At 37.2% G+C, this 274,879-nt stretch overlaps 2 protein-coding genes and 1 long non-coding RNA gene across 20 annotated transcripts; 2 read left to right on the forward strand and 1 right to left on the reverse strand.

The window, feature by feature from the left end:
• Nucleotides 1-4,322: 4,322 nt before the first annotated feature.
• Nucleotides 4,323-23,686, forward strand: LOC107310071 (uncharacterized). The gene is made up of 5 exons (XM_015855389.3): nucleotides 4,323-5,421; nucleotides 10,256-10,392; nucleotides 13,130-13,287; nucleotides 17,591-17,703; nucleotides 22,075-23,686. The coding sequence occupies exons 1-5, from the start codon at nucleotides 4,411-4,413 to the stop codon at nucleotides 22,621-22,623; spliced, it is 1,968 nt and encodes a 655-aa protein (XP_015710875.2). The 5' UTR covers nucleotides 4,323-4,410; the 3' UTR covers nucleotides 22,624-23,686.
• Nucleotides 23,687-34,299: 10,613 nt separating this feature from the next.
• TMEM200C (transmembrane protein 200C) lies at nucleotides 34,300-38,757 on the reverse strand. Of its 6 annotated transcripts, none has more exons than XM_015855382.3 (3): nucleotides 38,619-38,757; nucleotides 37,896-38,010; nucleotides 34,300-36,647 (listed from the first exon to the last, which is right to left on the reverse strand). In XM_015855382.3, exon 3 carries the CDS (start codon nucleotides 36,602-36,604, stop codon nucleotides 34,979-34,981), a length of 1,626 nt encoding a protein of 541 aa, XP_015710868.2. In that variant the 5' UTR covers nucleotides 36,605-36,647; nucleotides 37,896-38,010; nucleotides 38,619-38,757; the 3' UTR covers nucleotides 34,300-34,978. The 6 variants fall into 6 exon arrangements, with proteins under 6 accessions (XP_015710868.2, XP_085393627.1, XP_085393626.1 ...); XM_085537501.1 differs by lacking the exon at nucleotides 38,619-38,757 and adding an exon at nucleotides 38,179-38,313; XM_085537500.1 differs by lacking the exon at nucleotides 38,619-38,757 and adding an exon at nucleotides 38,105-38,122.
• A 24,107-nt stretch (nucleotides 38,758-62,864) lies between these two features.
• LOC107309997 (uncharacterized) lies at nucleotides 62,865-223,943 on the forward strand. 13 transcript variants are annotated; one of them, XR_014942618.1, is made up of 7 exons: nucleotides 62,865-63,301; nucleotides 126,399-126,487; nucleotides 152,055-152,256; nucleotides 152,513-153,904; nucleotides 155,014-155,100; nucleotides 222,728-222,786; nucleotides 223,761-223,943. It is a non-coding gene; the product is annotated as an uncharacterized LOC107309997 (long non-coding RNA). The 13 variants fall into 13 exon arrangements; XR_014942614.1 differs by lacking the exons at nucleotides 222,728-222,786; nucleotides 223,761-223,943 and adding exons at nucleotides 75,262-75,335; nucleotides 168,223-171,913 and having other exon boundaries at nucleotides 152,513-155,100; XR_014942613.1 differs by lacking the exons at nucleotides 222,728-222,786; nucleotides 223,761-223,943 and adding an exon at nucleotides 168,223-171,913.
• Nucleotides 223,944-274,879: the final 50,936 nt, after the last annotated feature.

Raw genomic sequence — 274,879 nt, forward strand, 5'->3', positions numbered from 1 at the left:
CTGATTATCTTATGCAAATAACATTAAATTGATCTTGGGTAACAACCTAGTTTCATTCTAGGGAGTACAGAGATGCAGTTTGAAATGCAGACTAAATGAATTACACCTTAATAAAGTTTTACTTCACATAGGGCATGGGGAATTACAGTTTAAAACAGATAAGAGAGTACTGAATTTCACCTTCTGTTGTACGTTAAAGATCAGTACAGTATCAAAGATAATTGTTTTTTAATGGCTGCTCAGATCTTAATAGAAGGAATAATGATTAGGAGACTTTTCATAGGTGTACCAGTTTTGCTGAAATAGGATAGTGGTGCAATTGTGTGATTTCAGTCATATAAAGACATTTCTACAAGCTTTTTAATACAGTATGTGTAATCACTACAACTCACAAGGAAATGTGTATATTGGAGGGAAGATAGTTTATCTTGCATATTTAACATCTTTTCTAATTATAGTGTTTAAATGGTAGATAATAAAGCAAGCTACACACAATTGCTTAAAAGGTAATAATCTCAGCTTCTGGGAAAAAACATTTTTTCCATTTCAGTTAGGGAGTGGTGATCACCATGGTGAGACACCATGATCACTAGTATATGTGTACTGCAAACTAAAAGTTGAAACTCTACCCACATACAGATATGTTAATGGTGGATCATTAAATAAGAATCAAGTCTTCCTTATCTTTCATCTGTTCTCTGGGAACAATTCATTCAGTGTGGTCTGACAATGTGTTGAATTGTAATGAGTCACTAAGGGAAAAAATGTCTCTGTAAGATGTGTTGCCTTTATGAACAGTGGGTGTATCTCTCGAATGTATTTCTATTAACCATATGTATTATTCGGTTTGTAGCTTCTGTCATATTTTCATTCTCTACCCCTGTTTTTGTGTTCAACCTTTGGAAGTCTATGAACTCTGAATTTATGTCTTGGTAAGGAGTTGGTAGTCTTCTGTTAAATAAGCTTGGAATGACCTACTTCTTTACTTGGACTACTAGAGAAATGAAGATAGATATCATCAAATATGCATCAGTTTTGACAGAGAGGTGTGAGTTGCCTATTTTTTCTGCTTTTGTACTGGGGAGATGGAGCTAGAATTAATGTCAAGAACCTCTTGAAACTCAGTGCTTCTTGATTAACAGATAACAAGAAGGCAGCAGATGATTTTTCTTTAGACTAAATGAATTGGGTTTAGAGCATGAAGAAACTACATGCAGGGCTGGGATTGTGGAATTCTTTGCTCACATAGTCCTGTTATTTAACAGGAGCTCTCTATTCCCCCTTGTTTTCCACCCTTCCTCTTCCCATTATGTTAGACCTCTACTAAAAGATAAGATAAAACATGATAAAAATGCGTTAGAGAAAACAAGTTCTGTGCAATTTGATTTTAGCTAGAGATGGCTTATTGTATTTAAACTTAGTTCCTTGCTTCTTGTATTATTTCTTGTCAACTGTGACAAAGTTTCACACTTAGTAATGTGCAGTAAACTAGTAAGAATGAGAAACTTGGCTGCAATAAACTCTGTACTTCTCCTGATCTAGATTTATTTAGATTTAATAGATATAAAATGAACAGATTTGGGGGAATGTCACTTCTATAACTGCAGTCTTTTTATGGTTGGGTGGTTAAATGTTCTAGGTGAATGTTGCTAGCAAGTGAGATAGCAAAAATTTTCCTGCTGCACTCGGGTCTTCTTGTTTCAAGCTCCTGCTACCTCATGCACATCAGAATATTTCAATAAACTGACAGCTTTATTGGGAAGAACAACATAGGGAGATTGCTAAGGCAGTGGATCCACATCTCTAGTTTCCAGTGGTAAATCCCTGGAGTGCAGTAACTGGTGTATGGAAATTTTAGGGCATGATTATAATACATGTTTGCCACTGTTTCTTATCACGAGTCTCCTATGTATCCTGCATAATATGGAATGGTATAGTATGCTGGCTGATGCTAATATGAGGGCTTAACTTTTGTGACAACTTCCCTCCTCTTGAGCCCTTAATTCTAGGCTTGATGACAGCATGGAGTGTCTGTAAGGTCTCTGAACTTGTGAATAATATAGGGTTGGCTGGGTAACAGTTGTTGCTCTTCTTTTTAGGTGGTGTAGAGGTCACCAAAAATATTTTGTAGGTGTGTGTATGAAGGAATAAAGTTTTAAGAGAACAAAATTTTTCAGGACAAGTACTGTAATGAGAGACTTGATGGATGCTGCTACTGATAAAGGCAAGTTTTCATTGTGCTGTGAAGTTTCTGCCTACGTTCTCCTTTCATCCTCAGTCTGAGTAATTCTTCATCACAAATCTAACAACCTGAGGAATCACTGCTGTGGGCACAGACGCAAAACTGAAATGGTTGTTCTGTGTTTAAGAGGAGTAGGGAAATAGTGATGAAAAGAACAACAGAAATTCACAGCTATAGCAGCTTGTTACCTGTTTAAAGAAGTTATCTTAGCAAATTTCCATATAGCAACTTAGACTGAGTGCAAGTAAGGGCTGGTCTTAACTGCTCTATCCTGTCTCAGCTGCATGGAGCTAATAAGGGAAGGAGGGACTCCTGCAGGACCTAAAAAGTCCTAGGGCTGTGAATTCAGCTGTCAGTTTCTCAAGTGTTAAACAGTTTTTCTGATTGTTTTACGTGTATCTAAGTGTTTGATCACAAAAGAAGCTAGATGATATTCTATGAATCTGACCAAACTATTGCAGTGTGTTTATACTGAGACATTATATAGCTTTGAGGCTTAACTTATGTAATGACTTCTGAAAGGAAAAAAGTGGTTTGTTTTATCAAGTAGCTTGATTGTGATGAAGACAGAAGAGTATAACAGTGTCTCAGTTGCTGCTATCCTATTCCAAGTACTCTAAGTATACACATACACATTTTTCAGCAGTCCAGTTATTGACAGGGACTGTCTGTGAAAGTCTTCAATATCATTCTTCCAATTCCTCATTTGGACAGTGAAGACATGAGATGAATAGGAGATCTTCCCTTTATCAAAGATGATGTCATGGAGATATCTGATTAGTGAACTCACATATCAAATACATGCAAGCGTTCAAATCTCCTTTCTAAACCAGCCCTTTATGTGGAACTATTCTTCCACATCTGGATTTTTGAAAGTAGTATAATGTTCACAGGAATTTGTGGTGAGCTTGTGAAGCTTCTCACTTTCAGCCCACTGCAGAATACTTTTTTTCAAATAGTGGGAGAGCCATATTACCTGTGGCTTGAGTTGCTTAGTACCAAAATATTTAGCAACTGTATGGATTTTCCAGGATTTACATACTTAATTTTCTTTTCCTTTTTTGGTGGAAGTGAGTTTTGTGGGGTTGGAGTTTCTAGTCTTCCTGCAAACTTTAAACAAATGCTTTGGGTGGGCTGGAGAGCAGGTTTGTGGAAAAATATTTGCCCATGTTTTTATAGGTTCGGGGGAGAAATGGATGTTGCCATGACTTGAAAGGATTCTGAAGTTTAGGAAGGTTATAATTTACTTGCTTAGATGTCTTACTTTGTGGTACTGCTGTTCATTGGGGCTACCATCCAAGGACCTGTTATATTCTAACTGTTAAACTGACTGAGAAAATATTCTTGGCTTTTTGCATTTCTATGGGAATGCAACCAAAATAAGTAACAAAAGTCTTTGGGCTTTCACTGCCTTTACTGCTTGTGTTTGAATACTGTGGACGAGGGAAGTCATGCAATTTTATTGTAGTGAAGAAGGAAATGTGATAGCATGACTGGGGGATATAAAGATAAAGGAGGGAATGGTAGAAGTTTGATCATAAATACATGAACATATACTTAAGAGTGCAAGGGGAAGTGGGAAAGGAGAAAAACAGTGTGTATTATTCTGATCAGATCAGACTACATTGCACTTGAAAACTATGAGAGCTTCATGGGTAAAGTTGATTCAGGATATAGTCAGTTTCTGAGTACCTGGCTCATGTTATCTTAATCTGGATCTCTGTAGGTAACTTTGTTCAGGTAATGTTCTTGTAGTGTCTTGAGGTCTTTGTTTATATACCACCACGTGCACCTTATATACCACCACTCCTACCTTAAAGTATGTGAAACAAAAATTGGGCAGAAGCGGAGAGAATACTGTATTCTAGAGGTAGTAGTCTAATCTAGAAGTAGGCTTTTCATGGTTGAGTGGTTTGTTCTTGTTGATTTTTGTTTTAATTGAACTATTTGGAATAATTGGAGCTTCTTGTAGTGAGTTTTGAGTTCAGCAAACCCAAATCCAGGCTGAACTAATCTAAGCCATCTTTTCTCATTGGCTGATGGACTGTTTTCTTTATTTTTCCAGTTCCTTAAAAAAAAAAAACCAAAACTTTGAGTCCTGAGGAAAGAACAAGATCTCAGTGAAGCTCCAGCGTGGGAGGAGAAAGCTTTGGCATTGTAGGATCAATATGATAAAAAGGGAGTTAGTCCAGGAGCAGGCTCAAGTGGATGGCAGTCCAGAGGGATCTCAGCAAGTGTGCTCTCCAGGACAGCAGGGCCAAGGAGAAGACTATCTCCCAGCAGCACAGCCGCAGACATTGGCCCATGGTCAGCAGCATCATGGGACAGGCACAGAGCATATCCAACAGAAGAATCAGACAGTCCAAGGAGGCATGGCCCTAAATGTGGAACCACGGCAAGTGAATAAGGGGTGGGATGCCCTGGAAGTGACAGTGCAGGTGAGGCCTCAGATCTTGAGCAAGGGATGGGAAGCCCCAGAGATGACAGTACAGGTACGGCCTCAGAAGGCAAGCCCAGAGTGGGAGGTGCCAGATGTGACTGTGCAGTTGCAGTTAGAGCAGCAGGGCAGAGGAACAGCCCTCCCACAAGTAACTGTACAGGTACAGCCAAAGGTGCAGGGACGAGCAATGACTGATCTCAAGGTCACTGTGCAGATGCACTTTAGCTGTGAGCTGAAAGACGTGAGCTGTATGCAGGACCAAGGTGAGGAAACATTAGAGAACAGAGAGCAGCAGACACTGAATCAAAATCAAGGAGGGTCAATAGCAAGATCTGAGGGTAAGAGAGAACTGGCTGTGATGGATCTGGTTCCACAGGGAACTAATAACCGAAAGCAGGATCAAGAAGGAGCAGCATTAAAATTCCAGCATGGACAGAGCCAAGAAGATGGGAGGGCAGAAGTAATAGAGATGCAGGCTGAAAACCAAGCAGGCCTGCATGGTGAGGTGACAGATCAGCTATATGATCAAAACCAAAAGAAGGAAGAGCTGAAGGCAGACCTATCACTGCAGCAGGAAAGTCAAAGAGATACGAAGATGAAACAGGGCCAAGGTGATGGCCAAGAAGTGCCCAAAGAGGTGACTGAAGATCAGCAAGAAGGCCGGGAGCAAGAAGTGCTTAAGAAGCGCCCACGAGAGACTCCAAATTACTTTGTCTCTATACCAATAACAAATGACCAGGTATTTTTAATTAGTTGTTCTAACAAGCTGTAAAAGCCTTAAATAAGAAACGTTTTCTTGCTTCGAAGCTTGTTAAGAAGCAGAGAATAGTAAGACTCTGCTACACTACCTGAAAAGGATTGTTATTTTATTCTCAGAAGGTCTGACTGGTAAGTCTCTGCAATAGTATCACCTATTCAGTAATGTTTTTTCTAGAAGAAAGCAGTGGCTTTTACTGTCTAGAGTTGTCCCTTCTTTTGTTGTTTTAAAGCTGTATTTAGTACAGTGAAGGCTGGAATTAATTTCTTTACCTCCTTCCCCACTGAATTTGAGAGTCATCGTAATGTCATAGAAAGTTTTGGACTGGAAGGGATCTCAACGCCACCCCCCTGCTGTGGGCAGGGCTGCCACAGCTCAGCTGTCTGGGGCCCCCAGTCTCACCTTGAGCCTCTCCACGGATGGGGCTTCTCTGGGCAGCTGTGTTTGGGCCCCACTGCCATCTGAATAGAAACTTTCTTAGTAACATCCAACTTAAATCTCCCTCCTTTGAGTTTAAAAACATTCCTCTTCATCCTGTAACTGTCTACCCATATAAGAAGCTGGTCCCTTTTCTGTTTAGAAGCTCCCCTCCAGTACTGGAAGGCCACAGTGAGGTGTCCCTGGAGTCTTTTCCAAGCTAAACAAGCCTGATGTCCTCAGCCTCTTGTCGCAGAAAGGGAGATCCAGCCTTCTGAGCATCTTCATGGCTGTCCCCTGGACCTGCTTCAACAACTGTCTTTCTTGTGCTGGGGACCCCAGACTTAGATGCAGTACTCCAGATGGGGTTCCATGAAAGCAGAGTAGAGGGGAAGAATCCCTTCCCTTTCACTGCTAGCCATCCTTCTTTTTATGCAGCTCAGGATACAGGTGGCCTTCTGGTCTGCAAGAGTACACTGCTGGCTCATGTCCAGTTTTTTGTCCATCAAGGCCCGCAAGTCCTTCTCTGCAGGGCTGCTCTCAGCCAGTTCTTCCAGTCTGTACTTATATTTGGGATTGCCTTAACCCAAGTACAACACCTTGCACTTGGCCTTGTTGAACCTCATTAGATAAGTGGAGGGTGAGAATTTTCTTCTATTACAGAAAGGGAGATGTTGATCTCTTATTTTACCCTCATACCTATCCTGAAACCTTAGGTAGGCAGTTAATTCCAGGAAGCCACGAGTACAGTGTGCATGCTTGTATTTCATCCATGTTATTTCAATGTTTCTGAAGTGTTGAGAAAGCAACAGATTTTTTTTTCATCTTCACATTGTTAAACATCTACAAACAGTAGAAACAAGCATAAGTGATTTTTTTCCCTAGAGATTTTGTGAGGGTTCTGAAACATTTCAGTTAACACAGATGGTATTTCTGAAATTTGTCAAGCTAGCCTTGCAGTACTTGGATATGTCAAGAAATGTCTTATGATACAAAGATACTGTGAGAGCTGGAGACAAGCTTCACACTTTGCTCTGTAACTACTTATATAGTACTGATCTGAAGCCTCTAACTTTAGATATTGAACTAGATGATCTTCAGAGGTGCCTTTCTACCCCTACTATTCTGTGAACTTATGCATATTACCATGCGTTTTTTCCCTTTTTAATGTAAGAGAGTAGACTTGGCTTCCTTTGAGTTCCTCATCCCTTTTCAGCTGATGTGAGTTTCTGAAGCTCATGTAATCTTCTGAAAGACAGATACAGAATACATAAATCAGAAAGTTGGTACCTTTACTGGGAAGTCTTATTCCATTTAGCCTTCCATAGACAACTGACTTGCTTACAGCATTGTCATGGTTTTTATCTTAGTTTCTCAGTGTGCAGAAGCAGACAGGGCCCTCTGCTCTGTACTAGCATTCACCGCACTCCCTTCAACCTTTTCGTGACCCTGCCCTGTGCACACAAATGTAGTATGAAGAGAAAATAAAGACAGGCTTTGAGTTGGAAATATTTAAAGAAAAATGAGGCTATTACAATTCTGAAATGCAGCAATTAAATAGGATGACTGTTTCTATTGTATGCCATTCTTATTTATTTTTTTTTTTCCCAGTGTGAGAAGTTGCAGTGCATTGGTTTGCTTCGTAAGGCTTTTGAGTTTGTTTTCTATCATAGTTAAGTAACTCTCATGTATGTGTTAGGGGAGATGTCAAAGGTGCCTTCCTCTTCATAGGCAATTATTTTCTTTGGCTTGAGTGAAATAATTGCTGAAAGTTATCTGGGGGATGGCCCCATGTAACTTCCAGTTATTCCTACATATCTCTTTTTTGAGAAGTGAACAAAAGTGTAGAGCATATCAGAAAGATAAATTCCAGGAAGGAAAAAATAACTGTGTAAGCTGGAAGACAGTGCTGGCAGAGGAACAGATAGGTATGCAGTGGGCAAATAAAAAACTGAATCTGGAAACTAGGAATGAATCTGCATGGAATCTGAGGAGTGAGATAATGAAACAGCTAGGAAAAAAAAAAAAAAAAAAAACAAGAAAAAAAAAAACAAAAAACCATGAATGCTTAACTTATTCTGCTATTTTAATGAGTGTCCTAATGCATGGCCTGTGACCATATTCCGTATAGTTCTGAGTGTCACTTCTTCCTTTCTCTTTTTCTGTCAATCCTGCTCTTCCAGAATTCCTTGGTTTTACAGCAGCTCTGGTAATCTGGTAGCTCTGATGACTCTGGCTATTTACTGTGCCTAAGATAGTACAAGTTTATGCTCCTTTAAGGGCCACCATCAGCAGTAGCAGTGACTGACAGCCCTTGGTAAGATTCTGCATTAGGGAACATTGAATGGTAAGCACACTGTTGCCAGTGCTGCCTGTAATGTGCATATGAGGAGTGTGTGAATGTATATGTATGTAGACCTAATATTTATCAACAGTTCTAATTGCTTTTGCCTCTAAAGTAGAGATTTCTAGCCTGAGTGGAAAGGAACATAAGGAATGCTTTTCTAATATACTGTAGTCCTTGCAGTTGCCTACAGAAGAGATTTAAAGATGCTCTTAGTTAATTCTACCCAAAATACTTCTAATGATTTTGAGAGCTCCCCAGATGACAGGGCTGAGGTTTTGTCTGTGCTTTCTCCCTTTTCAACAGGACAAAGGAAAAAGAAAACCTGTTGCAGTCCTGGTGGATGCATCAGCCCTTTACTTTTGTGTGTTTCAGGAGGCAGGATGCCAGCTTCTAGTGATAGGTTGGGGTGGATCTTACTTTGTAGTCTGAAACTTTCAATATTCTTACCAGTGTTTCCTTCCTGTTTCCCACTCCAAATATTTAAAATAATCCTATTAAAAGAATAGTGTTATAGGAAAACTTTACAAGCTGATTCACCAAACCCCATCAAAGCACAGAGGTATTAGGATACTTGACAGTTCCTAATAGAGAAGAGGCAAAAAGTTCTGAACATGCTTTTGTGAAGCTTGCCCACTGACAAAAAGTGTTAAGAAAATAATGAAAGCTGCTTTGCCACCATCAGGTATCTCTGTGAAGGAGTTTCACTCGAGTTTGACTTCTCAATTGTCTGAGCCTCAAACTGAGAAGGCAGAAAGGTCATCTTTCAAGAGTATTCTTGGAAAGATTGTAGAAGGGAGGAGTGTGAGACTGCCTTGTGAAATTGCTGACAGTGCTCAACCTATTCTGTAGAAGTAAAGGCTTCTAGCTTGTGTGGTCAGATATCTTGATTCCTGCTGTTTGTATGCTGCAAGTAGCAGGCAATAATAAATTGTTCCTCAGTCACAGTAGGAAGTGTCTTAAGAGTCATTTAATTTGTATTTTTATCATAGAAATAAATGCACTGTCAGTCTGGACTGAAAGAGCTCGCTGTTCATATCTTCAGATGAGTTGTCTTAATTGTATCTGGCTTTATCCTGATATTTATCATGCAATTCACTAATTTATTTATCTGTCCAGGTTGTGTTGTTGCTCACTGGTTTGCACAACAACCGCCAAAGCTTTATGTAAAAAGGCTGGGAAACAAAAACATTTACCCAGCTGTTTCAACCTATGCAAGAATGAAGAGCTCTAACATATGTGAGCACCTAGGCATGTAAGCCAGCATGTGCTCAATGGAATCATCTGAAAATCCACAAATAGCTGTAATAATAGTTTCTACCAGGTGCTTAGTCCTTGAGTGACTGAATTCTTTTCCCACCTGTCTTTTCTGTGATTTGATTCTAAAACTTAACAGGCTATTACAAAAAACCCTTTCTTTGTGTCCTCTGGTTGGACCCACTTGGGGAAAAGGCATGGATAGACTTGTAAAAGCCACGCAGTTCTGGAAAGCATCAACTTGGACAGCAGTGTGTTTACCAAACTGATCTGCCTTGCTTGATGGTAGCTTCTTTTTGAGAAGAGACATCAGTTTAATCTGTGATCAAACTTGTAATCAGAAAATGGCATAAGATTAATTATGGGAATGTTATTCAATTTCCACAGTCTATTAAGAACTGACTATTGCATGATGATAGCATTAATATTTACACACTGCTGTGAGTTTTATTCAAACATGCTTAGGGTCAGATCCAGACCTAGTTTAAGATCTAGGGTGCTGGCTCACATGAGCGCTATGAATTTAGCCTGCAGGTTTAAAAAGGGAAAACAGATCAATCCATTGTTGGAAAAACTAACTTAGGAGCTGAATCTGAATGTTATGCAGTAGATCTTGGGGAGTGTGGGGCTGGATTTTGGTTTTTGCAGTCATACTCAAACTGGATCTGCATTTTGTATGATTGTTCACTGATTGAGAGGCTTCAGTTTTCTGTATTATGTTTGGATTTTTTTTTCCCCTGCAATTCCTGGGCACTCCAGAATGACATTTAACTTTGCCTCCTGTTTACTGCATTGCAGATTTTGGATAGAATTGAAGATGTACAAGAGCTCATATTCACAAAGGAGCCTGACTTGTTGAGGGCTTTTCTTCCTGTTCAGACTATGCACCTAACTATACTAGTTGCTCACCTGGGAACAGAAGAAGAAGTAAAAAAGTAAGAGTTCTGTCAAATTCAAGTGCAGTTAACTAATCTGTAAATGTAATAACCTTTTTTTCTTTAATGAATAATAATTTTAATAGGCCATTCCTGTTTTCTTTCTTTGGATTATCTGATCAATTTCTGTTTTTGTGTTGGTTTTTTGACACACTGTGAGGAAAGATCTTTGCAAAAGCTAGATGGGATGCTTCAGGGTTTGAAATTTTGTGCATCTGTTGTGGGGTGGGGGAGAGAAGGCAGCATGGCTGTGAATGGTATTACTGCTTTGTTATTTTTACCATAAATTAACTCAACAAATGTGAATTTTCCCAAGCTGCTGCCTATTAAGAAGCCACAATGTTTCAGATCAGCCATGCTTGTATCAGCTGGAAAACATTAACTGATAGGTCATGTTGCAGTAAGGAAAACAAAAGTCTGTGTAGTTCCTTTTCAAGATGTACTCGTTTAATTTGAGCTGGGGGCTGTCTGTGGGGTCCTCTGAGTTATGATGGGCATAGGGGAAGAGGACTTAAGAAAACAACCCCATGGTCAGAAAGTTGTTAGTGTGGATGACAGAGTAGGCTGAGTGTGCTGGAGCTTCTTCTCTAAGCCTTTTTTACTGGGCCAAAAGGGAAAGTGAAGGGAGGTCCTTTGGCACTGGGGAAGGTATTGTTTGGTAGATACGCAGAGAGCATCTTTCTCCAGGGGCCTTTGCCCATGTTGTGGATGACAACCCTGCCCATGGCAAGAGGAGTGGAACTAGATGATCTTTAAGGTTCCTTCCAACTTAAGCCATTCTGTGATAAGCAAGGAAATAGCAAAAGAAAAGATTAAGGCCTTAGTATCATGTTTATGTAATGTAGGACAGAAAGCAGGATGCCTGGACATAAAGCAAAATGCCTTGCTGCACAAAGAACTACCAACAGAGAGATTAAACAGGAAATAATAAGCCCAAAAAGGTAGAGGTGGCTAAACAGGACTAAGATGGAAATGCAAGTGACAGATTTGAATGTTCCTTATTTTAAACTGACCTGGTTTACTGTTCATTCAAGAAGCTTTTGGGAGGACCTGAGGGAAAGTAGAGGAGAACCTTTATATAGGTTGAGGTGCCTATGTGTGAAAGTCACTATGTACAGTAGTTTGGTAATAAAAATCCCTGCCAGTGCAGGCTGTCGTCCAAGAGGATAGGAAACTAGAGGAGAACAGTGATCAAAATGGGAATCAATCAGTTGGAGGGGTGAATGAAGCAAGTAGTGTTCATGAACTTAAGAGTGAATGTGTGCCTGTAATACAAAAATAATAGGCATATGTAATGAAAATCAGATCTTAATTACCAAATGTTTTTCATCCTTTATCTTCTACCTACCTGCAGTCCTATTAAAGGTGTAGTTCAGTGGTTATGGCTCTACATTGTCATGTGAAAGTAAAGACTGCCTTAGTTAAGACAACTATTTATCTACTCATGCTAATAGCATTGCTGAAACTTACAGCAGGAGGAAGGCATCTTCAGATCTAATGACACAAGCTCTTCCAGCAGAGTTTAATGGTAGTTTGTCTTAAGTGAGGGGCCAGGTTATCCCTGCTTTTTAAGCTGGAGGAAGCAAAATTGTCTGCAGAGAATGTAATCCTTTTCTACCTTAAGTGCTGTTCTCAGCAAATTTTCATTTGCACAATTTCCAAGAGTCTCAAGAAGCAGCAGCTCTGATGTAATCATTAATAATATCAATATAGTATTCAGAACTGGTCATAATGCTGACTGTTGTAGGTTAAAATGACTTTCATATGCATGCAATGCTTTCTGAAGAGGATCAGGGCACAGAACTCGTGCTATCTGGATTGCAGTGATGTTTTCCTGTTTGGATAATGTAATACAATAGTAGAATTTTTATTTTATTTTTTTAATAAAGCAATGTAGTCCAAATATCTAGGTGTAATGATAAAGTAAACTTGGGAAGCAAGATCCCACAGACTGGTTTCCTGTGATCCTCAGTTGCAAAGTATTTTGTTATATGCGTAAAGCATTACTGAAAGGCCTCTGCTCAGATCATGGGCCTGAAGTTTGACAGAATTCTTTCTCCAGAGGCACCTGAAGCACTTCAGTGGCTATTATATTACTGAAAGACAAGAAATTCACTTTTCAGGAGCTAGTTAGTAATGTTTGAATGTTTAAGTAAAACAGTTGAAGTACTGTCTTTTGGTAATCTACTTCTTCAAAGATTTATGTGCACAGAGAGGTGTATGTCAAAACTTTGTTGAAATGGGACCTAGAACTCCCACCATAACCATTAGTTTATTTGAAGAACAGTCCTTGATTTCTGAAATATAATGGAGATGAATGTTAAGTGTGCTGCAGCTGGAAACATGGGCTTATTTAAGTTCTGGAATAAAACTAGTGGACTGGCTGAAAATGATGGCAATGACAGAGGTTTAAATTTCATGACAAATGTAAGTTCAATTTTATCCTTTTGACTGCTTAGCAGTAACATATTTGCACAGACATTTTTGGCATGTTAATGACTTGAGTGTTTCTTTTTCCAGCAAAACCCACTTACAGTATAAACTGAAATGGAAGGACTTAATTTACTCAATACCTGTGCAAGGGTATTCGCACTGGAATATAGCTTACCTGTTACATCTTGTATAGTGCTACAGAGTGGCCACAACCAGGTGTATTATCTGATATTGATAAAGTATTTCCACATGTAAGTCGGACTTCTTTCAAAATACAGTGAGTTTTTCTCAATATTTTTTTAAGGGCTGTTCTGGCACTGAAGCAAAGCAAGACCAAAGTGGAAGCCATTTTGCAGGGTAAAGACCTTATTATGACATTTCATGGGATTGGACAGTTTAACAATCAAGTGATATTTGTGAAAATGTCAGAAGAAAACCAGAAAATGCTTTGCAGAATTGCAGGTAAGTGCTTAATCTGGCTCTTTACTGATTGTGGTAAACCAATTTGCAGAGATAGCTTTTCTAAGCGTTGGCCTGAGCTGTTGTGCTTGCCTATGATATGTTGTCTTTCCTTTGCCTCCTTCTTAAGTATTTAGTATGAAGTTGACAGCTGCAGAAGAGGATAAGAACTATGTTGTACTCATTCAGGAGTGGTGAGAAACACAGGTGTTTTACTTGTCAAGACCCAACAGCAAGGCTACTCCAGCAGGCCCTGTAGCCTGGATCTTGCAGCCTGGTGATGTACATAGATTTTTAAAGTGAAACCTCAGTGTTGGAGCCCTACCCATTTTAATAAACTGGAAGCCTTGAGAGTGTTGACTTAACTTGAATGGTCATTACTGTTAGGACAGGGTGTGACAAACAGCAGTGTTTTCATGTACATGTGTACTATCAGCAGATCAATCTTTGCTTCCATTGTAGAAGGTGGAACCAAAGTACAGGAGTGGCTTCTGTCCCCTAATCTAAAATCCCAAAGCAGCAATGGGTTCATGGATGTTCCAGTTCTTAACTGTTTATCTGAACACATCATGTGAAGGCATTGATGCTCCCCAATTTCTTCTACCCTTTTCTGGTTTTAGGAGCTGGTATAGCCTGCAATGCAGAACCTACCGTGTGTCCTGGTCTTCAACTTCCAGCAGAGGAAAAATAATCAATATATGCTGTTTGTTTGTGGAAGGAGGCATAGTTCAACTAATCCTTCTCAAAAAGGCATGCAGCACAAAGTCACTGTGATCTTCAAAGGACATGCTGCTTCTGTTTTGTGTGTTGTTTTTCTTTTTGCAGAATAGTCTGTTTTCTCTTTAAGGCAGCTTTCTCCCTTTTCCAGTTCCTAGCTTTGACAATTAGTCTTGTTCCTTTCTCCATTTTTCTCATAGTAACCAGTGTCGCAGCTAGACAGAAATGCCTCTCAACATCACCAGGTTCTTTGCATCAGCTAAATGAGCCACTTCACTGCCCATTACCTTTTGTTCTGCTTCAGCTTTATTTTCCCTTAGTGGTAGGTGTAATGTGAACTCAACACAGCTGTGTTTTTGTTGAAAGTAGTCTGGTGTTATCCATACTTGTTATGTTAGGTCCTCAATAAACTTCTCCATGACCAGACTTCTTCAAAAGTCCATTTGACACAGTATTATCTTTACTGAAAGACGACTAACTGGAAAGTGGATGTGGCTTCCTCTGAGATCAGTTTTTGTCCTTCCTAGGCTGTGAGATATGTGCTTCAATGCTGCTGAAGAAAGGGACTGTTTAACTGTTTTGATGGAGTCCCATCATAGTGCTCTCCTCATTTTCTTCTGAAAGATGAAGTGAATGCCTCCTCCTTTCTCTTGACTATTGCTGTTTTTTTCCCCTGCTCCATTTTGTTATACCGAGAATTTTATTCCTAATGAATCATAGCACACACGATTGATCTTTATCGTGCTATTTTAGCAACAGCAAAAATGTTTAAATTTACTTCTGCAGAATGTGTGCTATGATGATCCTCTTACTATTTTTTAAAGGATATTGGAGCTGCTTTAACGCTGAAAATCATTACAATAGTGAGTGTCTTGGTTACTTCCTTATTCCTTTCTGTTCCCTGCCTGGTTCATCTCCACCTCTATGATTTTGTAAACCCAGGGTCTTCTCTCTGATCTGAACCCCTTTCCAAATAAACTGCAGAAGAATAATTTTGATTGCAAACCACAGGAATACTTCTTCAGAACTTGCATCTGTTTAGTGTAGTATGATTGTTCACTGATTGCCTGAAATACTTCTTTGGCTGAGACAAGGTGCCAGCTTTCAAGCTGTTAACTCTGTTACCAGTGTTATTGCTATTCAGAGAGGTGTAACTTCCAGTGTTTTTCTCTCTGCGTAGTTACTGTCCGTTTCTACAACTTAATGAGTCTAGGGATTATGCAAATACATAGCAAATTGCATCATTTTAAATACACCTGCAAATACTTGTCCAGTTTTTCTTCTCTCTTCCTCCCTCAGCATTGAGTTAATAGTTATATAATGAGTAGGGATTTTTTTTTTTTTCCCTAACTTTCAATCAGTATTTTTAGTTGCTTCTGGAGTAGGCATGGATTTTCAAATGTTGCCTTGTATTGCAGCTTAATGGCAAATTATTTGACTGGCAAAGGTCAAGCCATTACCACCAGCTGCCTCTGCCTCATTGTGCCCTTATCAAATTGTTGAAATTATCAATAACTTGTCAACAGTTTAGCCTGTTTCAATGGAGTTTTCAACCTCTGAAGTGTTTCTATGTTTTGGAAAAAATAATGTTTAGCTGTTTGTTAGTTCTCATATCACAGACACAGAAGCATTAAAGTTGGAGACTACCTCTGAGATCATCTGGTTGAACCATCCATGTAACACCCATATTGCACTCGAAACCATGACCCTTAGTACCACTTGCATCATAGACTTCAGTTTTAAAATGGAAGTTAATTTTGCCTCTTGATTAATTCACTGCAGTTAATTGGTGGATACTGGATAATATTGACTTTTTCTTGTTTTAGTGACATTGTCTACTGTGAAGGAGGTAATGTTTAATCTATCTTAGGTTTTTCTTATGGTGTTAATAAAATGAGCTAGAGAAGATGGTGCCTGGAAAACTGAGTGGTAAGCTCTGTTCTTAAAGTGACTTCTTGAAGATGCTTCCCAGCATTGACTTTGCTTTCATCATTGGCCATCACTGTAAAACTGACAGAAAGACCTTCACCCTGAAGGAGTAACTTCTTACTGTTGCTTGGTGGGACTGGTTTTGAGTTGAGTGAATGTAAGAAGACACTGCTGTGGTTGGTTAAGCTATGGTTTACTAACTTTTGTGCATCCCAAGGATGATGTTTCTCCAGATGTGTGGAGAAAAGCAGCTCTTCTCTAGAAAAAGCTCATATCAGGCTTGTTGAACTTTGGCCTAAAGGTATAGGTGCCAGAGTTATTAACATGTTTCTTTGTGATAATATTTTTTTATTAAGTACCAGAGATGCTTTGGAGGTAGTTTGGTATGTCACCATAATTGCCTAGTACAATTTTCAGGTGACCTAACACATCTATGTTCACACTGGACCTACAGCAAGACTGTACCCTTTTGCAGTGGCAGTTGAGGGGGGCAGGTGGGCATCCTGTAGTGGTATGAAGTGGCATGAAGTGCTTGTTCAGGTAATTGGAGACTATTTATATATTTTCCACATGGAAGACATAAAGCAATTGCCTTGGCAAAGTGACCAGACAGCCCCAGCTGCTGTTTCAGTGCAAATACTGAAAAAAAACATTTTAATGTATTAATTAGCTAAGCTACAGGCTTGCTTTGGTACGAGTGCTTATTATAAACTAGTAAATAAACATGCAGTTAAACTTCCTGATAGACAGAAACATAAAATGAAAATAGGGTCATTTCGAGCAATGTATCAAAGTGTGATATGGTATTTGTAACACATGCTTCTATGCCAAACCTACTTCTTCCAGTGCTTAAGTGATTTAGGACTAACAGGTTGGTGTAATGTTGTAGGCTCTGGCAAGAAGAACCATATAAATGTTGCAAGTCTCCAGAGCAGCTGCTGATCTTCATATTTTTGTCTCATTTATGGATTCAAGCTATGAAGATTCCTGTCAATAAGAAAAATTGCAGCATACTCCAGCTTCATCCAAAGCTTTCAGTGTTATTGGAGTTATTCTTCACTGTTGAGGTGTCGCTTGTTCTGCAACAGCTGTGTTTAATTTTCTATGTTTGTAAGATTTGCAGAGGTCTGCCTGCTGGCTTCACCTTGCTGTCCTTGTGAGGCTGCATCCCACCCTTTGACGTTGATGAAAACCAAGGCATAGATCAACTTGATTTAATTTGGCTGGTCATTACAGTCCTTGGCTGAAAGACCTTGAATATAAATTTTTTGGAGTAGCTCACAGTCACTTTTTTCAATGGAAGATAAGGTCTCACTGCTTTAAGCTGTGGCCAAAGTTTTTAAACTGACATGTCTGTAAATGGTTCCTATCTTGAAAGGAATTCTATGTTCGTGTGACTTTTCCTTCTCCGTTTCTGTCTTAGTTGTGGATCTGTACTTGCTCTGTGGATCTTGCCATTTATTTTTGGTAGTATTTTGTCTACTGTGTTGCTTATTTTGTTTGTTGTCCATGATGATATGACAACCATTTCTCTCTCATGCAGTGTTTAACTGTACGTCTTGCTCAAGGAAGCAATAGTGAAGAGTTGTGTCTAACCCTTAATCTTCTAAATATTTTTCTTCATCTCCTGATTATTAGTCTATTTCTTTTTCTTTTCCAGAAGCTGTGGAAAAATCTTTTAATGAAATGAATCTCAACATCTCAGGGAGCAAGGATTTCAAACCACATCTTACTTTTTTAAAGCTCTCCAAGGCACCAAGACTGAAAAGAAAGGTAACTTCAACAATCCCTAGTAAGAAGCATTTTAAATGTAAAGATTTTCTTTCTAATGACTTTTTTGGGGAGGGGGGAAAGGGGTTATATAGTTATGTAACTTATATTTTAATTAGAAGGGGAGGAAAAAAGATATCCTTTTGCTTAGCAAAGCTTGTAGATAGACTGGACAAAACAATTAAATTTCTCCATATCCAATAGGAAGAGATAGTGCCTCTTCCTCATGTTATGTTAAGGCTATAATGGTAGAGTACAAACCTTCTATGGCCTGTAGAATCTGCATGAAAATACCATGTCAAGCTGATTCTGTAGGATGGGATGGCTTCTAAGCAATATTTATGAGAACAAGATTAATGTCACTTTGGAAGCCAGGCTGGTGCTTTGATTTATGCTAGAGATGTGTGATGTGCTTTTCTAACCTTTACTGCAGCATTGTATGTTTTATCACATACAATTAAAATAAAAAACAACTTTGATTAGATTGTTCATTTCCCAGTGGAATATGGTCCTGCTTGTTTCCAGGAATAGTTCTTGTATTTATGAGGTCAATATATTGCAAACCTGAAACAGTAAAGGAGTATGCACAAAGAAAACAGAAAATGTTGTAATAGCTGGAGAAAATGACCTTGTATTTGTGCACTTCAAGTACTTCATATTGACTTGATAGCTGCCTTCTGTATACATGGTACAATCAAAGTTGGTTAGCACTGATAGTTCTGTGCTGGAGGCTTTTCTTTTATACTGCCTATGGGGAATTTCATGAGCTCAAGCATCAGCAATATCTAATGCCAAAAAAAAGTACAATAGGAAAGTAAGAATTACTGACTTTTTTCTCAAGCATAATCACATTTCCTTTTATTATTCAACTTAAAGTTTTGGGCACCATTGAAAAGCACTTGATTGCATTCTATTTGCACTCTTCCTTCAGGTATTTCTATACTTTGAGATCCCCCTGAATGTTCTGCAGACTCAACAGCCCCAGCTCTCTTAGCCTTTCCTCACAAAGGAGAGCCTCCAGTCCCTTCACTGTCATGGTCCTTCACTGGAGTTTCTCCAGTAGTTCCATGTCTTTTATATGGTAGAATCCAGAAACGGGCATAGCGTACCAGGTGTGGCCTTGCCAGTGCTGAATAATGGGAGAGATTACCTCTTTTCACTGGCTGGCAATACTTTTGTCAATAGAGCTAGTCGTCTTTGTGACAGGCACACTGACTCATGTTCAACATGTCTACTACTGTGTTCCTTCTTAGGTGCAGGAATGCACTTCCCCTCATTGAGCTTCATGAGGTTCCTGTCAGCCCATCTCTCAGCCTTTCCAGGTCCTCCTGGATGATAACAACCCCTGGGTGCATCAGTGACCCCTCCCTGTTTTGTGTTACCTGTAAACTTACTGAGGGTGCGCTCTCACCCATTGTCCAGATCATTAACAAAGGTGCTAAACAGGACTGGACCCAGTACTGACTTCTGCAATGCTCTCTGTTAGTTATTGGCCTTGTACTAGACTTCACCAATGACCACCTCTCTATACCTTTCCACTCAGTGAGTTCTCAGTCCAGCCCATGTATCAGCAGATACTCTGAAGTTCTTAGAGGGATCAGTGTCAAGAGCATTACTAAAGCCTACATAAATATCTCCTTTCCTCCCCTCGCCTTCCAGTTATGTTGCTCATTTCTGTCCTCATATTCATATGCATCTTAATGCTCTTGCTCCTAAAATACTACTCATCAGGGCCATGATGTATAAGCAGAGTGAGGTTATGTATTAAGTTAGTTATTAGGGCACATATGGATGCTGTATGCCCACATAGAGTCTCTTTAGGGTTTAACCTTAGATAAAGGTTTTAACCTCAAAGAAAAAAACTGGAATATTAATGCATGGGTTTTGAGATCTGACATACCAAACTGAAAATACCAATAACTTGATTTGTCTCAAGTCAAAATGTAAGGGGTAGGGAAGGAAAGCTGTGTGTTTCTATAATAGCCCCTTCCTGAAGACTGTTGGAAAGAAACAACCCTTCACCTTCCTAAGCACTACAAGATGCCAAGGTATAAATAAGACAATATTTTGTTTTATGCTAGTATGGCATCACAGTTATTATGATGCCATCTACTGGCTGTAATTACTTTATAACATAAATAACTGTGTCCCTGTAATAGGGATGCAATTTACATATTTCATGAAACTTCAGTGTCTTTTATATGAAGAGAAATGATCAACTTTTTTTCTTTTAACATCTCAAGAATGCTTTTTCACAATAAGGTGTGTAATACAGATACCGTTCTTGCAGCCTTGGATCCCCTTTATAGGAAAAGAGGATTCAGTCCCCTTTAAAGCTTCTACAAGTTCAAACTTTGATCTCAGGAAACTGTGCATCTTTGACTTTGTGTCTGAAGGTCCCAAGAGGTCTGGGAGGGCTTTGTTTGTGTGCCATTTAGCTTTAATTGCTACCAAAGGAGCAGTGTATGCTGCTTGTTGATGACATTTAAAATGTGTACCACATCTCTAGCATAAATATAAAGTATGGGCCCTGCAGATTTTTCTGACCTTAGTTTTCAATGAGTCAAAAGGGATTAGCTCACATCTTCAGAGAATCCACTTCAGTGTCTGTTGCTGAAGAGCCTTTTCCAGTGCATGAAGTCAGTCTCCAGTGCTGGGTACTGTCCTGCTCATCTGTGCCAGACCAAAGCCAAGTGCCACCACTTAAAAGCAGGGGGAATGTTTGCTCCTGCTAACATGCTGTGTTATGATGCTTGATATAGCTTCAGTTGGTGCAAGTCTGCAAACAGATGCTACACAGTCTGGATGATAGCAAGCTTGTGGAATACTTTATATAAAAATATTTTGTTTGTGATGAAAAAGGCAGCCCTAATTCTGTCCATTGGTGGCTACTTAAACTGTCTTTCATGTGACCTTGTAAGAGTTTCCATCATCATCCTAAATGCATGGTGTTCTGTTATAGCTAGTAGTGTTAAGGTGAGGTACCTGGCTGTCTGGCTCTGATACGAGGGTGCACAACTTGTTCAGTTACACTCTGAAGTGCTTTTGCCATCTGGGTTGCACTGAGGGGCAGCAGTGCCTGAATAGTTTGTAGTGTTTGTTGTTGGAGCGTTTGCATCTGGGTGCCACTGCCTGTCTCTTGCCATTCCCACTTGGTGCATGCCTGCTCATGTTAAGACCTGCCAAAAGGGCTGTTACAAGGAGGCTTGTAAGATTTATTGCTCTTTATGGATGTACACTCTGAGCATTTAAGAACTGAACAAAATGACTGAAACTTCTTCAAAGGGATGTGTTGCAAAGAGCTCCTCAGAGTCTTACTAGTGTGCTTTCAGTTAGGTTTGTACTCCCCCTTCACTCCCTTATTTATTGGCAGCCTGTTGCTGGCAGAGATTGCCAGCCCTGATGATCTCTGCACAGGGAAGCCAGTGCTGCTGTGCTTGAGTTTGTTGGGAGGGAAGACTGCAAGGAAATGGGCTGTTCATCAGGGTATGGGGGACCACTGACTTAGGAACTATTTCCATCTTGGCAGTCCGAAGTTTTGATGCTTTGATAGGCCTTGATTATGGCAGTGGAAGCTGCTGCTTCTTAGTCTGTGAAACAAATGTATCAGCATTTTGAAACACATTTGTAAGAGTGAGTCCTTCCATTCACACACTGTGTCTGCTGTACCATTTGATTGTTGAGATACTAGCAGTGTTTGGCAGCAACATCAGAGTGGCAGGGATTTTACCCTGTCCAACGTTTTTTTTTTCTTCACTGGCTTGCTTAAATGATCTTGTTTTCACAGTCATAGAATTGTTAAGGTTGGAAAAAACCTCTATGATCATAAGTCACAGAGTTAAATTTCTTTTGAATACTTCTCTGCTAACAGAAGTAGCTGCACCAGCTGTATTTTGAACTCGTGACTTAACTACTACTGTGAAATGTGCACATCAAGAAGGATAAATCTTTCAGTCTGTGAAGGTATCAGTGGGTTGAGAAACTAAACAGATTCAGCCTTAAGTGGAGTAAAGAAATCCTCCCGAAGGCAATTCAGGACTCTAGGGAATAGTTTGCCTGTGTTGTTTTGACTGTTAACTTGCTTGCAATATCTGAAATTCCATAGATGTGTTTGAGTAATAGTAAGGGAATTAAATTGATCTGCTTCTGCATCTCTGCCTCTGTTGGTATGTTCTGGCTTTTGGGGGATTCAGCAGAAGATAAACATCTTAAAAATAAGCTATTAGAGTACTGTTATATCACCATCTGCTTCAGCACTACAGATGAAGTAGATATTGTAATGCTAATGGTGGTGGGTGGGTATTTAAGATATACTTGATATGTGTAACATATTTCTGTGTGTGTAAATGTCACAATGCTCTCTCAACATTTTAGGGCTTCAGAAAAATTTGTTTGGATCTGTACAAAGAGTATGAAAACAGTTATTTTGGCATGGAGGTCTTCAATCGGATTGATCTCTGTGCCATGCGTAAGAAGAAACAAGAATCTGGTTACTATTACTGCGAGTGTTCAATTCATGTGGGCTCCAAAGGTGCAGGAGAGAGCACTGAACAAGGAATGCAAACAGGAGGTGTGAAAGCAACAACCAGTGAAGTCCCTTCAAGTGCCGCAGGGGCTGAAACAGAAATGACTACTGAGAGCTGTAACCTTGCTTTGTGTTCAGTAGTACCTGACCATAAACCATCTGAAAACATTGCTGAGGTTTTAAATGTGAGTGAAGAGAAGGAAATCAATGAGGTGAATGGACAGCCTGAAGCCACAGATGAGACTTCCCTTGCAGCTGATGAGGTCGGCTCGAAGTTGGTATGTGGCCTGTTGCTGAGTGTGGAAGAAGGACAAGAAAAAGCCTACATTACAGATGGTAGTGCGCAGGAAACCAAAGCAATGGAATCTGCATCTGATGCTCCAACGAGTTCAGGATGAAGTTATCATAGCCCTTTGTGATCTGGACCCACCTTTGGTGATGGTGAAGAGCAAGTGGTGTGTGGCACTGGGCTGGGGAGGGAGGGTAGAGATAGTGAATTTTCAACAGGAAACAGACTTTCTTGGAGACTGACAGAACTTTCTTGGAGACTGACAGAACCAGAAGCAGATAAAAAATCAAAAAACATTGTGGAATACTGTGTCCAAATGGTAAAATGTCTGGGTATAGAGAAAAACAAACTGCAGGTGTCTGTGTTTGTACCAGAAAGATAAATTTGTCTGGGGCATACAGGATAAAACAGAAACTATGCACTGAAGCCAAAGCAAATGTCAGAAGCGTGTGTTTCAGAAGTAGAGGTTTCCTACCTTGGTCACATCTCATCCCCTGCCCTCTCCACCTTTACCTGCCCTGTGCTGACAGCCCCTGGCTCTGCCCTCTCCCAGTGAGTGCACACAGCTGCTCTGGGTTAGGGTTCTGTGCTGCTCCTGTGACACAATCGTTTATGCTGCAAGTTATTAACGTGTTTGTGTGAAATATGTGCTTTGGTTCCAATAGTAGCTACTTAATGTGAAAATTTTGTCCAATTTATGGAAATGGTTTGTTTTATTCCACCACAAAACACTGTAATACCAAATATTTTTCTTTTCAAATGAGCTGTTAAGGAAGGACAGGAAGGATGATCCGTAATGGACTAATTTTGTAAAATGCTTTGGAGTGGATGAGGCGGCGCAGCTTTTCTCTGACCCTGTGTAATGTCATAGTCCCAGGACAGGACAAAACAGAACTGCGTCTGCTTCTGGCAGGACGAGGTTAAGGGCCTAAACCTCCTTGCTTTATATGTTGCCTGGTATATGGTATGGCAGGATGGGGCCGGCAGGTGGCACTGCGGGAGAGCGGCGGCGCCGGGAGCGGAGGGATGTGCTGCCCTGATGCCTACATGGGGCTGGGGCAGCTCCGGAGGGGTGATGGAGATGGGAAAGGTGGCCAAGAGCCTGGAAAATGCTGTGCGTCCCTATTCTGCTCTACCTGATTAATTAAAAGAATTATATGTGATCTAGAAAAGCTCTTTTTCTTCAGAAAAATGTGTGCATTGCGGGGTGAGAAGTGTAATAGTGCTTAAGAAGAGAAGTATCAAGCATATGGTGTTTGGCTTCTGTACATGGTGCACAGCAATATGGCTCTGGGCAGAGTATCCAGTGTACACTCTGTTAAACTAACATTGTGAAATTAAGCTGTCCAACTGGTTACCAGCCGTGTGAGCCTGGATGTGTGCCTCAGTTATGGGGAGCCAGGTTTGGGGGCTGGTGTTGAGTGGGAGGACAGGGCTGTCTCTGCATGCAAGGAACAGTTTTGTGCTCTGCACTGAGGTTCGGAGCAGCACTTGGCGCAGTATTTATTTGTCACTCTGCTGAAGGTTGTGCACTTCTGAAAGCCTGTCCCCCAGTGGTCTTCTAAATGCAAATCCGAGAGTGGCTATTCACTGCTGCTCTGAGGTCTTCAAAATGCAGCTCAAGTGCACAATGCTAGAGGAAAGGCTTTGAGTTTAATTTCAGAGAGTAGTTACCAGCAAGGCTTGGAACTATCTGCATCAGCACACTGGGGACAAAACTGTTTTCCAGAGAACTTTGCCATAAACACTGTTTCCTCAGTGTATTTAATGATTCCCTAATTGGGCAGAGGATCAGTAGAGTCATTCATCTTATAAACCTAAGTGGATTCAATGGCCTAGGACCGAGCACACTTCACAGTGAGCTGCATTTGTTCTTGTTGAAAATGTTAATTATCTTTTTATAGACAGATGGCACTGGAGTGTAGCAAATGTGTGGTGAACCTGTGCTCAGAAACGTCTGGGTGTTAAATGTCTACAGATTCCAATTTAAGTTTAATTCTGTTTTAGGAATATTGTGATCCTTGTAGAGTAATTAATTTCACTTATCTTAAGAGTATAGTAGCCTTGTTTTGGTACATTAAGCTAAAGTAAACACTTAAGTTATATCGCTACAATTAATCTTCATAATTTAAAATAGTGCTTAGAACAAAATGTCTACTGTGTTCTAATAGTATTCTAAAATACTGTGTTCAGCTCTTCATTCTTTAATGACAACTAATTCAAAACAAGTTTCTGTAATGCTATTCAAGCTATTAACAGCCTATAAAAATATACTTTCAGCTTCATGGTGGAGAGGGTAAGTTGGGGAATCTGTTGCGCTGCTTTAGGCATAGGAATTCATGTTTTGGTCCCCTGGTGTAATTTAGTCAAAATTAATTGAAATATGTTTGTTTATTAGTGGGTGAGAGGTAGCTTATACAGTAATTGCGTTGAATAAGCAGATTAATTCCCCGTTGTGATTTCAGTGGGTAAATAATACCTAAAATCTAGGTCCAGCTTCAAGTTTGCTTTATTTTTATATACTTCTGCACTTTGTTATTTTCATGATAGTGTTTTCCCCTTTGTGGTCTCTAACTTGCCTATTTTTTAAGTAATTTGCTGTGTAAGCACCAATGATTTCTATTGAAGATGAATGTAATCTCTGACTTCTTTTTTCAAATTGGATTTAGTTTAATGTAACTTGAGTTACTGAAACAGTGGTTCAACTTCAGAGTGAGAGAGAACTTGCATTAAAAATTACCCACTGGCTGTGTTTAAGATCTATATGTGGAAATGAATTGCCATGATAATTGTTTTTGAAGCTAGTTAAGGAAACTTTGAGACCAGCATTTCTCTCATTCTTGGCTGATCTGTTTTATTTGGGTATGTGTAAACTGTTCTAAGAAACAAGATGCAAAGCTGAAATGTTCTGTAAATACCTTACTTTGGGTGCTGCTAGACAAACACCAGCAGGCCGTTTGCTATCTGATCAGCAGGGGTAGTTTGTGGTTATGGATATTACACTTTTTTTTTTTTTTTTGGGGGGGGGGGGGGGTTAAAAAACAACTGAGCAAGAGCCCAGTATGTTATCCTGCTATAAATAAAGGTCTTGCCTAGTCCAGTTGGATTTCCCTTCTGTAGCCCTGTATTGTCTGCATGTGCAAATCTTTCACATCAGGAAGATGTCATGTTCTGCTGTTGCTGGTGTAGCAGAGCCATCAGAAAAGCAGTAGCTCTGGCTTGGTGCCTTGTGGTCTTCTAGCTGTGGGGGTGTTAGATACCTGATCCTGTTTTAGAGTGAATGAGTAGTGACTGGACCTCCTTTCTTGCTGGGTCTCTGCTTCTTGCTGGGTTCATCTTGACATGTCTATTCTGCTGTCATTAGCCAAGGCTTCTGTCTTTGTGGTATGCTATATAATAACAGCCCTAATTTTCCTCTTCTTGTGCAGTTAGATTAGAATAACCTGTTTAATGGATGGGTTCAACCACATTTCTCAAAACTTTCCCACTCCTGGCATTTCTCCTAGTTGTTGCCCTCATGAGACTAATCTTGGCCTTGAAGCAGTTTCTTGTACAATCCTACTCTTGCATGGTTACCCTGAATCCCAGCTGAAGGGCTATGATCACACAGCTTGAAGTGTGGCCTGCTTGTAGTACTCAAGAACCTGGATGAGATGAATGCAAACCAGACTTGCAGGTTTTCCTGTACAAATAAATGGAAGATATCCTCTCATTACACTGCAGTGAAACTACATACATAAGACTGGAAGACACTGCTTGACAAGTACCTTCAGTTAAGAGTTGTTATTATCCATCAGTTTGTAGATTCACAGGTACAAACACAAAATAGATGTAATATAGAATGGTATAACTGTACAAACATGTCAACATAAATAAGAAAGAAGCAGATAAGCTTAAATGATTTCACTTTGAATTTATTAGTCACTAATGGAAGGAAGGTACTCAAAAATGTCATTTCCTAGATTTAAGAGAGAGATTGAAGTGCCTTCTAAGAAACAAGGTACTACAGGCACTCCACACACAGCTTATCTCCTGTTGGCTGTAGGACTTGCAGTGATTCCATGCTGGCTTTTAAGAAGTGCATGTGAGAACCATTGCTTAGGTGACCACTGCTTTTCTACATATAAAGCAGTTACCACTCTAAAGGTACTTCTTAAAATCAGCTCAGCTCCTTTATACCCAGGAGATGCACAGACCCCAGTTGGCAGTCTAGAACAATGAAAGCACATCTCCTTTCCCCACTGCTGAGAGCAGGTCTTTGTAGAGACTGTGAAGCTATTGCTTTCATGGCCTGTGGATGGGATCCTTGGCTATGCCTTCAGTTGCTACATTTATTGGAAACTTCTGGCAAGTTGAATCTACCCTTCTGTTTCAAACAGTTCTAATTAGCCTACTTATGGCTTTAAATCATTGCTGTGATGAGATCAGCCATTTCCTAGTTACCTTCTCTACCTGGGACACCTGCTTCACCCTGAATGCTTATGTTACTCCATGTGTTGCTCCAGAACTTCAGCTTTTCATTATTTGGCTCACTTCTCAAGTCTCTGTAGAAGTGATGTGTTTTAGTTGTGCATAAACATGATGACTTATATACTCTCTGCTGATGCAGTATGCAGATCTGAGGCCTTGTAACATAATTGCTTACACTCTGTGCTGTAAGAGAATTATTCATTTAAGCAAAAACTGATGAGGTTGTAGCCCTTGACAGAGGAGAAGCAGAACCAGGCAAGTCTAAGGGCTCTCCTTGACAGGACCTGTTAACGCTTCTGTATTTTAATATGGTAAGTGTATGTCATCTCCTGTCTTGGGGTTGTGAAGATGAAGTACTATCATTGTTCATCAGCCGCAGAATTTGCAAGAGGAGGCCAAGTATTTGATATTGTGCCCACTTACTGTGTGTAATAAATTGTTATTACCTCGTGTGGTAGGAAAGAGTGAAAAAGATTAAGCAGTCCCATGGTATCAAACATCTGTCGGCATGTATTCAACAAAAACAAAATGAACGAAACATTTGGCTGAGTTTGATGATGGAAGTTCTATTCCCACCCCCCTACCCACTTTTTTATGGTGGTAGCATTATCTAGATTGTTTTATCCATAACTGTAAAACAAAAGGAGATGCTGTACTGTATGTTTTGGATACCTACTGCAGATTATTGGAAAACATTGCTGTTGAAATTTCTGCCCACTTGAGAATTAGTTCCACTTGAGGGTGAAATATTAGGCAGCACATTGTTTGTTTAAGCAGAGGACTGGGTAAATTTGCTGGTGAAATTTAAGGTGCAGTAAACGCTACTGTAATAGCATAATTAGTTTGAATGCATTAGTTTCCTTTGCCTCATCCCTTCAGCACAGCACTGTGCTCACAGATACCAGAACTGGGCTGTGCCTTTCATTTGGGCTCTCTGTAGCAGAAGCAAGGCAGAAGGTCCTTGCAAAGAGCATTGCTAGGAAGGTGGCCTCATCATTCTTGCATGTTAGTTCCTAACAGTTCTTTAAAAAGCTCTGTTGATTTGTTATGGGGGTGGTGGACCAAAGCTCTACTTTAAGGGTCTAAGAGAGTGAACATCTCCACATTCCACATCTTTTTTTTTTTTTGTCTTGGTCTCTGATGGTGAGAGATGTAGCCTTAGCACATGCTCCTGTATCAGTGCTGTTGGCCCAGATGCTGCACAAGTTACAAAGACAAGCAAAAGGCAGCACCAGCAGATGGATTTAAGTCTCCAAACCTGAAAGAGCTGCTATCATCACCTTCTGCGCTATCATACTGGTGCCAGGCTTCACCAGTTCCTATTTAATTTGCCACCTGAAACAAAATGGCACCAGCTGTCTAGTATTTACTCTGTCCTTAACCATTCTGTAGAGATGTTTTAGGGCAGTCTTTAGCTAAGGTATTTCCTGTAATTTGTGCACAACAAATCTGGAAGATGAAGTGTTTCAGTGTCTTGCCTGCAGGAAGAGGATGCCTCAAAGATGAGGGATGACTGTCTTAGTTGAAGAAAGGCACTCAAAGGTTCTGCTTCACAGCAGACTAGTTGAGTGATTCAGATAAGTAGTTGCATGCCATCGTCATTGTGTATAGGTGCCTTCTTTTTTCTCTATTCAAATAATGTAGATCTGGTCTTTCTGTGGCTGTATCTCTACAGGCCGAGTGTTACAGATGAAGGTAACTGCTCTCTGTTCCCAAGGCATGATAGACAGAAATATGTTGAGAACAGCGAGTTGAGCTGATACTACTTTTGTAGGTTCTCTCTTAGAATTTTAAATAGGTTCAATTAGACCCAGAGGGCACACTGCAGGTCCTTAAAGTGTGTTTTCATTGTACAGTGAAGTAAGATAAAAACAACACCCAAAAAACCAACAAAAAACTAACATGCTACAGACCTCAGGGAGAGACCTGAAGATAACTTTAGGAATGAAGGAAGAAGGTACTATGAAGTACTACATTAGCTCATGGGGAGTTTATCCTGGAGCTGCCTCTGGTGACTTCTTGCACATGGCAACAACACCAGTTTGCCAGGTGCATGTGCTGGTGCTGTGCAGTTCTGCTCCTTTAAAATTACTAGTTTGACTTGTGGCAGCTTGGAAGCTCTGCATACGTGTAAGGAAAAGCTGTGTGGCTTGGCCTTCTTTTACTCTCAGACAGGTCAGGGAAGTTGTGTCAGCACCATGCCAAATGTTACACACAGAGATGAGCAAACAGCACTCCCAGGTTGTGTGGTGGCTCTCACTTCAGGGACTTATAAACTGGAGGCTTCTCAGGGTGAGGAAGGATGCTCTGCTGTGTGCACAGTGAGAGTCTCAGCTACAGAATCAGGATTATATATTTCACGGTTGGGCAGAAAATACAGCAATGTGCTACAGTCACTTATATACTTCAGTATTTACCTATGTTCTGAGTTCTTTTTCATGTAGGTTGTTTTCTTCGAAACTAGAGTTCACTTATACCATTGTAAATAGGATATGCTGGAAAAAAATGCTAAGCGTTATTCGTTTGCAATCAGCTGTTTCTCTGAATCCAGATCATCTCTTCTAGCTTCTAATGGCTTCTAAGTTCCAGTCTGAGAGCATCTCAGGGGAGAAAGTAGAAAGGAAAGAAGAAAAAGCAGCTTGCAAAATCTTAGCCCAAATCTCCTTTGTGCAGATGAGGGCAAAGAGGAACAAAGAAAATCTCATAGACTAAGATCTTAAAAATGAGCAGCGGTCTTTCTTTTGATCTTTGCTATGAGGTGAATTCAAGTGTTCTATCCTCTGTTCCTTGCTGCTCTCTAAAGCTCAAGTTACTTTTCCAAACTTCGTCCTTCAATATAGAAGAAAACATGAGGAATTGTGGGCAGATGTTGGTGGGTGCAGTAGCGTGTGGACTGCACTAACTTATGGCAACCCAGGAATCAGAATAATTCAAGTACTCTGGAAAGAGGTGGCCCCTCCCTCCAGGAGGGCTTGTTTGATCACTCCTCTGCTAGAAGGAATCACAGAAAGACCTGGATTGGAAGGCACCTTAAAGCCCACCTAGTCCCACCCTCTGCCATGGGCAAGGTTGCCACCCCCCAGCTCAGCTGCCCAGGGCCCCATCCAACCTGGCCTTGAGCACCTCCAGGGATGGGGTGAAATTTGGTTTCACACCTGTGACTCCCATGTGTCACTGTCTCTAAGTAACTTGTAAATAACTTACTTGTGAATAAACACATGCTTCTCCAGTGCCTGAATTGTACTGTCATCCACTGCTCTTACAGGGGATGCTAAACAGACAAAGGTGTTTTTCTTATAGTGTTTGCTTAGATGTTTCTGCTTTAGAGACCAGTAAATAGGAAGGCTAGCTTTGAAAAGAATGACATAATAGCATACTCTTCTGCAGCAGTTTTCCTGTGGCTGTGAGGCCCTATTTATTCTCTCTGTTCATGCCTGCACATACTGTGCATCTTCTTTGCTTTTGCAGGCCCAAACTGGATCTTTGACTCATCCTTGGTAGAGAAAAATAATAATTAAGCAGACTAGATAAAGTATTCCATTATTGCTTACGACACTTGGAAAAGAGTTGCTTTTTCTGAGGGAATTTTGGTGTACTACGCACTACAAGAAGAAGAGTTACTACCTAACTACTTCAAGACTGTAATTGCAGCTTCCACTGAGAGCTTCTGTGCTTTTTTTGTGTGCAGAGTGATTTCTGGCTTGTTTATGGCCAGGGCTTAGGTGTTGTTTCATTGTTTCTTTCTCTCATCCCTTCCTTCCTCATGAAGAGAGAACTGAGAGACTGAAATATTAATGGTGCAAGGCATCATATAGTGATCTACTGGAATTAGTAACAAGTTACATTTTCCACTATAAATACAGTGCTGATGTGTTGCTCTCATGTGAATACATTCTTGCTTAGACCAACAACAAAATGTGCTACGTTTGATCAGAATATCCTCACACTGAATGCAATCGCCTTTATCAGCATGCCATTGCCATTATGTTTACTTTAATAAAAAGATATTTTTTATCTGAAGTAGTGTTGCTTCTTCTGTGTAACTCCTGAAACAGTTTCGGAAGTAAATACGCTACTGCAGACTGACAACCAGGTTAACAGCTACCTAATTAGATGTTTGTACAGGCATCATTACTCACTGTTGTACAGAGTGAGTTCTTGAAAAGGCTGTTAAAAATGTACCTAAATAATATAGTGTGATAAATCTGGGCTATTGCATTTTGTAGTAGTACAGCCAATATGCCAGCAGTTGGATATGAAGGTTAGAGATCATAGAATCACCAAGGTTGGAAAAGACCTAAAAGATCATCCAGTCCAACTGCCATTCACCTATTACTAATAGCTCCTACTAAGCGATGTCCCTCAATACAACATTCAGTCACTCCTTGAACACCCCCAGGGTCGGTGACTCCACCACCTCCCTGGGGCAGTCCATTCCAGTGCCTCACCACCCTTTCTGAGAAGTAATATTTCCTAATGTCCAGCCTGAATTTTCCCTGCTGCAGCTTGAAACCCTTTCCTCTAGTAGATTATACACACATCTCCTAATACACTTCAGTGTATAAACACTTGCAATGAACATGTGCTATGGAGGATGCCTTCCTAGTTACCTATGTGTCTCCTGAACATATTTACACCATGACCCACTTTTCCTTTTAAATGCAGATTGGCAATATACAGTAGAACAACTGAAGCACAATTAGGGCACTTGCCTATATCCTCAGACTTGTCCAAGAAGCAGCCATATGTGTAATGAAGAGATGCTGCCTTATACTCAGTGATGGGAGTAGTCTGAGAGCTCAGGCAGAAATTAGCTTTACCTTGAGAAATTCTGTATAACCATCATAGCATTTCTTCTATGCTAAAAGAAACGCCTCTGGAAAAGCAAACAGATTTTGGAGCATAATAAGTTTTTATGCAGGAGTATTGCAGCTTAATCATTCCAGCTTCAAAAGTATTTTGTGTGCAAGCAAGCCCATCTCTCTCTGCAACATGTAGGCAGGCAGATAGAATAGAAGCAACGTCAGCTCTTGCCAAGGACTGCAGAGGAAGTACTTGTGGCAAGATAACGGGGAAGAAGTTTAACAAGGGAAGATTAGATGGGAGGAAAACACATAAACAAGAGACAAAAAAAGCAAACAATAGCCAAGAGGCAGTCTGGTAGTTTAAAAAAGCAGTCAGAGTCATCTGGGAGAAAAATCAAGAGGTCAATGCACAAAACTGAGCATTCGTGTCAGCTGCTGGTGTAATCAGGAAATGTTCTGCTCTGGACTAGTCACTGTTTCTCCCTGTACTGCTAATGGTCGCATCTGATGCACAAAGGTTGAATTTCTCATCCATTTTCAAATGTCAATCAATTAAACTAATTTGCTCATCTTGAATTTTGAACAAAACTTTCTGATGTCAAAACCACTCCTGTGTCCGTTGTTCAACAAATAATTTGATGAATTTAAATACTTCAAGGCTTTACCTGCTTATTAATGCATGTGTTACGAGTCACTTCTAGCTGCTGTTCTAAAGCTCCAGCCTGACTGATGAAACTTCACATTTCAAACCCTTTTTTGGCACACAGAAAAAGGCTATAAATTTACTTATTGAAAACCAACTTCACTGTAATTTTGTTATTAAGAAAGCTTTGCAAAAAAACTAATCAGCAGAATTACTGGAATGCTTATTTTAATTGATCCGAGGAACATCCAGAGGCTTTTTAAGGGCTTTTTTTTTCCCCTTTCTCTTTTTTTTCCAGAGCATGCTGCAAATTCATCTGACTAAAGTATTTACTAAGAATACATATAGAAAGACACATTTTTCTCTGTCTCAGAATGAATAAAAACCTGTCATGCTTTCACAAGGACCTCATCCTCCAGGAAGCAGCACCCACAACCCACCTCTTTCCCTTTGCCCCTATGAAGTTTTCACGTAGATCATAACAAATGAGGTATCTTCATCAGAGCAAACAACCAGCATCTCTGTCAGCACCAGGTAACGCTGCTCAGATACAGCTCATAAATCCTACTGGAAGTCACAAGAGAAGGAGAAGCGCTGGTTCACTAATGACTTGGAACTGGGAGAACTGCATGAAAATCATTTCCAGCTGAGCTGCCTTCTCCTGGGGAAGGCCAGCCACTTCTTGCAGGGCCTCATCAATCCCCTTCCAGCTCAGGCAGTTCTGCAACATATTTTTTGCCAGCTGTGTGCTAGCAGTTTGATAGCAAAAAAATGTCGTGCTGATGTTCATGTTGTTTTTTCTGCTTGCCACTGACAAGAGAAGAGAGATTGCCATCTGGATACTCTCCGTTGCTCAACAGAACTGCTTCCACAATTTCAGAATCCTGACGTGGTAAATTCTTTGGTAATTTTTTTCTTTAAATTAGCCTTATTTAATATAGGACTTAGCCAGATTACTCTTTGCAATTGCATTCTGTGACTGTTATATTCAATGTTGCAATGCACTGCAGCTTAACTAGATACTTTTAAGCATGAAACCATAACAAAAATCTTAATTGCAACAAATAAATCCCCCCAACAATTTTCCCCCCTCCACCATGTATTTGTTTGATGCCAGTTTCCCTTTGTGTAGGACGAAATGGCACATCCGTGTTCATAACCTGAAATATTGATGAAATTCCTGAGCATCCAAAGCTACAGAGCTGCTTTAACAAAAGAACACCTGGAATGTCGCAGCAATGAAAATAAAACAACTCATCAATTTACTAGAACTCTGCCTGCAGATTAGAACACAAAATCAATCCAGACATAAGGCAACTTAATGCTTTTCTCACTCAAGAAGAAACTCTCACTGCACCGAAGTCACTGAGAAACTTCACTGATTTCAACAGGGTGAGAAGCTCAGAGATATTCAGGATTATAATTATGCTTTTAAATTATGCACATGCTTTTATGAATACGAAAACCTGAACGGGGGAAAGGCTCAAAGCAACAACTGCAAAAGAAGACTCTAGAAAGAAGATGCTACAGTCTGAGATGGATGCGTTACTCAGGTGAAATCTAATTTTAACTAATAATTAGTTAACAAAATACTTTCTTTTTCCTTCGCATGTCAAGATCTCACATTTCTGCAGATGTCACAAAGCACTGTTAGAAACGGAGACAGATTTTGCTGACTGAACTAAAGCAGAGTTTCTCTGAGTCAGAACCACTGTTTATTTTGAAATCACTCCTACATGATCATTATCCACTTAAAAACATAAGCAAACCTTTGGCCTTGCAGCATCTCTCTAATCATTCACAGCACAAAAACAGGTTTATAGCATCCATAAGTACTTACCAAAATAAAGGGCATTTTATCTCTCAGTTTTGTTTGTAAATGTTTTATTAAAAAAAAAAAAAATCTTTTAATGCTATTACTCAATACATGTGTAATAATACTTGATAAAGTATCACATCGCAGTAGGTATTTTGGATTCAGGAACATCATGGTTTTAACTAAATTATCAACACTCCGTTCTGCTCTATTCTGTTCTAAACAGTCGTTTTCCCAAAATTGAAGCAAACTCCTTCTTTGTCAAGGTATGTCATCCTTAAGGCCTTGCATACTTTTTAGTGGTTGAACCAAAACAAAGAGAGAGCTCGGCTTTCTTAATCTAAAGACCATGGTGCTGTTGAGCTTAAAAAAAGTGCCTGTGGTTTTCAAGCAGTTAGTGGCAAATCAGCAAGAAAGAAATCAGAGGAGAAGGAGCACTTGGAAATCAAGACAATTAAAGTGCACGGTTATACTGTCCGAAATTGTATTAAGCTGATCCCGAGAACTTGCTGGACTGTGGATATTTAATACAATTTGGCTTGCATGGAACATACAATCGGACAGAAAGATTTGTTTCCTGAAGTAATCTACAGGACTTACTGAATTTAGATTTTCAAGGGTGGCATACTGCAGCTCTTTGGATATAGACTGGTTTCCTAAGTCCACAAAAAGATGGAGAAGGGGGAAAGGTGTGGAGGGTTGCAAAGTGTCCTTGCACCTTCTTGGTTGTTTAGATGCCAGTACTTTCCAGCTCCCCATCCTCCAGCCCTAATGCAGCGTGCGACCTAGAAATCATAAAGAGTTTCTCTTTATTTGTGTACCGTCTTTGAGTTTGCTGAGATTGCTCCCCTGTTTGTTCTGTGCTGGTAGCCTTGAGGGGATCCATCTTCTCAGCTGGTGGTTCCTCCTCACAGTCCTGGATTTTACTGGCTGGGGTGTTGGCAACTGACTCCAGGGAGGTGCCAGCCTCCTCCAGGTGACTGTAGCCCTTATTGCTGCTGGAAGGCTCAGACTGGGAGCTCTGAGAGTCCGTCCTGGTGATGGCAGGGGGAGTTGAGGGAGGTGATTCCCCCAGGTCCAGAGATCTGGAGTGGCTAGAAGATGCCAAGAGGTTGGAGTCCAGGCCTCCCCTGACAGCTGGAGACCGAGGTGGCTCAGGGGAAAGGGGACGCCTAGTATCAGGCAAGCAGCTGGTGCTCTGCCGTCTGAGAACCAGCTTGTGCCTCCTTGTCCTGTAGCCTCCCTCGACGTGGCTGAGGTCAGTCAGGCTCAGTTCATACTCCCCCCGTGGGATTTCCTGGGCTCCCCGCTCACCAGGAGGCTTCCGCCAGCCTCCCCCTCTGCCACTCTGTGCCAAGGGCAGAAGAGTGAAAGCACTCAATGAAGATCCAACAATGGAGCTAGCTGTGCTGCGCTGGCCCCAGCTCTCTGGTGGACTGCAGGGTGGGCTGGTGAATGTGCGGCCAGTATGGGCAGCATGTTCCCGGTAGATGCTGTACACAGCCTCGGCCAGGCTGGGAGGCTGTGGCAAGGTGCAGAAGGAGGAACGCCGAGGTGAAGATGACAGGTCAGGTGGGGAAAAGGAGGCAGCCAGCCCTGGCGGCCAAGAGCTCTTGGCCAGCATAGCTGCAGCACCCAGACCTTCACCACCAGGCTTTAGCTCCAGGCCCCGTGACTGCACATAATTGACAAAGCCGTTAAGAGGGGCTGAGGCACCTCCATCCTTTGCTCGCAGGCTGTGGGCATCAATAACAGTAGAATAGAGGTCCCGCAGGTTGATGATCTTGGTCTTCTTGTCACGGTTCTCATGCAATACTGCATTGGCACAAATGAAAAGGAAGATGCCAATACCCATGATGAGGGGGCCCAACACCTTCAGTTTGTCTGAATGCAAGTAGCTTGAGAAAAGACGGAAAAGGAAACCAACCGAAGCCTGGGGTGATGACGAAGTGGGATGAGAATGCGGGAACTCCTGGCTGGTAGCAGCAGTGGAGTTGGCTCTGGGAGGTGACACCAGGTAGATCTCTGCTTGTGCCCCTTCCTGATTCTGGGAGCGGTTCTTGGGGGTGCCACCATGAGGGGCCACGTGCCTGCTCCCACCAACTTCTCTGTATACCTGGCTGGGCTTGGGCCAGTAGCCCACAACAGCCAAAGCGATGCCCACTAGCAGTACCAGGATGCCACAGAGGGCGATGAGCCCTGAGATGGAGCACAGCTTGAGCTTGCCTTTCACAACCACAACATCATTTTTGCGTTTCTTCTTGGCCTTACGTTTGCGTTTGGGGATTTGGCTTTGTGGTCGCAAGGGATCCTGTTTCCTAGCTGAGATCCTCAGGAGGCCTCCAGTGGCAATCATGGCTGACTACCCAGGGCACTTCTCCCTATAGCCACTCCAGCTCCTGCAGGGAAAAAGAGAAGAGGGTGAGGATCAACCACAGACCTATAGCACAATAGGCGTCTCTGTTTCTTGTTTGTTCTTCATTAATTAAACCTCTCAACAAGTGGGACAGGGGTTAACACCAACAGGCCGATCTCTCTTGTCCATACAGCTTCTGTACATGAGAAAGACAGGCAGACTGATGAGACAGATGATTAGGCAATTCTGAAATGGGGAAGCAGCCATGTACCCCACTAGACCCTTGGCACACGGCTAATTAATTTCTTTATACTCCAGATAAATGATAGATGGGGTGGTACGTGTTATAGAGTAAACAAAACGATCACAGACAGTGCTTGCAAAACACCAGGGTACAGAGGAGGCTGACAGCTTCCCTGCCCTGGAGCCTCATTCCCACAGGGTTATGCTACACAGCAACTTAACCACACTGTGGTTAATGATGTAATGCAGGAACTAGATGTGAGGGCAAGAAGAAAATAAAAGCAGGAAGGACTACATTTGATCTATAGATACCATTCATTTTACTACACTATTTGCACATTAGTGGGGGAGAGTTAAGAGCATTACCTTTCCTAAATGAGCGGAAAAGAAATTACCGTGAAACATGCAAGGGAAACCAGAATAATAGAAAGCAGTACCCCGTGAAAGTTTCTTCCAAGCCACTTCCTTAGAATTCTGTATCTGCAATACTTCAAAACATTCATCGCTTGCCTGTGGTCAGGGAGTGTCAGCTGGACAACCCGCTTTGGGAACACTGTGATGTTCAGGGCAACTGTTATGCAACCACGGCCACATCCCCCCCTCCCCTCGCCTCCGGAGAGGGGAGATGGTGGCTTGTAGGTAGCATGTCACATCTTATTAAAGGAGAAGCAAACCCCTGCAAATCACCTGGGGAAAAGGCAAGGATTGCTTGTAGAGAAACTGGCAAGTGACTGAACAGCTATCATCTGTGGCTTTTATTTCACCGACCAGCAGGACTTGTCTGTGTTTTCCAGTGACTGGAGCCACAAAATGCACCATGTAGGAACAATTCCTGTGCCTTTGCAATTTTTTTCCTGGACCTTCTGAGAAGGTTCCCCTCCCCCTCTTTTTAACTGTCCAATTTGGGTGTTTTTTTTCAAGGGAGCAAAAAGATGACGGCATCGAACATAATCTGGTTAATAAAGTTCAATTCATTGCACTGAAAAACAGTAAAGCAAACACCTACAAATAAAGAAAGAAAATAAAGAAAGAAACAAACAAACCAAACCTCTCCTCCTTTCCCTGTTTAGCTTTTAAATCTCATCTCTCCGCTCTTCTATTCCCAGATTTTACATGTAGGTGAGGATTCTGTGCCCCATTTACTCCGTTTGAATTTTCTTTTGCTGCGAGAGAGGACGTTGTTAAATTACTCTCCGAGGTACGGCGTACTCAAAACAAAGGGCAGGAACGAGAAGACTCTATCAGCGAACTACTTACTTTAAAAACAATACAAAAAGGCAAAAGAAAACCAACAAGACAAACATTCTTCGTCGGTGTAAAAGTCTAATTACCGGGGCAGGATTTGCTCTTAATCGCCGAGCGCTGATCTCATTCCTTCTCCTGCCCCCCCTGACAAGACCCGGTCTCCTTCACGACGACGAAAACAGATGGCAATCATTTCGGAGCTGCCTTAGCAAGACAGTATCACAGTACCGCCCGGCACCGAGTTTTTCCCCGTTTAGAAAGGAGCGCAGAACACGTGAAGGATGGGACCTCCACAAAAGCACCAGCGACGGGAACGCTGACGGACGGACGGGGAACCGAGGAGAAAAGTCGAGCTGCTTGCCCGCCCCTCGGGTACCGCTCGCCGGACGGCACGGCAAGGGAATAAGCGGCTTTCGGGAGCCGGGCAGCCAGGCTGCGGGGCGCTGCTCCCGGCGGCAGTGGCCGGGGTCTCCCGAGCACAGCGCAAAATGGCAGCGGAGCAGCCGAGGGCTCCGCGCCCACTTACCGAGGAAGACTGGCGAGAGGTCCGCGGCCGAGCCACCGCGGGGAAGAAACTTTCTGGCCCGAGCGGGCATCCCCGCGCGGCGCCCGCCCCTCACGGCCCCGGGCGGGCGGGCGGCGGGGCTGGGCCGAGCGCCGGGCTCCCCCTCGGCCCCACCGCCACCGTCCGCCTCAGGTTGCTCGGCGGGAGCGCTGCTCCCTCGCCATGCCGCATCCTTCCTGCCGCGGGGCCACCCCTCGGCAGCACCCGGCGGAGCCGCTGTCTCTGCCGCTTAGGGCGGTGCGCGGCTGCCGCTGCTGGCGGCCGGACTCGGAGCCGTTGCTAGGAAACGGAGCCGTGACACAGGGAAATGGCTGCAGGACGGCCGCAGCCAACCCCCCGCAACCGGCGCACCTGCGCCCGTTCGCCGCGGCCCTGCCCTCACACGGCCCGCCCCCGGTACAGGCTCCGCCCCAGCCACCACGCCCTGCCCCGCATCGGTTCGCCATGTCCTGCGTGTTGGGGCTGTGGGGCTGGGGACTGTCCGGCAGTCATTGCCCCTTTGCTCTGGAGAGTTGGAGGTGGCTGACCGTGCTCCCTATCTTCTTGTCCTTTAGTGAGCAAATTGAAGTACTTCACCAGACCACCAAGGCAAATGAGTTATGTCCTATCCATAGATGGGCTTTGGTCTTGGAATTTGCCTTGTGTTTAATATGATCTCTGGATATTTAGACCTAAACTGCCAGGCAGGGGGGTTGGAACTTCATGATCCTTGAGGTCCCTTCCAACCCAGGTCATTCTGTGATTCTGTGGGGGATGCTGGAGATGCGCGGCTCCTTCTCATGCCTGCTCCATAGCCACCCCTCACTCCTTGTGAGAGGAATAGGGCGCTCCCAAGCACAGGTGTAGCTGTTGGGCTTGGAGTGAGTGTCCTGTCATACGTTCAGCTATGGTTGTTTTCCTGGTCCAACAAGGCCATGGGAGAGGTGTAGTGGTTCTTTCTCTCCCTTCCTCTTGGCCTATCATTTAGCATCGTGGACCTCTCCTAGGCTGCCCAAGGGCTTGCCTCACCAGGTGGCCCTCATCTTCTGCTAGCTCACCAATTTAAGAGCTCACCAGCAGTATGAAATCATAGAATCGTCGTATCACCAAGGCTGGGAAAGACCTGCAAGAACAGTCCACCTGGCCATCTATCACCAGTATTTCCCCACTAAACTATGTTTCTTACTACAACAGCTGCATGTTTCTTGAACACCACCAGGGAATCCTCCATCGGTGATGTCCCAGTGCCCTCACAGACAGTTGTCTCTGCATCTAGTTAAAAAATGCTCATCCTGAAAGCACATCTCAAATGACAGTACAAAGAATTTAAAAGGGAGAATGGCATATACAGCAAGATCAAGACATTTGCCCTCTTGAGTTTGCAGGGATGATGAGGAAGACAGCCAAGAAGCAGATGAGAAGATGAAGAAAGCAATAAAGGAAGAAAGATGAAAGTCATAGCTGAGATATGTCAACATGGTCATGCTGAATTTCACATTTTCTGCAGAGACCAGGAAACTGTATTCTCATGTGAGCTTCTTTGTGGAAATTTTGATTAAATTGAAGCCACATTAAGCTGTCGCACAAGTGAGATATAATCTAACACGTCCCATCATACTGCTTGTCTTATTTATTACAAGAGACTGCAGTTTGCTTTAGTAGAGCCTTCTTAGAGGTTCACTATGAGCTGGGAAGGGAAATCTTAGGCAGGTATTTCAAAATGTACCGAAAACTCGACCTGTGAAACCTGGGTTTCCTATAAGCATGTATTGTGTGGTTTGATGGGGTATATGAATGGAACCCACCTTTTTTAAGTGGTCTAGAATAAATACTGGAGCTAGAGTGTGACTCAGCCCAGGCTAAAACAGCCCTCTTCTACCTCTGCTTGACCTCCTTTTGCCTGGGAGAACTCTGCTTTGCGTAACAACCTGCCAGGAACCAAAAAGCAATATATAGAATTGTTGTGGTTCCAAATGGTGTTGTTTTGTTTTGTTGTTTTTTTTTGTGTTTTTTTTTAATGTTCCAACACAGGGTGACAAAATTGTAGGAGAGATTATGAATATTCATTTAAGTTTTACATATTCCAGCCTCAGTGATTCTGTGGTTCTATGAATTTTCATCCAGACTGCTAGTGCACGCTGTTTACCCCCAGCTACCAATGCTTGATTTGAGAACAAACAAATCCTAAATCTGCACATATGCCTTTTGATCTTAGTAGCAGTCTGTCTACAAAATCACTTGGGGCACATTTCTTTTAGTATATATATAACTTTTGGTTATGCAACAGGCTTGAAATTTAAGATTTATTATTTAAGAACTTCCTATAAAAGTCTGCTTTGAACACTCTCATTGAACCTGAGTCTTCCTACATTTGATAATTTGCTTTGTGTTCAGCCCAGACTATCACAGAAATCCAAACATATCACATCTGTTTCCACTAGAGACCTGTATCACATCAATAATGCAGCATCATCAGACTATCCCTGAAAAGCTCCTGTGTTAGAGGGAGAACGAGTGAGTTTTTAAAGGGCAAAGAGCTCTTTTCCCTATCTGAGTCACATTTTCTATTTCTGTCAAACTAAACCATTCTCTTTAGCTATCTTTTTTATACAACAGCCTTTCCATATTTTCATTGCTAAAGTTTTGAGTGATTAGGCTATCATCACATTCACAGTTTTCAAATTACTCCTACCAAAATCTGATGTAGGTGAGTCCAAATCCTGGAAAAATAGAAATATGTTCCTGGATGAAAAGCTGCTGAAGATGTTATGCAGTAGCAAGCAATGCAGTCATAAATGACTCTGCATTGTAAGGACTAGTTCTACAAAGGCAGGCTGAATCCCTTAGAGAAAGTTACCATGCTGAGTTACATATCCTTATGCATCCTACAGATTCTTCTTGTTCTTTAACAAATACATTGGGAGCTTTAATAAAACATTTATTTTGTTTTTAATTGACATAGATTGTGTGCTCCCAGAAGTGGAATGGTTGCAAAAGACAGCTTTTTTATCAGTCTGATTTACTAGTTGTCTGAATTAATCTGTTATTCTGTAGTGTTTGAGCACTACTGAACCCTGCTGGCAGTCTCTCCTCTCCTCTCCTCTCCTCTCCTCTCCTCTCCTCTCCTCTCCTCTCCTCTCCTCTCCTCTCCTCTCCTCTCCTCTCCTCTCCTCTCCTCTCCTCTCCTCTCCTCTCCTCTCCTCTCCTCTCCTCTCCTCTCCTCTCCTCTCCTCTCCTCTCCTCTCCTCTCCTCTCCTCTCCTCTCCTCTCCTCTCCTCTCCTCTCCTCTCCTCTCCTCTCCTCTCCTCTCCTCTCCTCTCCTCTCCTCTCCTCTCCTCTCCTCTCCTCTCCTCTCCTCTCCTCTCCTCTCCTCTCCTCTCCTCTCCTCTCCTCTCCTCTCCTCTCTACTAGTTTTTAAGCATATACTTGTTTTCTTTATATTGTTTGTGCACAAGATGGTGACCTTCACATGGTCCTTCTTGGAAAATGCTTCAATACAACCACACCATCAATTTTAGTATATCCACTTGAATAAGTTCCACTCCAGGCTGGCTGAATATGTCAGCTCTAATCCAGGAGATGTGTAGCCAAGTTAATATATCTCAGCTCTCAGCAGGCCCAAGGTCCAAAATGATTCAAAGGACAACCTGAAGTACTTGGTGTACTTACAGAAAATACTGCAGGGTCTATGGACTCCAGCCATGGACCAGGAGTAGTTCCCAGTGTAGGGAGAGACCTCACAAAACAAAACAGAGAGCTGGCCCTTACTAGATATACTTGCAGACTGGGCACAAGATGAAAAAAGATTCTTAGACAAGTGCTATTAAAAGCATAAGGGAGAGACATATTACACAGACGTTAGGTTTTCCTTTGTGATTTATCTTCACAATTTCTCAGACACAGAGTAACAGAAGTCTTGAAGGGTCATTTCCATCTCAACCTACATCCTGCTACCAAGCAGAATGGCTTCCAGTCAGAACAGTAGCTCTAGACTGAAAGCATGTTTTAATTTTAACTTTAGCCCTGGCTAATTTATTACAATTATAAAAATAAGAGCTGATGTACATTTTGTTCGTGTGCTTCCAAGTATATTGTGCTGCATGCCAAGATTTCTGAAGTCTTTCTTGCCAGAGTTCATAGCCTCATCTTATTCAATAGCTTAGGAAGTTGTAAGAGCATCACTCTCAGCCTGAGCACTGGTCTCATAGTGTGTGCTCTGCCCCATGTGAGCCCCATGTACATTTTTTTGTTAGTATTTTTCTCGTATCAGTGGAGATTCAGATTTGATTAATGACAGAGATTCTGTATGATTAACAATGATTTGACAACCAGTGCAAAGCAGCACTCTGAAAGAGTTACAAGAAATCATTCTCACTGAGAAAATTTATGTTTGAAATCCTTACAGGCCTACAAGAAACAGTGCACCCTTATTGTTTATTAGATTCATCTGGCTTATTTGATACATGGTAGAGTCTGAGGCAGTCTTTCATTGCACAGCAAACCTGAGTCTAGAAAATCCACCGAGAGAAAGGCAATTTGCATGTCTGCTCTTCTTTCAAAATTAATTACAGCAGAGATAGACATTGCTGGGAACATTTGTCAAGGTGAAGGATCTCACAGCTATGAGATCTGGTGACTGAAAGGTAAAGTGAATTAATGTTTTAAGATGAACAATTTTTAGAGGGAAAAAAAAAAATGAAGGAACTGCTTGTTAATCTCACTTCTTGTTGTCAGTCAGTTCTTCCTGACAATCTCTGTGAATAAATTTTTGTTTTTATTCTGGAGTCATTAATGAGACTTGCCAATTAAAAATGTACATATTTATAGAGCCGCATCTTGCAAAAAGTCTGAAACTAGAGGAGACAGTGTTAAATGCTCCTGAGTCAGTCGTGATATGTTGCAGGAAGTCAGTGATGGTTGGACCCTCTGGTTATGAGCCATGCTCAGGGCGTATGTCACTCAATTGCTTTTAAATGTTCCGTGCATGACTTCTCAGCTGGTTTATAAAGAAGTAGGAACCATTCAGCCATGTTATTTGCTTTCACTTTTGCTTTGTTGCTACTAGACAGCTGCAAACATGTACTTTTGTGCTATTATTTGTGGACATAAAAAACACATGAGAGCTAGTCATGAATACTTCCCAAACTATTGGCTAGGAATGAAAAAAATCAGTGCAGTACTTTCCCTTGTCACTGAAATAAATACATATTTCCCAGCGCTGTTCCCCTTTTACCTAGTCCCTTGCTCTACCATGTAAGCTCTTTGAGCTGGGTTCCATCCTCAAACAACTTGATCTTAATTGCCACGACATTTCTGTGCACAGCCATTTCATGATTAGTATCTCCTTATTGTTTGAACATTCTTGCTGACAATGTGAATGTCTACAACAAATGCACTGGCAGAAATGAATATGTATTTTACAAGATGAGTTTGTAAAAAATAATAATTTTGTCTTCAGCCCTTAGAAATAGTATTTTGAGTCGGCAGGAGCACATTTGTCTATGAGATAATGACAACGTATTTGGGAGGGAAGGTTGGAAAATGTTTCTATTGTGATATTAAAAATAAGTTACTTACATGCCAAAGCACTTGTTGTAGGAGGTGAACATTAGAATATACCAGTAACATATGGCTCCTGCTGTCTTTTTTTAATTCCCAGGGCAGCAAGTGCTAAAGAAATTTTTACCCTTGGTAATTTAAAATTGTAGATGTTCAAAAATAGACTTGATACCAGCATTTTTGCAGCTCTGTGCAGGGATTTTTCAACGAGGAGAGAGATGCTTGTGCTTTTTGTCTGCATTGCTCATTGCAAGTTCTGACATCAGAGAGTTCTGGTGATATGAAGATTGCTGAGAGGGAGGAATTGTGGACATTTTGCCTCCTCCACACAGGGCCAGAACATGCATGAAGTGATGAAAGAGCTGAACTGCTCAGCCACGATGAGCTACAGTCACAGCAAGCAGGACTAGTTAGCAGATATTCTACAAATGTAATCATTTCACCATTTCCCCATCTGTTTCTTGTATGCACCTGCTGCTTCCCAGCATATCCTCAGGCTTCTGGGAAGCAGGGCTGTCTTTTCATTACATAAAATGCACAATGACTGTGTCAGTTGGGGGAATTCCTCACCAGTCTGGTGAGACACTAGAACAAAGCAATCAACCATAATCACGCTTATAATTAATAATAAGATGATTTGCGGCAATCTTCATGAAAGCACAGTCTGTCATTCAGGAGAATAAGGCAATGATTGTATCTTCTTTTTAAGAGAAGGGTTGTCTCAGACCAGTACTCACTACATACTTACATACTTGTGCAGCTTGATAGGTGTCTTTGCCCTACATTATTAAGGGATTAACTTAGCATTTAATAAATGGAAACTATTACAGTATAATTTTTATATGCTGTCAAAAGAGATTAACCTAAATTTTTGACCTGTTTTTCTTCTTCTTGCTTTTTTTTTTTTTTTTTTTTTTTTTTTTTTTTTTTTCCCCATGACATTTCCCTTCCTCCATGGCCTGCAATTAGGTTTTACTCTATTATGGACATCTCATTGTCACAGAGAGAAGACCACAAAGTAATATGGAGTACTTATCCATTGCCAATAGTTTTTACATACTGTTAACACAGATTGCCACAACTCTGATGAACTGTGAAGGCCCCTAAGGCTCCATGCTTCAGGGCTACTACTTTTAGAGTGATACAAGATCTACTCAGATTTGAGCGTCAGATTTGCCCAAGACTTAATGGCACATTTTGGCAACAAACAAGAAGTCAGAAAACACATCAAGACTTTGATGGAGGAAGCCTTGGGTTGCCAGAAGACAACAATCATCTTGTTTCTGACAGTTCTTCACAGTTTGTCTCTGGAGAAAGGAAGTCAGGGTAAAGTCAAGAGCATTTCTTAAATACTCTAGATACTGTTGCTAAGCAGCATAGGTGTGAACAGCCAGTGGATTTCATGTGATAGGAACTAAACCCTTCACAAGCTGAGAGTAGCACAAATGTGAAACGTAGAGTTATTTGAGATCTGCTATACTCTGGACTCAAGTGCCAGGATCAATATGCTCATATATTTTCTCATCAGTCACATTTGTCATTTGTCATTTTTCTTTTCTTTTCTTTTCTTTTCTTTTCTTTTCTTTTCTTTTCTTTTCTTTTCTTTTCTTTTCTTTTCTTTTCTTTTCTTTTCTTTTCTTTTCTTTTCTTTTCTTTTCTTTTCTTTTCATCTTTTTGTTATTCTGTATGACAAACATAACAAAGAATATTTTTATAGCACTTTTAAAACTCTGAAAGTGACTTAACAGTGAACAGTAGGTATTAAATCCTGAAAAGATACAGAAAAAAGTCATATTTAGAATTAGAATGTGATCACTGTAATTAATGACACTTTAGCACTCAGACCACAGAGCATTGCTAACTGAATGTTATTAATAACTATTTAGAAGTATGTGGCCACTATTAATTTGTAATTGATTATACATTATGCCTCTACTTTGATTTTGAATGGCAGTGTTGCAGTGTTGAAGTATATCAACCAAATGCCTGATATTCCACTAGTCATTTGCAATCCATTTTGTAACTTTAAAGGCATCAAGTTATGTAATAAAAAAAACCCCACAACTTGCTAAGTTTCTTTTCTACAATGACAGAAGTGAGCTGAATTTTCAGAATGACTTAGATCCACAGGAAACATCCAGCTTTTTTGCCCAAATTGGAAGATATTCTCAGCAGAGACCTGGGCAGACTGGATAGTTGGGTGGAGAGGAATTTCATGAGGTTCAGCAAAGGCAAGTGTAGAATCCTAAACCTAGAGTGGAGTAACAGGTTAGTGGTTGACCTGCTGGAAAGGGGCTCTGTGGAGAAGAACTTGAGTGTGCTGATGGACAACAGATTGGCCATGAACCAGCAGTGTAATCTTGTGGCCAAGAAGGCCAATGGGATCTTGTGGGGCATTATAACGAGTGTGACTAGCAGGTTGAGGGAGGCGATCATCTCCCTCTGCTCTGCCCTCTAGTGAGGCCTCATCTGGAGGGCTGTGCCCAGTTCTAGGATCCTCTGTTCAAGAATGGAATTTCTAGAGAGAGTCTAACAGAAGGCTACAAAGATGACTAGGTGCATGGAACATCTCCCTTATGAGGAAAGGCTGTGAGACTTGGGACTGTTTAGCCTGGAGAAGACTGAGGAGGTATCTTATCAATTCTTCTAAATCCCTAATGGCTGGGAGTCAAGTGTATGGGACCAGGCTTTTTTCAGCAGTGTCCAGAGACAGGACAAGGGGCACAAACTGAAACACAGGAAGTTCCATCTGAGCATGAGAAAGAGCTTCACAATGAAGATGGCAGAGCACTGAAACTGGTTGCTGAGAATATTCAAAACAGCTTGTTGTAGAAATTTAAAACCCATGGAGATGCTTTCCTTTGCAACCTGCTGTAGGGAACCTGCTTTAGCAGGGGGCTGGACTGGGTGATCTCCAGAGGTCTCTTCCAGGCTCTGAAATTGTGAGTCTGTGATTCTGTAGAAGCCAACAGGTAGATTCTTTTCTTTACTATAGCAAACATTTCCTTGAAAGAGTGAAACAGAAAAAAATTAAAAGGGATTAGCAATATCTCATAGATTGGTGCTTCTTTGCCTTCATTACCAAATAACTTATCTTCTTTAATTTTAGAAGAAAATACTAATGGAAACATGTTTGTATTACAAAAATGTTGCTTGCTCTAATCTTTTCAGCTCTCCCACTGGGAGAGCTATGACCTGGTGTCACGGTTACTGGTACTCTACATCATAACATCATGTAGTGAAGTGGGGGTTAAGGCGTAAATGCTCCAGTTCCAGGTACCTGTCCAGAAAAGAAGAAGAACTACATTCTCCAGACAGCTTTGTAGTCGGAGAAGAGATATAACTCCTGGCAAGGCCACCTGATTGCTCTTCTTCTCTCTCTTCTCCTTCACCTCTCCTTGCTGCTGCCCGTCCTGACTGCGCACATCACTTCAGTATTACTGTAAGGCCTACAGCTCTCAGATACTCTCTCATTATTGATTTATTTGCTTCAATTCTAATTATACTGTATTATAGCATGTTGTCTTGCATTCTGATCCCTTCTCCAGAGGCGTGGATTTTGCAAAATCCCTCCGCCCCACTAATCACAGATCTGGGCCAAACCAGCCTGTAAACCATTGATACCTGGTTAATTTGTACATCTGAACCAAAATTAATTAACTTGCTATGGGTGGGATTAGAGATGTGAATAAAGCAACTAGGTTCCAGACCCAAATCTTGAGCACTAACTCTACTGTTTTTGAAGTCAAGTCAGAACTTTGGGAATCTACAGTTTTGGGCACTCCTGAAAAAAACAGGGATATCTTAGATAGGAGGAAAGTGCATACCTCATTCTGTGATGCAGAGCATAAATGATTTATTGCCTATGTTTATCTCTTTAAGTTTTGTGGGGTTTTTTTATTTGTTTTTTTTTTTTATTTAATAAATTTGCTGAATTTTATTCGTAGATATTAATGGTGCAGAGAACGTAATTATGTACTATAGCACTCAAAAAACAGAATCTGAAATAATTTTTGTTTTTAGTTAAATTTGTTTGTGAGCAGATTGGCCTATATTCCACAGAAGGATGGAAATGACCTTTCATGCTCTTTTTTCTTTTTGCTTGAGTATTTTGGCAGTGAAATTATGCTTTTTATGTACATTGGTTAGAAAGCCTTAACTCCTTCATTTATTACACATACTTTTTTTTGTGCATGCTTATTATTCATGCATTACAGGGATATGAGGTCACAGTTGCAATAAGAGTCATTTATTTCAATTTAAATATTACTGATCAGAGTTTATGAAAATATTAAACAGACATTCCCAATAGAAAACTGAAGATTGACTATCTTTTCCTGTATCTGTATTAAGAATTCATTTCTTTTTGAGAGAGAAATGAATGAATAGGACAAACACTTCAGAATAATTATATTTCAGAACTTGTTGTATTTTACTGAGCAGCATTTCTGAGAATAACAAACTCCCGAGTGGCAGGATCACATTGTAGTGGTTACTTAAATAACCAGAAGCAGTCTCAGAACTTTTGGTGTGAAAAGACGCTATTGAAGTTGTATAGCATTTTCTCCAGCCTCTCACAAAAGACAAGAGAAAGAGAGATGCTTTGGTAATAAGTGAAAATGCATTGCCTGCATTCTGAAAGCTTGCCAACCTAATCTACTTTTGATCAGTAGGTACTAAGCCTCCTGATAGGCACAGTGGAAAAGCCATGAAGGAGATCATAGATAACCATGTATTTAAGACCATTAAGCTTATAATTGTTCACAAAATTGTGATCTTGGAAAGTGCGTCTGCAATAATGGAGAGTTTGGGAGCTGTGGTAGAAGTGTGGCCTACAAACACTCCAGTTCCAACGTTTCTCATCTTATCTCATTTATTCATTTACTGACAGTGCTCATTCAATTATTAGCATATGCTACTGAATCGCTTGAGATACTTCTCTGACTAGAATACTGCATAAAAAAGGATCATAAAGTTCATTTTAGCTATAAAGATGCAGGCAGTGTTATTCTTTCCTGATTATCATAATCAACATGCTGGGGACTCAAATACCTGTGGAGATTCTAACAATAAAAGAAAAAAAAGAGATATATTGTTATATCTTCTAAAAAGTGTATTTGTAGGATTTATTAAAGCAGGAGGTAAGTCACACTCACCTTACATGAAGGACATCATCTTGATTATGAACTCTGGATGACTAAACTTTAGATAATCAATCAATGGTATCTGAAACCAAAAGACTGTTGAATGTAGGTTTCAGTATTTTAACTTCGGCTTTTTTTGCTCTTTTCCATGACTCTGTGTATACCCTTTCTCAGCATGAAGTTAGATAACATCAACTTTAGTTAAGTGCATCTTGAGAGATAAAGGATCTGTTGCTTTGGTTAAAGGAGTACTTGTCACTTGGGACCTTATGGGGGACAGGATCTTTGCCTCAGCACTAGTCTTCCACAGTCATGCTGGTTCCTGAGGCTTCCACAACCTCTTCTTCACAGGAGGTACCCCATTAGTAAGGTTACAGCAAGTATCAACTTCCGTAGACCAAGGAAAGTTATTTCACATGCGGAGATAAAAACCTGGCTCCCTTCTGTCGTCCTTTTCAGTTTTTTTCTCAAATATAGTGCAGCTGTGTTTCTTCCATTTTCAATGGTGTGTTTTTGTTGTTGTTGTTTTTCTTTAAGGGTTTCTCAGCTCCATTGGTAGGGAAAAGACTAAGAATCACGGGGGATCAGATAGAATACTGATTCATCAAGGTCAGTGTTTTTTCTCTCATAATAGCTTGAAGAAAATGGAGGAAAAAATAAAAACAAACCTCACTGTGGAACAGTGCTGTCTTGTTTTCTTTTCCTTCCAACTATTAAAAAAGGTTTAAAACAAAACAAAACAAAACAAAAACCAGTGAGCTAATAAATGTCTGAAACAAGACGAAAAACTTTGTTGTTGTTAGGGCATTAATAAATGTTTTGTTTGCAAAGGAAGATCAGTTTGCTTTTTTTTCCTGAGACAGTAAAAAGAACTTTCTTGCCTAAAACAGTGATTTTTTATTTATTTTTTTTTAACTAATTTGATTCTGGAGAATGTACTGCTTTTACTGAGTAACCAACTGTCCTAAAAATGCTCATGCAGCTGATCAGGAGCAAAACTTACCCCATCCCTCATATATGAGTGAAGGAAAAGATGCAGAAGAGTTCTCTCTGAAGGAAGAAGGGTCATAGAAGGGACAGACATTCTAATTTGAAGTCTAGGTAGAATTCTCATTTAATTGAAATAGAGAATAATGAAGGAAGGCTGATATGGATAGACCTCACTCATGGCTTATAGAATTGTAGAATCGCCAAGGTCGGAAAAAACCTCCAAGATCATCCAGTCCAACTGTCCACCTATCACCAATATCTCTTATTATACCATGTCCCTCAGTACTACATCTACACGTTTCTTGAATGCCTCCAGGGTCAGTGACTCTGCTACCACTCTGGGAAGCCTTTTCCAGCACCTCTCACTGATCTCTCTTGGAGAAAAGTATTTCCTAACATCCAGCCAGGATTCTGAAAATGGGATTACACTACTTCATCAAATCTAGATATGCGACAAGCAAATCAGTGGGACTAAAGACAAATGTTTTTCCTGTTTGTTCTCTGAAACAAAAAGAATGCAAAAATATTATCTGAGCATGTAAAGCACATCACAGAATGCTAAATTTTGTGGCAGCAAGATACGGTGATGGATTTTACCCTCCAGAGCTTTGTGCAGATATTTTACAGTTGGTGCTAAACTAAATTGGATGCTTGGCATTTACGTAAATGTGATCTGGAAACTAGTGGAATAGATAAGAAATTTCTTCTACTGACTTTTCACTAATTGATGTGAAAAACCAGGAGACAGATTTTGTTCCTAGTCATACCTATATAAATATTCAGTAATGCTGATCTCAGTAAATGATAAAATTGATGTAACAGAGGTTGGCCTTTGCATTTCAGATAAGTGAATCTTCAAATCTGTGCACTATTAGTTTTACTCTTCACAACACCTGCTTTTGCAATTTATTGTACCTAAAGAATAGCTTAAGATGCTGCGTGTCAATTAACACATCACTGTAAACTCCAGCTTAGGGTGAACAAAGTTTAAATCTGGTATAAAATGAACAGAGGTTACTTTTAGTGCACTATTTTATCATTGAATATAAATGAAATGAACTCCACCCCAGACAACAGTCACCCAACAGACTAGAAACTTTAAGATCCAACTCCCAGGAGACCCAGATAAAATGGTTTTCTTGTAACCAACTTGGGGGATGTCAGAAAGCCTTGTATGCCTTAACATTGGCAGACTTTGGCAGGCTACGTGCATCTGCAGAAAGGCCATGGTGTTATGAGACACACAGTATTCCGTGATCCTGGGATGCCACAATCTCCCAAAACGTTCCACCACTGCAATGTGAGATAAAGTTAGCGTTAATGTAAGCAGTGCTGCTCTGTTGAAATGTTGTTAGTGAAATCATCCACAATTTATGAAACAGGAAGTGACCAACTTCTGGCTTCCTTTTCCACAGCCAATCCATTTATTTCAGAGCATCACCCTTGAAGAATGTCATAGATAGATATGAGGATATCCTAGAGCTGAATTTCTAATTCCGTTCTCTCACTTGTCTAGAACTGTTGTTGTTAGTTCTCACTCACAGACAAATGTCCAACACTTCATTTGTATCCAACATCACGAAAACTGCAAACATAGAGCTGAAACTTGTCTGTGCTTGCAACTTGATTTGAAGCAATTTCTCAGATGCACAGTGTACAGAAAAAAAAAAACAAAAACAAAAACAAACAGTAAGCAGGGATTGAAAGCCAGCAGAAATTAGCAGCAGTGTTCTGCAACACTGGGTAAGACACCGCTGCTATTTATTTTTTACAAAACAACATTTTGTTTAATCCTTCATAAGATGTATAAAATGCATTCTTAAATCATTGTCTTGAAAAACAGACTTCTTACATTTTCCATAACTTTCCAGAGCTTTTCCTTAAGTCTTTAATGAAAATATAATACAACTGTATATTTTGTCATTATATATTTTGCCTTCCTTAAAGCACGAGTTTACTAAATATTGGGATGGCTAGTTGTCTACCATTAGACAAAGAGTTTAAAGACTGGACTAAAGTCACCAGTTTCTAAAGCACCCAGACCAACCACTGGGCAAATAGGTTTATTTTTATAAAATGTTTTGTGTATGAATATCAATTAGCAGTTTAGTTAGCTTTCATTGAAGTAAACATAACGCTGCTGATAGGCATAAGAAACAGTCAGGCTTCTTTTGAATCTATTAACCCAAACTGTTTGTAGCCTCCAACTTCAACATAAGCATCCATAACCACTTAAGTAAATGGGATATTTCTGACTATTGTTCAGTGTTTTTAGGAGAATTTATTTGTGTGGGGAAAGAGAAGAAACAGAATATGCTACAGAGAATAAAAAAGTGAACAACCAGAGCCAAGGGACATGGTCTGAATAAACATTGAGAATGTGACTCTGAGATGAATGCAAAGCCTTACAATTTGTGTCTGCTGGAAAACAGTCTGGAAATAAGGCCAAAGAGCTACCCTTCTTCTTTCAAGTATATTTCATGCTTTCCAGTGTAATGGCTTGGTGTCAGGGAAGGTAATGTTTGCTTATTAAAACAGAGGACTTTTTATTATGAAGAAAGGAAAACTTAAGAATTGCTAGAAATGACAGAAAAAAATTACCTTTAAGCAAATGTTGCACCCTCCTGAAAATGGTGTAATAATATGAGATTTTGTTATTTAATTTGGTCCATCCACAATTATGAGCTTGATTCACCTCACACATTTTCTGAATTATGCAAAAGTCATTTGTCTTCAGAGGCTATCTGAAAAGTAATTATTGCCCCAGCTCTGAAATTACCCTTCCAGATTTTGCCTTGCTATGACTATGCGCATGAACAGACACACTCAGAGAAATGTATACAAAATATTATTACCAACATTGTTTGCACCCACTTCTTAAAGCATGGGTGAGTCAAAATTAGATAGCTCACAGCAGAGCTAAATATAATTCAGTTTTTTGAAATGGAATGCTTGGTATCAATATTCAAGGTCAGAGCTTGAATAAAAGTTCAACTGTCAGGGCATGACTTTCAAAAACCCATCTTGTAATGGCACTGGTATACTAATAAGATAGAAACTAAAAAACAAGTGGGTAATAATGACCATGCTATCAGTATATCAGGTATGACATCAATTCATACATGTGGGTAATACTGGTGAAAAGACAATAAGCCAGTCTGAAAATCTATTTGCCTTTCAGTCTCTATATTACTTTGTTTGGCTGATGCCTTGAGGGATGATGAATGTATTCGTTTCCTTTAGCAGTTATTCAAACTATTCTATAGGGCTGTTCCTTTATAACAAATTATGACTCCAATTTTGTGCTTGGCTGAAAATGAGCAATTAATCATGGTAGTCATTAGTCACAGACTCTAACTGGAGAAACAAACCTCCATATTCACAAATGCATGGGGTCTATTCATACATGCTAGCAGTTTTTGCTTATTTACTGCTTATATTTTTTGAAAATATTATACCCTTTTTTTTTTTTTTTTTCTTTTTTCTTTCATGACTTGAAGAGCACTGGGAATCAAACAGCCACAGATTGAGGTAAGTTCTGTACTATGTGCTTTCAATAATTGCTGTAGTAATGAAAAGGAACCCTATTCTTCCTCTCCATGTTACAAAGTACTTTAAAAAATGGTGAAAAAGGGTCATGGATGCAGGAACTTGCAGTTAAAAGAACAACTCTTTAAATATGCTAAATTTGATTTACTATAAATAATTGTTCCATTGTAAATCTCTCTTTGAAGATCTGAATCAAATGCTATTCCCTATTTGGTATATATTTTCATGAGCTTGTTACTTTCAGCCAGCAAGGAATTGAAAACAAGAAGGAAAAAGAGCTGGGAATCTTATAAGAAACCTTCACAATAACTTTCTTTTGTTATCCTGAGCAAGAGCTTTTCAAAAGCACATAGGGGAGTGCTGGAGTTTAGTGAAGAGGGACTTAACTGGGACTGAGCTGAAAGGAAAGGGAAACAACTGCATTTGATTCTGCTCTCACATGCTTTTGTTGCAATCATAACTGCACAGTGTCAAATATAAATTTATCTTGATGTAAATGAGAGAAGGCGTAGGTGCGAGGCTTGGATGTTTTGGAAACCAACAGCAGACTGAAGCTGCTATAAAATACAGGCTCTGAAGCACTGGAAGTTCAGAACCTATTTTATTGGAGTAGACCTCTTAACTGACAAAATTAAGTCTGCTCAAAGGCTGGTCTTGAGTTATTCTCTTTCTTCAGGCTTGGTTTTGTTAAATAATACATCTGTTTCTAAGCACTGCACTCCCTGGAGGAGAGCTCCTTCTCTGAATGTGAGGTTGCCCTGTGCTGAGTGGGACCTGGACCCAAGAGGTCTCATGCAGCTCCATTTATTCCATGATCCTATGGGCTCAAGGAACTGCTTTACATGAAGAAAATGGTGCAGTTTGATGCCAGTTTTGATGTAAGCTGTAGAATTGTTTTTACTGCATGGGGAAAGAAAAAAATGGTTTTGTTTCCCTTTATTTTGATTAGTTTACATTGTGATGAAGAAGGTTAGTGCATCTCCTGCCCTTTTTGGCTTTCAAAATTTGAACCTTCAAAACTTTGGTTAGCAGTGGTATTGCTATTGTCAGTCCATATATAACCATACCTAAATTATTATTTTTACTGTTTCAGTACTAAATTTGGCCTGACCCATTTAAGTCATTTTTAGAGACAGATTTGCATTTGAGCTGGCTATGTGAATGCCAAGTTTCAGCCTACAATGGCTGAAAACAGCTCAATAGTGAAATAGCGAGTGACACTGTTTATAAAGGAAACAGCTCCTCAGCCTTGATGACAGCTCCGTGAATGTGATGATACAAGGGGATGTTCAATCTTGCTCGTTGTTATTACTATGTAGATTCCTAACTTGTTAACTTCCTTCATCCTCAGAACATATCCTGCACCTCACATTTTTACATTACTGACTTTTTCTTGTGTCAGTTTCCCTTGAGTGATATCTTGTGAAGGACCACAATATTTACAATATCATCTATATTTATTTCTGTAGCTCTGCATTCTGCCTTCAGGCATGGCCTTCAGACAGAGATACTGCAATGTTATGCAATAGCATATTTTTCCTTGGCCTTGCCTTCATCCAGATGGTAGGTTGTTATTAGTCTATGTAGCAGGTCCTTAAACTAGCCCAGTAGTGCTGATTGATGCATATGCATGTATATATACGTGTGTGTGTAAGTATGTGGGATATACAAAAGTGCTTCACTGGGAGTGCAAAATTATATTTCCCACCTTTTAAAATACATATATATTTTCACTCTCTCCAGCTCTATACATTTTAATTCACTCCTCTGGAAGTGAATCTGAAGTTCTGGAGAAAGCAAGTTCAAGATCAGGTTCACAGTCCCCATACTGCTGCCTAAGTGTCCATCTCACTCTGCAACTCAAATTCACAGGGAAAAATGCAATCAAACACAAGAATTCTGATGAAAAGCTGCAGTGGTAAAGTACGAATGTCACCTACGTATTGAACAAAAGAAATGGTCTATCACTTTTCATGAAACATAAGTTTTTGTGTTTGGAGCATACCCATTCACTATTTCAAAAGCAAAGAAAGACATAGTGGTATTTTGGTGCATAACTGTATTTTTTCTTTAAACTGAGACTCTAAATGCTCAACTACCCATTTGTGTATGCATGGGTGAAGGGACTTAAAGCACAAAATTTTGAAAGGCTTCACATAAAATGTACATCCACTCGTTCATGACTCTGAATGTGCAGCAGTATGCAATATTCATGTTTGTCAGTGGAAGTGAGTACAGAGCTAAAGAGAAGAAAGGGCTTCTGTTCTCTATACAGCATTTAGTAAATGTCTATTATTCAATATAGTAAAATTATGTGAGGAAGATGTTTTGGAGAAAATAATTATATTTATTCTATGTCAATGTCTATTTATGAAATTTGATTCATTTTTCTAAGTCATGCTTTTTCCCTTTATGCTTCATATTGAGAGAGGCTACTTCTTCTGTAACAACTCTGTGTGACTCTTCCATTCAAAGACCAAGCTGAGCAATGCAATAAAGAATGGTGCTGGAAATTCAGCATTTATTTCAGTTAGGGGAAAAAAAGGGAGTGAAAGTAAACAAGGTGCAGAAGGGACCATAGAAATTTACATAAAGTCAGGCTTTCTACATTACTGGACTTGTACCTACCAATACATGTTTCCTTATTATTGAGACTATAAACTCCCAACACAACAGATTGATGTTTGAGAATATCTTTGAATGTATTAATTAAGAAATTTTTTGTTGGTCTAAATTCACAGTCTTTAATATTATCTTCTGATTTATTGGGGTAATATGACATTTTAGCTAAGGAATCTTGTCTTGTTTGTTGTCGAATAAGATAGGATGGCACTCAACCAATTGGTTCTTCTGTAGCTTTTACAAAGCTTTTGGTTTAGTCTTGTTAGACATTTTGTGACTCAGAATTTATACACTGTTTGAAGTGTCTCTTTATACATTATTCATATTCCCAACAGCACAATATTGAATTTTGATTTCCTTCCAAGGATTGGAAAGGAAATGAGGGAGAAAAAGATGTTGTATCTTTATTTATTTTTATTTTTCTTCCCCTCAGACTTAGCTGACCATTGACCTACTTTATTTACTTAAATAGCATGAGTGATACAAGTGGACTGATGACATTATTTCTACAGATATCTGCATAGAAGCAAAATTAAAAAGGAGGGAATACAGTCTGAAAGAGACAGACAAATACAGTCTGAAAGAGACAGACAATTTCACCTTTGGAATTATGCCAAAAGAATAGAGTGTATTGCATTTTTTTTTTTTAATGGAAGAAAATGAATGAGTAAATTTGTGTTAGTAAAAAAGTGCTATGGTCTCTTAAGAACTAAGGCTCGGGCAGTGCTGCAAAAAGCTAAGGAAATTTGAAGTTTTTTTGCGATGCCATAGACTTTCTAAGTACACTTCAGTATCTTCCTTCAGGAACTTTTGCATTAAGCCATGAATGCAGTAAATTCTGATGTTAACAGAAAGCTAATCCCTCTCTCCAAGAAGAAACTGAGAAGGAATATAAATACCAGTGTCTTCTTTCCATGAGGATAGCATATCCATGGCTTTGACATTTCCTCTTTTGTCTCCTTCTGTTATCTTTTTAGATAGGATGCCTCAGAGCATTGTTTCTTCTATCTTGTAACTTTAAAATGAGTTCCTCTCCACTGATTTGACAGTATTTATTGATGTAATCCCTTTGATTCAAGCTTCTTATATGTAAATATATCTATTTATTTATTAGAAAATCCTAGAAAAGTAATAGGTCATATTAAAGAAGATAGAAAGTACTGTCATGTCATTGTTGTACTGTTCGATTAATTTTCTGTGGAGAAGATTCCTGCACCTTTTTGTGATGTTTAGCAAAATAGAAACATGAAATATTTGCTTGGACTTTGATGCAGTGAGAAGCCACTAGTAGATAGGCGGGAAGGTGGATAAAAATTGACTATTTACCCGAAGCAAGAACTGTATGCATACAGATGCAAATTATCAGACAAGCTGACAAATACCATGCTTAGTCTCTAAGTTTTCCTTTTGTCTGGTGGAACAACCACATCACAAGTGCTCCTAGCAATGAAAAGGAAGCATGACCTGTGCTCACCTCCACCTGAAGGTTCAAGGTTCAAGCTGTGCCTTAGTATTTCTGCTACAAAACAAAATTATTCGACCTTGGATTCCAAGCCAAACTGGGTAAAATATTGTAGAATTATATTTTCTATACATTTCACATTATTATAGTTCTTCCTCCAAAGTTTACAAGGTCTTGGACTGCTTAATAAGGTGTCCAACTGATTTGGTGCTGCTTTCTACTGCATTTTTCTTCTGTTTGTCCACTAGCAGGTGAGAATTTGTTGAGAAAAAGCATCATCAGTTATTATCAGAAAAGATGACACACAATTTGGTTACTCAGAATTACCACTGAAATGAATTGCAGGAAGAATCAACAAGACCATAAATTTTCTCTTCTCAGTACTGATGACTTGAGATCAGAAGGAATCAGAAGGTTCTTTCTTGCTTCTAAGGTAGGAAATTCTTGGCATTTAAATTTCTAATCACCTTCCATGTGTAAGAGACTGCCTAAAACATGGAGGATAAAAATTTATCTGGCTGATCCCCACTAAGGATCACTATTATAATCTTGCACAAAGAATATAGCTTAAATTTAAGGCATACCTTAAATTCAGGTTCCTTTCTGTGGATATGCACACATTCAGGAGCATCATGTTGCCCATTTAGATGAATGACTCAGTTTTCTTTGTGATCATCCTCTCATTTACCACAGAATATGTACATACATATAATGCTGAAAAGACCTTTTGAATGCTTCTCTCTCTGTCATATCCTTGACTTTCATACTCCTGAAGATGTTTTGGTGCATTTTCTAGAGATTTTTTTTAGTCTGTCTTTTTAACTTTCAAAACTTCTCTTTTCTCAGGGCTCACTGGGAAGACTGGGTTGAGATGAACATCTTTCAGCTTCTTTTTCCTCATGATAAATATTCCTGCTGAATATTTATGGGCTGAATTGTGATGAGCTGTCCTTCCTATATTGCATATTACTGGCTATTTTAATTCATGAGATGGGATTCAAAGCAGAGATGTGCTCCTGGAAATTCTTATAGCTCTAAGTAAATCAATGAAAGTTATTGTCCCTTTGACAAGTTGCTGGAGTTGTTCTTTTTTTTTTTTTTTTTTTTTTTTTTTTTCATCTGCTTCTTAGGAAGTGAGTTTCATCATCTACTCCTTCTTTTATTCTTCCATGAAGTCTAGCTACCTTAGTGTGAAGTACCATGTGAACTGAAACAGGGAATCACAGTTTTGATATTCCCTCTTCTGAGTTAAGAATAAAACAGAATTAAAGAACTATTCTCCTTTTTCATTTATTTTCCATGTGAGTCTGGAAAGCAAATAGTTTTACTAAGATTATTTGGACAATCTTTCTCAGCTGTCCTCAGAATACCTGCTAAGAATTTCTCCCTCCTTGGATTCTGTATGTCCTGATTTCTTTCCATAATGTGAACATGAGACAGACTCTTAAAAATGTAACAGTAACAATTTTTTTGCCTTTTGATTTGTATCTCCTCCCATTCCTAGTCTCTTATGATTTTCTCTGACTTCAAATATTTGATTTTTGTGAAAACAAGGAAATTCATAAATGTTCGGAAATTATGGTTGGTTTAAGTTTTCCATTATTAATGCACTGTGCAATAAAGGCTGTAATATCAGTTCAGTAATCATGGAACTTTCAGCTTTGTTTCTTGTCTAAGGGTTTTCTTCAAAAATATGACAACCTGACACAGGATTAGAAGCACATTCCATTGGTAATGCCTGTGACTTCAATCAGTAGTCTAGGACTAGCAAGTGAGTTGGTTAAATGTTAGCAAAAACCTTGTTAAGTAACTGAAGAAATCAGTCTAACATTCACTGCATACTTTAAAAGTGTGGTGAAAAATATGTTACTTTTTAACTTATTTACCTTTTCTAGTGATTGTTGTAGTTTCTATTTTTCTCTTCCTTCTCTCTTTTTTTTATTTTTTTAATGTTGCTTATGAGAAGAGTAGGGGGAGGACATGGAAATTATTTAATTTCAAATTCCTCAATAAGGGATACTTTTTTCTTTATTAAATAATTCTTTTAATAAAAGCATATTGTTGGAACCATTACTGTTCCTGAGACTTGTCAGGATTGATCTTTAAAATACTTGAGAACAGAGAAAAAATTACCTTGTAACCAAGGCATGCATCTGTCTTAGCTTACTGTGTAGTCTTGAGAAAGTCATACTGTTTGCCTGATGGCCTGCCTGATAAGGGATACCAGCACTTCTCAGAACCACAGGGGCCGTGTGATTCGCAGCGCATTCATGATTGAAAAGCTCTTCTGTACTCCTTAGATGGAAAGATCTATAGCAGTGGGAAGCATGACTCATTTCTTAAGGTTATGTGTGAACAAGCTCAAGGGACAAATCTTAGGGTAGATTAGAAAACAACTAAAAATTAAGGTCAGTTCCCTGAGTTATTTAACCACAAATTTGCTTCTCTATTATTTCAACGATTAAAAATGATATAAACTTAATTCTACCACAGGGAACTTCATGCTTTCATACCAAGAAAATCTTTATTCATGTCTTTTTGAAAGTAGGCAGTCAGGGAATATAATATGTTATGAGCACAAAATCACTGTGTGTAGTACTAGCAAAAGATCTGCTGCTGTAGTTACATCCTTTTCTGTCATGGATATGTTGAAATTACTAGGGCACTGAGTGGAGGATAACAAACCCTGGGTATTGCCATACACTAATTTTTCTTTAGAAATTCTGATTCTACTGTAATCACTAAAATTTTCTGATAGTTGTGTTTTTGGTAGACTCTGGTTATCTATCTTAGTCCCACTTCAAGGAAGTAAGATGTTTTGAAATTTTTTCTACATTTATGTTATCTACAGGAAGAAGAGTACCCTCCTTTTTAAACAGACAAGTCTTAAAAATTGTCTACCAGTGAATTGGTAAAACTCAGAATTTCTTGCTTTATTTTCTTGACTCAGCAAAAGGAATGAGATCCAGTATGGTCTTAAGTAGAAGTAAATACCCAGCTAGAGTTGATACAGTTGAGAGTTTACTGGGCAAGGCACTGTTCCATCAAGAGTAGTATCAGGAAAAGTTATCTGATGTGAACATTTTAGGAATTTAGAGGTAGGGCTTAGAGTCATTTGCTATGGGCAGTAAAAAAAAAACCCTACTGTTTTTAGTTATTTTATTTAAAACATTTTTAAAAAGTTATTTTACTTAAAAACATATACAATAGTATCAAAGAAGCAAGTCAGTTTGGAAGCCTTAGGGAAGTGAATGAGTGAGTGTGGCTGGAATGACAGAGTAAGGTGACGTCTCCAGATATGAATGCTTCTTTCTCTGACAGTCCTTAGTTCAGTCTGAGAAGAATATGTTTAATAAACTCCTGTGTGTACAGTGAAACATTAAGGCATCTATTTCTTCAACAAAGGTTTCTTGTATTTAGGATTAACTCATCCCAGTTTTATACAGCCTGTAGTTTTGTTGAGGGCAAAGCATTTAAATTAGAAATATCAACATGGCTTCATTGTCATAAGGCTAGTAAAGGGAAAGATTTTTAATGAGTTAAACGTTGCTTGGAGCTGAAGCACTGCAGACTTAGATTTTCATATGGCTATGCCACCAGACGAAAATACTGCACCAAATGAAAAGAAACAGAAAGATCATTTTCTCTACCTTATATCCCCTGGGAACAGTGAGAGGCTATATGGCTTTTACTTTCTGTTTCTCTCCCTTATCAGCATGCATTTTTGGGGAGAATGTTCTGTGTTTTCTCCTTCAAACATTTGATAGGCAGTCTAAATAAAATAAAAAAGCAATGAATTTTGTAATAGCATCATTTAGTGGAAGCTGGAAGCAAAACAAAACTGTTTTGCTTCTTCAAGACCAAACTATATGAGGTAAGTCTGGTGATTAGCATTCAAAGTGTCTGAGCAGGGGAGAAAGGGATATTTCTGGTTTGCAGATCAATTCTGAAATACGTGGCCACCCTGAAGATGTGGGATTGCAAGAAACTTTAGAGATAGAGGTTCAGTGAGTATATATACCAAGTTTATGCTTCTGCTAAGGACTGACTGAAGTGCTGGGGAATATACTAGTTTTAGGTACAGAAAGAAAGGTTACAAAAGGGCTACATCTGTCTACTGGTTTCCCAACACTGTGTGGGGCAATTTGGAGCTCTGAAATATAAGAATTTTATTTTTCTATTCAAATGCTGTAAACAAATGTAACATATTTGGTTTTTCCTTTGGTTGTGGTGAATGGTTTCTTTTTGCATCAGCTCTTCATAAATCTTAGACAGTTTAGTACTTATCCTCAGTGAAAAATGACAGGGCTCTGACTGACTAGTGACAACTACCTGATAAAAAAATCCTTACTGTGCTTCTGGATTAAGACAGAGTGTACCACGGTTCCTATTTTTAAGTACCTGCTGTTTGCATCATAAACATGACAAGTCTAGTCAGAGCAGAAAAAATACAAAGCCATGATTTGAAACTGCAAAGTTTGAAGCAGCGTGTCTGGCTTTGACCCATGAAGTTTGCATTGTGCACATCAGGTGTGTGCACGAGGGTTTGTCACACTTAGGAGTCCCTCAGGCCCTGAACCATCTGCACTTATTCATAGGCTGCTTCATCTTTCGTGGTGGACACAGCTCCAAGAAGGCCCAAAGGCTGATTGTTTATGTACTGTTTGGGCTCTCTGTGTTGAAACAAATGTGGTAGGGAATGGTGGCAGTGGCATACCAAGGGAAATGCCAGCTGTGAGCCCACTTGTGCTGCAGGCCATCCTGGGTGTTGCTGTAGGAGGCCTGGGATCCTGCTGCAGGTGTTTTCCTGGACCGAGCTCTCTAAAGAGCAAGGAGGGAGGCAGGGCTATGGAGTGAATCAGATGCTTGAAATTAGTTGCTGCAAAACCCCTTCTTGCTTAATCCCTGCCTCAAAGGATATCTCAAAGGTCAGGCTACAGTCACAAGAAAGGGAGTAACAGTCAGTGTTATATCCCCATATATGCTTTCTGGGCTTTACATCTGCAAGAAAATTCTCCATACTGCTCTCGTCCTGCCTCCTATCTCCCTAGAGCAGCTGACACCAAGTGTTTGCAGCACTGGATCCTTAGTCATCAAGGGGAACAAGGCTGACAGCAGAGGTTGATGCCTGCAGAGAGAAAACAGTAACCAGCTGATGCTTCAAACAGCAGCTGCAGCATCCACAGATTCACCGACTCCCACTCAGAGACCTTGCCTGGATCCATCAACATGCAGCAGATAGGGCATATGCATCCATGGAGAAGCCTCCTCTAGGCAGAGAGAGCACTGACCGTGGGTATGAGGAGGTCTTTGTCCCACTGAGACCAACAAGGACGGAGGTGAGAAAGCTCTGTGGGGGTGGAGAGGGTACAGAGTCTTTGCAGTGTGGATAATGTCCATAACACTTTGCTGGGGAAGGGCAGAGAAGTGAGAAATGTTGTTCCTGGGAGCGGGGGAGTCTGAAGTACAGTGCTAATGAAGGAGAAAATCAGGGGTTGTACCCCAAAACCTGCAGCCTGATTAGTCAGGAGTTGAAGATGTCAGATTCACATCAGGGGTCACAAATTGAGCTAGAATCCCTTCATTAGGCCTGCTGCATCTTTGGCTTTACCATTTATATATAGTAGGAAACTACTGGCATTGATCTGCCTATCTATAGAATTTCAAAACATCTACAAAACTTGATATAACAAAATACAGTGTGTGCTCTACAATTCCCGTGCCTGTTTCTCTGTATTTATGTTATACCTATACATAAATTAAGATAGAAAAAAAGAGGGAATATATGACACATAGATAAAATATGGGGTTAAGGTCAGATGGCTGTAATGAATAGCAGGGAGATCTGGAATAGATAAGGGTAATATTTTCTGTGACTGAGATGCACCATTATAATTTTAAAAGGCTTTTTAATATTGTGTTGTTTGGCCATTACTTTCCAGAAGAGTATACATGATATATGTCTGAATGCCACAGGCATCTCCTAGGAAGTATATTCTAGATGTCAGCAAGCAGGCAATGTAGCAGAGAGGAGAATTTCATCCTGCTTCCTCCAGATTGCCTGGCTTGAAGCCTCGGCTCACCTCCCGATGGCCCTCTGCTCTGCTGCTCTGGCTGTGTTTAATGTTCAGCCTGAGAGACAAGGGAGGATTGTCCTTACAAAATGTACCTACATCAGCATTGCCTAAAAGAGAAATACAGCAGGAAACACTGGTTCCAAATTGTGTTTAGAGTACTGGGTTTCTTCTGAAAGGCAGATGAAACAGAAAGGAAAAAGAAAACCAAAGAGGTTATTTTTGTTCAAGTAGAGAAAGGAGTTCCTTTTGGCACCTTTTCTAAGGCATGAACTATACCCAAAGAGCAGCTGAAATGGGGTGGGAATGGCACTCCTGGTGTAAACAGTGAGACTTTTCTAAGGCAACAGCTACTCCTTTAGATACAAGTTTGTGCTGAACTGGAAATTTGGGAGGTAGAAACTGATTATCATTCCTGCTGGTAAATCTGCCAGGCTAAATCTGAAAATAAAAGGCCCAAATTTTCCAGGCAAAGCTTGCCAATTCTAAATAATCCTGCTAAACATGTCAGCTGGAGACTGATGCAAGGGCTGCTGCTCATACATTATGTAGAATTCAGGGCCACAGCACAGAACTCTGAGGTTTTGGGGCTGAGAAATGTGTCTGGATCTGCTCCACTGGTAAGTTTGGGGAGAATGATAATCACAGAAAAGGTGCATAATATGAGGCTGCTGTGTATAATGTGAACAACTTGTTCAATAGTTGATAGGTTCACAGTTCGGAAAGGAGACTAGAATCTGCATGGGAGACTTGCTAGACTAAAATCACTTGATGTATGAGACAGATCTAAACTTTCACATTTAAGCCAACCAAGTTGTGCTGGTTGAGAATGCAGTCCAGTTTTAAGTTTGTGGTGAGATACAGGAAATCTTTGGGGTATCTGAATTCAATGAGGTAAAGTGAAGTAACCCCTATATTTTTCTGGTTCTTTTAAAAAGAAATCTTTTAATAAAACTCATACTCTGAGTACATTTTATGATCCTCTTGATCCAGAATTGCTGTTCATCCTAAATGTTTAGATAGGAAGAAATATTGTTTGGCATAAAAGAATGTAGTGAATCAACGTTATCCTTAGAAGATTCTTAACCAAGTTTTTCCATATATGTTCATACTGCTTGTTGTAGCATGGAAAGGTGTTGGCTCATTACTCTTGATGTTAAAAATGAATCAGCCCCCTGCTGTGCTCCTCCACATTGGTTCTTTTATTTCACTCCTGAAGTGATAATAGATATGGATTATACTCTAAAGTCCCAAATTTTTGTGGGGCTTAGTGCCAAAATTTAATGTGTTATAAAATATGAATAGAGGTATCCTATTTATACTAAGAGAAGCTTTGGTGGGGTTACAAGACAGCATCCAATTCTACCAGGGATGTACCCAGGACTGCCATCTGCTATGCTGAGACTCACTGTTTCTGACTCTAGTCCAATGCCAATTAAGTCTAGCATACTGAAAGCTGAGGTGAAGTGTCCAGAACAATCAAGAGAATAAGAAGATCACAGAAGGAGGTTGATGCTCATTCATATGTCAGTAGGGATCTATGCACTAGCAATGGACTTAAAAGATAGAGCAGAACAAGCAGTATAGCAAAATGGTAGTGACTACATGAAAAGTGTCACTGCAGTGACATTCCTGAAGAACTTCAAACTTCTCATTTTCCTGGAATAAGCAATAACTGTGCTATTGCACAGCACTGGCATGAGCAAGGGTTGTTTTTAAATGATGCTATCTATCTTTTGTGCATACTGAAAAGATAAGCTTGAAAGTAGAAATGTTCTTCAGAAAGGACCTGATAATTCCTACCATTTGTTTTTGCTCTTTTAACTGCTACAAAGCTCTGAGCTGATGTTTTTCATAGACCTAAATATCATAACAAGGAGGTCTTGCTCCCAGGTGGTAATTGTCAGCTCAGAGCTCTTTTAGTGTGAAGCTAAAATTGCTTTCCCCATGTGTACCACTTTTTGCATTCGTCTGCACTGTACACTGATTTGTTGGCCAGTCACTTGGGCTGTTAAGGAAAAAAAAAATCATAGTTAATTCTTGCCCCTAGTACTTTAGATAGCTATGTATCAGCTGCAAGTTTTTTCACGTCTCATTCTTTTCTTTAAGTGTTATTTTAGCATGTTAAAAAAGAAAAAACAAAAAACAAACAAACAAACATTTGTTTCCAGTTTTGTCTCCAGTTTAATATTCTATACACATTTTATTTCTTTATATCTTTGATAAAGTGTTGGAAACTTCTTGGAATTTCGTGTGTATCAACCAGTCACATTTATCTACACATTTATTGACCCTTTCTTAAACTGCAAAGAAGCTATGATGACTGCTCTCAAATCAGGTACTCCCTAGGGATAGTAGGGCCCTAATAATGAATCCTGTTCCCTCCTAACATGTGGCTGATGCTGCATTTCTGTAAGTGACTCATTTTGACAGGCAATTATTTTTGCTAGGCTCCTATTTCCAGTCCTCTACAATAGTTCAAGAATGAGCATTCATTGTTTCCTGGAAGCTGGCCATGGCAATCTCATGTGGACAGATGTCAAGTCAAATTCACCTATAAATACACTTGCTGTGAATGTCTGTGAGACACAGTCCAGCTGATTTACCCTCATGAACATCCACAATGTCTAAAGCATTCTGTGGGTGTTCAGAAGGCGTCAGTAGTACTAAAGACAGGGTGTTCATTCCCAGTGATAAATAGGATACACACTAATATACATCAAAAGACCCAGAATTGTTGCAACTGTAAGAGTCCTCAGCAGTGACTTCACAAGTCTTCAGGTCAGCTATTTCCCAACACTGTCAGTAACACTAGAAGAGTATGACTTGTTTGAAGCTTTGCCATATGCCTTCTAAAGCCATCAGCATTCTGTTTGCTCCAGAAAATATCGACTTTCATAATATGAAGGCACATGCTTGCATGCATCTTTGCATAACAAATAGCCAGCTATTGGCATGATGCCCTAGCATCTGAACTCTGATTCTTATGGTGAACTCTGTGTGCGCATTAGCACTCAAGTAATTGCTTCTATCAAGTAACCACTGGGTGTATTTTCAGGGCAACATAAAGGTCATTAGGACAGTCAGTAAGATTGTCTGCATGTTAGTACAGAAAACACGGTGACATTTAATACATCTCAGGTTCTATGGGAAACTGCTCCAGCTCCTCTGAAGAGTAAACATTCTGGACATTCAGCCCCTGAGGCTCCTGGGTTTGGTTTCTCTCAACCAGGAGAGACTAGGAATTGCCCTAGTTGAAGATGCGCTGATAGAGTTTGTAGAGCCATGAGGCTTAAATTTTCTGTTCTCTGGTCTATGTCATTGGGTAAACTCTCACCTTTTAAGCACTTACTTCAATATATTTAATCTTGGAGGGTTTGTTTTGTGTTTGTTTGTTTGTGTTGTTTTTTTTCCCCACTGTTAGAAGACTGGAAAGCAATAGTAATTATTGACATACAAAGTAAGCATCTTATTGTGGCTTGTATGCATTAAACAAACTCCATATATTTTTATATATTTGTAAAAGAGAGCACAGAACCAGGTTGACCACGGAGAAATGACACACAGGTTGTTTCTGATTCATTGGGACCATCTGGCATCCCTTCAAATCCCCACTGAGATTTCTCTCTATACATCACTCTGGGCATGTTCATTAGGGAAAGACAGCACGTAGGTCAAATTCAAGTGTCTATAAACACATTCAGCGCTAGCAGGTGCCTGTAGAAGCATGTATGAAAAATAAGCTATAGACTTGTTTTAGAAGGAGGAGAAAGCCTGCTGTTTGAAGATGGTGCCTTAAAACCATGCACAGAAAACTCAGGCCAGCTGCTGGATGGTACCTTCTGGCCAACCTCACTCCATAGCCTTCTTTGAAATGCTGGTGAAATACTTACAAATGACAGCTTGTGTCTTAGTTTCTGCTATGACTGCAGATCACAGCAGACATTGATAACTATGTGGCTTATCTAAAGTGAAAGGGAATCAAAGCTGGATTATTAAGATAAGTATTTGCTTGTTCTTTGCAGCAGAGAATTCTAGTAGTGCGGGTTGGCACCTCCTGAAAAGTAACAGAAATTCTTCTGTGTGATAAAAACAAAAGGACCTTTCCAAAAGTTCAAGAGTGAAGCAGGATAAACAAACAAACAAACAAACAAACAAAAATAAATAAACAAAACACCACAAAGGTGCTGGTATTCCAACATCTTTGCTAGACTTAAAGGAGGTCTACTATGTGGGTGTGAAGAAGCTTCTTTTGGGGATGGAAATGTTTGTTATGAAGAAGGATGAAGGGAATGAATGAGCTGCTGAGATCTGTAAGAGAGAATGTGTTGCTGGAAGAGGATTGTTGATGAGATATAATATGAACATACTTCAGAAGAATCTCTTCTAGGTAAGAGATTAGGTAAGAGACTAGGCCCGAAGGTATGGAGTGATCTGCTTTGTGTTGTTCCACTTACACCTATCACCTATCGTTAGGGACTGTACTGTTTGAGTTACTCTCAAGATTCTTCAAAGGTAGCTTGAATGTGCAAGCTGTAAGAAGGGACAAAGAGGCAATGTGGGAGAAATTTAACAGTCTAAGGTAGCTGTAGCCTGGATACCCACTATTCAACCTTTGCTTCTGTTTTGTACCAGATGCACTGGGATAAGGTGGTTATGAGGATGTAAGAGAAGTCAGTAGCTTAAAATGGTAGTTTTGTCTATAGTCTATGAAAAAAACAAGCCTATGATATCTTCAGGTAACTATCTCCATATTTTTCCATTAAAATAATGGAAAATTTAAAAGAAAACATGCCTCTCTCTGTATATCATTTTGTTCTGCCTAGTTTGAATATGCCTATTGTGTCAAAGTACTCTGAGTCATGATCTTCAGTGAAAAATATCCACATAGATTCACATTTGGAAGTGTCAAACTTTCCATCCAATTTCCAGGCTGGACAGTTCTTGTGTGTGACAGAAATGATAACTGGAACAAAGAAGAGGAGTTAAAATGAGAACATATGATTTATTTATGAGATATGAAATAAATGCTTTCTCACTGTTCTAAGCACACACATAATTCACTTCAATAATTTCTAAAGCATTGAGCTCTCCTACCTTTTACAGTGTGTAAGTGAAAATTCCTTCCAGACCAGATGGAAAAACATCTGAGAATCACTCTGCTTTGCTGATTAGAAAAAATTAAAATTAGAAAATATCTATGAAAACTGCTTTTACTACTCATCCAGCTTAGGATTTTCTCATAGAAACTATGATTTGCTCATAGAAACTACTAAAATCTAGTAGATTTTATTCTGCTATGACTTTTCACAATGACGTATCAAAGATAAAAAATGTTTGTCAAAGTATTTACATGTATGGGCCCACATTGTTTTTGGCCCAGTCATTAGACTCTTTTAAAAGAATAGAAAATCTGTCTAGTCACTATAGAATAGTCAAATAAAATCTGGGAAATTCCTGAGTTTCAGATGATAGCCAAAATGTGTGTGTATAAACATGTGCATGTACATGAAATGAACTTAGTATTTTTTAGCGTTGGATCAGTTGTAATGCTTTCTCTCACTATCCCATTGGACCCATGTTCTGGGACATAGCTATTCCCAACTCATATAACAAAGCTCCAAAAAATTTTTTTTTCCAAAAAAAATTCCCAAGGAAGTAACTTAGTGTAGAGTAGTAAGTGCTCCCATATGTCTATTCTCCTAATACAAATCTGGTAAAATAAGCAACCTAACTTCACAGTTACTCCAATTAATTATTTAATTGTCCACTGATCCCCTCTTTACTTCCTTTTCTTCCCCTGAATTTTCACATTTGATGAGAAATCTTCCTTAGGATTGTTTTCATTGTTGTTTTATTGTTGGGTTTTTGTTTTTATTTTTGTTCCTAAACACAATACAGGGTGATCTCAGACATCTTTCCTGTAGTCGTCCAGGCATCAGACCTACTTTCTAATAGTTGTTCTTGCTCTTTTGACTTCTTTCTGTTTTGTTATGGTCTTTTAAAAGCACTGCAAATAAATACTTCTGTGTCAATATAGTTTCTTCTTGTGTGTGTGTTGAGTTTCTTTATTCTACAGTACGATTTTGAATACTGCTTTTTTTTCTAGTTTACTCTTTTTTTTTTTTTTTTTTTTTTTTTTTTCCAAGCAAACTGTGAAGATGCTTAAATCCACTATTTTTTTTTTTAATCCACTATTTTTTGTGTCCAGCCCATGACCATTCAAACTCTGCATGGAGTAAGAGTTGGTTTTTTTTCCTTTCACCTGCTGTGATCCTGAATTAGCCTGAAGATTTGTTCTCACAACATTTTTAATTTGTATTAGCAAGTGTATTTATCTACCTTTTTTCCTGGTGTGTGGGGAATTAACACCCTTTATAAACATTAATACTACCTTTTCTATGAAACTAAGTCAACAAGAATATTTCTCCATGAACCAGACATGACGTTACATTAAAATAGTTAAATCATGACCATTTACAGTAAAGGACAACTATCCATAAATTTCTGTCTTCATTCATACATCCAGCAATATACTTGACAGAAAAAAATAGCAAAGTGCATTCTAGTAGACATACCATCTTACAAAAACTAAACCAGACATTCATCAATTACTTTTTGGAAACCAGTCAGTAATTCAAATCAGTGTGCATGAACTAACTGTTGTGGTTAAAAAGGCTTCAAATTACAACATAAATTTAGTGTAAGCTTGCAGTTACTCCTACTGAATTATTGCGATGGAGTAGATAATAAATAGAAACAGGCTATAGCTTGGGTTTGTTGAGTATTATATATAGTAAATTATATTTTAGCTTAACTTATTTTTGTAAGTTTTGTTGCAGAAGATTGTGGATAATAAATACATTTCCAATTCTGTTTTGGATAGCTCCCATCCATGCCTCTGTCTACACATAAAATTACTGGCAGCTTTATGTATCTAAGCATTTTAAGGTTATCTGTTTTATTCAAAGTGAAATATAAGTAAGATGCAGTCAAAAAGAGATATCAGCAGGCATTTTCCCAGACAACACTGCAGTGTGTGATGCTGAAAGACAATTAATGTACTGTGCTGCACACCAGATTCATGTTTTGTGTCTTCTTCCTCCTTTTCTAGTTGCTTCTCTACACTAAAAATTCTTGCTTCAGTCTGTCACTGAGTTAAACAAAGCTTCTCCAAGTATGTTTAGGAGATAATTTACCTATTTTTTCTTCAGTTCTTGCAGTGACTTTTATGAAAGTGGTTGTGGTTTTTTAACATGGAGTTTTCCTTACTTTGTCCAAAGTCTGTTGTTCTGTATTATTCCATTATGTACTTTCTCCTTGCTATCTGCCATTTGGCATGACAGTGTATAATGGCACATGGCACCCAAGTCTGAACAGGTTAGGCACCACAGTGTTTCCCATGAGAAGATGCCATTCCCAAGAATAACATGGATTTATAATGATGCCTGGACTAAACTATGTAATAGGACCTTCCTTCCACAAAATCACAAAAGTGGTATAAAACTGACTTGCTTTTATATAAATTTCTAAGTCTCTTGAGCCTCTCTGCATGTCATTTGGCATATATATGCTCACAGACAGGTATTCTTTGAGTACACTTATTTTTATATGCCTGTTGGTTTGCTAATTCTGTTAGCAATGCTAAACTCATTGCTAATTCTTCAAACACATGGGTTTTACTTGGTTAATTTAGTGGCATGGATGTCGATGTGTGGCTGAGATGCTTAAATTCCTTACCTAATTGCTCTATGTTCTCAAGAACCCATAATGAAAACTGAATGTCATTGATCCCTAGTAAACAACGAATGGGGAACTGTAGCTACAAATTCCTTTAACTGACATGTCGAATTTTATTAGGAGTTGCAAACACTATCTGAAATAAAAGAATGGATTTCCAAGCAAAAGATCGATATGCTACAGCTACCTTTCAGCTGTACCATGAAACTCCCTTGGAGTTTCTTGGAAAACTTTAGATTTGGTGAATTCTTTCACACAGATGGGGGCAGACTTCTGAGTCCGAGAAGTCCAGTATAGTAACAGAAGCAGGTAAAACTGTGGGAAACAAAAGCTGTTTATCTGATTGTAGTATAAAAATTAATGAAGAAATCTGTCAGATAATGGAGAAATCCACCATCCATGAGGGACTCTGCTCTAAGTGCTCCTAAGTCAGAATTTTTTTCTATCCTGTGGACAGTTTTATATGATATAAGCAAAATTCAAGCACTGACCTAGCCTCACTTGTTTAACAACTACATATCTAAGTATTTATTCAGAGGACTAACAATCTAAAATACAGTCTGAGTCAGTATTTGTAGAAGATAAAGCAAAGCTAATCCTTGGGAAGCAATAGAGCAAGGTTGTTCTGACCTCCACGCTTTCCAAAGCAGGAAGTTGTGGAGATTCATTTAGATGCAGGAAGGAAAAATGTCCAGGATTTAATCTCTTAAAATAAAAGTGCATTGCATGCAGTAATGTATTTATCATTCACTTTGAAGAATTTTAAGTATTGGTACAGAAATACCATGTTTCACATAGACAAAGAGGATTTGCTACCTATGAAAAACAGCAGATATTTAGACTATATTTGGACAGCTAAAACTTACTTGTGGAAACTTGGGTTTCCTTGGAAATACTGCAAATATTTCTCTAAGTACAGAATTCAGTTCCATTGGAAAATAACAATGTGAAATAATGACTAATGCAGCTGGACAGTGTGGGGTGAAAAAGAAATACCCTGCCTTAGATTATGTGTCTGTTAATTTTTATATCCAGGTTGCATCATATTAAAACTTTTTGCTTGGATAAATTAGTCTATGTTCCAGCCAGCTGTAATATGTACAAATAATGTAACAGAAGGAGTCAGGGCACATACATAGAATATTGTAATATTGAATTATTATGTCACATACATTTCCAGCTATAGAGAAAAATAGAGGTTTTGCTTTCTTTTTTTTTTTTTTTTTTTTCCACTTCTACCTGCCAAGGTCACATGGTGCAATTCAATCCACTCCAGTAAACGGAAAACCTTTTTTTTTTTTGTATTTTCCTTTTGATAGATTTTATTTTGCTGAATTCATGCCAGATTTATCTTTGCAGATAAAACAGAGATGAAAATACTATGAATTGAAGAGTTGCATTTCTAAGAAAGAGAACATTAATTGCTGTTACTTAATGAAAATGCTGAATTATAAACACTCTCAATCATGGTAGATGTAAGCACACCAACAGACCTGATGTTTCATGTGTCTTTTTCCTTGTGTGAAGCTGCTTTAATCACTACTAAAATTACATCAATTACAATGTACTTTTAATAAGTTCAGTAAACTTGCGAGTATGACAAAGATGGCAATCAAGCTTCTTAGCTTTGAGTATTAATATCTAGAGTGACACAAAGACTTTAAGAGTGTAATCACGTAAGTGTCACTTTTAGGGTAATTAATTGACTGATCATTACACTGAAAAGTTGATTTATTTTGGTAAACTAAAGTCAAAAACAGTTTGAATTTCTGAAGCAAATGAATCTTCCCAACAGGGATTACATCCTAAATATTTCAGTTTATCTGGTAAAGAAAAGAGCCATCTGGGAAGGCAAAAGGATTCTGGATAGGAGGATATCATATTCTACAGTGGTAAACCGATAAACTTGAAAAAAATGGAAGAAATGGAAGCTGAAAGACGACATATAATGTAATACATCCCCTGACATTATAAGACCAAATACCCTAAATGTAGTACTAAAAGATAGCTGTTCTCAATGAGCTAGCTTCTAATAATTTCATGACATAAAGCTTTTGCTGCTCTTAAAATGATGAGAGGAGAATAAGAATACCAAGAATTCTGTTCTTTAATGGTTTTGTATGGATAGGCTAATGTAATAATGCTGCATCCTGGTTGATTACAGATGTAATGCTACTTCTTTAGGGTATACGGACATAGCTCTTTCTTTATATGCATCTCCATGAAACCACAAAACTCTTGTTAAGAATATACTCTAGGCATGAACACATTTTTCTATAAAGCCTTCAGAGCTCAAGTTTATGGTACTACAACCTTTCTAATGCTGGAATGACACTTCTTAGAAATACTGACATGAGGGTATAGGCCATTATATAACAAATGATATTCACTGAATGAAGACAAAACAAATTTCAACTTTCCTACTTGATATTCAGCCTAAGAATTAAGCTCTGTAAATATACATTTTATTCTGTATATTTACTAGGGCACAACCTTCTCTAATTTCATCAGAGAATCACAGTGCAGTACAAATAATCTTGTTCAAGACTAAAAGCTTATGTAATAAAAATTGCTAGTGGATATTTGCAGCTGAAGCACATTGGCATCTGACTATGCTGTGTGCTCCCTCCTGCTAGCAATTACAAGATGCTTCACATAGGATGCCAGGTTTTATTCAGTGTTCTTTATTTGTGGCAAATTAGGGAGATGTTCTGAAGCACTGAGACTGCTGAATGTATTTACCAAATGCCAGGTGACTGCAGTTATCATTTTATAGGTGAACAAAACAAGAACTATCCAATTGTGCTTTGAATGTACACAGCAACAGCAGTTCAAATTACACGAGCAATAGTGTTACTATTTATACAGGTGGTAATGGCACTCTAGAAAATACCACCCACATGGGAATAAGAGACTGTAGTAAAAATCTTTTATTTATCTGCCTATCAAAATCCTCTAAGGCTGAATATAAAGGGTAGTGTTTACAGGTAATATCAGTGGAAGAAAACTGTACCTGTCCTCTTACGTGTTGAAAATGTTTTACAGGCTTTTCTTCAGCACTGAAAAGGAAATTCACTGACAAAATATTCTGAACTTGGTAGGGAGCAGGTAGAGGCTTGAATGTGTTTCTTGTGAGGAACAGGTTTTAGCCAAATAAAGATAAAATGTGCCTACAAAAATGCATTTGTATTTTTACTCTTTCATAAATACATTCTCTGGCTTACAATTGTATAGAGATAGCATCTTTTAACACACGGATTGCTGTCCAATCCTTGGACATACTTAAGAGCTGTATAAGACAATACATGCTGTGAGAGCAGTGGTATTTATCCTCCTCAGAGGAATGCTGCTGAGACCCCAAGGCATTTAGTGCATACCACCAAGCAACTCTACACACAGTGTTTCCCATGAGATGAAGAGGATGGACATGCTGTGTTTGTGCAGTGTGTAGTTTGTAGCTGAAGTGTTCTACTGTATATTTCCAGCTCTATGTTGATGAGACCCAGGGGAAGCAGAGCAATTCATTCTGCAGAGGTTTCTGGGAGCTCCCAGATGCAGGGTGAGTGAATGCAGAAGCCCTCAAGGGCCTTGCCACTTTCTTCATTGTTAACACAGAACATTTCTGTTTTATGAGAATACTTCACTGCTATTTAGCTGGATGAAGATGAGAAATGCTGTAGCCATAATAACTGTATGATACCACTGCCCATAAAACTTCTGAGAGAGAGACGAGATCAACTGTTGGAGATGGGAAAAGCAGTCAAGCTTATAGACAAGTAAATCACATGCATTCAGGCATATAGTTTTGTTTTGGTGAACTCTGATCTTTAAGAAGCCTTTCCAGCTTTGGCTAGCAATGGCAGTCTTTTAAGGAATTCTTCAGTTCCATAAACAATATTTTATTAGCTACCGTTAACATACCTGTATGATTTAATACTGTTTTCCAGACAGTCCACCTCTGCTCAGCTTGGGTCACCACCGAGTGAGCAGCACTATACTAATATCTGCAGTAAGTTAGTATTGCCTATATGATTTCAGCTCACATAACTCTCCAGTGTAGGTCCCCAAGAGTCTTCAAGAGTGAATTTAATGTTAATATCTTGATAATTCCAAAAGCTAAGTAGGACCAAGGGGGCTAATCCATCAAAGTATATACTGAACATTTTTTTCTAATAACTATTATATTTTCTGAGTGGGCTATTATGGATTTTATATCTTCACTGATGAAATGTACTTCCTTGTAAACGGTTTTGGATTAAGATGGGGACAGGACTTTAAGTGGTATATGTAGTACGTTCACACTAAATGCATGTGATTACTTTGGCCTCGTGCCCAAGATAAGAATTCTTTTTTGCCACTGGCTTTAGCATTAGTACTTCTTGAACTCTAAAAATTTGCCAGAAATCTACATGCCTGTTTTCTCTCTTTCTATGTATTTTGGGTTCTATAAGTTTGGGGTGCATTCTACTGTTTGTTTTGGTAATTCTAAATATTTTAATGCTAGAAATGGGATTAATTTAATTAAGCATAGATGGCTAAAGAATAATCTAGTTCAGGCTATTCACCTTTAAAAAACAACTAGTTTTTATTTTGGCCATTGTAAGCACTGAATCAAAATCTTGTCCAGGGTACTAACAGTTCTCCCTGACCAGATTTCACACATATAAATTGAACTGATTCACAAATATGTATTAAAATTTGGACACCTGAATTTCTTTCCAATTGTTGTCAGCTTTCCCCACGGAGCTTTCCCCACCTTCAGTCCTGCCACCTTCCTCAAAAGACCATCACTTATTTCTTACCTAGGTGACCTGCAACGATGCCTAAAGGAACCTTGCATGGGAAGATGTGATTGAAATAATGGGTATTCTTAATGGTGTTAGGGGCAGAAGTTAGAGAGATAGTCAGTTGTTGTCACTTTAAATTGGATTAAATTTGACATTTTAAAGTTAATTAGCTTAAAGACAAGTTTAACATCTAGGATTTAGAAATAGCTAGCCCATGGCAGGCTTTTATCAGAGATGGGATGAGCCAGTGACACTTGGGAAAGAACTAAGCCAAAAGGCATGTGTGTGGAAGGGCACTGGGGAGAGACTAGGAGCATCTGTTCCAGGTGCCTCTGTGAGCCCTGGAGGAGAAAATGATATTAAGAAACAGTTTGCATGCCAGCCCTGTACCTTCCGAATGCATGTAGTGTCCCTTGGTATCTGTTCACCTCTGTATTAACAGAAGACCCGACTTGCTATGACAGACATAGCCAATCCAGATATGTCAGTGAAAGCATGCTGAAGGCTCCTTGCAAAACAAACAAGTTGCTATCAGCTCACTTGGTGAATGTAGTAGTAACATTTGTAATGCCATACTTTGGCCTAGGCCTTGACAACCCACAGTTTTCAGGGTTTATTTGAAATAATTCAAATACTTGGCAATGTAAAGACATACTGCTCAAGGAGAAACCCTGCTGTACTTCAGCCATCACAGAGCCAATGTTGTGAACATAGCAGTGATTTGCAGTGGTTTTATTGGAGTCACCATAAATTATACTAAATACTCTGGTTTCTGTGACAATGTGAATCTCCCAGCTGTGCCTGATTGCACTCACAGACCTGGACTGTCAGCACTGAGTTTCTTGATGTGTCTCTTGGAAAAGGACTGTGCTAATGCCTTTTCTTCATACTTACCTAAGTTCTGATTAGACTGCACACTCGTGCCAAAAGCCCTCTCTGACATGGTTTTATGTATTTTGTATTTCTCCTCCCCAGGTCCCTTTTCAGATAACAGCACATACTTCAGTGTGATTTATTTGGAATGCTTAGGCCCAATGTACAACAGAAGGACATAATCACAAGGCGTACAAGAGCACATGAGTTGCATTAGGAACAGGGGGAATTTTTGCTCACTTCAAGTGTACCATCTATACACCGAGTTACAGAAAGTGAGTTTTGTGCACCAATGTATCTTTGTAGAGGAGATTAATATCCTGGCTGGAGACCTCACTGATCCTCCACAGGCTAGACTTGAACAATTCACGAACAACTTGTGATGGTTGGATTTATGCTTATGTTGCTTGATCCACATGGAGAAAGTAGGGCTATAATGGAAGCTTCAATAGGGAACAATTCAGGAGAAAGCAGGGAAGGAGTTCAAGTTTCTTTTCCCTGGTTCTCTGGGTGTGATGATTTTTCCCACCTATAGGCCTATGCCATGTTTTTATGCACTAAGGGTTCATGCAAGTGCAGGCTTTTCAATGAGCTGATAAAATAGGAACAGATGGCACAGGCCTAACAACTTTCTGGAACCAAGCCATTTCAGAACAGCAAGGGTGAGTCATTTGAAGCCACCATGATTCATGGTAAAACTAATGGTGGGAGTGTCTGCTGGATCAGCCAGTCCTGACTGTGCTCCAATTAGCTGTGCTTGTAATTGATGTTACAAGTTTGAAGTCTGTTGCGACACATGGTGATTAAAGTTCTCAGCATTGGTGGCTTTTGCGTTTTAAGCGATCGACCAAAGATTGCCTTAAAATAGTTATGACTATGATTAACAGAATGAGAAGGTGTCTGAGAACCTAATGTTTAAGCAGTCTGGCAGAGGCAGGGAATTAAAGTGTCAAGGGCCATTGCATGCCAAACTTCCAGTTACTCAGTATGCTTAGACACCGTATACTGACTATAACAGGGGCACTGTACTGAGTGCTCCACTGGATATTTCCTGCCAGCTGCTAGGCAGATTCTTGTCTGGGTGAGTGTTTTGTTTTGGCCTCTAAGAATATCCCTCACATTTTTGACCAAGTTGCATAGAATCCTGTGAATTTTTTTAAATTTTTTTAAATTTCCAAAAATTTATTTATTTATTTATTTGTTTGTTTGTTTGTTTTTTCTACAGAGAGATAGATATACACATAGATGCAGACACTTTTGTACATAGCTAGATATATGGTATCTCTTTTGATAGCGACTAGCACACCAATATTTTATTTTAGCTACTGGTATACATAGGGCATATCTCTTGGGCTCTTGGGCTTTTATCTCCCCTGAATGCATCTGGTGCTTTCTAAGGTCTACATGTACTGGCACAGTCATTACAGAGCTCAACTGTGAAAGTATGAGCAGTGCTTTCTGTGAGAGGCACCTACAGCACTGAAGCACAGCCAGCATGAGTAAGAGGGACATGGACCTTTCACTGTCTTAGCAATCCGAGCAAGCATTCTGAAGAAGCAGGCATTCAACTTCTTCCAGCTGCTGAGAGGAGAAAAAAGACACTTAGGGTGATGGCTGTTACTCAGGGTTGTGTGATGATCCCAGAAACATGAGCTTTTGTTTCCAACTTGTCCCCTTTTTGACAGTAGCAAGAGAGGCAATCTTATGTCTGAGCACCACACAGTTCCTTTCCATGCTGTCCTTACTATGTCTGAAGAGCCCTGGACACAAGGCCCTCCATACGCTGGCAAAATCAATACTGCAAATGTTGATGAGAAAATGCAAGGTGAAACAGCCACTCAAGAGAGCTAGCTTAAGGGCAGCTTGGTTATGTCTGCAAAATTTCTGGTAACAGCAGTGTTGTAGACAGTTTTTCAGATACTTCCATTTTCCTCAACTGAAACGCATTTGAATGTATTGCTTGTTTTGTTATAATCCAGTTAGTGTGTGTGGACCTATTCTGGCACTAAAACGCTATAAAATAAGGTTATAATAGTTTTAGCTGTATGTCTGAGTAACAGCATCAGCTTGGGATCTTGCTGTGGAGTTTACATCAGGGATAAATGTACATAGGCATCTGTGAATATTCTTCTACATTATGCTCCATAACTCCCCTCCTTCTGGCACATCTCACTGAATGGCTCTTAAACGGTGTGGTTAAATCTTACCTTTTTGAAAGTAAGAGCATTCTGTTCAATAATTTTCTGGAGAAAGCAGAAAACAAAAGCCTAATCTCTCTCTATTTTGTTCACTTTGCTTCTTTACATGAAGTTTTTTTCCCATCTCAGAAAACTGGCTGGAAAGGGATTCTTATGTTTCTTTCTAATGATTACTGACTTTGCAGTTAAAAACTATTGACCTCATGCAATGCCCAAAGGATCCCAATGTAAAGAAGTATGGTAGTTCAAATAGCTTAAGTGTGATCAGATCCATTTCCCCCATTTGGTATTGCCTCCTACTCATTCAATTTTGTTTTTTATTGAAAGAAAAAGACAGAAGAAAGTAGAACACTCTGGACTTCTGAAATATCCCTTACCAAAATCGCCATGCAGTAAGAAAGAGATCAAAACTAGCTTTGGTACTGAGGTACTGAGGTGTACATTGGGGGGAAGCCTAAAGAAAGCCTCAAGAAAGGTGCCCAGGTCCAGGAAAGGAGTTCTCAGCCTGGTCCCTTCCTATATCAAGAGACAGAATACTCAGCAGGCACCAAAATGAGCTGAGATTCTCCATGATGTGGCGAATCTCACCCTTATGAGACTGGATGCCTTTGAGAAACCATTACACCCAGAGGGCTCACATTTTACCTCTCCCATATTACTGGAGAGCACCCATTTGTTTAACATTTCTACCCTTTTCATCCTCTGTGGATGTAATCAGCTCCTCACATTTGCTGCAGAGTGAACTACCATATCCGTGTCACGCTTATGAACCCCACCACAATGTCAGGTCTGGAAGAACACTGGTCAGTATGAGCTTTAAGAATTTACCTATTATCATTTCAGCACCAGTTATTGTAAATGCATGCATTTATCAATGTTGTTTTGTGTAGAAGGTGAAAGTAATAATGTTATACTTCATTAATTTAGAATGTTATGTTTGAAAACTTACATTTTATTGAACTTTTGTTTTCATCTTGTTAAATGTCTGCTTTAATGTAGATAAGGGTATATTAAAGCCACAGATGGCATTGAAATCTGGTATAATAAAGGAAGAATACGTGGAGAGCTTTTTTAAAGTCATTGTTCAAAATTTCCTAATAGAGAAATATATGAACCAGTAATAACATAAAAAAGACCACTGCTTGCTAGTTTGGAGGGAACTGTGAAGAAAATGCAGGTTAATTACTTCAATAAGTTTTGGAACAGTCTTAGCACTGAAAAGAATAGCTCTTAAGCCACTGAAACTTTTAAAAATAGGTCTACTCTAAATGTTCATTCTGAATTTAAAAATAAAAACAAAGGAATAATTCACATGGCAGAACACAGACTTCATTTACTTCATTTACTTTTAAACACTTTAACTGCATGTGAAATTGAGAAATGCATGTTTTATAAGTAATATGTATATGCATCTATACATATACTTGTCTTAATTGATTTGTAATCTTTTTAGAAGTGCACAGTGAAAGGACAAGGAGCAAAGAACACAGTTCAGAATGGGTAAATTTCTGTTTAGTTACCAGAACATTTTTTTCTCTATGATATTGTCCAAACACTACCAGAGTATCCAGAGACTTGCAATGTCTCCATCTTTGGAGATATTCACAGCTCTAATGAGCACTTCCATGAGTCTTCTAAATGGGCTCTAATGTTCACAGTGCTTGAACCAGCTGATACACAAAGGTCCATTTGAATCTGTATCTTTTTATGATTGTGTAAAATTCAAAGGATTTCAGGTGCATAAAATGCAGAAGAATGAAAACCAAGGTTAGTGGAAAATTGTCTCTAACAAACCTTGAACCTTGGCCTTTCACTGCAAGGCATACATTACTTGAATGAAAAATGAAGCAAAACTATGATGTAGCTACAGTTCTAATTCAAGCAGCAGTTGGTGGATTGCTATCAAAATGCATACTTTGGGTGCAAGAAATATTAATTTTTTCAAGGCAGTGTAGTAATAGAAAACTGAAAAACTAGTTATTCTGCATAAAAAGAAAATCCAACATGAGTATTTCTGTCTGAACTGTTCCATACTGTTGAAATTGCTGGGAAACAGAAGTAAGTGATTTATTGGAACTTATTAAAAGAATCAACAATAACATTAAAACTATTTATTACAGTGTCAGACTTTACTCCTCACATTTTAGGTGCTGAGTGAATGAGAACCCAGTCAAAATTAGTGCAACAGGAGGAGGTACTGAACAGGCTCACACCTTTGGTGGTAACGGGCTTCATAATTATACAAAGAATCAGACAAGTATTATGCACCTTTAGTAGGGAGTACTGTTTGATGGAACAATGTGGTGTGGTCATTATCCTGTCCTTGATTTTTCCTGATTCTTTAAAAAGGTCTGACCTGGATGTCATTAAAAAATGACTGGAACCTGGAAGCAATATGTCTAAGTTATTAAATGGCACTCTTTCTTGACTTATTTAAAATGCTGCTGCCTTTTTTCCTTCAGATTGAGTCTTAAAGATATTGACATTACCTAATGGATAGAAAAACCATTGCCTTTGTTAATATTATTAACTGATTTGAAAAGCATCCCACAGAGAATGGGCACAGAATGATGTTTTTGACAGCAAAACTGAAGTCTATCAGGTAAAGCAAAATTTAATTAAAAATTAATTATAACACAGACTTCTGTGTTACATTTTGTATAGCCTCAGGCAATTCTGATTTGCCTAACATCATTTTGTTGTTGTTATTACTTTTTTGTGTTTTTGCATGTTGCTGTTTGCCTTTTTTTCCCCCACTCCATACACATAAGCAACAAGCACATTTCAGGTACCGATTCTTTCCTTTTCTAAGGAAGTGCCTAGTTCATATGAGATACTACTGAAGATAAATAATAGTATATCTACCTCCCTAGGGTGAGTTCTAAGCAAACACAGGAGTGGATTATTGTTCTGTTTGATGAGGAATGAAAGGTTTGAGGAAGAACAAGGCTCTATCTGAACAGGCAGGGAGGCAAATGGATGAGATGATTGCTGCGTTCCCTAAAGAAAGAAACACTGAAGATAGGACTGGAGAGGTAATTCACCTCTGCAGACATCTGTTCTTCCTGGAACTGTTCTGCATTTTCCAAGCCCTATTATGTGGTCTCTGTCAGTAAAGGAAAGATAGCTGTTTCTCAAGAACTATGGAAGATGTTCATTTTCTTTAATATCAGTACTAATTTGTTACACAGGACTCTGTCTGAAATTATCCGGCCATTATTGTCATCTGTGCAAAAACAGAGTTCAGAAAGAAATTATAAATAAAACAAAACAAAACACTTGATGGAATAAGAAGTAATTAAATTCAGGATTTATGGAAGTACAAATAAATAAATAAATACTGAGAGAATGAGACAGTGAGAGAATCGGAGGATGAAAATAGAAAGTACATAGAAAAAATGAAAATCAACAATTGTCTTCTTAATAAATTTATGTCAAATCCATAAGTTTCTTAAAGCATGCGTAGAAGACATGGGATAGAGTTTATGAAAAAGGCTGAATATTTTCCATGAAAGTAGTAGTAATCGGATCTTTATTTGGATCACAACCTTTGTATCTTTTGCCACAGCTGACCAAGCAGTACATGATATAACAGAAAAAATATGCTGGAGGCACATCATCCTTGCAGAGTTTGTAACTTCAGATGAGGGATACAGCATGGGCTGCATTTATACTTTAATCAGTATGGGCTTGATGATAATTTAGACCAACAGAAAGGCTACTTTAAGGTCTCATCTAACACATAGTAAAACACTGCATAACGTCTTTACATAGATGTTTCCTATGTATGTACATGAATTGAAAAGGCAACAGAACTCTGGGTTCTTGCAACTGCATGTACAGTTTATACTGCATGTAGAAACAATGCAGCTCTAATACTGACTTGCCAGATATCGATTTTTTTTATTATGTGAATAGATTATCTCTCTGTAAAAGCGTTTGATAACAAGATACAGGATGATTGAATCAGAAGAGGAAATCGCTGTGAAAACTTCAAGTAAATGCTTTTATAAATAAGTTGGCAGAATGAAGAAGAATGAAATATGATGTGTTCATGAAGCATGCAGACTCGTAACTGTAGTCTGTTGCTACAGAGAATAACTATAGTGGAATGGAAATTCAGTTTCTATGATTGTTCAAAGTGCTTTTTTTTATTTAAAGTAAAGCAGTAAAGGCAGATGGTAAACAATACAAACCAGATGATAAATAAATGTCTCTGTATTTTATAGATAAGTTTACTGTGTCAGACTGGTGAGGTACTATTCTTTCAGAAACAAAAAGTTTCCATGTTGAAAGGCAGAAATAACACAAACATAGGAATTTATAATTTACTGTAAAAAAATGCATCCTGGTCTTGTAATATGCAGATCCTTGGATTCATGCAGTCACTAAGCCTTTTTTATCCTTGTCAAGGCAGTCAGAACCCTTTTAAATTGGGTCTGCACATAAAGGAGTCAGGTTCAACTTCTCAAGCATTGTTGCTGTAGTATAGGAAGGAAAAAAAATGTCACTGAAATTTTGGTAGGGTGCAAGATATCTTGTTCCTAATGAGTTCCTGCCATTTGGAGTGCTTTGACAGCAGCTGGTGTTAGAGAGGTGAAATGCTGGAGAAACACACCTCTGATACTTATGATCTTATGAGTGTTTACATACTGGGGGAATAAGGAGAAACACAAACCTACAAATTGCTAGTATTCACTGATTACAAGTATCACTCCTGGAAAAAAAACAAAACAGAACAGAACACAAACCTTGAATAGCTGGAGCTCCAAGCCCTGGATGTAGATGCCAGGTAGTCACAATGCTGGTGTCCCCTGTGGGGGCCCTTGTTTCAGACAGAAACATCACCAGGAACTACCATAAGAAGCAGTACTCTGCTTGGGCAAATTGGAGCAATTTGCTAGACAAGTCAGATAAAAAATATATTCATTCCTAATGGTAAGTCAATACATTCCTAATGTACATTTCCTGCTGGAAATTTAAGAAGTTCCCTGTCTGCTGAGACACATCTCTGACCTTGCATGTAAAGGACCTGAATGTCTGGCAGCCAAGATATGTTGGAGGCAATATACTTAACATCTTTTGCTGCTGACACCTTATGTCACCATTGCATAACTTTATGCTTTTTGTCCATTTTGTTAAGAATGAAAATAAGAAGGCTGAATTTCATCAAGCAGTACTAAAGAAAATGAAGACTATTCATAAAAGTGCAGCCACAAATGGATTTGACTGCAGTAGCTTTTAAAATACTTCATTTTCATTTGTTAATAATAGTATGGTGAGCACTTCTCCAAAATTAGAAATAAGATATATAATATGCCACCTTGTATTTAATTAGAACATTTTTAATACCTCTGGTACAAATAGCTTTGGACAAAATGCAGTAGAGTTGTTCTTAATTTGGTCACTGGAGAAATGCCATTTTGTATTTTTTTTTTTAGTTACAACAATAGAAAGAGTAAAGAAAAGGATTACAAAAGCTGCTGGTCTAGAATCTCAGTGATTGCTAAACAGCATAGAGAACAGCTTGAGAATGACAGTGTGTAGGCATATAAATATAGACTTTTCTCTCCTGTGGATGTGTATGCCAGGATGGTATCTATATTTTGCAACCTGTATCTTTCTTGTAGTGGTTAATGGATGTTTAAATTTACCAAAATATGGGGAAAAAATGTGGAAAATGAAAGAAAACTGTGTTAAACAAAAAACAAAAGACAATCACGTTCTTTATTCAAGCACTGGCAAATAGGACATGAGATTTGTGTTCCTCTCTAGGAGGCCAGTGGGGTACCTGTAATGAGCTTGGCTGCATATTTTGTGTAATTTACAATGGAGCATGACAGTAGGCTGGAAGCAGCAAAAAATTCAGATGCACAGCACTGTATGATATATGAGACAAATCCTTTAGTATAACAAGATGCATTGTGAAGGCAGAAAGAAACTAACCCACATGTATTATGATCTTAAAAGGGATAGTACAACAATAAAACACAAGTTTCTAAACTATAATTCTCTAAATTAGCTGTGTTGAAATGCCTTATGTACTTCTCACAAAGGTTTCATCTATCTCCTCCAGCAGAATGCTTCCATGGAGAATGAACAAGCTTTCCCCAGAGCTACCAGGGCTGGTTTTGAGTATCAAAAGATACCACACACATCTAAGGACAGACCCAGATAATTTCTATAGTCACAAAGGACTGCACAGCTTTGGGTGGTAGTATGTTACAGTGCTGATCTTGGCAGCCAATAAAGTGTTTGCTTTCAGCATTTTCTAGCATTATTGTGCTTTGTGAGAGTCGCAGATGTGTTCCTCTCATTTTTATTTATTTTTTTTTTCAGGAATTCTGTTAATCCTGCATCTAATCTCACATACACAGAAGTAGCAAAGTGGCTGAAAAAGAAACTGCATAATGCTGCAGTCTTTGTGAGAGACAAGAACCCAAATTCTCCTCTCCGTTACACTGGCTTGCTGCTAGTGTTACTTCACTGACTTCAACACAATTCCCTCTCCCCCCTGCAAAACTGATTTGGCAGAGTGAAGAAGCCATTCCACAGGGTGTTGTTTGCAGGAGCTCTGTGCATGTACTCTTACACAGTATGTGTGAGATCCACTTTGAATACGTTACCCACGAGAGCTATTTATAAACTCAGAATGCCTCAGTTGAGTAGCAAAGAACATGTCTACCACTGTACACAGGTAACGCTATCACCTCAAGTAACTGCAGAATGGTGTAACTCTTTCTAAAACATTGTTTCTTCTGCTGGGAATTCTATTCACAGGCTTTACTTGTCAGAAAGCTTCTCTTAATGAACAAAACTGACATTACTCTGAGATGATAGAACCTGGAAGCTTTGTTGAGTTTTTGTGTGAGTGACTTGAGTGTGATTATAATCCCAGGACAGCAAGTGAGAGCGTTTTATGTTCTGGTTAGCAGTCCTCTGCCCAGTATCACTTGGACACTGACTTTTCTCAATGCTAGAGCTCTGCAGTGGAAACCAAAACCAGACTCTAGCTCTTTTTCCTCTTTTTCAAAAATACTTGATGAATCTTTGGGCAAAATGTTTAATACCTTTCTCTTTGAGAAGCAGGCTATATTAAAAAAGCCAAGGCTGGGATATATTGATCCTGGATATCTAAAAATCTTTATGCTACCCTGACATTTTTACAGGTGTTAGTGTACTACCAAAATTGCCCCAAAGGAAACCAGCTTGAAGGGTGGTCTTTTCAAAAATGAAAGGAGGAAAAGAAGGAAAGTAAAAACAGATGGATTCCAAAGACATGCATTACAATGTTCAGGAGCTGTCCATACTCATTGAGAGAAAAATTTTTATTGGAGCAAGTCACAATAAGTTCTGCCCTTAATTAACCTTCCTCTGGAACTCTGCTATGCTGCCAGTGGTGTGATCTACATCCTTTGTGTTACACTCACTGGTAACATTTATTTTATCTTACTAAGCTGCCACGAATGCAAGGTGCTCACCAGGATATCCTGCACTGTTGTTCACCACAATCAACACTTAAATGACATTCAGTTTTTTGGAGTCTGAAGGACAACGAGTAACAGATAATGTTAGTGAAATATTATCTTTTAAAATTACTGCAAACCAGAAAATTACAGAATCATTTCCCGTATTTTCCAGACAAGGAACAAAAATGGAATGTCACCTACCTATGCACAGGTGCCTTAATATAAATAACATACAGCATGAAAAACATTGCAAGCTTTATTTATGTGGTTTCTAGACAATGAATAAATAAAATGTTGTCCACGGGAAGAGAAGTCAATTCAAGTGTGAATATTCCAAATTTAAATAGAACAGAGATGTAAAATTCTACTAATGGCTTTTGAGAAAATGTGTGAGCAGACAATGTTTGAAGTTAAAGGAAGAAGAGTCCCAGGTCATGGAAGAATAACAGCCCATTAATCAGTGACAGTAAATGGTAGATTTAAATGAAGTAATGTTTGGCAGACTCAGATGCTAATACGTGCAGAATCCACAATGCACCCTGTCAAATAGACCAGCACAAATAAAAAGGTATTAAAATTGCTGTATTCAGGCATGTCTGTCAGTACAGCAATATCATTTTAACTGATGACCATGTGAATTGCCATACTGGATCACAACAAATGTTCATCAAATTCAGTGCTTGGCTTCTGGAGGCGACTAGTCACTGTATGTCTGGCCAAGTCTTACCTCCTGCTCCTTCTGTCTTTGTTCTAAAAAATAGGTTGATAATTGTCTTATAAAAGATCTCAGAGTAAGAAAGGAAAAAAAAAAAAGTAAAACAAAATATTTGTTTTGGTGGAAGCAGAAGTTTCTTGAGGTTGAGCAGTACTGAGAAAATAGGCAGAGCAGATGTGTGCATACAACAGAAAAAAAAAAAGAAAGAAAGAAAGAAAAGAAAAAAAGGAATCCCATTGAGGTGCAAATTGGAGGTAGTTAGTCATCTTGAAATTACTGAAAATATGATAAACACACAGTCTTAGGTCAATTCATTTGGTAACGTACAGCAATTATATAACATCTGTAGATGAATCATAAGTGTTTTGCACCAAATTTTGTAATGCATAAGCTATTTTACATAATTTATTTTTATTTTTATTTATTTATTTATTTATTTTGTATGATTCATAAACTTCCCAAGCAGGACTCTTGTTTAAGCCATGCTGTCTCTTGATCCTCTTTGTTTTCTGCTTTGGACTTGTGTATACTTCATCCACATCTTCACCTCACCCTGAGCCTAGTAATGCATTGCTTTCTTTATATGCCATAGCACAGTGTTCTATGTTACTGATGTCAGTCAACACAGCTTTTGTAAACTTCCTTTTTGGTGTAATAGGATCATGAGTCTTTGTTTCCAAAGCATTTTTTTATTTTATTTATTTATATATTTTTTTTCTCAGCTGTGTGAGCAGGGAACTTAATAGAAGCCTATATATCATTTTGGACTCTGCTACAGCTGCTGATATATGTACTGAGCTGTTGTACTGCTGCACAGGCCAAGAAAAAATAAATGGTTATTTTTATGTCAGCAGGAAGAAGTAACTACTGATTTGAATTTTTTACCACTCAGGTAGCTAGCAAAAGTAACAGTAATACAGTATCTCAAAGCCTCAAAGCATTAAACAAGAATAGCTGTATTTGTGTTAATCTACATCATGGAGTGCATAAAACCTTGTTATTATGCTGAGTTTTGCAGTCAGGCCTAATGAATAATTGCCTGGACTGGAAATCAAGAGCTCTGGATTGTTTCCTATCCGGCACATTTAGGAGGCTCTTGGGGAAAAGCCACTCTTTCTTTATGTGCTTTAGCCTCCCATTCCTAAAATGACCTTTGTGAAATGCTGTGAAACCAGTGGTTTCCCAGTCAATGCAGTGCTATATGTCATTACTACAGCCAGTATGCTTTTGAACATCAGTTGCTGCATAAGAACATCAACAGCTGCTGAATACATACAATTTTCATCATGCAGCTGTGACAGTCTATTGACTTTAAAGTCTATACCAACACTTTACGTCTCTCATTTTTATTTTTTTTTATCCCATTGACTCCTAAAACATAATGATTTGCAGCCCTAATAGTTTCGCATGAATAAAGGAAGTATTTGCTCATAGTAAATGTCAGACAAGTCAACATATCAGACATGTCTCTGAGGTATTCTCAATTGCACTGGGGCAGAAAAGCTCATTTAACTCTAAGAACTGAAAATTGGACAGTGGAGGAACTTTTAATATTTGCAGTAGCTGGTGGTCAACAGGGAACGATGGGGCTTGTATTGAAATAATCCTTATTGTGTTAGCATGTTTTAAACCACTATATTTATGCCAGGTACTTTTAGCAGAGAGCATACTCAGAGGTATGGCATCAAGTTAGGATGGTGCAGATTGGGATGCAGTTTTGTTTTTATTCCTCCTTTGTCTGTAATTTTGGTTACAAAATCAGTTTGTTAAATGGGAATTATGATCCAAATCTGCTTAAGATCTAGGGGATAAAAATTAAAGGATATGTTATTATTGTTGTTTTGTAAACACTGAAATAGTAGCACTATTGAAAGAAATTTCAAGTACATTCTTTCTCCTGCACTACCTGAAGGTAAGTCTTGGCTTGGAAATCAGAAAAACAAGCAAGCAAACAAACAAATAAAAAACTTGCTTATTTGGAATACAGAGAGAGATTTTCATTGATTTGTTCAGGTTAAAGCCTATACTACCTCCTGAGGCTGCACTTGCATCTCTTAACACAAGTTTGTCCCATGGTTAAAAATTAAAAGCTTGTAAGAATTTGAAGTAAATTGGTAGAATAAACTGGTAAATATTTCCCAGGTAAAAGTCAAGATTTTTTTTCCTTTTGCAACAGCAGATGGATGTGCCTCCAAGTACAGGCTAAGGGGTAAATTACTGACTTGATTCCACCAAGGTTTATGTTTATTTGCACACTGGGTCAAGAAGAATTTTTGGTTTCCTTGAGTAATGAACTCCAAAGGGATTACACTGATGGCAAGGCAGTATGTAGTCCGGACTGAGAGATCTTTTCCCAGGTGAGGTAACACTGAAGAAACACGGGTCATGTTTAAAGGATATAGTGAGGATATATTGTAGAGTCATTTGATATATAACTTTCAAATCATTAGCCATGCTCCCTATGGAATCAATTCTTCCCAGTCTTACCGCAGAGTTTCTTGCATACTTAGATCTGATGGCTTAGTCTTTTTACTTAGAACTTCATATTCTAGAAACTAACGCTGTGACTATGAACAAAATTTGCATTCATTCTGACAGTAAGTAAAGGCATCTGCAGTCTATAAAGGTGGCAGTGCCAATATTGGCATCTGTCTTGTTTCTGGTCTCACAGCTCTACTGCTGAGAGCTGCCCACATTATAACTCTGATCTCTGGCACAAAAATCTCTTATTTCCTGGAACAAAGTCCTCTACTGTTGTGGTGCCAATTTTTATACTGTTTCAGTCTACTGGTGTAAGAAGGGACAAAAAATGGACAACCAGCATGAGTTCCTCAGGAAACTCATAGGAAATGTGTGTGTCTTGTGAGCCTTGATAACTTTGCAGTGGCAGAGGTGCCATTTGTTACATTTTCAGCTCACCTGTGCGCATCTGTTCTCTTCTTACAGTCTATGGCTATTAGGTTGCAACAAGGTGAAATATGTCAGTTTTTCTAATTCTTTAGATTTTTATTTTTAATTTAAATTCAGATCTTTTAGAGAAACATTCCCCTGAGTCCAGTAAAATGTGTTGTAGTCAAAATTTTGAATGGCATCATTTATCTCCTCGATCCTTTCAATCATCCTTTTTCAGTACATAATTATCTTGCATTGGAAACTGGGCAGCATACCCAAGGCCGGCATGCTTTAAAAAGCTTTGGATTGCATAGATACATTTAAAATATATGTTTATGAGCCACCTGATATCACCAGCACATTGCTTAGAATGATGGTTTGAATAAAGTCTATTATTTCTTTCTAAAAGGAACCTCATGTGTTTAGTGCAGCTGGAAGGCCAGCCATTAGTGTGGCTTATCTACATCACACATCTGAATCAGAAGCTACTGCACAAGGAATTGTCTGCTAATAGGAAATATTTCAAATAAAATCAATGGTTGAATAGCCTCTTCTGGGACTTGCAGTCTTAGGCTATCAAAGCACATACTCCCCTGCTATATGTTCTAATCTTTGAGCAGCTGTATCCTTTACAAGAGTTGTCTCTGATGCTCATATTTCTTCTAAAGAGCCTGAAGCAGCAGTGACCAAGTGGCTGAATGCTACCCATTTTACTTGCATTTCCTGGCTTGTCAGCTGTCTTCATTATTTCTTTTTACAACAGTTATTGTCTCTTCCATGACAGCTTGCCCTTGTACTGGCTTTCATCTTTCATGAAAAATTTCTCTGCTTTTTTCCTCATTATTTTTAATGCCTTTTACTACTAAAATTTCAATCAAATTTAAGTATTAGTGCTAACATGAAAGCATCAGCTTTCTGAAGAATCTGAATAGAAACAGCAGGAAGAAACAAAGTAGTCTTATATTCCTAAGAACACTTGTAAGATGTATTTTGGCAGCTCTTTCTCTCCTGTGTGCAAAGTTTTTGGTGTCAGTGGCTGCATGCATGCTTCAGAGAGGTAAGCCTTGGAAATGAACAAGAAGTCTCCAGTGAATGAGTACTGTACATCATCTATATGGCACTTTGTATTGCTTCACAGAGCTGGCTATGAAATATCATCTGCCCTTGCAGGAAAAATTTGAGTCTCTAGGAAGAACCGTTTGTGTCTGCCGAGGAAGAGTCAGACCACATCACCATGAGAACAGCAATAAAATGTGGAGGTGGCTGCAGGAGGTGGCCACAGGGCAAATGCACCATGAGCACAATGAAATGCTCAGAATCCTCTCATGGTTGCTCTTCTGTGCTTTCTCTCTAATCAATACTGTAGCAGGACGCACTGCATCAGGTTAGAAATGCAAGTGTTCAGGGAATCCAGCATCTGCCCAGCTTTGCATCTTTGCTTAAAGTGCAAGCACAGTACTGCTACCTTGCAGTGGGGATACAAGCATGTGGGAATACAAAGATTGCTAGTAGAGCAATGAGATTAAAGCAAACAGTAAGAGCAAATTTTGGAGAACGGTAATATTCTTATGTTAGATTTGACTTCAAGTGAAGTTACTTGAAGAAATATATTGATATTTTCAATGATTTCTGTTTGAATAATCTAAATATTAAAACAATAACATTTCTTTATGATTCAATTACTATAGGTAACTTTATGTTATGCTGTATAAAAACTACTGCATTCAGTAATCTTTCCTTAGCTAAAATAAGTATATTTTTTCAATTTATTTGGAGAAAAACAGTCATTGCTCTGTAATTTACATTTGCTTTAGAAATCAAACCATTGTTGATTTTTTTATGATTCAATAATAATACAGTGTACTATTGTACATTGTCCTTTTGCTGTGCAAATAGGTGTTTTTCTTGAAGAATCTGTAATAGTAGCTACAGATATTGGATATCTAAGGTAAAAGGTTGCCCTGGGAAATAAGGAAAGCTAATACTGCAAATTTAGTTCCATCATTTTTGAAGAACTTTTAGTACTGTAAATATTTGCAATAGGTCTTGAGGTATCTCAGCAAGGAAAAAAGCAGATACTGCCTCTTTTAAATTCCAGTGACAAGCCTTTTGTATATTCTCTACAAAATGAGACAACTTGTCTATTTAGTGTTCGCCTGAAAGCTCCCCGCTGCCAGTGCTTGAGCTACACAACCTCCTTGCAAAGCCTTTGCTGTTATATTTTTACAATGCAAGGCTGATTTGTTAAAAAAATATTTCTAGATAAACCTTTGCACTGTTCCTGAGGGTAAAAGCAGTCTAAAACACAGGAGCATATAGGGTTTACAGATTTCATCATCATTCAGTTTTTGTTAGCAGTAGCGTTGCAGGCGCTATACTTGAATATGTGACTTCTCAGAAAGCTGGTACTAAAACAGATATAAATATAGTAAAATATTGATCAGAATTATTTGTTTTATATGGGAAATCATACTGTCTTCTGACAGGTTACTGAATGTTCCTTCCAAATGTTCTATTTGTATTTTTCTGTTCTCTCTTTTCTTGATTACAAGCCCTCTGAACGCCATCTCTGCACTGTAACATGTACAATAACAGTCAGGTTCAAATGCTGCCATAGAAATACTGAGGGAGACTGAAAACACATCAAAGACCAACATAAAATAGTTCATGAAGTCTGAAAAGAGCAAAAAAATCAAAAGATAATGGGTATTGGATATATGGTAGTTAGATGAAGGGAATAAACATGCAAACTGTGTAGTGGTTCAGAATCTTAGCTTCAGAGCAGTTCACTCTCATGATGGTCCAACTCAGATGCAGCTTAATCTTGCCTGAGTTCTTTTATTTTCTGAAATTGTTATTGTAATCTACAATAAGCTACTAATAAATGCTTCGTGTCACAGAAGAGATGACAGTTGTTGACTGTATCAGTAGAGGACCTAATGACAAAAAATAGTACATTGCCAAGTTCTGCTGGCTGACTTGAGTATGACTGTTGGGGTCACCACACTTTATAGACCACACTGCATAAAGATGAACTCATTCAGCAGTACGTGTGAGCTAAAATAAATGCCAACTCTGACTTGGAATGCATTTCTCATTGAGGTAGGCCATACACTGGTGAAGCAGTGCAAAATGTCTTCAGTACAGCGAGATGTGTTGCAGATGTTCTGTTCAGGATTAGGAGGATACTGCAGACAAAAGCTGATGGTAATAAAACACTCAGGACTAATAAACATATCAAACAATTTTAGAGTGCTTTTAGAGATAAGTGTCCAGCAACTGTAAAAAGAGCTAAAAAGGATCCACTTAGAGAGCTCTCTTCACCTTTGAATGTACTTTTCTCTAAAGAGAGAGTGATGACATTATCTTAGAACCAAAGTATCATGAAATGAATTGAGTTGGAAGGACCTTAAAGATCATCCAGTTCCAAGCCTTCCGCTGTGTGCAGGGTGTCTTGCTTATGTTTTAAATCTGTTTTAAATAACTCTGAAGCCCTTTCTTTATCCACTTTCTTTAGGTGTTTGTTGTTTGTTTGTTTTTTCCTATGAAATAGAAATCCTGAAACAATCATGATGAAGAAATATTACAGTAATTTGCTTTTTTCAAAAAGCAATAAAATTCTTCTTGTTTCTGGAAAGTGAGGCAGAGAGAGAGAGAAAAGGAGGGAGAAGAAGCTTCAGATCTACATTCTCAATAATTTACAGTTTTATTAAATATATTTTTGCTCTGTTAGATACCAATATTTCAATTAACAAAATAAATTATTGGAAAAGCACTGTGAAATTTTAGAACATAGTTGCATTTAATGTGAGATAATTATTGATAATGATTTTTATAAAATCCCAATACACTTTTACTTATGAGTTTTTGTAAGACCAAATACTATTACAATTTTAATAATGAGTGTTTCTTTCAAATTCAGTTTTCTTCAAGTGCTATTTATATTTGCAAAAGAGCTATACAGATGTCTAATCAGAGCCAGCATATTTCCATAGTCTGTTGTGTGTTCCCTGAGCTGAGATGTTCCACATATCTTAAGTACTACATCCTCACGGTTCTTGAACACCTCAAGGAAGGAACTCCACCACCTCCTTGGGCAGCCTGTGCCACTGCCTCACCTCTGTTTCTCAGAAGAAGTTTTTCCTAACATCCAACCTCCCCTGGCACAAGTTAAGGCCATTGCCTCTCATTACCTCATGTTACCTGGGAGAAGAGGCCCAGCCCTACATCTATTTTCTGATAATTGTAGACATCCTGCGTCCAACCTGTGTACACGTCTTGACTCTGGCATTGGCCAGTAATAATATTGTACTCTCCTATGTCTGTTCTGCATCCAAACAGCAAGCTCCTTGTCTTTCACTTTGCTGTTGCATCTCATCATAACAGTGAATGAAAATGTATACTTGTGTTTCAGCTTCATCTTTGATCCTCTTGGGTCTTTACATTGCTCAGCCCCTTAACAGGACAAAAGGAAATGTGCTGTTCTGTGTCTGTTGATGCTCATGGTGCTACAAAGCACTAAAGTTATGTCTGTTTTCTTTTGCTTCTACAGCAGAAGTATCACTTTGCATGGAAAACCATAGTGAGTGGAAGGAAAAAAATTTTTAAATATTCCACAGAATTTTTATGATGCTGGTGTGAATTTTTTCCTCAAATATGTCAGACACATATACAACTGAAAGCAAAGCAAAGCAAAGACTAGCGATTAATGCAAATTCCAGGAGGGCTCTTAAAGAATGACTTGGAACACTGCATATCAGCACATCGTGCTGTGCTCTTCCCTCTTTACAGCTATTTTGGGAATAAAAACTTTTTACTTGTTTCAGCTAAAAGTGCATTTTCTATGTTTCCCTTTCAGTGGGACAGCTGGCAGGGTAAGGTACTAAGCTTCCTTTTATATCTCAAAACTTTATCTGCATTTCTTTACTAAGTGGAGTGCTTCAGGACCATTTGTACTCAAGGTGAACTTTGCAATATCTGCCTTTTTCCAAACAGCAAGCATTCTTGCAGTTTTTGACCATTTTGATTTAGAGTTATTTTATTTTTTTCTGGAGAGAAGTTTGAAGCTATAAAACCCAGAGTACAGATTGAAATGTCTTAGTAAGAAGATATGCAAAACACTCTGATGAGTTTCATTCTAGGTGTCTAAACACAGACATGCCTTATATAACTTGGAAGAAAAAAAAAAAAGTTAATGAAACACCACTACACTTTCTTTGCAAAGATTCAGGATAAAGGTCTGACAAAAACTAAGCTTCTTCCCAGCATATCTCCAGCAGACTGAACCAAAACTCATCTTTGTAACTCTGAGTTGCCATTGCACATAAGCCTACAAGATTTTTAACACATAGCAGGATCTGAGAAGAGAATGCATGCAGAAGTAATACAGCTCGGTTACCAGGTGACCAGTCTGTGTACTTGGCTATCAGTATTTCAGACAGTCCTGTCACTGGAAATACAAGCCAAGCTGCAATTCTTTAAGAATGGCCAAGCAAGAATATAAAAATATTCCTTGGTTTCTCAAGCTATGTATTACAATCAGAGTTTCTGGCAGTGTATCTTCTTCTTTTAGGGATGAGAGACACAGTCTCCTTTTCTCCTTTCCATCTCCTTCAGACAGCCCTCAGCATGCAGCACTGCCTCCCATATAGTTCTTCCTGCTGCCTTTAATCTCACAGTCTCCTGACACCACGATGGGAATGGAAGAGAGTCCTTCCCTTACTCTTCTTCTACCTTCCTGCTCTTCATACTACCTGCTCTGCTCATTTCACTCTCACAACACTTCTGTGTGGCATCACTGAGCACCACATCTGTGTTTTCCAGCCTGTGTCCACATGCCCTCTTAACAGCTCTTAAGCATAGCAGGTAAACTAAGGAACCAGCCCAGCACATGGCTGTACTGCATCTGCTCTTCTATGTATGATGAGCCCAGGCCGCAGAAGGGGAAAACACACAGCTCAACTTTGAAAATATAACATATGAGGCAGGATGTGATCCACAACAAGTCTGGCTCCCGTGTAAAAGAGGCCAGATGTGGAGAAGAAAGAGAGTGGTCCAGGGTAATGCTTCTCCAAGAAGTCCTCACCTCTACAATTGTCACATGAAATGGTGGGGTCATGGCAAAGACTACTGGCTGTCCATTGCAAGGTGACACAATGGCTTTTAGTGTGAAAAATACTGCCTACCCAGATAGAGCAGAACTGCGTCAGGGACCTTTCCTGCCTGCAGCTGCCCTGGCACCTCTATAGCTACATGGTCTCCAAATGGGATCTGGTTCATGTCCAGCAAGCTCAGGGCACGTGCAGAGAACACAAGATGGGCTGTAACCTCAGTGTGCCAAAGTGTCTACAGTCACACCTCCTGTGGTTATTTTCTTGTAGCACCAGGGCTGTCTGGGAAATCCGCTGTTACAGAACTATTTAAATAATGATTGTTTCTATTTCATATTTAAAATGGGACAATAGAGATGGCTTTGGGGTCCTAAAGTTTGTTATTGTGAGCAGCCCTGCTGGTGTTTTTTAATGTAATTAGAATAATGCAAAGTTTTACATATTTAAGGAAGCTTTTTGCAATAAATTTTAATGGATTGTAGCAAGTCTTCTGAGAATTTGTTCAATCTACAAAGGAAGAGAGTGAAGGACATACAGCAGGCAGCTGCACAAAGGAAATAAGAGCATTAAATTCATAGTAATTTAAAGTATTTGGGTTCAGCTTTTCAGATGATTGATTTACAGCACTAAACAGAACATTTTTTATTCCTTTTTATTTATTTATTTATTTATTTCCCCCAAGGACAATAAATGTCCTAAAGCAGAGATTTACAATAAACCAGTAAACCATTTAGAGGAAAACTTGCCCATGTACAAGATTGCTAGGCTTCTCCTTTAGATAAATTAACCTGTTGAACAATAGCCTGCCAAGAAATAACTTTCTTCTTTTTTTTTTTCTCCTACTAAGATCAGAATATCATCTAGGAAAATAAATTATTCCAGAAAAACAAATAAATAGAAAAGAAGAAGCACATTTAAAGATTTAAAGGAGATTTTTTTTTTTTTTTCAGAAGTTGATTAGAAAAAATATAAGAGAGTGATTGAAAATAAATCATTATTTCTATAATTATAGCTAAAGGTTAATACTGCATTATATCAGTAAGTCATGGTCATTAAAACAACATTCCAAGTCTTTCTCTGGCTCATATCTCAGCAATTACAGTGATGCTGGAATGCAGTAGAAAGACATTCTGCCAAAATCATTATGAATTTTAGAGAGGAATTATATCTTTTCATAAATGTCAGCAATTTTAATCTCGTGAAGGGACAAAATTCAGTCATCCCTGTGATGTATGTGTGATCATGGGAACACTGAGAAAATATCTAAAGGGCTACATCAGGATCATCTGAGCTAAGCAAGATGCTGTTCACCTGGCTGTTGGGAAAGAAGGAAAGCTTTCTAACACTGCTAAGTATGCAGTTTTGTATGAAAAAGAAGATTTGAGTCAAATTCCACATACTTGTAGATTCATCTTGAATACTCTGGCCACTCTAAGAAAGAGTGTGATCATTTTAAACAAAAACATAGTAACATTTTTCCCATACCTATGTAGAATGCAAAATAATATTTGATTGCGACAGTAGGCAACAGTATAGCTGGTGTCAAAAACAATCTGTAGCAAAAGACTTAATTATATAAAATGCCACAAAACACTCTAAAACTAGGCATTTCTGCAAGTTTAACAAATCCATTTTGCAGAAGTCACTCTGTGACTCTAGGAGATAACCTAAACCTAGCCAGAATGTGGCAGATGTGTCCATTTGCTGATTTAGGTGGGTCAGCCCAGGGCACCAAGAAAGAAAAATTGAGCAGTTGTTCTCATTACATTGTATTTTTTTTCTCAAGAGAGGGTAGCTTCTGAGATAAGTACCTGACAGGTAAAATTACTTAGTATATCATCATAAATCTTTCCTGTTTTGTTTCAGCTGTAACCATCAATTATGAAGTAATGAATACTTGCATAAAATAGAGTACAGTCACTTTATTTTCCAGGACTAAATATAAGTCTCTTGGCTTGTAACATTTCACAGAGAAGTCTGACACTTTCTTAAGTTTGTGCTAGCTTACTTTGCAATGATCAAGTTAACAATCATGCAATAAATTGATTTTTTATTATACAGAGATGATAATATATTACTTTTCCATGGAAATTAGAAGTGGCTGTAGCATCATTTTATTGACAGACATAAAACGAGACTGTGCAAATGCTTACTGATTCATTTCTGATTAAATCATATTAACCTCATTTAGGTCTGACATAAAGGGGAGAGGTACAGGTTCAGTTCATTACAGAAGATGCACTTCTTAACATATAAAATATGTACCCACTTTAAATGATGTTTTTTATTGTTATTTGTAGAGAGATATAATATCACAGTGACTAAATTAATGGTTTCAAGGCAATGATGAGCAAATTGCTGGTTTCTTTGTACTGCTTAAGTATTATTTTTTTTTTAGTCTATCAGTTCTTCTCTAAAATTTTGTCCAACTGCATGAAATGTTAATGTCCCACAAATAAGAAGTTTTTTACTGGAGAAATCATTGATAAACCAAAGATCCACACCAAGGACATTCTGACCCACTGAAGAGACCAGAAATTCCTCAGGGAATCATTGCTCAGTTTAAAATAAATAAATAAATAAATAGATAAAAATCATCTTAGGAAGTTCATGCTATGGGAGTCTTGGCTATTAAAAAATAATTCTGATCTTTTGTTTGAAATTACATGCTGCTTCCTTCACCCAAAGCAGGGCTACCAGTAAAACATACATCCTCTTCCCAACCGTGGTTTCCTATGTACAATGAGCTAAAGATACTGTTGTCTTTACTTCAGCCGCACCATCCAAAAATGATATATTTTTTTTCAAATAAATTATCTTCCACACAGGAGATATTACCCTGCCAAACTCTAAAACAAAACAGCTCAGTGTGTGGTGAGGTGCTGGCACGACTCCCCACAGAAGCTGTGGTGCCCCATCCCTGGAGGTGCTCAAGGCCTGGTTAGATGGGGCTCTGGGCAGCTGAACTGCTGGGGGCCAGCTCTGCCCATGGCACAGGGTGGGACTGGGTGGGCTTTGAGTTCCCTTCCAACCCAAATCATTTTGTGATTCTATGAAGACAAAGACACATTTTATGACCATGAAAATTACTTATGGGATTATCATGGTTTTACCTTTTTCCACTGCATGGGAGTATTTTATGCTTCTAGAGATACATTGGCTGTATGTATGTATATCTGTATAGACCTCTTTTGTTTAATTGTCACTCGCACTGTCCTTAGATTGTTCCCATTGTAATGTGCTTTTTGTGGCTCATTGGATGCACCAGTATAGCAAGTATATATAGCTATCTCACTTAGAGTAGACTGAGAATTGTAATTTATATGTGACTCTAAAAATGATAGGATGTAGAATTGTTTATATTTCAGTCTTATTTTACCTGTGTAAAATAATAGCTGTGTCATATTACATTTATAGGCATAGGCACTGTCCTCATACAAGTAAGTGAGAAGATCTTGGGTGTTCCAAATGTGAGACATTATCTAAATAGCTAAAGAAGATTTCACTCTGTCAGTTACTCAGCCAAAACCAGTTACAGAAATTTCACAGCAGATATATCACCTGAATGAGCCCTACTCTGAGATCAATTTGTCTGCTCCTACTGAGAGAAAAGACTTGGACAGCCATGTCTTGTGATGGAATCTCACCCAGGGAACAGTGGTATGTGATTTTGAAGTAGTTTTTTGCTTGGCATTAAGTATCTTAAAGCATAGAACCTTGAAATCTGTGGGAAAGGAAAATATCTGGATATACTACAGTGTTTCTGGGCAGAACTGAGTAGCAATGAAAGCAACGAACTCTGCTAATCTGCCATGTAGACATTATTTGATTAGAAGGCATGTAGAAAGTATACACAAACCTGCCTAAAGTACCAAAATGCTCATTCAAAACTTCCAAAGACATTCCAAATAGAGAAAGAAACAAAGGTTCATTCCATTTTAAACCTAGAGCTGATTTATTGATAGCTTAGAAGTTCTATATTCAAAATAAATGTTTGAGAAATGTCTCCCACATTCTTTTTCTTAAGTACAGACATTGGCTTGTCTGTACTTGTCTGTATTTAAGTGTGTAGCTATTACAGTTATTTAATCCACTGTGCCAATTGAAAATAGACAAAAGTTGAAAATCATTTATAGAGACTCTTAATCCCGGGCCCAAGTAGATTTATATATGCATTTAGTTTTGTGTCTAGAAAGTAAGCCAGTGTTACTAAACAATATTAATAGCCCCTGTACTTTTAATAATTTATCTGATTGTTTTACTTTTGCTAAATATTTCTTTTACATGCTTTTTTGAATTTGTAATTGAGTCAGAATTAGAAGAGGAAATGCTGGTAAGATCCTTAGCTGATATGAATCACCATAACTACTCCAATTTCTTGCGTATGCATGTTGTCATAAGCTGAAGTATAAGACATTTTTTTTCTCTTGCTTCTTCTGTGCAGAGCTGTAGAGACATGCTGTTGTCTTTGTCTGAGTTGTCTTTGCTGAAGTTTATCTTAAGGTAAATCAAGTATCTTCTAGTAGCAAAGCACCAACCTACTCTCTTATTTCCATAGGCACTGAAGCCACCAGGTTTTAACTCAGCCTGAGTAATTCACTGAACCAAGAAAATGAAAAGAAAAACCTGTACAAAGCAGCACACTTAATTTACATTTCAGTAGGAATGTAGTGTTACTTTGGATACTGTGATCATCTAAGCATGTGCTTAACTTACAAGTTAATCATCACTGAGAATGTGGCAGTTTATACACAAATTTAAGTGCTTTACTAAATGCGACTGCATTCTCGCATCACTATTTTTCAAGTTATATATCTAGTCCTCTTTTGTTCACAAATCATGTGAAAACGGGACCAGATTTATGTACTATTTATTTTTCTTAAGTAATTATTGAACAGTTTATATAACAGTATTCCATCTAGGTCTGAACTGTCTGCCTTGGAAATATGTTTGTCACAACAGTTGTGACAGCTATTTTGATTACTGGTAAAAAAATTCAATGGAAAAATGAATAGCTGAAGACAAACCATTTTACTTGTGAATGATATGGATTTGATATCCACATACCTCTACCTTTCTAAATCTCCTTTGCTGTTGTGGTGCTCACGCTTATCGTTTACACACCAAGGAAGGATTCAAGTTAACGGTAAGCAAGTTGGTGCAGACTCGTTTGTGATCAAATGCATATGTGCTACCCAATGCTGTTTAATTCTTAAGTGTTATCTCAAGCTTCATTTCATTAGTAATGCAGAAAGAAGGCCAAAATGTTTTATTTACTTTAATACAGAATGAGAATTCAGTAAAAGTTTAATATTCTCTGTACAAAAGTGTTCTTGGAACTACTGAACTTCAACAGAAATTGAGGGACTTTATAAGCTTTCAGCAGATAAATACTACATTCATTTCGGTGGAAATACTGAAGCATGAAAGTAACAGGATTGGCTTAGCTATGCTAGCGAGTCTGCATCTTCCTAAGTAGGGAATAGTTCTGCCATCCTTCTCACACTTATGAATAATTTTCCCCAAGACTGAGTTGACAACCCAGGTCTTGTGAGATTAAAAGGTTAATATATCTTGATAGCAGTCCTAGGCCCCTTCAGACTTGGATACTTCTGTAAGTGTTTTAAAACATAAAAGCTGAATTGATAGAAAACACTAAGGAAGAAACGAACTAATATACTCTAGGCTATTCCTAAACATTTCTAGCCATGATGATGGAAGATGCCTAAAACCAGAATGAATTTCATTCATGTGAGAATTTTGTTTTCTCATTTATTCTGTCACAGGCTTTGATCAATGATTCAAGCACTTGAATGCAGGTATCTATTGCCATTTTGAATGCCCACATCTCCAGATGTTGATGCAGAACTGCAAAAGTCTCTAGTATTCTCTGTGTTGTCGCTGCCTTCCAGTAGACTTGTTTTGGACATAGCTTATAGCACCAGTACATACCTCTATGAGAGAGCTTGTACCTTCTGCAGTTTGACTCGGGCAAGTTACTTAGGCTTCAGTTCTTCAAATTCTAACAGGCAGAGCATTATTTAATGAGATTTGCAACATCTTGGGCTCTTAAATATCTATCTCTTTAAAAACCCGTTATACTTTGCTTGAGGTTATTTACAAGACGAAGGGAGGCAGGGCCAAGCTAGTATCTCTGCAAGCTGAGAAGTGGCGCTGCACACCAGCATAGATTGGTGGACACTGATGTGTCCCCAGAGTGTGTTACAATGCACTGGGAATGTGTTTCTGTCACAGACTACTAGTTCTTATAAGTTAAAAAAATAAAAATAAAAATAGCCTTATAAAATACCTAATTTCCAATAAATATCAGTAATTTTTGACATGTTCATTGTAAAGATTATTTCATCCTCAGTGTGCATTGGAGAGAGCAGTTCCCAGTCCACGATCGCTAATCATCTCTGTCTTTGAAAGAAGCGTGTGAGGGATTATTTTTAAATGTTTGTAACATTCAAAGTAATTTATACATTAAAAAAATGTAGCGTTCTTCTTATTTCATAAATAGAACAGTGCGCTTTGCATTAATTTCAGACTTTTATCATGGCTGCCCTAGATTCCTAAGGCAGTAGAGGTAGGAATGATTCATGTTCTCTCCCTTTAATTGAAGTAGTATGATATTTGGTCTTAATTATTCTTTTAAATATGTGAAAAAATACAAAATGATGATTGAAGTTCAATAAAATTTCATATCACGATAAGCTGAGGAAGTAGAGCAAAGCCAGAACTGCATAGAACATGGTCTTTCCCTTCATGATACCTTCTTGTATAAAAATAAGTCTCATCAGGCTGTGATTTATATGCTAGTCCAAAGCCAAACTGTAATTAGAGGCTTAAAACGGCAAGATGAGATACCCTTACATTAAGCTCAAATTGAAACATTAAAAAAAATGGGCAAATTTTTGATATTTTTTCCATCCTATTTATACAGTACCCAGCTAAATTTATTTCTTCCTTGTCAGTTCTGCAGCATCTTATGTTATGGAAACATCTTCATTGTTAATACTCTCAATAGAATAGTTGGGGCAATTTTTTACTACTTCCTCAACACCCCGGCAAATGGCTCCTTTGTATTTCTTGTATTATTTTCACATGAATTAGGAAAATACACAAAAGTACTATAATAATTCTTATTTATATGATGGGTTTGAAAATATGCAGGGAACATAATTTTATTTACTCCAAGAGGAATGTAGAGAATAGTGTAAAATATCACTAATTTTATGTTTTTTGCATATATTTAAATTTCATACAATCTTTATGTCATTGTAAATGTTGTAATATGGTGTCATGGTGATGGGTTTTCTTTGTCTTTGTGCTGTTGGTTTTTGTTTTTTGTTTTTTGGTTTTTTTTTGTGTATGTTTTGTTTTTCTGGTTTGTACTGGAAATGATGATACACTTTTAACAGCTCAAGTTCAATTCAAATGCTTCAACAGCATTAATCTAACAGTATGGATAGTCATTTCAGGAATAAGTTTAGGTGTTCATCTTGGAGCAAGCATAAGGAATACTCATAAGCTGGTGGTAGGAACAAAGCACAATGGCAAAAATCTGTTTGGCCATGGTTGGAGAAAGCAAAAATCCTGTGTACTCAGTAACAGCCTTTGGAAGGGCACTGCAAACATATTTTAAGAGATTAAATATTCTGAAGCAAGTACTTTATTTGGGGGATAAATTGAGAACTACAGAGCAGAAAGAGAAAAGTCTCTTAAAGAATTTAAAAAAAGGTTTTCAAAGAAAGGTGAGAAAAACTGTAGTCTTCAACTTCCCCATAATCATGTGAATACATTTTGAAAGCAATGCACCAAGACTCAACCAAGCAGTTTTTACTGACTCTGAAGAAAGGTCAGTAAGTGTAATTTCTTAGCACAAGCTTGAAAATCTGCCCCCTAATGTGCTGCAGTAATTACCTGAAAATGTGCAGCACGGAGTCTGAATTTTCTGTTTTCTCTTCACGTGCATCAGTGAGAGACCTTAGATTGCTAATCAATGTACATTTTTTTCCATGAAAGTTTTTTAAGTGATTACAATCTGTAACTAGGACTACTCAGAAAATCATATGTGTGACTTGCAGAGTTCTCCTCCAGTTTCTTCCAGTCAGCCTGGAGTTTGTCCTTCCTCCATTTCAACTACTACCTACTAAAAATGCAGCACTTTCACAGGGAAGGTTTCTCATAAAAATCATTCCTCCTAGTGTATAGATCCAGCATCTAACTTCTCTACTTGCATCCTGCTTAATCTTATAATTGACATATAAAAATAAGTGCTAAATGTTACAGATCCATTTAATCCTTCCTAACTTCTCACCTTCTTTCCCATCCATTCTGTCTTCCAGCATAGTTTTAAAATAGCATGTTTTCCCCTGTGCTTTTTGGAGTTGGGATCAGGAAAGTCAAATGGAATTTTATGCTTAAAATCACCTATGCACCACCTGTCCCTGAAAGAGAAATTGCCGACAGAGAGCTGAGACCAAAAGGGACTTCACTAACACATCTGTTTCCTTGTGCTGAAAACACAGTACATTCAGTAGCAATCATATAACGCCCAAGGAAGACCTATTATTTTCTGTCACCTGCTGGAAAATAGTTTTCTTATGCAAAATTATTCTGCTTCTTTTCTTTCAAGATCATCATTCTCATGATTATAATTCACCAAGTCAGTGTCTGTTATTTATATCCACACTTTACTCCTGTTGAAAAGGCTGAAGCTTAGACATCTATTCAGTGTTTTCTGGAGACAGACTGGACTGAAAGAACAAAGTTAGGGTTTTTAATGGTTGTTTATTTTAATTTAAAATGACTTTCCATAGACACTGCATATCTATTTCCAGGTAAGTAAGTAGGGTTTTCTGATCAGTAAAAGAAAATTATTTTTTATAAGATTCATTTTTATTTCAGTTTTAACGAGACTACCTGAATAAATCTTATTTTTGAGGATATTTTTCAAAGGAATTTATTAGGCTAGACTATTCGTTTCACTGCTAGAGGGCAAGGGTAGTTCAAGGGCAAGTGGGTTCAAGTCCCACATGTTTGTATAGTCATAACTGTTCTCCTTATTCTTGCATGTTCCTTCTTACTTTTTTTCTATCTCTGGCACCAGAGGTAGACTGACAAATAATTACAGGGAAAGACTGCACACATACATATACATAAAACTTTCCATCTTGGCCAGATGTATCCAGAATCTGTTCTTGCTCCAATATCTGAGAAGCACCACACTAAGTTATCTGGTGAGTACAGATACAGCTTTGTTCAGTAACTGATACTGTGTTCTGCCTCCTGCTAGCAGTTACAGATTCAATTCATCAGATTTATAGAAAGAGAAAAGAAAACAAACAAGAAGAAAAATAGAAGAAAAAAACAAACAAACACAGAAGTAACAGAAGATTAAGGATAAAGGACAAAGCTAAGTCAGCCATTAAAGGCTTGTTTTCCTAGGGAGGATATCTCTCTTAAATTTTTATCTAACTTCAATAACACAGAGCTGAAGATTGATTTCAGGCAAGCATTACAGTAATTGAAAATAATTTTTAATCTTATGAAAGATTAAAAACAATGGTCTGCAGTCTGATGACTGAATTAGATAGATACAACTGTAACACTCAGATTTAACTCACCTTTAACTCACAGTTGGCACAGTGCAGACTTCAGAACTAATGCAGAGTGGCCAACAACTTTTCTTTTTTACGCTGTGCTCCAGCCATTTCTTGTTATACTAGAAATTGTATGTTATCAGTGGGAAAAAGCCCTCTTATTGTTTTTGTCTTTCTTATTTCTTATGAAACCAGCTATGTCTCATTTCTGCCAAGAGAGCGTAAGCAAAGGAGCCAATCCTAATCACTGAGTACAGTAACTAATGATGCACACTCTGCGCTTATAGACTTTACATAAAATTATAAAATAAGGCAAAATGGAAGGGCTCTAACAGTAAGCTGTTAGAGTTGACTGACAGCCTCTAATGTCATTCTCAGTTTCTTAATATTTCATCTTCTTGCTGTTAACATTCTGTGTCAGTGTTCTCTGTTCCTGTTCAAGGACAATTTAAAAAGTTAGAACTGAAATAATCTTTTTTCTTTTAAAAGAGAGAGAGATAAACCTAAACTTTTCCTACCAGAGGAAGACCAAAAAAAAAAAGAAAAGAAAAAAAGCTTCCCAGTCTTACAAAGCAGCCATGTCTTGTAATATTCAATACAGCACATTCAATACAACACCGAAAGAAACCTTCCTATTGTTCTGAATTAATTTTAATCTGACCCAGTCCTTATCCTACTTCTACCTGTGTCTCTACAACAGATTGAACAAATCTAGCAGAAGCTCATATATGCCTTTTCCTGAACTGAAGCTATTCTAGATTTAAATCACAATCCTCATACATGAGTGCCCTTGTCCACAAAAGTAATTTTTAAACTAATAGGCCTAGTATATCTAACTAAGGCTCATCAACACAAATGAGAGCAGAATAAATTCTAATTGCTCTCAAGGCTTTAATTCTTTTTTAGTTAATACTCATGTAACTCTTTCAGAGATTCTTCCATTTCTGTGGAGTATTCAGATTTAAACTTCTGCGAGAGAGCACAGGATATTCAGAAGAAATTCTGGTTTTGCTGCAGTAAGTAGAATATCAGTGGTTAGCTTTTAGGAAACTGGAACTGCCAATCTTTGTCAGCACAGAAACATATTTTATCTAATAGGCCACATAGCCTCCCTGAAAAACTCTTTAAATCTGTACACTTGGTTTAATCCTTCATGAAAAATGAAGATATCCTTCTGTCAAGTGCATTGATTGTCAGAAATCAGCATTACACAACTTCAGAGCTCTGGCATTAAGTTCATTTCACAGACTATAAAACTGAAACATGCTGTGCTACTCTTAATTTACATCCTTGATGTGAATTTCAGATTCTCCACTTAAAAATATTTCTTCTCAATGGGAAGAATTGAATTGATTTGCATGTGTGTGCTTGATTTCTTTTCACTAGGTATCTATCTTCAAGACCACATTCTTCTATTTTCTCATCAAAACTGCTCTATGGAATCTCATTAAATGTCTTTCCAATACCAAGTACACTTCAGTCCACTTGTATTTTAACCACAAATCTTGATTTTGAATCACTGAAAAGGGTTAATTTGACTTGATCAGCTTTGGTTTTGACTAGCACACGTAGTTCTACCCAGCGTAGGTACTTTCACTATCTTTTTTACTAATTAACTCCTCCTGTTATTTAAATTAAATTCATCAGTTTCAATTTTTCCTCACCAGAAAAAGTAAACTGAAAATATTCACATGAAACCTGAAACGCTGACTGTGTTGTTATTTAAATTCGTCAACTAACTCTGTTTCTTCCGCACATCAGGTTAGCCTACATGAAACTGTGCTTTGTTCAGTGTGTTTGTGTCTAAAGGGCATCACCGTTATCAGTGGCTTATTTTTTAATAATCACATCCCAATTTACTTCACAAATCATAAAGCTGCTTCCCATTCTCTTGATACTGCTACTGATTATTCACAGAGAGAAAAAATGCAGAGCACTATCCAGCTTTGCTTAGGACAAAGTGCTCTCCTCTTTCTCTTAGACGCAGTGCAAATTTCTGAGTTCACCTACGTTACCTCAGACCTAATTCAGTCCATTTTATGCAAACAAAGGAAAAAAACGTCAGGCAGACTGTGTATGGTTCTAGCTATACAGAAGGCAAATCAGCTGGAGACTTAACATGGTAACAGTACAACAGCTTCTGAGCCCTACTTGCTCTGACAACACATCCCAGTGGGACTGAAGTAGTCTGTCCCTACTAATGCCGTGCAGCTATTGGCAGCAGAAGTGGCTTTCAGGAGCTTCCTGTCTTCATGCAAACAGCACTCTCACTGCTGGGAGTGCTGGGGATTTTATACATCGGCTGTTACACTAAATTCAGACAGCAAGTTAAAAAATTAGCAGTCACATTCATTTAGATCGCACTTCTGAGATTCTGCACTCTTCCTCATACACAAATGTGACAAAAATGATAAATTTTGTAGGGGAATATATTGTTGAGACTGATTAAAGTTTTGGTTTCTGATTTTGATTGTGATGTGTCATAGCAATTAAATGCAAAATAAGGGTACATAAATCATATGCTACAATGATCACATCTCTAAGATAGACATCACATGTCAGTACAAAGACTTGGAGACAGACAAATCAGTTGTCAACCATGCTAATTGCAGTGTGCTCTGAAAAATGGCTGCCTCCACCACAGAAAATAGAACAACATAACCTGTAGCTAAATAAATAGCATAATTATGAGTTTACAAGCAAGCCACTGTAATTCATTTTGCACTCTTCCCAGAAAAAAAATCAAGCTCTATCCTACTTCATATCTTCATATGCTGAGAAGATCAAAAAGACTGGAAGATTTTTTTGTTCTTTCCTAAATCCGTAGGTGCTTCTTCCTTAAACAATATTGAGCATGGCTCATGTAGTTTTTAAAAAGAAGTATGTTAAACACTACTGGTTTTCTATTATGCGCTGAAAAAAAACAAAAGGGAGTGGCACAACCCTGCCTAATAAAATGAGACCTCCTTCTTATCCATCCTCATCCAAAATTTCTGTTTAATAAATATCCTCCTTGTGCTGCATCAAATAACAGTCATTAGAGAAATAGGCTTTCATGCAAAGAAATAGTAAAAGGCACTGCTCTGCATACAAAAATGGCTCTTACAATTCTGTTCCAGTGATCTTGGGAGTACTGGAGCAAGCTGCTTATGTGATTCTACTCCCACTAAGTTAACAATGAATACTCAAGGTCTAACATCAAGTCTTGCTCTTTGGTACCAAGTGCATACTACTTGATCACAAAGACAAGTTGTGAGAACCAGAATTATTTTAAGAATTGTCATGAATGTCCACTTGTCAAGAAAAGAGTTTATGAAAAATTCTTTGTTGTCTGGGAAGAAAAACAAGCAAACAAATGAGCGAACAAACAATTACACAAACCAACCAACTAACCAAGCTAGAAAAAAATAACACAAAGATTGAGTTTTTATGATGTGAAGATGACAAAGTAGAAAAAGTAAGCACAGCAATAGTGAGGGAGGATAACGATCAGAGTGAGTAATATCCAGAGTAAAAAGAAAAGAGGTTGGATGCTTTCAAATACTTAAATTCATTTATCTCCTGCCTCTGCCTAAAAGAGGAAATATTTGCCACATCTCATCTGATCTCAGAAAAAGTGAGGGACGCGAAAAAATGGAACCCAAAATATCAGAGAGAATATGAATTATCAGAGAAGAAAAAGTAATAGAAAAAGGGAAATGAATACCATCACTGCCTACTGCAAATATACAAGTTCATGTTAGCCCACTCCTATTCACAGATAGCTAATTTTATAGAAAAATATAATTTAATCAATACAAATAAAATAAAATATAAACTATAAACTGAGAAACATCCAAAATACTAGTAGTTGTGTGATTTTGTTAGAAGAATTAAATGGCTTTTGCCTGCCTGATCTGCCTGTGCTCTACTCACCAGTCTTCCTTCTTCAACCAACAGGTTAAATCCTGCAAGTTTCTCCTGCTCCTAATCCTCCTTTTCCATAGTCTGTGCCAGAGGAGTCACCTTCACTTGATTAGGGCTTTTTTTATTTGCTTTCTTAGCAGAACTGTCAGCTGCTGTAATAGGGTATGGCAGATTACCTATTAACTGAGTCAGTTCCTACTAAATCATGACACAAATGCTAAAGAAGTTTTCATGTAATGTAGTTATGGGATAGAATGTACCTCTGTCTGACAGAGGAGGGGACACCACTATATCACCATCCTGGGGACACTCAAGGTCAGGCTGAACGGGGCTCTGAGCAGCTTGATTTCCTCTAAGTGGTCCTGTTCATTGCAGGGGAGTTGCACTAGATGGCCTTTAAGATTCCCTTCTAGCTCAAACATTTCTATGATCCTATCACTAATATAATTTCCTTGAGGTCCATTCCCCCATCATTCCTCTGCAGAATACATCCAAACAGGAAATAGATAAATAATTTTTGTAGTTGCACACTTTAAAAATCTTTCTGAGATACAGAATCACAGAATCACCAAAGTTGGAAAAGACCTGCAAGATCATCCAGTCCAACCATCCACCTATCACCAATAGTTCTCACTAAATCGTGTCCCTCTACACAACATCCAAATGTTTCTTGAACACCTCCAGGGTTGGTGACTCCACTGCCTCCTCTCTTCTCCAGTCTGAACAATCTCAGCTCCTTCAGCTGCTCCTCATAAGGCCTGTGCTCCAGACTCATCACCAGCTTTGTTACCCTTCTTTGAACACATTCCAGGGCTTCAATGTCTTTCTTGCAGCAAGAGGACCAAAACTGGACACAGCGCTTGAGGTGTGGCCTCACCAGAGCTGAGTACAGGGGAACAATCACTTCCCCTTTCCTGCTGGCAACAGTTTCTGATACAAGCCAGGATGCCATTGTCTTTCTTGGCTACCTGGGCACACCACTGGCTCATGTTCAGCCCAGCATCAATCAGTACCCCCAAATCCATTTCCTCTACACAGTCTTCCAGCCACTCTGCCCCAAGCCTATAGCGCTGCCTGGGGTTGTTGTGGCCGAAGTGCAGGACCCAGCATTTGTTCTTGTTGAAATTCATCCCATTGGCTTCAGCTCAGCTATCCAGCCTCTGTAGGGCCTCACTAAACCCAGTAAGATTGACACTTCCAGTCAACTTGGTGTCATCTGCAGACTTACTGAAGGTGCACTCAATGCCATCATCAATAAAGATACTGAAGAGGACAGGCCCCAGCACCGACCCCTGGAGAACACAATTCCTGACTGGCTGCCACTTGGATTTAGCTCCATTCACCACCACTTTCTGGGCCCAGCCCTCCAGCCAGTTCCTTACCCAGACATGGTTGTACCTGTCCAAGCCACGGGCTGCCAGCTTCTGCAGTAGAATAATTTGGGAGACAGTGTCAAAGGCTTTGCTGAAGTCTAGGTAGACTATGTCAACAGCCTTTCCCTCATCCACCAGATAGGTCACTAGATCATAGAAGGAGATCAGGTTGGTCAAGCAGGACCTGCCCTTCGTGAACCCATGCTGGCTAGGCCTGATCCCCCAGTTGTCCCTTACATGCTGCAAGGTCTCCCTCAAGACAATCTGCTCCATGACCTTCCCTCCAACCAAGGTCTGACTAACAGGCCTGTGGTTTCCCGGGTCCTCCTTACAACCCTTCTTGTAGATGGGAGTCACACTGGCAAGCCTCCAGTCTTCTGGGACCTCACCAGTCACCAAGAAGCTCTGATAGATGATGGAAAGCAGCTCGGTTATCACCTCTGCCAGTTCCCACAGAACTCCCTTTAGCACAAGATGAAGACAATAATACTGTTTGGAGAGGATGGATGATTCAGCTTTCCAGTGCAAACATTTGTCATGCAATGGAAGCTTACACATCCCTAGGCATGTTTGGCTCCAGGAATGAACCCAGTGATGAAGCAGGCTTTCCATGTAATTACTACTATGCAGCATGATACATCTCACCTTCTGTTTCCTGTCTAACTCAGACTATTCTTTCTACAAAATATAATGCCAACTGGTGTTATGAATTTTTGGCACATTCACAGGACTTTTTGTGAATGATATGGCATCAGCAATGTTATTTACGCAAGCTGCCCATCTAAACTCAAAATACCTTGGCACCCATTCCTATACCAAAGCTCCCAACCAATCTGTGAACAGGCTGAGTGCCATCTGAAAACATAGACATGAATGTAGGCAGCCAACACATTCATTTTTATGATCATATGTGTGTTCAGGGAAGGAGTGCCAGCAGACTGTCTAGCAACTTGCTGCTTAGACTCAAAGAGACACCCCTTTTATTTTTAATTTCAACTTGGTGTTGTTTAGTACTTTTAATTTATTTTGAACAATATTTAACTGTTCTTAAATTTTATTTAGACTACTGATGTATTGAAAACAAATTTGTATTGGTTGTTGCTTGTTGTAATGCTTAAATCTTATGTATTTCCCAGAGGAAATTTTTTTCTGATACAGAAACATCTACCGATATATGGTTGAGTGATTTTGGTGTGTTGTTTTGTTTTTGTTTGTTGTTTTGTGCTGTTTAGTTATTTCCTCTTGGCCAACTTTTTCAAATGTAGAAAGCTTAAATCAGCTTTCAGAAAGTTCTGAAAAAAATGTGGGTAGGTCCTATTACATGTGATATGACAGAAAATAAAGTATTTCTTCTGACTTTGGGCCATATTAGATTAGGGAGATATGCAAGCCCTCTTGCAAATAGATGTGGAAGTGTATACCTCACAAAGGTTCAACCTAGTTCTGGCCTTGTCTGAGCTGGAGATGATTAGAAAGGATTAGATCCTGATGCAATGGTTTGACCTCCTTCTTGCAGCATATTATAGTAACTCTTTGTACACACGTAAAACCTTAATTGCTTTTTGAATCCTTGTTACTTCTAGTAAAAATGACTTTGTATGCAATGAGTTCCTCAGTTTGGCTGCGCCCATGCTGAGTGATAAAATATTTTCTCTTTCTCTCTCTCTCTCTCTCTCTCTCTCATGTTCTGTAACTCTTGCATTAGGAAAATTTGCTTTTAAAATACTCTGGAAACCTTCTTAGTCTTTTCAAACTCTGCAAGAGCTTTTCCTTATCCAGTTACTCTTATCACTCTTCTCTGAACCCTATGTGCTTTTTTATTATGCATGCTTTACATGTTGTTCCAGGCAAGAATAATAGAAAGACTGCATCTTTTTTACATATAAAATCACTATTACATTCCTCATACTGATGATTGTTCAGATTTGTGTGCATACTTAGCATAGTATTTCCTTTGCATTTGGAATTACACTGTGAACAGAGGACTTCATTTAATTGGCTGCACTGACATCTGGTCACTGGAGTTATTACAAATTCCTACAAAGTGTTTATGCATTTAATTACTCTCCTCCTCATCCCTCACACACCTTACTTTTTCTGACTGGTACGGCACCTCATTTTCATGCTGATATAACATCTTTAAATCTTTCTCTGATTATATGTTGCCCCATGACTACTTCCCCTGGAAGTACCTTGGAGATCAAAAGAAACTGGCAATTGAATCTCTCTTATATATATGGACATGCTTTATCTGTAGGTAGATGTTCAAAGCATCAGAGAATATAGCAGTTATAGCTCATTTTCTCACACAGGCATTCTACTATATTGGTAATAATGACTGTTTCATCCAGGTACAGGCATTAACATCCATCTCTTTGGAATGAGCAACAGAAATTTTAAACATGTATATAAAAGAAATATTGCTACCTATCTGTACTTTGGTGCAGCAATAGTCTTTGATTAGACACTTCAAATTTTGGTTAAGATAAGTCATTTAAGTTTGGCTGTTTCAGAACTCTGAATATCTTGACTCAAACCTGACAGCTCCTTTCTGCTGCTGGAGGTATCTGTAAAAAAATATTCCTTTGAAAGTTATTCTTGCCCTTAAATGATCTTTGGAAAAATAATTACAAAAAAAGATTGACAAAGAAACCATCATTTATCAGTAAAACTCTCCTTATGTTTGATTGCTGCTTGATTAAATATTTAGTGGGCCATACTCTCTTTTCATATGCTTCCTGCTTCTGTTATACCACAAAAATATGAAACAGTTCATGGAAAGCTATTTAAAGGTTTTGGAATCAGAGTCTAAAATACATAAATTTGGAATAAGATTTTACATCTAAAGAATTCCTGTCTATCAATATACTGAGAACTGGAAGCAAAGCCTCTATTTAAAAATCAGTATTAGAATATGCAAATGCCATATACATGTTCCTGTGTGCGTGTGAATTCGGGGGTCTAATTTTGCAATTTGGCTTTGACAGTGTTAATGGTAACAGTGTATGGCAGATGATAGCTGACAACATCATGAATCCAAGCTGTTGCCATCTGTGACATTTATTAAAAAAAAAAAAAATTCTACTCTGTTTTAGATGAGATTAGGTCTCTTTTTTTGCTCCTAGAGCACTGTCACATGACAAAGACACATGATATTATAGCATTAACACTTGACACTTGAATGACCAGAACTTTTAACCATTCGCAGCTAGCTGGAGGGAGAGATGAGCATGTGGGTGTGCCAAAATACTTCTGTGGTGTTTGCCTTTTCTGAGTTGCCATGCAGGACGTGGCACCTCCAAAACCTCAAGTTCACTGAGCAAGCTTGTGTGCTTGAGAAAAAACAGTCTGCATGTAACAGCAGTCCCACTTTCACAAGTAGTCCTCCCTGCTTTTTCATAATGCATCTTCATTATCAACATTGAACATATACAGATATGTTCCCTGCTCTCTGCAGCTCTCTCCTGGTTCCAAGAACTGGGTGGCAAAAGGAAACAAATGCCTTCCCTCATTTCAGTGTATACCATCCTGCTCCTCCACCATTTATCCGCCATTAAACCAAGCCACAACCAGGCTGTGGTAAATATCCTTGATCTAACACTGTCATTGCTTATGTAACATTCAGAACTGATAGCTCCAGGAATGTTTTTTTACAGTGGGAATAGATTGCATCTTGATCCTCAGCTGGTGAAGCTAAATGCTTCATTGTTGTGAAGGGTGACTTATCCCCATTCAGCCTGTCAGCTGGTTTCTCCAAGGTCTCTGAAAGATTAGCATGTCTTGTTGCAGTAGTTTAAGACATTCTCACACTCATTCCCAGCTCTCAGACTAGCTATTCTACTGGAGGTTACCACCTCTGCAATAGCATCTGCCATTTGTAGAGAATCAGTTCTTCTAATTTATAGCCTGGCATTTTATTCAAACTCAGTTTTAGAGGAAAATTAGGGTAGAGCACTGGACTCCTTTCCAAGGGGTCAGAAGTGCAAGTTGGTACAGCCTTCACAGCAAGAACTTTTATGATACAACCATGCCAACTTCAGAGTAAAGGTGTCTCAAAATCTGTGACTTATGAGAATTTTAAAATATTATTTCCAGCAGAATCAGAATTAAACCACTTTTATTATCAAAGAAGCATCTCACATATCTTTGTCCTAGTCTGAAATGTAAGTACTAATGAGTTGTCAAATTGCCTGTTACACCCTGTTTTTAAAATGTATTTCACTGTGCTATGGCTTTGCCACACTTAGAAATGCTTACTCTGAAATTCAGAGTATTTTTCTTGGAATGATTTTTAATCTATGAATTTTCTTAGAAAAAATTTTAATAAAAGTAGTCCTAGTTTTCTGAAAGATGAGACAGGAGAAATATAAAACTTGTTTGAAAGTGTTCCTGAAATTTTTAATTCAATCTGCATTGTTGTCCTTTAACTGCACCCTTTACTGCACAACACAAAGTAGCTGTATGAATCAGCAAACCGACTTACAGGTCTGTGTGAATTTGCTGGAGTCAATCAGACAAATTTCCTGCAATTATCTTTTCCTGGATCACACTAGATTCACATCTCCTGGCACTGATAGCTGACACAAGCTGCCTCATCCCCTCATAACCCTTATCTTGGGCTCTACTGTGCAGGTATCTTCAGACAGTGATACCTTTAGGCTATGGGGATAAAGTTGTTTACCAAAACATCTGAAACACCTCATTCAATGCACATAGGTGTTTCGTCCTGAGAGAATAATGCGTATGGCCACAGTGGGTTATTACAGAGGTCCATCTGTTTCCTCAAAGAGTGATCTACCAAGATCTGGAAACTGTAAGACCTGGATCCAAAGGCACTAAAAATAGGATGCTTTCCTAGCAGTCTGTGGCTTCAAATTTCCACAATCCAGAGCATACCCAGTGATGGATTTACTCAACTGCTTTTTGGGACCTTCTGAACTTTTGGTGTTTCCTATTTGACAATATATTCTGTACTTGAACCACATGCTTTTTGGAAAATCGATCTTTCTTTACTTTGACCCCTTTTCCTGATAATTTTGTGTGATAACTTTATATCACAAGAAGTAATGCCATTCTCTGTTTGTGTCTCCAACCTACTGGTGATATTCTGTGCATTTGTCATAGAATTCACAGTTACATACTTCAAAGCTGAAGAATCCCACTTGGTTTAATCTCTCTCCATTTAGTTGTCATGCCTTGTAACTCTCCTCTCAACTATTCAAGTTGCACAATATCCTTTCCTGAAATGAGACATTTCCTTTCTTGGAAAGGGTGGTCAGACATTGGAATGCACTGCCCAGGGAGGTGGTGGAGTCACCAACCATGGGAGTGTTCAAGAAACATCTGGATGTTGTGTTGATGAATATGATTTAGCCGAGAAGTATTGGTAATTGTTGGACTAGATGATCTTCTAGGTCTTTTCCAAACTTGATAATTCTGCTATTCTGTGATTCTGAGACTGGGAGAGGCAATGACATAAAGCATTCAGAATGGTATATTACAAGTTCACAGTGTCACAGTCATGTTTTCTGTCATTCACTCTTCTCTGCTTGTTTCCAGTTTGATTGTTTTTTTCCATTATTACGTTATTATCTAACCCTTTCAACTGCTATAGTTAATATAATATTTCTTTTCCTCGAGGGCCAGCAGCTAATACAGAAGCTATTAATTATGTATGGTTACATTATTTTCTTTATGTTCAGTGCTTGATATTTATCCTAAATGAATAGTATCTTCATTACATTGCTCGGCTACACCAAAAACCTAACAATTCTTGTCTTTCTTCTTGGATTGATTTCATTTTTACTGTGTTGAATTATTTATTATCAACAGAAAACCTTTCCTCTTTGCTATGGATTCCCTCTTACAGAATACTTTTAGTCACTGGTTGTACAGGAGAGGCAGTTTTCTGAGTGACTATTTTCAAAACTAAGAAGCAAGATAGTGAATGAAGGAGGTGTTTGTCAAGAAGAAATTTAATGTGTCATGTTACATATACATTCAGAGGAAAATATTTGCTTAACACAGTGTTTTCTTGAAAGCTAGTAACTGTGCAATAAAGTAGTCTGATATTATACAGCATTAGATTGATTTGTGTGCAGCAAAAACATGCATTCATATAGCTTTACTTAGCAACAGAGCCACTATGTGTTTTATAATTTGCTGGCTAAAACTTCCTTGAAAATTAATGATGACACAAATTGTCTGTTTCTCACTGTTAGCCTTCTTGCTCAATGGTTCTTGAGGCACTGAAAATGCGTTAATATTTGCAGGAAAACTGTACGTGCTTGGAGGCTTAAACTGTATTTTCCCTGCTCCCACATGTAAAGAAAACAGTCTGATGACAAAAACAAGGCTGATTGTTACTCTGTTCCATGCTGGAAAGGTGAAGGGAGTGTTTCTGAATTATTGTGCTATCTATTTAAAATAAAGACTGGTTTATGAAGTTACTTTCAAAGTCATTTCCAGAATCCATTTAAAGATTTCTGTCTCATCTTCTGTATTGTATTTATTCATAGAGATAAACAGCATTTAGATCCTAGGGAGCTTTTCAGCCTGTGTTTCAATTTCACTTGGGGCTCAGTGTGGGGTTTTTTCAGCACTTCAAATTATTTGATATTGAATCTAAACTTAAAATCAGAATTCCAGGACTGTATATTTTTTACCCTTTCAGTTATTTAAAGATAAAGGTTTTTATAAGATTGCTAGAGAAAATCAAAGGCAGCATAATTTGTCACTTACTTTTCTCTTGTCTAACATTGCATGCCACTGACAAAGCTCAAATACTGCATGCACTATTTGATGATGGAGTTAATTCCAAAAGCTGTCATTAGTTAAGACTACAATTTTCTCTGAGCACTACATTAATATGTTAATTCAGACAGAGTCACGCACAGCAATACTGGTTTGTATGTGGTTGTATGTGTGGTAGGGTTTGCTAGCATGCTCATTGGAATGGTCATGGATGGGGTCTGCTACCACATTCCAGGCTAAGTCTGGGTATGTCTGGGCTGTAACAGAATATTCTCCACATCTCAGCCAATGTCTGAGCACATGTTGCACAGTATCAACTGTGAGTCAGCAGTATAGCGCTTCATTCTTCAGGACACCAAAAATCTTCAAAAATCACTTATTGTTTCAGATACAGATTGAGTTATTGATGTAATATTGGCAAGAAGTTGCTTGATTTTTTTCTTTTTACTCACTTCACTGAGAGGTCAACATCTTATAGAATGTTAATCTTGAAACTTTTGTCTTTCATAAATTTCACTGAAAGATGTCCTGCATTAGTAGACTGGATTTGCATTTTATGTATGTGCATGCTAATGCAAAGATCATTTTCTTTTATGCAGTGAGAATACTGTTGTCATATAATATATATAGAAATAGTAGGACAGTATGATCTATGATGCGGCGAATCTGAATTTATACTGTTTATTCACCTATGAAGAATTTATTTTGCAAATTCAAGATCAGAATTGCTTTAGAATAAACTACTAAAAAAGCATTTAATTCTGCCAGATTTTGGTTGGATATATGATTCTTTCACTTTCCCATTTTACTCTTTCCTAAGAGCTGAAAGGCAGCTGAGATAATTTCTTTTCTAAAAATTTTTCTGAGCTGTTAATTTCTGGAGTCGAGCAATACCAACCATTTTTCTTTGGTATTCCTCTTCTATGCACTGGGTCACCTGTGCTTTGGCAAAGGAATTGTGGTGGTATACTATAGTATAAGTATTTTTATTTAATTAATTAATTATTTATTTTTCCCAGTGTAGCTTATCTTTGAGCTCCATACGTATCAGAGGAAAGAGAAATTTCTCTTTTTTCTCTTTTTTCTCTCTATATAAAATTACAATAATATGACTCAAGAGTGTAAGTAGTTTTTATAAACAAATTTTGTGCTTGATTTCGTTTCCGAATAAATTGAATTCCACTGTAACACTGTCTTGCTCTTTCCATCTTAGAAAGTGTGAGATTATGCTAATATGAATTTCTGTTAATGTATAATTCTCAAGAACAGTTGCTTCATAAGCAATTTCTCACAACACCCTCATCTTTCCATAGTTTCAGTACTAATTTCCAGTAGTTATGTCTGCTCTGTAAGCAAAGTACTGTAGTGCATATGACTTTTAGCTATTCATATTTTAACTGTCTGTTCCAGGAAGTGTCACCCTTGCTTCCAATTGTTAATTAATTTTATGTTTTTTTTTCCATCTTCAGTTCTTTTGGAAATGGCATACTCTCACAATTTCTAGTTTACTTCTTTCCATATATGTTATATAAATGCTGAGAAATATGCTGCAGGAGCATTTAAAAAAACAAGTAAAGAAAATAAATCAGCCAAAGTAAAAAACAGTTTAAAATTGGGAATTACAGCGGAGGACAAATGCAAGATCTTATGTATTCAAGATGCGAATATTCTTCAGATGTCTTGCATCAGATTATTTTAGCTCTGTGGGTTTCTTGTTTTTACTTCATCTGCGTGGTTTTTTTACCCTACAAAAGGTTCACAAATGCTACAACTTCTGTTTTTTCTATTCATAGAAGTGAAATGATAATATCATTTTTATGACTCATTGCCTTCTATTTGTATGCAAGCCTATGAATTTAACTTTCGTGTGTTGAAGGGGCTTGGGGTATTGCACTTCCCTTTGTCAAGAATGAGAGAAATTAATAGTTAATATGTACTTTAATTTATCCCCCAGTGGGTTTTTATAGTGGGTGCTATGACAATTGTTTTGTGGAATACATTTAGTATTTTTTCCTATCACTTTATTAATTTATTTTGTACCTGAATACAAAGCAAATAAAAAATATATATTGCTTGCTTTGTGTCAGACTTTCTAAAGTTACAGTTTGCCACCAGATTTTTCTTCTACCAGGTATCTAAATCTAAGAACATAATTCCTAAAGCTTATTTGTGGAAAAAGAAGGACAGAGCTTCTATTGTTTGCCAGATGGCTAAATGAACTTAGGTTATGAAAACAACAGGAATATGTACCTTCTGATATACCTTCTCCTCAGGGTGAAAAAAGCACCCACTTAGAGTTGTGATTTTGTGTACCAAAGCACAGTACTTATTCATGACCTATGGCAAAACTTTAACTAGCCACAGCTGGGTAGAAAGCTTGATCTGAAGTGAGATAAACAAACTGAAAAGAATAATGATATACCTGTAATTCAGACCAGGAAAATTAAGTAGGTTTGTCAGTTCTTTATGTACAAAAAGTATCCATAAAACAACAGCATGGAATTTCTGGATGTAGAAATGCAAGATGACGCTGTTTTAATGGCTGATCATTTGATCACAGACGAGAAGTCTCATATAAGATCCATTCCTTGTAGATTTTATTGCAAAAGTCAAGAGAATCACTACCAAACATTCTAAATAGAGAACCTATCATCCAGAAATCATACATTTCATCTGATTTCAATTTTAGAACAGTGATCTTTGTGTAGCAAAATCTATAATCCAAACTTCTATAAATCTACAGATGAGATAGGTTATTCTTTGAAGAAACACCAGTAAAATTGATTCTGTGTGTATATTTAATATATATGCTCCCTTTTCTGCGTAGTAAGTATGTTGCTAGAATGATGGGGACAAACAGTCTCAGTTAAAGAATGTATTTAATCTTGGAGACAAACTCAAACTTCATGTAGTATAACAGCAAACAAGTATATATATATGTATATATATATATTTTTTTCTTACAATGAAAGATAAGAACTAACATGGACATCTCAACAAATCATCCAAACTGCCTTCTTTCCTTAGAACTGCGAAATTTCTTTTTAGGCAGCCTTAGATAATGTCAAGTGGACAAAATAATATGAGGCATGAAAGAGCAAAGATCAACACAAATAATGCAGGAACTGGTCCATTTAATCAATTTTAACTTTTAAAATAAGAATTATAGGACGACTAATCCTCTGTCTTGTAACAGCTGGGTCATACAGAGGGCAACATCAGTAATTGTCAAAACATATCCTTAAACTCACTTAAACTGGTGTACATTTTAGTTTCCATGGTAGAATTCAGCTCAGAAAATAGGAGACCATTGTATAGTACAACAGAGAAATAAGATAATGAAGATGCTTAAGGATGATGCTCTGCTAGAAAAGAACATTATTTTGTCATGCTGTTTTAGCTTAATTTAGTGCTCCAAGGGACAAAGAAATCGTCCTGTTTATGTTGCATTCCATAGAGAATCTGAACAAATGCTGAACAAATGCTGAATAAAAATCACTTTGGTATCCACAGAGCAACATGTGGAGAAAATATAGATATCTAAATTAATATGATACAATGAGAAGACTTCTGTCTAACCCAATTAGCTCCTTGAGAAGCTAAGCTTTATTTTTTTTTCACAAAGCTCCTCCTGTGCCTGAGGTTTACCTGTCTTGCAGCTGAAGTCATGGTCCGAGGCCTGTTCTGTCATTTAAATTAATCATTCTTATCAACACAGATTGACAAGCATTTCAGAAAAATAGGTTATTCCATCTTTAAAACTAAAACACACAATAGCAGTATCTCAGCTTCACCAAAGCTGTTGAATATTGACAAGGAGGAGGGAAACTTAGATGTGCCCCTGAGCCTGGAAGTCCTTCACATAACTAGATCCAGCAGCTGGAGTGCTGGCCATGATCTGTAGGTTCTTATTTCAGTTGGCAATTAACCACGGGAAGCATTTTTCAAAACACTGCAGTTAAATCTTTACTTTTCCTCCATGCTGATATTTTTCCCCCTTAAAGGGAGGCTTTAGGTGAAACAAGAATGGATCTAAGAAGTTGTCTGACATCAGCTACATGACACAAACTGATATTTTTCAGTCTGGAGTCTGGAAACAACTTAGAGGATAGGAATGGGTGATTCTCTGTCAAACACGTGGAAACAGAATGGGAAGTGAATGGAGAAGGAGATGTCTGAATCTGTTAAGAGACCACTGATGGAAGTACCAGGAAGGTTTAGATTGTTAGACTGCAAAGAGTGCCAGACATGGTGATCTTGTCTGTGTTTTCTGGCTGAATAACTTACCTATTGCTCTCTTCACATGGGCTCATATAATTTATATTTACTTGTTACTGACTTTACTGATTAAAATTACAACACTCAAGAGAAAGAAATATTAAAGATATCTGAGGGTTATATGTTATAACAGTCTAGCCTTTGCCTCTGAGTTACACATTTAATGATCAAATTGATTTCTGATTGCAGTGTTGAAACTAATAACTCACTTTCCCCAAAAAGTTGATTTCTCTTCAAGTTATACTGCAACAATGAACAGTTTCTCACCTGCCCCCTGCAAGATCTCACATATCATATGAGAACTGTTCACATCAGAAATCTATGTCAGGATCAGTATTTCAAGCATGGAAATGCATAACTTCAGTTTCAAAACAGTGCTTAGAAACACCCACTGACCTCTGTGGAAGCTTCTCATTACTGGATGGTTTAGAATAAGGTTACTTCTTCAGATTCAATAAAAACAGAGAATCCTTATTTGTAACTTGAAGTCTTTATAATGTTGGATCAGTTCTTTTTCATCTCATTTGGTTAGAATACCTTGGCAGTTTTGGGACCAGGGAGAAAGAAAAATCTTTCCTATGGTAGATTTTTTTAAATTAAAAAATAAATTAATAAAGAATCTTTACAGTCTTAAATGATAGAGAAGCCAAAAGAATAATTGACTGTGAAAATATTTCCAAAGTAGGTCATATGGCCAAAAGCTAAATCTACTTCTGGTGTGCTATCAATGTCACACAAAGTGATGCTACTATTAAGGATATATTGGAAAATAAAATTCTGAGTTAAGTGAATTGACTTTCAGAAATGCTGAGTATCCATAAATCTGACTGAAGTCAGTGATTTCTGTTGGCAAGTACAGAGCTCTTCCTTACAAGGAATTCCACTAATAGCAATATATGTATGGGCCTCTGTGACACTTGTTGAGACTGGTGACATGATCTTCATCCATATACACATAATGTTCTGCACAAATCTCACTAACCCATTTATGGGTCTTGGGCAAAACAGAGGTTATAAGTACATTGAGCTGAACAAAATTCTCCTCTAAGGCATTCCACTATTTAAGGTTCATGCGTACAATATTTAACTAAGTTTAGTGAATACATCTAGCATTAGCTGAATGTAAGAATTTTGAAAGAAAACAGAATAAAATAGTCCTCCCTTGGTCCTTTTGACCTTTTGTTCCTCTGAAGTACTACTATATGTTAAAACATTGCAGTGCTGCTCGATCCTCTGATCACCTGATAAAATTGTAGGCTATGAATCTAAGACAATTTGATTGGAAAAGAATCTTTCTCTCTCAAGAGTAAAAGAGTTTGGTATCACTCAAGTGATAGGCAATAACATAAGAGGTAGGAAAGATGACATCTTTCAGAAAGAGCCTCAAGTCCAGAAATTTGGATCTTCCAATTTTTATATATTGACATTTCCAATAAGAAGATAGATACATGTGAAATCCCAAATTCTTTTAAGGCATCCTGAAAAATGTTCAGCCTGATCCCAATTATTTTTTCATTTTTTCCTAGGCAGCTATAAAGCAGCAGTTTGCTTCTCTGTTCTTGCTTCTTTCTCCTGAAAGAATAACAAAGAATAAGAATTATTGAATATGCTATAACAATTTAAAGTTATTATTTTTTTTTAATATTTATGAGTTATCTAAAATGTTAAATGCTGTATCATCTTGAACTGAAAGGGAAAACTTCCCACGAAAAAGGTTTTATCCTTTTCAAAATAATTTTTACTTCAATAGGAGATCAATTATTTGATGCAGAGTATGCAGTAAATCTATGTAGAAAACTATTAGCTGTCACTCATGGAACTTGGGAATCTTAATCAGTGTTGTCTTAGAGAAATGCATCTGTTTCTTAATCAGCACTTCAAAGGGTTGCCATGAACTATCAAGAGACATATGATTGCATTTGGCTGAACTTTGGCATAACTCGACAAATATTTGGAAATTCACAGTATGTGTTCACAGCATTAGGTGAACTGTTCATAGCCCTTTGATACAGACACAATGAAAAAAAAAAAAAAAAAAAAAAGCCAAGTGCAACAGACAAGCCCATCTGAATAGCACAGAGCAGTCATCTTAATAGCACCATATTATTACTTTCTCATTATGTAAAAGACAATGGAAGTCCTTTATTAACTACAGAAAAATACAGAACCATAGTTATGTCATGATCCTAGGAAGAGAAGGAGCATCTGTAATTGTTAGGGTGGCTTCTGCGCAAGAAGATGACTATGGCAGATGCTTTTAAGTGCTCAGCACCTCTTGGTTCCAGGCCATTAGCATTCAGCTCTCTCTAGGGAATATGGACTTATTACTCACACATGAAATGAGATGATGCTGAGGTTAGCAGCCCTCGTAGCTCTTTCCAGCTCAGTGTCAAGATGAGTAAGGGACACCAATATATGTTTTCAGCTTAAAATAAGAGCATGCTTGAAGAGGGCTGTGCAGTGGCAACTGTCCTGGGTGGTAGCCTCCTGTTCCCTAGTTGCCAATGTTGCTCCATCTATAATGGCTCTAAATGTCAGTAAATTTGACAGAATGGGATAATAAAGTCCATAAATAGGCACAAACATCTGTGTGAAAGGAAACTCCTCAAACAGCCTAAATCTGGGATGAAACATTAGATGTAACAGGGTGTCTCCAGCCTCCTTCTGTGCTGCAGAGTCAACATAGAGGAGCTGTGGGCTGTTTGGAGGAGAACCTTGACTACAGTTTCATGGCGGGGATTGGTCCCTTGTTTACAGAAGGATTAAAAATGAACTGAGTTAGGCAGTTATCTGATGGTAATAAAGAAATTCCAGCTATTGAGATGCTGCAGTAAGATGACAGAAATGATTTTACTGATAATTTGGGAGAGTGAAGGGAAGCACAGTAATGCCTAGAGGCCCCAGAAACCCTAAGTAGACCTGCTAGGCCCTTACCAAGGTCATGCTGCCTCACCTTCACTGCTCGTATTACTTATTCATACAAGAATTAAGGCTAAGTGTTCCCATCTACATTTAAAATGCTTTTTCATTTTGTAGGGGGAATGTAGCATACACAATATGTGTGTGTAGCCTCTGCAGGTCCTTGGAATTTTGCTGGGCATGAGGGGATGGTTACCCAGTTTTATTTATGTTTCTGTGGAGCACAACAACATACCTTGGTTTGGTAACCCCAGAAAGAAACTTGCTTTCTTGTAATGCCCTTTGTCCTTTGGAGCCTATGCTCTTCTGACCATCAAGGATCTGTAACAAATTACTAGCCTTCTTCAGAATCAAATGCCACCATTGTTAGGTTTGGTTATCGTTACTTTGTGGTCCTTTTGGTTTGTTTATTTGTTGATACATTTTTACATATCTTTCCATAACATTGGAAATATCAGATCAGATGACAGTTTTATAAACCAATAACACACTTTCAATAAAAAACTATCACTGCCCAGAGAGGCTACAGTGAAACTATGAGAATGGTCCTCTGCATGAACAAGAAATGCCATTCTTATCTGTTGAAGTGATTCTTGACTGTGTATTCCTGACACTGTGATTAAAAAATAAGTACATAAAAAATGAGGGGATTGGGACTTTTGTGTCCCTCTTCATGCAAGCACCAATCAAACTTCTGGCTTTGGAGCTGAATCCAGATGTGTTCCTGTTCTGTTCCCATAGAGCCTGCATACTGTGTCACTGCTGAGCCCTCTGTCTTCTCATCACATGCCTCAAAACTGCACAGCACAAAAAGCTCAGTCAAGTGCATGGTACCTTTTCTTTACTCACTCTGTATAAGGCAGAAAGCTTACAATGCTGTGTTGAAATATGTGGAGCACTTTTTGTGATCAATAATTCTGATTTTATTTTCTAGGCAATTGTTTTTGCCAATATTGTGGGCAACTTAATTGTAATGTATTTTAAAATAAGAATTATAAGACAACTGTAATAATAAATCCAACTAAAAGGCAATTTCTTATTTTTCCTTATCTTCTTTACTTTCCCACGATACCATACTCAGGACAAGTATGTCTTAGCTACTGTCAGTAAATCAGCATTAAATCAGTATGATTACTGAGGAATAATAATGAGCTTTACACCAAAGGATGGCTGAATTACTAGATACTAAAATAATAAATATGATACATACTTCCTCTAATTTACTCCACATGCTCTTGCCAATGTGTTCATTTGTAAATATAATGCTCCGTTCTTGGAAAACAATTGAAAATAATGATAAGAATATTGTTGACATTGATTATGTATTTATCAAAAAATAAAAAACCCAGAGTCTGCAATTTTCATTCGCATATCATATGAATATTTGTATCTACCATTTTCATATTTGTCAAATCTGAAACTACATAAGTAACTGTCAAAGAACCAAAGAAAAGTGAAGTGACTATGTGATAGTTCAGAATGGAAATAAAGTGGTGAAAGAAACAGTAATTGTATAAATAATAGATGAAATTGCTGCTTTCTCTAGTGAATAAGTGAATAAGCAAGACAAAAGTGACACAATATATGGCCCATGAGACTCTTGTAACTATAGCAACAAAAATACTTGTAATGTCTTCATTGCAGATTGGTCATATTAATATCCAGCTGATGGAACATACTATATATGTGTCATGCAGTCTCACTCTAGCTGTCTCTATTGCTAGGAATGGTCCTGTAAAAGATTTTAGAATTTTTACGATACCTCCAGGGGTAGGTGACATAATGTACCTAGCCACCATTTCTTCTTGCTTAGGAAGTCAAAACTATTTTCTATGACAGAAGCACAAGATGACAACATGTATGCATTTGCATATGGACACTGGACAATAGTCACCAGCCCCTCTACCCTTTAATCCCCCAACTTTTAGTATTCTCATTTTTTTTCCAGACTCGTCCCTTTTGGATGGAAATATTTGGGAAATATTCTAGCTTGACATCTATGTCAGAAATCATTTCCTTAAATTACACTAAATAAAAAAGATTTTTAAAAAACTAGTATTACTTTATAAGTTCTCCAACTGCCATGTATTAGCTTTGGCTGTTATTGGGGAGATTGCTATGAAATTTCTCAGGACATGCAATTTCCAGCTGCCTCAGAACATCCTGACCTACTACTCCACAGATGGATATAGTTCTTCACACCCTCAACGTGTATTCCAAGAACCACAGAGGCAGAAGATTAGAAGAATTCAAACCAAGTTTCAAATCTCTATATCTCATAATCAAAACTCCTATGTTCTGGATCAATTCTTTTCTCTTGGTTTATTATCACACTTGCCTGTTTTGCCTATTTAACAATATATTTCCATCCTGCTGTTAAAGCTGCTGATGCCTAAATGCAAATTGTGTTAAATTTATAAATACCAGTAATTTCAGTCTTTTCTTTGAAATTTGATAAATGGCTGATGATTTTTAAAGGTCAATTCATATTCTGAATTGCTTGACTTAATTACAGGGATGAATTTCCAAATGGTGCCGTTCATCATTCTGTGACACTGTGTTACACAGTCTTTCACATTATAGGGAATTATTTCTTCTCCCTCCCTGGTGTACCTGCACAATTGATGTGGATCTGTGGGGTTTGTGTTTGAGAATATCTATGATTACTAAACCTGAACTCATCAGGAATTGCTTAAGGTAACCCATTCCCTATGGTTTGGAAAAATTGGAGAAGGGAGCCTCTTGCTCAGAGAAAGCTGTGGTGCCCCATCCCTGGAGGCACTCAAGGCCAGGTTGGATATGGCCCCGGGCAGCTGAGCTGGTGGGTGGCAGCCCTGCTCAAGGCAGGGGGATGGAACTGGATGATCTTTAAGGTCCCCTCCAACATAAGCCATTCTATTATTCTATTAAGAATGAAGGAGAACTGCATTAGGGCAAATTTCATTAAAGTCCATTCCCATATGAAATCCTAGATAAGAATCTATTGCCATGGAAGGACTTATTGATCACCTGCGTCCTTGGATTTGCTACTACAGTTTCTGACTCAGTTGATTCAACCCTTGTGACATGGTTTCTTAGCAGTAGATCATCTCTTAACTCCCTCCACTGTCACTTCTTGACAGTAAAGTGCCTTTGCTTAGCAGGTGAAGGGATCCACAGCTAGTGCTGAATTGACCAGATGTAGTAATCAAGTTTTAGGTTTATATAATCAGTATTACTGGATCCCTATTGGATATTTTACACTGGTTGGTGTTGCATACAGATGATAAAGAGGTGGGAGATGTTGCATATTGGGTAGGTGGTGCCTGCGTGCACCTGAGGTGGAGTCGGGGAGGTCACGAGGGTCTGCCAGGGGTGGTGACCTGTACCACTATATAGGGCTTGTTGCAAGGCATTAAACTTGTACTTTCGGCATTACGCACTGTGTGTGAGTCCCGTCTGTTCCCCGTGTGTGGAGGCACGGTAAAGTCACTAGGCAGTCTTGATTTGTTGCCAGATCGGGAGGCGACAGTTGGTAATGGTAACCTGTGCTGATGACATTGTTTGGTGATAAAACGAGTAATGGAGCTGAATTTAACAAGTCTGTTAATGTTCTTAGTTAGTAGCTCCTGTAACAAAAAATCATTTCTCAGAGGGAAGAGGAAGAGGCTAGAATGTATCAGAGGAACCTACGAAAGTATTAAAAATGCCTCCATCTACAGGAACTGATGTAGCTACATTGAAACCATTACAGCCTTTTCACACCCAGTAAAATCCATCCCAAGACTGACAATATCTCAAGCTTCAACTTCTAGAAAATGTGAATTTAATTTAACAAGCATGGTATAACCTAAAACATTAAAAAGTACCTTTTCAGCACTTGAAATTTTACAAGCACTTTATTGCTAGACTGCATAAAACAAATCCATGACCCAGAACAGAATATTAGCATTTAATTGGTTTTGTTTCCTCTAGCATTTGCTGTTCTGTACTTTTCTTTTTATTTCTTTTTTTCTTTTTCTAAGCCCCAGGTACTGAAATGGGCTTCTGTGTGGGAGAATTTTGAGATAAGAAGTTTTTTCCCATGATTGATCAGCACAGTTTCCTGAGCTGATGGCACAAAGCAGCCTAGCAACTATCCACATTTTCCACTGCTTCTTCCTGGGCTGGTAAATGCATCCAGTGTCTCTTATACACATTTCATAATTAAAACAACTCTGAAGTGTAATTTCTCAGGTTGTCTGTAAAGAGCAGGATCTTACATAGATAAGAGAAAAATAATAGTGAAATACATGGCTGTAATAGTCATTATGGAAAATACTGCATTTTAGCCATGACATTTTCTGCATTGCATAACGCAAAGTAATGTTTTGATGCAAAATACAAAGTTGGATTCTGTGGAATGACAGAATACAAAACTAAATCTGCCACAGGCATCTATAGGAAGACTGTTTCAACAGAAAAACTGGTAACTGAGAAAATGTTCTCTGCTGCTTTTTTTTTTTTTTTTTTTTTTTTTTTTGCATCAGTATTTTTTTTTTACTCTGGTATTCTTTTCTCCATCTTGTATCTCCATGAGGAAGAAAGAACACCCTGCGTAGGAAGACCTGCTACATGAAGGCAGACTAAATTGCTATATACCTCAAGCAGCAGACAATTATAGATGCTCACAGAAGTCAGTAAATCACATTCTGCTTAGAAAACCACTCTGGAGATATGACAAGTGGATTGAAGTTGAGCTGGCACAGCTTCACTTCTGCTCAAACCATCTCTATGAAAACCTAATGTACACTAAAACAAATGGTAAGTTCATAATGCCTTTTGTAGTGTGAAATCCTGATTAAAGGGTGAGAAAAAGACCTCAACATTCTATTTAGTACTCTTGATTGAAGAAAGAGAAAGCACTGTGTGTGAGATGGTTTGGATGCTGTGCAATATAAAGGCAAATATTATGTTGTTTGATGTGTTTACATATGGCTAAACACTCAGTGAGGCAGCGTTGGGAACACAACTCAAGCCTTCGTATATTTAAACACTGTTATGAAAACATTCACAAGCACAAACATTTATACCATACTTACCACCCTGCTAGCAGGCTTGTTATGGATATAGTTTCTACATATTTACATGCAGGTTTTATTTACTGTATGGACACATTGCCATTCTGCTTGCTCTCCTTAACTCCCAAGATCACACTTTTGAGGGGTAATACAATGGTAAAAGCATCATGCAGTGGCAAGGATTTGTATGTCATTTGAAATGTTAAGATTTGAATTATTTTATTTTTTTTCATATACATTCAGAACATGAAACCGTTCTATCTTGCAGACATAAAGAACATTAACTTTTTATTTTATTTTCTACATTTATGTTGCAATTAAACAGCTTTACTTGTTCAGTGAAACGGTAGTAAGGATTATAAAGTGTTACATTATAATTTTTCCTGATGAAACAGAAATATGAAATAGCATAATCATTTTGTTTTAACAGACAAAACATTGCAAAGTGTACATTGATTAGAAACTGAGGAGAAAAGAGGTGCCCTCAGCTTGCCAGCTTTGTGAGCACAGGTCTAAAGCAGACAGCTGTAGCCTCAGATGAGTAGTTCCTTAGAGTGCTCAGTGAGCTCATAAATTAGTTTTCTTTCTTAGGAATATTTGACTATAAAGAACACAAAGATCCCTGATCACTCTTTACTATACTTGAATCAATCATTGTTGCAGTGAAATATTTATATTTGAAGCAAATTATTTATGCAAAAAAGCTAGTGTTAATCTGAATGGCATTTCATTTGCCAACACATGTAAACCAATAACGCAGAGGAAGAAGACTGCTACAGAACAGTATAGCAATCGAAAACAGAAATAGGACAAAGATCATAGAATAAATAGAAATTCTTCTGGCATATTGAAAGAATATATTTTCATCACATCACATTGATCTGAAGGCAATAAGAACATTTTAACTGGTAGGACTTCTTAGAGATGTATTTTTCTGCAGAGCCAGTTGGCACAGTGTTAACATCTCCTCTTTCCTAGCTCTTAATGCTTCCCTGCATCTTGGTGGTTGTTTCTTTTTTGCTTTTAGAGAGGGGGTGCTCATCCTATTCCTTTCTATCTATAACTTCAAATTTTCACTTGATTGTTTTTTGGCAAGATTCATCAAACTAGATATGAATTTGGATATATGGATTCTCATCTAGAGGTGAGCTGCTATTCCTCCATATTCTTTTCTGAGCCAATGGAGAAAAACAGGAACTTTACAGCTCAATTACCTGGCCTATTTTTTATGCCTTCATTAAGATGGAATGTACCACATCTCAGAAGTATCTATTTATTTATTCTGACACCAGAAGGAAGATGTATGACTAGTTCATAGGCAGATGGCCACTACAAATATACATATTTATCAATGGAATCCCATCCTTTGAACATTTAGATCAGAATTCTAACTAAGAAAGACTCCCATAGGTGTGACCCACATTCTTGTTTTGAAGGCTGAAAAAATAACATGCTGCCAAACATAATGGAGATAATACATGAAAAGGGAAGGAAGTTGTATCTTCTGACATTTTATATGTTCAGTTGACAGGCATAGTGAACTCAGTGCTTGTATTTCTTTGCAAGGAATTTATCACATCCTGCTGTACTAATGACATGAATGACAATTGTTGTCCTTTACTGAACATTTGTGATCAGGACAGACTGAGGCAGACTCATATGGATGGAGGATATTGCTGCAGGCACTGTACCTGCACAAGCTTCTGAGAGGCACATAGAGGAGCAGCTAACTTTATCCCACAAGCAATTTTGTATTCATCAATAACCCTTTTTTTGTAGTTTCTTCAAAATCTGAACCTGAATGCACAGATCACTTATGACACTGATCAGGCAAAATACTCAAGTGTATCAATCCTGGCTGGAAGGATAGAAAATCACTGGAAGGAGACTATGGAATTCACCATGTAATAGCTAGCAAATCACATGAGGACTTCTTATGTTCTCTATGTACACATTACTCATGAAGGAGTATTCTAGAGCACTAATAATCAACTGTTAAAAATAAAAGCCAGAAAAAGCTTTCATTTATGATTCTACTATTCACATCTGTCCTTTCTACCACTCTAGAGAAAGTACCTAGTTGAGCTGAAGTTAGAACTGGGTTTCAGAGTGGTATTCATATCACTTGGTTAAACATAAATAAATAAATCCAGTCTTCTTAACTGGAAGGAGGGGAAAATTTAGTAATGATTTGCTTCACAGTGTTTCTTGCCAAAAGTTTTGTTTATTTGATTGGTTGGTTTGGAGGGGAAAGAATTATAATTACTTTAAAAGGATTCTTACCAAATGAACAGCTTCTATTCTCTTACTTTTGCATTCAAGATATTTATCCTGAAGTACAACTAACAGAAATAAAATTTATACTCATTATCTTATGAGGTGGAACTAAATTATTGTAGCAGCACTAATCTAAATGAACACCATGGGGTGAACAGAAGTGAATTAAGCAGATGTTTTTATTTTATTTATTTATTTATTTTTGGAGGAAGAGAGGAATTTGTTCAGGTATTTAAATCCTCGAATACATATTAGGAAATGCAAAATAGGTACCATGTATACATAAATCTTCTCCAGATGGTTTTGCATTTGGAAGATCTACAACAGTGGCAAGTCTGCATGAAGTTTATTTGTTGAATTTAACACATATTGATTCCATCTATGTTGAATATAAATTACATGGATAATTTAAATAGTGTTGATAGCATGACATCAAAATTCACTGAAATCTAGGAGACATAGATTCAAGTAGAAATATGCCTTCTCTCTAGTCATACATATATTTTGTCATGATAGCAAGATCTGATCTCCTTTCTCCCATGGCTATATTTTCAAACATAATAGAAAAAAACTGAGGTTATTTGCTTTTTTTCAGTACACTGTTACACCTTGGAAAAAATAGATCTAGATTAGTATAGTCCCAGTGAAATCACAAAGCTGTATTGATGAAAACTCTTTTAGGAACATGCTTAATAGTTTAAAGATCAAAAGCATTTCATTTGGCAAATGTTTACACAAATTCTGACATGTGAGACATGAAATTACTATTAAGAATGCTGCTTTTCACTAATATCACATAAAATAAATATGCTTTCATTATATCCATATATGTATGTAAATCTGTCATCTTTCCATTTCTTAGCACAAAAGGTCTGAGATGCTAGGGCTGTGTTTACAAGAGAAGGGACATTACCCTTTGATTTAGTGGAGAAGTCAAACAAGTCTATGGCCTGCTCTTTGTAGAAGAATACTACACTTAGATAATGTGTTGTAAACTATAATGTAATTGTATTCAATGGATGTAGTCCATTCTGACTAAAGAGATTTTCTTCAGTTCTATAGATAATGAGAGAGCTTAGCTGCTTTCACAAACAAAATCTCAAGCAAATTTCGATGTCAAAAACGGGAACAAAATATTTCTCATGATCTTCATTGCTTTTTTCTCTCCTTTGAACTTTGTTATTTAACATCAAATGGCAGTATTGAGCATAAAAGTTTACATAGTCAATAAAGAGCTTGTTCTTTACTCCAGGAACCTGCAGACTTATTGGCAAAATGAAAGAAAAAAGGAAACAGAAGTATTGAATCAAATAAGCTTTTTTATGTTATGACATTATTCTCTTTTTCAGTTGTATAAACTCTGCTCAGTACTGATTGTGCCACATCTAAAGTACCAGATTTAGTTCTGGGCCCTCAAGTATGAGAGACATTGGCATACTGGAGAAAGTCCAACAGAGGGTCAACATGATGATATAGAGACTGAAGCATCTCTTTTGAGGAGAGGTTGAGAGGGCTGTGAGTACTAAGCCTGGAGGAGACTCAAAGGGATCAGCTCCCTCTTAACACCAGGCAGCACTTCTGTGCTGTACCAACATTGGCACAAATTGCTCAGAGCCTGAGGGATCTCTTCCTTTCTTCCAAAGCCACCTGCACATGGTCCTACGTCCTTGCTCTGGGTAGAACTACTGAAGCAGGGAATGGGTCACAAGGACCCAGAGAGCCTTGCCAGCCTCAGTCACTCTGTGATTCTGTACAACTGGGAGTGGATGTTGGATGGCTGTTAAACATAGGATAGAGATAGCATTAAACTCTCTATGGTGAGTAAAGTCTTCATCACTGCTTGTTTTTAATTGTATGGAACTTAGCAAGTAGTATCCAGAATTTATGACACCAGTATGTAAAAAAAGTTGATGTTTTAAGTAATGACCATAAATTTTTCTGTATTAGCCTCATTAAACTCCTAAAATCAGATTAATTTAAGAGATACTGTATGAATGTTCTAGAGCTATAAATATTATGCAATAGCTAAGCTAATAATTTTTTCTCCTGGTTTAATGTGTCCAGCTGCTTTTGTTCTAAATATTAAAATGTTTTTTTTTTGAACATTTTATTCTGAAATCTAAAGCTTTTCTCTAGAAAGTTATTCTTATTGGATTTTCCTTACCTTATTTATACGAGAAGTGATGTTCTGCACACTTTTTATTTTTATTTATATTTTTTCCATATTATCTCTATTTGTTTCTCTGCCTGAAACACTACAGAGATATTCTTAGGAAGGAACTGAAATCATTTCAGTTTATATCTTTAATTTCTTCGTTTAAGCCCATTGCATTGCTTCATGGAAAGCATCAGATGTTTTCTGCTCTGCCTCAGTGAGGCTGCATCTGGAGAACTGGGTTCAGTGTGAAGTGCTACAAAGATTTCTGGGGCATGGAGCATCTCCTTATGAAGAAATGATGAGAAACCAGAGTCTGTTCGGCCTGGAGAAGAAAAGAATGAGGGGGCATCTTATCAATGCACATAAAGATCTGAAGGATGCAGTCAAGTGAATGGGGCCAGGCTCTTTATAGTGATGTCCAGTGACAGAATAAAGAACAAGGAAACATATTCAAGACCTGTCTAGACATTTTCCTGTGCAACCTGCTGTAGGGAACCTGATTTAGCAGGGGGTTGGACTGGAGGCTCTCCTGAGGTTCCTTCCAGCACCTATGATTCTGTGATTGTCTGATTCTTCCCAGATACCCACATCAAGACCTTTGCTGCCATCTCAAAAAAGAATCAGTCCTATTGCTTTGTCAGCAATCCACAGTTTTCTGAAGTTTACTTTAAAACCCAACACTTCAAAATAAGTTTTGAGAGTATTAGAAAAACAGGGCATGATGGTATTCTGGCCACTGATCTTATAGACTTTAGCTTTGTGCTTCAGTAGATTTAATGGAAATGTTGTCATTTCCACAATTATAATATGTTTCTAAGATTATTTTATAATGGTATCAATCCCTAATGGAAGAGTATTCCTCCATTAATATAATAAATTTATTTTATTTATTTTTTAATAGTTTAATACTTGGCAATGTTATAGCCAGTTTTGAATGGCTATGTACAGTTTCAAGAGTATAGAAGATTTACAGTATAAAACAGTTAACTGATTTAAAACTCTTGGCACCAAGACTGAATTAGTCAGTGTTTATATAAACATGACAAAATTCAGCCTCCAGATATGCAGTCTCACTTATTTTTTACTTCTTTTTTTTTTTTTTTTTTTCAGTAGGAGCTGGATGTATGAAACTGGGTGTGGGATATTTTCTGGTGACTATTGTGAATAGTATAATTTTTAACTCCTATGCGTATTAAATTGGAGACTTCTGCACTTCTGTGCTGTTTCCACATGTATATCTCACCTGTGTGAGTTAAGACCTCCAAGACTCAGTCAGAGTGTGAAGCCCCTGGCCCTGCAGCTGCTCAGCCTTTACCTCCTGAATGTCATCTGGATAGAATTCAGAACCCAGGATATCGACAGGACTGGGGACAGCTTGGCATCTCACAGATGAGGATATTAGGTTAAAGGCTTTCAGGACAAATTATGCTATCCAAATAAGTGACACAGAAGAATCTTAATATGACTGCATACATGTGGTAGGATAGAGAAAGAAAATGTGCTGTTGTTTGACATCATAGAAAGCTCCAGAGAGAGGTTCTAGAGAAAGATTAGGGCTGTTGAGAGACATCTGATCTGGACCACCCCCAGCCAGCTAGCAGCTGGTGGCTGGATCTGTGGCAGAGGGAAAACAGCTGTTATGTGGCTGCAGCCATTTGCAAAAGGACAAAACAGCTGCAGAGCCATTTAGCAGTCAGAGGTAACTGTCAGGATTCAGTCCAGCTGTGAGAAGGAGGCAGAATTTCCCTTCGGGAGATGCACAAAGTGCAAGCTGGCTGAATTGTGGTTGCTCTGGAAACCATCCTTTGAGTCTCTTTACTCTAGTAAGTGTAATTCCTCAATCATAGCATTACGCTAATAATGTTTGGGATTAAATATCTTTTTTTAAAGCCGAAAGAGAAAAGGGGAAGTGGAATTATGACTAATTGCATATTCAAATAAGTGAACATATGTTTACCTGAATATATAATGTGGTATTAAAATTAATACACACTTCTTTTTCTTTCTTTTTTATTTTTTTTTTTCTTCTTTGCAGGACTAATTAAAATAATTGTAAATGCATGTATTTGATGGTAATAGAGTCTAACTAGATTTTTTTAATGCCTTCCATTTTAGCCTCAGGGTTAAGACCCATGCAAAAGCCACTCATGAGCCTTGAAAAACCATCACAGCAGAACTACAGGATATTTAAAGTACACTTCCAAATCCTGTTTAGGCAAAAATTTGTGTTTATAAAATAAGCTATCAGAAGGGCACAAATGCGTAGATGATTTTTTTTTTTTTAAACTCATTCATAGTTTCATTTTATTTATATAAGAAAAAGAAAGCCATCTCCTTCTGTATGCCTTGAAGCTTTCACAGTGCTTTGCTGTTGGAAATAACAGTTATTCTAAGAAAAATGAGGATGGTGGGTTATCTTTTTACTTACACAGAAGGAAACAGCGGTAGCATCAAAATGACAGAGCATTAAGCATCAAAAGCTGCATGAGATTTTTAAAAAAAATTTATTTATTTATTTATTTATTTTTCAGTTATTGGAAGGGATAAAGCTTTTGCAGGAAACAAATCAAGGGAATATTCCACAGATCATGGGACATTTGAATTCTAGGAGAGGGAGATGAATGGGAGAAGTATTGATGAGAACACGTGTCCCTTACATGAATGAAGCTAGAAGGTGAAGACACCAGAATTGTACTGTTGGCAAAACTGGTTCAGTGGTATTTGGGAGGGTTTATTTGTGCTTTTATAAAGAGTAAGGAATCCTAGACAAAAGGAAATCTTTTATTGCAGGAGCAGATGTTCCAGTTTTTGATGATAGATGGGCTGGGTGACAGATAAATACACAGTCAGAGAGACTTAGAAGTATCCAGTAAAGATGATACAACGAAGAAATCACCAAGCCACAGCATGTGACATCTAATAGATCCTAGCAACATGGGCCATGTAAGGTATAGCTGCAGCTGTAGAGGTTTCTGTTGCAGATGCCAAGAAAATATATAATAATCATTGTGCTCCAAAGATGTTCAGGAACAGATGAAAGATAATGGGATCAGTGTTACAAAACTTGAGTGATACATCTTTTTTCTGATTAGGGTTTTATAGATAGTGATTACAATATATTCCATAAGGATAAACTATTATCAATTCAGACTCCCAGGCAAATAGCATTTACAGACCCAGATTTCTTATTTCCATGCTTCTGACTAGTAAAATCTAAGATAAGCTGTGGCTGTTAAGAAGTTGCATGGAATCTCTAGTAGTACTTTTAATAGAGAGACTTGTTAAAGTTCTGAAAGTCTTTTGTCATCCAGCTGATTTATCAGAATATAAATGTAGTAGTATCCTGAATGACATATTCATCCATTGCATTATACACAGTGTTCTTTCTCGTGACCATTTAATGCTGACAAAACACATTTCTAGTAATTTCTCTCCCTTACTGTCTTCCTTATGCTCACAAGTGTGATAGAATAAAGGTAATTTGAACAAGTAGGCTTTTTTTTTTTTTTTTCCTCTCAATTCAAATTGTGTTTACTAGTAGAGGTTGAGATATTTTATGACAGCTGGACTCCTTTTTATTTCTAATAGCCTATTGGTAATTCAGTCTAGAAAGCTAAAAGTCATGATTTTGCTGCTTTTCTTGTAATCTTTGATGCAAAACATCACTTTTAACTTCTGAAAAGCATACTCAGTATGAGTTGTTTGGAAATTGAATTATAAAGCATTTGTATCTCTCTGTATTTGTGAAATGACTTTTCATGTGTATAGCATTGAACTGATGCTGAATCCTATCTGTACAGAGTAGTTAAGTTAATCTATTTGACAAGTGACACTGCAATACAGAAAAATATAGCTTCTTATTATGGCAAAGTAAGCACTGAGAACACCTCTAGAAGAGCAAAATTCCTCATAGATTTAAAATCAAAATATGCCACCTCTTCCTTATGACTGAGGAGCCCCAAGTGAGATTTCTGAGATATAATGAGGGTGACTCAAGTGGCTGAAAGTTTCTACGTTTTTTATCTGATATATTTATGTCATTCAAAAATTAAATGAGTGAAAATTGTTTCTTGTGAATTCTGAAGGGTTAATACATTAATTCCCAAAGTTACTGTGTGATGATTTGAAATAAACATGAAAATTCAGCCACGATAATGGATAATTCCGAAATGATAAACCTCATTTCAAGCCAAGACTGTTTAACAACTAGAACGAACCTATGAATGAATGTCAAGAAGTGACATCAAGATAACTGTGATTTTCTGTTGGCTTTGCAGATGGACAATGAACTATTTGGGTTGGAATGAAGATGATTTATTCCTAGAAAATTAAAAGCAACACTGAAAACGACCAATGAATGGACTGTTTTGTTCTATTTTTTCCAGTGGAACTGGTTCACCTAATAGTATATAGTAATGTATATGAAATAAAATAATAATAATAAAATAATTTAAATAGCAAGGTTTCCTTCTTTTTTTGTCTTTCCTACAGCTTAGACAGCTTTGAATGAAGATGTGTTGGTTTTGAAGCAGACTACATTGTCATATAAAATGTGGTTCAATGAGACTCTGAAAATGAAACTGCAAAAAGCAGTTATTTATTTTTTCCATAACTGATTGGTAGTTGGTTTGCTTCCCTGGATGGTGGCAGGAACAGAGAAGCACCACACTCAAGAGGAGTGCAGGATAATTTGTCTGTGCACATGGCTTTTGAGAACATTAGCTTTTATAATGAAACTGTGTGCCCAGGAAGCAAAATTAGGAGATAAGTATTCAATGCAATGGCATCCAAGCACCATTGCTGGTACTCTAGACGAGATGTGGAAGACCACCCAACTTGGATAGATTTATATCTATGCAGCACCAGCATAGACTGCTGGAGGAGACTCATCCAGCTGCATAATTCCATCCAAGTGCAAGCCCAGACCAATAGCCAGGTAATGCTTCCAAGATGGTCTAACAGAGTATATTTCAGTTCTGTTAAATAAATGTATTTGCCTGACATGGAATGTCAGATAGAGTTAGAATGATAAGGAATTGGAGTCTCTTTTAAATCTTCAGTAGTGTTTTGGAGTAGAAATTTATTTATATTAGTTACTTAGGTTTTTAAGATTTCTTATCAAACAGAACTTTTTTTTTTCAGGAAGAGTTTAAAATGAATATAAGTAACCATAACGTCACAGTCATTAAAGATGAAATGCAATTTATATAACAATTTAGGTTGCTGAGCCAGCTCTACATTTCTATCAAAAAAGAGCCAGAATATGTGGGAATTTAAAAAAGGTATGAAATAAGCATGTCTAGATTGTAAATTTCGGTACAATTTTTTAAATGTGTTTGTCTTAACAAATGCTGGAAATGTACTTCAACTTCTAGCATAGGTAACCTTCTTTCTTTACTCTGGTTTAAAAAACAAAAGTTCCGTGCCTGAAGTATAGCCGTTGCTTATGCTGATATTGCAAAAAAAGCAGGATTCTCTCTTCCTCATCTTTATTGACTGTGTAGTGTTAACAATACTAACAGTCCTCCTGCGTGCAAGAAAATGTGACAATGGCTGTGAAGTAGATGTTATATAAGTGTGAAGTGTAACTTTTTAAAAGGTTGTTTCCAGTGATGTGCCATAAGAAATCAGGGTTTACTTTTCATACTTCAGTGTGAAACAACTTGAAAATTACATTTTTGAAGCAGAAATTAAAAGAAATGTGGTCACAATACACTTAGGAAATAAGAAAAAAATCTCCATCCCTTAACGTGATTGTGAAATTCTGAAGGGGATTCAAGAAATAATTAAAATAGCAAAATAGTAGAGCCAGACTTGGGAATGAATAAACATTCTCTTATGTGTTTTCATCTCAAGAAGCAACCAGGTTGGGTTGTAGAGCGACTGTATGATCCAGGGACTATGAGCTCAGCCATTCTGCAGATGGGACAGTGCCATAGTGTGTTTGAAATTATATATCCACTTAATAAATGAGGTTGCTGAGAATGGAATTGATGCAGTCCTCTCAGATGGCAAGATTTGATTAAGGAGCTTCAGGGTGACTCAAACTGGGAAATCACCACAAAAGCTATCATATTGACCACAGTGATTATAGTAATAAGGAAGCTTAACTTTTTTCTTTTTAAGTTGTGACCACTCCTATAACTGTAGACAATACGCTGCACTGTGATGACTCTACGTGCTGCTCACTGTCCAAAATTTCACTTCAGTGTTATTCATCTGCTTGTTTGATAGCAGATAGTCAGGAATAAAACCTGTCTGTCCTTAGAGACAATACACAACCCATGATCTATGAAAATAAGTTGATTTGTACAGTGTCAAGATCTTGTGTGCTGTATAACAAGGGTGAAGGCTGCCATCTGTGCTGGGACAGAATGAGACCACCAGGAGCTGACAGAACAAGCCTCAGCTAAGTACTCTGTAATGAACAGTGGAATAGACCCAGAGAATCTTGGACCAAGCACAGAAATGGGCACATAACAGCCACTAGCTACATAAGTCCTGTGGGACAGACATACAATGCTTCTTTCTTCCAGAAACTGCTCTTAAAATACAAAATACTTCGGCTTCATTTTAAGATTAAAAAAAAAAACAACTTAAGAAGTTTTAAATTAATTTGTATAGTATCAATTTCAAGACAGTCTAGTTGTTTCAATGGCACTTGTCTTTTTATTAACTTTTATTGATGTTGTTGTATTATTTACTAAATTATTTTCAGATTTCAGTTTATGACAGCTTATTATGTTGATAAGATGTAAACAAAATAAAATCTTCTGGAGTAGGTCCATGTTCTGAAACACCTGGACAAAGAATTCTTGTAAATAATACTATCATTCAACAGGAAAAAGATCCTTGTTCAGTGACATAGTCAGTTCTACTCACAAAGTTACTTCTGTTAGTATTTGTTTAATGGATATAACAGTGAAAAAGAAATAAGCATACCACTGTCATGCATGAAACCATCTTACATAACCTAGGGATCCAGCTAATAAACAGAATATTTCATTGGCTTCTCTTGACTTCATATTTACTCTTTCAGGTTTATGTGAGTGTAGATAAAGGTGACAGGAGATAACCAGTTCTAAGTTACCTGAAAAGGATGATGGTCACCAGTTAAAGAAAGAAAGATTTGCTTACCTGTCCCAAGGATCAGAGATCACTAAATAATTCAGAAGAAACAATCTCTAGGTAGAAAACCTCTCCTTATGGTAGCCAGCCCTTAAATGAGACCTAGGGAAGGAACTGGGTTCCACCCTTTTTGGTTGCACAGGTGAATTGCTTTCTCTTGTGCTCCCAGGGCTGGCTGTGTCCCTTCACCAGGTGCTCAATCATTGGTTCTGGCTGTAATTTAGCTATTCCCATACAGTGAGGATTATCAAATTGTGGAAGGGATGCTACAGAACTCTTAAAAACAGAAAACTTGAAGATAGAAGTAGGAACTCTGGAAATTAGGAGTTGGCTAATTAAAATGTAATCTGAAGAAAATTAACCAGTTAACTGCTTTTCAAATGCTTCCTTGACAATGCAGATTACTTTCTGAATACAGACAAGTGCTGTGACTAGAAGCTATGGTTACTGTGTGGATTACCCAAATATGTAGGAGATCTAACATATTTTCCTGATAGGTAACGTGAAGAAAAACAATAACAGTCTTTTCACAGTTTAAAAGTAAAAACAAAGGTGCCTTCAAACCTGTCACAACTCCAGAATTGCTCTACATGTATGATGATGAGAATGCTAACAAAAACTGTCTTCCACATGGAAAAGCAACATTCTCTTTACATATGACAACAAAATTTTGAAAATAAAATGGCTGATAGTTAGAAAGACTAGGTAATTTGAATGAGGATAGCAGAGTTACTACTTTACAATGGAAATGGGAAGACGGTAAGAAGCTATTCAATTAGCAACTTTAGCATAGCAGGTCAGTGATAGACCTTTTCCGGTCTCAAAAAGAGTGACCTTGTATATTACAAGTTACTTCCAAGCAGCAAGGCCACTACATCTTCTTTAAAGAGCAGCTGAATTTTGTGGATTAGAATATAGAGAATCTCTTCATTTTGTGGTTTGACAACTGTGCATGACTGTCTGCTTGTCTTTCACATAGCTGTCACCACCACTGAAACACTCAATCCACCTCCTCACTGTGCTCACACCCACAGTTTGGTTTCCATAAAACATCAGCAATATTACTGTTTGAATGTGGACTGCTGTTTTTTCCAGAATGCTCTCTAGTTTTCTGGATTTTTGCATAGCGTGTGCAATATTTTCCAAACACAGCAGATTTCAGTATAAAAAAAATCTGAGGAAAATAATCTTCAAAAGGACAGGCAGTACAGGCTACATAAAGAGACTGACTATAACTGGCATAAAATCTGTCTTATGTTTTTAAACGAAAGATGTAGATGTAAGTTTCCACATCATAAAACAACCCTGACATTTTTAACAAAATGGGTGCTTTTTGCCAAAATGAATGCTATGCTAAAGTCAGGAAAATAAGAAGAGAAGAAAAGAAAAGAATAGAGAGAATTTTTACATCTCTTCCTTAGCAGCAAATATCATTCTGGTGTGGAGAATACACTTCCGTTGATTTAAATTATTGCATCATTACTTGACAATAAGTGCTGAAAACTATGATGAGATTTAAATTATTTAGGAATTAGAAATTATATTTTATTACTGTTAGTACTGATTGCTGTTACTAATAATCTTGTAAGAGTAGTTTATTTTGGAAAACTACATGTAAACTTCTAGCCTAGGAGCTCTAAAAACAGACACATCCAGCCACAAAGGAACCATGACACCAGTCAACACCGCAGGAAAGGAATATCTACTACCTAGCTCTGCTTAGTTTGATATAAGCATACTTAGCAGAGTTTATGAAGTCTATTCCACCCTTTTAACAATCACTACCTCATTTTAGGAACTGTACACAAATTTCATCACAAAACATGATCTTAATATTTGTCCTCAAGTGAACTCTATAGTAGTTTGCTGCTAGTTGTTAAGATACCACGCTACTGAATGTGTACTTGGGTATCAAGCAATGCTGCATAATAGGGTACAGATGTAATATAAATGCACATCAAACTGAACAGAAAAAAGCAATATATGAGTAGAACTCAAATGATTTTTTGCATTATGCCTTTTGTGAAACATCTGCTTCTAATGAGCAATTGAGTAGAACATCAAAAATGCTTCATTTTTATGTTTGAAAAAATTATAAAGAAACATTCAGTTTTCATAGTTTTGGTCTCAATTATACTGTACAAGGGAGCCCTGAAAATTTTTGCAAAGTACAGAAAGTAAGTCAAGGCTGTCCAGAGGCTTCCATTTTATGTTATGTTACCACATGTTATGTTAACCACACATTATGTTACACTCACTCCTTGTTACTTAAATGATCATACAGAGTTGCATTCAAGTCTGTGCAAGCTAATTGATGAATTTTGTGGTATATTTGTTAAGCAACTATGGAAATCATGAAATGCTATCAATCTTTAAAATAAGTTTTAGGTTTGGTTATTTTGTGGTTGTCTTTTTTTTTTTTTTTTTTTTTTTTTTTAGCAATGGTCGAAATCTGATAAAACTAAATAAATAGAAATATAATTAGGATTTTACTTTTGAAAGATCATGTAGGTTGCTCTGAAATAATGCCTCATTTTCATGGGAGCTATAACGGATACAGAGGGAACAATAACAATACTTGATAGAGCAAATAAGAGCAAATTTTCATCTACAAAATACTAATTTACAACATAGTCACCACTATTAGATATTAATTTTCACCAGCTATGAACAAGAGCCTGCATACTGCACTCATAAAAATCTGCACTACTGGAGGTGATCCACTGATACTGTTGCCACTGCTGAAATGCACCACCCACTGGTCCCAGTCTCATTGTGCTCACATCTTCTGTTTGTTCTCCATAAATGTTCAGCAAGCATCAATGAATGTTAGATTAGTAGTAGTAGTAGTAGATGCCATTTTTCCCGCATGGAGGAATTCAGTGACACACCTTTTCTTTATCGGCACTTCCATGTCAGACACCATTCTGTCAGACTGCACTTCTGCTGCCATCTGTCACACAGCAAGAACAGCTAATAGAATATTGGTTCAATCCCTACTTCCACACCATCAACATACACCTCTGTCATCATGGGCCAACATAAAAAAAGTAGGAGACATTACTTTCAGTGCAGTCTTCATATTTAGGTTGTTACAGAAAAACATGTTTGAACTAATCAAAATATTTCAGGCTTCATTAAAAACCCCCATGGTCTAACACAAGAGTAAGAACATGTCCATAGTTAATCCAGAATGTCTATAGACTGTCGATATTAAATCTGACACAGATTTCTCCTTATAAACTTGTGTGAGGAAAATTTCTGAAGTATCACAAAAACAAAACAAATCAGAGATTCCCAAAGGAAAAGGTTTAAAATCAAAACAAATAATTGTAGTATTCCCAAACACATTTCTTATAAATATGATTTGATTTTTGCTCCATTAAAGGGGCATTTTTAACAAATGAGTACTTGAAAGTATTAGTAATGCTACATTTAATTAGAATAATTTTAAAATTCAGATGCTTGTGAAAATTAACAAAGTTAAGAACTGTCAGTAATTAAATATGTCTTATCAATAGAAAGTTGCAAACAAAAATTAGTTTTAGTAGACCATACTCAAATGCAGCTTAGCAGGCAAGCTGTTTGCATTTTAATAAGCCAGTAATTATGCATTTACCTGACTCAGTGATTTGGGGGAAAGTTGAAAACTTCCTAACCAGACATTTTTTCTTGATGAGCAATTGTACTCTGTCAATTCCGTATGGACTCACAAAATTGTCATATGTATGAATTCTGGCCTTAGTTTTCAGTTTAAATCCCATTCACAAACAGATACCAGATTCTTAGTGGCTCTTCTGTCCTCATTCTTTCTCATCCTGGTCCACACAGTAAAGCTGCTCTTCCTCAGATCTCAACTCAGATTTGTGCGGAATTATATCCTCTGTTTATTTTCTATTTTAGTAACCTTCACCAAAAACATGAATCTTAAAAAGAAGTTGATAGTCCGCTAGTTTTGGAAGAAGTTAGGAAATACATGTACCTTACCAATCTTCACACTATTATTTTAGGGGATTTAGGGTTGTTTTTCCATTCTTTGTTTTTCCAAGTCAGAACACTTTTATAATTAAATAGTGATTAGCCTCAGTAGTTATAGAAAGGATATACAGACTGACAAAACCACTGAAATGTAACACACTTCTGTTTTATAGGATTGAATGTGTACACAAAAGCAGTATATGCATGTGGTTGGAAAAATGATAGTATTTGCATGCAGTTTTTCTAGAAAGCCATGTAAAAAGGACTCAAAGAGAATATAGATCTCATATTATTTTGCAATGTCAGCCTATCTCAGATGTCTTACTTTAGGTCGCTAATAGAATTTTTGGTAAAACATTTTGATATGTAGTTGTGACCATATTTGCAAAGAGATTTACATTTACCTCCAACCAAGCAAGTTAGCTAGTCTGCTAACTTTATTCTTTCAAGGTCAGGCTGAATGTGGCTCTGGGCAGCCTTGTCTAGTGTATTGTGACCCTGCACACAACAGTGGGGTTGGAACTAGGTGATCATTACGATCCTTTTCAACACAGGCCATTCTGTGATTCTATAATTCTAAGAATTTGTCTGAATTTTGGCGTTTATACTCAAATAATGGACATGTAATATTATGAGAGGATTATTTTTTACTTTTCTTTCCTCCAATTACTGCATATATCATCTTTCTTTCCAAGAAATACTCTGTTACTTGAAGTTTTAATGAGCATTTCACCATGAGCTGATGAGATAAAGCCTTTACGTGGCTTAACTCTAGTCAAACGTGATGACATTTTTCTGCATCCATGGCAAGAATTAATCAATGAAGGAAAAAAAAAAAAAATAGAAAAGAAAAGAAAAGAAAAAAATGGGACAGAACAGGACTAGTTGGAATTTACCAAGGAAAAATGGAAAAATACCTATTGTTTCATGTATGTCATCACATATACAAGGTTTTTATATAGAAATGTGAATGTGATGTGAAACAGATGTTTAGAGCATTCTTCAAAGGTATCTAAACAGAGTGCTGTATTCAGATAGACTGAGAAGGAAATCACTTGCTTCATCTGTAAAAACCTTTTTTAAGAACAAAAACTTCTTTCATTTTTGTGAGTGTGAAGGTGGTCCTGATAATATAGCATTTCTGATTTAAACATTATTCAAAGGAAATCTAAACCACTTCCCTTAGGAATGCTAACTATGGTATAATGTTATCCTGTCAGTGATATCATTGATGTTAAAGAGTACCAGTTCAAGAGAGACTCCTGGGGACGCAGGTAGTGAACAGCCTCCACCTTGACACAGAGCCACTGACCACAGCCCTCTGTCTGTGACCTTCCAGCTAATTTCTTATCCACCAGATATTCTCCCTTCAAACTCACATCTTGCAAAACAAAACAAAACAAAACAACAATAAAAATGAAAACAATAAAACAATATATTATTTGCTGCATCTTGAAACTTGGATAATACTTCCTACAGTGTACCTAAGAAAATGTCATCAGTGTTATAATGTTACTTGAATCAGATATTCACTATTGTGTTGAAAGGTATTAATCTTCAAAAGTATGATATCTAAGCCTTAGGACTATGCTGCCATAGTTCTCTGTCATGGAGGAACACAAATCTGAATGATTCAAAGTTTAGTATGATGCAGTTGATGTTGCTTTAGTTAGCCAAATATTAAGCTAGACCATTATTTCCCTATGCATATGTTTTCTGTGGTTTCTTTTTTTATGGTGCATACTGTAGGAAATGGGCAGAAGTCAAGTATGTTGTAAAACTTGGTGCACTGTGTTCACCAAGTAGAAAATAATGGTCTTTGGCATACATTCACTCATGCATGTTTTACAGTATTGCTCCTCTGCTGATTCAGTAAAGTAGTTTAGGTGTAAAATAAGAAAATATTTCAAGTACCAAGATAATATGTAGATTTTTTTTTTTCTAATCTGCTGGAAACCTGACTTTATTTGAACTGGTACCGTGTAGGTGCAAAGAACAGCTTATACAAAATTCAGTTGTCTCTTTGGCTACATCTTTATTTAATGTTCATGACTTTTTTTTTCTCCCCCAACTTCTTTTTAGCAAGTGCTTCTACATTTGATTAAATAATAAGAAAAAGGCCTCCAAGGATGGCTACACAGAAGACAGAAAGATCTTTTACAGTTAAAAAAAAAAAAAAAAAAGAAATCCATTTCTTATTAAATTTGTTTGCTTCTAGCAGATGAGAAAGAAAATATTTTAAGTAAGAGTCATAATTTTGTGTTTTTCTTTTACTAAAAAGTAAGAAGAGACTGAATATTAGAGAGAGTTGCACTAACGAGCATGCTGAAATTAGGTTACATAATAAAGGTGGACAATTGTGTCACTAAAGACATTAATCCTTTCTATGCTATATATAAAGCAAAGGACAGTCCAAAAACCTTGGTGGAAAACTACAAACTGTTATTTACAAATATGATTGAATACTTTTACAATTACTAGATCCAACATCTGAAACAATGTATTTTCTTATATTGAAAAAAGCAGAAATGACATTTGCTATTTTTTATTGTATAAATGAATATTTGCAGAATTGTATGTGATTAATAGGACTAAAACCCTCCACCACTCCCCTCAAGTTTTCATATTCGTGCAGCTTCCTGCAGCCACATAATCTGAATCTTGTGACTTCATTCCTCACACAGTGTAAGGTGGAGTCCTTTTTAAGCACTGGAACAGACTGCCCAGGAATGTTGTGGAGTCTCCTTTTCTAGTTTCCTTATATCTCTTCATCTGTACTGTGCAGACTGGTAAGTCCAGCTTGAGTATTCATTTGCAATGGAGTTACCTGATTCTTTAAGTAAGTCATCATAAGAGGAGATATTACAATTTCCAGGCGTCAGCAGCAAGAAACACAGAGCAATTTTTACATCCTATCAGTCACCTCACTTTAGCTTTTGCAATGCTTCACCAAACAGAGGGCCGTCATGGCTGTCAGCATCATTCTCTGGTAAGATGAACAGTTTGCAGTTAATTCTGCCTAAATGGAGCATGTAATTAAAAATGTTAATATAGCCACAGTAGTCATATATTGATAATAACATTTGACATTCGAAGTTTTCAAGCTACATTTTTTAAAGATTTGCTTTGATTTGTACTTTTTTTTTCTTTCTTTTCTTTTGTGAATCAGCAGAAGAAAACCATCATATTACGTATATCACAGCTGTCCTTTGTACTTGAGACTCATTGCAGCCTGGTCATGTATTTGTACCTCTGTTTTTGAAGATATGTGTTATATTAATGATAGAATTGTTTAGATTAGTCCAAGGCCCTTCATTATTATTATTATTATTTGTTGTTTTCCTTTATTTATGAAAAAGCTGTTAAATATCTGTATGGTACTTATTGTTCTTTGTACCTTCAAGAGTTCAGTTAATAATTTGTATTCTGAGCACACGTGAGGCAACATTTCTGTTTCATAATTTCATATTTGCTTTGAGATCATCAGCAGCAGCTGAAGAAAATCCTTTCTGGTTGATAAAACTTCCCCTGTAATGTCAGTCTGAAAAAGTATCAATAATTCTCATAAAAGTGATATTTTTCCTATGAGCAGACATCAATTTATTTAGTTATGTAACCCATCATTGCTGTTACCGCATACTCTGAATACTGACTGAGTAAAAAAGTTCAAAATTCAAACCTTTATGCCATGCTTTTGCGGGCTATAAAGGTGGCAAAAAAAGCAACTTTAGCTCAGCCTGACGTCTTCCTCTTATTTAGCTGTACAGACTCCCAGGGTAGGAAGGATGAAGATTGTCATTTGAGTCATTGTAGTACGTTATAGGGAAAGCATATATCAGTGGGCAGAATTTCATAGAAGAGGCTCAGGCTGTGCTGCTTTCCACAGGAAATGAATGTCATAAAGTGCAAAATCTGGTGCAAATTGTGTGGTGGAGACTGTGGTACCACCACTCCAGTCTAGAGTGAGGAAGAACTCCAACCACCCTTTCTCTTTTTTGTTACAGCATACAGCCCACACATCCATTTGTAATTTTCAGTTTCACAAAGGCATTGTAAAGGTAAAGCTTTATGGATATTGAATAGTATTTCTGGATATTCAATAACTTACTCAGGAATACATAACTGCTCTTCTACCTCTGCTGGTAAACAGTGACCTTTCCATTCTGAACTCAAATGATGTGAAAAGAAATGACTGTACAAACTGGAACACTGTTAAGAAGCTGAAGCTAACCTAGACCTCATTGCCTCAACTTTTCAGCAACCAGCAGTTGAAAACAATCTGGACATGGCAGAGTGCAAGGTTCTAAAAAGCAACAAATAATGAATGCTGGCTAGGGAAAACAATGCAGTAAGAATGTATTGATTTTGTTTATAATTGAAATTTTACCTCAGAACACTACATTTTTAACATAATTGCAAAGTTTGTGGAAAGAAATTGTGTAAGAATTGTGTTCTTGTTCTGAAAAGCAAGAATCCTAAATACAAGGTACCAGACAGACAACAGAGTTTTGTTGTAGAAAGCATTCCAGCATCTAGCTTACAGATATTGAAATGTCATTAAGGAATTTACTGAAGAAAATTAGGATATCTCACTGACCCCACATTGTTATCAAATGACATTGTTTACAGACTGATTCCCTTCCTGCAGATATGCCTCAGTGGCATGTAACTTGGCTAATTAAAGAAAAGAAATAAAATTCATCATAGTCCATAAATGAGTCAGAGTTAAACTTGAAGGTTGTGTGAGCATCTCTCTATACCCATTCATTACCCTCCAAAGATCTCTGCTGTATTGGATCAAAGTGTTTTAAACACTTGTGACTGATCTCTTCCAGCTTTGTTAATGACTCTACTAATTACATAATTAATCCTGTCATCTTGAAAGCTGAATATATAGATAATAAACCACGTCTCCCTTCTTAAGAACTTCATTGCATAACTCAGTTTCACAGTAAAGATGTATTTGGATAAAAAATATTGTTTCAGACAAATTCAAGTACATTTTGACCTTTGTAGGGGAAAATGATTGATTTTCTGAAGAAAAAAATAATTAAGGCCATAATTCTGAGATTTATGCCTGTACAGAAGCTCTTGTATGGGCTTATTTCCAGGATATTCCATCAAAAATACAGGCTAAACCACCATCCTCTTTGGAGAACTACAATACAAATTTAAAAAACAAACAAACAAAAAACAAACAAACAAAAAACCAAAAAAACCCATCTTTTAATTGAGCTTACTGCCAAACAGGTCAGACAAGGAACTCCAGTGTTGGTGCAGAGGGATTGTAGACGAAGTCAGTCAGTCTCTTTTCCCATTCTGCTCATCCAGATGCTTCCCGTTTAGCTAAACCTTTGATATCCAAGGGACAGTCACAGAAACTGAGATAAGACAATGGCTTGCCATCACTGAAGTTCCCTGATGTTTGTGGTACGACTGGGTGTGCCTCCAAAAGTATATTTTGACTATCTAAACATGATACAGATGGTATGAAGAAAAGTATTTGCATCCATGATCTTATAGTATAGTGAGGATGTAACAGGCATTGTGCAAGCAATAAGATCTGTTTGCTACAGTTCTCAGACTGAATCTGCAGGTGAAAAAAAATCATGAAAATGGAGTTTGTATGTGTGAATTCATCTTAAGAGCCCAGTCCTAGGCACCTATGCTGTAAAATGTTGAGCACATACAATTTCTTTCAGCATGTCTACATAAAAAGAATATGAAGACTACAAATTCTGGTGTTGTCAAGTCTGTGTCTGAAGACTAGGTTCATTGCTGTCAGGATGATGGCTCTCTTCCTTTTTTTTCTCATAGCTGTTCTGCATGATTCTTTCTTCTGTGCCTCTTGTGGTATTCGTGACAGCCAGTGACAACGTCATAGAAGGCTATCAGGTTGGTTGAGCATGATCTCCCCCTGGTGAACCCATGCTGACTACTCCTGATAACCTCCTTTTCTTCCAATTGTCTGGAGATGGCATCCACCACAAGCTGTTCCATCACCTTTCCAGAGACAGAGGTGAGGCTGAATATAATAAAATATTAGTTAAGATTTATTTATTTATTTTTAAATATTATTGGGATGGAAGTCAAATGGGAACATGATACACAAGAAAAAGAGTCAGAGATAGATACATTGTGATTCTGGCATTCAAAGTTATCTTTATTCCTTTTGTTTGTTTGGTAATAACAGGATGTATTAGAGATCTCTCAACTTATATGGGAGAACATGTTCAATTTAATAATTTTATTTATTTTTTTTTGTTTTGTTTCAGAAATATGAGATCTTCTGAATTGGAAACAGAAATATGTACTCAGCTCACTGTGAACTGAAATTTCTTTTTTCAGTTATATTTCTAAGAATTTACTGTTTGGATAAATTAGTCTTAGCTGACTTTCTCAGAAGTCAGATTACCTTGTACACCTGGCCCTCAAGAAGCAAAAAAAGGAGCAGAAGTAGATGGAATAAATCACAGTGGTTTTTAAAGGGCATTCTGATTACTTTTGGAAGTGTTGATGGCACTCTCCCAAAAGTCTTCCTTATCTGAAAATACTTTTGAAATCAGCTCTATCAGTGTTTGCAGTACATTTTATACTTGACTGAATCCTTTAGTGTTCTGGTTTTCAACAGATGAACTGCATGTGATGTTAGATGAAATCAGAATGAAGTTTTTCTGTTTTATAGTTTGTCTCAATGAAATAGGTTGGTGCTGACATTTTCTATGTGTTATTAATGTATTCCCATCTATCTTTGATGAAAAATAGCTTTCTTATTGCCTTACAGACTTTGGGATAATTCACTTGAAAGAAAAGGGGAAATCTCCATTCCTTGTGAATCTATACATTAGAAATCTAAAAAAAAATAATAATAAAAAAATGCCTTAAACTATCTAGTATTTATATTTTAAAATGCCTAAACATAATCTATACAGAATCAGAATTAACAACAAAAATGGAAAAAAAAACATCTTATAAAATTTCATTGATAGCAAGCGAGGATTATTTCTAGTTTCAAACTAGTCAGATTATATATTTGAAATAAAACTGGAAGCAGAAAGCAGAAGCAATGTTTTCCTGATTGTACTGACATGTTAATACAGAACATGTAAACTAAAGAATAAAAGCAAGGAATTTAGACTCTCCATTTTCAAGATTCATTTAGAATTCTTAGCAAACAGCTCAAATGTTATAAAATCAGAACACCTGAGAAAAAAAGAATATGACCTTGATTTTACTGTTAAGTGGCTGCTTCATAATAGGTCTATTCATTTTCCAGAAGCAGAGTCTGACTCTTTCCTTCTATTGTTTTTCAATGGAATCGTGGGTGTAATTCCCAGTGGGAAAGTTTGAGCTTTGAAAAAGGAACTGTCAAAATAGATGTAAAGGTATTTTCTGAGCCAATTTACAGCAGTGAATACTTAAATCTTGCTCTATTTGAATCAAAACAAAGTAAGCAAAGCCTACAGAGTTTGTTGACACTATCAGTTCACTTTAAACATATTTCTTCTAAATATCTGCCTGGAGTAGGCTTATTTTGCAGTATGCTTGATAAAGTGAAACACAGCTCTTGGGATGAAGGGAATCTGATCCTACCTCCAAAGAAATAACTGGTCCTGAGAAGAAAAAAAAAGTTTGAATTTCTGTTGCTGGGCCTTCTAGATTACCAGGTATGGAAATGGATTAGTGGCTAGCCTTTACCTCCAGCTGTCAGGGATGGCTGGACTGCCTGCAGCAAGATATTCTGTATGGTCCTTTTCTTTCCCATTGCAAAATGTGGAAGTGACACTGTGCCATTTGTTCGGAACTCTAAAGCATATGGATAAAGGTCCTGACAATCACTAACATTTCTGCTCTTCTGTTGATTTATCTCTTCATTTGAGGAAAGAGTATTTCAGTGAAGAAACATATTCAACTATACCAGTGTTTAATTGCATTTTATCCTTCTTTGATATTTTTATACGAAAAATATTCTATATTAGTTACTAACTATGTTGAAATTTGAAGAAGTATTTCCAGAAATGCAAGGCTGTGGTTTCAAAATTGCTTTGCCTCAGCTGATAATATTCTTAATTCAATAGACAGGATACCAAACATAAATTATTTTTATAGAATGTATTGTTCTGAGAAAAGAGACTACACCAAGCTAGGAATATTGATGTAGGTAAAATGAGAATGTCACTCTTTCTGACACAAATGTTATTTCTCTTGAGAACAAACCTTTATCAATATACTTTCATAGTTATGACCTCTAGAAAATAATTGTTATTGTCTGAATGTAATAGTCAGACATAAAAGACAATATACTTCTTTTCTTCACAATTAAAGATTCTATGAGAGTTTCTGAGCTAGCCTCACTCCTTATTTGACTCTCTGCTTTTATAGTCTTAATTTTTACATCCTTCATAATTCCTTAGATTTTAGCCGCTCTTCCTTTTCCTTGGGTTTCTTCTTTTCTTAACACTACTCATACTTTGGAATGTTTACGAATTTAAATACCAGACCCCACTTCACTTTAAAACTGTGTCAGTATAATTTTCTTTGTAACTCTCATTGCACTGTTTCCAAATTCTACCCAATAATGTTCGAAATTTATTTATTTGTTCTACTTTTAAATTTCTCTGCCTCTTTTTTTTTTTGTTGTTGTTGTTCTTTTCCACATGTCTAATTTCAACTTTCTGTTCTCTTTTTATCTTTCACATACTCCTTTTACTGTTCTTCAGTGAGTCTGTCTTCTGAACTGAAACAGCATCTGAGCTGTGCTTTTTTTTTAATACAGGGCAGAGCCCCACATTACCAGTAGCCCCAGCTGCCTGCAAAGCTCAGTCCTGAGGCCAGACAAAACGCAGCTTTCTTTTGCTCCCAGGTATGTGTGATCATTCACTTAAATGACGAACATCTTAGGTATTCATCTTTTACTGTCAGGAGAAACCATGAGAAATGTTAACCAAATACACGCAGTGGGCACCAAATAGTATTTTTGCTTGTGGAAGGTGTATTATGGATAGTTATACACACACAGCAGAACATAAAATGTTGCTGAGAAAGAGGCTCAGCAGTCCCATCAAAGGAAGGGAACAAAAAAGAATGTTGATGGATTAAGTAAGAGTTGGTCAAATAGGGGAAGCTTACTTGTGAATAAACACTGTGGATTAAGTTGTCTCCTGCTTTCACTAGCAACTGGGAGAATATAAAATATTTTCATAAAATTCTATCTTATATATATATATGTATATATATATATATATAAGCTAGGCATTACAAAAAAATCCTCCATTACTGAGGATTACTTAGAGGCAATTCAGCCTTGAGTAGAAACTCAAGAAGAGAGAAACACAGAAGTCGAATGACTTCTGGTGTAAAAGCTGGAAGAAGCATCAAAACACATTTGAACCATCAAATTACCTATCCATTATAAGGCACATTTCTAAAAAGGGACATTTTTTATGTTGAGGTTTCCTCAATCTTCTATGATTATATTTGGGGTCTAAATATGAAAGAATGAATACCAAAGTTACTGCTTGAATATGTGCTGAGTTTTTTGGATGCCATTAATCAATACGAACAACCAAGGCTTCCTAGAGGTATTCAGGTACCATTTCCCCCTACTTCTTCCATAAAAACTTGAATCAAAAGCACTTTTCTTCAGGAACCTTGCTACTTGAACATAGATCCCATAGTTGAAGAGCAACTCCTCCTCTGCCAGTAACACTTTTTTTAAGACAAATTCTCAGCTCAGGAATTGCAATTAATTGTCTACTGACACATCAACCAGCGTAGCAGCATTAAGCATGGTTACAGTTTATCACTGATTATAATAGCAACATTAACTAATTAATCATTTTGCAAAATAATGAGAAAAATATCTTCATTAGGGGAAAAATTGTCACAGGTAGGGAAGAAATATGCCAGGCCAGAAAAATCTGCTAAGGGAGTCTGTGGAACAAGCTAAATCTTAATGGTGTAAGAAATAACCCTTTGCTTCCTCCCATCAGCACCATTCCTTCTTACTTTGTCTCATTAGATATTGATAGTTTCTGCTGAGCAGTAGGAATACTGGGAGACCTCTATCTGAGCATCCTTGAAGAGACATTACTAATATGGAATGTGCAGCCCATATTCCTTGCATAGTTCATGGCTTCAATTTTCATATACACAAGTATCTGAACAAAGAGGAGGGGTACAAAGAGCACTGTCAACTGTCTCCAGAGGTGCAGCTTTAAGTTCAAAGAGGTCTAAAACTGTTCTGAAAACTCTGAACAAATAATTACTTGAAGTTAGAGAGATTACAGAAAACTTCAAAACACAAAATTTTGACTGAAAAAATGAAAGAAGAAAATTTATTTTTTTCTCTGGCACTGTGTACTCAGTTGATTGAATGAAAATACAAATGCAAGATTTTAGCAATTTAGTAATATATGAAGACAAATATATGTAGGTTTGTTTTTTAAGTGTACCAAATAAAACATAATTGTCTACTGAGTTAATGAACAACTAGAGATTCCTAAATCTACAACCACATGGTAGCCTTGTGTATATACATGTTAAAGTAATGTGCTCAAAATCAGCAGGATGGTATTGAAATCTTCACCAGGACAGGAGGCTACTTATCTCAATTAAATAACAGTTACATTTATTAGCAATTATTTTTGGCCTTTGTTACAACAGCAGGACTAAATCTCAAGAAAAGGGTGAGCTAGTAGATGATATGAATAGGGAAATTTTTATTAAAAACAGCTTGTTTCAAGTGAAATAGTATACTGCAAGTATTGGGAAAATCACCAAAAACTTTTAAAATGTGGGTATTTATTTATTTATTTATTTATTTATTTTACCAATATTAGGAAAATGTATCCATAATTGAGTCTCAAAAACTCAGTCTGAAGAATTAAGCACTGGGGTTCCAATACCTTAAAGCCTACAAGGGAAGTAGTAAAGCATTAGAGCTAAGAAATCAATTGATTTTTAAGTCCTTTTTCTCTTAGTAGGTCCAGCAATGGGTGATTAGTTTATATGAAATTTCTCCAAGTCCAGAGCTGATAGCAGATGTTGTGCTTGGCCAGACCGATTTCTGATATAAAAGGATTTACTGTTATCTTCTCTGTCTGGCCACAACTTGTCATATCCCAATAGTAAGGATGAGGTGACCAAGCATAACACAGAAAGTCAGAATCTGTTTTTTGTTGTTCCTTTACAAGTTCTGTCTTGATAAGACATTTCTGCCTTGAGAACAGACAGTCTTGAGGAAGGCAGTGTCTTCTTCCCTTCTTCCCAAGGATATGAAGATGGCCCTCCCTTATTTTCATGACTCTGTTGCCACATGTTTGCATCTGAAAATGTTCAGGCATTTTGGTCTGATGTGAGAGATTGCAATTAAAAAAAAATCATATGGCTTTTGAGAGAGTATGAAGTAATCTGATATTTTGCTCCATTCCCACTGGTAGGCACTGCCTAGACTAGTATGGATAAATTTTCCAATTTATATAAGAATGGGAGCTGGCTGAAATTTTACTTTGTGCCATAATAGGAAATTCCAGAACAAAAATTTTAAGGTACTTAGAAAGGGCTATTTTATTTGTATAGCAATGCCAGCACTGATAGACATATTCAAGATGCAATCAGAGCCTTTTTTGTTATTATCTCTCAGTGTACCAGACAGCACATTAGTAAAAAGCACCTATGGGCCATGTTGTGTCATCAAGCTTTCGAAGTGGTTTGAAAGTGCACTGAAATTAGCAGGGAGTCCTACTTAATAAGCAATTCTACTGCTTCTGGTATTTGCTAAAAGCTACACTATTTTCTCAGATGAAATAAGCAAGAGAAATAAAGAATGGCACATAATTAGAAAATACAGTTGTTTTCATACAGTTCACAAAAATTAAATCTGTCCTAGTGCACTGGATGAAGTTCTGTTGGTAGATGGAGAGGAATTATCGGGAAAAGAGATAAACCTTGTATGGAACAGGTCATGATGCATGATCAGCTTCCAGAACTGGTTTTGTTGTTGCTGTTGTTGTTTTAATCAGGAAGTGAAGGGCTGGCAGCTGGTTACTGTGGTTATAAGTCATCAGAGCACTTAAGCGTGAAAATAGATGAGACTTAAGCAGGTGCTCCATGCTGGCTCACTGAAGCCTGCTCCTTTCCCTCAGCAAAGCTCTGCCTCTCAAGATATATGGTCTCTGTGACCACAGCATACCCTATATTCACCACTGTGCTTTTAACAGCCTTGGAATGGAAATATACAGGCAGGCAGAGACTCAGTGTATTGAACCTAAGAGGAAGATGTTAGTAGGAAGACAGACATGGAGAGAAAAACATTGATTATGTGTACTGAAATGACTAAAATAGAACAAAAAATAGAAGATTTGAGCATCTGTCTAGGAACTTTGTGTGTTATGAAACAGCTCCAAAGGAATTTCACACAAAAACATTAGGTGGGGTTCATAAAATTTATGTAATATAAAAATTTTCAACATGATTAGGAGTGCTGTGTGACAGTTCAAAAGCACTTTGGAACTCAGGTTTATTATTTCAGAAGCTGAAGCCACTGATCTTAGAGATTTGCTGAGAACAACTAGAATCTGACAGGATGTAATGTTCTGTGAATGCTTTTTAGCATATCAATACTATTTGTAGACCAGGTTAGAGAATCCCTGGTCTTCAAAACCTTTAGGTTGCTTTTATTATCTAACAGATCTTCTATATGCAGAATAGTCTAAATTTCTACAAATTTATTTTATCTTTCATTCCATTAGTTCATATTATTATGCCAAGAGAATATTAGAATGCCAAATGGAAAAGAAGTGTGAACCCTTATAGATGTGTTTGTAATGTATCCAGTAATACCTGACGTGATTGAGGACTGAGAAAGCAGTGAGCTACTGAATGATATTTTATACTAGTTTCCTCATAAAAGGTCTTGATTTTATTCTGATGCATTCTTTGGCAATATTGTAATGGATAGCAAACCTTGTCATGATCAGATTAAAACAAAGATAATTTATTCATTGAAAATGAGAGAAGTGAAAAAAAAAAAAAAATTCTCAGAAGTTTTAGATGTCAAAGGTAGTTAATTTTTGATAATGTTAAAAAATAAAAATTCTTGAACAATCAATAATGGAGTTTGACTATTTTAAATAATAATGATTTCATGCATGATAAATGACTTCTAAGAAATGAAAATCCATTTGTCCTCATAATAAGAATTGCAAACAGTACATCTTAGTGTAAAAACCAAAATTCTATTTTGTATTCCTCAGTTAAGCTTACTTGTATGAATAATTAATGTGAAATCTAACAGGTACTTACCCCAAAATTGATCTCTCTCTATTCCTTCTATTTCAAAATGAGAGTTTCTTCAGTCCTATGCATCTGTGTGTAATGTTTCAAAGCTCTAAAATGTTGCTATTGATTATTTTTACATTAGTTCTACTTTTAAGAATAATAGAAATAGTAAATGATCACAAAATAACTTCAGCTAGACTCTGTAGGTAGTTTCCATCCTGCTGTCATCTGCTGTATCCTGTACTAAGCAGCTTGCCTAAGATACAGACTAAGGGATGTTCACAGGTGCACTAGGAACAAGATAAGTGCTTGGACCAGGAGACAGTCCAATATGCATTTAATCATTTTCTGGTAGTATTATGAGCGTTACCACATAGACTCTAATGCCTTCAAGATAACAAACTCTTAACCAGGGTCTGCCCTACGGGCTGATAATGTTAAAGGACTTTCCAAAGCAGTAGACAGCTGGGAGTGAGCAATGAGGTGATCATAGCTCCTCTGCCAAGTGAGAGCCCCGGAAGCTGAACTGTCTGCCATTCTTGCTGCCTGGGAAGAAATAGTTGATGTTATGGCATCTGCTGAGTAAGGCTCACCTTCCCAAGGCAGGGAGATCCTTTACAGCCTTTCTATAATATCAGGGAGCCAGGAGGAGAAGAAAAAGAAAACAGGGAGGCAGTTGAGCCACCATCCTGGATGTGTTTAAAAACTGTTTGGATGTGGAGCTCAGGGACATGATTTAGCGGAGGGTTGTTAGGGTAGTATGGTTAGATTGCAGTTGGACTCAATGATCCTTAAGGTCTTTTCCAAACTGAGCAATTCTATGATTCTATGTTTCTGTGACCCTCTTCACCTCTGGTTTACCCCCCAGTTTCTCACAGTTTTCATTATTAGCTTCTTATTCAAGATAAATATGCAAGTTTTGAATGGGCATTTTTTTTAGTCCATAATTCATAAAGTACATTAGCTTTTACAATTGGTAGGTAGTTAGACTGTAGACTGCAGTTACAACTTAATGAATAGGTAAGATTTTGGTTTTGTTCAGAGACAAAATGATTGAAATTTTATGATCGGGAGAACTCCATTAAATCAGTGAAAGATCTGAGACTTTCTTGGGGTTGATCAGCTTAGCTTGCGAAGGAGAAAAATGGCAAAGGCAGGTAATAAAATTTTAAAGTACTTCCAAGTTTTTCATTTATATAATACTATTTTATTTCTCTAATAACTATAAAAATGGATTAATTTAATGTTGCTGGGCAAGGTCAGATACAAAGTCTCTCTGTAGTCATAGACAGGTAAAGGACTTCTGTTGGCAGCCGTCATTCATGTTGTCTTTAAAGTTAGTTGCTTATGTTTGAGCTGTTTTGGAGTCATACGTGGGTTCTCATGTTCTTTCTCATTTGTCTCCATACCAGCCCTCCAGCTGGGAGCTTTAGCAATGCTCCTCAATGATGGGTTAAATTTTCACTTCAGTACCGAGTCCTATTATTCCCACTTAATGCCTTTCAGCACTGTCAGCAGTATGTGTGCATTTTCCTTCCATTAAACTGCAAAGCACATCTATCATGTCAGCATAAATTCTTAAAAGTGAATCATTGTAACAAATCTCTGTGGACCTTTAGCACACAGGTATGCTTCCCAACGTTCCCCTCAGTGCCAGGGATCTGATGGTTACCTGTAGTTATCAGACATCATTTTTCTCTCTTCTGATTCAGTGACAGTAGCTCTTAACCTAGCATGAATGTCTTCTGCAGGGACAGGTTTGGAAGAATTAATGAGTGACTGTTCTTGGAGAATGCACTTTTCGGGTGTCAGTTTTTTATTATCTGAATGTTTGCAGCTGTAAGGGTACAAATACAGTTAAACAAAATTCAGTCTGAGATTCTTGTATATTTTTCATTTCTTTTTCAGTATTGATAGCATACAAAAATAATGAAAATGATCAACAACTTACAGTCTTGAAAAATCAAAAATATCATTTCTATTCTTCAGCCCTTTGAATGTCTCTCTTAAGATGTTACATTGCTGTTTACATGCACCAGAGTGTTTGGAGTACCCCTTGCTGATCATTATTTTATTCCCATTTTTAATCTGATGTAAAGGGAAAAAGGTCTGAAGTTACGCAGATCCATGAAGCATATCAAAATAACATTGTCAGATATTTTATCAGAAGAATTGAGTGGAAGAATGGTGCTTAGTGGAATTCTCTATAAGTGAACTTGTTTGCGAGTTAACAATTCCCTCAGAACTTATTTTAAATGACATATTAAATAACTAATCATAGATCAATTTTCCTTTCACTGAGATATCTTGTAAGCAGAATTAAGGATGAACATTTAAGTAGGAATGGGCTAGGGGAAATGCAGTGGGGAAGGTTAAAGGGCAGAAAGCTATCATTTCACAAAAAAAGAAGGCATTTTCAGTGATAATCCAGTAACAGTGATTACAAATAATGATATTAAAAGAGTAAAGAGAAGGGAAGTGATATAAATTATAATTTATTAAATGCAGTACAGAGAGATGTTTAGTCAAGTGCTGGGACAAAAAACCACAGTAAGAGAAAAATAGTTTTGGAAAGTCTATGAGGAATGAACATGAGTAGAATTATTCAAAAATGATGAAAAGATATATGTTTAAAAAATATTTCTTCTCTCCATTTGGGAAGAATAGCAGAGTTGTGTGACTTTATTTCAGAAGACTACACACTTTCCAATTTGCTAGCACCCAAGAGAGATATGAATCACATTTAGCAAGAGATAGATATCTTAAATATCAGTCAGTTTTGATAAACTGAATCTAATCTGTTTGAGATCATCTTTGGTCTTCAAATACATTATAAAAGCTCAAAAAAGCAGAATAATTTACTTATGTTTGAAAAGAGAGAAACGTTCGCTGTCCAGAATAAAATTAATGGTAGAAGGTTAAAGGGTGTTAGAAACATTATCTGATAATAAAAACAAAATGTGAGGGTATAGGGGGTTTAAATAAGTCTTTAAACAAATATTGTGAAAAGGAGATGCTATTTACACTCTTTGAATTAAGAAAATTGGTCAGTAGTAGCAACATAATATACTTTTATAAGGTTGGTATTACCAACCTTAAATTAATATAAAACATTAGCACTGTAGAGCACTAATAAAACACATGCTTCACAGTGGTCAGCTGAGAGCTACAGGGTGTGAGTGGCTGTGTGGAAATAAAGGTACTGGAAGGACTAGGAGTGTGACTACACGAAGCATTTTCACCAGCGAAAGTTTCAATGATAAACATGTCTCAAAATGCAACTGCAAATAACATGTAGACTTGTAGAATGGCAGCATGAAATCCATCACACAGAAGGATCCATTTTGAACTTTAAAAAATGGGAGAATTCCTGTCTAAGGAGGTACCTACATAGGAATCATAGCATAGAATTGTAGAATGGCCTGTGTTGAAAAGGATCATTTTGTCATGTGTAGGGCTGCCAACCACTAGACCAAGCTTCCAAGAGCCACATCCAGCCTTGCCTTGAATACCTCCAGCGAATTAAGCAGTGGTGGTATGCTTGAAAGAAAAGAATTGAAAATTATCTAAGACTCCAAAAGAAAAACAGTTTAGTTTCAGACTGAAAATGTACCAGAAGGGTTAAATGCAGCTTCTGAGTGAATACATGAAAAACTGATGAATAGGAAGAGGAAGGTAATGTTTTTTCACAGTGCCACAGTTGGAGCATTCATAGGATTTCCCTATGCATTTCTGATGCTTGCTTTTAACAAATGCTTTGAGGAGAAAAAAGATTAGGAAGAAATGTTGTGAGTTGAACGAGATGAAGAAAAAAGCTGGACTGCAAATTCACCATGGAAGATGTAAACAAAGAGGTGACACAAATAGTTGCTGAACACACTGCACCAAATTGTTACTTGTATTGTTTGATTTATAGGACTTGACAAAAATTCCCTGTGAAACACAGTGTGGTGGTTCTTAGCTTTGCAAAGACATTTTCTGCAGCATGAAAACAGTCAGTGTATATTCCCTAGGCTAAGAATGAAGAAGGGCTAACGTGTTTGGTTATTTAATTTTAACTGCAATGTTATTAAACAGAACTAAAACAGCTACTGTACCGATAACAGGAATGCACAGTTCAGTGCTTGTTGAAATCAGTACAAATATTCCTAATTCTCAGCACTTTCCAATTACTTGTGTGGTGCAGGACTAACATATAAAGCAACGAATGAGGTCTAGGTCCATAAGCAGATCTATTAGATGCTATTGTAATGCAAATAAAGAGTAATAGTAATGAAGTATGAGCCCTAGAGTATCTCTTTGGAAAATCAGTTGTTTGTATGCCTTCAGTATTTTAAATTCCCACTAAAATTAATGTAGGGGGAATAGAACAGTTATAAAATGAAATTTATTCTTAGAACTAGCCAGCAGTTTCTGCAGTAAATAAGCACATAGCACCACATAATCCATGCATTTTGGTAGTTTTTCTCTAATTGAGGTTGTAGGACAAAAGGAAGGCACACACAGAAGTATTTTTCCAGTTTTATTTATTTTAAACATAACACATGTAAACTTCTCTTTAAGATGCACCCTTTTGTCAGAGACAATGACCTTGTCCCCTTATCCAAATACCCAAGTCTGAAAAACTATTCACTGTGGAAACTGCCTTCTTGAGTATGTCTTTTAAATTGCTTTTCTTTTTTAGAGTTATATATGACTTTGTTGACAAGTCAAACCAAAAAATCTAAATGGAATAAGGAAAAATCATTACTTAAGTGTCTGAATTTACATTTATGGGTTCATTTTTCTGCTTGTTTTTAGTTCTATAGCTCAGCCCTAGTTTAGTTGTACTACTTCTTATCTAGATGTATTTAACTAGATGGCCCAGAGAATGATGGTGTAGCAAGATAATTGATTTAGGATAGATACTTAATACTAGGAAGGTTACTGAGGTAACCTCATATTACTGCAGAACTAAAAATCAGTAATAGGTTCTCTGACCTATGTTTTCCTGAAAGAACCATGGCTCTAGAGGCTGGTCAACAAACAGTTATCACAAACATTTTGCATGTGTTTAGTAGAATTGCATTCAGATAAATTGTAAGATATATGCAATGAAAATTTTTGTGTAAATAAAGAATGTGTGTTATACCTTAACATTACACAAATTATCAAAATGGACTATGGCAGTACAGGCAATCACTAAATGTAAAATGTGGATGATAAACAGTTTGTGTGAAATTCTTTGATTTCACTATGTAATTACCAGCATGTGATTTGTACATTCTGTGAGAGATATGGCCGCTCTTTCCAAAGCAAGGTAGTATATAGTGGATTTGTTTCTGTAATTGCATGCATATGGCTGTTTCCAGCAGGGGAAGTCCTCATATGCAATGCCTTAAATGCCTAACACCAGCAATGGCAGCAATTACAGCAGCTTTTTTCTTGTTTTCACTCCTCTTTTTCCTTCCATTCTGACTGCTGCTGTCAAAAACTCTTGTTTCCCTGTGTAGTCCATTATTCCAGGCTCTGACCTCCCTCCAAGTACACAGGATTCTGTGCTCAGAAGGCTGCTGAATATCAAATATGTAGAAAACAGAAAGTAGATTCATTCCACACTCATGCTTCAATTAATCAAGATTCATAAACTCATAGAAAAGGAAGCTGAAAACTATTTTCATACGTATTATACCACTTTTGCAATAGTACAAACCAGTGAAAATACATACAAGTCTTAAACCAGTGAAAATACGTACAAATCTTTCTGTTTATTCCACTGCAGCTTAGTTTATTTGATTATGCAGGTACAAGTGCTTGGCTCTTCTAATTTTTCATTAAACTTTATTCAAACTGCTGGAAGCTGGAAGTGCTTGAGATAGAAGCTAAAGCATTAAAATGACATAAAAGAGCTAGCACCTTAAGAAAGACTTAGTGTTTTCTTCTGTGTTAAGTACTCCTATTGTGGTGATTTTGTGTTAGAAGTTGATAATTAATGTAGTAATATAAAATTTGAAATAGCAAATAGGATGCTATAGAATTATGGATGGAATTGCTGTCCAGAATTAACTCACAAAGGGTGAGAAATATCAGGTTATGAATACAGATCTCTCTCTAAGTAGAAGAGCTCATTTTAGAAGATCTTTTTATCACAATTCAGCTAGAATACCTCTGGTAGATAGATATCTGGTATATACCATTATTATGCAATATACAGCCTGCTGCATGTGGCATTGTATTTCCTGTCCTATTAAGGATCTCCAGACATCTACTATGACCATCGTTGTGGTAAGAAGGAATTAAACTCATTTCCCATTTCTCTGGCTGTGCTGACAAGCAGAGCTATGTAACATATGGCAGCAAGTGCTGCTGCAGCAAACACAACACTCCAATTGTGCTGCACCCAACTGTCCTTCTCCCTCTGCAGTTCAGAGATTAGCAGCTATTTCAAACTTGTACAAAAATTGAATTCAGGAGCCCCTCTGCAAGGAACTGGTACGTGGCTAGTGCTAGAAGTCTACTCTAACTCATCAAAATCCTAATTATCATTAGAAAATGCAATTTTTATACTCCAAGCAATACAGAACATAAGCAAAGTTTTCAAGTCATTTTTTACCTATACCACACTGCCTTCATTATGTGCACTCTTTAATAGGCTAGCCATAAATCCACAGTGAAATGATTAGATCTGAAAATCACCTCCAAATGAGTAAGTTTAAACAAGATATATGGAATTCTATCAGCTGAAAAGTTTCCAACATGAAACAATCTGCTGGTATTGATGCACTTTGAGTTGGACCTTTAATTGAAATTCATCAGCATTTATAATTTATTTCTGTATTAAGAAGTCAGTTAAGTCAAAGCCTTTTAATATCCATTTCTCATTTCTGCCTTCCTCTGTGTAGATGTTTATATACATTGTAACTAATACATAAATTACTCCTTTGGTTTATCTATTTTTAATGACCTACCAGGAATTAGCAGGAGTTTCTCTCTTACCCTCACTGCTTCCATAAATGAGACTAATCTTGGGATCTGTAAGCCTTGAAGAGTTGCTGAAATTCCAAATCTGGTAGCTTACCTAAAGCCAGAAAATGAAAATTACAGAATCATGGAATCACAGAATTGCAGGTGTTGGAGGGACCTCAAGAGACCATCAAGTTCAACACTTCTGCTAAAACAGATACCCTGCAACAGGTTGCACAGATAGGCATCCAGACAGGTCTTAAATATCTCCATAGAAGGAGACTCAGCCTCACTGGGCAACAGCTCCAGTGCTCCACAACCTTTACTATAAAGTTCTTCCAAATGTTTGTATGGAACTTCCTAAGTTTTAGGCCATTACATCTTTTGCTATTGCTGCACACCACCAAGAAGAGCCTGGCCTCATCCATTTGCCTCTCACCTCCCTTTGAATATTTATAAATATTTATCAGATCCCCTCTCATTCTTCCCCATGCTGAACAGACCCAGGTTACTCAGCCTTTCCTCATGTGGGAGATGCTCCATGCCCTTAATTGTCTTTTTGGCCCTCCACTGGACTCCTTCTTGGAGATCCCTGTCTTTTCTGAACTGTGGAGCCCAGAACTGGACAGGGCAGAGTAGAGGTGAGAGTGATAGGATCATATCCTTAAATATATATCACTCTAGAACCACAGAGATAAAAAGTACTTTAACACATTTTTCCTATTACCTAAACCAAATATTCATTTCTGCAGTTGCTCTGTCCCTATTAATACCTCTGTACAAAGGAAAACTGGCTTTTCTGTGTCAGTCTGGTTTTATCAGTCTGGTTTTCCAACTTAAGGGGCATTCTCACTCCCTTCTACTGGACATTGTCCACTGCCTCTGCTATTTGTCAAAACAGAGGTACCTATGTCAGTCAATGATGCTGAATAAGATGCTCACACTGGAGTACTTATAACATCACAGTAAGATTGCTGATTCCCATTGTATACTGCTGCAGTAAGATCAGGTATAATCATATTCACATAACACTTACCAAAGCAGCTGGTTCTCAAAATGTATTTGTGCAGACTGCTTACCTTTTCACTGATCTTCATTAAACAGCCTTTTACTTTTTTAAGACACTATTTTCCATGTGTTAAGGTTGTTTTTATTTCAGTTCCTTAGACTTTCACAGCCTGGTGCCATTTTATTTAATTGACATCTTCTTTTATGTTCCACATAGTTAATATTGAGTAGTAATAAACCTTGGACAGATGGTATTTTTGTTTCATGTATCCTCTATCCCTTGTGACAGTGATCACTACTACTCTGGAACTGCTTCCAACTGAATTTGTCCTCTGCAAAACATCAATTTAATCTAGAATGTTTCCCCTGCTGGCATAAGAAATTATCAGGAGATGATGTCAGATAGTTCTGCATTTTTCATTATAATAAATGGTCATTAGCTGAACTAAGATAAGATGCAATTCTCTGTTTTTAATGCTTTTAACAGGATTAATAATTGTGCCATCTGTGATGTCAATTTTCTAATACTGTTGGCTCATTTAAAAGGCGTGCATATATACAATTGGTATGCTTCAGTGTGTTCCCCGAAAGTCTACATATTTTGGAAGTCTGTGACAGAATAAATGCAGTAGAAGATTGTGTTTTATAAGAAATGGAAGTTAACCTTTTGTTACAGTATACACTGAAAAATGTCATAGGATTCATTTGTATCTTTATGTGTGTCAACACTGCTTCTCTCTCTGCTTCCCTTCAGGTAAGAAATCTGAAGACAAGCCTTAAAAGGTGCTGTGAAAATAGATTTATTTTACTCTAAAATCCTGGCAAATAAAAACTAGACTTTCCAGTTAATCAAAATCAGAAGGATTTAAAAGCTAAAATTTTCCTCTTTCCCTTCTACCCCTGATGTTCTGTCCCACATCTCTCCAACACTGCTCAAAACAGGCAGATTTCCTCCTGCTTTCAGCAGAACTCTTGCAAGTCATCCAGAGTCTTTAAAAATCAGTGAGACTCAGCTGAGTGGAAACTATCACAACCTACACCAAACAACTAGTTTGCAGTGATACACATAAGACAGCGGAATGACCTGAAGAGCAGGCAGGCTATTGATGGCTTCCTAAGTTGAAACTCCCATGGTAGCAGTTACCATGCTTTCCTGGATGGAAGTCATTTGCCAGGATACCTCCAAGACTTGCTTCACCACCTCTGGTCCTTCTGGTCTGATCCTACTGAGGAGAGTAGTAAAATTCCCATTTATCCTGAGTAGGACTTTACTTTCAATTAAGTGAAAGAGAACTTTAGTTACCAAGTACTTCTCTGGTTTCAGCCATAGTAGATTATTTTTTTTCTCAATGCCCAGATAACTTTTTTCAGGCCAAAGAACCTGAATGTGACAGTAGTTATATGAAGCTCATATGAAAATTAAAAAGGAAAAGAAAAATACTATCACTGCTGAAAAATACAGGATCAACTATTGCTTCACCAAGTAACTTGATATTTATTTTGCATTAGGAACTGATAAAATAGACGAATCTACAAATTTCTTTGTGGGTTGTTGTCATGGTTTTATAATTTTGTAATTTTGCTATCAGTATTCCACATCATAACATCATGTAAAGCATGGATACTTCTATCAAATTACATATCCCAGAGAACATCACAGTCAGGGATAAGTCACGGGACCAGGACGCTATATAATCTTCTTCCCAGGCTGGAGTGCTCTCTCTCTCGGACTTCTCGGAGAGTGGGAAGTGTTCCAGCCGTGTCGCCTAGAGTTCACAGTAGGCCTCTTGGTTTTCGGGGACTGTCTCTCTCTGTTTCGTTCGATTTATTAGCCTCAATTATATTATATTGTGTTATCTTGTATTCTGATATCATATTTAGTAAAGTGAGTTTTTCCTCCTTAGATTGCTGCTGTTTTTATCCCATTTCCCTTTTTTTTTCCCCTCCTTTCTGGGCCCAAGGGGGCCCTACGGGGTGGCTTCCCCCTGTCACGGGCATAGGTAAATCTAGGTAACCCGTGACAGTTGTAAACACAGAGGACCTGTAATAAGCATCATAACAATGTTATAAGTATGGACTGATAAACTGTGCTGGTGATAGATATAATCTGGAGTTTTGTATGATGAAATTGTCTACCATTTAAATTATGTAATCACTTTTTTCTTTAATTTACAATGTAAACAAATCACAGAATAGTAGATATTGCAAGGTGGGGACTTCTGGAGATAACCTAGTCCAACACAGTGACTCATAGTATGGTCAGCTGAAGCAGATTATTGAGGACCATGTCCAACTAAGTTCATGTATCTTCAGAAATGGAGGAGCAACCTTTCTGTGCAACACTCACAATATTTTTTTTTACTTGGTTTCAATGAAATTTCCCATATTTTGGGTTGTGTCCATTGCTTCTTCTCCTGGTAAAGGACACCAGAAGAATCTGGCCCCATGTCTGTTTTTCCCTCCATCAGGTATCAATATGCATTGATAAGATCACCTCTCCTAAAAGCCTCATCAAGGTTAAACAGACAGTTCCCCTTACATTTTCCTGTATGAGATATGTTCCAGTTCTTTAATCATTTTTCTGGCCCTTTGCTTGACTGTCCAATACACTTCAATGATTTTCACATACTGAGGAGCCCAGAGCTAGGTAACTGACTCCAAATGGTTGTACTGTAGTGACATTAACACATCATGCAAGATAGATATCTACTTGCTTCCAAATGTAACCACATGTGCTATAGTGTTGATGACCTCAACATAAATCTTCCAACCCAGTGCCAAAGGAGGCTTACTGACAAACTGTTAACTTCCAAAATACAGATTTTTTTTTTCTGTAATAATGATAATAATAATAAAATTCCTAAATGACAGTAAAAAGAGATGATGTTTATGTGAATCTAATAGGGTTGTCCTTTTTGATGGGAAATAATCTGATTGCAGTCTATTAGAAAAATTCACTTTGCACTCTAGGGAATAAAAATGAGAGAATGTAACGGGACTGATATTGCACAGTCCCGTTGCACATTGATTTGGCACAGACTTGTCTTTTCCATTCCTTTGCATCTGCCTGGAATAGATAGACTAATATCTCCCAGGACAGCAATTCAACATCTTGCCTTGGCAGCTTTCTCTGTCTCCTTTTTGATTGTTTGTTTCCATGTAAACTCTTTACTGATTGATTTCTTTGAATTATTCCTTCCCACCTTCTCCTCAGTATTTTTGTAGCTTAACAATATATAACAGTAGATGCTATCTTCATTATTGACTCAATATTCTTTTATTTCCCCTCTTTCAAGCACTTAAATGGCAACTATGTAATCTTATTTAGCTTTTCCCAACCTCTGTCTTCGTTATTTGCATCTTTCAGCAAATTCACCAGATGTTTATAGATTCTTGTGAGGAAAGTTCCTCTACCTTGCTTCTCTCATTATATTGCTTGCTGGCATCATGAAAAGTCCTTTTTGACAAACAAGTTGCTGCCTGGCTGTGCTACACTAAATGGGAAAAATGGGCATCAGTCTGGTCGAGTGGGATGTTGCAGTTAAAATGCCTGCCTCTATCTAAACAGTTTGAAATATTAACCCTGAACAAACCTTTATAGTCTCTCACACCTGGAGTAAAGTTGACTTAGAAAATCTGTTGGAAGTACATTTTCTTTTCCTCTTAACTCTCTCATGGACAAGCTGTGGCAAGTGGAAGATTTTGTGTAGAACCTACTACTGCCATTGGAGGAGTAACAAAATAGGATATTTTTTTCATCCACCCCAGTACTACCTTAAACTGCCACTGGAATGGGTTTCAACCAAATTATCACCCTGCCACCTTAAATAATGTACTTCAATCTTCTTATCAATACCGCATTAGTCAAATCCATCTGCCTCACTGCTTGGCAGAAAACATGATGTCTAAATCAGCACTTGAATTTCTGTGTATGAGAACATTAACTTTATAAGAATGTGCTGGTACACTGACTAGGGTGATCTGCAAGGCTAATGTTATCCAACACTGCATATACGTGAAATCTCAGACACCATAGTCTTTATTCCGCCCCTCTGGGAAGTATTTCCTTGGGTTTAGAACCATAATATTCTACTGGTCCCGAGCTCTTCTATGTTGTATTAAAGAAATACTCCAACTTCAGGATTGAGGATGGGAAGAAAAGCTTTTCCAATAGTTCTTTCATAGTTCTTTGCCGAGGAAACTTGTTAATCCACATCTAAGACCTCCTGGTTCTTATTAATTTGGCATCACAGTAGGATCTACTGAATCTGCAAGGTCTCTGTGTAAGATGTACTTCATGCTGTTCATTTTGCTTGTGCAGCTAGGATAGGGCCACTTGAACACAATGTAATCTTGTTGGTGATAATCATAACATAAACACACTTTTCAGACAAAAGCAGCGAAATAAATAAGCAGTGTGTTTTTAATAATAAATGCTAATTTGAGTTTTAGAGATGTAGAATATCCTATATATATTACTAACATTAATCTTAAAAAAAAAAAAACAACAACAAAAACTGAACTGGCCTGAATACCTGCATAACAAATATATCCTGGCTTTTAAAGAATGTATTTACGAGCAGGGCTCAAAAAATAATGATCCATAACTTTTGTTTAAGCAAAAATAATATTTAACTTGTTTTAGTGCCTTGATCTTACTTCTGTGACTGCTTATAAATATTCTACCTTTTTAAAATAAACTAATTCACAATTATTAGCACAAATTGCTACCTGAATTGTTGCTCCATGAAAAGGGGCTCCCACTGCCTTTGGGATCTTGAAAATATTTAAATTTCAATGACATAAATGCTATTACTCATGCAACTACTTCCAGTCTGCTAGGGGTTGCACAGACTCTACATCTTCTCACAGCCACCTTGTGCCCATGGAGCGCTAAGCAAATATCACACCAAACTTTACTTGTGCCTCACACTAACCAAGAATAAGAAAAGGCACAGGCAGGGTAGAATATGCAACAGCCTGGAAGAGTACCTCCATGTGCATGCTATATGTCCAAAAAGATTTTAGGAGGAAGTTTTTCACTCAGAGGGTGGTGACACACTGGAACAGGTTGCCCAAGGAGGCTGTAGATGCCCCATCCCTGGAGGCATTCAAGGCCAGGCTGGATGTGGCTCTGGGCAGCCTGATCTGTTGGGTGGTGACCCTGCACATAGAAGGGGGGTTGAAACTACATGATCATTGTGGTCCTTTTCAACCCAGGCTATTCTATGATTCTATGATGATTCTATGATCTCTCTGCTAGGCAGCCTGATATGTGATTGCGTGTCAAGCCTCCCTGAAGGTCTCCTGTTAGGCAGCAATTAAAGAAATCATTGCTTTTCTAGTGTGGTAATTCATATAGATTAATCATAAGTGGCCAGATTGTCCATAACCTTAATCCACTTTATAAAGAGATGTATGAACTAAATATTTTGCAAACTATTTGCACAGTCCCAGCAGAGAAGCCCAGGGATGTACTGGGATCTTGGATCTGTCTCAAGGCTGGGGTAGAACAGGAGACATACAGCAGTATGGCAGGGATGACATTTTGCTGTCTGTGCCAAGGAGAAGAGGCCCCCCCACCCCCCTCACCCCCAGTATTTTAAGGTCTGCTTTGAATGTTTGCTTTGCATAGCAAGGGAGTGCTGGACAAGTGATGTTTCAGATGTGAATGCAGAACTTAAGCCTTTGCCCAAGGGTGGATTGAACAAGGTTTTACTTCGGGTTATATCTGAAGGTTCAGTCTGCCCCTAATTAGATTTTTATTTGACCTAAAATATTTGTTTTTCCTTTCATCCAAACCCTGAGTGATTTTCCTCTTGAACGGCATTCTTTGTTCTTTTCAGAGATGCAATAAATACTCCAAGTTAATACATTAAATATCAAAAGAGTAACCAAGGGGGCCCAACTTATAAATGATTCAAAAGGCCATACAGTGAAAAGCATCTATTTGAAAACATTTATTATTTATTTCACAGTTTAGATGAAGTTCCTATAGGGCAGCAATTTATTAAATATTGACTTGTGTTAAGTCCATCAAATATACTTATCTTTACAACAGTGCATAAAATCAAATGGTAGCAAGGTACCAATCACTGATTTAGACAATGAATAGAAAGTTCTTGTTTCACCAGAGTATCAACCATAACAAAATCAGTTATCTGAGAAAGCAAACATTATGTCACTAAACTAAAAATAATAATAATAAAAATAAATAAATAAATAAAAAAGATTTGAGAGTTAGAACAATTAGCATTAAACTGAATACAGAGGAAAATTATGGGGGAGAATGTCAGAAATATTAATTGAACTAAAACGAGCATATTAATTAAGGACATTTCAGCTTAAACAGAAGAAAAAAACTGCAGACCAACTCTCTGTCACCTGAACCAAAATTATTAAAGGTTTATGAAATGAACAGCATCCTGGCACTTCTTGACAACTCTGCGCCAAATGCAGGTGAACTATTTCCTTCTGGAAATCATGTAGGTGTTTAGCTCTTGAATCATCATTTTAACTTCCCCAGCTCCCAAGCCACGCAGGTAATTCATTGCAATGGCTGTGACTCCAAGCCAGAAATGAAAGGGTAGGTCCACAGAAAAGGCCTGGTTTAAGAAAGTGTTTGTCTTTAATCAGCTTCACATCTCCACGAATGGGTGTTTTGAAACTCTGGATTTCTTTACAGTTCCCATGGTCAAAATGTTCAATAGAAAAAGAATCTTTCCCATGATTAAAAAAAATCCAAAATGTTTCACAGCTCATTAAATCTGAATAACATTCAGTTAGTAATTGTGAGTAAGGATAAATAATGGCATCCTTACAATCAGAAATTATCCTCAGAGCGGAGTTTTTCTAAAATATCAACAAATCTTTCCAAGTAAAAGCTCTGTAGTGTTGGCTCTAAATACTGATCCAGAATAGTTAATGTTGGAGATCTCTAAGAAATTTTAAAATAAAAAAATCAAAACTTCACCGCGATCCCATGAGAAGAGGAGGCTGATCCAAAACTCCGTGTGATCCTGGGTTCATCCCTTCAGTTATCTGCAGTCCTTTGGCACTAACTGGGACTAGGAGGATGTCTGCTTGAAGGGGATCAAGGGATCTTGTAGGGAGGCATATTCTTTACACTGACAAGTGTCACACAAGAAAGTAAGCTGATTGAGAGAAACAGAGGGCACACTCAGTTCAGATTTAACTCCATGTAGAAGTTACTTGATCACTTTAAGACTTTCCATCTGACAATCATCTTAAGGTTATGAGCATTACTGAACCTGATATTGCTTTAAAATTAGTTTAAACTGTAGCAACCATCTCTTTCATTTTTAAGATGTATTCTCCTTTCAACATAAGAGAATGTAGTTATCGGCAGAAGAGATGTTTTGAAAACTGCAACAAACTAATCAGAAAGTCAAGCCTAAAAATGTATTCTACATACAGTTAGAAAATATATGTAATATCTTTCTTCTAGCTTCTTATTTAACAGTATAGTTTAGTTTACTCATCAAAATTAAACACCTAAATCTTCATGCTGGCACAAGAGATTCCACTTTGATGCAATTTACATTCACAGGAGTAAATAATGCTTTATACTTTTAGCACACTTACAGGTCCAGGTAAATCTAGATAAACTTTTGCAATAGCTTGAATGAAATTGGGACCTTAACAGCTTACATTTTCACTCAGTGCTCTTTGTTCAAATGCAAATTTCATGATCACTGCTATCAGTCATCATCCATATTCCCATTTATAAAGAGCTACTGCACTGTACATTTCTAAGCTAAAGCACTTTCCAACCTTCAGCTAGAGAGTGATAGAGGTAAAGCTGGTGACTCTATAGCGTAAAGATATTCCTCTAATGAAAGGATATAGTTTTGAAGTTTGTCTGACAGGCAAACAGCAACAACACATTTTTAGACATTTTTTTATTACAGTAAAGGCCCTTCTTCCGTTTTCAATACCTTTCCTCTCCTCCACCGGTCTTCTGGGGAAGATTAATGTTTACAATATTTTTAGGACTTAATCCAACAAACTCTGATGTCAAGAAGTATCTGCAGTGATCAGTTTTCAGCATTAGGGAGAAATGCTGGACTAAACTTCCCTACTCTCTGAAAAGATCTAGAACTTGTGTTGGGCTCCTCAGCTCTGAACATGTGTTGTTATGACTGAAAGAGCACTGAAAGGACTATAAAATTAATCCAGCTGAGGTTATAACAAATCCTTTCTCTCTTCACAGTTCCCCTTTTAGATTCAGCTAATGCTAGCTTTGATGTTTGGATGTAACACAGGATGAAGGGATGGTCTAGACACTTGGAAGCTCCAAAACACCAAAAAGCTGTAGAAAGCTGCAGAAGCTTTGTATAAGAAGCTTAAATTCCTTGGTTAATTGTTGTTATTCCTGGTTAGGATTTGCTAATTGAGATGTCAGCAATTCTACTAAAGAAGCTGTCCAGCTGTGAAATCCATCATTAGAGGAGTGTTGGAACAATTGCATCTTCAAGAGCTTCTCAGTGAGGGGCTATTCACGTGGCTGAGGCACCCAGAGGAAGTGTTGGCCAGGGGAGCAACTTCTTCCTTGAAAATGCTCCCAGTGTTATTCTTCATTTACATGCTTTAATCTCATTGTCCTTGGTGTTACTGCAACTTTTTGAAGGCCAATGCATATTCAATGATTTCATTTTTGCAAAAAAAGTTATTAAGGTTTTAATAACCTTATTTATTTATTTATCTATGAGCAAGATCTCAGTCCTATCTGGAAGCTATCTATCTTTTATTATCTCTACAGGGAAGATTCCTGAAAGAACTTCATAACTTGTTCTTGACACAGCCTTTTTTTGTTTATTGTGTGATTTTTTAACATGTCATTTCCAGTGCATTGAGATGCTCCGTTAAAGAATTTTAAAATGTTAAATCTTTTACAAAGCATTAAATGTAAGATTATTAAAGTAATACATAACTTTGTATTTGTGAAGCACTTGTATACTAACACCTTAATCAACCCAAGTATTTATTTTGCATTTCTTTTCCTTGGTTTAGGAGATTTTAGGATTCCTATCACTTAATATTCCCATATTTTAAACTATAGAAATAGCAACGAACAGGGAGTGGTTGTTTCCTAAAATTTAGATGTTAAAGCGGAGTTCTACTCATGTCAGTAAACCTCTACCAAAAGGAGAATGCATCTCACTAAGTGACATCAAACTCACCAGACATTTGTTGTCTATCACTCCTTTCATCCCCTAACAAACTCTGTGGAAAGAAAGTTATGAAAAGGAAAGATCATTATCATTTTTTAAATTAAGATCATATGCAATTATGCTTGAAATCTTTCCTTCTCTTTCTCACATGCACAGCAATGTGAAATAAAATTCTAAACGTCTAAGCTTCTACAAAAAGATTCCCTTCAAACCTGTCTAAATCCAATTAGTCGTATCTCTTCGCCTGCAGCACAAATATCAACACAAACTGTAAATCTTCCCTGTTTTCTCATTTCCTTTGGTTGTCTAAATTGTTTTGAGGCAGTGAGTAGAAAGGAGAAATGTTACTGCATTCTGTAATTATGTGCTTTTCTAAATGAAGATCAGACTTTTCCACTCCCTTGCTTTGTCCTTTTCTCAACAATTGCTGATTCTGTAAATGACAATTTTGTGACAGTTAAAGCAGTTAAACAGTGACCACTTGCAAACAGTTCTATTAAAACCTGATGCAAGTGTGTCCATACTGGTCCAGCTTCAGCAGTGCCTCCTTCCAGCAGCTGGCTTCTCCTTGCTTCCATCCAAAACTCCACTTGCTGCAAACCTTTGTGCCAAGGATTCTTGAACTGTTGAGGATATCGTTTATTGAACAAAATTAATCAAATCCAACTTTTCTTTTCTTTTTACCGCAGGCAATAAATAGGAACCTATTCAGTTTTAGATAGCTACTTGTCAGATTCCTATTATATTTGGGTGGTAAAACACACCCAAAGTAATAAATTCTTTCCTCATAACCTGAGTAGCAAAAGTAATTTTTCTGTACACTAATGAGAAGTCCATGGATGTTTTAGTACATTCTGATTATTAGTTAGCTCCCCCAAACCATATAAAAATATTGATTACAATTGTTGGATCTTTATTTCAAATTCAAAATGTTCTTATTTGAGTTGAATACTTCCAGCTAAAATCAGATGGTAACAGTACCTCATAAGACCTGTACGAGGAAAGCAGCATTAAAAAACAAAATGTCATTTCATTGTCCAGATAAAAAAAAAAAAAAAAGGTTGTTAGGAAGCTGTGTTAAGAATGGTGGTCAGAGAAATCACTCTCACACAGTAATTCTTTATATGAGATCTTCAACTGAGGTGGAATTTGATAGAGAGGTGGAAGATAGAAGTTGTTTCTGTAACATCAGACACAGCCTAACTTTGGCTCTGCTCCTCCACTGGATGTCACCAAGCTGGGGACACTGTTGTGTGACCAATTGAGGGGCAGGCAAGGGCAAGCTTCCCATTCTGCATCACCCTTTGTGTTGTTTGGCTGGTTTCTTTAAGTGCTGACACAATCACTTTTTGTCAAATTCAGGGCCTATCTGAATATCAGGATTATCCCTGGCCATCACGTTGGGAAGATTCTGTATGATTAAACGAATAAAAATTGTTTTTGAGTTAAGATGGAAAATGAAATCACAAGTTCAGTGGGTTTTTTTTGTCATTAATACATTTTTAAATCATTTTACCTCTCCCAAATTACAAAGTATCAACAACTTTTTAGTTCAGCAATACAAATAATAATAATAGAAAGACAACGAGTAATTATGCACATTTCACTGTTCTTTGCAACAACCAGAGTTTTTAAACACTGAAAGCATGTGTTAGGGATTAGCAATCCAATGTAGATAGCATACAACACAACAAAATGGAATGAATTATCTGAAGCCTTTCCATACTAATAAGAATAACTTATTTACGAATCAAAGGATAATTGAATATTCACCAGTATCTTCCCTGCTTTCAACTACTTAATCCAACTATCTTCCTTAAATAAGAAAATTTCTTCCAGCTGCGAACAGCTCAAGTTTATTAACTCAAAAATCATAGGACAGACGTAACTGCTAGATAGGAATTTGCATAACTGAAAACTGTTTCATAATTGCCTAGACAGGAAGATATTTTTTTAACATATCTTATTTCCCTTGCCAGTTTTCTCTTTTTTTTTTTTTTTTTTCAATCTCTCAAAATTTAAAGGAACTCAGTTGAGACATCTGCATGGTCTCAACACATGCAACTCTATTTTCAAGTGTTTAATTGCTCTCAGGAGAGCAGTTAGATATATGTACTGCCTTTTTATCCATATGTTTTTGTGAAAGCCATGTAATTGGTGTAATATAAGAAATACACAATTTCATGTAAAATATCTGTAAGACAAGTTACTGGCAGACTTCTCAAGTTCAAGAAAAATATGATTTCTAATGAATCTGAAGAATATAGACATATTTGTAGAGCAAATGAGGCTATTTTATGCAAGTATTTTATGCACTGTACATAGTAATTAGAATAACAAGTCATTTTTTTGAAATGCCTGTAAGATTTCTTACCATAAGAAACACTTTTCATTGCTTTCCTTGATACAGGACAACTGTTTTTTGAAATATTATACTTTTATTCTTACCTAGACATTATAAAACATATTTCTCAAGTCTGCCCTCACAGGGTACACCTTTCATTTCAGCCTCAGTGTTTCACACAAAAAGTGACACAACTTCACTTTTATTTTTGAAATCCTGGAAATGAAGACACAGTGATGATGACAATGAGGAAAAAAAAAAAAAAGAAAAAAAAAGTTATGTATACTGCACTGAACCTCATTTTCAGTTTGGAATATGGATAATAGATCTTGCGGTTTAGAACTTTAAAGGAAAAACTGTCAGAATTTTCAGCTTGCATAAAAAAAAATCACTTTTTGACTATTAAGTGTTGTTGAAATAATGCAATCATGCAATCAGCTGTTTTGGACAGTATCTGAGCCCAGTAACCATAGTATAACACAATTTTTGTGAATCATCTTGATCTTCACGTCTCTCTCTCTGCCACACTTGGTCTTTTCCTCACTTTAAATATTAAATATTTTATACCCTTTCAGTTCTTGAGAGAATAGTATGTTATGGATGACTGGCAGTACAGCTGTATGTGTATATCTGCTTTCTGCTGCTTCTATGATACATTTATTTTTTGGTCTTTTTGGTGTCAGCCACAATGTCAGTTTGACCTGCTTTAAATAAAATATTTTTTTCTACTTCTACATACCTACTGCATGAACAGATACCTATTGTTGCATGAATCATATTATTAGCATGGTAAATTGACTGCTAAAAATCTCAAATTTAACTCTCAAAATAAGACCATAAATTGTTAATCTTTTCCAAAATCAGGAATGATTTTATCTGAAACTTCTTCAAGTCTTTCACATTTCAGAAAGGATTAATTTCACAACACAGATAGGGGTGTGACTCACTATGGTGTAGCAAGAGGTTTTCTACTCTCTCAGTGCAGTGACCTGCTGGACAAGCAGCAGATAATGGGCGGCTGTTGACGCCACAATTTAAAGAGCACAGTGCATTGCAGACAGGGGAGGTGAAATCTCTCTGTGCCAAAATCAATAGCAGCTTGAAGGGAATCAGAATTTCTGCCTTTACAGAGAGAAGCAATCCATAGTAACAACAGCAGACTCGTCCTCAGCAGCGCCATTAAATGCAAACTGAAAAGAAAAAAAAAAAAAAAAAGAAAGAAAAAAAAGAAAAAAAATGTTTAATATTTTAAAAAAAACTATTCAGACATTAAAAGGAAAAAAAAAAAAAAAAAAAAAAGTACAGTCTTTCTCCACAGCTTTCCTGAAATTAGCAAAGTTTAAAATGTCCTCCAGTGTCTTTTGGGATAGGCAGTGTACGACTGCAGATTTCAGGCTATGGCTTCAGCCTATTTATTCAGCCCTCAGTCAGAGGAAGTGAAAGGAGACTGTGACAAATCCACTGCGTTTCTGGTTTTCTGTGCTCAGGAGGTGGGTGAGAGTGGGAAGCAGCAGCACCAAAATCAGAAACGTTCATTTCTGGGAATCCAGAGCTCCAAATGACTGCAATTTCAGCCCTCGTGTTCTTCAGAGTTCCCTCGGTTTAAATTGAGAAGTGGTGTATTGAACTCCTAAGAAAAAGAATGTTGCCTTATGGGTAGAAAAAAATATTTGGTAAACACTGTTTTGAACAGTTTTAATATCCTAATGTATTGTATCCTAAATATATTCAGCATCAGTGCACTTCTTCAAACAGATTGCAGCTGTATTTATTAACTGAACTCTAAAGAAACCATAGCTAATTCATTGTTTTAAAGATTTCCACACAATGTAGAAGTCTGAAACTTAGATTGGTGGAAGGCTTTGTGTACCTCAGTCCTCTAAATCTCTTTTTGCCTTTCAATTTAGTCTTTAGTACTTTTCAAAATGGTCAAAAGAACTGAAATGTTTAAGTCTCTGCATTGTGCAATACTGATTTCCTCGCTGCCATAACATCCTTTTTGCAATAACATTACCACAATGAGATGACTGGGAATACTATATTAAACATGACCTCATTAAAGAGGCATAAATATTCAAATACTTTTGCTTTGCCTATATCTTGCACTACAGATGAAATCAGCTGTTGGCTGTGAGCAAGGGCAGACACACCATTTGGCAGAGCATAATTTGGCTGTCTCCAGGGAGCATTTAGTGTTAGTATTTTTCTGTTTGTTTGCTTTATTGGAATCAGGATGAGATGGGGCCAGAAGTAGTATGTCTTTTGCTGTGGAAGCAGTTTTGGTCCTTACTATGCTACAAATACAAAAATATTACTGCAATGTTTATTAGTACAAGTGAAGTTTGGGTTGGAGCCAAATGGTATAGCAGCTATGGGTGCCCTGAGAAAGCAATCCAATATGCTGCTCCCAGTGGGGATTCACTCTTTCGTCTTTTTAAATTCCTTCAAACATATTTAGGTTCCTGTTATTTATTTATTTATTCATTTATTTATCATCAACATTTCTTTTAGCCCATCATTTCAGTTTCCTAACAATTCCTGCTGCTATCCTGCAATCCCAGTATATCAATATGTTTCTGGGATAGGGATGGCTTGAAGAGAACAAAGTTATTTCAGCTAAGATCAAAGCAAGACTTCATAGGCAGAAGTTATTTTTGGTACTTCTCTGTTTCATGATGAGATCCCTCACAGTCTGCAAGTTTAAACCATAGTGGAATTTTCAGATGTTGCAACAGCTTCTATTTCAGAGTTTATATGCAGGCTTCCCGATACCAGAATTGCTATCTGTTTTGGAAGTGGAGCTGCCATGCACAATGGGACATCTTCGGAGACAGTAGAGCCAAAGCAGTCTAATTGAATGTTTGGTACAGGTGTACATCTACACTAGCATTTACTCCCTAGTTAGCTCCTAGGTCATTAGCTTTTCAACCTACATAGGTATGCTGTATGCCTTTTTGTTGTTGTTTTTTGTTTTCATTTTTTTGTTTTGTTTTGTTTTTGTTTTTAACAAAGTGAATGAGATAGGTTCCTTTGAAATAAAAACCTCACATGATTTTGGGGACCACTCACTGCACAACCTGTCCTAGCAACAGTATAATGAATACAATCAGGCTTAGCTTGTCAGATTACCCCTAACTCAAAGCTTGCCTAATTTCTTCTCTAGCGTCTCCAAAGGAAAACTTGCACTTCTCTTCTGGAAATGATACCATTATATACTCAAGTAGCTGTTGATACAGAGACATAGTCCATGATGTAGACATGAGTTTTCAGCATCACTTTAATTCCTTTTCCAGCTGTATTAGGACAGCTGAAGAATATTTTGCATTGTGGAAGGGAATGAAAGCATGCTGAAAAATTAATTTTTAATAATACAATCCAGCATGCTTCCAAGTGCCCATTTCTCTACCGCCAGTCCTATTCTTCTGAAATCTCACCCTCGTCTATGAGGAACTTACATAAATGAAGATAAAACCTGAAAAACATCTTGCAGCTCCTTTCTATTCCATATGTTGCATAACATTAATCTAATTTTTAATGTAATCTATCCAAAGTTGAATGAAATATGCAATACCGTTCTAAAGGAAAAAAATAATATAGTTCTAAATTAAACACTGATTGCAGAGGATAAACTGATCTGATTTATCTGATCATTATTCATACATAGTCCAACTCGTGGACTCTGTTGTTCATACCGAAACTAAACATTCTGCAGTGAGATTTTCTGAGCACAAGCAAGATTGTGAGGTGGAAGTACGTGGACATAGCTACTAAATCATTTCCTTTTAAATTTACCCAAAGTATAATGTCACATTAAAAATAATGGGATGAAAGTGCAAAGACAGTGCAAATCTTATAGGAAAATATCTATCTGCAGAGAAATCAAAGCATGTCTGGATTCCTCACCAGTCCTGCTATCCAGCAGATAGGATTTAAAAGGATATGCGTGGTCACCATTTTTTCCTCTGCTTTAAAATTTTACTCTGTCACATCTCAATAAACATGAATTGAATAGTGGAAAAGGCAGTAAATTAGACAATGACAGAACAGCCGTGGCATGGAAATGAGTCGAAGAAATCAGAGCAAATAAATTTCAGCAGGGACAATGCTAGGTATCATATACAAGAGAAAAACATCTTCCTCCAGGCAGTACAATGTATTTTGTTTTTATCCAGAAACTGCAGTAGCAATTCTGTAGGCAAGGATTAGCTGATCAAATTCAAAACACAAATCAAAACATTTTTTTCAAATCAGTCATAGAAATGATACAGAATCAAAACGAGTATTGAATAAAATTCAGGAGAAAAACATTGCAAATCATAGACTAGACTGTATTGGATATTCATTGATTCACACTGAGGATGAATCCCACCTTGTAAAACAATTCAGAATCTCATATTTCACCATCTGGCTTTCCTAGGTACTACAGAGCAGAGCCAGTAGCAAACCCACTCATTCTCCAGCCTCAGTGATCACCTGCTGATGATTTTTGCATGGACAGGAGCAAGAAATTGGCTGTTTGCTCAGGAAGGGCTGTGAACTTAATTCAGCTAAACTCTTAAAACCATTACAAATTTTCAATAGCTCAATTTTGCTTTGTCATCAAAAATATTTTTATGATGAAAATAAACAATTGTACTAGTGAACATCCAAGATTTACTTAAACAATTTCAAAAGTATATTAGAAATATATATAAGCATAATCTATAAAACTGTTAATTAAAAATGTATTTAATATTTTTTTTTATTTATTTTTTTCACTTTTTCCTAATGTATGACTATACCACGTACTTCTGCTTGTCATGTTTGAAAAGTTGTATGACACAATTTTTTTCTCTTACTTATTTAAAATACAAGGAATTTTTGCAACAAAACCCATTCATTATCATGTATATCGAAGCCTTGTCAAAAAACTTCACGCACTGATTTAAAATAGTTAACTACTATTAAGCTTGCATAAGATGAATGTCTCTCTTTAGTCACTTAGGTTTCTCCAGAAGTAATGCCTCCTATTTATTGCCATGGAAACTACAACAGATACGAAGAGCACAGCAACACAATTTGATAGAGCAAATTCTCAGCTACAAAACTTTATTTTTCAGCAGAGTCACCATTATTAGCTATGCATTTTACCAGTAATGAAAAAGAGTCCACAAGCCTTGCTTGTACACATCTGCCTCTATAGAAATGCACCACTCACCACCTCACTGTGCTCAAATGGAGTGTTCTGTCTACATAAACATTTAGCAAGTGTTAACGAAGGTTAATGGTGTAACTTTTTCTTCTTGGGGGAACCCAACAGCACCCCTTTGCTTCATCTTCCCCTCCATATCAGATGCCATTCTGTGAGACTGCCCATCTGCCATCGTCTGTCACGCAGCAAAAACATGTACTGGGATATTGGTGGGAAGGTTCAGCCTCTACTGTCATACCACCAGTACCTGTTTCTGACATTATGGACTAATATCATAACATAGGAGGCATTGCTTTTGTCATGGAATTTCTGCAGAAAACAGTACTTCAGACTGAAAATTGCACATGTTCAGTTGATGGGACAGAACAGCAGCTTAGAATTGCTGAAATGCTGATCTTTATAAAGTCTTAAAACTTTGTCCCAGAGAAAAAAACTGACATTCTAAAATGCACATGCAACAAGCACAGACTAGATTTATATTTTACTTTTCCACCCCAGTATCTCATAAAGTTGTAAAATCAAGCAATATCAGATCTATAAGCTCTATCAAGATTCACTAAGTGATAGTTAATTGCTACTGCAGATTACAGTAGAAAGCGTTATGGTCTTCAGAACTGAAAAGACTAAAAGATCATTACATAGTTCAATAAAGGGTAAGTCATACCTATTTATAGACAGACTTGTTCTGGAAAGAATCAACAATTTCTGGAAAGAGATAAATGTAACTAACCACAAACTAGTGCTATAGCTATGCTTCATTTTAAAAGTGTTTTTGTTATGTGTCTCTAATTCTATTATTAAATGCATCTATTTTTTATCTCCTGTACATATATCTGCCAGGGGGAAATCTATTTCCATGTGGTTACTAACCATTTGGTATAAAATGAAGAATAGATGATCCCTAATGGAACTCTCTAAAAGTTTCTGTTCATGGATTATTCTGTTTAATATAATTTTTATGGGATAATATTGTATCTCTCACCTTCTTTTATTGCTAGGAATATTTGTGTAAAGCATGATGATAATAGTAATATTATTTTACATTTGCAGCATATTTTCCATCTGAGCTATTTCAAATCATTTATGAAAAATATTTAGCATGCAGTATATCTAGGAGGATAATTTGGATTTTGCAGCCTTTCAGTCTTACCTATGCACACTTGGACCCACTCTGGTGAAGCCACCCCCTTCACCAGGTGTGCAACCATCAGTTCATGCCATGATATAACAGTTCCCTTACACCCTGCTAAAAGTGGAGCTAGCTCCAAAATTACTTGATTTGTTCAAGTCCAGCTGAATTTTCGTATCCACAGGGATTAACATTCCACCACTTTTATGGGAAATCTGCTCCTAGGACAGATCAGTCTCATCATGAGTATATTTTCCTTTTTGTCCTAATCAACTGAACTGGTTATGCAGGTGCTAGCAACAACTTTAGGGGTTTTTTATTTCATTTATGCAAGGCCCACGTGTCTTTTCCTGCCCAGCTGCCTCCAAGGGGCTTCATAGGTTATCTTCTCCCAGCTGAAGGACTCCACATTTGCCTTTGCTGAGCTTCATGAGATTTCTAACAGTCCATCTTCCAGCTTCCTGGTGGTCCTCTGATTGTGGCTATGCACCCCAGTGTATCCACTGCTACCACAGAGCAGTGTGGCCCACTAACTTGATGAGCATGCACAACATCTCCTTTCTGCACTGCTTATCATACAACTCTAGAGTATCCTGAGTGGGAAAATTATGAAAGAGAGTGTCCCTCACGGTGACCTCTTAAGAAGATTCTTGTGATCAGCTCTTAATTGCTCATGGGACTAGTGACAAAGCTCATCAGTCCAGCCAGTCTATCAACCACTTCGTACTTAACCCATCCTGATCACATCTGACCAAGAAAAATACTTACAAAAACTCTAATTCTTTAGAGGTTTAGACCTAGATTATGTTTATTTTATTGCCAACCCTGCTGGATTTTAGAAATCAGGTAGGGTGCATACAGAAAATTAAATTTAGTGACAAGATCAGCTTTCATTCATTCTTTCCTTTTTTGTTTTTTAATGAATGAATATACAGGCTAAAAAATGCAAAACAATAACAAAACAAAACAGAAAAGTCTATGTGAAAAAAATATATATAATTCAACATTACTGCTACTAAGGGAGAGGCTGCTCTGCTGACAGAGCTGAAGAGCTCCCTCAATTCCGGCCATGGTAGAGACATCCTTTGGGAAGGGAAGAGATAAGCAGACAGGCTGCCTACAGGTATTACCTCTCAGAGCTTGGGGTTTACTTTCTGCTTCCTTGTTTCACACCTGTATGTACTTACAACATACACCTGCTCAACTATCCATGGGGACAGGTGATTAGGTGAAGTAATCCTCTTCAGTACAGTAGATATTTCACTTAGTAGGCTTTGATGACAAACCCATTCAGTCTTTCAGATATGGTATCTTTTGCTCTTCCAACCCTGATTACAGCATTTTTTAGAGTAAGCTGAGAGGCTCTCCCCCTGCTGGAACAAAGTGAGGTTTTTGTATTGTTTTTGGTTTTGTTTCTTTTTTGTTTCTGTTTTTATTCTCCCCTAAACGAAAAGCCTGTTTCAGTTATATTAGGTATCAAATTACCATCAAAACATAATCTGAAACAGTACGTAATTATTTTTCCATTTGCAGATCAGGCTTTGACAGACATGCCTGGAGGGAAAATAGATTCATATCCCTAACAACCTTCTTGCAGTTGAAATCTATAAACAGCTTATACAATGTGCAAATTGCCATTTCAACAAATCAGGAAGGCTTAAAATAAATCTCTTAAATGTAAAGTAAGTAAATTAAACTCTGAACAGGGAATACATCTTGCAGCAAAGAAAACTGGACAGTCCTTTAATCAAACTCTTTTTAATTGCATTCATTTAATTAAATGAAATATTTAAAAATGAACAAAATGTGGTTTGGTTCTACAAGATATTGCACAAAGTCAAAACAACAACGTTACCTAATTTCTAGAAAAGAAGAATGTTCAACTATGCCATAAGGGTGAAGACATGCTAACTTAGTTACTACCCAGTGAAACATACTCTTAGTACCTTTTGAAATGATAAAGGTGTTTAGAGAAAATTGCATAGCAAAAAGCCAAAACCCTACTGCTAGAAACAGAGCTACGTCTTCTATGGTTGCAGATTGTTTGGACTTTATTACTGTTTTTCTGGTGGAGAAACATTGCCAATTTTTAAGTGAAATCATACATCTAGGATGTATAGTCAAAGAGTTTCAAGTTGAGTATTTTTTCAGAACCAGTAAATTGGATGTTCTAAAGAATTTGGTTAAAGCTAGCATGTGAGTCATTAGGTCAGCAGATGACAAGATAATGTGTTTTACATGGACAGCTAGCTATCCTTAGGGACATATTAATGCCCTTACTTGTCCATAAAGAAACATTAAGATCAGATTATTAGAATTTACTGCAAGGGCCCAGCCATGAAGTCTTTTTATCTTCCCATTTAGTTTATTTGCCTAGTTTCGCTAGTCTGAAGAATCAAAATCAGTATTGAAAAAAGGCAAAAAAAGGCAAGACCAAATGGAGACTGGTCCACACTTTTTGACTAGTGGAAGTCAAACCAGTATGCACTGTGATGCACATCCCTGGGAAGAGATGATAGTGCAGCTGGAGGCTCCCAGCTCTTCTGTGTACAGGGTCACACAGACCCTTCCCTTGGGATGTTTAGAGGACCCCAGATATGCCTTAATGAATACTCAGAAGATAGTAACATTTCTTTGCTCTGTAGTTTGATAATATCCCTTTTCTCCTGCTCAGTGGAAAAAAAGGAAAGATTCCCGTGTCAGTCTGTAGCTGAATGATGCAACCATGTATGTCAAGTTTGTAGCATATTCACTCAATGCTCCTGTAACTATGGGGGGAAGATAAATAAATAAATAAACAAATGAAGTAACAGCATGACATTATGACTTTAAGATCATCACATATAATGAAAGAAAACAAAAGACAGAGTAGGAGACTGAACTCATCGCATTTAAAAGTGCTTTGGCCAATGGAAAGCAGTATCTGTTGAATGAGTGCAATTCCTGGAGTATTTATTAGACTATTAACAGAGTCTGTAAAGCTCTATGTCTGCTATGCATCTATGGTTGACACACCAAATATTAGCACATTCTTATTATGTGATTATTTGATTTATAGATTGTGCAATGGAAGACTAAAGCTATAGAAAAACATTACGTAAACTCAGCAATATCTTAGCAGATAGTTTTCAGTTACAAGGAAAACCAGTGTTATTAACTACACCTGTACAATAGTAAATCAAAATATAATGATACTCCACAAGATTAAAGTTAAATCTACTGTTGCACCTGTACAAAATGAAGCATAAACAGATGCTGTCTCATAGCTATGAAAATATGCACTTACACATTTTAGCAGACATCTCTATTCTCTGTTAAAAAGAAAAACAGCTTTGGTTGTGCCTGCATTGCTTAAAGCATTTAAAGCAGTGGCATTTCTTCAAGATTTAGCATGCATCAATCTCTGCAAATTCTCCATAGATGTTTAAAAAAAAAAAATAAATTATCTATTCATGTTTAAATTCTCAAATGTGTTACATTTAAGTTGCTCATACAAAGTCTAACTGAAGCATTTTAACCCATTTAAGCTTTAGCAAACATTCTCCACAGTATTTCAGCTGAAGGCCTTCATGTTTGCCTTAATTCACTGTGAATAAATTTATTTATGCAATTAGCACACATTCCCCTAAATCCAGAAATACCCTAAATTACCATTATAGTCATTTGGGGATGTAACTTAATTACTATATCTAAGTACTATATGTATGAACACGAACCTTCTTTTAAATATTAGGCAGCTTGAAAGAGCTGAAACTTCTCAGTAGAAATATGGCACCCTTCACTAGTTTTCACCATCAAAAATCACTTCGAGCAGTGTGAGATATCAGGTAACATTCAAAAATATAGGATACAAGAGATTCCTCTTAAGAAAAAAAAACTTTTATATAATTCTACTCAAGCATATTTATCAGTTAAGAGCCTTAGACCTCATATTTTAAACTCTTCCAAGTAAGCATAGACATCTTTGCTGCAACTATTGTAACTATTTGTGGGAAGAAGCAAGAAGTATTGTGAAGGATTAGAGCATTAGTCAGCTGGCAGATGCCCAGGTCATCAGAGCCAAGTCCTCTTATTGCAATTACTCCAAATGAAACACAGAAGTAACCCTGGGTGCAGGGAAAGCGTGGAACTGAGTAGTGCTAGGTGTGGGAAAGCTGGTTACTATGCTGAAAGACAGAGGTCTTATGCTGACTCATAGAGGACTGTGAAGCAAGACATAGAATAACAAGCCAGGCTGCAGGCTTGGAGATAATGAAATATGCTTTGTCACGCACAGGAAACATGTACTGCAAAACTCGGTATCAAATTAAGCTAGCAATGACAAACATGATCTTGATGTTCCCTAAAAAACATGGCTATCACTAAACCATATAAAAAAAGAACAGATTATTAAATGGTGGAGAATACTGCAAAATTGTGAGAGGCAATCGTATCAGGAGAAAAAAAATCATTTCTTCACACTAACCATAGCAAATATATCCTTGTCACAGGTAGGCAGAAATTTGGAGTGCTGTTTTACAAGAGATTAAATATTCCCTCTTATATTTCTTTTAAGTTTCAGAAGGCTGTGACAACAACAAGCAAAAGATATTTGTGAAAGCATCCTGCTGTCTAGATTTTCTGTCATTCATAATGACAAACAAACTCCTTCTCAGTGATCACACGGGATCATGATTGCTGCTCTACTTTCTGGGAGAATAGTAAAGCAGTTTCTGAAAAACCTGATCACAATACTCCTTTATTTTCATATTTATATCACTAAGCCAGCTTTTTAGCAGCACACGGTGCTTATTTTTTTTCATAATAACAGAACGCGAATTATATTATCATTTCTTATGTTATAAAGAAATTTCCATACATGATTCCACCTCCAGGCATGGCACCATCTGTATCTCTTATTGTTAAGAACTGTTGCCACAATAGTCACTAGACAGTTATGAAATGAATATGATCACAATAATTAAAAAAAAATAAATTAAACAGATTGGCAGGAAAACTAGCTGTCTGAAATTTGTATTATCTTGTCATTTAAAGCATTGATGCCTATTATTTTATTAATCAGAATTATCATCCTTAAGCTTTGCATAATGCATTAAACAGATGATTCCTTTGCTAATATTTCCAGCTCTTTTGATGGTCTGGAACAGAAACTCTAGAGAATATTTTAAGAAAATTATAATATAATCATAGACAGCAAAAAACTACAATCATGCAATTCTCCAAAATGTGGGATTTATCTCTCCCCTAATATAAATAATATTCTGAATGTTGTCAGTATCCTCATAGTTGTTCACATACTCATTTTGTATTCTCTTTCATACCAACACTGCATTTTTGCAGTATCTATAACTAAGAGTAGAAGATATAAAGGAAGTTATAGAGGTGAAAATTGATCTGCCACTGAGCAATACAAATGGATTTTTGCACGAGTACCTGGCTTTCCTTCCTCTGAAAGTCAGGAGCTAAAAGGGAAATCTATAGTCTAGTCTGTATCATTCACGGTAGGTGGACAGTTGGACAAGATGATCTTAGGGATCTTTTCCAATCTTAATGATTCTGTGATTTTGTGTTTCTATGTAAGTGGGACTGTTGTGAGCAAAGTATTCCCAGGGAGCTGAGAAGAGGTTCCTGACTTCTGGGGAGAGCCAAAGAATATTGTGAATTATCCTTGGAAAGGCATGATTTTGCTTTTAACTCTTTGTTTTGCAGATTCTATCTTCTTTTATATACATACATATACACATATGTATGTGTATACACATTATTTATCCTCTCAGTATGTGTATGTGCATACACATTATTTATCCTCTCAGAAAATTCGGTGCCTTAATTATTTCTGTCACAATTTTTTTGTGCAACTTTTCCAGTACAAATTCTCTTTCTTGCATCTTTTAAAAAATCTTCTTAGTACTCATCTCTGCTGTCCTTTTCCTGAACCCTCTTTTTAACTGGGGGGAGAAGAAGGGGGAAGGAGAGAGTGGCAACACAAGCTGATTCATGACTGGTAGAGTTCGTGCATCCAGTTTTATTGACAACAACACTTTCATTATTTCCCAATCCATTTTATCCTTTTAGCATTCTAGCAATTTTCTAGAAGGCTTAGTGGGTTCTGCACTTTAAATAGTATTTTTTACCAAGCCCTCTATGATAACATCAAGCATTTCCACTGAGTGGTAGCAATTAATTTTAAATGAGGTGCTGTGCATGAACAATTAAAATGAATATGTGTTGTGCACTGTCCATTCACACAGTTTTGGTAGGTTCCACTGAACATTCAGTGATATTTCCTTGACACTTTTTAACACAGATGTATTTTAATCAGGAATGAATTTCACCTATAACAAATCCCCTCCTATCTAAAAGCAACATGAAAAGTATGCAGTAAAACAGCTGTTTCCCAAAAGGAGTTTTGTAGCAGAAATACAGGTTGAAATACATAAATAATTAGATAGCATAGCATGTGAAATTTCATGTGTAATTTCAAGTTTTCTTGAAGAGTCATGCCAGTGAAAGAAGATCTCATATGGATAAAAATATCCCAAAACAGAAAGCATTTTCCTTACATCTGAAAATACTGGAGATACTGGTAACAACCCCAACTACAAGTCCATATCAAAACCATGCTGATGTGCACATGAAATGTACTTTAGAAAATCTAAAATTTTGGTCAAAATATGCTTCAACTGATTAACTCTCTATTCTTATCTGTGCACATGATAATAATTGTTATAATTCCTTCATTTTCTTCTTGTCTTTTGAAATTGTTCAGTTTAGCCCTACTACTGGCAGCAATTTTGCTGTTGCTAAACCATGTCCAGGTTGGGGAATTATATGTAAAGAAAAAAAGAGTTGGTTAACCAGAGTATACCTAGAAAGATCAGAGTAACGGAATCTAGAAATTTTGACCTTTGAAAAATGATAGAATGAATGGAGATTATTCAGCCTGATGAAGAAAAGCCTGGAAAGAGCACAGTAATGATTTTCAAATACACAATATGAAGGGTACAATTGTGTATAGAGAAGAAAAAAAAATGAACAGAAGTTGCAAGCAGAAAAGATTCAGTTCAAATATTAGCAAAAGGGCTTTCTGGAGTTGATCATCTGGGGAGATTACACAGCCTCTGCTAATATGTTTTTATTAAGCAGTAAGACAAATATCTGCTAGGATGGTCATAGGTCTTCTTTCGAGGTTTGAAGTGAGGATCAAAAGACTTTCTGAGGCACTTTCAAATTCTATAATTTCCTGCTTCTGAACTCTGATTATTATTAATTCTTATGTTTGTTTCTGTCTTATTCCATGACTACCAAGAGTCTTCATTCAACTCTTGCAAAGGATTTTATCTTCCTGTGGTCTCTCTACTTTGCTTTTTGAATATTTGATGTTTCTTCATATTCCTGATGTATTAAAGAATGTTCTCTATTTCAGCCTACAGTCCTATCTAAAAGCCATGCTTAGGGTTTCTAATTTCCCATTCACATTATTTTAGTGTGAATACAATACAGAAACAATCACACTACCAGAATATACCGTAATGTAATGTATCATAACATGTAATGATTCTTCTAATGGTTTGGGATTGAAATAAAATGATTTTCCTAGACTAATCACCCATCAGAATATCATAATGGAAACCTTTAGTGGTCTTGTAGCCTTGAATTCTAAGCATTATGCCAATTTAAATCTTGCAAATGATCTTCTAATGTCTCTGTAGCAGAAACCTCAACAACTTTCAATTGAGATAATATTGCAAATGTACACGATTATAGGCCACTTTGCAACACTAAATGCAACAAGGTCTCCATGAAGTTTCATAGGTGTTCTCCTGAGATTATTGCAATCAAGTGAATATCACCATCAAGCGAACAAGAAGTGAATGAAAGTGATAAATATCACTACTCTGCAAGCTTGCACATAAAAGTGAGTGTCATTACAATGTTTCTTATTGAATGGAACTCTGTATGCACATTCAGCAAATACTAAACATACCTTGACCATCATGCTGTAACTGGAGGAATGCCTAACTGGCTAATGTGTTTCACATCTGTTTTCCTAATGCGCATGTCTGTTTCATTACTTATTTTAGATCTACATCATTTACAATTAGACGTGTCTTTGCTTTGAGGGATATGGAACTGCATGCATTTTGCTTCTCAGTCTTAACCAGAAAATTCCTGTTTAAATAATAGAAGCCAAATAAATAAAAAAAATAAATTTCTTGTGAAAGGAGTTGCAGTGTCTAAGAACACAGATATTGTGAATGGATGCAATGAGCTGAAAAGTGCTGTTATTGCCCAAAAGGTTTGTGCAGGTTCTGCTTAAACAAATATAAAGGTTGGTGAGTACAACGATTTCCTTACAATTCAGAATGACAGAAAATTGTTGTTGACTTCTTCAAAGAACAAAGTTTGAAAATCTTTCGGGACATGCAGTCCTCTTATAAAGTACAGCTCTGCCCATATTAAAACAGACAGCTGCACAAAGGTGGTGCCATTATTCCACATTGATAATTTCTTTCACAAACCAAGCTGGCCAAATCTTATGGAAGAACTGCATGTATTTTGCAATGGTAAAATACTTTAAAATTATCTTCTTCAAATCTGAAACCTAAGAAACCTTACAAGAAACTGTGAAGAAATAAAATGATAATTTTATGGCTGCTGCATATTTATGACAGGATATTAGCCTTAGCATTATTGCCCAAGGCTCAGTCAGAGAAAGATTCAGGTTTTTAAAACTGTGAAATATTTCATTTTTGTCAGTTCTAACTGGCAATGAAGCATTTTCTATGGATACTAAATACTAAAATGTAGAAGATGCACTGCTCTGCAGACTGCCCTTGTCTCTTAATGGCTCTGTCAAAGACGTCCACTGAAATATAGCGTTAATAAAAGGAGCAAAGCAGTAGTAATAACTAATTCTGATAATTCCTGTATAATTCAGCAAACAAAACACAACAATAAGATAACATTTCCAAGGTACAAAAATAATCACAATATTGTTTTTACTGATGGATCAAATAGACTGCTGCATAAACACCACCAACAAAAACAATATAGTAAAAATAAAACTATATTTCATATATAGAATCTTAATTCAGTTCCTCTCCAGAACCATGGGAAATGAATATATCAGGGAAAGAATTAACTAAATGTCTTTTAATTCAAATATTGGTACTGAAAAGAAAGATTCTCTTACAAGAATGCAATCATTAATATTGAGATGATGAATAGGCTTTTTAGAAATGGCAAAGATAAAGAGATGCCTATTAAATTTCATGGTTTTCTATCTGGTCTTAATTCTCTTTTCTTTATCAGTATTTATTTTCTTGTATGATCTCAAGCCATTACTCAGGCCACTAGCAGACTGTTCTTTGCAAGAAAAAAATTGTTTAAAATTTTCATTTAAGGATTTTTGTGCACAAATCTGGTTGAAAATTCAAGGTAGAGCATTTATATTCTGACATAAAAGAGCAATATTTTTTAATATTCTTAGAAGAACATACATGCCATTCCTGCTCTACAAAATAAGGAATTGAGAAAGTTTATGTTTAAGCAAGCCACACATTATATTATTATTTTTAATAAACATATCATCATTTTAATATGTAATTTGACTTGTTCATTTTTTTATTAACCTCCTAATTGTTTTGCAACTTTACCTTAAATGTGTGCCTTTTTCTCCTTACCCTTAGCCCCAGATTATACTTCTGTTCTGTGTTTGTGTTTTTTTTCTCATGCATTATAGTCCTTCTTCCTCTCACTATCCATTTCACGGTTGACAATAAGACATTTCTTTTCTGAATTTACAAATTCCCCAATCTTTTTGGGTTCAATAATAAGTCCAGATTTGTCTCAAGCAGAGTATTTGTTCTTTGGATTATCTTTCATGTCTTCAGTTGTGGAGTCTGAGTTACTCTAATCTATTTTTAATTCCTCCCTGGAGATGAACATGTCCTCTTTTGATCATATGCTTAAGAGAGCACTCAAGAGTCTGGACAGCAAATCCCAGTCACAGAAGACTTTTCGAACTCATGATGTCTCAAATTGTGCAGAAGTAAGATTTCTCATAAAATAGACATATCACTAATTCTACTTAATTTCCCAGAGTTCCCAGACCCAACATCAGATCTACAACTCAGGGCGCTTAGCTGCAGTACAGCCTTTCAACTCTTAAAATCTCAATGCTATATCATCTCAGTACTCACTCCTTCATCTCCTGTTGTATGTTGGCTATTGTGAACAATAATAATTATATAATTTTTGTACTTATTAATATAAAGCACAGAAAACTTTTGCTACCTAGAAAATGCTGCTGCATAGATAACCTAATTATCTTCAGGAACTTGTGTGTTTACTTACTATCAGGAAAATGGAGAAAAAGAGTCACAAGTGAATTTAAAAATAGAAAAAAAAGAAGAAAAAAAAAAGAAAGAAAGAAAGAAAGAAAGAAAGAAAGAGAGAGAGAGAGAGAGAGAGAGAAAGAAAGAAAGAAAGAAAGAAAGAAAGAAAGAAAGAAAGAAAGAAAGAAAGAAAGAAAGAAAGAAAGAAAGAAAGAAAGAAAGAAAGAAAGAAAGAAAGAAAGAAAGAAAGAAAGAAAGAAAGAAAGAAAGAAAGAAAGAAAGAAAATAAGAAGGGGAAGAGGAATTTGTTGAATTGTGGGAATACAAGAAAAGCTGTTCAGAGCAGCAGCTGTGGAGCAAGATAAACAGCATGAGAACCAAGGACACCTCTGCAAGAAGAAGAAGAGTCTCACAGCTCTGATTGGATATGTGCCTGCATGGACAGTTGAAAAGTGTTTTGTAAAATGCTTTTTAGACATGTAAGGTGTTTGGGAAAGTTGTAAGGGCGGATGGGAAAGTTAGAAAATAACAACTTGTGAAGGTATATAAGGGATGTGAGAACTTGTAATAAATGATTTGGATCGTTCACATCTGAGTCCGTGCCTGAGATGCTGCATTGAATCATTGACATTTTAGTGATGCAATTTATGACCTTGGCTGTCAGTCAAGTTGACTATTCAAGCAAGAGTATTTGACCTACTGCCACTCTAGTTTATATAGTTCTAGTAATTAGTATAGTCAATTCTCTGCAAGTCATTACTGGCAGAGAAGAGGAAAGATTCCTTACAAAATGACTGGTAATTAATTTCCTTCTTCTTTCTTAGCCGTTTTTCACTGATTATTATCTCATCAGATATCTCTGGAAGTCCAATGATATGATTTTGTCTAGTGAAATTGAGATGGAATAGATGATTTTTAATCCAAAGGGTTTTAGAGCACTGGAGGCATCAATGTAAAAAGTAAAACAAAACAAAACAAAGCAAAACAAAACAAAACAAAACACGTTTGTCAGAGTGTAACCTTTTTAACAGTGCAGCAGTGAGCACTTCACTTTCTAAGCAAATTTATTAGCTACTTGCTAGAATATCACTATTTATCTGGGATCATTCTAGCATTGTTTAAACAGTGCCCAGATCTGGAATTTGTCAGAAATATTCAAACAGGCAGGAAAAGTCTTAGAAAACCATTTCGTTTTTGTAAACCTGGGACTTCTGGATCAGAGATACTTTGAAATTTTTCCATTCTCTCAAATAGAACATCCGACCAAATATAAGCCAAGAACACCAATGCCATCTTGACCTGCAGCAGAAATAGTGTGGACAGCAGGATTAGGGAAGTTGTTGTACATTACACTGCTGAGACTGCACCTTGAATATTGTGTTTATTTTGGGACTACAAGGATATTGCACATGCATGAATGTGTGCAGAGAAAAGCAAAGACATATTGAGAGACTAGAAATCAAGAGCCTTAGGGAGTGACTTAGGGAACCAGGGTTGTTTTGTCTAGAGAAGAAGAGGGTGAGGGGAGACCTTATCGCTTTCTACAGCTACCTGTCAGTCCCTATGGTCAGGTAGCAAGATAGGAAAAAAGGAAACAGCCTCAAGTTGCACCAGAGGAGGACTAGGCTGGATTTTAGGAAAAAATTCTGGAGGATTATTTCAGGCATAAACATTTTATGTGATAATACTGTGTGCCTATATTTCAAGCTACATATTACTGCCTATTTCTTCCTATCCACAATAGTATTTTTTTAAAAAGAGATTAAACTAATCAAGGAAAATGCAATGCTTGTAAATCACATAGCAGTCCCCACTGTTGTCACAAGGGAAAAACACTGGAAGTAAAACTACAGCTAGAGTATACTGGGAAATAAAGCACAGTTTTAATGATAAATCTAATAGAGCTTCTGAATTTATTTGAGCAAGGTAATAAGGTGACTTGATGCTGCTGCATATAAACTAAGGCAAGTCTGGTAGCTCTTAATGATGGTGAAGTGTATACATGAGATATATTCAAGCTTAAACTTCCTTTTTAAAATACAGTTCCTGACTCAATGCATTTTAACCATGACTTCTGCAGCTTGCTTGGATATGAACCATATGTCACAAGTTTTGTAAAGAAAATGGAACTTCTGCAGTTCCAGAAAGAAGCTGATATTTTCTTTTTTCCCACTGTCTCTATATTAAAATGGTTCAATTTGCTGAATATAAAATTTCATGTTCTGCTACAGAGATGGCTCAAATCAAGTTTGTCTTCTTTCATTTTACAGCTCAATCACTTACCAAGTGGAAACCCTAAAACAAAGAGATTTGAATATTTAAAATTCAAATGTTATTGTTCTTCAAAGCGTTTTTAAATGAGCCATGTAATGACATGCTAATAAAAGAAAACAGATCATATTTGAAGTAGAGTTAGGACTAGGAGTCAGGAATGAGACTTGGTGGAAAGTTCTTAAACCTTTATGATTTCTCATGTGTATAAACTGTTTATCTAGGGACACCAGGAAAAAAAGTAATTATGTGATGATGGCACTTATTGTAATTGTGATAACATGGGACACTCAACAAGAAGACAGTTTAATTCAAAGGGCAACAGAACATTTTCCTCCCTATATAAGGCTAACTAGGCAAATGGACAAAGCTGGCGTATCTAAAATACTCTAAAAAGGAAATGCAAAAACTTGCTTCAGGAGTGTGTTCAGCATTAATAATTGCCATATAACTAAAAGCTTGAAAAAGTTTTTCCAGCACTGAGCAATTCTGAAAAAAAATACATGCTTTTAGGAAGAAGTCAGAGAAATTAGACCAAGTGTTTTGGTCTATCTACAGGACAGCTGCCATTACTGACGTTCATTTAGGCCTCTGAGTCACCATCCCAAGCAGCTTTACCATGGTGCCCAAAGACTAAACTGCCTTTAGTTAAACTCTAGGGAGTCTCTGAGTCTGTCTCATGAGCTGCAGTAGACCCTGGGCAGGACACCAGCCCCTTGCCAGGAAGGGTACAAACAGGCTTTTGGAAAGAACAGGTGTGACCAAGGTATGCAGGCTGAAAAATAAGTATACACAGCCAACCAAAAAGACAGATGTCAGTGTTATATTCAAAACACAAATACCAATCAATGTTAGTATTCCTCTCACTGGGTGTAGGGTAATACATGTTATGTGTAAAGTGCACCAGGAAGCAATTGCACAGAAGGTAGAATATAGAGAGCAACCTATCAGAATAAATTTCTGAAGCAAAGCAAAGAAACGAACAAACAAACCAAAACAACAGCAGAAGAACAGCATTTAGTTTTTGTTTTTGTTTTTGTTTTGTTTTTGTTTTGTTTTGTAAAGACAGTAATGGATTAATACTGTCTTTTTAAACAAAACAATACAAAATAATTGGAGAATCAATTTATTTGCAGAAGAAGACCTCCTATTACCTTCTTGTCACTAGTACCCTTTCACTTGGTGCTATTCTGCTGTGCTTATTGGTCCCTCCAGATCTAAAGAAAATAAACAGCAGCATCAAAGCAATTTCTAAAGAGTCAGGACTAAGGTATTTGGAACGACTAAAGGTTTGGGTTATTTCTACTTTTAGCTTCCCAATTTAAGAGGAAGAGTCTAATTTAAGGAAGATATCTGCTAGGTTCTTTCTGACAGTAATGTCCTTTAGCATGGAAAATTTAGAGATTCAAAACAAAGCCTTGGCAATCTCTCTCTCTTCTTCAGAATAATTATTGTTATTGTGTGCATTTGTGAGGATGCCATTAGATTGAAGTAGGACACAATTTCCCCCAGGGATGAAAGAAATACTCTCCCTTTCCTCTTCTGCAGTATGAAGTTGTTCACATAGAGAAACAGAAATATTGTGTTTTCAAGAATATGTTTCTATGCCCATTTTGCAATTTTATTTTAAGTGACACAGACTCTCCTTGTCCCCTGCCCACTCTTGTCCCCCTTAAGAGTGGGAAGATGCTGCTTTATCTCTACAGTTAGTTGAAGCTGTTAGTCACCAACACTGCTGCATCCTCCAGAGTGCTGTAAACACACTGCCCCATCTGCAGCAACCAAACATGAAAGATGCCTTCCACAGTAAATACATTTGTCTGATGTATGTATCATTAACAAATAAATCATTTCCCCATGGTTTGTGTTTTTTATCAGCTTGTTGCCCATTTCTTTATTATATTTTGTGAGTCATTATGTGACTATGCCTTTTCATTTACTAGTGACAGAAGCTTCTGTGACATTTACATCATCCAAATATGACAGCAGGTCCTTGAAATAGTCACTGAAGTTAATTTGGGTTCACTTCACCTAAATACAAGAGTGTAATTTATCTGACCTATTTTACACTCTAGAGCAAAATGAATCACTGCCCAGAAATGCCTGCTTTTCTCCACTGAGTACAAAAGGTGTCTGAAAAACAAGCTCAAATCTAAACAGCTGTACTGAAAATAGCTGAATGTGTTAAATCTCACATATTGTCAGAAGGAAAGGCATGGTCCTGGGCAGGATATACTCTATTGCCTGCCTGCTTACTGAATATTGCTTTGAAAGAGAAGGTGTTTCTTGACAGTCTTTCTAATTAACTAAGTAACGATAACAATCAGCTCTAGGAAGTGGACTTTAGAATTATGCCTAAACAATGCTTAAGACTAAGAGGTCCAATTCAAGAAAAGGAACTAGTAACACTAATTATGACAATTAAACTTCTTGGTTTTAGACATACACTACAGCCATACTGGGATTTACAGCAGCCCTCGAGATCCTTTAGGACCTCTGCTGGTCCAGAAGAAATGCTGGAGCAACCCGAGTCTGAAGTGCCTGACGTGAGGATACTGGCCAATAGTAATGTTGCATCCTAGAGCCTGCTCTAAGGAGACAAATTTACAGTCTGTGATAGAGGAAGGCAGAACTCAGTTACTCACACTACAGAACTGATTCTGCCAGTACTTAAGGGACCACAGGCACAACTTTCACACATAATCACTGCAAAGAACAACCTAAAAACTGTGACTAATGTGATCAGTGGAGGCAAAAGAAAATGTAACTGTGAGCTATAAGAAGTCTGTAAGAAAGAATGTCACTGTGCTTCTCAGCAGTACAAAAGATAGTATAACCTGATGGAGCTTGATGTGAAGGACCAAAGAGTTCCCTCAGTCTCAGGAGACAACTTGCTTCATATCTGGGATATTTTCTATGAAGGCCAAAATTAACATCAATAAGAAATGCAAAGGTCATTTTTTGTGCATGCATGTTGAAGATCGTGCCTGATGCAATCACAGGCTGGGCTTTGTTAGTTCTCAGCTGGGCTTTCTGCAAATGACAGGTCAGCCCAAGCCTCTGCTAGTGTAACTTATTTACTGCTCTTACACAGCAAATGTAGCTTACACAGGGGGTCTGCAGCACCAGTGGACAGGCAAAGCTCTGCCAAATTATGTCATGCTGTGTCAGTGCCCTTAATCAGGACCAGAAATGAAATAATTGTACTTGAATTTTACTTTCATTTCTTGGAAAACTGCTGTTTTCTAGATGTGCTGCCTTCCTTGCCCTTTCACTGTGTGTACTGCCAGCCAAAGATCAGCTTGGTGTGTGCCCAGATAGCTCATATAAGATGTGTTGTTCTTAACCAAGCCCTGCCCAAAGTCTGTAGAAGTAGCAGTTAACAGAAACTGATATGAATGAGTTGCTGAAACAGAAAACCAAACTTGTTGCTGCCGGGCCTGATTGTAATGAACAACAATATCTTGTTTAAAGAAAACTACATTTCTTAAACTTTCATCTGTGTGACGGGAAGTACTAGAAATTACTCATGCTTTGCACAGTGTGATAGAAAATAATGTAAAAATAAAAAAGCAAAGAGCCAGAGGCATCTTGCAGTTAAGTCTAGCAACTGTGAAGAACGCAGGCTTTTTTAAACAGCCCAGTCTCTGAAGTGTTTGTTGCCAAAAATACAAATACAAATAAAGAAAGATACTGAGAAGACCAAAATGACAAATGAACATGAGAAAAATACATTGGTAGATACTATTGATAAGAACAGCACTCCCTGGAAAGAAAGAGAAAACGATTAGGTGACTAAGTAGGGGAATTAAGGTGCAAATGCCAACCATTTGCAAATTGTCATGTCTCCCACACAGGTCAGTCTGATTTTGACAAGTTTTGGCTCAATAGAGCCAACTCAATGATTTAAAACTAGTGGTAATTTTCCAAACACCATTTACACCCTGAAAAGCTACTGCTGTGAGGCAATGAAGTAGAAATGCAAACTTGTGCCAATAAACATGTCAGGTAACTGCAGAGAAAACCAATTCTTTCACATTCCCTGGGGACAGTAGATCCCAGTCATGCCACAAAACCTGCTTCTGCAGGGACCTTGAGCCCAAAAGCTGCCATGAACTTCTGAATTTTCATGAGGCTTGAAGTTCAATCTGTAATTACTTCAGTCCCTCAGACAGTCATAAGTGTTGTTTTGAAAAGAGCTGAAGGCTGCTACTTTATTATCCCATTGAAAGCATTACAACAACATGGCATGTCATCAACCTATGAAACAAGATTTTGAAGTTAAAAATGCAGTTTTTGGGTATGTTATTTGTTTGTTTATTCTAAACATTATGCAGAGGAGGGTATTTTCTGTACATGGAGGCTATTTGGAAAGAGATGTCAGGTCAACATGGCAGACAGGGCTCCCCAGAGAAGCAGACAGGATAGTGGTGGCACAGTCAATTTGATCTCACTGCTACAGGAAGAACAGATGAACACATGTGAAAATCATCAGATGTTTGGCAGTCAGCAGATCAGTTCTTCAAAAATGAATGTATTTCTTTGGTGGCCTTGGTCCTTTACTAGTAAGCCATGTGAAAACAGCAGGCCAAGAGCCTGCCTGAAATATAAATGACTGTAAGAGACAATAAAGTGATTAACAATGGTTTGGGGAAGGGGCAGGTGTTGGGAACTGGGAGGATCAGAGTAGTTATGGAAGTATTCAGGTACCATCATAAGAGTTCAATGCCTTTTCAAAGAAAACCTTTTGAGAATGATTGCTATTTGACTATCAGTAGTGACTCTCTCAGAAGTCTTCTAGCAGAGAGAGGAATACTTGTTTTTGTTCTCCCTGGAAATGATTTAAGTATTTCATGAATCCACAGCTGCATCCTGAAATATAAATGCTACTAAATATGCAGAAAGCTTTTACTGATCTACAGGGTCTTTAGAACTGAAATAAAGAAATCCAGTCTAGTATGTGGTGCAAGCTGCATAAAAACAACATAAGTTTTACTCTCTTAAATATATATATTGCTCCAGCACAATTCTTGCCAGCAAGTAGAAGGGGTTACTTATATCCAGTGTCTTCACTCACTAAGTATTTTAAAATCCTCACTTTTGAGGAAACTACTGCACCTAAAATCATTCACTTTGCCATTCACTTTCTATCTTAACCTGAATCTAAAAAAAGAAATAAGTCTTTCTTCAAATCACTTTCATTAACACGGTGGTCTTCAGCGGGGTAATTATGCTCTGTTTTTCACCTGTATGGTTGTTGTTTTCCTATATCTATAATAGGTTTAAGCATTTTGTGATGATCTCTTGACTTTAAGATGACAGATTTAGAGATTTCCAATTTTCTCTGGAGCCAGATACCTGTTTACGGGCGAGTGTGATTCTAGAATATGTTCAGTTACCGACTTGAATAACAGCACTGAATACCCACTGAGGAAATGCCAGTGTAGACACTAACATATCCATGTTATTATTTGAGTCATCTGTCTGTGCTGCAGCTAGAAAAAAAATAATTTTATCTAGTCCACAGTGTGATTTTACATTGTTTTTCCACAATTTCAGCTTACAAAGCATCCCTTCCGAGCTTGATTACAGATCTTCTACTTTAAACAACATTTGTACAAAAATGTGTTGTGGATTTGCAGCATCCAAACAAAATATGAAGCTTCTTATCTCATGTGTGGAATGTCAGACTTGTTCAAACACCAGCATGTCAGATTGCTTCTTCTTCTTCTTTTTTTTTTTTTTTTTTTAATTTGTTTTTTCCATGTAAATCATATAAGCAGTCCTTGCAGCATGAATTTGGACTCTGAGCCCTCAAGTGCATAGTATGCAGCTCATCTTCCCACTGGCTTGAAATGGACACAATGATAAACTAGTGAGGAACAGCTTATAGCATGAAGATCTAAAATTCCCTCACTTAATTAAAGCTCTTTAAAGGTTAGTCATAGCTTGTTCCCCAGTCTACTATTAATAGCCAAGGAATCCTCCAGAGAATCATTCATTTGACTTGAGGTCAAGTGTTTAAATCAGGTGGGATAAGACAAATGAAATATTTGATGATTATTTAAACAGTCTGGATTTCTAATATAATCCGAACTTCTAACTATTAGATGAACAAATTTCAATAAGGTCATTTATTGTGCTAGTGACATAAAAATTGGAAGAGTATCTAATTCATATCCTCACAATTATATTGATTTACAAATGCATACAAGCACAAAGAAGGAGCGCTACCCTTAATTCTAACACTAATGAAGTCATAAGCATGAATCCATATGTCGGCTAATCAGGTGAATAAACTGATTTTATATAGTAATTATTCAGAATTCTTTCATACTGCTTTTATAGAAGCGGAACTGTACATTTGCACAAGTCCATAACCAAAAAATAAAATTTCAGAGACATGATAAACATTATACAGACTGGATTCATTATCTGGACAGTGGAGACAATAAATAAAGCCTGATGGCATAGCAATAGAACAAAGTATTTAAACAAATATCACTGAGTTTATTCATACTTTTTATTTATTTATTTATTTATTTAGGCAAAAATGATTGTAAACTAGCTTAAAGTTCACTGCTCAATGCAATTAAAGTAATGGTATTTTCAAGCCAGTAAGCTCAATAATCAAATTTGGCAGATCATTTTTAAATTATGTTCCTAGTTCTCTATAATTTGTATTTGTCTGTCTTATTCTTCATGGCTTTTTTCCTTTCCTGGATAACAATGTCCTTGAAAATTTCTCACTTTCCATTCCATACAGATAAATGTGCCATGAGTATATTCTTTCAAGTAAACATTCACAAAGTAATAACCACTGCGCTCATGTGTTCTAAATCTGCCTCTCTTTTCTTAGTTCATCATTATGTGAACTTTACAAGTTAATTATGAAATCTCCCTGCCCTCTGTGATTTTTTTTCCTTCATTCTTGTGAATATTCTGGTTTGTTTTGCTTTTCTGGGGAAAGTTGTTTTGTTTGTTTTTAAATCTGGCACTGGAGCTAATGATTGAATAAATATTCTGCTGGGCATATGGCTTAATCGGCTGATTTTGGAACAGGTGCAATTAGGTTATGAAAACACTGCAGCATCCTGCTCACTCCTTTAATGTTTTGTGAAAGGTCTTGCTGTTGCTGTGTAGTTTGACAGGGTGTGCTCCTGCAACACTACTCATCTCAGAGCATTCTCTAAGGATCCCACCTCTCTCCAGTAACTTTAACCTCTCCCACTGTTTCTTCTTCACTCCTAAGGTATCGCTAACTTATTTTTACTGTACAACTGACAGGTTTGAAAGAGTCAAACAAGGAGTCAGACATCACATAGAGGAACAGCACTTTATGCACCCAACAGAAATAGATGAGTGGGACATTATTCAAATCCAGTGGGAGATGTGTTTCATGATGCTAGTTTCTCACATAAAACATTTTCTAATTACAGAATTGCTCATATAAACATTATCTGGACTCCTATTCCCAGAAATAATGTTATTATCCAATGACAACAGCTGATAGCTTACTAATACTTGTATCATACACAGTATTATACACAGTATTATACACAGTATTAGGTTGCAAGATTTGCTCACTGTGTTGCTAATTGAAAATAAAGAAGAAATCTATCTATCTATAATCACTCTTCTATTTGAATATCTGATAAGCTGGAATGTTACCTCAAAGGTGGCATGTTCACTAGGGATGGTCTCTCCCTTTTATGAACTCATAGATCTTGATTATGTGTTTCAGGGAATACGTTAAGCAGCAGCACTCTTCTGCACGTTTATTTGATTACATGATACGTTCAGAATAAAAGAAACAAAACTCCTACTTATGAACTGGAACAGCTGTTCCCCAGAAAGCAATCAAGCCATTTATAAGGTGACTCAAAATTGTACGAAAGCATGTAGCAGACATGTTAGCAACCAGGTAAATGAAGACAAATCGCTTAACAAGTTGCTTAGGTGAAGATCAACCTAAAAACATTCCTTGGTGAATGCAAACAAATATCTGATGGCCCATAGGAGCCATCCCATCACTTTGGACAAGTAGATACATTATTTTTCTAGCACACTGCAGAGAATGAAATATCCAGTAGCAGCCCTCCAAAGACTGAGTTGAGAGATGAGGCATTAATTACAGTCAATGTAGACAAATGACAGTATACTTTGCCTGTGGAGAGATGACAAAGTTGAAACAAGAGCCTGGTCTAGAATTTCTATTGAAAAACCAGACCTTATTGAACTTTCTAAGCCTGATGCTGTCTGAGCATGTCTAATTTACACGTCTGACACAGTGACTTCACATCTGAGAATTCACCAAGTCATCATTTTTGCTCCAAGTGGCAAATATCTGTGTGGCGATTGTCACTGGGAGGTTGTGAAGAGGGAAGAGGGAGGGCACCCAGGGCTTTTTGATAGTCTGTCTACCTGAGATCCAAATGTAAATAAACACTCTGATTAAAGCTCTTTTTTTCAATTACAAGAATGCACTGAAATTAGCTGAGACAGATCTTGTGGTTCACCTGTCAAGATTTTAACGGAGTTGAAACGGTTAGCCTCATTTATACAAAGCCTTCAAGAAAGCCTGGCTACTTCATAGGATCATAGGATGGCTTGGGTTGGAAGGAACTCAAGGATCATCAAGTTCCAACCCCCTGCCACATGCAAGGCTGCATACCTCCATATTTTATACTAGACCAGGCTGCCCAGGGCCCCATCCAACCTGTCCTGGACACCACAACCTCTCTGGGCAGCCTTCAGCACATCACTCCTCCCATAGTAAAGAACTTCCCCCCCGATATCCAACCTAAATCTTCCCTCCTTCAACTTAAAACCATTTTTGCTTGTCCTGCTATACTTGTTTGGGGCAGGAATAGAGAGGAAAAGCCAACAGTTTCTAGTTAGGAATTTAATTTATGGGCACTTAATACTTAATTCATTTAAGACTACGATTAAAGAAAGTAATTATACAGAAATGTGTTAATTTGGGATGAAAAATTATTTTGATAGAAATAACATGTGCTAGAAGGTTCTGTAACAGTCTCTGAACATATCACATAAAATGTTTGTTTTCTTCTCACAAACAATGCATTCTTCCATGGGGCAACAGTTGCACTGACCAAAGGTGCAGGAATACTTTTAAGACTGCATCTGTCCTTAGACTAGTTCACCCTCCAATCGACTAGAACTGTTTTTTGAATAACCTTTCTGTCAGCTTCCGAACTACAGCCTGTTTCTTCTGTCCCTGCTATAACAAAAAACCATGTTGCATTTCCTGACTCAGTTCCAAGGACTGTACGTCACCAAACAATAAATCCTAGTCAGCAGAAATCTCAGATGCTGGGATACATGCAGTCTATTGTCAAGGACGGACTCTGCTGCTAACATCTCAGTGTCCTGAAGTAACTGTTTAGTATGTGAAAGCAGACCTAGGCTTGTATTCACTATTTAAGCACTGCATTTCCGGAAATGACAGAAGACTTCTACTTTGGCCATAGAATATTTTTCACCCTGAGACTGCTCAACAAAATCAAAATTTTGACTTACAGACATATTTTAAACAGTAACTATGTTACCCTTTCCTAGCTGCCTACCACTGCAGCAATGACGAGCACAATTACTTGGGACTCTTCAAGCACTGAAACACCATCCCATGCTGCATTATGTGAGCACTGCATGTTGTGCTCTTGTCTGGAGTGAATGCATCTCAATTAGAGCTACTGTAGAACATGTAGTTAAGCTAAAACTATGCAAATGTGCAGTTTGTGTGATTAAAAGTGTTATTTTTAAAGCCAGGAAACCTCAAGATCTGGGGGGAAAAGAAGAAAAAAGAAAAAAAATCCTTTTTCTTTAGTGTACCTACTTGGAGACTTGTGTGAATCTGTAGTATGGATGTGAAGACCACTTAGTCGGGTCCTAATCTACGCTCTGCTTACAAAAATCTTTCCCTTATTCTTGTCTTTAAAATGGAATTTTAATCAGACCTTTATTTCACTGCACTAGCCACATCCTTGCTCCCTTGATTCACTGGACATTATCATTAATTCAGCTAGAGACACAAAGTAATCCTGTTTAGCAAGCTATTCTTAAATAGATTCATCTCTTTTATTCTGCGTCCCACTTAATGTAATCATTTATTCATCAAAATAACTCATTCCTCTTCACAGAATCTTTACACCTTCACTTTCCCCAAGCATTGCACTGCCTCCTGGAGGAACGGGAAAGAAACAAAGCAGATGCTGGATTTGTTCCCCACACTCATATAGGCATTCCAAGACATGTCATATGAAATGGAAGAAAAAGATTTTGATGAATGCTATTAGCAGTACATGCTATATGTCTTTAGACTGAAAGAGCAGAGCGGCTGACATAGATTTTTCAATTGAACTTTGAAACTTTGTGATCATTGTTTCCTGACAAAAAAAGCTCAGAAAAAAAGCACATTCACAAACCTCTCACAGAGAAGGGTGCCCAGTAAGGAACCTTCCCTTTAGAATGAGGTTGAATAGTCCAAGAAAATGTACCATCTGTCCTACACAGCAATACATCAGGTTTTTCAGCTGGAGTAGCTGGGTTTTAACTCAATTCATTAGACAGTTCTACTTCTGATTTCTTCATTCCCACTGACTAATAAATATCATTGCTCAGCTCTGCAATTACTGTTTATTCAGTGAGAGAAATGTCTTTCCTTTGAATAAGATTGCAAGGATTAGAAAAAGCATCTTGTAATCCAGTGGAAATTTTGCCTGAGAGTTCCAAACACCTCAGTACTGCTTTGTGATGGGCCAATATTGATTCTCTTTCACTATTCACTGAAAACTCTGTGTTCTGGAAGCCCTTAAAAGTATTGCTTTCAGGCTCTATGTGGCTTCCCTTCTTGGGAGAGTGCCACAGGAAGCTTTGTGGAGTAAATGCAGCAGAACTGCTAATCACAGTACCAGATTGCATGGAAAGATTAATTGTGGTTTGAAAAGCAACCAAAGTTTTTTGAAATCAGCCAAGCCAGATTCTTTCTTTTTCTTTTTTCTTTTTCTTTTTTTTTTTAAATTTTTTCTATAGTTTTAGACTTGTGCCATCTTTTTTAAGGAGAAAAAAGAAATTGCAAAAACTATTACAGATGAGGAATGCAATCACAGTAATAACGACAATAATATTTATTTTTTCTGTGCAGTTTAGGGATAATGCAGTAAGATGAAGAATCGATAAAAAACAGAATTGTATTTTTTCCTTTGAAAAGAACTGTTTTATTATTAGGGTTAAATGCAATAAAAATAGTTTCAAAATTCCACTGTTAAACTAAGTACAGCATATTTTACAACAAAACTGAACCTGAAGTTATTTTAATTATAAAATTGAATTCAATTGCCTCACTTTTTTAAAATGATCATTTACAGGTCTTTGTTAAAGGAAAAAGTGGAAGATTTAAAACTTTTGTCTCTAACAGAAAGTAGACATTTTCCTCTCATTTGGTAGGAGTGTGGGATCACACAACTGCTGTGCTTTGTATCTTTCTTGGTGGCAGGAGAGGCACAAAAACGATGTCATATGAGTCAGTTCTCTGAGGTTCAGCTAAGCTCCTTCTACAGATATGTCACTTCTCCTGTGGTTCTGGTAAAATATTTACAGCTGTGAAAAGAAGCTTCTAAAGTCCTTCCTGCATCTTTTGGAACAAAATGAAAGGTTTAGTCAGCTAAAATAATAATGCACAATAGACTGCTGGGGCCTCAAAAAGTTAAATACAGATCCTTGGTTAAAGGGATTTTAAAGCAAGAAATATCTCATACTCTATAATGTAAACAGTGAAATTCTGTCTTCATTGAAAACAGTGGCAACACGCGCAGTGATTTCAAAGGACTTGAGACTGGGAAATGGGATGTATACTCAGGTCTTTTCATCAGTATATCAGTTACCAAGCAAGTAGGAGTAATCAGGAGTAATGCCAAAAATCAGCTGCTAAGAGACAGGAAAACAATGTAATAGAATCACAGGGCAAATTGATGCTTTTTGCGACATTACTAACTGCATCTTGCTAAATGTTTTCATAAACAAATGAAGTTAAGAGTATTTTAACAGAAAACTGAAGGACAACTGATAATATATGTATTGTTTGTATGCAGTTTCTTTTCATCTTCTGTGTGTGTAGAATAAGCCTGAAAAGTTTATAGTAAAGAAAATAAATATGATGAAATGTTTGAAATCAGAATATTTCCTAAGCCTTACAACATATGTTTCTGTCTACACAGTAACATTCGGTAGACAGTTCTACAAGGAGAAATTTAACAAAGTAAAATCTGCTTTTATAGACCAGCTTTTCTCCCTCAAGATTTGTAGAGATTGAAAAAACACATTAAATATATGGCTTGAACTTTAAAGCTGTCAAGAAACAACCACAACATTTTTCAAATTCAATCTTTTAATCCATCCACAATTCTCTTTTTTTTGTCTCCCTTTTATGCTGTGGAACACAGCAGTGGATTTTCTAGCATTTTTTTTAATGAACAAAAATGTAAAACAGTATGTGCAGGACTGAGAAAAAAATCTGCATCCGGGGGCTAGGAATGGAGTTGTACTTCAAAGACTTTAATAAGTATTGTAGACTTTGAAAAATCACTCGATTTCTTTTTGGTGTTGTTTGTTTGTTTGTTTGTTTCTATTATTCCACTCACTTAAACTCAGTATGGGATACTGTCCTAGTTCTACCTATACCATCAGAACTCAAGCACACCAACAAATATTAGATACACATTATGCCCTTAATGTTCCCTGAGCTCTTGGGAAGGCTCAATAGCATGCCACCAATTTAGAAATCTCTCATACATAATACATGTTTAGGGAATGCCAGAATTTTAGCTCCACATTCTTGGGGAATTCATTCATCTACATATCGCAATACAGAGCTACTGATAGTTTATAAACTGTTTTGAAATTCTTTCTGGTCAACCTCACATTGTTTTCAGGTCAGAGGCACAAAAAAAAAAAAAAAAAAAAACCTGGATAAATGTTATTATTTAATCAGTAACTTTTGCATACATAATCAACATTGAATGATGCACTGTCTATTAAGTAAGTACAGAAATAGCATAATTGGTTATAGAATAATAGTTATTTCATAAATTCTACCGTATATCACAATCATGGATTGGCTGAGGTGGGAAGTAAATCATGGAGGCCATGCAACCCAGAACAGCTGAGTTGTATGTAATAAGAGGGGAACACACCAAGGAGGGATTACATAGGACCTACAGTCGCTAAAGGGAGAATTCCTGTTTGGGAGAACTCAACACAGCATGGAACTTCTTTTCAATTGCATCCAAGGAAAATAAAGTTGAAGATCTACAGTAAGTCGTTCAAACCTCCTTCCAAATCAAAACCAAGATAAACTCACACGCATGTTTTTCTTTAGGTGTGTTGTGCAGTACTGCTTCTTCCATTTCTACTTTTTCCTCCCTTTACTTGTTTTAGACTAATGCTCTAGTTCTGTGGTTGTAACTTGTTCTGCAGAGAGAAGGCTGCCCAGAAACAACCAGTAAAGTCTACTTTACCTCACACATGTCAACAGTTTCACACTACATCATGATTTCCAGCAAAGAAGATGAAAGAAAACACAGGTTTCAGTGGTACACACAGATGTAATATCTGGTATGTAATCGGTGAAAAATGGTTTGTCTGCCTAATCAACAATATAACTCCCACTTATGTAGAAATATAAACAGCATGAAAATGTATTTTGTGTGGCAGTAGATCTTCATTTTACTGGAGATGTAGGAGGTGCAGCTGCATAAGTTGCATGAAGGGCATTCCCAAGACAAGAATGTGTGCTGCTTTGCTAAGCACCCGTTAAAGTCCTTGCACAGTGAGATCTCTTAAAGAAAGCTACGGGACAAGAATGAGAGCTCCTCATGACAGAAAGTGCAGACTTCAGCAAATTAAGGGGAAAAAATCTTTCCTGTAATGAAAAATGAATGGTGCTATATATTATATGTGAAATGCCCTGGTAGTTTACTGCCAACTGATCATGTTTTCACAGGAAGGTATGGCCATTATGAAGTGCTCTGTTATCTTCCATGCTGAGTGCCAATGGACACACAGCAATAGGTTGGGCCATACATTTATTTTATGTGTTAATTTGGGGGTAGAGGAATTGAAAGCTCTCTTTAAATTCTTGAAATATTTATGTTCTATGAAAATTACCTTGAAAAGGGTCTTCTTTTTATGTACGATATAAAAATAATGCCTCTGCATATAACTCTGCCATGATCTATAAAGTGCATACAGTAATCTCTTGTCAGCACCACACAACTATTAAGGAAAGTTTTTTGCTGTGTTAGAGATGAAATTTTCATCAAAAGTTTTGAGGATCTTAAAACCTGCCTTCAACCAAGGCGAAGGGTATTAAATGTATTGAGAAGAAACAAAATGGAACAGAGAACCTATCCAGAAAACCACATAATTGATGCACATCTGATTTAAAAGGAGTTAGCAATGAGTGTTAATATATTCTTTTAAAGTCACTCGTGGTATATTACTTTGGGGAAGACTGCTGCATTGCAAACAGCAAGATTATATTCACTGACAGCTGACAGTACTACATATTTGCCCATTTCTCTCGAATAAGTGTAACCTAATCACATATTCATTGTTTTCCTGTGCATGCAAATCTGACAGTTACAAACACATTTCATGTCTCTGTCATTTTGGGATGCATTCACCTCTGATTTTTTAGTGGAGATAAAACAGAATTCAATCTGCTACTGCACCCTACACTCAGATTAAATAATAATTCAGAATGTGTCTGCTATTCATTTATCAGTATTTCAAATCAGCTAAGTTAATGCAGAAGTAAATGACATTTTTATAATTCTGTGAATATTTGCACAGATGTACCTTACTCAGAGGACAAAGCCATAAAATTGTTGGCAAATCTTTCTATGCATTTCTTTTTGCTGAGTAGTATTTAGCTAGTGATCCCCAAAACTCTGAGGTATACTTTTATTTTTTTTATTAACTTGGGCTGAAGTATCAGACATCAAAAAAAAAAAAATTCACAAATAATTATTATGTATTGATTCTTTGATAATTTCCAAAAATATGAGCCTAAGATGTTTTTGTTTTCCAGACGATTAAGATTTTGAGCATAAAAACTCACAGATCCTACAAAGAGCTGGATATTCCCTTTAATCTAATAAACTAGAGCTGGGGAGAGGGAAAGAGGAAAAAGAAAAAAAAAAAAAAAAACTTCCTACAAACTTTTAACCTGTATTTTAACTTTTACGAGTCTCGTGTTCTTTCTGGAAATTAACATAACCCTTTCTGATGTAAGGAAACCACTTTACAGATGACATAAGCTTTCTCATGCTCTCAGCTTTCCGATCCCCAACTATCACAGTGGAACAAAATGATTTATATTAGGAATCAATATTTTAGAAAACAGTAAAATAGCATTTTCAGTATTGTTTCCTCACACCTTATTTATTCATCCTAATGCTCTGTTGCTTTCTTCAGCACCTGTGTCAAGGAGATGATGTAATGGGCTGGCAGGTATTTTCATCCCTTTGTGGGTACCTCTGAAGAGTGCGTGCATCACTCCCATCACTGTGATTATCCTACTGCACTTCCTCATAATGCAGTAGGTGATTCTTTCAAAAATTTCTTTAAAAATATATTCATGCTTATCATTAGAACGGGCAAGATGATAAGGTCAACTGTATCCTTGCTGGCAAAAGGGCCTAACAAATGCCACCCAGTACTGTATGGAGAGCTGCAGTTGGACACCCAGTAGAGATTTTCTGTCCTCAGTACAGGGAAGTCAGTCCGTTTTCCTTGCTTTCCTTCCTTATGTCTTCAGTTCTAGAGGGGACTTGAAAATTTCAACTTCAGTCTATGCATTCCTAGCCACAGTAGAAGATGCTGTAGGAAAAGCGGGAAAAAATGTATTTTCATATCCCAGAAATACTGCTTTGTTTTATTATACATGTGCCAGTTTTGCTCTCCAATAACAGTATGAGAGCTCAAGAGAGAATCAAGAACAATTACCATCTCATATTTTCCTTCAATGCTAATTACCAATTTTTTTGCTAAAACTTTTAGCACATTTTTGTCACTTTTGTCCTCCTTCATATTCCGTGGAGTGAAAATGATATTGTTGAATGTAACTAATAGCAAATGTAACTAATTGCTATTGATATCATGGGAAATATCAACAATGGTTTTACTATTGTCCACTGGTATAGATAATGCTCAAGCAATCTGCACAATAAAATTAAAAAATATTAATAAAATATTATATTTTATAGTTATTATAAATTATATATAAATTTATCGTAAATTATATTAATAATACTAAGAACAATAAGAAGAAAAGCAAAGCTAAAATAGGTAAGATGATACATTACTATCTTATCTTCAAACAAAATAGGGCAATTCCATTGCAGCCCATTTTTAAGTTCCTCCTTACTTTAAAGATCTTTACTTTCATGTTCCGTATTGTCCTACTGATCTTTCAGAGCTTCTCAGTTAGCTGTTAAATGCTGCAGTAACATGTTGCGTAGAAGATAATTTTTATTGTATACTTTTTCTCCCTCAAAAAGCAAAGTAGCAATTTTACAAAGACCTATGTCAGGACTAGTAATATAATCAAGAACAGGTTTTAGTGTGACATAACTGGGTTAGTTCCCCTATCTTAAGGGCTCTGCTGATGAAAGAGATACAGAAAACTACAACTGGAATAGATCCGTATGGGTAAGGGTTCAGCCTGAAGATAAGTAGGACATAGTTATCTAAATAATAATGTTTCAGAAGTTTTAATAAGTTAACAAAGAACTAGAACTAAAATTACATATTGAGTTTTTATAATACAGAAGTTCTAATAATTCATATCAGTAAATATTGTTGATGGATGACTGTCCTTGACATGAAAGATGACTGATTTTTCTTGATAAAGTAACCAAAAGATACACTTGTCATATGTCAAGATACCAAGTTTTATTATTTTAAGATTAAATAATAAAAGTGCTTTTAAAAGGACAGTTTCTAATTTACTACCAAAACCCAATATAGCCTAAATTTGTCTTTTGAAGTATGATAGCTCTGTTTCACTATTGCTGTAACTCTAAATATTGTTTCTCTTTAAATGCAGACATTCTATAATGAAGAAATAAAAAATGGAATTCAGACTTATTGTGGTGATCATATCTTTATTATGTAATTTCATTATAAATATGTAAGCTAGATGCCTTGAAATAGCATGGGTGGTGAAGATAGTATTTCTGAAGCTATTTTTTGCCTTCAGATATCAATGGTTCATCTGGGTTTAAACTTGCCAAGATTCTAAGCACCAAAAGACTTATTTATAAACACTGTTATCTACAGTTCAGAATTCTGGCCATGAAAAAAAAATGAAATTCACACTGGGGACAAGAAGACCTTGCTGTGCTGGAGAAGTGCTTTGTAGTAATTTTTATAATAGTGTTTAACAGGCATCAACTACAAGGCTAGAAAAGGAATTTAAAACTGGAAGTATTCATGATGGTCTAAGAGCACAAGTAAGAAAGATTTCTTGGCAGAGATAATACCTTCCGTTAAAAGTATTGTTGTAGCTAGAAAATTTAAACTTTCAGAGAAATAAATGCTTCAAACTGATGAGGATTTTGTGTGCTTGGAGTCTTGCCTAACATCTCCAACAATACTCACTAATCTGACAAAAATACTGTCAATCTTCTACTTCAAAACCTAGTTTTGCTTAAAGCTTAACATAATTTTTACTAAGCAGTTGCAGCATCTTAAAACTTCATGGATATAAGAAGTACAAACTTGTGGTTGCTTGCCAGAATTTAATGTAATAGATCATAACCAAATAATGGTACATATTTTGACCGAGGTAGGAAATTCAGAGTTGTTCCACTATTTCTACTCATGAAAACCAATAGACATGTGATGGAAATTCTATATGAATCAGATGAATACGTAAAGTAATTTTGAATAGACACTCATGGTATTCAAAGAGAAAATAGGAGAAAGTTAAATGAAAGGGGAAATATTTTAATTTAATTTTATTTTTTTGAAAATTGCATGCCCATCAGTGAAAATGCATAGGAATTACATTTGCAATTCCCATTTCTGAAGCTTTAAAACACATAGCATTACATATTTTGCACTAGTTAACTGTAGTAAAATATTTCCATCATTATTTTCAGATTTACTTTCAGAAGACAACATGAGAATCTTTTCACCACACTGTGCTTCAAAAACTGAATTGGGTTGGAGTCTCGCAAGACCTACTTAAAAAGTTAAAATTTTAACAGAGAATAAATAAATAAATAAATAAATAAATAAACAAAATTAAGATAAAGTACCCCCAAAACTACTTGCTCTCTTAATTGGCATTAGTGAGACCACGGGATAACTCTTGACACCTCATAGTTACAGCACTGAAGACAGATAGAGGAGTGCCAGGCTGGAAGGTGAAGCGTTTCATTTTATCTTTCAGTCGCTGAAACTAATCTCACACTGAGTGAGTTTCAGTGAAACATAATGAGTGATTCAGGATACCTTTTCGACAAACTGTTCACACCTATTAGAGAACAAAATTCAGGCCAGACAACAAGACCCTCCAAAAAACACCTCAGTAATTTTCTGAACAAAGGTCTCAATAGGCCTCACATAAATCAAGACAAGTGTTAAGTGAAGATGTACAGCAGGAAAAGGAATTTATGAACATAAAATCTGCCAAAAGATAGAAGACGCAACTGTTTCCTTTGGAAATCTGACAGAATTTTTTTTTCCTTACTTTTGTATTTAGATTTTTAGTGGGAGAAATATTTATTTGTACATTTATTGATAAATTTTACAGTAAGAAAACAAAACTAAGTTGAATAACTTTACATATTATAATTATTTTGCTTGTTTTGTGATTTATGAAGTACTGACATTTGTGTATCTTTTGTTACAATACCTCTGTATCTTTCTGATATTTCTGATTTCAAATCCAATATTACAGTCCTATCAAAATGCAATTTTTATAGCATACCAAGCCTTATGTTTAAAATCCTAATTTCAGAATAGTTAAATTAAGATTGCTTACACAATTGGAAGTCCACAAGCATTTTGACAGTCTTTAACTATGGAACATATCTTTTATCAAGAAACTGAACAATGTTGTTTCAATTAGCAAGCAATAACTCTATTTTTTGTCTTTGTTGTTGTTGTTCAGTATGCATATCCCAGATGAATGATCAGGAAGTATTGCTGCACACAATTGCTCTGCTCTAACAGAAGAGGCTCATTAGTTCATTTGTACTTTGCCCAGCTTATCAATTTTCATTTTGTTACTCTGTTGTTGATCTGTTTTCAGGGTATATAAACATTTTTAAACACATCCAACTTCATGGCTACAAATAAAGAAACTGGATGGCTGTCTTTCATAAGTCATCTAATAAACACTTTCAGTTTCTTTTATTTCTTTTTACTAAACAGAATTCTCTAAGCAAATTCCTTGAAAACACTGTAGCTTTTGAAGAAAACATCATAATTATCTGCTAAGGAGATAATTAATACATTGATAGTACTATTTGGTTTGTACGTTGCAGAAGGCATAAAGCTATTTTTAAATAGCTATAGCGAGCAAACAGTAAACAATAATGTTTGGTGTTAGGCATATAGGAAAAAAGTGACAATACAGATTGTACAGCAACTGCCCAGACTTTCTATCGGCTTTTTTGGTGGTAGTTGCCTCAAGTCCCCCAGAATTAGTGATACATGAACATTTGTCCATTTTGAGCGCACATATAGAATTCCCCAACAGTGGTGGTTACAGATCCAACAAATCATCAAAAATATTTTTTAGTTTAAAAGAACAATATGATAGCTCTAAATCATAATTTACAGCCAATAACTCCCTGCTTGTTAAGACTGAGAGAGGTAGGCTGAATAAATTCAATAAAATAACAAAATATTCATTTCATTTCACGTAAATAAGATTTATTAATACAGCCCTTCTCAGTAAGTGAACAATTTAAAATCTATGCCTGTGGCACACAGTTTTCAACCTTGGGCCATGTGTCATGAATGCTCTCTTGATGCCTGCCTTGTTTTCAATAATTAATGACACCTCACAACGTGTCAAACAAAAATGAGAATCTATTCATGTTTTATATTCCTATTTTTCCTTGAAGCTTATTCAAGATATGCTAGAAATATTTAGAACTCCCAAGGGGAGTTTTCTGGGACAAGAAACAAATCTACAGGATCCTTTCACCTTAGGCATTAATGTACTCAACAGAGAGCACAATTTTCACTTTCCCATGTCTTATCCAGTATCACATACCTGGAAAAACAGCTACCACACCTCAGCTAAGGCATCACCAGACCACAAAGGTAACAGTGCCGTGGTCTGACCACGGACAGCACATCTACAGAAGGTTCTTTCAAGTGTCTGTTGGCTTTTCAAAGTAGAGCTATATGTAGTTTTGCTGGAGTTCTCTAAAAAGAGCCAAGGAAAAAATGTGAACTATAAGAAATGAAAATTGAGATAAAGCATCATAGCAAGTCTAATAGAACTGGCTTTCCAAAACTATCAATTATGACATTCAGAATTCAAGCAATACATGTCAATTATGGCTGTGGCACTGAGTACCAAAATGAGGACTAATAGAGGAAATGGCATGTGAAAATACTTAAGGGGCAGAGATCACTTCCAATCTTGTTCAGAACACTTTTTATCACTCATGAAATATGAGAAAAAAACGTTCAGATGAGATTTATTTCAGACAAAGTACTCACAGAGGACCAAGAGTACTTCACAACATGATCTTGTGCTGCAAATGGAAACAACTGGGAGATTCACTTCCAAAATATTTTACTGATTTGAACTGAAATACTAATATTAATGCACTCTTTGAGGATGTATCTTCAGATTCCTTCAATTTAAGCATTTCTAAGGATGTGAGACAAACAGTCCCTTGTCTATCTTCTTGTGTAAATATTGTGATTATGATAGGTCATTGTATGTAATGCATATGGAAGACAGAAAAGATTCTTATTATGTCCACCATTTTACATACTTGCTCAAAAAGAGTCTCTAGCTAACCATTAAGTCAGATTATCATAGAATGGCTAGGTTGGAAGACCATAGTCCCAATCCTGTAGCACCACCCCCTATATCATTCTGCCCAGGGCACCATCCTACCTGGTCCTCAGAGCCTCCAGGAATGGGGCACTCACAGCTTCTCTGGGTAGTTGTGCCAGTGCCTCATTGCCTTTTGAGTAAAGAATTTCTCCTAACATTTAACCTAGACCTCTTCCCTTTTAGTTAAAAGCCATTCCCCTTTGCCCTATCACTAACAGATCACACTGAAAGTCAAGATTCACTCCTGCTTCCAAGTTTTTTTGAAGTATTGGAAGATTGCAATAAGGTCTCCTTGGAGCCTTTTCTCCAGGCTGAACAAACCTCACTGCTTCAACCTTTCTTAATAGGAGAGGTGCTTTAACCTTTTGATCATTCTTCATGATCCTCTTCAGGTCTCACTCCAACACCACCACATCCTTCTTTTAATGGAAGCACCAGGCCTGAACACAGTAATCCAAATTGGGTCTTATTGCAGAGAGGAACAGTTCTCTCCCTCTCCCTGCTGGTCACCCAGTGCAGGATATTGTGCAGTCCAGGATACAGCCGGCCTTCTGGGCTGCAAGAGCACAACACTGGTTTGCATCCAGCTTTTCATCCACCAGAACACCCATGTCCTTCCTTGCAGGGCTGCTCTCAGTGAATTGTCCCAGACTGTATACACCTTTGTGATTCCCCAACCCAAGTGCAACACTATGCACTTGATTTTGTTGAACCTAATAAGGTTCATGTGGATTCACTTTTCAAACTTGTCTAGGTCTCTTTGAATAGCTTCCATCTTTTCCATCTTATCGACTGCACCATTAGTCTATAATTTTATTAAGTTTTCTATTTCTATAATAATCTCTTTTAAATATCTAAATACCTATTATTTTATTACTAGAAATAAGAATAATTTCTTCATTTTCTAGACTCTTTCTTGAAAAGGAAAAATAAAAGGCATAGAAATAGTAGTATCACTAAGTTCACAGAATACTGCATGCCAAACTTAAGCCTGCACACCACAGGACTGCTTTTCTCATGTTGCAATATCTATTTATTGGCAAATTCATGATCTTGATTTGAAAAACCATCATCAGAAAACTCAGGTTTCATAGGCAATAGACCTAGAAATATCTGGCAACCTGTTGCTCCTTAAACACGATGACCAAGGTGCTGTGAGCACTAGGAGAGATGTTTCAGTCACAGCAGAGAATAAAGCCAACAGGGTGGGCCAGCAGTCAGTCACACCAGTTACTAATACTGACTGGTAATATGTTTTCAATTATGATTCCCTTTTCTTCTTTATTCTGTGATTGACATGAGAATGCTTCAACTGGGTTGCTCTATGAGGAAGCCTTTTTATTGCAGCTGCATAATGCTTGTGATTTTTTATTTCCTAAGATGCTAGAAAACCCTTCCAGCCAAACAAATGTAAAGAGACAAAATGTAATGAGTGCTGACATTCAGGAAACAAAGCTAATGTTTCCTTGATTGAGTGGAGTATTTCTATACATTAGAAAATATTTTTTTTTTCCAACTGATCTCAATGCAAGTGCAGAAAGCATTGCCTGCCCTGACTCTTAAGTATAGAACTTTTTGTTTTGGTTTCTAATGGGCCACGCTCACAAACTATGGGACAGTGACACTATCACCACATTTCGTTCAAAATCTTCTGAAAATCAGAATATTTGAGCTGTGTGCCCTATTCTGAAATGCAGAAATGCAGCTGCCACAATTAGAAGATTTTAATTGTAAACTAGCAAGAAGAAGTACAATATTGTGAAACAGAGTTTGAATTTTTATCTTCATTTCATCACAACAAAAAAATGAATACGGGTTATGGATGGAAAGTCTAGACTTTCTCTTTTAAGGAAAGAAATGAGCATTGATGACTGGTCACAGACTACTCTGTGTGATGCAATTACCTAAGCAAAACCTTTGAATTTGAAAGTTTATTTTTAATAATTCATAAGGATCTTTATATATTCTGTGAATTACTCTTTGAAAAGAGGACTGAAGCCAAGCCTGCTTCTGTTATTTGTAGATAATCACAAGAAAGCCTGTCCTGGTGCAGAACATTGCTCCCTCCCTCACCAGGAAAAGTGTCTTTAACCTACCCATTCTTCTCCACCTCTGTTAAACAAAATCTTGTAGAGCGGAGCCTTTGGGAATGAGGGGCAAACACAAAACCAGAGATGAATAAAACAAAAGAGCAGTTTACAATGATAAAAAATATTATTAACACCTATAATCAGGGTAAATTAAGGTGGAATAGAGAGATTAGCTTTTTTTTTTGAATAACTACAATATGATGAAATTGTACAAAATACTAATTCAATTACAAACTAACATAAGACACATAAGTTAATGATGGATAGAGTGACAGTATTTTAGAAGGAAGTTAATTTCATTTATGACAGATGGCAAGTTTCAGACCAGGCTTGATTATTGAAAATCATTGGAGATCTCTTATTATTATCCTGTCCATTAATAGAACATGTTATAGTTGCCTTCCCACTGGGAAAGAAAATTTATTGTTTTAATTTCCATTTGAGTTATTTGTGCTGTATTTAGGTAAATATAAAGAAATCTTGCTACTTTGATGCAGCTTATTCTGAACATGACAGTAGTTTATGTCTCAGTATTCTGATTTAATGTTTGCAAGCATTAAATAATGCTTAGTCTTCAGAATACAAAAACACCATCAAAAAATTTACTTAAGAATATGACAAATTCTAGACACAATACCTCAGTGCTCACACATAACATTTGCCACATGTGAATGCTATGGATGCCTGAGCATGTACATATACAGGTGACTGTAAATTAAATGGCATTTCTCTATCTTCCTTTGGACAAATTTCTAAAAATTTGGTTGTCTTTCCCTAATGAAAATTCCTAATACAAATATCTCCTGCTGCATTTGATTATAGAAAACTTTATTCTTATCTTCAGTCTTTCCGTAAGATCAGTCTAGCTACAATTCACACCTAGGAGAATTATTAATAAGAAGGGGGTTGAAGGACATTTATATATATGTATATTCATATACATATACATATTCAAATTTTCCCCAAAAATCCTTTTAGAATTCAACACTGAGGGTTCCTACTAGCTGTCAGAGTTTTAGCAATATAAGTACAGAATGCTCATTTCTTTGCATTTTCCTTTTTGGTAAATGTGTTTCAGAAACGGTAATGACAGATCATTAGGATTTGCGAAGGAGCACAAGATATCCACGCCAGCGACCCTGGATTTACAGTGGGAGCTGACAGATGCAAACTGGCATTGCGCTTTAATCTCTCCTTTATAGAGTTTTGCCTTTCATCCTTCACAAGAGGCAGCTGAGGAAAGCCTTTGCTGTCAGAGTTTGTTAATATTGCCTCTCTCACACTCTCCCACGAATTACTGCATGAATAACACAAACCACTTTTGCTCAAGAACTTCACCACCACCAAAGAGTGGGTCACATGGTTTAAAAGCAAAATATTTTACATGCATGTGCATAAAGAAAAGAAATTAAACAAAACTAAAAAAATAATTAAAGTGGGTTTTTTTTTTGGGGGGGGGGGGGGGGGGGGGGAAACAAAACAAAACCAGCCCTTCATGAGAGAAAGAATTCTTGCCCTCATCTTTCAATAACTCATCAGCTTTTCAAGTAAGGCCATGATTTTAAATGCCGTCTCTCCACAGATGGAAATTACAGAAGCATTTTGTGCAAGACAGACAGCTCAGAAAACCTGAGGGAGAAGGTATGCAACAAGCACAACAGTATTCATTTTCTTCTGTGACAGGTGCCTATGATGCTCTTCTATAACAATAATGACAGGCCTTCCTATGGTGCTATGAAGAGCAGCCACCCCATTACAGGTTGATATTAAAAGTTCATTCCTTCTAAAAAGAACTGAAAGTACTCAGAACCTTCCAACAAATCCACAACTTACAGTGTTGCTGTGTTGTCAAAAATGTAACACTGACTGTTTCGTACAACTTTAAGCAGCACAGACCACAGAAAACATTCTTCAGCTAACCACATTCTGCTTATAAATATCTGACTATAATGCTTGGTTGGACTCATAACATGGTCTTTCAGAAACCCTTGATTTCACAAAAGCTCAGTACAGCTTCTGTGTCTGGACAGAATACAAGAATATAATTTGGCATTTACTTTTTGCAGGATTAAAAAGGTTGTAAAACACAGAAAACCCACCTCTTGATATCACTTTGCTAAGTTTGTTGGAATCCAAGTAATTGGGTTTTGTATCTTATCCAGTGACGTTTTTATACTGTTTAGTCATCAAAAAGGGGGAATCTCCAGAATACAGAAAATTTATATTCTCTATTTAATTTATGCATTTTTTTTCCTCATCAAATTCTCATAAATTGTGGATAAACCATGAAAACTTCATGTTGCTCAGGAGTCTGGGTATCAATATTTTTTTAATTTGCATTATACAGAATGTGGGAGTAGATTCCTTATTTTTATTTTTCTAAGTGTTAAATTTATTTCAATATACACATACACAATATCTGTGTAACATAAAGAATATTGTACCTGAAACGCTTATGAATTGATTCATGATGTCTCAAGTAGAATGAAAATTAATCATGAAAGCATAGCTTGTGACATTGTATATTTGGTTGTATATTAAGATTTCAATTGAAAGAAAAACATATACTCCAGGAAAGTCTTTGAACTAACAACAAGAAAATCTCTTCAATTTAGGCTGATAAACTGTGAGTTGAAATGGAATGGATACCTACCTCATTTAAAAAGGTAAACCAAATAAAAATTATGAATTTAATTAAAACAGAATTATTTCTATAATCCAATAATCAGTTTCCAGGTTACTCTTTTATAACATATTTATTTAAGCTGCCCAAGGATGATTTCAGAATCTCCTTCTCTTGTTATGTTCAACAGTGGAATATGCAACATGAAATTTTAAGTAGCCCTGCAACCTAGCAGTATCTTTTTTATCTAACTACTGAAAAGGGTTATATCATATATAAAAGAGAGAAAAAAAAAAAAAAAGAAAAAAGAAAAGGCTGGAAAGAAGTGGTGCAATTTATGCAGCAAAATTTGTCACTGTTTTTTTATCAGACCTAAGTGTAAAAGCTGAAATTGAATGTAAAATAAGCAAGAATTTATATGGATTTGGTAAAAAGAATGTTGGGCTCCTGGGACAAAAGGGCATATTTCCAACATATTGATTGGTTTCATGATGTCTATTGACTATTTTAATGACATAACCATCACTGCCATATTTATTAGCTGGAAAACATTTCAGTTGATATAACAAACAAGTATCACTGTCTAGAATATCTGAATAATTCAAGAACCAGTAACTCAAAAATATTTTTGAGTCTATCAGCTTTTCCTTGTATGCACAGGAATGAGACATTTCAGTTAGCTATTCTCTATGTTTCTCTTTTTGATAATATTCAGTTAAATATCTGCTAGAGACTTCTTTCTACAATGCAGAAATACATATGGTTTGTTAATTTATAGAATGTCAGAGATTTGCCAATACAAGGAAACTGTCCTGGAAAGCATCTGGGCAGGTCTGTATTAAACAAAGAGGAAAATAACGCTAGTTTGGTCAATGAAGCTTTAACAATTCCTTTTATAAAAAGGAAAGAAATAAAATTCAGAACAAGATTTCTCTTCATTCTCCTTTTTATAAGAAAATAGTTAACATTCCCCGCTAACACACAGGCAACAAGCTATTTATTCCTCAAACACAAATCAGATTGCATCAGTCTAAATAACTTAATCAAGAATATTGTTGGATTATAAGACTTCTTACTATTATGCAAGATATCGATATTTTTTATAACTGTATGAACTTTGCACATGAAAAATGAGTTTACAGCCACTACTGCATCCTAATTACAGTAGCTCTAAGTAACTTATTAGTCTTTTCCCTTGACTATCCATTATCACTATTCTATGAAGCTTTAATGAAGGTCAGGTCTCCCTGAAAGGGCTCCTTTCTTCAATGAATATGTGAATTTGTTTGGACGGAATAAGAAAACACTGCCTTGTTTGGACGGAATAAGAAAACACTGCCTTACAAACTATCTAATTAAATAGATATCTTAACAGGGTGGGGGTTACTGAGATGGATATAAATGTATCCAGCTTGGGTCTTGCATTACACTCATCCTCTTTCCCATCTCTAATTTAATTTGAGACTGAATCTTCCCATATCTTAATAACAGGTGATGTATTTCACAACAATCTGTCTCTCCCTAGTTCATTTAATTTCTATGGCTGTGCTGCTTGTCTCAATAAGGTGAAATTCAGTTTTCTTAACTGCAACGCTTCTGCAGCCTGAAAGCAGTTCATCAGGATGCAGATTCTCATAGGTGCTTACTGCACCTCCAAATTACTGCCAGCTCTTTAGCCTATCACTGGGCAAACTGGACAAAAAAGTCACAGAACACAGAGAGTGAGTCAGACTCAAAGACATTGGCATTAGTAAACAGCAGAATACAGAGAGTGAGTCAGAATCAAAGCCATTGGTGTTAGTAAACATTTCCTCCAGTGGATGAAGTCAGTACTTGGTGGAATCTTAAGAGCCTGGTACTGTGGAAGATGTGGACACAAACCTGACTGCCAGCATTTAAGTTGTCTACCTGAAATTAGATGGAAAATTCACAGGTGGAAAGTTACATTTTTCTTTAGATAATTTGCTGGAAACTTCTAGAATAAAATGTGTGGAAATGCACAACCATACTTAGCAAAAGGCAATTTTCCACATGGAGTTCCACAGTGCTATAACGTGCTATAACATACAGCAATAGTGGGGTGACAAAGTCCTAGGCTGCAGCAAATGAGGACAAACCCAAATGCAGCAGTTATAGATGCAGAAACAAAGGTTAAAAAAAAAAAAAAAAAAAAAAAAAAAAAAGCTGCTTGCCTCCAAAAGCCCTCAGATAGAGATCTCCAGCAAGATACCCTCACCTCCACTGCCAACCCTTAAATGAGTTCTAGAAAAGGGTGGATCCTGGCTCCATCCCTTCTGGTCACTCAGGGGCATTACATTCACCTGAGCTCCCCTGGGATGGCCCTGCCTTCCCATGTGGTGTGCAATCACTGTTTCAGGCTGTAACTCAGTATTTCTGCGACAGTGTGGAAGATATGTACATATCTGTAATATATCTGGATTTATAAACTACAGCATCTGTAGAATGGGAAAAATTACCATGAAGAACTGCCACTGCAGTTTTTATTTCCACCTGTGCCAAATGTCATTTAGAAATGGCTGTACCTATTATTTTGGAAATGAACCATTCCCTAACTGAAAACCAAATAAGAGTTGTCAACCCGACTGCGAAACTTGCAAAGATCCTTTTTGCAGTCTAAAAAAGCCAAAATGCTTGTGCATTCATGTGCTTGTGTTACACAGTTTGACCAGAGTAGACACAACTAACTTGAGTGATTCAAGTACATGCCCCAGTACTCAACAGTGGGAATTCTGACATATGTACTGTCCAATACACACGATGAATATTCCTCCAGTGTAATACTATTAAGTTCCCCAGTAGTATAACACTAAAAAAAAGATCTGAATTTTGTGAGTTGGCACTGGGATATATTGGTTTAGCCCTCATCTCTTGGGGCTTTCAATTCTCCATCTGCCTCTGTGAACTTCAACAGGAAGCAACAAACAAGAAATTTATAACAAATTGAAAAGGTGCCAAACGTGGCACCTATTCTATGATTTTATGATTCAAATGGTAAATCATAAATGTGTTATATTTTGGTTATACTGTTTTAGATGTTAAACTGAATTTACAAATAGTGTATTTGCCTCTTTATGTGTAGACTCTTATTGTGCTTTCAAAATGCACAAAATATTCAAACACATCCAAGCAAATGAATAATATTTCAGCCAGTTCTCAGTGCAACTGAACCTTTTCAGCTTCATTTAACAATTTCCACAAAGCAAAAGTGATTTTCAGAGGAGATAAATGATTTCCACTGCAGGAATGCCAAAGTTTCTCTGATAAAATGGGCAACGTTTGCTGGAGATGAGTTTGTAAAAAAATCTGTTGTTTATTCTACAGCAGAAAATTATATATTTTAAAGCCAGTTCAATGATTAAAGTGGCAAATATTTTACATGTTTATGAGGAATTAATTGAAATATATGTTTGTTGTGGTGCCGATAAAATAATGTAATACTGCCTGAAAACCTTTCCAGAACACTAAAAGGAATTAAAAGATTAAACTACTATATGATAAAACAGTATCTTCTCTTACAGACCAGAGGGAAAAACCAAAGGGGCTGTGCAAGGAAGATCAGGCTGTAGTATAGTAGCACAGATTGAACTGTTTCTAAAGAAAAGTTTGTTTGTTGTGTTGTGTTTTTTGTTTGTTTTTGGTTTTGTTTTTAAGCGGTTTTTCAATCTCAAAATTAGAGAAATCTCCATAGTACAGAGGTTTAAATATCTTTAATATCACATACATGTTTTAAAGTGGGGGGAAATATAACTGCTATAGGTAATGTCATTGGTGTAGCTTTCTAGGCCGAAGGAAAATTAATAAATAAATAAATAAATAAATAAATAAAAACCCAGTTATGATTTAATTAATAATTATGGGAACTCAGACTTCAAAGGATGGTGATTACAAAGTGAAGAGCAATATATCTTCCATTTGATACTAGATATATATTTATAAACAACTGTGTAAACCATGTACACACCACGATTTTTCAGTGGATTATTAATCCAGTGAGGGAAAAAAACCTTTTGCCTTTCCCTAATATAGCACATCAAAATGAAAAGGAACTCCAGAAGATAAGGTGAACAATATTGTGAACTCTGGACTATTTCCTCAGTGCAGCTTTCTTAAAGAGACTACGATTTCTCATTTCCTCCAGCATCACCACAGTTTCTTAGTTCATACAGGGATCAGACCAAATGCTTTCAAAATTTGCCTAACAGAGCTGATATTATTCTGTGGAGGATAAACTCAATCCTAATAAAAAGGCACAGGAATTTTTGTTATCAATAATCATATCCTGTAATATACTTCCAGAGTCCTGGGAGTTAATAAATCCAAATGTATGCTCTAATATGGACATGCAGCCATCCTATTGTTTTTCCTCCCACATAGACCACTCAGCTAAAGTGGTTCTCATATGCAAGAAAGACAAAGATTCTTTTTGTGCTAGGGTTTTTTACCAAGACGTTTCTTCCCTGAAGACAAAGAGTAGAACCAGAATCACAGGAGAATTTGGATTCAAAGACATCATAATGGTTTTCTGGGCCAACAATATACTGAAAGCAGAGCTAACATCAGGTTTGAAAAGCTCCAAAACTGTGAAGCCTTACTGTGTTAGGCTTGACCAATTAATGATGGGTTTTTTTTGTTTTTTTTTTTGTAATTTGTTGTTGTTGTTTTCTTGTTGCAGGTTGTTAATAATGCCTTATTCTCCCACTGTGTATCTCTGAGAAGCTACTTCACCTTCCCTACTACTCATTTCTAGGCACTTGAAGGCAGCAAGTGGATCTTTTTGAACCCGTTTCCTTCAAACTGAACAAACACAGTCCCCTTTGATCATCCTAGTAAGGCTTATGCTCCATCCCCTTATTCTCTTGGTGGGTGTCTACAGGACTTTGCCTGTTGATATTGTTGAAGGAAGACCAAAATCAGAACACATTACTGAATATTCAGCCAAATCACAGCACCAACCAGAAAAGAGTAATCATTTCCCTCCAGCTGCTTATTATGCTCCTGTCAAAGCAGTCCAGCATGTTATTAGCTTTCATTGCGGGAACACACTGCTGGCTTGTGTTCAGTAGTACAAATAGTTTTAACCTTGGCTTGGATTTCAGTGGAAGAACAGTGCAGCTGCAGTCACAGTCATACATGTAACCAGCAGCCAACTACACCACAAAGAATACCTAAACAATTTGATTTAGAAGTAGCTATGTTTTTGAAAGCTGAAGTCACAGCATACATTTTTATCCCAAAACTTTGCTGCCACAACAAGAAACAGCAGTACTAGCTTGAAGACCAGGTCTTGGTAAAAAACATGGAGAAAGACAGCACACGTGACCCAGCCAATGCACAGCCATGTGAGCATGAAGTGAGCAACACAGAGACTGACACTGAGAGCTACTGAATGAGAACTCTGAGAAGTCTGACAATTCTAGTCTTCTGAGCCCTTTCACTGATTTCTGATCCTTATCAATAAGTGCAGCACTGCTGCTGGAGAAAATGAGCTACTATCCACGTGGCAAAAGAAAAGCCAGATTGAAACAGAATAGTCATAAAAAGCTGGAAAAGTGTGAAGGAATAAATTGCAATTCATAATAGGGATGTTCCTTGCCATCAGACATGTTGGGATGAGGTAACTGAGACTGACTAACTACAATGGGAAATGTTTCAAGAAAGAAAACTTAGAAAATACTGCTGACAGGAATTTTGTTTCTCTGTCAAAAGATTTTTTCTGGGAACTTGTGAGATCATCTCCCAAATGATGATTATTTGCTCCCAAAGCAAACTCAACCACAACTGAGCACATCATTCCTGTCAAATGTTTGTCTCATCTACTCCAAAAAACCTCCAATCAAGCAATTTCCTTACTTCACTACCCTTTAGTGAAAAATAAATTCTTTATGTATTAAAAAAATAAAAATAAAAAAATAAAAAAAAATCAGGTAACAGTTTGATGTGATTTGGAAGCACCTGGTGCCGCCTTGGACCATCTTCCACTGACTGGACAACAATTTGGAGGTCTCTCAAGCCCTGCTCACCATGATATCTCTGGTTATTGTGCTGCTTTCAGGAAAAATGATTTGACACACTAATCACCTGGAATTTGTCTTTATACTTGAGAATAAAAGGAGTAATGAAAGCTGACACTGAGGCATACATACCATTGTCATAAAAATAAAGCTTAAAAATGTTATAACCGTGTCCTTCCCAGTAACAGATATTATATCCCCCCTGTATACTACACCAGGTCAAGTACTGATAGTCTCCTCTTTTGTAAAAGTAGGTAATGATTTGTACTTGTATGTCTAATTGTAAAAAGGTAATGGTGTTGTTTTGGTTTTTTTTTTCCATCAAAAAAAAAAAAAAAAGAAAAGAAAAAAAAGAAAAAGAAAAAAAGGGAAAAAGAAAAAGAAAAAAAGAAAAAGAAAAAGAAAAAGAAAAAGAAAAAAAAAAGAAAAAGAAAAAGAAAAAGAGGGAAAAAGAAAAAGAAAACGAAAAAGAAAAATAAAAAGAAAAAGAAGAAGAAAAAGAAGAAGAAGAAGAAAAAGAAGAAGAAGAAGAAAAGAAAAGGAAAAAGAAAAAGGAAAAAGAAAAAGGAAAAGGAAAAAGAAGGAAAAAGAAAAAAAAAGAAAAAGAAAAAAAAGAAAAAGAAAAAGAAAAAGAAGAAGAAAAAGAAGAAGAAAAAGAAAAAGAAAAAGAAAAAGAAAAAGAAAAAGAAAAAGAAAAAGAAAAAGAAAAAGAAAAAGAAAAAGAAAAAGCATTTTGGGGGAAGGAATGTAGTGATATTCCTAGTCCAATACAGCAAATGTTATTTCAAAGAAAGCAATTTTGGGGCCTAAATATAACCTGTAAATAAAGTTCACATGGTTGAATTTACTTCCTCATAAAGTCCTTCTGCATAGAAAGGGTTATAATTATACCTGTTGTGTTAATGGAAAATATGCTTTACCTCAAAAATATTAGCGGAAGAACACTGAGTCGCTCAAATTATACCCTTTTCAAGTCTTTGAGAAGCAGAATTGCTCTAGGCATTTTATATTTTACTGTCAGTGTCTCATACCAGCCGACAGTGAGACCAGCTGATCTCCTTTGTATTATGTATTCATTTGGTTTGTTATCTCAGACTTAATCTAAAATTTGAGATTATAGCAAAGCAGACAAAATTAAGATGGTATTAATTTTGAGGCCACAATTATGAATCACCAATGATCTGATCATACAACTGGCAAAAAACATAAGGCTTCCCATGTTTCCAAAGCAATGTTCCATACAAAAGATGAAAAACATGCAAAGTAGTAGATTGAACTTTTTAATAGGCATTTTCTACATAGAACTAATTAAAAACAAGTGCTTTCCATAAACTTAATTTACTATTTGTCAGTTACAGTATGAGGACGTTTTTAATTGTTGACAAGAAAAGTATTAAAATAATGATATCAGCTCTTGAGCAATTGCTCTTCAAAAATAATTCTTCAATTAGTCAACAACTAGTAACAGTTCCAGATTGAATTCTCATTGTGTTTTGAGATAAACTGAAACCAACTTGTAGATTCATTCATTTAGAAGGATGCTATATTATATACTGTATAATTATATTCTTATTCTTCACTTTCTTCTAGAAATTTATCAATGTTTATTTTTGCCTTACAAAGTCATCTGTTTCACACACAATGTTATTCATGTTTGATTTCTCAGACTTGAAACAAATGGCAGAACTGACTGGGGAAAACACATACCTGTATTTTGCAGGAATTATTTCATAATATCTATGCCACATAATAGGTGAAGAGGGTCAACAGCTGTATAACTTTGCTACAAAAAAACCTGGACTGATGGAGATTCCAAACCCCCTCAAATGCCCTGATACTGAGGCTGCTGAGCTTGAATGAGATACGCAAAATCCTTTGAACTTTTGAGATCTGGAGCTCTGTCCAAACTTTACTAAAGCTCAGTGCTTCTTCCCTTCTGTGTTCCACATTCTCAGAAAATTGTTTCTTTTGTCCTCATCCTTTGCTCCCATCAACTGATAAATTAACCGAACTCTTTGGAATACGTATTGGCTTTAAGGTTAAGATTTCTCTCCTCCATTATTGGATATGTTTAGAAATCAACCATCCTCAGATACAAAATCACTGTAGTTGAAGGTGGCGGTCACCTCCTCAGTGATATATAAATTGAAATTAGCTGGTATGCTGATTAAGCTATCTCCCCTTTGCTGACCTCATCAGGAAACCAAGATGGTTAAAATACAGAAGTGCCCAAAATCTCACTGAGCACAGCCCTAAGGGCTGCCTGGATGAACAACAACCAACTGGAACCATTACTTTCCTCAGGGTAGGCCAGAAGTCTTTAAGTTAAAGCAAAATATCAGTCTGTGTGAAGTAGGTCTGCTGCTTCAAATGCATTTCCTGGCGATGTGGAACATGGAAAAGAAAACACCAGTACAATATCTGCTTCATCACAGCTCTTGTTTCACAACCTTAATTACTACTTATGAGGCCCTTGGTATCTCAGTTCTCACTGAATGTCTTAGTGAAATAATAGCTGGTGCAGTTTAAATTAATTAAGCAACATTAAACATTCATAGTCAAGATTTTTAATATTAAAAGTCATAAAACTGGAATCGTACTGACAGATTTTTTTTAAACTGCTAATAGGAAGTCAACACAGGACACAAGGCCTTAGTAGTAACTCTCTCTCATTACTAGACTGTTCACATTGCAGTCTGTCACAACAGATTGCAAGTGCCAGCAAGAATGAGAGTTTTGCTCGAGCTTGATCTTGCTTATCTGTGCTATGGTATCCAGAGAATGCAGTGCACGAAGTGAGAACTGAAAACTCATGTATGTTGTACTAATTATAAGTTAGCAAATAATCTTCTATCAGCTAAATGCAATACTTAACGCAAAAATAGATTTTTCTATAGCAAGTACTAACTCCTTTTATTCTGAAGGTGCAGGACCTATTGAAGGTGACAATAATTAGCATTTAAACTAATATTAATTAGATAATGCTAATATTTAGAAATCAGAAGAAAATTGTAAATACCCTAGCAAGATAATTAGATCAATTTAAATGAATTAGCTGAAGTCCTAGAAAAATTAACCTAAATTCAGATCTAAAATAAGAGCAGAATGGAGGGAGTAAGGCAGTAGAAGAGGCACTGATTGGATAGACATGAGGGATGCAGGTAATACATTCAAGTCTAAGAAAACTTTGGTGAAGGCTGGATCCAAGGGCCACCTATTTTCTGGTAAGAACAAAATTCAGAACAACCAAAGCTATAGCTCCTCGTGATATCTGCTTTTGTTCAATTTACTCGACAACAACAATCCTTTCTTCAGTCTTTCTTCCTGAAAATCCATAACAAACTGTTGCTTTTCACTGATCAGACCAGTAATATGCTGGATAATTAAGCTATCTGAGGCTTGATTAAAAATAAGAGTTTTTGAAAAAAATATGCATTTCAACAGTGAAGGACTCGGATATATTTCTGTGGACAGAAATAGCAAAATAATTGGTTGGTGGAAGTGCAGGAAAACAGGAATTCTGGAATAGGGAGGAATTTTGAACTGCAGAGATGTGAAATAGGGAGAATCAAATGCTGCCATAAAGTGAAGGGGATAAACAAAGGGAATAGAGAGTGATTCTGAACAAAGAAGAACGAAAAAAATAATCTCTTCACCTAAATTAATAATGACTAAGGACAACAGAGATGGGGGTGATATAACAAGGGTGTAAAGAAAAATGGAACAATGCAAAGAATTAATGGCAAAGAGAATGGAGGCAGCACAACAAAAAGGAAATTAGATATGTATTGAATAGAGATAGGAAGGAGAAGAACAGTGGAGGAAAAAAAGCACTTTGTGTTTAAATAGTGGTACATATTTTTAGTACAAATTTAATCTTTTTGGCAGACGTAATTATGTAAAATAGCAATCTGCATCCCAAATATCTAGTAAAAGCTGAAGTACTGGTTTTCAGTCTTCCAGAGAACACATACCGTGTGTCATAAATTATGACATTTTTCAGCATGATAGCTGTCATCATCAGTCTGCTCAGAAATTCAGTGATTAAGATTCAGTTAAAGCCTGTGTAATTTCTGTAGCATTTATGTGACATTCTTCTCATTCAGAAATGGTGATTTTCAAATGGCTGACACTTGCTGATATTCTGAAATCAATAAGCTGAAACATCAGCCAAGAGGAAGAGAACAACAGATAAAGAATTGGTTTGTACTGTAGGTGGTTGCAATCATTGCTACATCCCCTCAAATAATGCTTTACGCATGACACCATCTCTTTTTGCAAGAGACAAAGGTGTAAATGAAACTGGAATCAGAAAAGGCTTTGAAGACTAAAGCAGTAGGATTAAAATCGATGTTAGGTGTTTGGTGATGAGCTTGACTTAGAGTAAGCCATAGACTCTAAATTGTTGTCACAATTCCTTTTCTCCAAGGTTTGCCGGTTTTTGTTGTGACACTAAGGAATCATAACACATTTCTCACTGAACATTACCTAAAAAAACACTCTATACTGGACGAGTAACTTTAGAAGAAAAAAAACAACACGTTACTGACCTGAAATGCTTAACCTCACGACACCTGCTGAGAATGAAATTGTCTGGGATATTTCCCTCAATAATATAGAACTGAAATGCTCTTTGGTGTAGCAGTAGCTCCTTACAGCTAGTGGCCTCAATTTTTAAGCAGACCAAACATCATTAACAGCAAAAAACAAACATCATCAACCCTTCACCAAATGCTGGCATAGCAGCAAGCTACAGGGAATTTAAGATTTTCATCCTAGCTATAAGAATCGAGTGAAAACAAAGTAATAGTAATAGGAACTGGCATCCTATTCACTGTTTGCTGTAACAATCAGATATGTTGGCTCGATTAAATAACTTCTAGCAGAAGGAAGATTCAACATCCAGATGTAGAACTCATATTTTGTGCCGAAAAGTAATCAATAGATACCTCAAATTGTGTTTTCAGGAAATTAGGGTTTGGATAAATACCTTTTAAAATTCAGTTAATATTATATTCAACCATATTGTGCAGACAATTTCCCCCCAAGAATGTTAAAAACCATGGTAAGGTTATTTATTTATTTTATGAAAGCACCATTGCTTTTTAATCATCCCCAAATGAAATTCAAAAGTCTTCATTTGTTGAGACGTTCTAGACCTTACCCAAATATTTAAGTAAAAGGGCTTCATTCTAGATTGGTTAAGCTGGGCACACGAGTATTGCTAAAATGGTAACAGTATAGATTTTTTTTTGTCTTCAGTATTCTTCCCAATTCTCTCATCAAACATTTGAATAGGGCGATTAGCATCTTCATTTGGTAAGGGAAAACATTAAAACCTCACATAATTTTAAGTATTATGGAAATTAATACACAGCTTCCTATAGAATAGAGTTAATCAAGCTCTTATATTGTCATACCTTCATATATTTAATTACAGCTTGTTACACTGCATGTTTCATAAAGAAGCCTGCAAGGTTGTGTAGTGTGACCACTGTCTTTAATTGAAGACTTTTCATCTGAACATTGTGTGCTCTTTTTCATAGAGAACTCTAAATTCAGGAATCAATTTGTTAGTTCAAACAAAGACTACTTCAAAAACAAACAAACAAAAAAAAAACCAAACCACAAAATAAACCAAACAAAAAAACCCAAAAAAAACGGTATTCAACACTTTCAATGGAAATAATGTTTGTTTTGAGAACTAATTCTTTCACTAGTTATCTTTTTCGGCCCACTATAAATTTGTTTCATTTTACTGCTGTTACACCTTATTATCAAGTTATTTGAATTACATTTCAATTTTATCCTCTTCTCCCCTTCCTCCCCCAAATGGCAAGTCTGACAGCTGTTGTTTTATTAAAAGTTGTTGTTAATAATATGCTGATGCATCTGTTGCAGGTTTGGTGTGATGAAAACAGAGGAAAGGTTCTACTAAAAACAAATTAAAGGGAAAAGTTGGCATCATTGCTTGCTCAGCAGCTTCTACTGAAAATTAAAAAACAAAAACAAAACAAACCAACAAAACAAAACAAAACAAAAAAACCCAACCTTGTTAGCAATCCATTTATAGTGTATGTCCAGCAGCAAATACAAAGCCTTTGGACTACTGGTGAGATCCTGCACCCGGGGAGGCAAAGAACTCAGAGAAAATTCACTGGAAGTGCAGCAGTATGCTATGAAGGATGACAGTTCATTTATTAATTGTGCCACTTTAATCAATGGGTTAGCAATGCATCTCTTCATTGTTATCATAATAATCTGTTTCTGTTTGTTTTTTGGGGGAAAAAAAAAATGCCATAGTAACAGAGTTCCAACAACCCATATTTAAAGAAAAACAACAAAAATGTATTGTCAACTTGTGAAAGAGAATGAGTGAGTATGTTTTTCATATGCTGTCTAAGAAAAACATATGGAAGCAGAGGGATTCAGATCATATAAACGATTCTGAATCTCTACCTTCAGGCAAGGCTGTTGGTATAGAACAAAAGCAGCCTTTAGAGTAACTCCTGTGTCACTTTGATAACTCAGTAGATGGTTTAACTTAATCATGAACAGACCAATGACTTCAGAAGTGCTTAAGACGTTATTTGAGAGAGATCTCAAGAAAACAAAAAAAATATCCCCTCCACTGAGGAACGTATATTTCCCTTTATCTATGGTACATATTTCTTGAATTAAAGATCTCAAAGTACATAACAGTATGATTGCTGCAAATGTTAACGCTGAAGTAAAAACTGAACGGTTGAAAAAGTAAAACCAAATTTAAAATTCAGCTGTCATGTTGATGAATTGTATTAATTTATGTGCATACAGATCTCATTAAATAGCAACAGAATCAGACAAGACCAAAATAGAACAGTAACCACAAAGAAAATCACAACATATTGAGAACTGCTCAACATATATCTAACATTTATTTACTTATCATATTGTGGCATTTTACCAGATCAGAGTTGTCTGACCTCTGGGTCCCAGTGGCCCACTAGCAGAAGCACCCAGAGCAGGGTGACAAGACCTACACCCAGATAGCTTCTAAAGACCTCCAAGAAGAAGCTCCCTAAAGCCTCTAAGCAACCTGTGTCAGTGTTCCATCACCTGCACAGCACAGAAGTGCTGCCTGCAGTTCAGAGCAAACTGCTTATACTCAAGTTTGTGCCCACGGCCTCTTGTGCTGACACTGGGCACTACTGAAAAGAGCCTGGCTCCATCCTCTTCATGTCCTCCCTTCAGATATTTATACACATTGGTACAATCCTCCCGATCCTCCTCTTCTCTGGGCTGAACAGCCCCTGTTCCTTCAGCCTCTCACCTCTCTCCCTACAGGAGATACTCTGGTGCCTTAATCATCTTCATAGCTCTTTATTGGACTCTCTCTAGTATGTCTAGATCTCTCTTGCACTGGGGAGTACAGAACTGGACACTGCACTCCAGGTACACCCTCACCAGTGTTGAATAATGCAGAAGGACTGCCTCTCTTGACCTTATAGTGATACTTTACCTAACACAGCCAAGAATATCTCTTGCCTTCTTAGCAGCAAGGATGCATTGCTGGCTAGTGTTCAACTCAGTGTCCTCCAGGACCCCCAGATCCTTTCCTGATAAGCTATTTAAGCTCTGGTGCTTAGGGTTGTTTTTTCCCAGATGCAGGAGTTAGAAATCTGTGAGATTCTTGTCAAACCACCTCCCATTACTTCAACTCATCTGTGTCAGATGCTTCATACAGCCATAAGGAATAATTTCTTAAGGTACAGTGAGCCAAGGAAATTCCACGAATAAAGGAGAAGAGTAGACTCAAATGTTTGCTATATGCATTTTTACAGAACTTAGAGGTATTGCAGCTATCATAATATTCATGGACAGATTAAAATTGAACTGTGATTACAGTGCATAAGCATCTATGAACTACTGTTATAATTGCTCTTCACTTCTAGTACCCAAGATTGTTGGGAAGAACACATACTTCAAATAGACTGTCTTATATAAATTATATTCTATACAGAAATATATACTTCTAATATAGAAAGATGGGAAAATCAAATTTTATATTTGAAGTTGGGTATTCACTCGACTATTTTAAAGAGAATTGAGTTTTTATATGTAAAAATATTTTGTATATAAATGTCATAAATAAAACATCCTTTCTAGAGAAGAGGATTCTATTGCTTAATTTTAATTATGCCAAAGGCATGTCACTGTCACTGAGAACTTCCCTTTTTTAAAACTTCCCAAGGCATGTAAATTCCATACTTGTTACACTACATCAAATAGATTTCATTCACAGAATGTGTTTTCTTTTAATTGTCTTAGTTGCACATAGATGCGTTGAGGTGGTAAGTCTGATCATTAAATCTTATCAAATACATAGAGGAAATCCATCAATACCCTGCTGTAGAGTTGCTTTGACCCACCTTCTGAGCTCATAAATTTACTTAAATTCTAGGACCATTGTCAGCTAATACTGAACAGGAACTGCTTTTGAATAATGAATATTACAGAATTATAGAATTGCAGGCTTAGAAGGGTCTTAGAAGGGTCATCCAGTCCAACACCCTGCTAAAGCAGGAACCCTACAACAGGTTGCAGAGAAGCGTATCCAGAAAGGAGGTTTTCGAATGTCTCCAGAAAAGGAGAATCCACATCCTCCCTGGGCAGCCTTTGCCAGTACTATGTCAACCTCACAGTAAAGGAGTTCTCACAGAATCACCAAGGTTGGAAAGACCTACAAAATCATCCAGTCCAGCCACCCACCAATAACTAATATTTCTCACTAGACCACATCCCTCAACACAACATCCAAACATTCCATGAACAGCTCCAGGGTCAATGACTCCACCACCACACTGGGCAGCCCATTCCACTGACTGATCACTCTTTCAGAGAAGTAGTATTTCCTAACATCCAGCCTGAACCTCCCCTGGCATAGTTCTTTCTCATGTTGTACAAACTTATGTTCTAGTTTGTACTGACTGCTAGTTGTTCTTTCACCAGGTATCACTGAGAAGAGCCTGATACCTCAACTCCCATCCATTGTATAGTCATACGCATTGATCAGACCCATGAGGCATTTAAGAATTTTTTTAATCTTGCATTTATTAAAACAAACAAAACACAGTAAGCTTCTAGAAATTAAGAGAAAAATTAGCCATGGGCTTAAACACTTACGTCAAAATTCTCTCAGGAAAAAAAAAAAAAAAAAAAGGAAAGGAAAGGAAATCCTTCTACTTAAATTAAATGTGTATGCCATGATATTCATTACGCAGTGGAATACTTATAATAGACATCTTCAGAAGTTCACAGTATCCTCACTAATACAACAGACTACTGGAAATTTATGAATAGAAGGAAGCTTAATGGAAAAAGATTAGTTAGGAAGGGGTGGGAAGAAAAAAAAAAAAGACTTAAATGCTACATAAGAAACATCTCATAGTTTATTTATCACATACATTAAAGAAGTAACATTGAAATATACAGAATCATTAACCACATCCAAAAAGACAGCTTTGCAGATTTGCTTTAGAAATGCACAAACTGGGACTCAGCAGTGCAGTTTTATTGAAATACCATATTGCAAAATTGCATAGCGTGGGAGAAAGCATTACTAAAGTTAAGCAAATATTCAGCAAGACAGTTTACCATAATAAACCATAAAACAATGACGTTGCAAGCTGCAACAAAAGCAGTTAAAGAACTACAAAATATTCTTGTTTTCCAGAGGCTGAGACCAACAGAATTTCTGAGAATTCTCAGAAATACACCAAGTTCAGGCTTAGCTAGAGAAGTCCACAGAATCATCTAGAAAATAAAAGAGACTGTAACATGATGGAAAACACAGCAAAAGCAGCAGAGCAGCAAGGTCCTAGACTGCAGCAAGTGAGAATTTGCTCAAATACAACAGTTGCAGGCACAGAAACAATGGAAAGAAGTTGCTTACCTTTGGAAGGTCTCAGGTAGACAGAGATATCCAGCAAGACATCCTCATCTCCTCTGCCAACCCTTAAATGAGGTCTGGGAAGACATGGATCCTGGCTCCATACCTTCAGGTCTCTCTCCCCTGAGTTGGCCCTGCCTTCCCACCAGGTGCTCAATCATTGGCTCAAACCATGACTTAGCATTTCTGCTACAGATATTACTGACCATTAACTGCATTTTTTTACATAAGAGATTGCACAAGGTTGTCAGATACAAAACATGAAGCAGATCTCAACAGATGTGAACCTTACTACTTGTTTATTTCAACATTTATTATAGATTGTGAGATAAGATGGCTGTGCTTCATGAGAGACAAAACTACTTGATGTATCTCCATCTACTTCATTGGCTGTTTCAAGTATAGTTTTTTCTTGACAAAAATCTAATACCTTCTTCCTTTTATTTATTTATTTAGTACAGTGTTAAAGGTTTATCGGAGACTTATAGATTGATTATGTCATGATGAAGCATTTTATGAAGTCATTTGAAACAAGAGTGAGTACAATGGGAATTCTGAAACATTGATTAAATAATATAGCTACCTATATTGTAGCTACAGCATATGTTGAATAGCATGGGTTCTGATGCTTTCATTAATATTTATTTGTGATCTATTGTATCCACAGAAGTACTTAAGGTCTTATTTCAAAAAGAGTCAAATTTATCTTCTTGACATAGTAGACAAGTTCCAAGCATGCCTAGACTCAACATTTTGGAAAAAAAAATAATGACTGGTATCAAAATTCATTAAGGGGTGATCCAGATGATTTTTAACTGATTGTGACTGTAGTATGGTAGCCCTCCCCACAAACGTTTAATTCCTTTCTCTTCAAGACAATTCAGCTTGCAAGGGCATATAAATAGTTGCAGAAGGACAGATTAGAAAAGTAAATGCCACACAAACCAAAACATAGATAAAATGGAAATACACTTTCCCCTCACTGCCATGATTTTATGGTAGACTTAGTCTTTTTGAAATATTCTTACTATGGAGAATCTTCAACATGGATGATATACACAGGCTGAATATACGATCTCATGGTGTTGAGTAAGCAAAAGCAGGGCACAGTGGTACATGCAGGCATCTGGAAAGGATGGAAATTTCACCCTCAAGCGTTTCTACAAGCCTGAAAATACCCATGGTAATTGCAGCACATTATAAGAGGTGATAGACAAAGACTGTAGGAAACACGTGTCAGCTTCAAAGGAAAGGAAAGGGAATAATTACAGACTCATGAGACAGACTGACGTTTGTCCAGTTCCTTTTCAGAGCAAAACCTTAATCGGAAAAAGCTTTGCTTTTTTTTTTTTTTTTTGGTGCCTCTGAAGCACTGTGACTGCAAAGACTGAAAAGCTTTATTAAGAAAAAAAGGAAACAGTGCCACCTAACTGTAGTAATTGTATTTTTTTTTAATTATTAAAACAATATTTTGTATTGTAAATCTTGAATGTTAATGATTCCATGTGAAATACCATTACCTGTGATTAAAAAACTTAGTATTACCTTTTCTAAAATCCTGATGGAGAGAAATTTTGCTTTGTTTAGAGGAGTTCCTTGAGCAATTAACAAATGATAAAAATTGCTTTCTAATTTCAAGCCAACTAATCTGAACAGGGTTCATACTCAGTTGAGGAGGCTAATTGAGACCATGTATGATGATGCTCAAATTTAGGGGAAAAAACTACTCATTTTTACACTCAGTATCTGCACTAATACAAACATTCGCATATGTGCACGCTTTTTCTGTATTTCTTTTCACTGGTTTTCTTATCAAAATGATCTCTTTCATATTACAAAAAGCAAAACCAACTGTGAATAACTTTGATCTTGCACAGCCAAAGAAACCAGTACTGAATATTGTAAGTGTAAACGTCCACCTTGACAAGTTATACATATAATCACAGTCTGTTTTCTAAAGCTGTACTAACCACAGCAACGTGTGAAAACAGTGTGCATAGTTTCTGTGTCTTACTGCAAATGATCGCTTTCAAAAATATCTGCTGTCAAATTCAGACAGATAAGCATATTTTGATTAAGGTATTTTCCTTACTGTAACAAGGTAAAAATGTGACATAGTGAGCCCAGTTTACATATATGTATTGTCCTGAAGAGGAATTGAACATCACATTTTTCTTGGCATTTTAATCTTGTATTCCCTTCTGAGCCTATTGCTCATCTTCTTACATGTACACTCTTTGTCACAAAATGTCTCACAAAGAAAAAAGGAAAAATGTGCATGAAATGTCCATCAGCTCAAACCAAAACCTTTTCCTTTCTCAAAGAGCTAATGGCATGCTTTCAGGTGTGGGACTTTTACCTACTTGCTTTGATGTTTCCATTGTACACAAAATTTAACCTTGATGTCAGTATCATTTTGGATGATTTTGCCTAACAATGAGCTTTGCTGACTAACAGTATTGTGGGTGATAATATCTCTGCTTCAGAATCTGGGATCCATCTAACATTTTCAAATATCAGTAAAGTATTCAGAAAAGCAAAACATTGCATATTCTACCACAGTAAGAAGTATTACACTTGAGTCTGATGTTATGTATAATTCCTAGATTTGGCATTTTATATATTGTCCTCATCTAATATAGAAATTTACAGTTATTTCACTTTAAAAGTTTTAGCTTGACAGGAAAACACCAGTAAAACATTTTTATTAGTTATAATATTTATGTACGGCCTTTTTGGGGTTGTTTGTTTTTGTGCTTAATTTCTTACCTTTTACTTCAGTAACGTAATTTGGAAAAAAGTAAAAAATTCTGGGTCTTAATCCCTGAAAGATTACAAGTATCTGAACTTTTGTTTGTGTTTGTGTGCCCCGGTGGCGCAGTGGTAGGAATGCCGCTTTGCAACACTTGGGCCCAGGTTCGAATCCCCCCTGTGGCGCAAGTGGTAGAAGAGCCGCTCTGCTACACAGAGGCTCGAATCCCAGGGGTTGGACTCGATGATCTCTAAGGTCCCTTCCAACCTGCACGAGACTGTGATACTGTGATACTGTGAACTTGGGCAATGTCAGATTCATTTGTGTACTGGCAATGTCATGAACAGAAGCCTGCCTGTTTCAGGTCCATGTGTACTTTGAGGGTGAGATAACTAAATATAGAAGAGCAAACTGGCTGTAGGAACAGAAGATGTAATCCATGCACCTTTTGAGAAAAAGTTTGTTCTCTACCTGTTTAAATTGGACTGCTTTTCTTTTCTTTTTTTTTTTTTTTCTTTTTTTTTTTTTTTTTTTGATCCCTGGCTAATTTTATTTATTTATTTATTTGTTTCCAGTTTCTATATTAGGTTCTTTTATTAAGAGCTGCACTTTTTAATAGTTTTCCCTTGGGCTGCAATTTATTATACTGCTTTTTTACTTCAGTCAATAAATTAGAAAAATGTTACAAGAACAGTTTATGCTAAAGTCAGTGCAGCAAGTACTGAAGCAGGCAGTAGTTGAAAAACACTGATATGAGAGCTCAGATGTAGCACATATCAAACATTAAAATGCCATTCTGCTCTTCCCTCTTGCTCTTACACTTGCAGCCTCTTACAGAAGTCATTCTTCTCCCTGTCTCCACACAAAAAATATATATAAAGAGTATATACTAGGGTATTTTCTTGAGCAACAGCTTTTAAGAGGTGAGCACTTTCCATTACAGAAGCCAAGATAAAATAGGCTGTAACATCACGATCTTGAAGTTATAGTGTACTTGGTGTGTTTTACAGAAAGGGGACAGATGGGAAGAAATGCCAGAAGAAGCACCCAGGATTCAACTGCGTTCATCACACAGTGTGCACTATTTCACTAGAGTTGATCCATGGATCAAGGTGGAGAACCTTTCCTCTAGAAAATGTTTCCAGTACTACTTAGCTGAGTTACCAATAGCACAGCATACCAGCAGATATTCTTTTTAATAACTTCCAAAATAGCAAAACCTGTAAAACTGGCAGCTTCTCAATGGCTTGTCTGGATCTGCATTCTGGTTTACTTTTCCCTCTGTAATTTTTCAGTCCACAAGACATGCTTACTTTTGATGCAGGGCCCTTTTAACCTTATTGGTACTCTTATATGAGGTTTCATCAAGAGCTGATTAAAGTAAATCACCTGTTGATTTACTTACTGAGGCAGAGAGTAAGCCAGATGGCTGCAAAACCTCTTAATAAATTTAGAATACTCCTTTGACTTTGAGAAACTGGAGAGGGTCCTGCTCAACTAGCATTTGTAACAAGGTGCAAATCATCAGGTCCCATTTTATCCTCAGCGTAGGAGTAGAAATCCACATAGACATTTCTGCAGTGCTATGTAACATTTAAGCACATATACATATACAAAAAAAAATTAAAAAAAAAAAAATCAGCTTTGAATGTCAAAGTTAACAGGTTAATGAAAGATTTGTTTAGGTACCTCTTCTTCCAAAATTATCTACATAATTTCATTATGAAAAAGGTTTCTATTTAAAAGAACAGAAGAAGAAAAAAAGAGAGAAAAATGCCCATGAGACAAAGTGTCTGTCTTCTTTGCAACCATCTGAGCTTATTTAGCACTAAACAAAAGTCACTGTTTGCATTTTTAAATAAATTCCTGAGTCCATCCAAAGCCTATCCAATAGCATTTCAGAATAACTGACCATTTGTACATGTCATATTTATTTTGATAAACTGAACGGGTGATTGTCAGGATACAACAACAAACAGGTGTGTTATTCTATAATATACTAACAGACTGAAGAAAATCATCTTTGGTTTATTTGAATGCACTTACCCTGATAATTATTTTTTTCTGAAATAATTATTCTGGAATGTAATATTTCCAGTTTATAGGAATGACAGCCAAGATAACATATGTTGTGTCAGGATTGTACATAGTGGCTGTTGTTTATACTGTATAGTTTCTACTGATAGCTCTGCAAAATCTCATAATGCATTACAAACATTGCTGCTGAAAAGAGGAACAGTCTACTGATCAGATCCTGGGGGATTCACAGAACTCGCTGTACTTTAATGGGAGTCAGTGGGATACAACTACACTACCAATGCTTATTATCACTCAGGCTGAGGACCAAATTGAAGACAAGATGCAACAAGAAATGCTGACTAATGCTAGTAAAAAAGGAAGATGAAAAGTGGAACAAAAGGTTTCTCTGGAGGTAATACAATAGATTTGGAGACATTAGTGTCAGTGCGTAGGCTTGTAGCTTGCTGCTTGTCCAGTGAAGCAATCAGAGAGGCAGCTGAACTTGATATTAGAGCACTTCCCTTGGGTAAATGGAATCAAAGGGTAATAGATCAGATGCCAAAGCTAAAGTGGAAAAAGTGGAGTCAAAGATTGTTATGCTACATTGGTTCTTGGGTTCCAAAATTGTACTGATGGGTGACAGGCTGCTGGATGTGAGTCATAGCAGTCTGAAACTATTTTCACTTGTTATCTAGAGATGGAGAGCTGTGAAACTGGGAGTTCAGTTGCATTATCTTTTCACACCCTCCAAGCACCCAGTCTGATATCAGCTTGGCTAACTCCAAGGGTGGTAGCTGAGAGGAAACCCATTCTGGTCAAGAGTAGCCACAGAGTGACCACTGTGACCCCTGTCAGATAAGACAGCTCTGAGATCAACAGAATGAATTTGGGACACAGAACTGAACTGGAGATATAATGGTAGGCAAAGGATGGCTCAGAGTTACTTGAGCATTACATCAGGGCTTCTGGAGAGGTCACATGTCATGAAGTCCGCTGGCACTTGGCTCTGGTTGAAGTCATTAGGAAGGCTGCAGAATTACTCTTCTTCTAAACCTTTCCATCCAACTGTTCCTCATATCTATACACTTCATTAATGAGAGATTGCCTTCCTGCTTTCCCTCTTTGTTTCAATTCCATCATGGGCTTCCACATTCCTGTTTCCAGGACACTCGAATGACAGCTGAAGTAACACACATTTTCCTAAGTAACTGTCAGAGCACCATGTATGCATGCCATTTTGAAATGAGATGGTGATGGTGTTTATCTCATCTTTATTATGTGCAGAATCTCTAGAGCTATAATTTTTCTGTCAGACCTGCTGGGCTTCTTCAATTTGTTTTGAGCTTATTTTTGTTGCAGTGATCAAATTTCTGTATAGCTTGTTCATTCTGAAGATATGCCAATGATTTCTCTAATGGCTGTCTTTACTTTTTTTCTGTGTTTCTCTTTAGGCAGACAAATAATAGCTTGATAATACAACTTAACATTCTCTATAGTAAATCTCAGGAAATGTAGACATGCTGTTAGAGATTTTCAGCAGTTTTTTAAAACTTTGAATCCTTTTAATTTAAATTAATCAAATTTTAAATCACTCATCAGCATCCACTGAATTACATGTTTGAACAGGGTTTCACTAGCTATTTAGTCAGGGTTCATTTATCAATTTGACAGAACAAGCTGACAAAGTGAGCATGTCTCCTTGCTGCTTGATATTCTTTTCATTTTTATGGGAACCATGTGAAGTCTGAGGTTACAGCTTGATAACTAAGTTGCTCAAAAACTGAATAATTTGGGATGAATTGCTACAAAGCCATTCAGTTTTTTTTATTTGCTAGATTTTCTTGCCATTAATTGCAAAGAATAACATGATTAATAAAAGAAGAGGGAAAGACTAAATACTTTGCTGTGAAATTCAATATGTAAATCCATTGATGAATGTGTTCTGAAAGGCCAATAACTATCGAAGTGTATTTGTGAATAAAATTTGGTGTCTTCTCAAAAAGAAAACAACAATCATTGGTAATGACGGCTTGCATTAATACTGGCTTATTGACTGCATAGAATCACAAATGTGAGGTTATTGGAACCAGCTTCTGATATGCTATTTAATCCTTCACCATTTGTTGCAAAACAGACACATTTCATGATTTTTAGGTCCTTTTCTCAATATCTTTTGGAATCCTGCCCAGTAAAACTATAATATATATCATGAACTCCTGATCCTTTTGAAGTAAATCCGAGTTTTGTCATTGACTTCAGTCAATTCAGAATTCACTTATTATGTGTCTGGTGTTTATAGATAGAGAATAACTTCCTTGGTAGATTCATTAAGTGGGAAAAACAAAACAAAAACAAAAACAAAATAACAGTTAAAGACACTAAAATAATTTGTTTACTGTGAAAGCTTTGCTAAGTTCTTTTATATGGATAGAATCTATCACTTGCTTAGAGTACTATATTTTTCCACTTATCAAAAAAATGAGTAAGTACTTACATTTGAATATGCCCAAAATTGTCTACCAGGGCTAATTTTGTTAAAGAACAATGCATGTAGAACTGCTTCTGACTACATGAATTCTTATCTCAGAATCTCACACAAAACTAGATTATTCCTGCCATACAGCTTTTCAGTCATCTCCTTAATGTTTACAACTGAGGTCCTTGTTCCTGGAAGAAAAGATAAACAAGGTTCAAATGGCTGCAGTTCTACACATGGACTCACTTTTTAGTTGTGTATTATCATAGGAGATTTAGAACATCTATCATGGAGTATTTAACATCCCTTTTTTTTTAGTGCATCCATGTTAACAGAAGCTTAAAGTATTAATGTTATTCTTGGAAGATGGCTTAGCCATTATTCTTGACACTTTGTCTGTATGCTATATAGAAATAAAATTAGCACATCTAGGGCTTTTTAATAAATCTGGCTCAAAACATGGTTACTTGGGATTACTGGGCTTTTTGGCAGCAAAATACCAGCAGTTGTACAACTGGCTTGACAGTCATGGGATTATCACTCCATGACACCTTCAGAGTTCAATCTACTTACTCACTTGCCCATTTAGTGGGTCAACAGCTGGTAAAACAAACAAACAAACAAACAAACAAAAAAGAGGCTTAGTGTTTTTCCAAAATTCCTCACCAAGATCAGTTCACTGAGCTAAAAGTTCCTAACTGTGCTTTCTTGGCCAAGAACAATTAATGCCACTTAAAACAAAAGAGAATGATACCTCTGTTTTATCTAAGCAAATGAAAACATGATTGCTAATTCACATCCTAGGGTTTATTCATATATTAACCAAAGAAAACATCTCAGAAATTCCACATCAGCCAACACTTCTGGATAACATTGGTCAGTTTCTGCTTTTATTTCAGCTTAGAACTACTTCTTTCTTTTTTGATGTAAATCTTTGTATGTTTTGTGTTTGTACTGCTTGGAGCTGTCAGTGATCAATTCATATTCTCTTATTCATTCTGTAATCCTAAAACAGTGGGAGGCCCATGTTACTTTGAGCAGGTTATAAAAAGCAAGAAAACAGACTGCTGTGAGGTTCAGTGATCTGTCAGTGATGACATCCTTTTTTCTCTTGGTGTTGACTTTGTAAGGAGGCTGAATGATCTTCCCTAGAAAACTTCATTTTGTCTTGGGTGCTACAGAAGAACTAAGAAAGTATATTACATTAATAATGGCAGAAACAAGGGACTAAGTTGCACATGATTTCTCTGAATGATAATATCTACTGGTAGAAGACTAAGTGCTGGCATTGGCCCATACTGTGTAATTCCAAAACAGTATTACCATTAGTGTATGTTTTTTACAACAGTGCAGCATTCACAAAGATTTGTTTGAGAATCAAACATCTGTCTGAATCTTAGTAGTTTGAGGCAAGCCCATTGCATTCGGATCAGTTTTTCCAAGGCTCACACACTGAATACATATACACATTTTTTTGCACTTAATCTCTTGTCTTCACACATGGCAACAAGTACTTTAGCAAATTCTATAACTAAATGCACGTCTGCTCCACTTGTGCAAAACCCAGAGACATATGCAGCATCAGTCAAATGCACCTATGTTTGAGAAGTCATGGAGTTAGGCAGACACTTCTGTATGTTTTTGAAAGCCAGTTCACTTTTCTCCAAGTTTGTTTTTTCTCTTTTTCCCAAATTCCAAATAAAAAATCTCCAGAAATTTCTCTGACATTAGCACCCCCTTAGCTGTAAAACTGTTCCACCTAATTTAAAGCTGTGATTTTAAGTGCCTGTCTGTGTTCATTTTCTGGAGAAGTAAAAGATTTCTGCTCTCTTTGGAATTACTCTTTTTTGTTCTGTAAGGAAATGCTGTGTTACACTGTCAGATGAATGAATTCTGATTACTGTATTTATATCAAAGCTGACTTCAATCTCTTCTCCAGAGATTGAGTTGCAGATATTATACTAGTATTATTAAGCAACAGGGCCCTTTGCAAGTATCATCTTTATTCAGAGCCCAGAGAGAAAAGGAATGGGATTTCAAAGTAGCTGATTTTTTTCAGCTTTTAGACAGCTATAAATCAATTCTAATCTCACAATAATAGTGGTGGGAAGGAACTTTGGAAAGACTCCAGTGCAAGATCTTAATCTAAGCAGAGTTAGCTGTGAAGTCCAGCTGGCTTCCTCAAGGTTTTGACTAATCAGATCTCAGAAACCTCAGGACAGAGACTGCACAGACTCCCTGACTGGCTGTCCTCGGGATGAAAGCCCTCTTGAAAATCAAAGGAATCAAGTGAAATTCAAAATCAAACCACTCCTGATTCTGTTTATGTTTGTTGTTTCTCTGCTTCCCACCATATGCCGTTGTTTCTCTTTCCTGGGTATCACAGAATCATATTATAGAATGGTTTGGGTTGGAAGGACCTTTTAAATAACCTAGCTCCAACCCCCCTGCTATAGGCAGGGACACCTCCCTCTATAGACCAGTTTTCACTGAGCCACATCCAGTATGGCCTTGAATGCTTCCAGGGAGAGGTCATCCACAACATCTATGGGCATCATGTTCCAGTGCCTCACCACTCTCACAGTAAAGAATTTCTTCCTAATATTCTAATCTTAACCTACCCTCTTCCAATTTAAAGCCATGCCCTTATCAAAAATCCCTCCCCAGAATTCCTGTTGGATGCCATCAGGTGTTGGAAGGCTGCTGTATTGTATAGCCGTAGAGATTACTGCTAACTGTACCCAGTGCTACTATGTCTCCAGGCTAAGTCTGCCAGGGTCCCTCAGCCTCTCCCAACAGGGCAAGTGCTCCAGCCCCAACAAGCCCTGTGGTCCTCCATACAAACTGTACAGTCCAACATGGACAACAAAACATTGCAGCAGGAGTCAAAAGCCCTACTGAAGTCACAGTAAATTACATTTGCTCTTCATCCTTGTCAATCTAGTCTTTACATCACGGTCAGCTGTTGGGTTGGTCAGACAGCATCCACCTTTGGAAGAGTCTTGACAGTTTCTCATCATGACCAGAGGGCTGGAGCACCTCTCCTATGAAGAAAGGCTGAGAGAGCTGGGCTTGTTCAGCTTAGAAAAAAGAAGGCTCCAATGAAATTGCATTGTGATCTTCCAGTACCTGAAGGGAGCTTACACACAGGAGAGGGACAGAATTTTTACAGAGTCATGTGATAGACAAGGCAGGAACAGTTTAAAACTAGAATGAAGCAGATTTCAATTTGCTATTAGGAGGAGATTCTTTAATCAGAAGGCAGTGAGGCGCTGGCACAGCTGCCCATAGAAGCTGTGATGCCCCATCCCTGGAGGTGCTCAAGGCCAGGTTGTATGGGGCCCTGGGCAGCTGAGCTGCTTTGGGGCAGCCCTGCCCATGGCACGGGGTGGGACTGGGTGGGCTTTGAGGTCCCTTCCAGCCCAAGACATTCTGTGATTCTATGACCATCTTTTGCTTCACTTGCTCAGAAGTATATTCCAAGGAGATGCACTCCAGGAGTTTCTGAGATCAAAGTGTATGATGCTGAGTAACATCTACTTTATGAATAAAATTTTACAAATCACAGGCACTGAGGTTCTAGGAAGGGGAACAGTTACAAATCTGATCTCATGAAAAGTACTTTTTCAGAAAGCTATGTTATGGTATTGAGCATTTCAGCTTTAGTTTTCCTGTTAGAACTGAAGGTAGAAAGTTTATTATCTATGGTTAATACTGGAGAGGTTGTTTTCTGGCTTTCATTAGTTTTTGTTTTGATACATGTGTATTTCTTTTAAACATTTCAAAGAATGCTCTCACAAAGACCTCATTCATAGTTAATGCTTCTGCCAGCCTTCATGAAAACTAAAAATTTATGGAAACATTAGAAAATTGTATTAAACAATTTTGGTAGAGAAATTAATTAAATGTAGTGCACACAGGATGCAGAGATATTTAAATATTTTTTTTCATTAAATAAAATCTCTGACAATGTCAGTTCTCCACATTAAGAAATTATAACTCATGAAGATCCAGTTAGAAGAGGAATTTGTGTAAAATGAAAAAAGAGTGATCCATATCTTTGTTCAGTAGCTCTTTTCTGGTTTGAGCATCAATTCCTTATTTCAATATATTAAAAGTCTACTTAATTTATTCACCTTATGCTCCAGAAATAATTGCTCAAGGTGAAATATATTCTTAATTCTGCACATCTCTGATATGGGTTTTACTATAGAGTTTTAATAAATTATGGAAAAGGATTGATTTAAACAAGTCTATTTTATTGTGATATTTAGTACCAATCATAATAATGAAACAACATCATACAAGTGGAAACTGGTTACAGTAAGTTCTCATGTGTATTACATTTCTCACTTCAGTTGACTGTGATGCTAATGTGCCATGCCATGCACACTCAGATGTTATTTACTAATTAGATGTGTTTTTCCCCTCAGTAATTTCATCAGAAAGCAATAATCACAGAAAACCTTTTAACGTTATTCTCAAAACTTCACAGCTTCCTGCAATAATAATACTCACAATAGTATATTATTCAAATGCATAATAAGTTAATTAGTTAACTGACACATCTCTTTATAATAATCATTTCTTCTTCTGGATATTTTCCATTTCTTTCTTACATCTTCATCATTTGTAAGTCACTGCAACTACATACACATTGCACTCACAAGGAGGCTAATCATAGAATTACAGAACCATAGAATTGTTAAGGTTGGAAAAGCCCTCTAGGACCATCTAGTTCAACCACCAGCCTACCACCATCATGCCTACTAACCACATCCGTCAGTGCCATGACCACATATTTTCTTGAACACCTTCCAGGGACAGTGATTCCACCACCTCCTGGGCAGCTCATTCCAGTGTCCAACCACTCTTCCTAAGAAGAAACTTCTCTTAATATCCTACCTGAACCTCCCCTGGCACAATTTAAGGCAATTACCTCCTATCCTATCACTAGTTACATATGAGAAGAGTCTTTCTGCTTTCTCAAGTGATTACACTAAACAACATGCTGCAATCTTACACTGATTATACTCATCTTTGATACACTATCTACTGAATAAATTCTGATGCTCAGAGCATTTGCCTCAGTAATTGAAGGTTCGTGTATTTTTAATGAAGATTTCTCTTGCCAGTATTTCTTTAACTCCCTGAAAAGTCATAATTTAGCTATACACATATTTGTAGCTGCTGCCAGCCTGGTTGACTGTTTAGCATTTAAAGTTTAGCTTGAACAATGAAGTTATGTATTAAACAAAATAAAACTAAGATGATTAAATACTCACAGTCTAAATAATGTCTATCTTGTATAGATAACACGAAGAATAGTGGATTTAGGTTAGATGCTATGAAGAAATTCTGCACTGGGCACAGGCTGATCAGAGAAGCTGTGAAAGCCCCATCCTTGGGGACACTGAAGGCCAGGATAAATGAGGCCCTGGGCAGCTGAGTTGGTGGATATTAGCCCTGCTGGGTGAGATATCAGGTCCCTTCCAATGCAAGCTATTCCATGATTCTGTAAAAAGCATACCTAATAAGCCTAAAGAAGTAAGCTTTTCAGTAAAATGTACTTAGAAAAAATTATCCAATATGAAACCTTCCCATGAATATTTTCAGGCCAAGTGTATTGGCATAATTGACCATAAACCCAAACCCAGATCTAGTTCTTTTTACAAAGGTGCGAGACTTGACGCTTAAGAGTACAAATTCTTTCCCAGGTCATGGAAGTCCCCAAAATGAGCAGAATGTAACTTGGGAAAAACAACTCTACAATTATGACATTATAAAATCAATTAATTTATTCACACAAAGAATAAATTCAATAAATCTTCAAACAAATTTTTGCTGATTAATATAAAAAAATGTATCAGAAAATCTATTTCCTTAGAATGAACTCCAAAATAAATTCAATCTTTTATTAAAATTACGATTTTTTTCCCACACATGTGAACTTTGATGTCTAAAAATGTATCCTTTTATAATTTTAAACAAGATAAAAACAAGAAATCATTAATTCAGTGTTCTTTGAGCTATTAAGTGTTATTTTAAAACTGGATTTTAAAATACTGATGGGATGGAAAATGATGTCATATGAAGTAGTGACTCTGAGAATAAGGAAATGATCTCAGAATTTCTCACAGGAAATGCAATTACTTAATTCTTTCTTTTTGACGAAGGGATGAAGTAATCTTCAAAATGGGGTGATGATGTAAAAGTAAGGAAGAGTCTTAGCCTTGCTTAGTTTATAGCAATTGACTGCTCTTCAGGTTGTCTCTGGAAGATGTAGAAATTTCAAAATGTTCTCAAAGATGCAGGATCATTTCTAATAGGTGTGTAAGGTTTTTGTTTCATTTAGCTGCCCGAGAAGAACACAAGAAACTTGAGCACCGTGTTTAGGCACAAGAGTAAATATAAGGCCTCCTTAAGTTCCCAATGAGATGATGAGAAGGCCCTGCTGCAAGTAGGAGTTGAAGAAACCAAACTGGTTCAACAGTCAACCAGTTTGACCATGGACATTGGTGAATAGACCACTGTAGAATCATTACCATGAAACAGAACAGCTTTTTCTATTTAGATTTCTCCAAACTGTGTATGGAGACCAGAAAAATAATAATCAGTCCATTCAAGTTTGAAACATGATATTCTGACTTCCCATTTTCATCTGTTTCCTCTAGCAGTCATAGCACGCTTCCAACATTCATAAAGCTCTGTTAAAACAAGAATTATAACTAATCCTCAGGTTCAGGAGTTTCATTCTGCATCTTGACAAAGTTAAAATGTGCTTTTTCCCATAGCATTGCTTCTGCTCTACTTCTGGTTTTTTTTAGCCATCCCCTGAAGCATCAGCAGCTGACCAGCTCTGAAGACACACTGAAGAGCTGGGTGGCTAGTGCTTTGAGAAGTCAGAAAGAATTCATATAACTTCTGACATTTCCTGCAGTTTTTTGTTTTGTTTTGTTTTGTTTTTTTGCCTGCTTTGATATTATTATGTTTATTGAGACCTTAATATGTGAACATCTCAGTAAACCCTGAGTGGGAGACAATAAGTGTTTTTACTGTGTTCACTGAAAAAATCTTACTCAACACTTCCATTGGTTTGGCTACTTCCTCTGCTTTTCCTACTGTGTTTGATTCTGTACAAGGTAGAAAAGGCTGGTGTGAAAATCTCTATTCCTGTCAGGTAAAATTTTCATTTTTCTTCAATTCCATCTCTGATTTGCTGCAGTGATCTCATCAGTCAGGGTACTGACCGTGGAATCTTACTTATGTTATTTCACTGTGACTGTGGTGACACTTAGATTCTATTTGTAAGGATTATTTTGGAATACATTTACAATTTTATTGGTTATGGCATAAAAGAATGCTTTTGTGATTTTATTTATATTCAGTGAAATCTATGTTACACATTGCCATCTTGAAGAATGGTTTAGGAAATTCATGAATATGCATATTTCTGTCAGTTGTGTGACTGCTTATTACAAAAAGAATTAAATCACGGCTAAATAGCCACCTGTATTTACTGGCAGCATGTTATTAGAATTTTTGCTTAGCTTCACTGTCTAGGTAAGCCTTCCTGCAAACTAGTAACAAAGTGTATCTGTCCTTTTAATGTAGTTGCAATTTATTTCCTGATCCCGTTAATCAAAAAATAAGACGAAATAAAATAAAATATATCCACAACTCTGTCTGTTCATATAATATGGTACTGACAGAAACAGAAATCATATTTATTTTACCTTGTTATGGGGCCAAAAATGTTTCTGTAGCCCAAAAAGCAAATTTTTTGCAGCTTTACTCATAGAGAAAAGATCTAAGACGGAACCAAATGCAGATCTGATATTAACCTGTTACTTACTTGAAGTCCTTCAATGCACATGACATCAAGGGATGCCACCTGATATAAAAAAACTGGGAGAACTCTGAAATCTCTATTTGAGAGCTTATTTTAAATGCATAATCCTGGATTTGCTGCACACCAAGTTTTATACTGGGACACAATTGGTGGGAATTAGGTCTAGGAAGGGAGGCTGTAGATAATTCAGAATAATTTTTGTTCCCACCTCCCGAGCAGTTTTGCAGAAAGAAGAGGGAATGTTTGATTTAGGGGGAGGAGTGCTGTTGTAGGACTGCAATTCATGAAATGCAGTTTCATTTCTGGATGATACCTGTGCATAGTAAACAAGTCCTTTCCTCAGTATGTGACTACACTGATCCTGCAGTACAGGCATCCCCCAAATGTCACTGAGGGGATGTGCCTTCTGTTCCTCAGCAAAAAAAAAAAAAAAAAAAAAGCAGATTGGTTTTCAAAACTCTAAGAGGTAACTGATGAGGAACTTCTGAATGTATCTTTCCTGTGGTTAGAAAGAAATACAAACATATTTGCACATATGAAACAGAAGTCAGAAGTTGCCTTGCCTTAGAGACTGGAGGGAATATTTATCTGAAGACGAGTAGTCATAAAAATAACTAAGGATTTGTTATAGATGAAAGAAGAAAGAGAAAGAATACCTACTTATATTACTGGTGTTCTATATATATGGACGTTCATGCACAGCTATTATTCTGAGGAGCGTTTACTGCAGTTCCTTTGTGCAGTATAATCAGAAATATGATATCTGCTGCAATTCTGCTAAAAGAAAAATCATTTTTCTATCAGTAAAAGAAATTTTACTCACCTCTCGTAGTGTCAAAAACAGGTTATATCTCTTCAATGCTTCTTTTCCAGAGTTTCCTGAACACCTCTAGCCATCCTCTGAATTGCTGTCGCAAAGGTGCTCAATGTAATAATGCTAAAAGGGAGCCTTTCACTCAAATGTTGGGTGCTTTGTAAATGCATTTTAGTGCTGTCTTTTCTTGCACATTTGGTCACATGCCTCTTGGTAAATTGTCTTCCATATGAATACTAATACTTGGAAGATAAGAATGAAATGCCTACACATCTATAGTATTTATCCTTCATTTGCGAACACTGTTCATTAGTCTGCCATATGAATGCGTAATTTAAAAGATTTTGTGTTGACTGTGTTGAGAGGCTACTGGTTGCTTGGAGTTGTACAGTATCCTGGAGGAGAACAACCATATCTTACAAAACACATAGTGAGAAATGGCATGTGCTGGGGTGGCGACTGAAAACAGTGTGTGACTGATTGAGGTTTGTTCTGAGAGTAAAAAAAGATTAATGAATGGAAAGATGGTGGCTCAGCATAGTCATCACAACTGATTCTACTGATTCTGATGCAATAAATGTTCATTTGACCAAAATTATTCAAAGTTCACATTCTCAAAGATGTTTAAACACCTATAAGTGCAGGGTTTTTTGCATTTATATGGGACCATTCATTAAGCATCTAATAATAAACGCAAGGAAAGTAGAAAAGTAAAAAGAAAACACCTCTGGGTACCCTCTGTATAACTAGGACACATCTGCAGCCTGTGTTACATAATTCTCTGAGGAACTGCCATGAGTTCTCAGTAGTGCAGAGACATACCAGGACTCCTCTGACGCTGTGTGGAAGTACAAATCTAATAACATATTCCATCACAGGAAGAAAAATTATCCTTTTATTTCACATTCATTTTATTTCATCAGTAAAAATAACTCATAGTAGCAACGACTAGTTCTTAAAGCATGAAGGATGTTTCTTTGGGTTATATAATTAAAAGTATCTTCAAACACATTCAAAAGAGGCCAGCATTATTTAACCAATTAGATCATAACAACTGTCCCCAACTGCTAGGGTGGCTCTTGATGCATCGCTTGCTTCTCTGCTTAAGTTATGAACAAAGTCAGTGCAATGCTTTGGGAAGAGAGAAAGGAACTTTTCTTCACCATCTGTCTGTTGCCAGATGAGAACTTAGGAAGGACAAGATTAATTGCTTTTTCCAATGTTGAGCTGCATAGCTCTTATGCAGACTGTGCCTGTAAAAATGGACATGCATGGAGTAGCTCTGCACAGCCCAGGACATTGCATGACCGGTAATGTCATAGCTGCTTCCTGACCAAGCTTGTCTTCATGGCCACAACTCTCCAAATGGAACAGCTGGACAGACAGACTCTGCCACTTCAATCTAATGTTGGAATTTACTGTAGTGGAAGAGGGGCATGGACAAGGCAGTTTCAAATGTGGTGGCTTAGTAGGAGAGCAGATATGGTGAAAGCACTGACAGCTTCTAGTAAGAAAATGCAAATCCTCATCACCAAGTGATTCTTTTGACCATTATGCCTCCTCTGTGTTATTTAGGTCATGACAGAAAGTTCTGAGAGCCAAAGGTCTGTACAGCAGTCAACGTCAGGGCCCATCATTTCTGTGCAATAGTGGGTACCAGAGGTCCCTGCAAGGCAAAGGGGATGGCAGACAAGCTATCTGGCTAGCCATGGTAGCTGGCTTACCTGAAGCCTTTCACCAAGTGTGCTCCCACAGATTAAACCGGATACCTGAGTAGTTTGACACTGACCTCAGCCTAAATTTCAAGCACAAATCCTTGGCAGATTTAGAGATGTGAAAAAATATATATATATTTGTCAATCTGTAGGATTTCAAGTTTTCAAAACTAAAGACTCAATTTGTATATTTGTCTATTTGTGGCATTAAGTGAATGCTGGAAGGATTATATGTAAAAGGATCACCAAAAACCACAGTCCATTCTTGTAGTCACTAGCTACTATGCTTGTACCGCATCCATATCTCACCTCTGTAGTAATTCCCAGACACCCAGTCTAGCCGGGAAATCCAAAAGTCCTTAACCAGGTAAAACAAACTTACAGTAATACAAGCTTATATGTTTTGAAATTCCTTTGGACACCAAAGAGGAGATATGCAGAGAATATATTGCAAGAGGCGTAATGTGTGTGCCACTGACAGTGTTTTCCTTCCACTCTTTCTGATGTTTTTCTGTTTGTAGTGATAGATCACAGCAGTTTTTAATTCTTTCAAGAACTGTAAGGAACAGAATAAACAACAATCGTTTGGAAAGGAAACAAGAATTGTGATTCCTGTCTGTTACAGGTAGCACACTGCATTATAATATATATGCAGCCTAAAGTGATATTATATAAATACAACTGCAGATGCTCTTTTTTCTTTTTCATGTACTGTATAGATAAATATGTTTTGCTTTTGCAAATGTCTTAAATGATTTTGTATTTATAGATTTCTGTCCATTTATAAAAATCATATTAAAGCTTTGCTGATGTAAGAACCTGTAGCTCCACTGTCTTTGGGTTTTATTTTTTTTTCCCCCTATAAATTCCCAAAGGATTTCTTACAAGAGGGAAAAAAGTTGGCAGTGTCTCCTAGCAGCAGCTAACTTTTCAAAGCCTAATCTCCTATAGCAGCACTAATTACAAGACAGGAGTGAATTTTCTCCTTTTTAAAAGGACATATGTGAAGAACCTCACAAAACACAAAAAAGAAAAACAATAGGAGTAAACATACTAAGAGGACAATGTAAGAAAAGAAGACATAATAAACACAAAGCAAATGATTATCTCACTGCAATTTTTCCAGGGCTCCTACCCACAGAATCTTTACTTTTTTCAATGTTAATTGTGTTGAAATTCCTGTGGGCACAAATGAGAAGATAGGAAAATTTTTACCACATTTTGTTATTCAGCAAAGCATTATTTCACATTTTAGTGCAACCTCCAACTCATCTGTCCTTCTGTCACCTACATGTGACTGTAAATCAGCCTTCATAGCAGGAACAAATCAAAGCAGTAGCTTATCTGAGATATGCATTTTGATAAAGAGCACTCAACAGAATACCAAACATTTATAAATGTGCATAGTCTACTGAATAAGGAATGTACGTAGTCCTTGAATAAGGAATATACTAAGGAAATTATCAGTTAGTTAGGCCAGGGGATGAACTATCAGCACTCCTGCTGTAATAGTTACATGGTCCAGAAGTCTAATGTTCACAACCGTGTTTATCTCCTGATTTACACCAACCACCAACCTGTAGGTGCAACAAGTTTATATTTAGATGACATTTCATTTCTGATCATACTCCGTAAGCAAGCAACAAACTACCAAAATAGCTTGTTTGTCATATAAATGGCTACAGAGGACTCAAAATTTCCTTGCTTTGCTTTGTAGCTTTGTACTAGTTAACTCTTGTTCTTGTCAGATCTGTTGACACAGAAGAATTTATTGCTGAGGGGGGCCAGGTGTGATGACAAACACCTGGGAACTTGAAGCTAGTTAAAAGCCAATAAAAAGCAACTCACGGTGAGGAAATACCTTTATTTAGGCAAAATTATATGGGTTTTTGAATTTGAATTAATGGAAACTTGGACATTGCTGAATTAGTGCATATATTGATCACTATATATATCAGTGGCTCTTAGTTGCTTAATCTGGATTGAACATTTAGACTATTTTCAAAAGGGTATGAAAGACACCAAGAAATTGTTAATTAGGTGGAACTTCAATTACGTTAAAACGTCTGTGAACTTTAAGACCAGAATACCACACCTGCCACCACTAGATGGCGTTGATTCAGCATCCAAAACTAAAGACGAGCTTCAGATTTAGCAGAACTAAACCTCATTTCAGTGAATGTGCAAATATTAAATGCACTCATAACCATTGCTACTTTTCTTTAAGTATATTCTTCTCACTCAACAATGTTATCTTTTTTCCATCTGTATCTACTGTATCACTGATATGTGTTGTCAACCAGCTTTGTTGCTGTTTGCTGTTGATATAGTTTTAAAGGAAAAAAAAAATCAATTCTAGTGCTATGAAATCAGAGCTACTTACTTGTGGAGTCTTCAAAACACTCAAAATTATCAGGAGCTATGCCCAGATCTAGCATAGAATATGATGAACTTTGTCAACAACTGCAGGAGGTTGTGCTCTTTAACATCTTTATCAATGACATCGATGACAGAATTGAGTGCACCCTCAGCAAGTTTACTGATGACACCAAGCTGAGTAGTGTGGTTGACACGGTAGAAGGAAGGGATGGCATTCAGAGTGACCTCAATGGACTTAAAAGGTGGGCCTGGGTGAATCTAATGAGGTTCAGCACAGCCAAGTGCAAGCTTTTGCACTAGGGCTGGAGGAATCCCAGACATTTATACAGACTGGAAGGAGCAGTCGTGGAGAGTAGCCCTGTAGAAAAGGACGTGGAGGTTCTGGTGAATGAAAAACTGAGCATGAACCAGCAGTGTGCTCTTGCAGCTCAGAAAGCAAATGGTATCCTGGGATCCATCAGAAGAGGGATGGCCAGCAGCGACAGGGCCCTCTCTATTGTCCCTCTCTACTCTTCCCTTGTGAGGCCCCATCTGGAGCACTGCACCCAGGTCTGGGGCACCCAGTACAAGAAAGACAGTGAGCTGTTGGAGAGGGTTCTGAGGGGGGTCACAAAGATGACTGGAGAGCTGGAGCACCTCCCATACAAAGACAGACTGAGGGAACGGGGCTTGTTTAGCTTGGAGGAAAGAAGGCTGTGGGGTGACCTAACTGCAGGCTTGTATTACCTAAAGAGAGCCTATAAACAGGAGAGGAGTAAACTCTTTGAAAAGGTAGATAACAGCAGGACAAGGGGAAATGGTTTTAAGTTGAAGGAAGGAAGATATAGATTGGATGTCAGGAGGAAGTTCTTTACAGAGAGACTGGTGAGGACCTGGCACAGGCTGCCCAGAGTGGCTGTGGATGTCCCTGGAGATATTCAAGGCCAGGTTTGATGGGGCTTTGGGCAGCCTGTCTAGTATAAAACGTGGAGTTTGGTGGCCCTGCCTGTGGCAGGGAGAGTTGGAGATTCATGATTTTTGAGGTCCCATCCAACCTGGGAGATTCTGTGATTCTGCAGAGATTGAAGTTTCAGCATCAGTAGTTTCAAGAGATGCTGCTCTGTCTGTTTTACTGAGCCCCAGATTTTCACAACCACAGGCTGCCTTTGTCACTACAGGATTACTTTACATGGTCTGGAGGAGACTTCTCATGGCAAGATGCAAGAATTGGGGCTTTAATCCCAATCTTTTCTGACTTTCCCACTGACATGATGGGAGAGTACCACTGTCCCTACAGATGCCTTCTCTGTGAGGTCCTACATGAAGGAAGAATTTCCATTTGTTCTTGCTCATTCTCTGTCTCATTTTTAAGGTGTGAAACTAAAATGTCTGCTGCCCACAGCATTCCTAGTTTCACTTTTGATCAGTAATCACACACCTTGGTTGGGGGGTAATGGAAAAGAAAATAGCGTCGTTTGGTTGTTGTTGTTGTTTGTTTGCTTGTTTGTTTTCTTCTTCTTCTGAGGTATCGGCCACCCTGGAAAGACCTACCTGAAAGGTGATGGTGCCTATGTAATGAACTGGATATAAATATTTCCCACACTGTCTGTATTTCTGATCTCTGCACCACACTGCATAGCCACCTTAAGGTTTTATTCTGTCTGCTTGGGACCAGAACAGCAAGAACTACTCATCCAGAGTAACACGATGGCACTCATTGTGGATGCTCCTTGACCTCCACTGCTGAAGGCATGAACATAACAAGCGTCCACATAGATGTGCACATAGCACAACTCAATATATAACCCACAGTCACTCCTATTACCCTCCCAGGCCTCTATACCTTCTTTTGTTCGTTCCTGTGTGCTGCGATGTGCTGTATCAGCATTCATTGGGACACAACACAGGGCAGAGGTTGAGCTGTTAGCCAAAGAAGATACTGCTGATTAGCAGAAACACTGTGTGGCACTGGAAAAAGAGGGAGAAATGCAGGTAGGCAGAGGAATTTTTTCTGCTTCACTTGAAGCCATCTCAGGAGAGTGGGAATTTGTGGGGAAAGGAAACGTGATAAACTCTCTGTCAGCTGCTGCAGTATGGGAGAATGAAACTAGGTAACATTTTCTAGCCTTGATCCTCTTCCCAAAATTCCTTTTCAGAAATGATGCATCTAAGCAAGTATGAAGATGCCCTGAGTTATCCTAGTACTACAAGGTCAAAGTGTTTTGAATGACCAAGAATCACTTTTAGTCATGTCTCAGTCATGAGGAAAAATAAACCCCACTTGTATTCAATGAAACTAAGAATGAGACCTACAGGAGAACAAATGTGCCTAGTCAGCATCTCCAAATCCATTCAGTTTTATACCTATTCCCTACAAGAAGAAACCATCTTAAATCTTCCATAATTGTGGGGCAAGGTAGATAACTCATGTTTAGACTACATTAGGGAAAAAAAAAAAAAGACCTGAATGGTCCAAACTGTTTATTCTTTCTCAGACCACTCTTACCAGATTTCATCTTAAAAAAACCTTGACATCCAAGAGGCTGAAAGCAGAGCAGATAAACACCTGTATCCTGTGAATAGTAAGGAAGTTGGAGTGCCTTCCTGTTGTAGGAAAGATTTGGTCTCAGGTCACTTTTCCAAGGACCTCATCCCCTTGCTAAGGACCACAAGTTACCACTTTCTTTTGTAGCTTTTGTCATTGGTGTCTAAATTAATTTGAAAATGGACTGCAGTGTTTGGCAGCATACTGCTCAAATGTCTTTGCAAACCAGGTCCTTAAAGTTGTTGCAGCAGTTTTATGGCATTCTTTTCAAGGAATTTTGATCTTATTATCCAATACGTGACTTTTAGATTTTTATACTCTCAGAAAATCATTCCTACTTTGTTATCATCCTAGTCCCTTCCACAAAGGGAACATAATTCCGGCTCATGAATTCTGCCAATAATGAAAGCTTGATTTATGGCAGATTGCAGGTACATAAGATGTCTGGAGAGGTTGGATGGATAATACCAGTTGCCAAAACTTGCTCAAGTGTTCAAATGAGGTGTTAGAAACATAGAAAGAAGAGCTGTCAGATCTCACGAGGTCTCACCATGGCTCCTCAGAGGTCCATAGCAAAGCCTTTTGATAATCAGTAGGTGTTGTATGACATACATTTATAGCTTGGTTTCCAGCGCATGGTATTTGCTGGATCACATGAAGGTTGATCCCTGTCTTAAGCAAGAAGCACTGAATATATGGCACAAAAACACTACCCTGTATGTTACATTCTTTAACTAAATGAGCGCTAATCTTGTGTGTGTGGGGGGGGGGGGGGAGGGAATGCTTATTAACATACGATTTTCATAGTTTGCTAGCTAACACTGAATCTCAACTGTTTAGAAAATTATATATATATATATATATAGATATAAACTGTAAATCAGAAAGATGACCAAGAATTTTTTTCAGCTCACGTTCACTAGAAACTGTAACGTTCCCTGGATAATGTTATGATGTGGACCTATTTTTAACAGAGTGCTTTGTTTCTCCCTGAATGGAGATTGACTTGATTGCACCTGATGAATCTGTATGAACATAATATAATCTTTCTTGTTGACAGGACTTCCATAATCCAGTTTGTTCACAACCAGAATGTAAGATATACGACTTTCAGGGGGCATTCAGCAATATTTCAGTCATTTCTCTGGTGTCCTTGAGCCTGTATTGCTTAATCTATTTACAAAAAAAGGTCAATCAGATCAGTATAAATTTTTAGTGCCTCTCCTCCAATTGGTCTGAGCCTCTTATCAGGGGAGTTTGTCAACTGGTGTGTTTGTATGGCAAATATGCATACGGAAGCCTTGTTGTTATTACTTCCAACAGTTATGACTTCTTTCTAGGTTCCATATTGTAGTTAATCCTCAGCAACATTATTATACATCTTGCTGCTGAGATTTCCTTTTGTAAGAACAGTTATATTGAAGGCTGGTCACTGAACACATTCTCAAGACATTTTCCATATTGTACATACATACTTTCCATTTTATATGAAATCTGGAAGTAAACAATTGCTACAAGAGGAACTTGAGGTGAACTCAAGAGACTGGCTTATAAACCTCTAGAGTAGTACTGTGAAACGTGACATACAGTCACTTAACTACACAGAGGGTTAGTGGAAGTGAGAAGTCACCCGACTGAAAGGCATCTCAAAGATGCTGTAGGAAATTCAAACTAAAAAATAAAAAAAGCGTCTGTTGAGGATATTCTCTTGCACTCCTGAAGAAAATCATTACTATAGAATTGCTGAAGCTCAGACATGCTAATATGAAACTTGCTTCACTGTTTAGTGGTTTGGATCCACTTACCCCTACAAAATTCAGTAGCTCTTTTAGTCAAAGTGGGAAAAAAAAGCAAAAGTTAATGGTGCCTGAATCAACTCCATGTATTTGTGTTGCTGTGTTGCTTCTTCCCCATCCTCCCCCTGCCCGCATAATGATACTGATCACTTTCAGGATGTCTTTGTAAGCCATCTGCTATCACAGCCTGGGGCACCAACTACATTCCTGATAGGCTAACTGCAAAGGTTGGTGCCACAATACAATCTGTAGTCATTGCCCAGCATGCAGATGGCAAAAAGGAAAGCACACAATTTACTCTCTGAGGCTTCACCTGTGCAGGATGTTTCCTGGTGCAAAGTAGCCAACACAGAGAAGCCCATAGGTATTTTAAACTCCTTTACACTTCAAAACCAGCTGACAGCACCTGAGCTTCATTTCAGATATAATGCCTGGCCCACACAAAATCCTCAGTGTGCCATGGACCACTGGCACTTGTCCCCATGCAAAGGACCACTCTAGCCACTTAAGCAGCTTACCAGTGGTGCTCTCCAGCACCATTTACCCACAGGCAAGAAGAATATAGATCCAATTTGTTTTATACTTATCTAACCTAGAGCTGAGTATTCACCAGCTAAAGATACAGTTCATTACAATTAAATCTTGAGCTTATGCCTTCCACAACTTAAAGAAAAAAAAGAAAAAAAAACTGCTTAAGTTACCAACACCAAACAGCTGTAAATATTTCACCTTTTGTAGAATACGGTGATAAAAAGTTCATTTTCAGGGGCATAAAAAAGGAGCAGCCACTCTTGTATTTCCTGCATGTAAATGCCCATTAATAGCCTCAGAGCTCTGGAACCCAATGTCACTGCACAAATGCTTTATCTCAGTATGAAAATGAAGTTTCCTTTCAGACTGGTGTAAATAGCACCCATAAACTAGCAAACATTTGTCATGACACAGATGTGACTCCAACTCCTGCCATAGGATAATTAGATTTAATGCACAAATGCAGGAAGCAATATTACACGGAGATGCTTGCAGTATATCTCTGAGGATGCTTTCATAATTCAGCAGAGGAAGTAAAGCCAATTAAGCCTATCTAATGAATGTGTACCAAGGACTGCAGAAGAAATCACAAAGATACATACATGATTAAGACACTTTTGCTTTCCCATTGTGCAAGTCATACATGAGGGATTGTATTCAAATTATCTGTTTTTCCTTTCAGAAAAATCAGCATGTCCTAAGAAATGCAAAGACTGAAGGAAAGAAAAACTGTGCCATCCATCACTGAAGATGTTTGAAGATAAACTCTGATTCAGTCATACTTACCATATTTTCTTGAAAGATGAGCTCTCCTGGGGCAACATAAGCATCTTGTTTTTCTAAATGCTGTTCACTTGTGTCAGACATTCTGCAGCATTCGACATCTGCCCCTCTTCCTGAGAGGAATCACTGCCCTCCCATATCAAGCCAACAAAAGCCCTATTTTCCCTGCTACCCCCCCCCCCCCCCCCCCCCCCCCCCATGTATTTCAGCATCTACAATATCTGTAGCTTTGAAAACCTTTACCTCAGGCTGTTTTTTCTTCTTTCTACTTTGGCATTGAAATTGTTATTGTTTTTATGAGCTATTGAGTTCATGGCTAGAAACTAAACAGAAATATTTTGAGAAGAGGAATTATTAATTTTAAATTCCCACATTCTTTGCCAGCTGTGAGCCTTTTGCTTACAAATAGTGAAGCAATACATTAATAAGAAATAAATAACCCTAAATTATAATAAGACCACCTCAGCTTTTGACCTCAGGGAGATTGCATAACCCTATTTTCAAGATCAATTTTTACAAACAGTGATTTTGTTTTTTTTCTTTTTAAATTGCAAATGTTACTTTACCTGATTGTCATTTATTTTCTAGAGATATTTAAAATATTTTTCTTTGCTGCCATAAAGAAGCAGCATATTTAAGGTTGCAGGTCTTCCTTCAGCTGAAATCCAGTTCATTCATGGTTTGGAGGACAGCACGGTAAAGTTAACTGACTGATGTCATAGCAGCATTTAATGTTCTCTGGACTAAAAATACAGATGATGTTTTTTAAGTAGAGTGGTTGAATAATTCATGATTTAGGGGATGTGCAGTGCAAGGGAACACTTCACAAAAGTTATGGTGTAAGATGTAGCCAGTAGGAAAGCAAACTGGAAATTTTTCAAGTGTCAGTGGAAAAAAAATTAAGTGAAACAAGTCAGAAAGGATTTGGCAAGAGTCACCCATCATGCTGGAGTGCATATACTTGGCAATGTAGAAGACAAGCGCCAGATGCAAAAGCAATTTGATGAAAGTTACTGTTTTCTGTTGTCACTGAATATAAAACAAGGCAAGAGGGTGAAGAAATAAGAAAGCTAGTAAGAAGTTTCAGCTTACAACATGAAGACATACATACAGCCTGTATACATTCAATTTAAACCATGTCACTTTAAATTAACTTGTATAAAGCTGTCTTTAATGCTCATCCTGTAAAAATGCAATTTTCTGCTCTAAGGGGTCTTTCCCTTAGACTGTGATTTCTTCTATCCCTTTGCCTTTGGTAAGGCTGCCCCTCCAAAACATCATCTGGGTCCTGGGCTAATCCAAGACATCTTAAAAAGGTATTATAAAAGCAACAAGCTTGTTCATAATATAGTTATTTTCTACCACAGTCTATCAGCTGTCCTTCACACTGCCTCTGTAAAGTAAATCAACTTCATACAGACTAATTCAAGAATAATCTTCCTGCAAAAGTAATTTTAGGAAAAATATGAAGCATTCCTTGTTTATGCAATTTCAGTAACATCTCTGCTTGCTTAGGCTTTACATGTGATTTTGGTGTGGTAACAGGTTGAATTTATTTTTTTTTTTTCTTGAATCTTCCAGCTGTGTAAACAGTATGTATCAGCACTGCTACCAAACATAACATGGATATATTGCAAAAAACCAGGACAGAAAGTTGTACGTAGTGGCATATATACATTTCATAGGATTCTGCTCAACAGTTGTACTTTTCATGACATGTACTTTTCATGGCGGAGCTACATCATGAATTATAGCAGCAATAAGAAACCGTCAGTGAAATCTGTAAATCTGGAGACAGATACCTATACAAAAGTCTAGTATTATATCACTGGAACTCATGTGCTTTTTCAGTAAGCTAATAGCTAGGAGACATGAACTGAAAAAATGTCATTTTGTCTTCAGTAAATGAGTGATTTTGTCATTTTCTGGCTATTGGACTTATTAATTTTGACTGAAAAGAATTTTCTCAAATTATCCTCTGTTTGTTCAGGCTTTTCAGCTTCAGGTACATGTTGAAATTCTTTTTTTTTTTATATATGGAATGAAATTGTACTGAATTGAAAAGTCATAAAATCCTTTCTAAAAAGACACCCACAGCCCCCCTAAATATGTTCTCAAATATTCTACCTATTTCTAAAAAATACCACACTTCCAGATACAGTTGTTTTTAGGCTCCTTAAGGGTCAAAACAATTGTTGGTACCTTTGAGAAAGCTATATCTTTTATCTCTCTACAAAAAAAGAAACTGTAGAATAAAATAAACCAATTATACCATGAAATGAGGGCTAGTAAATTTATATAATATATCAGATAATCATCTGAAGAATGCCTGCCATTGATGGAAAGCTGTGTTTCTGTTGTCTGTAGCAATTTCTCTTGTTGTTCTGATAGGCTTAATCTTCTCACATCTGATAAGGGAGAAATATCAGAAAAGATAGACATCAAGAAATATAGCCAATTAAAGAAAACTATATGAAAACATTCAATTTAGCTGTCTGTTGTCTGGCTGATAGCAGTTAATTTACTGTCTATGCGTTACAAAGCAGATAACAACATATCCTGTGCAGTCAGATGCATTTTTGGGGAAGAATCCAAGAGGTTGTCACTGCTAAAGAATGTGCCCTTTTCAGAACTGCCAATAAAACAAGAGAAGCACCAAAGACCCTTGAACATGTAAACAAATACGATAGTGTTTTTGTAGAGATTTAGAAGATCCTGGCTGCTTAAAGCCCTGTTTATTGGTAGCGCTGTGTTGGAGTCACGGATAGAATTAGTTACAGAGCTTAGCTTCAGATATCTACCCTACTTTTCTTCTTAGACAAACTTCCCTTGGCCCTGAAGAAGTTGAGGGGGTGGGGGGAAAGGAAAAAAAAACCAAAAACACCAAGCACATCAAGGTAGTTAATGAAGAGTGTCCTCCTGGACTAATGAAGGCTTATTTCTTTTTGTACAAAGAATGACTAAAGTAAATGTATCTGAAACTCCAGGAATAACATTATTTTGAGCCTTTTTACTTGGATGATTTTACAAATTTACTGAATCAATTTTGGAAAAGAGTAATAAAATCACATACCAAGCCTCATAATTCTTTTCAGGTAAAGACTGAGATCTTCCAGAAAATTTTCTGTTATTCCTAGAATCATAGATTCATAGTCACAGAATGCCCTGGGTTGGAAGAATCAAGTCCATCTCCTGACTCCACACAGAACCACCCAAAATCCAAACCCTAAGAGCATTGCCCAAGCACTTCTTTAACTCCAGGGGGTTGGAGCCATGACCACGGCCCTGGAGAACCTTTTCCAGTGCACAACCAACGTCTATGTGAAGAACTATTTCTTAATAGTTAATCTCACCCTCTCCTAATGCAGTTCCAAGATTTTTCTTTGGATCCTACTGAATATTATTTGTAATTGGATCAATGTCCATCCTTACCGATGTCTGTATGAAATGCTGTCTCCTACTTTAGCTGGATTAATGCAGTTATTATCAACTTTTTATTGACTTGGAAGTGAATTCACCATGAACATATATAATGTTGAAATGCACGTATTGATTCTCATATTAATTTTGTTTTAACCATATAAAGAATTTATTTATGTACCCACCCAGACAGTAGATAATGTGACCTCATCCAGACTTCCTGGCTGAAGCTAACACTAAATTATGTTCAGTGAGAAGGCAACTTGGCATTAGCAGGCTATATGTACAGATGACTGTGGGATAACACTTAAACATACATTCCTGCTTGGCTTATCAGTGCATATGCTGCCAGCTTCACAGGACGTTGCAGGGTACAGTGACAGTATAAACACAGCACTTTGGTATCATGAGATTACTTGCACATTCAGAACTTCAAGTGGATGCTGCTTTTAGCACATTACCTCTATAGCATGAACAATATATTCTAGATCTCAGTTAGAGCCTACAGACAACCTGCAGAGCAGGTTTAGGTAAAATATCCTTGCTCAGAAGTGGATATCTTCTAAAATAGAAAACTATCAGTAATCAAAAAGATTTATTTGTAAGACCCAATTTGTACATTGGAATATGAATATCTTTCTGTTCATCTGTCTTTAGGACCAGAGGGAATGGTTTCAAGCTGTGGCAGATGAAATTCAGGCTGGACAGTATATTACTTCTCAGAAAAGGTGGTGAGGCACTGGAATGGACTGCCCAGGGAGGTGTTGGATTCACTGACCCTGGGGGTGTTCAAGGAACAACTGGATGTTGTGTTGAGGGACATGGTTTAGTGGTAGCTATTGGTATAGGTGAATGGTTGGACTGGATGGTCTTTTAGGTCTTTTCCAACCTTGGTGATTCTGTGATTCTGTGATCTTTATCACTGCATCATAGTTCTGAAAAAAATATGGCTTTCATATTACTTTTTGCCTAGTTACTCTGTTCTGTAATTGTCTACCCAGCTTCTCTCTGTGAGGCGTTGCTTACTTTTTAATTGTGAAGGGAATACATTACTTCCAAATTTGAGGTCAATCATTTTTTCTACTTTACAAAGCAATGCAACATCACTGAGCCAGCTTTTCACTAGATTTTAATCAGCATGCTACCTTGATACAGAAAGACAGCTTAAATAATTATCTCTTTTCCCTTTGTTTATCTAGCCACTTACTCCATTACTTTTATCACTAGAATGCTTGATTTATTTTTATTTTCAACTCTTCTCTCTTCACCTCTTCTTAACTGATCTTTTCATTGGATTCTATCAGTTTCCCCTGTATTGTCACCTGCATGGTTATTCATGTCTTCTCACACCTACTGTAACCTGATATTTCAAATCCTTATTCTGCAGTCTTCTATTCAGTCCAACCAAAGCATTACAGCCAAAAACCACTGCTTCCTATCTATCTACAATGGTATGGTTTGTTCATGTTCCTTTATTTTTACCTCACTTTCAAAGGTTTCCTTCACTCTGACTTCTGAATCCATTTTCTCCTTAGGAGAAATCCTTTTCTTTCCAGAGATTTCAGCTCTGCTAAGCTACCCCGATAGTTAATACTGTGGTGCCTAGAAGGAATATTGAATGAGGATTACACATTTTCAGAGATATGTTAAGTGTTTCTGGGTCAAACATAGTGAAAGAAGGTGATGTTTGCCACTCAGAACACAGTGTGTCAGAGAGGATGAATCAAGAATGAGATGAAATTAATCCAAAATCTGCGTGTGCAAGAATCTGCATTTTTGCATATTAATATATTTGTATGTATCTGTAGTTCTTTCCCTATTGATCTATATGGTGGGTTATTTTGTTACTTTTTGCTTCCCCCCCCCCACCCCCACCCACCCCGCCCCCCACTTATCTCAGTTTAAAGAATAATTTGAGGTTTTTATTCCACAGCTACAGAGCTTTATAGGAATAGGAGAGAATAGCGCTGAAGATAGGTTTGCAAAGCAGTCCTGGAGTCTCGTATAGCCTGGCTTTAACTAATAAGCTATGAAGACACAAAAAAATGTGACCTAGTTGTAATTTTCATACAACATTTGAAATAAAATGCATTAATAAAGCCCTGAGGAAAGGGTTAGAAACTTAGGATAACAGAAAGCTGTCAGAAAGAGAATTTCCTGATTTCAGGTACAGAGCTGTTGAATCTACAATAAAAATAACCTCAGATTGAAAAGTTATGTGAGGGCTAAAGAAATTACAGTTCAGTGTTATCATATTATGTGGAATACTAATAATACTGACAGCTTATGCATGTGTTTATTTTCATACATGCCTGCACATATGTACAGATTAATGCCATTCAGATTTGGTCTTCGTTGCTTTGTAACTTATTGAGTATTAAAAAAAAAAAAACAAAAACAAAAAAACTCAGAATCAATTTCTATATTTCAAATACAGGACCTGAGGGAAATTCTGAATCACATTCTGAAAAATGTTTTGTCTGTTAAATTATATGTTTTACTTCAATTTTGTTGAGCTTGGGTCACGTTACTGTTACAAAGATACGATTGTTTATATCTCTCATCTAGTGTGTATTGGAAAATTGGCAACACTACCCTGTAATTCATCAGTTGTGAGTCAGGGGACAGTGTATCTTGAACTACAAGGCAAAGGATTACATTGAGTCATAAAAGTAAAATATTGTATCCCTAGGACCTGAATCAACCAAGTAACAGAGATCTCATACAAACTTTGGAGAAATACATGGAAGAGTGGTTTCACAGGCATTAAATGGTATTGAAGTATTTTTTCTCTTATCTGTTTAAATTGACATCATTTTGTTCAGTCAACTGATGAGTCATGACTAGAAACATCCACAATAGAAAATAAGGCTCTAAGATAGTAAATAGACATTTTTGACATAAGTAACAATGTGGCTGCACTCAACTCCACACAGTGAAAGTACTAGGGGTTAGAAAACAGCAGTGATAGTAGTTTTCAAATAAGTACTTTCAAATAATCGATATTTGTATTACCTTACAATAGTGCATCAGTGAAGTAGCTACTGTTCCATGTAATGGGATAGAAAGTACTATGACAATAGCAAGATGGCAAAGTCTTTGGCTACAGCAAATGAGAACAAACCCAAATAAAGCATCTGCAGAAATAAAGAGCTTCTTACCTTGAGAAGGCCTCAGATGACAGGCAAGAAGCCTCAGCAGGAAATGCCCTTACCAACAACCTTTAAATAAGTTTTGGGAAGGGGTGGATCCTATCTCCGCCCCTTCCAGTCACTGCAGGGCATTGCATGCATCTGAGCTCCCCTAGGTTTGCTTTTCCTTCCCAGCAGGTACTCAATCACTGATTCAAGCCGTGACTTAGCATTTCCACTACAAGGAATCTACATAATTAACCCATTTAAGATCAAGGATTTGGCCATTTCCCATAATAATAATAATAATAAAACACCCAAAAACATGTAATACTTGTAACACAACACTTTGAATTATATCATCTTCTGAAATTTGAAAATATTCTGTTTCCAAGGGAGATGCATGTTTAGACATAGCAAACAGGCCATCCTGAACCTTGTAGTTTCTGTCTGGCCATGGGTGACCATCTGTTTCTGGGAACACAGGACATATTACAGACCTGAATCTGCTGGAAGAAATGCCAGTTTCTCAGAACATTTGAATGTTAGCCTTATGCACATTCTACAATTCAATTTTGGTTGTTGATTGTTTGAAGAAAAGAACAGTCATTCCACAATATCATCTAGCAAATCAACATTAGGTGCTAGAAAATATTAAGAGTTATAATGAATTAAGACTCTGAGATATGAATAATTGTAATTGAGGTTAACGGTGATTATGACTCAGGAAATGTGTATTCCAGGCACACTGTAGGTTCTTTGTTTAATGATGTCTATGACAACAGAAACAATATTATTACCCTGATAGCTCTGGAAAACATAACAAGAATCTCACGTCTGGCAAAGAAATTATATATCTCCTGTTTTTCATATAGTTCCTTTTAAGCTGAAGAGAAAAGCTTAATTCTCGTTTAACTTTACTTGGTATGACTTTCTCTTCTGAGAAGAAACAGACATTGCAAGACCTGAGGCATTTTTTTCTGTGAACATGGATGACATTTTGCCTTATATTTCATGTGTGTAGTGTGGCTATAGGGAATAAAACACCCTCTCCATCAGCATTCAAAGCAAGTTTTTTTTTTCATTTTTTCTCTATCTTTCTCCTCGCAAGGCTGAGACTACAGAGACTAAAGGATAGCAAAATTAAAAACAACAACAACAACAAAAACCACTTGGTTTTCATTCTACAGCATTATTTCAAAAGATCCAGTCATGTACTTGAAATCCGTACCTATGCCTGATATTTTCAGGAATTCTTTATGAACTATGGGATTGTATACTAGCTGCCTACAGCTCTGTGTTGCTCCCAACAGTGATTTTTTGACTCTCTGTTAGGAATTTGCTAGACTTAGCTGGACCTGAAGCTATTATCAGGGTTTTAGCAACCTCATTCTTTGAGCCAGACATTAACGTGAGGAAGATGTCAGCCACTTGGGAAGAGCAATGACCTCTGTGTTCACATATCTAAGTGCCTCAGTGCATAATAAACCACTTTGCTTTCAAAAACCCCCCAGCGCACTTTCTCTCTTTCAAGTGCCATTGAGGGCATCTCTGAGGCAGCCAGTCTCTTGCTTGCATTAAGACAGTTCAGTCTCCTGTCACTAATGGAATAGAAACAGCCAAGCATAGGCCTCTTCTGTTCTGTCACAAAAACACAGGCAGTGACTATGCTGGTAGAAATTACCATAATCACATATTGCTGAGCCAAGAATAACAGAAACTCTCCCTTTTACATCACATCTGACTTTAATATAAGCAGTTCATGTTTCTATGGGGATTATGCATTGTTTAGTCTCCAGCAGAAAGTTGATCTTTAAGTAAACAGTAACCAGAAAAATGTCAATCAGCTCTGTAATAAAATAGTGTGTGACAAGTCAGATCAGTGTTACTTATTAAGAATACCAGTCTACTTTTTCATGATTCCTCTTGTTCATAAAGTGGTGATCGAATTAAATGAGTTGTGCCATCATGAATGATCACCAGTAAATGCAAGTAGAAGTTGCACCAAATGAAAGGCCATATGTTTCCCAAATATAGGTACACTTAAAGTATAAGAGTTTTTTTTTGGTTGGTTGGTTGGTTTTTTGCTTTTATCATGCACGCAGGTAAGCAGCACCTCTGCACAATATTTTGCAACACAAGAGCCTATGAACTTAGGATAAAAAGCTAATAAGAGCAATTTTCTAACACTCACCATTACTCTATACAAATCAAATCCTATCTGTTCTTTAACAGGACTCACAGTTTCTCCCCCTTTGCTCATTCCCTTCCTGACTCCAATGAAAACAGGAGGCTTTGAACACAGACAATGGCCATTGCAGCTGTGGGGCTATGGATGCAAGCGTGGGCAAAGCAGGTTAGCAGGAAGGCAGGTGGGAAAATCATCAGTTCTAAGTCCAAGGACATTGTGTGGGCAGTAAGAATAGGATTGATTGTCAAAAGGAGGAGAAAAGCAGGGTCTAAACCTGGACTGGATTTTGCCTTAAAAGCATTAATAGCAAGCCATTTTACCCATAGCCTTCTCTTTTACTACTTTCCTGCTTAGGTCTGCAAGGTTCACATCTCTCACACGTATGCAATGAATATATAAATAAATACTGGTATATTGTTTCAGCCTAATGGTCTGCATGCAACAGTTAGACTAGTAAAATCTTAAATTCCCATTCCGCTTACTTTATTTAGGGAAGTCCCTACAAACTCTCCCAGCAAAAGAAATGTGCTGTTGCCAATACAAGCTACATCAGTGCTAGATAAGCTTGTTGCAAAGGTAGAAACAGAACTGCCCTCATTGGTTCTGTGGCCAGAGGTGAGGAGGAAGCACCTACATCATCTGCCAAGATGGAGGGGAGAGGAACAGCAAGAGGTCAGAACTCATTTGGCCAACTGTTGAACTCATATACTAGTAAAAGAGCCAAGTCATCCAGCTGCTTACATATGAGAATAAAGCTGAGCTAAT

This window comes from Coturnix japonica, chromosome 2 (assembly GCF_054131305.1).
Source record: "Coturnix japonica strain WE chromosome 2, WE-NBRP24, whole genome shotgun sequence".
Taxonomy (NCBI): Eukaryota; Metazoa; Chordata; class Aves; order Galliformes; family Phasianidae; genus Coturnix; species Coturnix japonica.

Coding starts and splice junctions, on each gene's coding strand:
- LOC107310071 (XM_015855389.3), top strand. CDS start 4,411: ATGATAAAAAGGGAGTTAGTCCAGGAGCAGGCTCAAGTGGATGGCAGT. Junction 5,422..10,255: donor TACCAATAACAAATGACCAG/GTATTTTTAATT, acceptor ACTGCATTGCAG/ATTTTGGATAGAATTGAAGA. Junction 13,288..17,590: donor AATGCTTTGCAGAATTGCAG/GTAAGTGCTTAA, acceptor TTTCTTTTCCAG/AAGCTGTGGAAAAATCTTTT.
- TMEM200C (XM_015855382.3), bottom strand. CDS start 36,604: ATGATTGCCACTGGAGGCCTCCTGAGGATCTCAGCTAGGAAACAGGAT.